Source organism: Dendrobates tinctorius, unplaced genomic scaffold (assembly GCF_039654945.1).
Source record: "Dendrobates tinctorius isolate UK_male_01 unplaced genomic scaffold, ASM3965494v1 ptg000388l, whole genome shotgun sequence".
NCBI classification, from domain to species: domain Eukaryota; kingdom Metazoa; phylum Chordata; class Amphibia; order Anura; family Dendrobatidae; genus Dendrobates; species Dendrobates tinctorius.
In genome coordinates, this window is record NW_027362054.1 from 4,775,768 (window position 1) to 5,064,125 (window position 288,358).

General features: G+C 44.9%; 2 protein-coding genes across 7 annotated transcripts; both read left to right on the forward strand.

Annotated features, from left to right (window-relative positions):
- Positions 1-6,815: 6,815 nt before the first annotated feature.
- Positions 6,816-74,476, forward strand: PRPH (peripherin). Of its 2 annotated transcripts, none has more exons than XM_073563487.1 (9): positions 6,816-7,425; positions 10,958-11,018; positions 27,598-27,693; positions 31,567-31,731; positions 32,033-32,158; positions 32,291-32,511; positions 48,822-48,871; positions 72,267-72,349; positions 74,005-74,476. In XM_073563487.1, exons 1-9 carry the CDS (start codon positions 6,914-6,916, stop codon positions 74,053-74,055), a joined length of 1,365 nt encoding a protein of 454 aa, XP_073419588.1. In that variant the 5' UTR covers positions 6,816-6,913; the 3' UTR covers positions 74,056-74,476. The 2 variants fall into 2 exon arrangements, with proteins under 2 accessions (XP_073419588.1, XP_073419589.1); XM_073563488.1 differs by having other exon boundaries at positions 72,270-72,349.
- An 11,899-nt stretch (positions 74,477-86,375) lies between these two features.
- On the forward strand, positions 86,376-195,598 carry TROAP (trophinin associated protein). 5 transcript variants are annotated; one of them, XM_073563464.1, is made up of 18 exons: positions 86,378-86,741; positions 88,348-88,467; positions 95,662-95,972; positions 96,123-96,309; positions 96,746-96,903; positions 98,092-98,185; positions 133,488-133,591; positions 133,688-133,854; positions 135,351-135,415; positions 135,500-135,651; positions 156,292-156,364; positions 157,017-157,117; positions 178,485-178,598; positions 179,165-179,242; positions 179,744-179,806; positions 179,956-180,247; positions 183,991-184,172; positions 195,090-195,598. In XM_073563464.1, exons 3-18 carry the CDS (start codon positions 95,724-95,726, stop codon positions 195,120-195,122), a joined length of 2,112 nt encoding a protein of 703 aa, XP_073419565.1. In that variant the 5' UTR covers positions 86,378-86,741; positions 88,348-88,467; positions 95,662-95,723; the 3' UTR covers positions 195,123-195,598. The 5 variants fall into 5 exon arrangements, 4 of the variants coding, with proteins under 4 accessions (XP_073419567.1, XP_073419568.1, XP_073419565.1 ...); XR_012227422.1 differs by lacking the exon at positions 88,348-88,467 and having other exon boundaries at positions 86,376-86,741; positions 179,956-180,086; XM_073563466.1 differs by lacking the exon at positions 88,348-88,467 and having other exon boundaries at positions 86,376-86,741; positions 179,956-180,163.
- Positions 195,599-288,358: the final 92,760 nt, after the last annotated feature.

A 288,358-nucleotide genomic window follows, 5' to 3' on the forward strand; every position in this document is an offset into this window, starting at 1 on the left:
TGAAAACGTCATCTTGTTCCGCAAACAACGAGCCACCACACAGCATCATCAGCGAAAAAATAAAAAAGTTATAGCTCTCAGAATAAAGTGATGCAAAAATAATTATTTTTTATATAAAATAGTTTTCATTGCATAAAACCGACAAAACATAAAAAACGACCTAAATGAGGTATCGCTGTAACCGTACTGACCCGAAGAATAAAACTGCTTTATCAATTTTACCGCACGCGGAACGGTGTAAACGCACTCCCCCAAAAGAAATTCATGAAACGCTGGTTTTTGTTAATTCTGCGTCCCAAAAATCGGAATAAAAAGCGATCAAAAAATGTCACGTGCCCGAAAATGGTACCAATAAAAACGTCAACTCGTCCCGCAAAAAATAAGACCTCACATGACTCGGTGGGTCAAAATACGGAAAAATTATAGCTCTCAATATGTGGTGATGCAAAAACTATTTTTACAATAAAAAGCGTCTTTTAGCGTGCGACAGCTGCCAAACATAAAAACCGCCATAAATAGTAAATCAAACCCCCCGTTATCACACCCTTAGTTAGGGAAAAATAATAAAATAAAAAAAATGTATTTATTTCCATTTTTCCATTAGGGCTAGGGTTAGGGGTAGGGTTAGGGTTAGGGCTAGGGTTAGGGTTAGGGTTAGGGCTATGGTTAGGGTTAGGGCTGAGATTAGGGTTAGGGGTGTGTTGGGGTTCGGGTTGGAGTTAGAATTAGGGGTTTCCACTGTTTGGGCACATCAGGGGCTCTCCAAATGCAACATTGCGTCAAATGGTGCTCCTTCCCTTCCAAGCTCTGCCATGCACCCAAACAGTGTTTTACCCCCACATGTAGGGTATCAGCCTACTCAGGACAAATTGCAAAACAATTTTTGGGGTCCAATTTCTCCTGTTACCCTTAGGAAAATAAAAAATTGGGGGCAAAAATGTCATTTTTGTGGAATAAAATGATTTTTTTATTTTCACGTCCGAGCGTTATAAACTTCTGTGAAGCACTTGGGGGTTCAAAGTGCTCACCACACATCTAGCTAAGTTCCGTGGGGGGTCTAGTGTCCAAAATGGGGTCACTTGTGGGGAGTTTTAATAGTTTAGGTACATCAGGGGCTCTCCAAACGCACATGACACCCGCAGACCAATCCATCAAAGTCTGCATTCCAAAACGTCACTACTTCCCTTCCGAGCCCCGACGTGTGTCCATACAGTAGTTTTCTCCCACATATGGGGTGCCAGCGTACTCATGACAAATTGGACAACAACTTTTGGGGTCCAATTTCTCCTGTTACCCTTGGGAAAATGAAAAAATTGGGGACTAATTGATCATGTTTGTGGAAAAAATACAATTTTTTTATTTTCATGCCCGGGCATTATAAACTTCTGTGAAGCCCTTGGGGGTTCAAAGTGCTCACCACACATCTAGATAAGTTCCTTAGGGGGTCTCGTTTCCAAAATGGGGTCATTTGTGGGGGGTTTCCACTGTTTAGGTACATTAGGGGCTCTCCAAAGGCAACATGACACCCGCAGAACATTCCCTCAAAGTCTGCATTCCAAAACGTCACTGCTTCCCTTCTGAGCCCCGACGTGTGTCCATACAGTAGTTTTCTCCCACATGTGGGGCGTCAGCGTACTCATGACAAATTGGACAACAACTTTTGGGGTCCAATTTCTCCTGTTACCCTTGGGAAAATAAAAAATTGGGGACTAATTGATCATGTTTGTGGAAAAATACGATTTTTTTATTTTCATGCCCTGGCATTATAAACTTCTGTGAAGCCCTTGGGGGTTCAAAGTGCTCACCTCACATCTAGATAAGTTCCTTAGGGGGTCTAGTTTTCAAAATGGGGTCATTTGTGGGGGGTTTCCACTGTTTAGGTACATTAGGGGCTCTCCAAAGGCAACATGACACCCGCAGACCATTACATCAATGTCTGCATTCCAAAACGTCACTACTTCCCTTCCGAGCCCTGACGTGTGTCCATACAGTAGTTTTCTCCCACATATGGGGTGTTAGCGTACTCAGGACAAATTGGACAACAACTTTTGGGGTTCAATTTCTCCTGTTACCCTTGGGAAAATAAAAAAATTGGGGACTAATTGATCATGTTTGTGGAAAAAAATACGATTTTTTTATTTTCATGCCCTGGCATTATAAACTTCTGTGAAGCCCTTGGGGGTTCAAAGTGCTCACCACACATCTAGATAAGTTCCTTAGGGGGTCTAGTTTCCAAAATGGTATCATTTGTGGGGGGTTTCCACTGGTTTAGTACATCAGGGGTTTTCCAATCGCGACATGGTGTCTGATCTCAATTCCAGCCAAAAATGTCAAATGGCGCTGCTTCCCTTCCAAGCTCTGCCATGCGCCCAAATAGTGGTTTACCCCCACATGTGGGGTATCAGCGTACTCAGGACAAATTGCACAATAACTTTTAGGGTCCTGTTACCCTTGGAAAAATAAGAATTGAGGGTGAAAAGATCATTTTTTGTGGAAAAAATATGATTTTTTAATTGTACGGCTGTATGTTATAAACTTCTGTGAAGCCCTTGGGGGTTCAAAGTTCTCACCACATATCTAGATAAGTTCCTTGGGGGGTCTAGTTTCCAAAATGGGGTCACTTGTAGGGGGTTTCCACTGTTTAGGTACATCAGGGACTCTCCAAACGTGACATGGCGTCTGATCTGAATTCCAGCCAATTTTGCATTGAAAAAGTCAAACGGCGCTCCTTCCATTCTGAGCTCTGCCATGCGCCGAAACAGTCGTTCCCCCCCACAAATCAGGTATCAGCGTACTCAGGACAAATTGCACAATAACTTTTGCAGTCCAATTTCTACTGTTACCCTTGGTAAAAAAAAAAAATTGAACCTGAAGTATTTTTTTTGTGAAAAAAGGTTAGATGTTCATTTTTTTTTAAATATTCAAAAAAATTCCTGTGACGCACCTAAAGGGTTAATAAACTTCTCGAATGTGGTTTTGAGCACCTTAAGGGGTGCAGTATTTAGAATGGTGTCACTTTTGGGTATTTTCTATCATATAGACCCCACAAAGTGGCTTCAAATGTGATGTGGTCCTAAAAATAAAATGGTGCTGTAAAAGTGAGAAATCGCTGGTCAACTTTTAACCCTTATAACTTCCTAACAAAAAAAAATTTTGGTTCCAAAATTGTGCTGATGTAAAGTAAACATGTTGGAAATGTTAGTTATCAAGTTTTTTGTGTGCCGTATCTCTGTGATTTAAGGGCATAAAAATTCAAAGTTGGAAAATTGCGAAATTTTCAAAATTTTTGCCAAATTTCCGTTTTTTTCACAAATAAACGCAAGTTATTTAAATGACATTTTACCACTAACATGAAGTACAATATGTCACGAGAAAACAATGTCAGAATCACCGGGATCCATGGAAGCGTTCCAGAGTTATGACCTCATAAAGGTACAGTGGTCAGAATTGTAAAAATTGACCCGGTCATGAACGTGCAAACCACCCTTGGGGGTGAAGGGGTTAATTAGTACTCTTATTGCCATGAAAAGATGTGTACAACACTCCAAAGTCTCCTAAGACTTTATCCAACTTGTTTCAAGCTCTTTAATGCAAATACATACAGCCTTAATCAGTAAGTGTCCTTAACATATATGACTATGGGTTAATGGATGGTAACTGTTCTTCACTGCTTTGATGTCACACAACTATCTGTAATGTTTATTCAGTGTTTTTATGACTTTCATTCTCTGTGTCTATTGCTAAGTTTAGATGTCCTCTTGTGATTCTGATTCACAACAACATGGCTGCTGCCTTCCCCGCCTCTGCTTTTATACAGGCTATAATAGTATCTCCTGATCAGTTTGTGCTATACCATGCGATGTGATAGCTGCATGCCTTTATAGGGAAGTAGATCTAGCTGCGCTGAGCTCATGTGAGCTTTCTCTGGCTGATGCAATCTTCTGGAATATTTGAAATGGCGGTGGCCATTTTAGGCAATTCATGATATCAAATTGTAAATTGAATTTGCAGGTTTCAATGAATTCATAAAGATTCAACACAACTTCGATATACACAAAATCAATTTGCTCATCTCTCACAGATGCACCATCCTCTTCACGCTCTATCTACGTACCAGAATGTGGATAGGCGTTTATATAGTAACATGGTACATATTTCACCTATATGACTATCCAAATTCTGATGCTGTAATGACAACCTGCTAATAATTCCATAACAGTTTACATTACATGTGAATTTTTTTAATCTGAATAATGATTTATAGAATAACAAAGAGTAAGTAGTTAATCTGCTAAGAGATCCCGTTATCAGCAGAAGAACCTCTTTTTAAAGAGAACCTGTAGGTCTCAAACACTGGACAGGATGTCAATCAAGGCAGAGTGGATATGTGGTGCCCCTGAGGGTCCAGTTGCCACAGAGGTACTGCACCTCATCCAGAGGTGTGGTATCTCACCCTCAAGTAAGGAGGGAGCACCACCCAGGACTCTAACACTTGCATCCAACACACACCAGTTCAGTCAGGGCATCTGGGTGTACCCTGCGAGAGGATGGCCTCATCCCAGGCTGGCTATGAAAGGATGTTGGTAGGTGAGTGGGGAAAGGTAGAGAAGGGAAGGAGCTTGGTGAGTGGTGTGAGAGATGACAACCAATGAGTGACAATTAGTGGGAAGAGTTAGTGCTGAGGTAAAAAGATTGTTCTGGAAAGATCCAGTCAGTCGGTGGCGGAACAGCAGGGAGGCAGGACTGACGTAGGAAGATCAAGGGTCCGAGAGGCGTGAGAAGCATCTGAAGGAAGCTCCTAGACAGAGAGAAGGGGTCCTTGGGGCACGGGAAACGGGAAGTGCGCAAGCCACCCGTGGGGCCCGTATCCAGTACTGGAGGGACCAGGTCGCTGTGGGGGGAGCCAGCCCCTGAGACTAGTGATGAACTACAAGGCTCAGTGAGAAAGCCGGAGGCTGAGGTGACTTCAAGTACCTCAGCAACATCTACAACTATTCCTTGAAAAAGTAGCCATAAAGGATCCCGGGGCCTGTCCCATGTCACCTGGCAAGGTCCATGGCTGCTGGCTTAGGGACACTGGTTGTGAAGGCGCAAAGTAAAAGAAGTGACAATCAGCGTAGTGAGACAGCCAGTCGAAAGAAAATACATAGAAAGGAGTTTCCCGATCTGCCTGGGAGTTGGCTGGACCCCTCACCCGAAGGACATGGCACCAAGTGGGCACCTGTGCGCAAAAATCAACTGTGAGTAAAACTTTGAAACTGCACCCAGCCGTGTCCCTCGTGTCATTTGCGTCTCGCCTGCCCTACACCGCACGCACCATTACAGTCACAGACCGTTAACATTTGGCTGCCCTGGGACAAAAGCTCTGCCTGTGGAGAGCTATAACAACTCAGCTGCATCATCATCAGTCCCGGAGGATCTGCTCTGCAGCGCTGGTCACCTCTGACCGGAAACCACAGGTGGCTTCACAGCTTAATTTCCCTACTATTTCCCCATCATTTTCTCCATTACAATCATCTTCTTCATTTATCATCTTTTACTGGATGCCCAGGGCCACAGACCGGGTCACTGTCACCATCAAAGAACCTGACCAGCCCTGTACTGAGTAACCGAGTAACCCACGGCCCTGTGGAGCGCTCCAGATGTGCTTGCAAATAGGAGACTGACTAGTCCGCACTGCAGCACCTTACATGTGACTGGTATGAGAGCTACATAGTCTAACAATTTTAGAACCTGGTTTAGTCACCTAAATCATAGCGACATTTTCCTTTAGGGACTGCGGTATGACACACTACGCACTGCAGTCCCTGGACTGTGGTTTTGCTTTGTTCAATATTTACAATGCTAACCACAATACAAGAGATACACACCAATTTCCCAGAGGAGCATTGCATGGCATTCCAGAGCTGGTATGTTACTCTCCACAAGAAGAAAGGTTACCCCTTAGAACTCAATACAGAGTCTCTCACTGAGCCAAGTCAGATCTCATACTTTGCACTGAAGAGGGGCAGTACCCCAAAAAACCGTGTCTGAAAAATAAGATTCTGATTTGGCTTTTATAAGTCATATTGCAAGACTTGTTAAAGGGTTGATAGTGACTTGTAGGATCGCTGCTTCCAATAGGTGACGCTATACAGTTCTAGTCCTCTTCCTCTCTGAAGAGGCAATTTGCACACCCGATATAGTGTGACCTGCTCCTCCTTTCCCCCTGGTGCTTACCCATGGCAGCAGATGTCCTGACACATGAAACTGATGTCACCTATGACTGCTAACCATTACGTGACAATGAGGATCAATCACAATATCACATGCCAGATGGGCCTGAAATAGGGTACTTTTTACTTGTAATCATATATTTTATGTGTATAAACAGGAACTTGTCAACTAAAAGTATATTGCCGACACTGTGAACAGTATAATCAACCACTTTAGATTTGACTTATTAGGGAAACTCTTCTTGCTATTCATATTACTCCAGGACATTTTAGTCTGCAATTAATTAATGTTTAGAGATGTAAAGTGCTGGTACTCTAAAACGACTTACTAAATTTATTGCAGGATATTATATTCAGGTACAGAAATCTGCTACATCAACAATCACTTTACCGTAAAATTACTTAAATAAAGTCTCAAATTTTCATCACAGCAGCATTGGCAAGCACAGTGAACTGAGAGGCCAGCAGCTGACAGTGTGGGTGTGGTGGGATGGAGATGTGGGCCCCCTCCTCCCTAAGGCCAGGATAATAGATCCATGTGGTCCCATAGGGAGGGGCACAATGATGCTCAATGCAGTCCTATAAAGCAGCCTGCTTTAGACACAGACTTTCTTTACAGCTTATCAGAAGTACTGAAGAGCATTTCTGTAGCTAACCTTCTAAAGACAACTTGGAGCAGCAATAACTCCCTCATCATCATGAGTCACTCTGGACTAAGGACCACTTCCACCTCCTACCGACGCACTTTTGGGGCTCCTCTCCTATCTCCGGTGTCCTACTCCTCATCTAGATTTTCAACCTCAAGGCATTTGGGGAGCTCTTCCCCAGGCCCTGCTGTTCGTTCCTCCTCAGCCTTTAGAGTGAGGTCCAGCACCCCAGTGCGGGTTTCGGACAGGGTGGACTTCTCTGTAGCTGAGGCTATCAACCAGGAGTTCCTGACCACACGCAGTAATGAAAAGGCAGAACTGCAAGAACTCAATGATCGGTTTGCTAGTTTTATAGAGAAAGTCCGCTACTTGGAGCAGCAGAATGCAGTGCTGGTGACTGAGATCAATCAAGTCAAGTCTAAAGAACCCACAAGGGCTGAGGACTTGTGCCAACAAGAGTTGAGAGAATTAAGAAGGCAGCTGGATGCCCTGGGAAAGGACAGGGACCGCATCCAGGTAGAAAGGGACAACTTTGCAGAGGATCTCAGTTTTCTCAAGCAGAGGTGAGATGTTTGGGTCATGGGTGGCACAAGTCTCAAAGAGTCCTAAAGAGACAATGCATTATTTGAAACAAGTATTCTTCACCAGATGAGTGATGAGGAACATATGTTGCACTTTATTGTATTGAAAAACAGTGACAGCATAATATAGATGAAATCGAATATATTGACAAACCATCTGATGGAAATTACAATATGAGATTACAGAACTCAAGTCCATCTTTTAATATGAAACTAGATGCAAAGTTTTGTCAGAAATCATTGCAACCATTGGGTTTGCCTGCATAAAGCTAAATTATTATGTGAGTAGGCTAGACATGCGCAATAAGAATGAGAAATGCTAATTATTTGACTGCATTAGTTAGCAGGAAATAATACATACACAATCTAGCATCAATAAAGCAACCATAATTAGTAGAACAACCTAAGCTTGGCTTGCGGATCAGAGATATGCCACATATTTAGGAAAAAGACAAATAGTTTTCTTGCAGTGACATGGTCCCTTGTGGAATGTAGTTTTCACTGAAACAACACTTGTTAGGTGCAAAACCTGTCAAATTATTTCCAATAGCAAATGCCTTCTTCTAACAGACCTTGTAATATGCAGCACATATGTAAGAGCATTAAGATACCTCATATCACATGAGAATGAGCGCCCCCAACAGGTAACGATTGTTAGAACAAATAGGGTGTGGTTCTCCACATAGATGGAAATTTAGCATTGGACGTTTTTCCAGTGAAGTTTGTATTCTCTATAACAAATAGAAAATTAAAAAAACACTTTTTAATAAATTATATTTCTCTTATTTATGTATTGCTCATCTGAGCTATTTTGCTGTTATTTTAAATGTTTTGACATAAGTTTAGTTTTGCTAAGAAGGTTTTTTCTGGTAGGTGTTTACTGAAGTTCTCTGATTTTATTGCTTTATTTTATTCACTTTTATTTAAGCTAATTCTTACTAACGTAGTGGGAATACAAGAGTTTGTGAAGGTATTGTCCTCCTAATCTTCCCAAGGAATATGTCACTCATAAGGTCACTGTGAAGAAAGGGGCAGGTTTTGTCTGCAGGTCAGTAAAAGCTGACCCAACAACAATGCATGGCTATATTCCTGCCATTGTTAATGCCACTGAGATTGGAATTTCTCTTAGTAAAGGAGTGAAGCAATAAAACTACACCACCCTATTAGTCTACCTTTCTCTAGTTAATGTGTTAACTGTTGTTGCTGAGGAGCAGCTATTTTAGCTTTATGGTAATAGTGTTCCTAAACAGATAACGTCACAAGAAGTCCAAATATTGTTCACTATCACGATCACTTCAGCTTTATTTTACATATCTCCAGTTCTTAGCAAATTCATTTAGTCTACCTTCAAATTTATTTATACAGCTGAGACTTTTTTTTAAGGTCACTTTCACTGCTTTAGTATTAGAGGAAGGCCTTTTTTTAGACGAAGCCAAAGTTGATCCAGCAAGAAGGCCAAGTCCTTTATATCTGTTTCCACTTGCTTATAGACACTCTCCTGGCTTCACTTCAAAAATTGCATGTAAAAAGAAAAAAGTGTGAAAAAAAACTAAAATCTGCTTCCTACAGTTTTTTAACTAAATAAAAATTGGTGAGTACTCTATGATAATCTATTTCTGAGCATACACTGCTTCTGATCTGTGAAGGGAGTAAGGTACCACACCTCTGAAGGCGACTTATGTCCCAGGAGAACAAAATATTTAGGCATTAAAATTCAACATGCCCAATCATCCTTTTTCATTACCTTATTTGTTGAGCAGAGTCGGGAGGCCCCCCCATACATAAGATATTTGGCTAGTTCTGCCAGAATCAATAGGTGTAATTTTTTATTAATTTTGGTTAAATCCTTCAAGAGTCTAAAGACACCCATATTGAAAAGACAGGCATCTTTTCAATATGGGTGTCTTTAGACTCTTGAAGGATTTAACCAAAATTAATAAAAAATTACATCTAAAGCCCCTCTTGCACAATAGAAAGACATTAGCTGAATGATGATTCGGACAATTCTTCAATCAACAGCTATTTCTCCCAACTCCACCATATTCACAAGTGCTCGCCTTTCTAAGCACTCCTGAGTAGTGATGAGCGAGTATACTAGTTGCTCGGGTGTCCTCCGAGTATTTTGGCGTGCTTAGAGATTTAGTTTTAGTCGTCTTATCTGCATGATTTGCGAGTTGTAGACAGGCTAAATACATGTGGGAATTCCCTAACAAACAGGCATTTCTCACATGTATTCAGGCTGTCCAGCAGCCACAAATCATGCAGATAAGACGAGGAAAACTAAATCTCCAAGCATTTTAATACTCGGAGGACACCAGAGCATGCTCGGGAAAACCCGAGCAACGAGTATACTCGCTCATCACTACTCCTGAGTTCTCTCCACGAGAGCCTCTGCCTGACTCTTCTGGTGGCAGCTTATCTAACCAAGAACAAAAGGATCAGCAGTCCAAAACTGGATATTATCTCAGAGATCATCTGTTGGAGCAGAGTTGTGAGACCCCCCTGCTCATATTAGACTGTCAAGTGAGCTAGCTGATATCTACGGGTTCAGCCAATGTTAGTCTAATTGTTATGGGGGCCTCCACAAGAATCACAACAAAAGCATTTGGATGTAACTGGCAGAATGCCAACCGTCAGGTTAACAATGCTTTACCCCAAGTGAAAACTGAAATAAAATGCTAATGGCTGTAATTAAACTCATGTGTCCAATCAGCATTTCCTTAAAGAATACAATGTGCACTGTTTGCTTTATTGTGTTCTGTTAAGTGAGTGAAAAACAATCCTCCACATATACTGCATAAATTGTATTGTCCACTAATTAGCTACTGAAAACCAGAAAATATACCGTAATACTTCTAGTTATGGAACTGGCAAGAGTGAGAAGTGACAAGAGAACAAGAGTCTGCTTATAAATATAAGATAAAGATTTTTCTAATTAATTACATTTTTCAAGAAGATAAAAAGGGGACATGGATACTTTTTCCCACGTATCCTCAATTAATTACATCCTAGTCTATGAACTAGTATATAGACAGTTACATAATTATTAATAGGAAGTGACAAATATCAATGTAAAACCACCTGTGCTCAGTGATGGCTACATCCTGCCTTTCTGATACCAGACTAACCATTACTGATCAATTTAAGGGTGTGGTAGACAGAGGGCTTCTCCTTGAAGATCTGGCAGATGTCCAGCCAGACTGTCTGTGCCTGACATAATAACCAAAGACAAGAACATTAGCATATAAGAACAAACTGAATCACACAGACAGACAAGATAGAGACAGAAAAATAGCATCACCAAATTTGCATTGAAAAGAGATCTTCTAAGGTGTGGTCTTCTCAAAGAAAATTACTAGCTTTGATAAAATTATAATAATTATGAAAATCTGTCACATGAAATCTGCTTGAGATAAAGGGTTGGTCTCCTGAAGGAGGTGGTCATTGGAAGAGGTTTCCCTTCAGTTATGTAATATTTAGGGGGAACTTTTCTCACTATTAACTTCTCTTGCAGGCTAGATGAAGAAGTTCACAAGAGAGAAGATGCTGAGAGCAATTTAGTTCTGTTCAGAAAGGTAAACTATATATCATTTGGTGTAAAGCTGACCATACAGTAGATGCAAAAGCCTTATAATCTCTCTTTTCTATTAATACCCTCAACAATATAGTGTATTGTAATCTGTTTACATGGGTAAATGTACTATTGGATGAATTTCCCAGATTCTTAAATTTACTTCCATAAGCATAACGATTTTTATGGCCAACATTTAGGAAGAAACTTAATAAATTACGTATCAGGTAATTAACAACAGACAAGAGAATGCACACATCTGCACATATGCCGACAGCATTCAGATAGAGCTCACTCTATGAAGTGAGCACTGCAGTAGGAGGCGTAACTGTACATCAACCTCTTGGCAATGCCAAGAGTGTACAGAAGCCTCCTCATGTGCATGTGAAGTATAGGCATTGTACCAGTAACAGGGACAGTGCCAGTATGGTTGTTATAGCGGCTAAGTCACCTACAACACTGTATAGCTTATTTAAAATGTGTTTTGGGTGTGAGAGACTTCCTTTAAAGCTTATAATAATGATGAATTATAAGGCTTACATCATGCATAGTTTACATTAAAGGGGTTGTCCACTACTTGGACAACCCCTTCTTGATCTAAATGTTTGGCCCCGATAAAATAAAAAAGCCTATACTCTCCTCCTGTGCTGGCGCGGTGTCAGCACTCACGGTCCCGGGGCTCTCATGCGGCTGTTGTGACATGCGCACGCCCAATCAATGCTGGCATCACTGTCTCCGCCTTCAGACAAATCGAACATGAAGAGGAAGTCCGGGCTGCAGCTGACCCCTGGCTTCCTCTTTAAGTTCCATTCGACAGGAGGTGGGGACAGTGACGCCAGCACTGATTGGGTCATGAGTCAGAACAACAGCATACGAGCCCTTGGGACAACAAGTACCAACAACGCGGGAACGGCGGCAGCACGGGAGGTGAGTATAGGCTTTATTTTATCAGGGCCAAGTGTGAGAAGAAATTGTCCAAGTACAACCTTTTTAATGTCATATGTCATGCCTCAACTGTGACATTATACTTAACCTACTAATGAACCATGAGGAAAAAATAGAGTCTATAAAAATTAGGGAAAAGAGAGCTCATTGCAAAGAAGCCCGCACGCATGAGGATAGTCCATCGTGACACATGTGTTCAAAACCAGCAGGAGCTACTTTTGAGCCCCTCAATTCTTTATACCCTGATGAACTCCACTTTTGCATCATCTGGAGGGGAGAAACGCGTCGGGAAGAGGTACTCTTGTATAAGATAAGTAATGAGTGTTTTATTATATTCTCAATGAAGGATCTATTATGATCCTATTTGTAACATATGTATGAAACCTGTGTTTGCGCACTGTATAGAGAGTCACATTTGCTGCATTTAGTTTACTACTCTCTTGCTGTAACACTGTCACATAATCTAACCTATGAATTTGAGTAAGATTACAAACTATCATATTGCCAAATGTGTCTGGATATTGGCATATTTAAATTCACTTTACTGTGACTTGTCATTGGAACATCATAATGTGTTCTGTATATCTGATCGGATTACAGCATAGATATCTCTTATATGTCTAAGGGTCCCGTTACATTTAGCAATGTACTAGCAATCCCGACAACGATACGACCTGGTCAGGATCGCTGCTGCATCGCTAAATGGTCACTAGTGAGCTGCCAAACAGGCAGATCTCACCAGCGACACAGCAGCGATAAGCGATCCGTCGGTGGTCGCTCTTACCTGTCACATCGCAGTGATGATGACGACTTCCGCCTGCGTCCATGCATCGCTAGTCGGCACCAGCGGGACGCCAACGAGAAAAAAATGGCCCAGGACATTCGAGCGCGATCAGCAATATCCAGCGCGGAGGGGGGGGGGTGGTCGCAGGTACGTGTCACACAAAGCGAGATCGCTAGCGATATCGTGTTGCGTCAAAAAATCGGTGACGCTTTAGTGATATCGCTAGCGATTTCGCTATGTGTAAAACTCATACTCCCATGCTTATACTCATCTCCCGTGCTGGCGCCATTCCCGTGGTGTCGGCACTCGCTCTTCCTGGGTCTCCCGTGCTGTTGTTGTGATACGTGACTCCCGTGCCCAATCAGGGCTTGCGTCACTGTTCCTGCCTCGTGTCAAATTGAACATGAAGAGGAAGTCAGCAATCAGCTGAAAATTTCTCTTCATGTTCAATTTGTCCGAAGGTGGAAATAACTACGCCAGCGCTGACTGGCCACTAGGGTCACGTGTCACAACAATAACTGTGTAAGATCCCCTGGACCGTGGGTGCTGACACTGCTGGAAGGAAGCCAGAACGGGAGGCGAGTATAAGCTTTTTTATTTTATCGGGGCCAAACATTTAGATCAAGAAGGAGTTGTCCAAGTAGTGAACATCCTCTTTAAAGGGAATCTGTCACCCTTTTTCTTTGCCCTATGAGCTGCACGCATTGACATCAGAGGCTTATCTACAGCATTCTGTAATGCTGTAGATAAGCCCCCGATGTAACCTGAAAGATAAGAAAAACACGTTAGATTATACTCACCGGAGGGGGCGGTCCGGTCCGATTGGTGTCGCGGTCCAGTCCAGCGCCACCCATCTTCATACAATGCCATCCTCTTCTTCCCTTCCTGTCATGGCTCCGGTGCAGACGCACTGCTCTGCCCTGTTGAGAGCAGAGCAGAATACTGCAGTGCGCAGGCGCCAGACCTCTTTCGATGCCTGCGCACTGCAGGACTCTGCTCTGCCCTCAACAGGGCAGAGCAGTGCACCTGCGCTGGAGCTACTACAGGAAGGGAAGAAGAGGACGGCATCGTATGAAGATGGGAGGCGTCGGACTGGACTGCGACACCCATCGGACTGGACCGCCACCTCCGGTGAGTATAATCTAACGTGTTTTTCTTATCTTTCAGGTTACATCGGGGGCTTATCTACAGCATTACAGCACGCTGTAGATAAGCCCCTGATGTCAATGCCGGCAGCTCATAGGGCAAAAAAAGGTGACAGATTTCCTTTAAGTCTACTAATCAGAAAATGGATCTGTTATTTTGGCAAGTAGGAGGCAGCTTGCAGGTTTCCTTTCCAGCAGCCAACAACTACAAATGTGGTTGCTGGAAATCATTTCGCTCATCTCTACATTGACCTATTATAATGCAGCTGACTGAACCACTATAAAGTAAGATGTAAAGTATGTACATATATACCATGCAAACATGTTGGTAGATATTTCCTGGCATTTAAATTGAGGGAAAAACTATTAAGAATTATTTATTTACACCCAGAAATTGCTTGTCCCACGAGCAAAATATACTTTAATCAATAGATCTTGGAATGAAAATAAGTTTTACAACTGGATGTGTTAAAAAGAATGTTCCTGTGCTGAGATAATCTTATAAATGTGCCCCTGCTGTGTACTGTGTAATGGCTGTGTCTGACTGTTCAGTAACATGGTCTGATCATACCACAGCTCCTGGACAGGGAAGGAAGCAAAGGAAAGTGTACAGACATTTTAGTACGTGATTGTAGCTGCTTTCTGTGAGGTAAAACATTTCCCTGCCTGTTAAAAAATTTGTTTTACCTCACAGAAAGAATCAGTTGTGATCCCATGCTGTCCTGCCTGTATACTCTTTTTTGCGTTCTCCGTTGCCCAGGAGATGTGGTATGATGAGACCACTTTCTTGCATGGTCAGACACAGACATTATGCAGAACACAGCAGGAGCACAATTATAAGATTATCTGTTGTGAGTTCATTTTCCCCTTTACCACTGAGGCCCGATGAACTCCCTCTTCTAGTAAAGAAAGATAGTGAGCCTGATTATCAGGCATCTGGGTCTAATGATGATGATTGGCTGAGTGGAGTTTCTGATTGATTATAAGGCTGTCCACGCCCGTCTGCTCTGCGGGTGATTTCTCTGTGGATCCTTGGATACCAGTCTGAATTCCTGCTCTCCAAAAGCTAAGTTTTCTGCTCTGCCGTTTGCATTTGTACGTTGTTTTTGTTTTTCTGGATTTCTGTCATTCCCTGCTGGGGTGATCTGAATTCCTTTTGCTCTGTCTTCAGAAAATACCTGAGTGCTGATATAGTTTTTGAAGCCTAGCTGCTTAAGGGCCTTTTTCCATATCAGCCTGTTGGCTTATGTCTTATCAGGGTTTTTGAAGATTGCAGACAGCAGCTATCCTATCCTGTCCTATTTTAGTGAGTTTGGGCCCCATTGTTTGCTCAGCCTATCTTTCTATCTGTGTGTGTGTTTTTTCATCTTGCTTCACCGTCATTATATGTTGGGGGCTGCCTTTTACTTTGGGGTCTGCTCTGGGGCAGTTTAGTTTTCCTTTTCTGTCTTTAGGCTATTTAGTTTCTCCGGCTGTGATCGAGGGGTCTAGGGTACCGTAGGAACCCCCCACGGCTACTGCTAGTTCTGTTGTTAGGTTCAGGGGTCTGCAATCTGATAGTTGCCAACTTCTCCGGTTTTCTGGACTTAGCTGCTATTTTTGTGTCTGCCTCCTACGGTGACTCATTCATAACAGAATCACCCGCCGAACCGCAGATCCTAGGGTACTCAATAGCAGGAAAGAATTGTAAAAAAAAAAAAAAAAAAAAAAAAAAAAAAAGGTGTGTATATTTTTTCCTCTATATCTCTGAGGCCGTAGGGGGATTTTTTTTTCTCTCAATGAAGATAAAGCAATTGTCTGATCGTGTGGAGCAGCTCGCTGCGGAAGTGCGGGGAATTTCCGCCTACCTTGCTCATTCTCGTACTGCTGAACCAAAGATTCCCACACCTGATGTATTTTTTGGGGATCGGTCTAAATTTTTGAATTTCAAAAATAATTGTAAATTATTTTTTGCCTTGAAGCCTAACTCGTCAGGAAGCTCCGCGCAGCAGGTTAAAATTGTCATCTCTTTGCTGCGTGGCGATCCCCAGTATTGGGCGTTTTCTGTTGGTGGTGTTCAACCTAAGTTTCTTCTGGCTATTACTCTGATCTGCTCCCTGTCCACATTTTCTGCCAAGGCTTTTGTGGATTCGGGAGCAGCTCTAAACCTAATGGACTTGGATTTTGCTAAACGTTGTGGATTTCCGATGACACCTCTGCAGACGCCTATTCCTTTGAGGGGGATTGATGCTACTCCTTTGGCAAAAAATAAACCTCAGTTTTGGACCCAGGTGGTAATGCGGGTCGCCCCAGACCATCAAGAAAATTGCAGATTTTTGGTGTTGCATAATCTGCATGATACCATTGTTCTGGGGTTTCCCTGGTTGCAAATTCATAATCCAGTTTTTTGGATTGGAAATCTGTGTCTGTGGTCAGTTGGGGTTGTCGGTGTGCCTTTAGTGAGGCTCCGGTGTTTTCCACCTCTCCTCAGTCGCATGATGTTCCTGATTATTTGGCGGACTTTTATGATGTATTTAGTGAGAATGAGTCTGCGTCTCTGCCTCCTCATAGAAGTTATGACTGTGCAATTGAACTGAGCCCGGGGTGTAAATTCCCCAAGGGTCGGCTCTTCAATTTATCTGTACCGAGCACGAGGCTATGCGATTCTATATTAAGGAGGCATTGGAGAAGGGTCATATTAGACCATCCTCGTCACCCTTAGGTGTCGGGTTTTTTTTTGTAGCCAAAAAAGATGGATCATTAAGACCTTGTATTGATTATCGTGCCCTCAACAAAATTACTGTTAAATATCAGTATCCATTACCCCTGATTTCGGATCTATTCTCTAGAGTTAAAGGTGCTTGTTGGTTTACCAAGCTTGACCTCAGGGGGGCATATAATCTTATTCGCATTAAGCATGGGGATGAATGGAAGATGGCGTTTAATACTCCGGAGGGACATTTTGAGTACCTGGTGATGCCTTTTGGGCTCACTAATGCCCCTTCTGTCTTCCAGTGCTTCATGAACGATATTTTCCGAGATTTTGTCGATAAATTTTTGATTATCTATCTGGATGATATTTTGATCTTCTCCAAGGATTGGGATTCTCATGTGGAACATATTCGGACTGTGTTCCGGATCTTGAGGGAGAATTCCCTGTATGTCAAAGGATCTAAATGCCTTTTTGGTGTACAGAGGATTTCTTTTTTGGGATTTATTTTGTCTCCGTCAACTATTGAAATGGACCCGGCCAAGGTACAGGCCATTCACGATTGGGTTCAGCCCACTTCTTTGAAGGCCCTTCAGAAGTTTTTGGGTTTTGCTAATTTTTATCGGAAATTTATAGCAAAATTTTCTAGTATTGCCAAGCCATTGACTGATTTGACTAAGAAGGGTGCTGATGTGTTAAATTGGTCTCCAGAGGCTGTTTCTTCCTTTCAGGAGCTGAAGCGAAGATTCACCTCCGCCCCGGTTTTGCGGCAACCTGATGTCTCACTTCCGTTCCAGGTAGAGGTGGATGCTTCTGAGATTGGTGCAGGAGCTGTTTTGTCCCAAAAGGATCCTGTAACATCTAAAATGAATCCCTGTGCATTCTTTTCCCGAAAGTTCTCTCCATCTGAACGTAACTATGATGTGGGGAATCGGGAACTGTTGGCCATGAAATGGGCATTGGAGGGAGCTAAGCATCAAGTCGTGGTCCTCACTGACCACAAGAATTTGATTTACCTAGAGTCGGCTAAGCGCTTGAACCCTAGACAGGCTAGGTGGGCCTTGTTTTTTACACGTTTTGATTTTGTGGTTTCTTTTCTTCCTGGAACTAAGAATGTCAAGGCAGACGCCCTCTCTAGGAGCTTCTTTGCTGATTCTCCTGTGGTGACCAAACCTGCTACCATCTTAGGCGAAGGGGTAGTTCTTTCTGCCATCTCGCCCGATTTGAGACGTGCTCTGGAAGAGTTCCAGGAGGACAAACCTGAGCGTTGTCCCAGTGGAAAGTTGTATGTTCCTGACCAGTGGAAGAGGAGAGTGATGTCTGAAGTTCATTGCTCTGCTTTGGCTGGTCATCCAGGTATTTTTGGTACTAGAGATTTGGTGAGTCGGTCTTTTTGGTGGCCCTCCTTGTCTCGTGATGTCAGGAATTTTGTGCAGTCCTGTGGGACTTGCTCCCCGTCTAAATCGTGTTCTCGCTCTAGTGGGTTGTTGATGCCTTTGCCTGTCCCCAAGAGGCCATGGACCCATATTTCAATGGATTTTATCTCTGATATGCCTGTCTCTCAGAGAATGACGGTTATTTGGGTGATTTGTGATAGATTCTCTAAGATGGTCCATCTTGTACCACTCCCTAAGTTGCCGTCTTCCTCTGAGTTGGTACCCCTGTTTTTGCAACAGGTGGTTCGCTTGCACGGGATTCCTGAGAACATTGTATCTGACAGAGGGGTTCAGTTTGTATCTAGATTTTGGAGAACTTTCTGTTCCAAGCTGGGAATTCAGTTGTCCTTCTCCTCTGCTTTTCACCCTCAGACCAATGGGCAGACAGAGAGAACAAACCAGACTTTGGAGTCATATTTGAGATGTTTTATTTCCGCTGATCAGGATGATTGGGTTTCATTTTTGCCCTTGGCCGAATTTGCTTTAAATAATAGAGCTAGTTCTGCCACTTTGATGTCACTTTTTTTTGTAACTTTGGGTTTCATCCTCGATTTTCTTCAGGGCAGGTGGAGCCCTCTGCCTGCCCAGGTGTTGACACTGTGGTGGAGAGAATGCACCAGATCTGGGACCAAGTGGTGGATAAGTTATATCTCTCCCAGGAAAAGGCCCAGCGGTTTTCCAACCGACATAGGACCATTGGTCCCCAGTTTTAGGTTGGTGATATGGTGTGGTTATCATCAAAAAATATTGCTATGAAGGTGGCTTCTCCTAAGTTTAAGCCTAGATTTATTGGACCTTACAAGATTTTGGAGATTATTAATCCAGTCTCTTTTCGTTTGGCTCTTCCTGTCACATTTAAAATCCATAATGTGTTCCATAAGTCTTTGTTGAAGAGGTTTGTTGAACCTGTTGTTCCTGGGGTGGCACCTCCAGACCCTGTATTGGTTGAAGGTAACATGGAATATGAGGTAGAGAAGGTACTGGATTCCCGTCTGGCTAGACGGAGACTCCAGTATTTGGTTAAGTGGAAGGGTTATGGTCAGGAGGATAATTCCTGGGTCTCTGCCTCTGATATTCATGCCAAAAGATTGGTGCGTGCCTTTCATCGGGCTCACCCTGATCACCCTGGTGGCGTGGTTGAGGGTTCGGTGACCCCTCCTCAAGGGGGAGGTACTGTTGTGAGTTCATTTTCCCCTTTACCACTGAGGCCCGATGAACTCCCTCTTCTAGTAAAGAAAGATAGTGAGCCTGATTATCAGGCATCTGGGTCTAATGATGATGATTGGCTGAGTGGAGTTTCTGATTGATTATAAGGCTGTCCACGCCCATCTGCTCTGCGGGTGATTTCTCTGTGGATCCTTGGATACCAGTCTGAATTCCTGCTCTCCAAAAGCTAAGTTTTCTGCTCTGCCGTTTGCATTTGTACGTTGTTTTTGTTTTTCTGGATTTCTGTCATTCCCTGCTGGGGTGACCTGAATTCCTTTTGCTCTGTCTTCAGAAAATACCTGAGTGCTGATATAGTTTTTGAAGCCTAGCTGCTTCATGGCCTTTTTCCATATCAGCCTGTTGGCTTATGTCTTTTCAGGGTTTTTGCAGATTGCAAACAGCAGCTGTCCTATCCTGTCCTATTTTAGTGAGTTTGGGCCCCATTGTTTGCTCAGCCTATCTTTCTATCTGTGTGTGTGTTTTTTCATCTTGCTTCACCGTCATTATATGTTGGAGGCTGCCTTTTACTTTGGGGTCTGCTCTGGGGCAGTTTAGTTTTCCTTTTCTGTCTTTAGGCTATTTAGTTTCTCCGGCTGTGGTCGAGGGGTCTAGGGCACCGTAGGAACCCCCCACGGCTACTGCTAGTTGTGTTGTTAGGTTCAGGGGTCTGCAATCTGATAGTTGCCAACTTCTCCGGTTTTCTGGACTTAGCTGCTATTTTTGTGTCTGCCTCCTACGGTGACTCATTCATAACAATTATCTCAGCATAGGAACATATTTAACAAATCCAATTGTGGAAATTATGTTTATTCTAATATATTTTAATTAAAATATACTTTGTTGGTGGGAAAATCCATTTAATTATATAATAGTTACCATATTTTTTGGACTATAAGATGCACCGGACCATAAGACGCACCTAGGTTTCAAAGTAGGAAATTAGAAAAAAAATTGAAGCAAAAAATGTGGTCAATTCTGTACTTAATATCCCCTGTCCTGGTATATATGGTCCCCTCATCCCCATCCTCATACACATGGCCCCTCATCCCTGTCCTGGTATGCATGGCCCCTCTCATCCCTATCCTGGTACGCATGGATCCCTCATCCATATCCTGGCAGGAATGATCGCCCTCATCCCTATACTAGTATGCATGGCCCGATCCCTATCCTGGTATGCAGGGCCCCCATCTCATCCTAGTATGCATGGCCCCATTCCAATCCTGGTATGCATGGCCCCATCCCTATCCTGGCATGCAGGGCCCCCATCTGGTCCGAATATGCATGGTCCCATCCTTATCCTGGTATGCAGGGCCTCCATCTCGTCCTAGTATGCATGGCCCCATCCCTATTCTGGTATGATTGGCCCCCATCCCGGTCCTGGTATACATGGCCCCATCCTTATAATTGGCCCCCTCCCCCATTTTGGTATGTATAGCCCCATCAGAAAACATTAAAAACACCTACCAGGCGCTCCCTCACAGAGACCTGCTCAGGTGCCAGCAACTGTTTTATGATTGTAAGCAGCACATGGCAGGGACATCATGCTCTGCTCACAAGCCAAGCAAAGCTGCTGGAATACTCGCCAGGACTGTGCATGCATAGAGCAGTGAGTTTTCATTTCTCTTAAGTAGCGGCACACTTTACCGCCGGCAGCAGCAGGAAGCCAGTGGCTAACACTGTGCGCTACTGAAGAGCAATAAATACTCACTGCTCTATGTGTGTACATTCCCGGCGAGTATTCCGGCAGCTGTGCTTTGCTTGTGAATAGCGCGTGACGTCCCTGCCATGCGCTGCTTACAAACATAAAGCGGTTGCTGGCACCGGAGCAGGACGCTGCGAGGGAGCGCCTGGTAGGTAAGTGTAATGGTTTGTTTTTTTAATATTTTCTGATAGGGCCATGCATACCAGGATGGGGGTGGGGGCCAATTATAAGGATGGGGCCATGCATACCAGGACCGGGGTTGGGGAAAATCAAATGACATGTCATCAAAGCCGGGACATGTCAGCTGTTATAAACAGCTGACATGTGCCCGCAATAGGCGCGAGCGGAATCCCCATCCGCCTGCGCCTATTAACTAGTTAAATCCCGCTGTCAAAGCTGACAGCGGGCATTTAAATAGCATTTCCGGCCTCCAGGCCGGAAATTACGTCATCGCCGACCCCCGTCACGTGATCGGGGGTCAGCGTCATGTTGCCTGGACAACCAGAGGTCTCTATGAGACCTCTATGGCTGTTCCAGGCATATGGCTTTCAGCGCCACCCAGTGGTCGGCGCTGAAAGCACAGCAGTAAATCTGCTACATATGGGCGATCTGCTCATCGCCCATATGTAGCAGAGCCGATCGGGTTGTGCATGCTTCTAGCCTCCTATGGAGGCTATTGAAGCATGCCAAAAGTAAAAAAAATGTTTAAAAATAAAAAAATTAAAAAAACCTAAAAGTTCAAATCACCCCCCTTTCGCCCCAATCAAAATAAAACAGTAAAAAAAAAATCCTACATACACATATTAGGTATCACCGCGTTCAGAATCGCCCGATCTATCAATAAAAAAAACATTAACCCGATCGCTAAACGGCGTAGCGAGAAAAAAATTCAAAACGCCAGAATTACGTTTTTTTGGTCACCAAGACATTGCATTAAAATGCAATAACGGATGATCAAAAGAACGTATCTGCACAAATGTGGTATCATTAAAAATGTCAGCCCAGCACAGAAAAAATAAGCCCTCACCCGACCCCAGATCATGAAAAATGGAGACGCTACGCTTTTTTTTTTTTTAGCAAACTTTGGAATTTTTTTTCACCACTTAGATAAAAGAGGACATAGACATGTTTGGTGTCTATGAACGCGTAATGACCTGGAGAATCATAATGGCCGGTCAGATTTAGCATCTAGTGAACCTAGCAAAAAAGCCAAGCAAAAAACAAGTGTGGGATTGCACTTTTTTGGCAATTTCACCACACTTGGATTTTTTTTCCCGTTTTCGAGTACACGACATGGTAAAACTAATGGTGTCATTTAAAAGTACAACTCGTCCCGCAAAAAATAAGCCCTCACATGGCCATATAGACGGAAAAATAAAAAGTTATGGCTCTGGAAAGAAGGGGAGGGAAAAATGAAAATGCAAAACCAAAAATACCCCTGTAATCCTTAAGTCTTGTAACTGTGCTCTTTGCTCAGTGTCAGTAAGGTCTCTTCTAGTTTAAGTAATGTGCATTTTTTCTGAAGTCCCATAATACAGTTCATAATTAAAGGGAATTGGTCATCACGTTTTTGAAAGGAATCTGAGCGCAGTGTAAAATGCCCAAGCGAGGTAGTCATGGGCGAACTTCAGTCCCCACTCGCTTTGGCATCTTACAGACACCTTGTGTCCCAGTCCCGCTGTGTTGCTAAGGCTACTTTCACACTTGTGTTTTTTTGCTGTGTGTTTTTTGAGCACACAAACGCATGAAAAAAGCGCATCATGCGTTTGTGTGCGTTTTTTTGCGGGTTTTGTTGCGTTTTTAAAAAAATAACGCATGCGTTTTATTGCGCATACGTGTGCATTACAATGCGCACGTATGCGCACCCATAGACTATAATGGGTGTTTTGCTGTAAAAAAAAGCGCATTGCCTGCGCATGCATTTTTTTGGGGCAAGTCGGACGCACAAAAAATGCAACAGGATGCATTTTGTGCGCCCGAGCGCACACTACAAAAAACGCATGCGCATACAAATGCGTACAAACGCATGTGTATGCGCACCTATGCGCACCCATGTTAAAGTATAGGGGGAAAAATGCATGCGTTTTTTTGCGCTAAAAAAACTGCGCAAAAAAACGCAAGTGTGAAACTAGCCTTAGTGTGAGGGACATCACACTAACATTAGGGCTGCAGGAATTTTCTTCTTCTGAGTCCAAGAATCCCTTTTCTGGAACCAGGGCAGTAAATAATCCAGGAGACACAAAGTTCATAAAACCAACCAAACATTTACTTGGTGAATAGCAGTATTGATAGTACTTACAGCCAGATATAGAGGATAAGGCCCAATGGGTTGTCATCTTCCCCACAAGTAACGGATACAACTTCAGCCTTGATTCTCTATATCGGCATAATGTCTCTCTCACTTGCTTTCCTAGCCCTAGGGAGTCTTCTCCACCACTAGTAGTATATTTGGATTGCAATACCTTCCGCCCCATGTAGTTGTGGCTCCCCTGAGGCTCAGTCGCCACAGAGATACTGCACCTCCTCCTGAGTTGGAGGCTCCTGACCACTCTCCAACACCTGCATCCCACACAACACGGTAGTTCAGCAAAGCCACATTGCGGCTCCCTGCTTGGAGTGTAGCAGAGCACCTTTGGTGGCTCCCTGCTTGGAACACGAAACGTGCTGGGAGGCGGGTGGAGTTAGAAGACATAAAAGAGCGGGAAGGTTTAGAATTTCAGAGTCAGTCAGTCAGTCAGCAGTGGAGAGTGAGGAGAGAAGATCCCTGAGAGAGGGATGGAGGAAGGAGGTGCTGCAGCAGACCTCAGTGACCTGGGTCTGCTGGCACGGGAAAGGAATGAAGGAGAAAGACATTGAACAGAAACCTGATCTTCCATAAGAAGGAAAGACTAGTATGGAACGTAGGAGTAAAAGGGAACAGAGGACGTGGGTTAGAGGAAGAACCCTGCCTAGAAGTTCTAAGCGCAAGGCCGGGGCCCGGTCCCCGAGGTTGTATGGACACTAATGGTTCTACAGCAGACACCGTTGGAGTAGTGAGCTGTAAATGCACTACTCCCATCTAAGACTTGGGGGCACAACAGCAACATTGATAGTGAGCCGGGACTCAGGAGTAAGGAGTCCCCGAAGCAGGCTACAGCTGTCTGCCGTACAAGTAGAGTTCTTGGGAACATCTGTCAGGAGGCACTCCTGTGTAACTCAGTACTAGGAGTACTTCACACTTAAAGGCGCTATAAGAGGAGACGTTCAGAAAAGCACATGTTGGCGGAGTGTTGGAAGGGAGAATTCCATCTGGCCTGGAGGTTGATTGAGTCCCTGACCCAGAGGACACAGCACAGAGGCAGGCACCTGTGTGTACTACAGACTGTGAGTAAAGCTTTGGAACTACAAGCCCTGGTGTCCTCCATTCAGTCTTGCGCCAACGCACCCAGCACCGCTACATCTGGGTACCAGCTTCTACACCGCTTGTGCCTCTCCTCTCCCCTTACATCTACAGTGACCTGGGGCTACAGCTCCACCTGTGGGGAGCTTCACCATCTTGGCTGCAACACACCACCAGCCAAGAGAATCTGCACGCAGCATCGGCTCAACATCTCACTTGCCGAACACCACAGGTGGCGTCACGAACTATTCATTTACATTCCATCATTTCCAATCTCCACTAAAACTTGGGCGCCCAGGGCCACGGACCGGGTCACCGCTGCTGTGACACATTCCGCCGACACCGGCCCGGTACCGAGTACCCCCCGAGTACCCCACGGCCCTGGGACCCAACGTCTCAGTCCATTTTTCCCTGTAGCTTTACAGGCTGAGTGCGCCTCTGGTCCCCGACGTCCTTTTAGACCATTTAGACGGAATGACACAAAAGGGTAGTTTCTGCAATCCACTGTCCCGAGTATTAGGCCCATGCTGTCCCTAGCAGCCTCATAGGCCTGCTACTTCAAACATTGCTCTCTACACACTGACTGACCCTGTCACTTCCTGGACATGCACCAATTCTCAGTTCCCCCTCTCAAACTGGGGCGACCACTACAATTAACCCTGTGTCAGCTAACTGCAGCCCCAGTGGGTATCATCCCCTATATCATATACATGAACATCACATGCATTTAACCGCTGGAATGTTAGGGGGCAATCCATCAGCCCCCACCACTGCTACAGCAGGTAAGTGCTGAGACACTGATTTTAGCGATTTGTTACTTAGCAAGCTGTGTGCTGTTTTAAAACAAGAAGTGTTTTATCAACGGGAGACTAGGTGCCTGCGTCCACCCTGGTCCCAAAGGGGGAGTTACTAGTGATAGAAATGTAGATCAGCAGAGCAGACTGTCAGTCATTACATGTCTAACACTGGAAATGCTTGTTTCATTTAAAATAAGCTCTGGAGGCAGATTCCCCTGGAAGATCTATGTCCGGCCAATAGATCTTAACAGTTCATTTGCATATTAAGAAAAATGTTGATTTCTCTGAAATAAGACATTTGATCATAGATATCATTGTATCATTTTATTCAGCTTCCTTTGACCTACATGCCCATATAGCTGGCTTAGGAGGGTTGATCCTACTGACAGATGCCTTTTAAAGAGAACCTGTCACTTGCTCAATAAAATTGTGTTAATTTGTGTTATTTGGCATTAGGGTACAAGATTGCAGTCACTCTATGTGACTGGAGACTTACGAATGCTTACCGCACACGCACTGTGTGCTGTCAGGATTCTCAGGTACCGGCGCTGGGAGCAGTGGGTGCGCAACCGTAAGTATGTGATTTGTATAGATAAATTTATGTTCCGATTAGAAGTGCGTGGCCTCCTTCAATACAAGTGAATTGAGTGAGGCCAGATACGTCTAGTTAGAATGTGGCCTGAAGTATGCAATTTGCATACCTGCGTTCACATAACCGCCCGCTCCCGGCACTGGTGAATTCTTACAGAGACGAGTGCACTTGCTGTGAGGATTCACAAGTCTGCAGTCACATAAAGTGACAACAGACATGTACCCTAAGGCTGGACAACCCTTTTAAGCACCCTATAAAAATTTCTGAGTTCCTGATTTTTCCACTCTTTTCTGTTTTGCACTTCATCACTCCATTACAGAGATATTTACAAGGGTCCCATCAGTGAATAGTTGCCTTGTCGCGGCTACTGGACACATAAGAATTGGCTAATTTGTGCAATAACTACCTTCTTTTCATACTTATATTTTGTATAGCAGTATTGCAGTTTAGATTTCATATATTGAATGTTTGCATACATCTTAGTGCATACAGTGGCTGCTGTATTCTTTTGTCTGTATATTATGCAGTCATAGCAGCTTGCATCTGTCCACACTTGCTTCATTATGCTAGCTAGGTGGTGCTGGTAAGTCTTTTTGTTTTTTTTTTATTGATAATAAATGTGGAGCATGGCATTTACATTTTTTCTCATTAATTGCAAGGATTATGGCACATTTGTCTTTGTACACCTACCACTTGCATTTTTGATTTAACTGTAAAGTACCCTGATACCTTTAGTTTCGTGTTTACTGTGTAGTCCTGGGCCAATGAATCTTTTCTGTGCAATATATTATGAAACCTCCTGATTATGACCACCCCTATTATTTACAGATCCTCACATAGCAGGACCAATGCTTAATATTAACATCATCGCCAGGTTCTCTGTGGAATGGAGCACCCCTTAGGCTACGTTCACACGTAGCGGAACTCTAGCGGAAGTTACCGCGAGAAGTCCGGAATTCCATTCTGCGGGAAAATCGCATTTTAAATTCCTGTGATTTTCCCGCCGAAAAACTAGCGATTTGCAAGCGTAATTAGCTTGCAGAATGCTAGCGTTTTCCAAGCGATCTGGAGCATCGCTTGGAGAACTGATTGACAGGTTGGTCCCACTTGTCAAACATAGTGTTTGACAAGTGTGACCAACTTTTTACTAGTGATGCTGCCTATGCAGCATCAGTAGTAAAAGATAAAATGTAAAAAATAATAATAAAAAATATCGTTATTCTCACCTTCCGGCGTCCCGCGCAGCCTTCCCGCCTCTCTCCACGCTCCCGGTCCCAGTAATCCTTTGCGAGAATGACCGCGATGACGTTGAGATCTCGCGGGAGCGCGACGTCTCGCAGTCATTCGCATAGGCAGCATCAGTAGTAAAAAGTTGGTCACACTTGTCAAACACTATGTTTGACGAGTTTGATCAACCTGTCAATTAGTTTTCCAAGCGATGCTCCAGATCGCTTGGAATGCGCTAGCATTCTGCAAGCTAATTACGCTTGCAAATCGCTAGTTTTTCCGCTGGAAAATCGCGGGAATTTAAAATGCGATTTTCCCGCGGAATGGAATTCCGGAATTCTCGCAGTAACTTCTGCGAGAGTTCCGCTACGTGTGAACGTAACCTTAAAGTTAAATCTTTTTGTAGACTGTGTGCCCTCGCGGGCAGGGTCCCCTCTCCTTATGTACTTGTGTGTCCCTTGTCTTACACTTGTTTATTATACTTGTCTATATTTCCCCTTTTCACATGTAAAGCGTCATGGAATAAATGGCGCTATATAAATGCATAATAATAATAATAATAATAATAATAAAATAATAATAACTTATTTTCAAGCTTGTTTAAAGAAAACTATGTCAATGAGTGTTCATACATGTTAATATAGTAAGTAATCGTATATAACTAATTTCCTTATCTGGCAGGATGTAGATGATGCAACCCTCTCTCGCTTGGATCTTGAAAGGAAGATTGAATCTCTGATGGATGAAATAGAATTTCTAAGGAAACTTCATGAAGAAGTAAGTCTGTAACACCCGTAGCAGAAGATATTATTTTTGCCACAGGATTGTCTCAAAAAACCTTCCATAATATTGCGGTCTTGCCCGGTGCAGACTCCTGTTCTGTACTTATTAATTAAAAAAAACAAACCATGGGCCCTGATTTATCAAAGTGTTTATGTCAGGTCATAAAACTCTTTGAAAAGTCACAAATTTTTTATGTAATGCGAGGTTGTGCAAAAAATGTGTGACTTTTGACTTTTTCATGCCAGGTTTGGTTAGCTCTTTTAAATGGGCAGAGCTGGGGTGGGACAGGGTGGGACAAAATCTTCTTGTCTAATTCATGACAAACTGTAGTATTCCTTATGTCACAAATTTTTCTCCTATCTTTCTCCAATCCACTTTTGAGATGTGCCCGATTCATTAAAAGGTGTGTGCCTCTTAATGGATCAGGTGCCTCTGACTCTAACATGCCCCTTCATCAAGAGCTGCGAGAACAACACCGGTCTTGATGAATTGTGGCCATAAGCGTTATATAAATGCATAGTTAACACTGCTCAACTCAAACTCCTCCTCACTACAGTCAAGTAAGGAAGAATGGATCCTTCCAGGGGATTTTTAAACTGAGTAGCAGAAGAACAAACATCTGAGAGTTTGTGCACAAGGAGTTTTTTTTGCTGAGTTTTTGGAGCAGAAACTTGAGTAGATATTCAAAATCTTTGATTACTTTTGAGGAGGATTTGGAGAGTTTCCACTCAGTTTCTTCTGCAAAATCTCCTTTAAAAAACTCAATCTTCACATACTGTCACAATCCATTTTTGGATCTGTGTCAGTGTGGGCTTCTCATATATAAACTTTTTTCCTTTCAGGCCAGTGGCCAATGTCAGTTTTTGCCCCCGGTGGCCGCTGGTGTTACTACATGTTTTGTGAATGTTATTGCTGGTGGTGACCACTCCCTCCTTCCTATATAAGGTCACCTGGTACACCAGCTGACTGTTGGTAGTACAGGTCCTTTGGAAACCAACCGTTCTAAAGAGAGGAGTTATCTGGAGCAGTGGTGTTAGCAGCTTATCTGGTGCAGTGGCCATACAGCTGAAAGCGGTGTTCAGGTGCCTAACTCTGCTGTCCGGTGCATGACAGCAGAGGAAGCTAAGTGCTGTTATTTTTCCTTGGTGTTTTATTAGTACAGCAGTGGGACCAGTGTCCGCACTTGCCATTTTCCTAGTAAGGGATAGGTGCAGGGCAAGTGATGGACCAAGGTATCCTGGTCGGCGACAGGTTGAAAGAACCTGTATAGGGAACGTCAGGAGAGTTCAGGGCACTTCCTTAGGAGAGTGCAGGAGGTGTCCATTTCCCTGGTCCCTATTGTAGGGCCCACTGTTGTAATTGTGTCCCCTTGTTTGTCTTTGCTGGTTTTGTGACCGACCGATCGTCGGGTCGTGTCACGCAGAGCTAGTCACTTCATGACACATACCCTGTGTGTATGTGTGCATGACAGTATGTAGACGCATAGCTGCCACGTTTTTCTAGGCAAAGTCACTTCAGGAGAACGCCGGACAGTCATTTTCCTGTGGAAGCTTTGCGAGTGGTCTTGCCCTGGTTCATGCACTGACTCTGCCACTGGCGGCTTTAACGCTATACTGTTAAATATAGGCCAGGGTCACACTACCGTAGAATACGGATGAGTGTTATGCGATAAAACATTGCAAAGCACTCGGACCCGTGTTAATCTATGGGGCAGCTCACATCACGGTTTATTTCTGGGGCGTATACAGCGAGTATGTAAAATTGCAGCATGCTGCGATTGGCACCGAGACTCAGCTGAGTCTCGGCTCACTCGCACCCATATAAGTCTATGGGTGCGAGTGACAAAACGCACATCACTCGGATATCATCCGAGTGCAGTACAATATATGCCGACCCCGGCAATGGAGGAGATGGAGAAATTAGTTTCCCTGCCTCCTCCACAGCTGTACTCCAATTCACTCTGTGCGAGAGGCTCGAAGCACAGACGCATGACACTCGGCTCCTGCTCGCAGCAGAGCACAAGCCGAGGATCATTAACACATCGCATCCAATGCTCTCGTATCGGATGACAGGCGCTAGTGTGTCCATGGCCATAGAGAACAGGCGTGCTCCCAGCGGAAACTGCCCGAAGAATGAGCATGTCCATGCTTTTAACCGCTTTGGGGTTTATGAACCATGAAGCGGTTATAAGAAGTGATATAAGACAGAACATGTGCACAACAATGTTACTTTGACATTGCTGTTCAATATGTTCATCTCATGGGTTCTCGTTCAGCTTTGTTTCAGGATGCCATGTGCACATATCCTTTGGCTATCTTCATGCAGAGTTTTTTGATTTGTCTTTTTGGAGCAGATCCTTTCCAAAACCCTCCTCAAAAAGTCTTGGAATATTTTTCCAATTAATTTCTGTTGGAAATCCAGTTTGCTGTATCTTGAGCTTTTTTTTTCTTGAAGAAATTTTGGAAAATGCTTATTGGGAGGAGAAAGTGCATGGCACGCCTTTGAAGCAGATCCCAAAGGAAACCTCTACAAACTAGTCACTGTTCTAGGTGACTGTAAATTTCTAAATAGTCCTAAAAGTGTGTTTACGGTGCATATTTTTATACGGCCACCGGCCAGGAGGATGCTCAAACCAAAATATCGGCAACTTGTTCAGACTTCTTATGGTGCGTGCCCACGGTCAGGCATTTGTGCTACGTTCAAAAGGCTGCGTTATAAATTATAGAAGCACAGTGGATGGAATTTATAGACTGTGGTTCTAGTTAATGCTGCGTAAACTCACCCGCGGTGCGGGTTCACGAGCAGCAGCACCACGTCATTAGATGTGGTAAATCCACACGGTTCACTGAACACATGCGGCTTTAACTGCGTGATTAGAATGCAGCGTTTTGGACTCAGCAAAAATACGATGCGTCCAAAACGCTACTATTTCCTGATTGTGGGCACATAGCCTTAGAATCGGATGTTCATGATAATCTTGCAGTGTAATTGGACCTTAAAGAGTAACCACCATTTTAATTTTGATTTCATAAGTCAATAGTACACAAGAATATAAGCAACTTTTTAATATATCTTATCAGAAAAATCGGCTTCTTTCTACGCCAGGATTGATCTTTCATTTTCAAAATTCTCAATTCTGGGGTAAAATCTGTATTCAGTGAAGATAGAAGATGGAAGTTGCCACTGATAAGGTTCTACAGGAAACAGATGGGATGAGTGAGAATCTCGGCCTCTAACTCCTCCTCGTTAAACAGAAACTTATCAGTAGAACCTGTCAACTCCTATAGGGCTCATACTCACTAGCAAGAGACTCGCAGGATTCTCGTACGAGTCTCTCGCATGAATACCCGGCACTGCCGCAGGCACTCGGACAGGAGCGTGCTGCTGCATAGAAAATACATGTAGCTGCAAGCTCCGGTCCGAGTGCCGGCGGCAGGGCCTGGTTTTCGTGCGAGTCTCTCGCAAGTGAATATGAGCCCATAATGTAACAATCTGTCTTCACTGAATACAGATTTTACCCAAGAATTGAGAATGAATGATCAGTCCTGATGGAGAAACAGATTTCTCTGATAAGATATATTACACAGTGTCTTATTTTCACTTGAACTATTGATTTATTAACTAAAAATTAAAACTACGGTTACGCTGTAAAATATGTGTATAGACTCTGCACCTCTTGGAATTTTATTTTAGTGAGTATCGTGCAAATAACATTCTGATTGGAACTGATTTTTACTTAGGAACAAAAATAGTTATAAATTTATTACAAAATGTTACAGATTGCTGATGCACTGGGTGAAGTGCCGGGTGGTATAAAATATATATACCATTATATATATTCAAGTTTGTAATTTCACCCCAACACAGGAACTCCGAGATGTGCAAGTCTCTGTACAGGTTCAACCAATTCACATGGAAATCGAAGCAACCAAGCAGCCTGACTTAACCTCTGCACTTCGGGATATTCGCAGCCAGTACGAGAACATTGCTGCGAAGAATCTGCAAGAGTCTGAAGAGTGGTATAAATCCAAGGTAAATGGAAAATGTGGATAATAACCAAATATCCGTCTTGGTATGGGGGTATAAATATTTTGTAAATCACAAGTAAAATAGTGAATGGAAGACTATTAAAGAATAAAACAGTTAATTCAGTAACTCTATATTTGTATTTGTGCATATAAGCTATGTGGTTTCATCAGTCATTGACAATATTTTGGTTTAATTTTAAATGATCTCATTTATTATTATCTCATTATGCTGTAATATGTATAGTAGAGAATCACATTATCAATAGGGAATACCTAAAAAAGTTGTTCTGTTACTTTCCATATAGTTTGCTGACCTGTCAGATGCTGCAAGCCGCCATAATGAGGCATTGCGTCAGGCCAAGCAGGAAATGAATGAATCCCGGAGACAGATCCACAGCTTGACCTGTGAGATTGATGGACTTAAAGGGATTGTGAGTCATTTATTTTTATTAACCCTGTGTTGTGTGTATGTTTATATATACAACCCTCAGTATTCCCTTATATCTGACTCTTCAGTGCCTACAAGTTAATATGGATGCATGATGTTTTATTCTCCTCTATAGAATGAAGCTCTGCTCCGTCAGATGAAGGATATGGAAGAACAATTTGGGTTAGAAGCAGCAAATTACCAGGATTCAATTGCACGTCTAGAGCAAGAAGTGCAACATATGAAAGAGGAAATGGCACGTCATTTGAGAGAATACCAAGATCTCCTCAATGTCAAGATGGCATTAGATATTGAGATTGCAACTTACAGAAAACTCCTAGAAGGAGAGGAAAGCAGGTGAAGAATGGTACATTGGTACATGATAGTCAGTGTTATGAGAGGATTAAAGGGAATCTGTCAGTACTAGGATCGTCCCTCCTAAGCCATCTGTAGGGGCATGGAAGTCATAGTAAGTTGAATAAACTGATACCTTGACATCTGCGATTTGATGTGTTTTTCCAGAGAAATCCACATTTTTCCTAATATGTAGATGAGCTGTTAAGATCTGTGAACCGGACACTGATCTCCCTGAGAATCTGCATTCAAGGGTTAATCTAAGTGAGTGGGGGGGTGTTACCAGTGTGAGACATAATAATAATTGACAGTCTGCTCTCCTGATCTACATGTGTCACACAGGTGATGCCGCCATTCCTTTAAATTAACTCTTAAATGTAGATTCTCAGCAAGATCTATTTCCGGACCATAGATCTTAACAGCTCACTTACATAATAGGAAAAATGTGGATTTCTCAGGAATAAGACATCAGGTCGCAGATATGAAGGTATTATTATATTTAACTTTCAATGACCTACATGCCCATATAGACCGCTTAGAAGGGTTGATCCCACTGATAGATTCCCTTTACAATGTAGCATTAGAGATAATATACATGTAGGTACATGTGCCGACTGGGGGGTGGTCCCTTTTTTCGCTGCCAACACACTGGAGACAGAAACCGATGGACGTTCAACAGGTCCTCTTTATTGGCCGTCCTCCCGACGACCACAGCAGCACAACAGCTTCCGTATACACAGGCCCGGGTACCTTTCACCTTTTTCTCCTTTCTGAATAGATGTCCCTCACAGTTCTTTCACTGTGGCTGCCTTAGGCCTACCACCACAGCGCTTCACCTGTCCGAGTCCATCCGTCTGATACCCCCGGGCTTCCTCCGTTCTGTGGCCCTGACTGTTTCTCCTTCTAGTCCCTCCTGGAGTTCTTCTTCTCTGTCTCTTCCTCCTTCATTCGCCTTCTCTGCTGAACTCCTCCTCCTGGACTGGCTGGCTTCTGGAACTCTCTCTGCCTATTTATTCCCCTCTCCGGGAATTCCCCTCTAGAGCCCCTGTAACTCCGCCCACCATGACTTTGCGGTTTCCTAGCCTTAAGCTGCTGTTATGCCCTTTTCTCACTGCTCTCGGTCTCCATCTTGTGGCCAAACTTTAGTACTGCACCGTCTCCCTTTCCTGCTGTTCTTGGTCTTCCCCTAGTGGTCAAAGCCCAGTACTTTACCATCTTTCACTGTCTCTAGCTGTCTCCCCACATACATATACACCAGGTCACGTCAAGTACTTTTACTGCACATCTTGCATTCATCTTTCAGCTGTAGACAGGTCCATAGGTCAGTCCACTTCCCTACATACACATATGTATTGTACATATAATATATATCTATGTCAACTGTTATGTCCCATTTTTTAGAATAAAATAACCAGAGCTGAACTTTCTATCTTAGGCCGGGGTCAGACTTGCAAGAAACTCAGGTGAGTCTCGCACGTCAATACCCCGCACTGCCGCCAGCACTCGGATCAGAGCGTTCAGCTGCATGTATTCCAAGTTTCTCGCAAATCTGACCCTGGCCTTAGAGTATTTCTAAGCATATTATTTAAAATATAGTAAAATAGTGCTAAAATTAAAAAGGGTTTTCTGGACTGAGAAAAAAGTCTGCATTCACCCTGTGTTGCCTGCAGACTGTCGAATAGTGAGAGTGTTCAATAAGAATACTGTAACATTTCCTCTGAATTCTCCATGTAAGTGGGCAGTCACGTGACCATATGTACGCAGTTGGCACTCTTGGGGTCACGTGCCGACTACAATGTCCTCTGCTTCTCTCAGTGCTTTATTGACGGAGGTGTATGAGAATCTAGATGGTATCTGACCACAAGTGTGCAAATTGCATGAGAATACAGCAGGGGCGTAACTAGAACTGATTGGGCCCCATAGCAAACTTTTAAATGGGGCCCCCTCAAAGACACACACCCTCAAAGACACACCCCCTTCAAGACACCCCCCTTCAAGACGCACCCCCTTCAAGACGCACCCTCTTACCGATAATGCATACTAGAGTCACATTAAGTAACAGAATTAGAATTCTGAGGGCGAGGCAAGAAATCATCAGGCTGGCTGAGTGGCTGGCATTAACTAAGCTAAGACAGTGAGGGCTGCCTGCCTTCCTCCGCACAAACCGACCTCCAGGAACTACATTTCCCAGAGGTCCATGCAGCAGGCAGCTCTGCAGAGAGCTAATAGACAGTGAGGGCTCAGGGAAGGGGCAGGACTGAACTAGTCTGAAGCAATACACTGGCTGCAGGCAGGGAGGCGGGCCCAATATGTGCTTCGCTCCGCACAGCAGGCACCGAAATGCAGCGTAGGCTGCGAAATCATAGTGTACATTTTTTCCCCCGGGGCCCTGGATCCCCTACACTACACGCACCGGGCCGGCGGGCCCCCAAGACAGCACTGGCCACAGCACCCGCCGGAGCGCCGCAGTAATGTACTTAATTGCACTATCGGGCAGGGCTGCCACTAGGAATTTCCGGGCCCCATACTGACAAAATTTTCAGGGCCCCCTTTAGACTCCGCCCAGGCTCCACCCCAGCCCCGCCTCCACTCCTCAAACTGTCCACAGTCCCACCGCTCTCTTGGAAAAGCTCCACTTCTCACCAATCACATATTAACAGCTCCCATCACTGGATCACAAATATAGCCAGCAGCTCTTGTTTTGGCCAAAAGATTTTTTAAGCCACTATCACAACACTGTAGACTCTTTTGGCCGAGCCCTACTCTACGGTAATCTATTAAATATTTGTTAAAATATGCAATACAATTTAGGTACAGTATATTTTTATTTATTTTTCAATTTTTAAAATGACCAATAATATCACATACAAGGGACAAATACCATCGCACCATGACCAGACCACATATTACCACCACATAGTGACCTATAATACTACATACAAGGAACAAATACCGCCACACCATGACCAGACCACATATTACTACCAAGTGACCGAATAATATCACATACAAGGAACAAATACCACCGCACCATGACCAGACCACATATTACCACCACAAAGTGACCAAATAATAGCACATACAAGGGACAAATATCACAACACCATGTCCAGACCACATATTAAGACCACGTAGTGACTGAATACTACAATGCTGATCAGTAATAAAAAAAACACAATACCATCACCATAAGTGCCATTATACACAGGAGATCTGTACTTAGTATGCAGTGTCTGTGTACAGGTAATGCAGTGATCAATGACATTATACACAGGAGCTCTGTATATAATGTACAGGTAATACAGTGATCACTGGTGACATTATACACAGGACCTCTGTATATAGTATACAGTATATAGTGTCAGGGTATAGGTAACACACTAACTCACCAGTGATGTATCTAGGTGAAGTCCTTCATCTTTGCTTTTCATCTTTCATCCAGCACAGACCGCCAACACGTCTTCCAGCTGGGACTCGTCTCTGCAGGAAATAACACAGTTATCTAGAGCTCCGCTTGCAGGACACATTACTTATTTTTTTCCCAACTTCTACATTACATCACATGAAGAAAAAAAGGTGACATAGTGTCACTCTACACAGTAACAGGACCATCCCCCCATTTAAAACAGTACACTCAAAAAATAAAATAAAGACATCACTGCAGTAATAATATCCCTTAATTAGCCCCTATGGTAATAATATTTCCCATCCTGGCTCCCGTGTGTCTCATTCCTGGCTTCAGCCATATGTTCCTCTCATCCCGCTCTCATGAGTATCCATTGTGCCCCATATGATCTCCCCATCTGTCTCCATCGTATCCATCTTGCCCCATGATCCTGCACCCTTCCTGTGTCTTACTGCCACATTCTGCCCCCTCCTGTGTCTTACTGCCACATTCTGCCCCAGTGCTTCACATTCTGCCACCTCCTGTGTCACACTGTCACATTCTGTCCCGTGTCCATTCTGCCTCCTCCTGTGTCTCACTGTCACATTCTGTCCCCATCATGTCCAGCATTCTGCCCCCATCATGTCCAGCATTCTGCCCCCATCATGTCCAGCAATCTGCCCCATCATGTCCAGCAATCTGCCCCATCATGTCCAGCAATCTGCCGTTATGTCCAGCATTCTGCCCCCATCATGTCCCGCATTCTGCCCCCATTATATCCAGCATTCTGCCCCATCATGTCCAGCATTTTGCCCCATCATGTCCAGCATTCTGCCCCATCATGTCCAGCATTCTGCCCCATCATGTCCAGCATTCTGCCCCCATTATGTCTACAATCTACCCCATCATGTCCAGCAATCTGCCCCATTATGTCCAGCAATCTGCCCCATCATGTCCAGCATTCTGCCATCATGTCCAGCATTCTGCCATCATGTCCAGCATTCTGCCCCATTATGTCCAGCATTCTGCCCCATTATGTCCAGCATTCTGCCCCATCATGTCCAGCATTCTGCCCCATCATGTCCAGCATTCTGCCCCATCATGTCCAGCATTCTGCCCCCATTATGTCTACAATCTACCCCATCATGTCCAGCAATCTGCCCCATCATGTCCAGCAATCTGCCCCATCATGTCCAGCAATCTGCCCCATCATGTCCAGCAATCTGCCCCATCATGTCCAGCAATCTGCCCCATCATGTCCAGCATTCTGCCATCATGTCAGCATTCTGCCCCATCATGTCCAGCAATCTGCCCCCATCATATCCAGCAATCTGCCCCATCATGTCCAGCAATCTGCCCCATCATGTCCAGCAATCTGCCCCATCATGTCCAGCAATCTGCCCCATCATGTCCAGCATTCTGCCATCATGTCAGCATTCTGCCCCATCATGTCCAGCAATCTGCCCCCATCATATCCAGCAATCTGCCCCCATCATGTCCAGCATTCTGCCCCCATTATGTCCAGCATTCTGCCCCATCATGTCCAGCATTTTGCCCCATCATGTCCAGCATTCTGCCCCATCATGTCCAGCATTCTGTCCCATCATGTCCAGCATTCTGCCCCCATTATGTCTACAATCTACCCCATCATGTCCAGCAATCTGCCCCATCATGTCCAGCAATCTGCCCCATCATGTCCAGCAATCTGCCCCATCATGTCCAGCAATCTGCCCCATCATGTCCAGCATTCTGCCATCATGTCAGCATTCTGCCCCCATTATGTCTGCAATCTGCCCCCATCATGTCCAGCAATCTGCCCCCATCATGCCCAGCATTCTTCCCCATCATGCCCAGCATTCTGCCCCATCATGTCCAGCATTCTGCCCCATCATGTCCAGCATTCTGCCCCATCATGTCCAGCATTCTGCCCCATCATGTCCAGCAATCTGCGCAGATTGCTGGACATGTTGGGGCAGATTGCTGGACATGATGGGCCATCATGCCCAGCATTCTGCCCCATCGTGGCCAGCATTCTGCCCCATCGTGGCCAGCATTCTGCCCCATCGTGTCCAGCAATCTGCCCCATCGTGTCCAGCAATCTGCCCCATCGTGTCCAGCAATCTGCCCCCATTATGTCCAGCATTCTGCCCCATCATGTCCAGCAATCTGCCCCATCATGTCCAGCAATCTGCCCCATCATGTCCAGCAATCTGCCCCATCATGTCCAGCATTCTGCCCCATCATGTCCAGCATTCTGCCCCATCACGTCCAGCATTCTGCCCCATCACGTACAGCATTCTGCCCCTTCATGTCCAGCATTCTGCCCCATGTTCAGCATTCTGCCCCCGGGTCCCCCGGGTCGTCGCTGTCAAAAAAAAAAAAAAGTTCTAATAATTACCTGGCCGTGGTCCAGTTGCGAAGCTCCGGGCGTCCCTCCACGCTGCAGCGCGCTCTAGCCTGCAACTGAAACTGACGTCAGACGCCGGCGAGGTGCGCACTGCGGCTGACGTCAGCTGCCAGCCTCCGATTGGCTGGTGGCTGCCGTGGCTGTTAACTATTGACGTGCGGGCCGCCGGGCCCGCATGTCAATAGCGTTTAACTGCCGCAGCGCCGAGGGCCCGGTTTAGCTGCCGCTACCAGGTACCGCCGATCGGAGCCGGGGACCCGGGCCCCTATATGGGCCGGACCCCAAAGCAACTGCTTTGGCTGCTACCCCGGTAGTTACGCCAGTGGAATACAGGGAAATTGTGACAGTGTCTGCAGTGACCTAGAGCAGTGTTCCTCAAATTTAGTTCTCAATCCCCACCAACAGATCATGTACTCAGGATTTACTTAGTATTGCACAGGTGATGGAGTTATCTCTTGTGCATTATTGTGGAAATCCTGAGATCATGATCTGTTGATGGGGATTAAGAACTGAATTTGAAGACCATGGACATAAAGTTATTGCAGACTTTTCTTCTGCAGAGTTTGGCCACATTTGAGGACATTTTTTTACTTAAATACATGAGTTTTGGGATACAAATCATTTTGTGAAATTTTGCAACGTTTTGCTTTTACAAGCTCTGTATTTCACTGCACATTCAACTTTCATGTAGTCTGTGGTCATAAATCATCTTAGAGGAGCTCAGAAAAAGACAGATAAAAAAAAGTTAGAACTGTTCCTGTTGACTGTCAGAATGAGCTCACTGAGAGATTCTCAGTTAAAAATTTTTGTCACTTTCTCTTATTAGTGTAATTTCCTCACACTAAGTAGCACTTCTGTACATGCAATGGTGGCTGGTGGAGGAGCAGGTGACCAGACTAGTCCATCAGCCTCCACCAGTTGTAAGACATCTCACATGGTAAAGCTGCATTCTATTGGTGGAGGCTGATGGACAGGTCTGGTCACATGCTCCTCCACCAGCCGCCATTTTATGGACACAAGTGCTGATCCTTCTGGATCTCTTACGTGATAATCCATCAGTGCGCGCACTCTGATAGGAAATTCTTTTTTTGATCTTTCCTTTTTTGATCTCCTCTGTGCTGATTTATAACCACATACCACATTAAAGTTGAATGTTGCTGGGAGACAAAAAAGCATGCAAAAGCAAAGTTGTGCAAAATTTGTAATTTCCTTACGTGTCAAACCAACCTGTAAAACTAAGTTTTCATTAACATGCAGTGTTATCGATTGTAGTAGCTGATATTTTTAATATTAAAATATTGTAGGTTTCAAAAAGTCATGACATTTTTGTATGAGGTGATTATATCATAATAGAGATTTTCTCGCCGCCTTGCAAAATGGACATATAATGGAGCCCTATGACAGGGTTTCTAACAGAAACGAAATAATAGATATAGACACATAGAATGCATATATATATATACTGTGTATATATATATATATATATATATACACACACAAGTCATTGAGACACACACATATATATATATATATATATATACCGTATTTTTCGCTTTATAAGATGCTCCGGATTATAAGACGCACCCCAAATTTTGAGGAGAAAAATAGGAAAAAAATTTTTTTTTAATAAAATGGTGGTGCTTCTTATAATCCAGGCGTCTTATTGCTTACCGGTCTGTCCCTGGGGTGCTGTCGCCCACTCTGTCCCTGGGGTGCTGTCACCCACTCTGTCCCCGGGTCGCTGTCGCCCACTCTGTCCCCGGGGTGCTGCCGCCCACTCTGTACCTGGTGTTGCCGCCACCGCACTGGGTCCCTCGGGTGCTGCCGCCGCCGCCGTCGGGCTCTGTCCCGTGCTGCGTGGGGGGCTCTGCCGTTCCATCCATGCCTGTGCGGTGGCTTGCTTCCTGGAAAATGGCCGCCGCGCAAGCGCAGATGGAGATCTCGGCATTGAAATCACACAGGCATGGATGGAACGGCAGAGCCCCCCACGCAGCACGGGACAGAGCCCGACGGCGGCGGCAGCACCCGAGGGTCCCAGCGCGGCGGCGGCAGCACCCGGAGGACCCAGCGCGGTGGCGGCAAGTATCGGAATAATAATTAGATGCGGGTTTGTGTGCAAAATTTGGGAGGTGTAGTTGTTATATTAAGGGGTTAATTCATTGTTAAAAAATGCGTGGGATTTCCATTGCCCTGTAGCGGTGGCGAATGGGTTAATCTAACAAAGGGTTAATGTCACCTTACAATCGAATGGTGACATTAACCCTTTGTTAGATTAACCCACTCGCCACCAATATAGGGCAATGAGAAGCCCACGCATTTTTTAACAAAGAATTAACCCCTTAAAATAACAACTACAACTCCCAAATTTTGCACACAATCCCTCATCTAATTATTAGTCAATGACATAAAAAAACATGAAATGAAATGCTTTACTGAATGTAAACCATGTGTCATTTCATGTCGGGTTGGGGAATTATTTGATAGAAGCCGGGAATTTAATTAGCGGCTATTCTGCTATGAAGAACTCTGTGAAATATAAATATATATATATATATATATGTTTGTCACAATGACATGTATGTGTATATATATGTGTATTCTATGTGTATATATCTATTCTTTCTTTCTTTATTAAACCTGTCAGTGTGAGTTTACTGTATAGCGCACTGAATTGCCGGCTTTTCTAAAAGACACCGGGTGCGTATTTCTCGCAAGTCATATGTGTGGTCCGTGTGTAATCCGTATTTTTTGCGCACCCATAGACTTGCATTGGCGTATTACGGGCGTAGTACGCTGACAATCGCAGCATGCTGCGATTGGCACGGACCGTAGAATACGCCCGAGAAATATACAGCTGTTGGGAGCAAACCCATAGAGAATCATTTGTCCGTGAGTAATGCGTGCTTTTAACGCCTCTCACTCGTCCGTATTCCTTTCCAGTGTGACCCCGGCCTAACCCCATCTCTCATCTGAATCCCTTTCCTGCGCTCCTAAGACCGTTTTCTATATTCTCATTGCTCCTATCCTCCATCGGAGGTTTTTGGCTGGAGTTGCGATGGAGACCTGACATCCTAGTCTGCCCATGGGTTTCTTCCTACTTGTTCCTCTATGACCGCTCATTACTGACTTTTATTGTCATTCTTCAGGCTGCCTCCTAGTGGAAGTGGTCTGTTGTGAGTTCATTTTTCCCTTCACCATTGAGGTCTGATGAACTCCCTCCTCTAGTGAAGGAAGGTAGTGAGACTGATTACCAAACACCTGGGCAGCTAGATGATAACTGGGTGGCTGGAATTGAGGACTGGATATAAGGCTGCCGACGCCCTTCTTCCTGGCTGGTGATTTTCCTGCTGGATTCTTGGAGACCAGTCTGATTCCTGCATCTCAAAGCTAAGTTTTTTTGCTCTGCTTTGCACTCTTCAGTTTTGTTTTTGTTTTGCCTTGTTTTTTGGGAGTTCTGCCATCCCCGGCCGGGGGTGAGCTGAATTCCATTTTTGTCTCTGATCTGTTGATATTTTGCTCTGTCTTCAGAATATACCTGAGTGCTGATATAGTCTTTTGAAGCCTAGCGACTTCAGGGCCTGTTTTTCCTATCAGCCGGTTGGCTCATTTTGATAGGGTTTTTGTGAATGGCAGACAGCAGCTTTCCTATCCTGTCCTATGTAGTTAGCTTGGGCCCCTTCATTTGCTCAACCTATCTTTCTATCTGTGTTAGTGTTTTCATCTTGCTTCACCGTCATTATATGTTGGGGGCTGCCTATTGCTTTGGGGTCTGCTCTGGGGCAGTTTAGTTTTTCCCCTTTCTGTCTTTAGGCTATATACCGTATTTTTCGCTTTATAAGATGCTCCGGATTATAAGACGCACCCCAAATTTTGAGGAGAAAAATAGGAAAAAAACTTTATTTTTAATAAAATGGTGGTGCATCTTATAATCCATGCGTCTTATTGCTTTCCAGGGGTGGTGATGGAGGAGGCCGGAGTGGAACATTGCTGCTGGGATGAGGGGGTGTTTTGATGTGCAGCGTGCCGCTGCCGGTGTCTGTTACTGCCGCCGCCCTCTGTCCCCTGATGCTTGCCACCACCGCCACGCTCTGTCCCCCGGTGCCTGCTTGCCACCACCGCCGCACTCTGTCCCCCAGTGCTTGCCACCACCGCCACGCTGTCCCCCGGTGCCTGCTTGCCACCACCGCCGCGCTCTCCCCCGGTTCTTACCGCCACCACCGCGCTCTGTCCCCCCGGTGTTTGCCGCCATCGCCGCGCTCTGTCCCGTTCTGAGGGTACTTGCCGCGGCACTCTGTGCCCTGATGCTGCCGCTCATCTCCCGAGATTTCAGTGCCGAGATGTCCGTCTGCGCATGCGCGGCGGCCATTTTCCAGGAAGAAAGCAGGCATGGAGCAACAGAGACCCCCCCACGCTGAACGGGACAGAGCGCGGCGGCGGCGGTGGGGCGGAAGAAACCACCGGGGGACAGGAGCGCGGCGGTGGCGGACAGCGCAGCGGCAGCATCAGGGCACAGAGTGCCGCGGCAAGTACCCTCAGTGGCAGCGCAAATGTATATCCTCTTTGTAAGACGCACCCCCTTTTTCCCCTCAATTTTGGGGGAAAAAAAGTGCGTCTTACAAAGCGGAAAATACGGTAGTTCTCTGGCTGTGATCGAGGGGTCTAGGGCACCGTAGGAACCCCCCACGGCTACTGCTAGTTGTTGTGGATAGGTTCAGGGGTCTGCAATCCGATAGCTGCCAACCTCTCTGGTTTTTCTGGACTTAGCTGGTATTTTGTTTTTTCCTCCTTCCGTGACTCATCATAACAGAATCACCAGCCATACCGCAGATCCTAGGGTACTCAATAGCAGGAGAGAATTGTAATAAAAAAAAAAAAGTGTCAGAATTTTTTTTTGTGTGCTTATTTTTTCCTCTATATCTCTGAGGCCGTAGGGGGAATTTTTCTCTCAATGGAGATGAAGCAATTGTCTGATCGTGTGGAGCAGCTCGCTGCTGAAGTGCGGGGAATTTCCGCCTATCTTGCTCATTCACATGCTGCTCAACCAAAGATTCCTACTCCTGATGTATTTTTGGGGGATCGGTCTAAATTCTTGAATTTCAAGAATAATTGTAAATTATTTTTTGCCTTGAAGCCTAACTCGTCGGGGAACTCCGCGCAGCAGGTTAAAATTGTCATCTCTTTGCTGCGCGGCGATCCCCAGGATTGGGCGTTTTCTTTGAAACCTGATGATGCTATTCTGAATAATGTGAACGCATTTTTTCAAGCCTTGGGGTTGTTGTATGATGAACCTAATGCTATCGATCATGCTGAAAAGACCCTGTTGGCATTAAGCCAGGGTCGGGATTCGGCAGAGTTGTACTGTCAAAAATTCCGAAAGTGGGCGGTCCTTACTACCTGGAATGATGGTGCCTTGACAGCCCTCTTTCAGAAGGGTTTGTCAGAAACTGTAAAAGATACTATGGTGGGATTTCCTGTTCCCTCTGGTCTTGACGATTCTATGTCATTAGCCATTCAGGTGGTTCGGCGTTTACGTGAACGCAAAACTACACGAGAGATGTTACCACCTGTTGAACAAATGTCTGAACCTATGCAATATGATAGAGTTTTGTCTAGGGGGCAACGTCAGGAGTTCAGAAGGCGTAATAAGCTGTGTTTTTTTTGTGGAGATGCCTCGCATATTATTTCTGTCTGCCCTAAACGAGAGAAACGTTGTGCACACACGTTTTCTGTGGGTGGTGTTCAACCTAAGTTTCTTCTGGCAATTACTCTGATCTGCTCCCTGTCCACATTTTCCGCCAAGGCTTTTGTGGATTCAGGAGCAGCTCTGAACCTGATTGACTTGGATTTTGCTAAACGTTGTGGATTTCCTATGACACCTCTGCGGACGCCTATCCCTTTGAGGGGTATTGATGCTACTCCTTTGGCGAAGAATAAACCTCAGTTTTGGACCCAGGTGGTAATGCGGGTCGCCCCAGACCATCAAGAAAATTGCAGATTTTTGGTGTTGCATAATTTGCATGATACCATTGTTCTGGGGTTTCCCTGGTTGCAAATCCATAATCCAGTTCTGGATTGGAAATCTTTGTCTGTGGTGAGTTGGGGTTGTCGGTGTGCCCTTAGTGATGCTCCTGTTTTCTCCACCTCTCCCCAGTCACATGATGTTCCTGACTATTTGGCTGACTTTTATGATGTATTTAGTGAGAATGAGTCTGCGCCTTTGCCTCCTCATAGGAGTTATGACTGTGCTATTGAACTGAACCCGGGGTGTAAATTCCCCAAGGGTCGGCTTTTCAATTTATCTGTACCCGAGCATGAGGCTATGCGATCCTATATTAAGGAGGCATTGGAGAAGGGTCATATTAGACCATCCTCTTCACCCTTAGGTGCTGGGTTTTTTTTCGTGGCTAAAAAGGATGGTTCATTAAGGCCTTGTATTGACTATCGTGCCCTCAACAAAATTACTGTTAAATATCAGTATCCGTTACCCCTGATTTCTGATCTATTCTCCAGAGTTAAAGGTGCTTGCTGGTTTACCAAGCTTGACCTCAGGGGGGCGTATAATCTTATTCGCATTAAGCATGGGGATGAATGGAAGACGGCGTTTAATACTCCGGAGGGACATTTTGAGTACCTGGTGATGCCTTTTGGGCTCACTAATGCCCCTTCTGTCTTCCAGTGCTTCATGAACGATATATTCCAAGACTTTGTGGATAAATTTTTGATTATCTATCTGGATGATATTTTGATCTTCTCCAAGAATTGGGACATGTTCGCACTGTGTTCCGGATTTTGAGGGAGAATTCCCTGTATGTCAAGGGATCGAAATGCCTTTTTGGGGTACAGAGGATTTCATTTTTGGGATTTATTTTGTCTCCGTCAACTATTGAAATGGACCCGTCCAAGGTACAGGCCATTTATGATTGGGTTCAGCCCACTTCTTTGAAGGCCCTCCAGAAGTTTTTGGGTTTTGCTAATTCTTATCGGAAATTTATAGCTAATTTTTCTGGTATTGCCAAGCCATTGACGGATTTGACTAGGAAGGGTGCTGATGTGCTGAATTGGTCTCCGAAGGCTGTTTCTTCCTTTCAGGAGCTGAAGCGAAGATTCACTTCTGCTCCGGTTTTGCGGCAACCTGATGTCTCACTCCCGTTTTAGGTGGAGGTGGACGCTTCTGAGATTGGTGCAGGAGCGGTGTTGTCCCAAAAAGATCCTGTGACATCTAAAATGAATCCTTGTGCTTTCTTTTCCCGAAAGTTCTCCCCATCCGAACGTAACTATGATGTGGGGAATCGGGAACTGTTGGCCATGAAATGGGCATTTGAGGAGTGGAGACATTGGTTGGAGGGAGCCAAACACCAAGTCGTGGTCCTTACTGACCACAAGAATTTGATTTACCTGGAGTCGGCCAAGCACTTGAATCCTAGACAGGCTAGGTGGGCCTTGTTTTTCACACGTTTTGATTTTGTGGTCTCTTTTCTTCCGGGCACTAAGAATGTCAAGGCAGATGCCCTCTCTAGGAGTTTCCTTGCTGATTCTCCTGTTGTGACTAAGCCTGCTACCATCTTAGGCGAGGGGGTAGTTCTTTCTGCCATCTTGCCCGATTTGAGACGTGCTCTGGAAGAGTTTCAGGAGGACAAACCTGAGCGTTGTCCCAGTGGAAAGTTGTATGTTCCTGACCAGTGGAGGAAGAGAGTGATGTCTGAAGTTCATTGCTCTGCATTGGCTGGTCATCCAGGTATTTTTGGTACTAGAGATCTGGTGAGTCGATCTTTTTGGTGGCCCGCCTTGTCTCGTGATGTCAGGAATTTTGTGCAGTCCTGTGGGACTTGCTCCCGGTCTAAACCTTGTTCTCGCTCTAGTGGTTTGTTGATGCCTTTGCCGGTGCCCAGGAGGCCATGGACCCATATTTCAATGGATTTTATCTCTGATATGCCTGTCTCTCAGAGAATGACTGTTATTTGGGTGATTTGTGATAGATTCTCTAAGATGGTCCATCTTGTACCATTCCCTAAGTTGCCATCTTCCTCTGAGTTGGTGCCCTTGTTTTTGCAACAGGTGGTTCGCTTGCACGGGATTCCTGAGAACATTGTATCTGACAGAGGAGTTCAGTTTGTGTCTAGATTTTGGAGGACTTTCTGTTCCAAGCTGGGAATTCAGTTGTCCTTCCCCTCTGCGTTTCACCCTCAGACCAATGGGCAGACGGAGAGAACAAACCAGACTTTGGATTCGTATTTGAGATGTTTTATTTCTGCCGATCAGGATGATTGGGTTTCATTTTTGCCCTTGGCCGAATTTGCTTTAAATAATAGAGCTAGTTCTGTCACTTTGATGTCACCTTTTTTTTGTAACTTTGGTTTTCACCCTCGATTTTCTTCAGGGCAGGTGGAGCCTTCTGCCTGCCCAGGTGTTGACACTGTAGTGGAGAGAATGCACCAGATCTGGGACCAAGTAGTGGATAAGTTGTCTCTCTCCCAGGAAAAGGCCCAGCGGTTTTCCAACCAGCGTAGGACCGTTGGTCCCCAGTTTAAGGTGGGTGATATGGTTTGGTTGTCATCAAAAAATATCGCTATGAAGGTGGCTTCTCCTAAGTTTAAGCCTAGATTTATTGGACCTTACAAGATTTTTGAGATTATTAATCTGGTCTCTTTTCGGTTGGCTCTTCCTGTCACATTTAAAATTCATAATGTGTTTCATAAGTCCTTGTTGAAGAGGTTTGTTGAACCAGTAGTTCCTGTGGTGGCACCTCCTGACCCTATATTGGTTGAAGGTAACATGGAATATGAGGTAGAGAAGATACTGGATTCCCGTCTGGCTAGACGGAGACTCTCCAGTATTTGGTTAAGTGGAAGGGTTATGGTCAGGAGGATAATTCCTGGGTCTCTGCCTCTGATATTCATGCCGAAAGATTGGTGCGTGCCTTTCATCGGGCTCACCCAGATCGCCCTGGTGGCATGGATGAGGGTTCGGTGACCCCTCCTCAAGGGGGAGGTACTGTTGTGAGTTCATTTTTCCCTTCACCATTGAGGTCTGATGAACTCCCTCCTCTAGTGAAGGAAGGTAGTGAGACTGATTACCAAACACCTGGGCAGCTAGATGATGACTGGGTGGCTGGAATTGAGGACTGGATATAAGGCTGCCAACGCCCTTCTTCCTGGCTGGTGATTTTCCTGCTTGATTCTTGGAGACCAGTCTGATTCCTGCATCTCAAAGCTAAGTTTTTTTGCTCTGCTTTGTACTCTTCAGTTTTGTTTTTGTTTAGCCTTGTTTTTTGGGAGTTCTGCCATCCCTGGCCGGGGGTGAGCTGAATTCCATTTTTGTCTCTGATCTGTTGATATTTTGCTCTGTCTTCAGAATATACCTGAGTGCTGATATAGTCTTTTGAAGCCTAGCGACTTCAGGGCCTGTTTTTCCTATCAGCCGGTTGGCTCATTTTGATAGGGTTTTTGCGAATGGCAGACAGCAGCTTTCCTATCCTGTCTTATGTAGTTAGCTTGGGCCCCTTCATTTGCTCAACCTATCTTTCTATCTGTGTTAGTGTTTTCATCTTGCTTCACCGTCATTATATGTTGGGGGCTGCCTATTGCTTTGGGGTCTGCTCTGGGGCAGTTTAGTTTTTCCCCTTTCTGTCTTTAGGCTATATAGTTCTCTGGCTGTGATCGAGGGGTCTAGGGCACCGTAGGAACCCCCCACGGCTACTGCTAGTTGTTGTGGATAGGTTCAGGGGTCTGCAATCCGATAGCTGCCAACCTCTCTGGTTTTTCTGGACTTAGCTGGTATTTTGTTTTTTCCTCCTTCGGTGACTCATCATAACAATGGTCTATACTTGACAGTACAGAGCTAAGGAACAGACCACGCAAAAATTACAACAAAGCCGTTGGTGAGGTGGTTCAGGAAAGCAAGCATCGGCATTTTTCTGAAGCAGCTTTGCCTGGGAAAGCCTGGTGTCTATGCCAGGTCTATGGAGAGTTTTTGGAGGACGTTTCCTTTCCCTTGTATTGGTTTTGAAGACTTGTTGTAGTGTTTTTTGCATCCTTTTGAGTGGACATTTGTTTAATATGGAGCAGATTTCATCAGCAGCCACTTTCTCACCAGGTATTTTGCAGCAGAATAAAGTGTTCTAAGGACTGAACTTATAAACATTAATAGAAATGAATAAGAATAATCTTTCAAGTATTTTTGAAGCAATATTTCGGATAATTTTTAGAGCAGACCTGCTCCATAAAACTTCTAAAAAAAAACTTTGTGTGCACATACCTTAACATCATATTCCAAAGTAACTAAACAGGCAACTAACAAAGTCTAGTAAGTTGAAATAAATGGCTGCACATGAAAACGGTCATGTAGTCAAGTGGACAAATGCATCCGGAGCCATTTAGAGATATATTATTGTTATTCTAAGATGATTCATGTCACATTCCTCTGGAAAAAATGGCATAAATGTAATCATCCTACAAAAGAGTTGTACTTTGTATGAATATTTTTAAGAAATTTTATTTTTCACTCAATCTTTGCCTTTTTTAGGATTGTTGTACCGATCCATTCCATGACGTCTCTCAGTATTAAAAGCCCAGGTAGGTGATTCTCCTTCATTGTCCATTAATGCTGGTTTTAAGACCCCGTCACACACAGCGATCTCGCTAGCGAGATCACTGATTTTGTGACGCCACAGCGATCTCGCCAGCGACCGCCCCCCCTGCCGGGAATCACTGATCGTGCTGTATCGGCCTGGGCCGTTTTTCGATCGCTGGTCTCCCGCAGGCCAGCACGCATCGCTGCTTGTGACGCTGGACGCTGGTGTCCAAGGTAAACAGCGGGTATCCAGGAGTCGCGTGGCTCTTAGATACCCGATGTTTACCTTGGAAACCAGCGTGTACGCTGCGGCGGCTCCTGGATACCCGATGTTTACATTAGAAGCCAGCGTCCAGCGTCGCTGGTCCTGATCGCTGGAGGGGCTGTCTTGTGACGATGTCCCAGCGATCCCATCATGTCGGATCGTTGGTGGGATCGCTGGGACATCGTTATGTGTAACGGGGCCTTTAGTCTTGTCAACTGTGTCTGTTTTACATATTCTGATGAACTACATAAAAGCTAACAAAGCATTAGACTGGTTGGTCACAGTTACATCGGTAATACCATTGTTCATAGAATATTATGTCCTATTTACACAGGATGATGTGCAGCCGACAACGATGATTTTTAAGACAACTAAAAAAAAAAACATCATTCACCACGAACGAGCATTTTGCCAGCCTGTTTCAACAGCCTGATAGCTGGGAACAAGTGTTTCTAGGAACACTCGTTGCCCAGTTATTGACCTATCTGAAAGCAGCATAAGCGTGTCTCTATAATTGCACTTCAAACCTTAATATAAATTGTAAAACCTTCAAAGACAGAGGTCGCTCCAATATATTTAGCAAAGTTAAACAGAATCCCTTTATTTAGTCAAAATATTCAGATTCATTGAAGTTTACTCATTTTGGACATGAAATGAATCCTTCATTCACAATAAAACAGTCCTGGGCTTTCACATTTGCTGTCAGAAGTGGATCGCAAATGCTAAGCAGGTATGAAGAGAACATTTTATTTCACTTCTTTTTTTTCTTAAAAAACTGCATAAAACAACACTTGTGAAAGCACATATGGGTAGAGGTACCATTTAACCTCTCACTTATAAACTCCAGCTTTCTGCACTTATTTAGACAGCCTGCTGTAGATTATCCCTGGGATGATTATGAAGGACCTATTGTCCAGTATTATAACTTGTGCGGCCCATCCTGTTAATGCAGTGTGGCAGTGTGCAATCATATATTTCCTTCAAGAAGTTTAATTATAACACGGAAAATCAAAATCTAGGTGTGGATAAGGGGCACCATTCACAATAGACAGACAGCTGTCGGCCAAAGGACGGTTTGGATGATTGTTCAGCTGGCAGTTATCTCTCCCGAATCTGCCTTAAGGCCCTGTCACACACAGTGAGATCGCTAGCGAGATCGCTGATTTTGTGACGCATCAGCGATCCCTCCAACGATCTCACTGTGTGTGACATGCATCAGTGACCACCCCCCCTGCCGGGTATCGCTGATCGTGCCGGAATGTCCGTGGCCATTTTTTGATCGTTGATCTCCCGCTGGCCAGCGCGCATCGCTGCGTGTGGCAGCGGGAGACCATCGACCATCGATCAGCGAGCTCCCAGGGCTGTAAGCATACGTGCGTCGCTTAGTTACCCGCTGTGTACCTTGGATACCAGCATGCTGCACTGGGAGCTGGTATTGTGGCGCCCCTGAGTGTTCAGTTGCCACAGAGGTACTGCACCTCCTCCTCAGGTGTGGTGCCCCACCATCCAGGTAAGTTGGAGGCTCCTGACCACATTCCAACACCTGCACCCATCATCACAAAGTAGTGTAGCAAAGCCACATTGCGGCTCCCTGCTTGGAGTGTAGCAGAGCACCTTTGGTGGCTCCCTGCTTTGGAACACGAAACGTGCTGGGAGGCGGGTGGAGTTAGAATACATAAAAGAGTGGGAAGGTTTAGGGGTTCAGTTCAGTTCAGTTGAGTTGAGTGGAGGGAGTGAGGAGTGAAGATCCCTGGGAGAGAAAGACATTGAACAGAAACTTGATCTTCCATGGGACGGAAAGACTAGTACGGAATGTAGGAGTTAAAGGGAACAAAGGACGTGGATTAGAAGAGAACCCTGCCTAGAAGTTCTAAGCGCAAGGCCGGGGCCCGGTCCCCGAGGTTGTATGGATACTAGGGGTCCTACAGCAAACACCGGTGGAGTAGTGGGCTGTAAATGCACTACTCCCATCTAAGACTTGGGGGCACAACAGCAACTTGGATAGTGAGCCGGGACTCAGGAGTAAGGAGTCCCTGAAGCAGGCTACAGGTGTCTGCCGTACAAGTATAGTTCTTGGGAACATCTGTCAGGAGGAACTCCAGTGTAACTCAGTACTAGGAGTACTTCACACCAAAGGCGCTATAAGAGGAGACGTTCAGAAAGGCACATGTTGGCGGAGTGTTGGAAGGGAGCATTCCATCTGACCTGGAGGCTGACTGAGTCCTTGACCCGGAGGACACGGCACGGAGGCAGGCACCTGTGTGTACTACAGACTGTGAGTAAAGGTTTGGAACTACAAGCCCCTGTGTCCTCCATTTATTCCTGCACCAACACACCCGGTACCGCTACATCTGGGTACCCGCTTCTACACTGCCTGCGCCTCGCCTATACCCGTACATCTACACTGCCCTGGGACTACAGCTCCACCTGTGGGGAGCTTCACCATCTTGGCTGCAACACACCACCAGCCCCAGAGGATCTGCATGCAGCGTCGGCTTAACATCTCACTTGCCGAACACCACAGGTGGCGTCACGAACTATTCATTCAAACAATTACATTTCAGCATTTCAATTCCCCCATTACTTGGGCGCCCAGGGCCACGGACCGGGTCACCGCTGCCGTGACACATCCCGCTGACACCGGCCTGGTACCAAGTACCCCACAGCCCTGGGAGGGCGACCCAACTTGGCGTCATGAACAGGATGTCGAGACCTGATGCCATTGGGTTCTGTGTGCCTAAAACTTAAAGGGTTTTTTTGAAAATGTGCAGAAGACCCAATTTAATAGACTGTAAAATGAATGCTAAAATTGGCCGCTGGCGCGGTGAAGAAGGGCGTGAGAACATGGGAGGTCCTAAGAAAAGACCGCGAACTGTCCTGGGCCTCCCCTGCCTGAATTACTATGCAATAGCAACATGGCCCTCCCCCCCGAGGGGTTCGTATACTGGCTTGGTATGGAGGAGCTGGAAGAAGACGTCGCCCCAAGAAGGAGGAGCGGAAGCCAGTGGCAGGAAAAGAGCTCAGACAGGAAGAAGAACGCCAGAACGCCGCCTTGGAAGGAGACGGGAGGAGGCCTGCGGAGCGCAAGGAGGTTATGCTGGATCTCCCCGGCCCCATGGCTGAAGGCTCCAACCCAGTGTCCGAGATGAACCGCCAGCAGCTGGAGGACGAGAGAGCCCAGCTGACGCGCCACCTGCAACTGAGGCAGGAAGCGCTATGGACCTTAAATCTGCAGCGCGCCCAGGAGGGGCCTACACCTGCAGTGCCCACCACACCGGTACCCGCTGCTGCTGCACCAGATCTTTTCCAGGCAGACTCTGTGGAGCCTGCGACCGCTGCCATGCCCCCGACAGCATTCATTGTCCCCTCTCTGCCGTTACCACCGGAGGAGCTGTCTGAGGCCTTGGGAGCCAAAGCGGAGGAAGAAGAGCTCCCGTCCGGACCTGACACGGCTGCGCAGGTCCCTCCAGAGACCCCTGTGGACCCAGAACTGTCATTGGCTCCACCGCTGTCCCCGGCATCCCACCGAATGGCGTCGACTGCCACTATGCCTGCACCGGAGCAGAGACCGCACCGCAGGGAGGCGCCAGGTATATAACCCGGCCCTCCTAATGGGTTGCCCCCTGAATTCACGTTGTCAGCGGCTGGCTTGCGAGAACTCGAAATGGGGTAGTTGGAAGAATCAGCTGGGGACACTAGGCTGTCGGAGATGGGGAGGTGGAAGAGGTCCCTACTGAGAAGGGTATGGCTGGAGCAGGCGCGCACGATCCGGCATCTTCAGTGCTTGGAGTTGTCTAGGTCGCTTTGGGATATTGACATCGGGATCCCTTGGTGCGAAGCCCCCGCGTAACTGCCTACCAGCGCCAACAGGCCGCGGCCTCCCAGGATGTTAGGCCCCGCACCAGGGCAGTGGAACCAGCCACCAATGAGGAACAGCTGATGGGCATTGATATGCATCATGGGTTCCCTTTACCACAGCTCCAATGCCCTAGGCGGCAATCGCACCAGCTGTTACCACCATGCCCTATGGCAAGCAACCAGCAACAGGATGAAGGCACCCAAAGTTTCTCCCCTGGAAACAGTTCCAGTAACCAGTCTCCAGAAATCCCAGGAGAAGACCATCACTAGCAATCTCAAGCAAAAATAACTCTCGTTACCCAGGAGGGTATGTGCACCGTTGTGCCTTTTGTTTCCTATTTTGATCATCATGGTTTAGTTTTGTCTTTCCAGTTGTTGCCCAGTTTCATTGGCAGCCTTCACATTTGAACTGTGGAGATCATGAACACTGAATGATCCAGAACTACAACTTATACATAGTTTGCACCTCTTTAGGTGCTCTCTCTTCGTTTTACATAGGACTCTCTTCATGGAAGAAGAATTACCTCATCATAGGGACATTTCCAGACATATTGGCCAGACCAGTGTCTACTCCTTGCACTTATTGATAATGGTTAACATATTTTTGAAACCGAAAGCTAGAAAGTGATAATGTTTAACGACAGATTTTATAGAGTATAATTGAGAAAGGAATACAGTGAATGTTTTACAAATGTAGAAGTATAGTAAATGGTATACTAAAGAAATTTTGAAGTACAAACCCCTTGAATGTGAATAAAGAATTGAAGTTACAGGTGATGAACCAGACACCAGCGGTTGTCATGTAAGGAAGAAAGTAGAAAAATGTGTAAAGTAACAGAAAAGAGATGTGTTGCTAGAAAATGTGAATTGATGTTGGACATTGAGTTAGCTTCCATAGCACTTTAAATTAGGTAGCATAATTTTGAATTTAGATAGGTAGTTAAAACTGTTTGCAACATTCAAGAAACCGTGCCTCCCACATTGGGAAGTTTAGTATAAGAAATGTTTATTCAGCATTACAAAATTTTGTATGTTCCTGTATTATCAACTTTGTTTACCTTGCAGCCCGCGGACGTGCTGCGTTTAATGGGGGGGAATGTGGCGCCCCTGAGGGTTCAGTTGCCACAGAGGTACTGCACCTCCTCCTGCGGTGCGGTGCCCCACCATCCAGGTAAGTTGGAGGCTCCTGACCACATTCCAACACCTGCACCCATCATCACAAAGTAGTGCAGCAAAGCCACATTGCGGCTCCCTGCTTGGAGTGTAGCAGAGCACCTTTGGTGGCTCCATGCTTGGAACACGAAATGTGCTGGGAGGCGGTTGGAGTTAGAATACATAAAAGAGTGGGAAGGTTTAGGAGTTCAGTTAAGTTCAGTTGAGTTGAGTGGAGGGAGTGAGGAGTGAAGATCCCTGGGAGAGGGATGGAGGAAGGAGGTGCTGCAGCAGATCTCAGTGACCTGGGTCTGCTGGCACGGAAAAGGAAAGAAAGAGAAAGACATTGAACAGAAACCTGATCTTCCATCGGACGGAAAGACTAGTACGGAACGTAGGAGTAAAAGGGAACAGAGGACGTGGGTTAGAAGAGAACCCTGCCTAGAAGTTCTAAGCGCAAGGCCAGGGCCCAGTCCCCGAGGTTGTATGGATACTAAGGGTCCTACAGCAAACACCGGTGGAGTAGTGGGCTGTAAATGCACTACTCCCATCTAAGACTTGGGGGCACAACAGCAACTTGGATAGTGAGCCGGGACTCAGGAGTAAGGAGTCCCTGAAGCAGGCTACAGCTGTCTGCCGTACAAGTATAGTTCTTGGGAACATCTGTCAGGAGGAACTCCAGTGTAACTCAGTACTAGGAGTACTTCACACCAAAGGCGCTATAAGAGGAGACGTTCAGAAAGGCACATGTTGGCGGAGTGTTGGAAGGGAGCATTCCATCTGACCTGGAGGCTGACTGAGTCCCTGACCCGGAGGACACGGCACGGAGGCAGGCACCTGTGTGTACTACAGACTGTGAGTAAAGGTTTGGAACTACAAGCCCCTGTGTCCTCCATTTATTCCTGCGCCAACACACCCGGTACCGCTACATCTGGGTACCCGCTTCTACACTGCCTGTGCCTCGCCTCTACCCGTACTTCTACACTGCCCTGGGACTACAGCTCCACCTGTGGGGAGCTTCACCATCTTGGCTGCAACACACCACCAGCCCCAGAGGATCTGCATGCAGCGTCGGCTTAACATCTCACTTGTCGAACACCACAGGTGGTATCACAAACTCTTCATTCAAACAATTACATTTCAGCATTTCAATTCCCCCATTACTTGGGCGCCCAGGGCCACGGACCGGGTCACCGCTGCCGTGACACATCCCGCTCACACCGCCCCGGTACCGAGTACCCCACAGTCCTGGGAGGGCGACCCTGTATCCGAGGTAAACAGTGGGTTTCTAAGCGCTGTGCCACCTTGGATACCAGTGCCCAGCGCCACCACGCTGGTATCCAAGGTACACAGCGGGTAACTAAGCGTCGTTGCTGGTCCTGATCGCTGGTGAGATCTGCCTGTTTGACAGCTCACCAGCGATCATGTAGCGACACCCCAGCGATCCTGACCAGGTCATATCGTTGTCGGGATCGCTGGTGCGCCGCTATGTGTGACGGGGGCTTTACACAGCACTCACTCTACCTAGCGCTCCTGTGTTCTTTACAAAAGAGCAACTGCCAGACATATTTTGTGGCAGCTTAAGCCCCCTTCACACATAGCGAGATCGCTAGCGATATCGCTAAAGTGTCACCGATTTTGTGACGCAACAGCGATATCGCTAGTGATCTCACTACATGTGACACTTACCTCCGACCTAGCTCCCCGCTGGATATCGCTGATCGCGTGAGAATAGGATGGTCCAATTTTCGTCGTCGGCTTCCTGCTGGCGCCAACGAGCGACTCCATGGATGTTGGCGGAAGACGTCACCCTCGCTGCATGTGACAGGTAAGTGCCGACCGCCGACCGCTGCTGCATCGCTGGTGAGATCTGCCTGTTTGGCAGCTAACTAGCAACCATTTAGCGATGCACCAGCGATCCTGACTGGGTCGTATCGTTGTCGGGATCCCTGGTGCCTCGCTAAGTGTAACGGGACCTTTACTCCACTGAGAACAAAAGGATCAGCAGTCAGAAATTGGTCACACTGGATCCTTATCATCTCTAACAGTTGATAAGAGCAGGTTCGGCTCACATCAGTCTAATGTATATGAAAGCCTTACAGGTTGTCCGCTACAAGGACAACACATTCTCAGTCTGAATGTTTGCCTCCGTTAAAATAAAAACACTTATACTGACCTCTGGTGTTAGCGCCATTCCAGCGGTCCCAGCACTTGCATTCCTAGGGCTTACGTGAGGTTGTTAAGTCACACAAGCCCTGCACGCAATCAGTGTCAGCTTCATTGTTACGGCCTTCAGTAGACTCAAACATCAACTGGAAGTCAGAACTGCGGGTGCTCTTTGACTTTCTCTCGATGTGTTTATATTTTCTTTTCCTTCCTCACTTTCCCAGGAGCTGTGATATATCCGATCAGGTTCCTGTACAGTGAGACACAGCTATTACACAGTACACAGCAGGGACACACTTATAAGATTATTTTGGGGTTGGAACATTTTTTTTCAACATATCCAATTGTGGAACTTATTTTTATTGTAAGATCCATTGATTAAAATGTACTTTGTTCGCAGTACAGCCCCTGAAAACCATTCACCCTGAAGCCTGTTTTCAACTTCCTGACTAGGCCAAATTTTAGAATTCTGACCAGTATCACTTTATGTGGTAATAACTATGGAAAGCTTCAACGTATCTCAGTGAGTCTGAGAATGTTTTTTAAGACACATTGTACTTTATGTTTGTGAAAATATCAGAATTTTTGGCAAAATTTTGCAAATTATCAAACTTTTAATTTTTATATCCTTAAACCAGTTAGTCATGCTGTACAACATAATTTATAAAAAACATTTACACAAGTCTTTACATCAGCATCATTTTTTAAACATAATTTTGTTTTGTTAGGAAGTTAGAAGGGGTAAAAATTTGTCAGCAATTTCTCATTTTTCCATCAAAATTTACAAAACTGTTCTTTTTAGGAACCTCGCCATGTTTGAAGTGAGTTTGAGGGGATTATATCACAGAAAATGCACAAAAGTGACACCATTTCAAAGTGCTCAAAACCACATTCAAGAAGTTTATTAACCCTTCAGTGTTTCACAGCAATTATAGCAATGTGGAAGGAAAAAAATTAACATTTAAATAATTTTTCCAACTAAAATGCTCATTTTTACAAGGGTAGTAGGAGAAAATGGACCATATAATTTGTTGTGCAGTTTCTCCTGAGTACGCCAATACCACATATGTGGAGGAAAATTACGGTTTGGCTGCACAGCATGGCTTGGAAGGGAAGTAGCGCCGTTTGACTTATGCAGCGCAGAATCGCTTATAATAGATAGTGGACACCACAACACATTTGCAGACCCCCTGATGTGCCTAAACAGTGGCAACTCCCGACAAGTGATGCCATTTTGGAAACAACCCCTAAAGTAATTTATCTAGATGTGAGGTGAGCACCTTGAACTCACAGGAGCTTCACAAAATCTTATAATATTGAGCTGTGAAAATGAAAAAAATACATGTTTCCCACATAAATATTGCTTAATCCCCAAATAATTCATTTTCACAAGGGAAACAGGAAATGGACCCTAACATTTGTGGTGCAATTACTGCTCAGTATACCTATACCCCATATGTGGTGGAAAACTACTGTTTGAGCACACGGCAGGACTCAGAAGGGAATTCAAGGCCAACTGAATTCTGCAGTGCAATTTTGGCTGGAAAAGATTGTGGACTCCATGTTACATTTGAAGAACCCCTGGCATGCCAAAACAGCAGAAACCCTCACAAGTGACCCAATTTTTGAAACTACACCTCTTGAGGAATTCATCTAGTGGTGCACTGAGCATTTTTAACACTCAGGCGACTCACAGAATTGTATAACATTGGGCTGAGTCAATGGAAAATTATCATTTTTTTCCACTAAAATGTTACTTTGACCCAAGGCTTTCAATTTTCAAATAGGATATTAGGAGAAATTGCATAACATATTTTGTGGTCCATTTTCTCCTGAGTATGCCAATACCTCATATGTGGTCGAAAACTACTTTTAAGGCACAGTGCATAGCTCACAAGGGAAGGAGTGCCATATGTCAGTGCACATTTTGCCATGCCACATTGGCAGAGCCCCAGACGTGCCAGAAAAGCAGAACCTCACATAAGTGGCCTCATTTTACAAGTTATGCTTCTCCATGATTTCATCTTGGGGTGCAGTGATCATATGGACACCACGGGTGTGTCACAGATTTTTATACCATTGGGCTGTGAAGAAAAAATAATTATACTTTACCACAAAAATTAGTTTTAACCCCAGATTTTGCATTGTCACAATAGGGAAAAATGGCTCCAAAATTTGTAATACAATTTCTGCTGAACATGGCAATATCCCATATGTGGCTGTACAGTACTGCTTAGCCAACATGGTGAGACTCGGAACAGAAAAAGCACTATTTGACTCTTCGAGAACGAATTGTTGTAATACAGTTTGCAGACTCCAAATACAGAGCCTCTAAATGCGAGAGCAGAATCACCCCCCAAGTTTCCATTTTGGAAATTACATCCCTTTGGGAATTTATCTACAGAAGTAGTAATGATTTTGTCTCCATAGGTGTTTGCCAGAAACAAGCAGTAGTGAATGTTGCTGAGTGAAAATTGCAAATCTGCCATTGTAGTGCCCAGTACATTATAGTTCCCGTACATTAGAGTGGTCATACATTTTATTGCCTGCACACTATAATACCCAGTACATTGTACCGAGCTCGTGCTTCTGGAGACATGGAACCTGTTGTGAATTCTCTTGCTCGAAGTTCTGAGCCGAAGCTCCCTCTGCTCCCTCTGGTGGTTGCTGAGAGTAGTGGAGCTGGCCAGGTGGATGGAAGTTCCCCACCTGACGACAATAATTGGAAACCTGGGATTACTGGCAGGGAGCATATAATTGAGCTGGCTGCTCTTGGAGGTTGCTGGTGATTTCCTCAGTGTGCATTTGGAGCTCTTTTGTCCCCTGCCTGATCCGCATGGTTCAGCTAAGAGATTCTTTTCCTAATCCTTTGCATCTAATCTGGTTGTGTCTTTTTTTTGCTTTCTGTTTTGCTGCTAGGGTTCAGCGTGCTCCCTGCTGGGGGCAGTGCTAGGCCCTGCTTCATATGTTGCAGCTTGTTCAGTCCCCTGTTATGTTAGTATCTTTTTACTTTGCTGCCAGTTTATACCAGAGTGCTGATCTAGCGGGGGTGAGATCGTGTGATCTCATGTTTTTTGTATATCAGTAGTGTTGGACTTTTTCTGGGTTTTGTGTGTGATTGCAGACAGTATCTTTTCTATCCTGTCCTGTCTAGACAGCTTGGGCCCTACCGTTTGCTCAGTCTGTTCTCTGCCTGTGTTTGTGTCTCATCTTGTCGCACTGACAATATATGTTTGGGGGCTGTCTATTCCTTTGGTAATTTGCTCTGGGGCAGATTAGATTTCATCTTTCTGTCTTTAGGCTTAGTTATTCCTCAAGGTGTGACAAAGCATCTAGGGCAGGGTTATCAAACACGCGGGCCGCATGCGGCCCCTGAGGCAGGCATCTGCGGCCCGCGGTGCCCCACATGTCTCATGCTAGAGAGGAGTGCGCTGCTCCATTGTGACTAGACTCCAATAACTTCTTCACAACAAAAACATCCCATCTTGTGACTGATCACATGACCGTCATCACTGCAGGTCCTGTGGGAGCTGTTTGCAGCTTTCTCCCAGTGCGTGTGTGAGAGTACTCAGGTACATTTTATACAACGCTGTGTGCTGGTGCCAGCTGTGGACTGCTCCATGTTATACAGTGGGGGCAGCTATGGAGGGGTTAATAACTGCTCGCTTGAGTTACCCGCGCTGCACTGTGTCACCTGTGCTGCTCCTGCAGAGCTGTGCTGCCGCTCACTATCGGGATTAGTGACTGGATGTAAAGTTCTGGCTGTGGACGGAGCAGGAGCAAATCAGCCTCTCATCACAGCAGGCTCACTGCAGGGGTTGTCACACCACTCTATAGGCGACGACTGACCGATCAGTGGGGTTTGTCGGCATTGTGTATGTGTGTGCTGTGGTCAGAAAGGTACAGAGCCCCAATACCTGTGCTGTAGCTGCCCCTACATACAGGTACAGAGCACACATACCTGTGCTGTAGCTGCCCCTACATAAAGGAGTGAAAATTGCAAATCTGCCATTGCAGTGCCCAGTACATTATAGTGCCCGTACATTAGAGTGGTCATACATTTTATTGCCTGCACATTATAATACCCAGTACATTGTACCGAGCTCGTGCTTCTGGAGACATGGAACCTGTTGTGAATTCTCTTGCTCGAAGTTCTGAGCCGAAGCTCCCTCTGCTCCCTCTGGTGGTTGCTGAGAGTAGTGGAGCTGGCCAGGTGGATGGAAGTTCCCCACCTGACGACAATAATTGGAAACCTGGGATTACTGGCAGGGAGCATATAATTGAGCTGGCTGCTCTTGGAGGTTGCTGGTGATTTCCTCAGTGTGCATTTGGAGCTCTTTTGTCCCCTGCCTGATCCGCATGGTTCAGCTAAGAGATTCTTTTCCTAATCCTTTGCATCTAATCTGGTTGTGTCTTTTTTTTGCTTTCTGTTTTGCTGCTAGGGTTCAGCGTGCTCCCTGCTGGGGGCAGTGCTGGGCCCTGCTTCATATGTTACAGCTTGTTCAGTCCCCTGTTATAGTAGTATCTTTTTACTTTGCTGCCAGTTTATACCAGAGTGCTGATCTAGCGGGGGTGAGATCGTGTGATCTCATGTTTTTTGTATATCAGTAGTGTTGGACTTTTTCTGGGTTTTGTGTGTGATTGCAGACAGTATCTTTTCTATCCTGTCCTGTCTAGACAGCTTGGGCCCTACCGTTTGCTCAGTCTGTTCTCTGCCTGTGTTTGTGTCTCATCTTGTCGCACTGACAATATATATTTGGGGGCTGTCTATTCCTTTGGTAATTTGCTCTGGGGCAGATTAGATTTCATCTTTCTGTCTTTAGGCTTAGTTATTCCTCCAGGTGTGACAAAGCGTCTAGGGCAGGGTTATCAAACACGCGGGCCGCATGCGGCCCCTGAGGCAGGCATCTGCGGCCCGCGGTGCCCCACATGTCTCATGCTAGAGAGGAGTGCGCTGCTCCGTTGTGACTAGACTCCAATAACTTCTTCACAACAAAAACATCCCATCTTGTGACTGATCACATGACCGTCATCACTGCAGGTCCTGTGGGAGCTGTTTGCAGCTTTCTCCCAGTGCGTGTGTGAGAGTACTCAGGTACATTTTATACAACGCTGTGTGCTGGCGCCGGCTGTGGACTGCTCCATGTTATACAGTGGGGGCGGCTATGGAGGGGTTAATAACTGCTCGCTTGTGTTACCCGCACTGCACTGTGTCACCTGTGCTGCTCCTGCAGAGCTGTGCTGCCGCTCACCATCGGGATTAGTGACTGGATGTAAAGTTCTGGCTGTGGACAGAGCAGGAGCAAATCAGCCTCTCATCACAGCAGGCTCACTGCAGGGGTTGTCACACCACTCTATAGGCGACGACTGACCAATCAGTGGGGTCTGTCGGCATTGTGTATGTGTGTGCTGTGGTCAGAAAGGTACAGAGCCCCAATACCTGTGCTGTAACTGCCCCTACATACAGGTACAGAGCACACATACCTGTGCTGTAACTGCCCCTACATACAGGTACAGAGCACACATATGGGTCGCCCTCCAGGGCTGTGGTGTACTCAGTACCGGGCCAGTCTCTCTTAGGGGATTGTCACAGCAGCGGTGACCCGGTCCATGGCCCTGGGCGCCTATGTAAGAGGGGTTGAGTTGGGAATTAAGTTTATAAGTGATTTGTGACGCCACCTGTGGTGTTCGGCAAGGGAGGTGTTAAGCTGACGCTGCAGACAGATCCTCTGGGACAGATGGTGTGGTGCAGCAATGATGTTGTAGCCCTCCACAGGTAGGGCTGTTGGTCCCAGGGCAGTGTAGCGGAATGTTAGGAAGAGGGTGCAGTGTTTGGCACAGAGATGTAGCAGTACTGAGGATGTTGCAGGAAGAAGGCAAGGACACAACAGGGTGCAGTTTCTTTACCTTTACTTGGCAAACACAGTCCAGGGTCCTGATTACAGATGGCACAGGAGCTGGCTAGCCTGGAAGCAACTTAGGAATCTCTCTATCAGATGGGTTGTTTAGTCTCCTTCCTAGCGCTGGCTTGAGGTACATGCAGTACAGTGTTACACTGAAGTTCCTCCTTCTTATCGTCTCTTAGAACTACCTCGTATGGCAGACAGCTGTAGCCCTCTATTTCTCTTGGCTCACCCGTCGCTGTTGTGCCTCCGAGTCTTAGTTGGGAATAGAGCATTTACAGCTTCCTATTCCTCTGGTTTCTGTTGCAGGACCTTCAGTATCCATACAACCGTGGAGACCAGGCTCCAGATCATGCGCTCTCACTGGGAGGGAGCTCTCTTTCCTCAGCTCAACCTCCAGCTTCTTTCCACACGTCTACACACGTGGCCCTCCTCACACTAACTAACTATTTCCCCTCCTGGCCCTCAGAGCACGCTCCTCCCCCAATTCTGGTTCAGTGCTCCCTCTGCTGGCCCGGAGTGGGAACTGTGTTGCATGTAAATGATTAACTGCTAGAGAGACCCTTCCTTGCTTCCAAGCATGATATCACCCTCCCTGGAGGAAGGCAATGCCATTGTGGTGACCATACTCCTGGGGGCGCCACACATACCTGTGCTGTAACTGCCCCTACATACAGATTATAGTACAGTAATATAGAATTGTTATAGTAGTTCAAATAAACAATTGTTTAACAATAATTTTGTACTGTATTAAGTTTGAAAGGAATGCGGCCCTCCAGCTTAAATTTTTTTTCATGGGCGGCCCATGTACTCTGCCGAGATTGCGACCCCTGGTCTATGGCATCGTAGGAATGCTCCATGGCTACTGCTAGTTGTGTGGATAGGATCAGGGGTCTGCAATCCCCTTAGTTACCAACCTCTCTGGTCTTCTGGTGGCTTGCCTGTTCCTGCTATCCTCCTCGGTGACCCATTCATAACAGAATCAGCCTAACCACAGACTCTAGGGTACTCAAAAGAAGGAAAGAATTGTAAAAAAAAAAAAAAAAAAAAATGGTGTCAGATTTTTTTAATATATTTTTTCCTCTTTTTCTCTGGGGCCGTAGGAGGATTTTTTCTTTAATGGAGATTAAGCAATTGTCTGATAGTTTTGAGCAGCTCGTTGCTGTAGTGCAGGGATCTTCTGCCTATCTCGCTGAATCATCTGCTGTAGAACCAAAGATCCCTACTCCTGATGTGTTTTCTGGGGATCGGTCTAAATTTTTGAATTTCAAGAATAACTGTAAACTATTTCTTGCCTTGAAGCCAAATTCATCGGGGAGCTTGGTGCAGCAGGTTAAAATTGTCATCTCCCTGCTGCGCGGCGATCCCCAGGATTGGGCCTTTTCTCTGACACCTGGAGATCCTATTCTGGCTAATGTGGATGCGTTTTTTCAGGCCATGGGGTTGTTGTATGATGAACTTAATGCTATTGATCAAGCTGAGAAAACCTTATTGGCATTGAACCAGGGTCAGAATGCTGCGGAGTTATACTGCCAGAAGTTCCGAAAGTGGGGGTCCTTACTAAATGGAATGATGATGCCCTAGCAGCTCTCTTTCGGAACGGTTTAGCAGAAACCGTAAAAGACGTTATGGTGAGATTTCCTGTCCCCTCTGGTCTTAACGACTCCATGTCATTAGCCATTCAAATTGATCGACGTTTACATGAACGTAAAAGTACGCTAGAGGCGGTGCTGCCTTTTGAACAAACTTCTGAACCCATGCAATGGCAATGTGATAGGGTTTTGTCTAGGACGCAACGTAAAGAGTTTAGAAGGCGTAATAAGTTATGCTTCTTTTGTGGGGACGCCTCTCATGTTATTTCTGTCTGCCCTAAACAAGAACAACGTTTTGCTCATGCATTTGCGGTGGGCAGTGTACAGCCTAAGTTCCTGTTGGCAGTTACCTAGATCTGCTCCTTGTCTACTTTTTCTGCTAAGGCCTTTGTTGATTCAGGAGCAGATTGAATCTGATGGATCTTGACTTTGCCAAGCGTTGTAGTTTCCCCATGGTGCCCCTGAGAACCCCTATTACCTTGAGGGGGATTGATGCTACCCCTTTGGCAGAGAATAAACCCCAGTTTTGGACCCAGATGGTAATGTGGGTCACCCCGGACCATCAAGAGAATTGTAAATTTTTGGTGTTGCACAATTTACATGATACTACTGTACTGGGTTTTCCTTGGTTGCAAACCCATAATCCGGTTTTAGATTGGAAATCTCTGTCTGTGGTGAGTTGGGGTTGTCAATGTGTTCTTAGTGACACTCCTGTTTTCTCCACCTCTCTCCAGTCTCAAGACGCTCCTGACTATTTGGCTGATTTTTTTGATGTATTTGGTGAGAGTAAGTCCGCATCTTTGCCTCCTCATAGGAGTTATGACTGCGCAACTGAGTTAATGCCCGGTTGTAAATTTCCCAAGGGTCAGCTTTTCAACTTATCGGTACCTGAACATGATGCTATGCGATCTTATATCAAGGAATCATTGGAGAATATCAGACCATCCTCTTCGCCTTTGGGTGCTGGTTTCTTCTTTGTGGCCAAAAAAGATGGCTCATTAAGGCCATGTATCGACTATCGTTCCCTTAGCAAAATCACTGTTAAATATCAGTACCCATTACCCCTGATTTCTGATTTATTTTCCATAGTTAAAAGTGCTTGTTGGTTTACCAAACTTGACCTCAGGGGGTCGTATAATCTTATTCTCATCAAGCACGGGGATGAATGGAATACGACGTTTAATACTCCGGAGGGACATTTTGAGTACCTGGTGATGCCTTTTTGGCTCACTAATGCCCCTTCCGTCTTCCAATCTTTTATGAAAGATATTTTCCGGGACCTTGTGGATACGTTTTTGATCATTTGCCTGGATAATATTTTGATTTTTTTCCAGTGATTTGGATTCTCATGTGGAACATGTCCGGACTGTGTTCTGGATTTTGAGGGAAAATACTCTGTATGTTAAGGGATCGAAATGTCTTTTTGGTGTACAGAGGATTTCATTTTTGGGATTCATTTTGTCCCCGTCTGCTATTGAAATGGACCCGGCCAAGGTACAGGCCATTTATGATTGGGTTCAGCCCACTTCTCTGAAGGCTCTTCAGAAGTTTTTGGGTTTTGCTAATTTCTACCGTAAATTTATAAGTAATTTTTTTGGTATTGTTAAACCTCTGACGGATTTGACCAAAAAGGGCGCTGATGTGTTAAATTGGTCTCCAGAGGCAGTCTCGGCATTTCAGGAGCTTAAGCAGAGATTCACTTCTGCTCCGGTTCTACGGCAACCTGATGCTTCACTCCCATTTCAGGTGGAGATAGATGCTTCTGAGATTGGTGCAGGAGCCGTTTTGTCTCAAAGAGATCCGGTAACCTCTAAGATGAATCCCTGTGCCTTCTTTTCTGGAAAATTTTCTCCATCTGAACGTAACTATGACGTGGGGAATCGGGAATTATTGGCCATGAAGTGGGCATTTGAAGAGTGGAGACATTGGCTGGAGGGAGCTAGACATCAAGTTGTGGTCCTCACCGATCACAAGAATTAGATTTATCTTCAATCAGCCAAGCGCTTGAATCCTAGACAGGCTAGGTGGCCCTTGTTTTTCACGCGTTTTAATTTTGTGGTCTCCTTTCTTCCGGGCACTAAGAATGTTAAGGCGGACACCCTTGCTAGGAGTTTCTTTGCGGATTCTCTTGACGTGACTGAGCCTACGACCATTCTAAATGAGGGTGTAGTTCTTTCCGCCATCTCTCCTGATTTGAGACGTGCCCTGGAGGAATTTCAGGAGGATAAACCTGAACGATGCCCTATGGGAAAATTGTATGTCCCTGACCAGTGGAGGAAAAGAGTAATGTCTGAAATTCATTGCTCCGTGTTGGCTGGTCATCCAGGTGATCTTTGGTACCAGAGATTTGGTGAATCGGTCTTTCTGGTGGCCTGCCTTATCTCGTGATGTCAGGAATTTTGTGCAGTCCTGTGGGACTTGTTCTCGGACTAAGCCGTTTTCGTGCTAGAGGTTTGTTAATGCCTCTGCCGGTGCCCTGGAGGCCATGGACCCATATCTCAATGGATTTTATCTCTGATCTCCCTGTCTCTCAGAGAATGACTGTTATTTGGGTTATCTGTGATAGATTTTCTAAGATAATCCATCTTGTACCATTCCCAAAGTTGCCATCTTCTTCTGAGTTCATGCCCTTGCTTTTACAACAAATGGTTCGTTTGCACGGGATTCCTGAGAACATTGTGTCGGACAGAGGGGTCCAGTTTGTTTCCAGACTTTGGAGGGCTTTTTGTTCCAAACTGGGAATTCAGTTGTCTTTCTCCTCTGCAATTCATCCTCAGACCAATGGGCAGACTGAGAGAGGAAACCAGACGTTGGAGTCCTATTTGAGATGTTTCATATCTGCTGATCAGGATGATTGGGTCTCATTTTTGCCCTAGGCCGAATTCGCGCTAAACAATAGGGCTAGCTCTGCCACTTTGATGTCTCCTTTCTTTTATAACTTTGGGTTTCATCCTCGATTTTCTTCGGGGCAGGTAGAAGTTTCTGCCTCCCAGGTGTGGATTCTGTGGTAGAGAGAATGCAGCAGATTTGGGACCAAGCAGTGGATAAGTTGTCCCACTCTCAGGATAAGGCCCAACGGTTTTCCACCCGGCATAGGACCATTGGTCCCCGGTTTAAAGTGGATGATATGATTTGGTTGTCCTCAAAAAATATTCCCATGAAGGTTGCATCTCCAAAATTCAAGCCAAGGTTTATTGGACCTTATAAGATTTTGGAAATCCTTAACCCCCTTTCTTTTCATTTGGCTCTTCCAGTTACGTTTAAGATTCATAACGTCTTTCATAAATCTTTGTTGAAAAGGTTTGTGGAGCCAGTCGTTCCCATGGCAGCGCCCCCTGACCCTGTACTGGTTAAGGGTAATTTGGAGTATGAGGTAGAGAAGATATTGGTTTCTCGTCTGGCTAGACGGAGACTTCAGTACTTGGTCAAGTGGAAGGGTTATGGCCAGGAGGATAATTCTTGGGTCTCTGCTTCTGACATCCATGCCAAGAGATTGATTCGTGCCTTTCACCGGGCCCTGTTGTGAGCTCATTTTCGGGTTTACCTCTGGCTTCTGGTGAGGGTTATGGAGCTGGTTGTGCTGACAGAGGAGTAGTGAGTTCTCTATCTGGACTCCCTCTGTTTGTGAAGGGAGGTAATGAAGCTGATCTAAATGGCAGAGACCGGCCACCTGAGGAAGAGGACTGCGATTGGACATCAGGAGTTTCTGATTGGATTTAAGGCAGCCGACTCCCTAATTTCTTGCTGGTGATTTTTCCTGACTGCGGCTCCTGGTTTCCAGTTTGGTTCCTGCCTTCCTAAAGCTAAGTTTTCTCTGCTATTGTTCATATGAGTTTTTGTCTGGTTTACTTAGTTTTTGTGTTCAGCCAGCCCTGGCTGGGACTGGGCTGAATCCTCATTTTTGACTCTGATCAGTTGATCTCTTTTGCTCTGTCTTCAGAATATACCTGAGTGCTGATATAGTGATTTGAAGTCTAGCGACTTCAGGGTCTTTTTCTATCAGACGTGTTGGACATTCTTTTTGGCAGGGTTTTTTGCATGATTACAGACAGCAGCTTTTCTTTCCTGTCCTTTCTAGTTAGCGAGGGCCCCATCGTTTGCTCAGCCTATCTTTCTACCTGTGTCTGTGTTTTCATCTTGTTTCACCGACAATACATGTTGGGGGCTGTCTATTGCTTTGGGGTCTGCTCTGGGGCAGTTTAGATTTTCCCTTTCTTTCTTTAGGCTTATTTAGTTCTTCGGCCATGATGAGGCATCTAGGACCACCGTAGGCACGCTCCACGGCTACAGCTAGTTGTTGTGGATAGGATCAGGGGGTCTGCAATCCGCTAGTTACCAACCTCTCCGGTTTTCTGGGCTTAGCTTGCTTTTTGTTTTCTCATCCTCGGCGACTCATTCATAACAGGGCCCATCCTGATTGGCCTGGTGGCGTAGAAGAGGGTTCGGTGACCCCTCCTCAAGGGGGGTACTGTTGTGAATTCTCTTGCTTGGAGTTCTGAGCCGAAGCTCCCTCTGGTGGTTGCTGAGAGTAGTGGAGCTGGCCAGGTGGATGGAAGTTCCCCACCTGACAACGATAATTCGAAACCTGGGATTACTGGCTGGGAGCATATAATTGAGCTGGCTGCTCTTGGAGGTTGCTGGTGATTTCCTCAGTGTGCATTTGGAGCTCTTTTGTCCCCTGCCTGATCTGCATGGTTCAGCTAAGTGATTCTTTTGCTAATCCTTTGCATCTAATCTGGTTGGGTCTTTTTTTTGCTTTCTGCTTTGTTGCTATGGATCAACGTGCTCCCTGCTGGGGGCAGCGCTGGGTCCTGCTTCATATGTTGCAGCTTGTTCAGTCCCCTGTTATGTTAGTATCTTTTTGCTTTGCTGCCAGTTTATACCAGAGTGCTGATCTAGCAGGGGTGAGATTGTGTGATCTCAGGTTTTTTGTATATCAGTTATGCTGGACTTTTTCAGGGTTTTGTGCGTGATTGCAGACAGTATCTTTTCTATCCTGTCCTGTCTAGACAGCTTGGGCCCCACTGTCTGCTCAGTCTGTTCTCTGCCTGTGTTTGTGTCTCATCTTGTCTCACCGACAATATATGTTTTGGGGCTGTCTATTCCTTTGGGAATCTGCTCCGGGGCAGATTAGATTTCATCTTTCTGTCTTTAGGCTTAGTTATTCCTCCGGCTGTGACGAAGCGTCTAGGGCATCGTAGGAACGCTCCACGGCTACTGCTAGTTGTGCGGATAGGATCAGGAGTCTGCAATCCGCTTAGTTACCAACCTCTCTTGTCTTCTGGTGGCTTAGCCTGTTCCTGCTATCCTCCTCGGTGACCCATTCATAACAGGAACCCTTAAATTAAACGGGCTCTCATCGCTACAGAAATGCCAAACATGGATGCTAACTGTGATTCAGGCACACTGTGGGGCTCAGAAGAAAGCAGGTATTTGGTTTTGGGAGTGCAGAATTTGCTGGATCTCTTTTGGGGGTGAATAGCCTTTGTGCTTTGAGCCAGAGTCTTTGTGCTATCAGTAACGTGGAAGCCCTCTATATTTCCATTGATGGATGAAGGACTTAACTTGCTATTTTTATGGATTGAGTTGAAGCTTTTCTTGGGAACATTTTACATAACATTTGGGATCACATTTATCCAACGCTCTACGTTGAGCACTTACATCCGGGTTTCCATCCATATCTCTAAATGACGTGATTCAGATGAAACCCCAGAGGGATCCATTTACTATAATGAGGCACAAAGGTTACTCAGGACTCTTTCTGGACACTGTTCAGTGGTGTCCTTCTTTCCAGAGGCGCACAAAACCGGTAAACCTTGTTTTTATGCATGCTTAAAGAGACAGACACCTCTGGATCATAGGCCAGACGGAGTCCACAGCATTTCCATCTGCTTCATCATAAGGAATTTTCTGTTGGGAGTTCTGTCTGAATCACATATTTCAGAGATTTACATGGAAAACCATGTAAGCGCTTAGCGTAGAGCAAAAGATAAATGTGAGCCGAGCCTTACTGCGATTTTTGGGAGGCAGAATGAAAAATCAACAGCAAGTGAAGAATTGGTTTTATTTATGTTTTACGCCATTCTTCGTTCAGCATAAGTGATTAGATTATTCTATTCTTCAGATCGGTGCGATTTCAACGATAACAGATTTACTGCATACTGTTTTTTTGAATGCTGTCACACACTGAAAGACCCTTTTTTTGCAAAACAAAGTTTTCGCATCACCATATTTTAAGTGCTATAATTTTTCTATATTTCTGCCAACAAAGTCATGTGAGAGCTTGATTTTTTGCAAGACGAATTGACATTTTTATTGTTACCATTTTTGGTCACATATCGTTTTTAGATTGCTTTATATTCCGATTTACAGAGACAGAATGAATAAAAATCAGCAATTGTTTTTTTTAATGCCGATCATCATGTGGTAAAAGTGATAGGACAACTTTATTTTTCAGGTCAGTAGAATTACAGCTATACCACATTTATGTAATAAAAAATATTTTATTGAAAAATAGAATTTTTTTTGCATCACTTTATTCTGAGAGCTATAACTTTTTCATTTTTCCACTGGAGCTGTATGGCAGCTTGTTGTTTGTGGGACAAGATGATGTTTTCAGCAATACCATTTTTATTTACATTCGACATTTTGATCGTGTTTTATTCCACTTTTTGTTCAGCGGTATGATGAAAAAACATATTTTTTTTGCCATGTTTTAGTTTTTTTATGGTGTTCATTCAAAGGGTTAACTAGTGGGACAGTTTTATAGGTCAGATCATTCTGAACAAGACGATACCAAATACGTGTACTCTATGTGTTTCACAATTAATTGATATTTTGATAAATATTATGTATAGTTTTTCATGTCAGCCATTTAGGTTTTCTTCTTTGCCCCCTGCATACAATTTGTTTCCAATTGTTTTTAACTGATTTTTAATTCAATTTTATGAGATAAAGAATAAAATTCTTATGATACAGATTGTGCTTGGTATCACTAATTTTTTATATAAGAATTTTTTTATGTAAATTTTATAATGCAATAAAATATAGTCAGTACGTTCAACCTGTGTGCGATATACCGCCATATTGTGCGTTGTATAGCAGCAGTTTAACACCTCTGCACGGTGGACCCCGGGCGGCGAACGCACTTTCTATTATTTTATATTTAGTGCGTTCCGCCGTCCCTAACAATAATCTAGCCCCCATAGAATATAATGCAGCCCCCCATAGAATAAAATGTAGCCTCCTCATATGGTATAATGTAGCCCCCTCATAGAGTATGATGCAATCACCCCCATAGAATATAATAAATATAATACAGCCCCCCATAGAATATAATGTAGCCCCAAATAGAATATAATACAGCACACCTCCCCATAGAATATAAAGTAGCCCCCACATATTATATAACACAGCCTCCCCCACAGAATATAATGTAAAATGTAGCCCCCATGGTATATAACAGCTGAATAGTATATAGCCCAGCACCATGATGTATATAGCCCAGCCACACATGGTATATATAGCCCAGCACCACGTGGTAAATATAGACCAGCACCACATGGTATACATAGCCCAGCCACACATGGTATATATAGCCCAGCACCACATGGTATATACAGCCCAGCCCCACATGGTATACAGCCCAGCACCATGATGTATATAGCCCAGCACCATATGGTATATATAGCCCAGCCGCACATGGTATACATAGCCCAGCACCACTTGGTAAATAGCTCAGTCACACATGGTATATAGCGCCAAACACCACATGGTATATACAGCCCAGCCCCAGATGGTATACAGCCCAGCACCATGATGTATATAGCCCAGCCACACATGGTATACAGCGCCAAGCACCACATGGTATATATAGCCCAGCCCTCCCCCCCAAGAATGGCCCCACAGTGCAGCAAACACAACGATATATTAATTATAAGAAAAAAACCCACATTCCTCACCTTCTCCTCGTGCCCGTGCTGCTCCCGGCTCCTTTCTCCTGCACTGCCTGGCACACAGTGAGAGCGTGATGACATCATTGCGCACCCGCTGTGACAGAGGCAGAGCGGGGAATGATGGGAGAGGGAGTGTCAGCTGACGCTCTCTCCATCATTGCTGTGGCGGTGGCAGCGTCGGCAGTCGGCGCTGGGGGGCAGGCGGGAGCGGGGGGAGTCGGCACTGGGGGCAGGCGGGCCCCCCTGCCTCACAGGGGCCCCATAGCGGCGGCATGATGTGCCGCTAGCTAGGGGGCCCCTGGGGGAGCAGGGGCCCTAGGCAGCTGCCTGGTCTGCCTGCCCATAACGCCGGCCCTGCGTACATGTATGGCGGTTTGTGGAAACTTATCTCCCGCAGTGCCATACATGTACGGCGAATGTCATGAAGGGGTTAGGTATGGTCACCTTTTGTTGCTACTCACCATATTAGTACTGAAATGCAGCATGCATTTTTTCTAATGTCTCAGCAGCTCCTGAATTAGATCACAGCTCTGAAGTTCACACCAGGAAAACCGTTGTGATTAAAACTATTGAGACTCGAGATGGAGAGGTAAGCTCTAATGACTATATGTCTATGCGAATATAATGCATGTATTAGGATTATCATTTCAGAATGTTGCCTAATATAGATGACAAAAAGCAGTAATGTTTTTCTTGCCTATTGATAGAATTATTTGTTTTCTGTCAAAAATCTTTTTATACAGGAAATCCATTGTATCCTTTATCACAGTTACTGGTAGTGATCCACTTATAGACACTCCTTGCAGTGGCTTATCCTCCATTGGCCGAATTCCCATTTCTATGAAACACAGACTAAGCTTGATTTGCAATATCCGGCCAACCACTGGCTCTCCTGACCTGAGCTATTATATATGCCTATGATGCATTTATCCCAGATCAAGAAAGCCAGGAGTCAGATTGGATATTGCAATCTGAGAGTGGACGTGTGAAACCTGCCTGAAAAAGAAAAGAATCGGGATTATTGAAATCCAACAAATTTGAGTCTTTTTTCACTTGATGTTCAACGTCAGTAGAAAGACGAAATACCGTAATATACATTAGATGGTTGACAATCCCACCAAAATCAGTGAGTTCGGTCAACATTAATCTAATGTATATGACCTCCTTTAGGATGGAGAAGTTTAGAAATCAACTGGTCACCGCAATTCTGGTCTCTCTAACTCCCAGGAGTCTACTTTTCTCTTCAGGAAAAGCTCTCCACTCTGCTTCATAAATAAAAGGAGGTTAGGTCTATATACCCTAGTAAGTGGCACAATCTCTTTACAGGGGTAAGGGCAGCCTAGTCACCTATAGATCACACGATAATTCCTTTTTTTCCCATGCATCCATTTAACAGTCTGTATTGTTATGAATGAGTCACCGTAGGAGGCAAAAACAGAAATACTAGCTAAGTCCAGAAAACTAGAGAAGTTGGCAGCTATCGAATTGCAGACTCCTGAACCTAACAACAACAACTAGCGGTAGCCGTGGGGGGTTTCTACGGTGCCCTAGACCCCTCGAACACAGCCGGAGAACTACATAGCCTAAAGACAGAAAGGGAAATCTAAACTGCCCCAGAGCAGACCCCAAAGCAATAGCAGCCCCCAACATATAATGACGGTGAAGCAAGATGAAAAAACACTCACACAGATAGAAAGATAGGCTGAGCAAATGATGGGGCCCAAGCTAACTAAATAGGACAGAATAGAAAAGCTGCTGCCTGCAGTCTGCCAAAACCCTCTCAAAAACAAGAGCCAACAGACTGATAGGGAAAAAAGCCCTGAAGACGCTAGGCTTCAAAAAGACTATATCAGTACTCAGGTATTATCTGAAGACAGAGCAAAAAGGAATTCAGCTCACCCAGCTGGGAAAGGCAGAAATCCAGAAAAACAAGGCAAAACAAAACCAAAACACAAATGCAAAAAGTAGAGCAGAAAACTTAGCTTTTGAGGAGCAGGAATCAGACTGGTCTCCAAGAATCCCTCAGAGTAATCACCCGCAAGGCAGAAGGGCGTCGGCTGCCTTATATCCAGTCAGCAATCCCAGTCACCCAGTCATCATCATTCTGCTCAGGTGCTTTGTAATCAGCCTCACTACCTTCCTTCGCCAGAAGAGGGAGTTCATCAGACCTCAATGGTGAAGGGGAAAATGAACTCACAACACTGTATATTGTATATAACAATTATTTTGTTGATTTGTTAACAGCAAGTTGTGACTGAGTCCAGGAAGGAACAGTCTTCAGAAGGGGAGAAGTAAAATGACAATTGAAGGTCTAGGAAGCCTGGTGCCCATGTAACGCCCTTCAACATCACACACCTAAAGAACAGGGAGCAGCCTGTGTTATACTACGAGTGATCCTTTTTTCATTTTGAATGTCATGTGTTGAATTCATGTGTTACCAGTAATCATTTCTGTCATTGTAAAACATCTCTGAACATCTCTATTCTAATGATTTCTCAGACTTCAAATACCGTATATATGATGTATTTTACCATTCAACTTTTCATCACCCGAGAACTTCAGCCCAAGAATGGAAGTAACTCAAATATTTCATATACGGTATATATGAATATAAAGTATTCATATTTCATACATTTGTGTACAATGAACTCAAAAACTGAACATGTTAGAATACATAGTGTCTACTTTAAAAAATAAAGATGAATATTTGTCCCCATGAACCTAATAAATGTGACAGACGTAGCCCTTCTGTAAACTTTGACCACATACATGTAAGTTTACAAGTGGTTTTGGGCTCTGGCTGCTTCCCAAAAACAGGAAACGCTTAAAGACCTTGGTGCTATGTATTCCTTCCTGTTTGAATGGGACACAACCCTTTTAGCAATGTAGTAATGTACTGTGCAAGTGCCATGTCTGCTTAACCAGGTAATAAAACATTTGCAGCAACTAGGCATAAGAAGTCCGATCACTTTTATTTGTATGGATATGTATATTGTCCTGAATATTAGTTTATTACTGTGTATTATATCTTTAAAACTTATTTAATTTGCACACTCTGGCTGGCAGGATCTGTGGACTCAGGTAATATGACCCTGATGACATAATCTAGGGCCTTCTGCACTTCTATGTTGCTACTTGTTTATGATTGGTCATCATCATACAGGAGGTACAAGTACAGGCCACAAGTGAAATCTGTCTAATAACACTCACTTGGAATTAAAGTTAATTCATTAGCCAAAAAATATTTTATTGTTATTATCGCCACAAACGAGGCAAAATAACAAAAAAAAAAATCATTCCGCTCTGTGGCCTTTATTACAAGGTGTGTCCAGTTCAACGTGAACATTTTTTGGAAAGGTTCTTTTTAAGATCTTGTCACAGAATCTCAATGGGATTCAAGTCAGGATTTTGACTTAAGGTACTGTCACACTTAGCGATGTACCAGCGATCCCGACCAGCGATATGACGCGGTCAGGATCGCTGGTACATCGCTAAGTGGTCGCTAGTGAGCTGCCACACAGGCAGATCTCACCAGCGACATCGCTGGGGACGGGGGTCGCTACTTACCTGTCACACTAGGCGATCCTGTGTCCTCCCGCCCGGCTCCACGCTCGTCGCTCGTCTCTCCACAGGAAGCGCTGCAGGAAGCTGACGACGAGAAACAGTCCTGGACGTTCTCGCGCGATCAGCGATAACCAGCGGGGGAGCGGGTCGTAGGTAAATATCAGACACCGCGATATCGCTAGCAATATCGCTATAACGCCACAAGTTATAGCGATATTGCTATCGATATCGCTTAGTGTGACAGTACCTTTAGCAACTAGAAAAGATGTTCAGGCTAGTGTGGGTCTTTGTCCTGATGCATAACCCTTCAGATTTAAGTCGGGTGGATATTTTTCTTCAAAATTTCTGATAGATCAGAATCAATGGTTCATTATGTACAGCAAATAGTTCAGGCCCAGCAGAAGCAAAACATATGCACCACATCACATTACCAGCGCCATGTTTGACTGCCAATATGATGTACTTATTGTGGAATGCAGTGTTTTCTTTCTGAAAGATGTATCAAGACCTATACTTTCTGAAAGATGTATCAAGACCTATATTGTCCAAAAAGTTGCACCTTTGATTCAGTCCACAGAATATTATCCCAAAAATTCTAGAGGTAACCTAGATGTCTTTTGGCAAAGCGAGCCTTTGTGCTCTTTTTTTTTTTTCTCAAAATGTGGTTTGCTCTCCCATACAATTTTCTTACGTTTGCCATTTTTACCCAGAGTTTCCCTTAAAAATTAAAAAGTGTAAATTGGATCTGCTCAAGCAAGTAAGAGCTTTCATTTTGGTCCTTTTGTGATGTCTTAGATGAGATGATGTACTCTTGGTGAAATTTTGATAGGTCAGCCATTTCTGGGATTCCTTCCTACATTTGTGGAGAACAGCTTTAACTGTGGATAGCTAGGTTTCAAAGCCTTGGCAATGACTTTGTAACCCCTCCCAGACTAATAGATTTCAATAATTTGGGATATGTATTTTAATCTCTTTAAAATGTAGCATTGTATGTGCCTTTTTGAGAATGGAGCCGATACCTCAAAGTATCCTTGTTCTGGTGTAAAACACTTTTGTAATGTGTCAATTTTTTTTTGCAAAAATTATGACTTTTGGCAGTTTTGAGCTAGTTCTGTCCAGTCCAAACTAGGTGCAGTATAGGGAAGAAAGACTGGGGCATGGAAAGGTCCACCCATCTAATTCATGACCAGATGTGGCACCTCTTACTTCACCACATGCCTTCATTAAGAGTGCCATGTACAACATCAGACTTAATGAATCAATGTCATAGTTGCTTCACATTGCCAAACAAATTCTATTTAAGTGATGATTGAATTTGTAACGGAGGCCAGGGGGGTAGTTGTGGCTGACGGTGGCAGTACTGGCACGTCCTGGCTCCCCTCCACCTTAACACATAGTAGGACTTGTAAATCAGGGTCCATTTCAAACGGTCATGGCTTCTTTTCTTTTAACACCACACAATGATATTCAGAGTCCAAGTTCATTTTCAGCAAAACAACTTTACTCAACTCGTCCAGTTTTGTCACAGAAACAGGATAAGATTCTTCGCAGAATATAACCATTCCGTTCCCTGAACTGTCCCTCACTCCTCCAGGAATATCATATCTCCGTACCATATTCACTGGTACTGCAGCTTCCTGACTGGTCAGACTAACCCGCTTCAGAAGTTCCTCGCCGCTTCAGAAGTTCCCCGCCCGCTTCCTTCTCCGAAGGTGAAGTTGAAGGATGGCTCTTCCCTTCCTTTCCAGGCATTTCCTCGGATGTTAAGGGTGGTTCCCACTTAGCTGCTACCATTCTTAGGCTGCCCTGATAATCCTCCACCACCGTGTGACTGTCAGCTCTTAGGCCCTGGACCGCTGGGCTCCTCTGCTTAAACGTTCCCCCGGACCCGGACACGACAGTCCTGTCCTTGCTCCCGGCTCATACTCACTAACTCTAGGAATCCCATTCCCATCTCCCCATGTACGGCCAGCATTCTACATGACTAGATGAAGCCATAATTTTGTAAATTCTAGAAAGGCCTCTCATGGCACTAACTATGGTCAAATTAGCTTCCAAATAGAGATATATTAGATTTCTTTTTAAATAATTGGAGGGGAGTAAGGAAATGTCTGATTTCGAGATGTTAACAAAAAAAAAACCACCAGTCTTCACCCAGAACCTCCACATAGACAAGGACGATCACATAATTGGAAGAATTGGGTTGAAATTAGTCGTCGAGAGAAGTTCGGCTGTGTGTTCCTGAACTTGGTCCACACCCCAAATGAAATCTTTTTTTAACCCTTTAACTATAGGATTAATAATGGATAGGTGTCTTATTGACACCTCTCCATTCTTAACCAGGCTTAGTGTCACCTTACATTAGCAAGGTGACATTAACCCCTTATTACCCCATATGCCACTGCTACACGGCAGTGGGAAGAGAGAGGCTAAGTGCCAGAATTAAGAGATGCGCCATTTCTGGGGCGGCTGAGAGCTGGTGTTTGTAGCCAGGGGGGTCCAATATCCATGGACCCTCTCTAGGCTATGAATATTAGCCCGCAGCTGTCTGCATAGCCTTTCTGGCTATAAATTATAGGGGGACCCCCTATTTTAATAGCCAGAAAGGCTAGCTGCAGGCTGATATTCACAGCCTGGGAACCTCCATGGGTATTAACCCCTTCCCAGGCTACAAACATCGTTTGATAAAGGCTCTGCATGAGCCGAAACGTCACCAACCATGTGGGTCTGAAATAAAAAAAAACACATTTTTTCTACTTTCTTAAAAAAGAGTGCTGCCTTCATTTTTTTCATGTGTGGATTTTGGATTGTGCTGTTCCATTTTTTCTTGTAATTAGATCTATAGATAGATAGATCTATAGATAGATCTATCTATCCATCTATCCCATATCTATCTATCTGTCTGTATGTGTAATGGAGTGTGAGTTGGACAAATGTTAAAGAGGAGGTTGGACCAGAAATGACATCACAAATCTTTTTTATTTTGTTATATATCTTTATTTAGCTTATAAAAAAACGCATACAAATTTGCATGAAAAAATACGAATCAAAAACGCATGTAAAAAACGCATCAAAAACTCATGTGACCTGCCAGTGACCTCTGATGCAGATTTTACCTGTGTCAAATCCTGAGCAAATACTGAGCCAATCCTGACCATGGAAACATACCCTCACAGGACCTAATCCCCTCCTGTATGTTTTGTGGGAAGAGCAGTCAAAACTGGTGGAACACGGGATATTAAAATCTCCCCATAAAACTTGAAAACCTGTAGATACTTCCACTACTTTCTGGAGAAACCTACTAATAAATGGTGATTTTGGCTGAATTTGGAGCATGAATTGAACCAATTGCACAAACCACCCCATTAAGTTTCCATGTCAAAATTATATATTTTCCTCCTGGCTCAAGCACCACTCCAATCAACTCGAAGGGCACCGATTCTTTTACAAAGATACACACCCCAGCCTTTTTAGATTCTCCATTAGCAAAGAAGGAGATAGGAAATTTTTTATGATGAAGACGAAAATTATCCTTACGGAGGTGGGTTTCTTTAATGCAAGCTATGTTGCATTGACTTTTAATCAGTTCTTTCCACATTAGCGACCTTTTAAGGGGGGAGTTCAGACCTGTTGTGTTTAATGACAGAATTTGAATATCCATTGTTAACTAATCAATGGGCTGGTTTGCAAAGAAATCAATCAGGACAAGGGAAAGGAAAGGGAAAAACCAGATACATACAACATACAGAAAGGATAACGACAAATAACAGAACACATGCCTAAAAAGGCAATAATACCCAAGAAAAAAACAGAACCACTGAACATGTGAGCTGGGGATAACAGACCACATAGGTAGAGTGTGGGCAACCCCCCTTTAAATGCGAAATACTAGGCCAACCATTTTACCATGTTATATCTGTTCAGGAAAGCTGACAAAGGCAAAACAAAGGCCATATAGTAGAAACAATTCAGGCCACGGACCAGTCAATATTCAGTTTCTTCTGAAACGTAGTTTCCGCAGCTTGAAGATCCGGAGGGGAAGGGAGCAGCTTCCATAGGTGCAAGAGCTTTTCCACTTGGGAAACAGAGAGACAAACAAGAGTCGCACCGCTGTGGTGAATGATCATTTTCACAGGAAAACCCCATCTGTATGGAATGTTATTATCTCTTAAAATCTTGGCATCATCTGCAAATTCTCTTCTTTTTGCCAAAGTCACAGCAGATAAATCAAAAAAAATTGCCAGGTTTTGAAAGGAGGCAGACAGAGCATGTTTCCCCCTCTAAATTGTGCAGAAAAATGTATTTGGTTTTATAAAAATGAATACGGGCAAGGGTATCTCTGAAAACAAGCGGACTGAGATTCTTGGGCTTAGGGATTCTGTCCACCAAGAGATCTCTGGAGTCTGCACCTGGGATGACTTCTTTCAGCAACTCTTGAAAATACATTTGTAGGTCCCCATCTTTAGTGGACTCAGGGATACCCCTTATTCTCACATTATTTCGCCGGGACTTGTCATCTAGGTCACAAAGCTTAGCTCTCTGAAAAGATATTTCATCCTCCAAAGCTGCATTAGCATCAAGTAGATCGTTGTGAGAGGAGGCATATTCTGCCATTTTTACTTCAATATGTGCAGTACGTTCCCCCAGAGCATCTATATCCGTTTTTAATGTAGTCATAGCCAGCATACCTTTAAAATCTTCTTGTAAGGAAGTTCTAAGAGAGATGAGCAGCCTCTGCATGGATCTCTCTGTCAGCGGGATATCCGCCATCGGAGCAGCGGTTTGCAGCTCTACATCATCCGGCGGACGGCACGGGGAGAGAGAGGCAGAGGAAGAAGGGGACACCACCATCTTGCCTGCAGGAGCTGCCTCAGCGTCCCGTAAAGAGGCCTGTCAGCTTAGGCCTCTTTCACACTTCAGTTTTTTGCATCAGTTCAAATCCGCCAAAAAGTTAGACAAGCGGATCCGTTCTCAACTGATGTGAACGGATGGCACAGGATCCGTTTTCAGACGGATCCTGAAAATGAGGAAATTTAAAGGAACCGCTGGCCGGGAAGGGGAGAGAGGGGGAGAGAGGGGGAGAGACAGAGAGTTTTTTGTCCGGCACCCAGAAAGAATTTCGGGTTAAATGAGTGTCCGGAGGATCCGCCAGAGAAAAAAACGTTGCAAGCTCTTTTTGAAATCTTTGAGGATGGTGACGGACAGCAACTTTTGGCGGATCCTCAAAAAAAACGGATGCAACGGACAGCAATCCGTCACAATCTGCCATTAATGCAAGTCAATGGGGAAAAAAAACGGATCCTCAAAAGAAAATTGAGGATCCGTTTTTTTCAAAACCTGGCGGATTGTGACTGATTGTAAAAAACTGAAGTGTGAAAGAGGCCTTAGCTGGCGGGCTGCGTTTCTGCGACCAGACTCTCGGCATTCCTCTCTCCGGTGGTCCCAGGTGTCTGGTGAGCTATTTTTAGCCTAGAAGCCACTGTGAGCCATTTGTAAAGCGAGGGAAATGCCGGAGCCCTATGACCTCACACCCGGCGCCATGTGCATTCAGGCCTCTCCCGAACCATTGTTATTTAATGAGAGCTGCAAATTTTTTCTCATCTGTATTCGGCATGACAAAAAATTTGCAGCATGCTGCAAGTGGCAGCATACATTGGACAAGACTCGCCAATGCAAGTGTATGGGTGAGAGAAAAAAAATGGACGGCACATAGACCATCCGTATGGAGTCTGATTTTTACACACGGTAGCATTTCTACTCACTCTGGCGTTTTCAGGTAGACACAAGAAGTTATTTCAGTAAAACGTCCAGGCTGATATATTAAAATCCATAAACCTCTCAGGATAACAAAACAAAACAGCCTTTTCAGGCACAAAGTGAAAACATAAAGTAAATAGTCCATACAGTAGTGCGGTTTCGCCCGCTCGGGTTACTGTCCAGCTCTTTAGACCTTAGCAAAGACAAACAACACTGGAGGTCTGTTCACCTCCACTCACAGACACTGAAGAAGAATCAACTGGTCTCATTTATATCTGCCGTAGCAAGACCCGAAGTGGGGGATACAGTTGTGCTGAAAAGTTTACATACCACGGCAGAATTTTTGCTTTCTTGGCATTTTTTCAGAGATAATGCATTACAACACCAAAACTTTTTCTCCACTCATGGTTAGTGGTTGGATGAAGCCATTTATTGTGAAGCTATTTATTGATGTGTTTTCTCTTTTTAAATCATAATGACAACCCAAAATATCCAAATGACCCTGATCAAAAGTTCACATACCCTGGTGATTTTGAACCTGATAACATGCACAGAATTGACACAAATGGGTTTGAATGGCTACTAAAGGTAACATCCTTACATGTGACCTGTTTGCTTGTAATCAGAGTCAAGAGTGGCAGAAAAGGGTTGCACTGACAATCCAAAATAATGGGCAGCACTTTGAACACATTTTAAAAGTGGTCATAAACTTGTAAATAACTCATGAAAGAATAAAGTTACTATTAAAACCAAGCACACCATTGTTTTTCTTGTAACATTCTCAATAAGTTTGATGACGCTCTTCCCATTGGATAAAATAAAGTTGGATCCAAAATGGCCAACTTGAAAATGGCCGCCATGGTCACCACCCATCTTCAAAAGTTTTCCCCCTCCCATATACTAATGTGCCACAAACAGGAAGTTGATATCACCAACCATTCCCATTTTATTTAGTTGTATCCATATAAATGGCACACTCTGTAGAATCCCCCTTATTTTATGAAAGCACCAAAGGTAAAGCGGACAGGTATGTGCAAATATTATCAGGCTGGGAAGGTCCCTGGTAAGCCCTGTTTCACACATCCGTTTTTTGGCATCCACCATCCATTTTTTGCATCCGTTTTTGTGTGAAAAAACGGATCCGTTTCCGTTTTACCGCAAACGGATGCAAACGGATCCTTTTTTTTACGGATCCGCGGTAACCGCTAATGGAAGTCTATGGGACCAAAAAACAGATCCTCCAAAAAAATGGCGGATCCGTTTTTTAACGGAAAACGACGGAATTTGGACTGATTTTAAAAAACGGAAGTGTGATCCAGGCCTTACGGAGCCCTTCCCAGCCTAAAAATTACAGCCCTCAGCCACCCCAGAGATACTCCAAGTCTGGCGCTTCGCCTTCGCTCTCCTGATTGCTCTTGTACATTGGCAATTGGGGTTAAGGTGGCTTGGGGTTGATGTCAGCTGTGAATTGTCCAAAAACACAGCTGACATCAAGACCTGGCATAGGTAATGAAGACGTGTTTATCAGGCACCCCATTAGTAACCAAGTGCTAAAAAGAAAAAAAAACACACAAAACAAAAATTTTTTATTAAAAAAGACTCCCTGACTCTTTCCCTGGTTCACCAATTTATTTGTAAAAAAAAAAAAACAACAAAAAACAGGCAGGTCTATCGTAGTCCAGAAATGGAGAATCTTGAATTAGTTCTCTTTATAACTGATACACGATGATGAAATGGCTGCTCTCAACCATACAAATCTCCAGTCTTGGACGCTAAAGGTACTGTCACACTTAGCGATGTACCAGCGATATGACGCGGTCAGGATCGCTGGTACATCGCTAAGTGGTCGCTAGTGAGCTGCCACACAGGCAGATCTCACCAGCGACATCGCAGGGGTCGGGGGTCGCTACTTACCTGTCACACTAGGCGATCCTGACGTCCTCCCGCCCGGCTCCACGCTCGTCGCTCGTCTCTCCACAGGAAGCGCCGCAGGAAACTGACGACGAGAAACAGTCCTGGACGTTCTCGCGCGATCAGCGATAACCAGCGGGGGAGCCGGTCGTAGGTAAATATCAGACACGTCACAAGTTATAGCGATATTGCTAGCGATATCTCTTAGTGTGACATGCCCTTAAGGGTTCTACTCAGATAACTTCCCATTTGAGCATATATGGGTGCCTAGTCAAGGAGTCTCCATCGGGGTTTTGTATATTATAGAGATCGGAGATTCAGGCTATGTGCCCACGTAGCGTTTTAAAACGCTCGCTAAAAACTGGACTCCTTCCCAGAAATCGCGCGTTTTTTTCCGCGCGATTTCACCGCGATTATGATCGCGATTTTCGTGTGCGATATTCAAGCACTTTCCAAGCGATTTGAAGCATCGCTTGGAAAGTGATTGACAGGTTGGTCACACTCGTCAAACATAGTGTTTGACGAGTGTGACCAGGTTTTTACTATTGAGGCCACCTATGCGGCATCAATAGTAAAAGATAGAATGTTAAAATGCTTAAAAAAAATAAAAAAATCGGGGTATACTTACCTTCCAGCGTCCCGCGCTGCATTCCCTGGCCTCAGCGTTCCCAGTAATGCCTTGCGAGACCTGTGATGACGTAGTCTCGCGTTGCTATAGCGATCTCGCGAGACTGCTAGAGTCACGCGAGACTACGTCATTACAGGGCCTTGCCGCAAGGCATTACTGGGAACGCTGAGGCCGGGAATGCAGCGCGGGGCATCGGAAGGTAAATATACCCCGATTTTTTATTTTTTATTCTTTTTTTTACAGGGGTATGGTACCCAGGGCCTGGAGGACAGTCTCCTCTCCTCCACACCGTGGGTACCAACCGCACATGAGACGCTTAACTTCCCGCATGGTGGGCATAGCCACATGCGGGAAGTAAGTGATTCTCATGCATTCCTATGGGTGCGGAATCGCGGCAATTCTTTGCGATTCCGCACAAAAGAATGAGCATGCTGCGATTTTTTCCGCGATGCGATTCCGCTGCGGAAAAAAGCGCAGCATTAGCACAGCATGTGCAGAATGCCATAGGAATGCATGGGGGGCGTTCTGTACACGATTTTTAAATGTTTTCGCGCCGAAAATCGCGGCAAAAACGCTTAAAAATCGCTACGTGGGCACACAGCCTGAGCCTTTCGTTGAGGGACCAGGGAACTTCCCAGCCAGATAATATCATCTCTCAGCTTTACTTTTGCTGGTTTCATAAAATAGGGGGAACCGCCTTTTTTCATTTATTATGTTTAAACTAGCCTAAAAAACTGTATAATAAACTCCACATGAAAAGCACTAAAGGGGATTATAATATTTAGTGGGGTTGTGAAATTATATATCTGCAGGATATCTATGTCTTTATTATCTATCATATATCTTTCTATCATACATATATTTATATATGATTGCTTTATCATGTATTTATGACAACTAGCTTTACGTTACATAGAGTATCACAGTATGTAAAGGATGAAGATAAAAGCGCATGTCACACGGATCACATACGGATGTGAGCAGAGAACATAATCACACACTCCTCCAAGTTTTCTGGATGAGAATGGGGCCGATTTTTTCATATGCAAGTGTGTGCGAGTCCTTAATGAAATTGCCGTTTAACCTTTTGCAGGCCCAGACGTTTTTCGGTTATCCTCCACTTGTTAAAGAGCTATAACTCCTTTTTTACACAGCCATATGAGAACTTGTTTTCGAGGGACGAGTTGTAGTTTTGATTGACACCATTCATTTTACCATATAATTAAGTGAAAAAGGGGAAAAACATTGGTGTGACATAATCAGAAACGCAATTCCGCCATTGTGTTTAAGAATTTAAATTAAAAATTTCAAAAACTGACCGTCACAGCATAAGCATAGTGTGAACAGGTGCTTAACATAGAGTCACCAACTCATATACATTCAAGCAAAAAAGGAAGCACACTGTAGCGCCAAACCATGCAAACATGAAAAATGAATAATGAATTGCATTACTGCATTAGAAGTATGAAACATTGAGAAAGTTTAGCGCATAAAATGGCCAAGTTATGTGTACCTGGAAGCCACGTTAATCCTCTGGATTGCCATAGAATAGGGACCTGGAAAACGAGAAATGCCTTAACGTGGCTTCCAGGTACACATAACTTGGCCATTTTATGCGCTAAACTTTCTCAATTTTTCATACTTCTAATGCAGTAATGCAATTCATTATTCATTTTTCATGTTTGCATGGTTTGGCGCTACAGTGTGCTTCCTTTTTTGCTTGTTTTTAAGAAAACACATTGGGCGATAAAAAGGACCTGGAAATGTGATTCCCCCGATGAGAACGATTATGGTATTTCCAAACTTATAAGGGGTTGTTTTATGTATCTTATTACTGGACTTGAAGTTGCGATCATCTGATTGGTGTCTATAGAAGAAATCACGGTCTCCTGTGGTCCCAAGCCACTGGGTGGTCTGCTGCCCCTTCACTTCACCTCAGCCAGGCTATGTACCTGCATAACAATAAAGCAGGCAGTAAGATCAGCATGCCGCAAACAATGAGCGGTAATACAGCTACGCGTTTCGAACACTACATGTGTTCTTTGTCAAAGCAGATTAGATAAATGACATCCTTCAGCCCGCCTGTCTGTAAATGGCACAATGAATGCACCACTAGGTAGGTGGTCGGTGGCCACCGCCAACATGGCCATGTATCAGTCATGGAAGCTGTTGTGACCTAACGGCTACTACCCTGCACTGCAAATACGATTACTGGTGGCCAGGGCACGTTCACACTTTCTCAGAGGATTTTCCAGGAGCTCCTAGATTTCGGGACCGCTGCCTGGTTAAACAAGCCCTGATCACATTCAGAAACTCACTGGATCCTATGCAAAAAAAAGTTCCCATTCACCAAAGGCAAGTGGAGATCTCGCCAGCTGTTATACTAGGTAGATTAGCAAGCTACACAAAGTTACAGCCTATTGATTCATTCTTTTTAATATCTTGTCACAGAATCTCAATGGGATTCAAGTCATGATTTTGACTAAGCCTTTGCATACAACCCCCAGAAAAGTGCAAGAAAATGCAAAGCAAATAAGAAGCTTTGCTAGTTGTTCTTAAGCAGTGAAGATAAATAAGTTCCAGGTTCTCTTTAAGGAATAGTCATGTGATAAGATCTCTGGCACGTTCTAGAAAGTCGTGCAGTGGACTACCGTAGTGCACCTAAAATGAGTAGCACGACACTGCCGTATGTCATTCAGTCTTTGAAGCGACAATCACGTGGAGCACAATCATGGCGTTCCACGGCTTCACATTCTCACTGCGCTTGCGCAACACGCCCTGCTCCGCGTACTGCTCGCTTTGTGCTGCCTGTAGCGGCTCCCAGATAGATCCCTCTTTCCCTGTTGGTGGCCAATCAGAATGTCGTCACGTGGTGCTAGTGTGACTTCGTCACAACTTTTTTTTAAGAAGCTTATTGGGTGTAAGAGACGTGGCCACGTGAGTTTTTGTTTCATCCCGTAACCAATCAGGGAGCGCAGCATTTTACGAATCGTGTAACTTGAGCAGAGCTTGGTGTTGTTGTGAGAGGCGTCCTGGGAGCTGGTGCTCGTTACGGCCGGGACCGATACTGGAGCCGGGCACCTGCATATGTCGCACCGGGCCAGAGAGGCGGTTGGATCAGGTTAGTGTGAATAGTTGGTTTACTCTACGGTCACCACGATAACACGCCTGTCTGTAGGGCAGCGGTGACTGCTGGGAGAGTGTCCTGTGCGGCTGTGACTGAGCCCCTGCCTCCGTCATCATCAGCTGGGGCACTGCGCCCGTGTACCAGTGAGAGGGGACCGGAGCCCTGCGGGCTGCTGATGACAGCTGATAGTGCTGCTGGAGCCACAGACCTCAGGTGTCAGAAACTGGGTGTACGGTGTTGTGCGCAGGTGCCGGACACTGGCGATGGTAGGCTAGTTTCACACTAGCGTTTTTTTTGCGCAGCGCATCGTGCGCATAAAAAATGCAAAGAAAAAGGCAAAACAAACGCGCGTTTTTTTAGCGTCATGCGTACGCTGATGCGTCAAAAAATGCAGCGTTGCTTGTGTTTTACATGCGTTTTTAGGTGTGACATTTTTTCCATTGTCTAGACCACATTCCAGACTTGTTTACCTCAAAAACGCATGCGCAAAAAAAGCAAGCGTGCGCAAGACCATGCGCACGCATGCGTTCCCATAGACTTCAATGTGTTGTTTTTGCGCATTCCGCGCACAAGCGTGCGCATGCGTTTTTTTGACGAGACAGGGCGGACCAAAAAATGCAACATGTTGCGTGTGGCGCGAAAGACAAAAAAACGCATGCGCACAAAAATGCAAGTGTGCGCAAGACCATGCGCACGTCATGTTAAACATAGGTGCGCAGTGCGGGTGCACACGATGCGCTGCGCACAAAAGCGCTAATGTAAAACCAGCCGTAGTGGGGTGTCGCGCGCATGTGTCGGACACTGGTGGCGGCTGTACGGTGTCGCGAGCACGTGTCCAGACACTTGCGGTTATAGTGGGGCGTCGGACACTGGCGGTGGCTGTACTGGGGCGTCGCGCGCATGCGTCGGACACTGGCGGTGGCTGTACTGGGGCGTCGCGCACACGCGTTGGACACTGGCGGTGGCTGTAGTGCGGTGTCGCGGCGGCTGTAGTGGGGAGTCGCACGCACGCGTCGGACACTAGCGGCTGGACAACTTCTTTAAATGTACATGGGTGAGATCTTGCAGCCGGTGCCTGATGCGCGCTGTCTGTGGATCAGCTGTCAGCGTTATTCTCAAATTGAGTAAAACTTGCAAAGTGCTTTTAAAAGCAAACACCGTTACCCGCTCAGTTTTCATGTGCTGAAGCATTTTAGTTTACAGCTCGTTGCCAAGGCTACCGGCAACCCTTGTAATCGATCAGAGGTGGCCGAACATACAAGCTTACAGTACGCGTGTTGTAGGTGTCCGGATCACTGAAGCCCGCTGTTGGCTCTGGATCGCCGGTAGTTTCAGTGCCACTGTGTCCTCCAAAGCTGCCTCTTGTGGCAGCATTAGAGAGCAGACATTACACTGGTCATCAGCAAAGGTAATATGTATGTTTTATGGAGTTTGATGTGCTGATTGCAAAAATATGCTTAGTTTTGCTCTATCACATACAGTAGTTTCTGAGAGAATTATTTTTGCTATTCCGTCATTTCTGCGTTTTCAATGTATATGGTTTTTCCTTTGTTGTTCCCATTTCTTTGCTTGTCTTTCTTAATTGTGAATTTTCTTACAGGGACAACATCAGTAAAGATTTTAGTGAGTTTTATGGGAAGGAGTATTGACAGTACAGTCAACCAATGACTGCTTCTCGGAAAGTCACATGTTATGGGGAGGAGCGAACTGTTGCGAGGCGGTAAGATTTGAGTCAGTCAGAAAAGGATGGTGATGGCAGCAAGGATTGATATGTGAGACTCTGACGGGAGACAGGCCTTTACAGGGATCTGAGCCCAGAACAGGGAGCAGACAGCCGCCATTGTGAGAGGATTTTCACTGCATTTCTGGGAGGACAAGGCGCCTCAGAGTGAAGAAAACTGCTCAGCCATTGAGAGTGAGGGTCTCCACAGAGAGAGAACCTAGAAGCAGCCAATATCACACTGAGAAACTGCCTGTCTGCAAATGTTCATCTGTAAGGCTGGGGTCACACTGCGTTATGGCAGTCCGTTAACGCTGCCATTGACCCCCATTATGTGGCGCATCGCGACGCATGCCGTAAAGTGCCACGCGTTCGATGTGTCGTCATTCACTGACAGAGCATAGGACGCGGGCTGCTGCGTCTGAGGCTCCGTCACCGCTAGCACTGATGAATCATCAGCGCTAGCGGTATAGCATTACACATGTCGCGTTATGCTATAGCGTTAATGCAGCCCGTCAACGCTATGCGTTGAACGGGCTGTGTTAACACAATGTGAACCTGGCCTAAGGAATATGCTGACCCGTTTACCTCACAACTGTATATAGTTATCTACCAGATTAGGCCTGTTTCACACTTCAGTTTTTTGTGTCAGTTAAAAGCCGCCAAAATGGCGGAAAGCGGATCCGTTGCTAACTGATGTGAACGGATGCCACCGGACCGTTTTTTTGACGGATCCGATGAATGAAGAATTTTAAAGGAACCGTAGCCCGGGGAGAGGAGAGAGAGATTTTTTTTTTTCCAGCCGCCAGAACAGACTTTAGGGTTAAATTTCAGGCTTAGTGAAGTCTTTTGGGCATGCGCAGTGTGAAGTGTGGATCCTGCCGCCCGAAAAAACGTTACATGCTCCGTTTGGGCATGTCGGCGGACGTCAAAATTTTGGCGGATACGCAAAAAAAACGGATCCAACGGATGGCCATCCGTCAAGATCCGCCGGTAATGCAACTCAATGGGGGAAAAAATGGATCCGCCAAGCAAAATGGCGGATCCGTTTTTTTGCAAAATGGCGCATCTTGACTGATGGACAAAAACTGAAGTGTGAAACAGGCCTTACCTCCAGTAAAATCAGTTCTAAATACAAGCTGCCTCTGTCATCTCTGGGGAAATATCTACATATAGTCGGTCGGCTCATAGCATTTTTTTTTTTTTTGTTTGTCACCACCATTGAACTGAACTTGCTCTACTGTTTGATCCGATTTAAAGGAGACAAATGCCCATACAGTGTATCAATCATCCGAACAGATTCTGCTATGTGTGTGGTTCTTTTACACCAAAAGGCCACTGATATAAAAAAGTGTACCAGATGTACACTGCTCAAAAAAAATAAAGGGAACACTTAAATTACAGAATATAACTCCAAGTAAATCAATCTTCTGTGAAATCAAGCTGTCCACTTAGGAAGCAACACTGACAATCAATTTCACATGCTGTTGTGCAAATGGAATAGACAACAGATGGAAATTATTGGCAATTATCAAGACGCCCTCAATAAAGGAGTGGTTCTGCAGGTGGGGACCACAGACCACATCTCAGTACCAATGCTTTCTGGCTGATGTTTTGGTCACTTTTGAATGTTGGTTGTGCTTTCACACTCGCGGTAGCATGAGACAGACTCTACAACCCACACAAGTGGCTCAGGTAATGCAGCTCATCCAGGGTTGCACATCAATACGAGCTGTGGCAAGAAGGTTTGCTGTGTCTGTCAGCGTAGTGTCCAGAGGCTGGAGGCGCTACCAGGAGACAGGCCAGTACACCAGGAGACATGGAGGGGGCCGTAGGAGGGCAACAACCCAGCAGCAGGACCGCTACCTCCGCCTTTGTGCAAGAATGAACAGGAGGAGCATTGCCAGAGCCCTGCAAAATGACCTCCAGCAGGCCACAAATGTGCATGTGTCTGCACAAACGGTTAGAAACTGACTCCATGAGGATGATCTGACTGCCCGATGTCCACAGATGACGCTTGTGCTCACAGCCCAACACTGTGTGGCCCTCCAAAGAAATGCCACCCCACACCCTTACTGACCCACTGCCAAACCGGTCATGCTGAAGGATGTTGCAGGCAGCAGATCGCTCTCGATGTCGTCTCCAGACTCTGTCACGTTTGTCACATGATCTCAGTGTGAACCTGCTTTCATCGGCGAAGAGCATCGGGTGCCAGTGGCGACTTTGCCAATGCTGGTTTTCAAGTGCCAAGCGTCCTGCATGGTGTTGGGCTGTGAGCACAACCCCCATCTGTTGACGTCGGGCACTCCGATCATCCTCATGGAGTCTGTTTCTATCTGTTTGTGCAGACACATGCACATTTGTGGCCTGCTGGAGGTCATTTTGGAGGGCTCTGGCACTGCTTTTCCTGTTCCTCCTTGCACAAAGGCTGAGGTAGCGTTGCCCTCCTACGGCCCCCTCCACGTCTCCTGGTGTACTGACCTGTCTCCTTGTAGCACCAACAGCCTCTGGACACTACTACGCTGACAGACACAGCGAACCTTCTTGCCACAGCTCGCATTGATGTGCCATCCTGGATGAGCTGCACTACCTGAGCCACTTGTGTGGGTTGTAGAGTCCATCTCATGCTACCATGAGTGAAAGCACAACCAACATTCAAAAGTGACCAAAACATCAGCCAGAAAGCATTGGTACTGAGATGTGGTCTGTGGTCCCCACCTGCAGAACCACTCCATTATTGAGGGTGTCTTGATAATTGCCAGTAATTTCCATCTGTTGTCTATTCCATTTGCACAACAGCATGTGAAATTGATTGTCAGTCAGTGTTGCTTCCTAAGTGGACAGTTTGATTTCACAGAAGTTTGATTTACTTTGAGTTATATTCTGTTTAACCCCTTAGTGACAGCCAGTTTGCAGCTTAATGACCAGGCCAATTTTTACAATTCTGACCACTGTCACTTTATGAGGTTATAACTCTGGAAGGCTTTAACGGATCCCGCTGATTCTGAGATTTATTTTTTTATGACATATTGTACTTCATGTTAGTGGTAAAATTTCTTCGATATGTCTTGTGTTTATTTATGAAACAAATGGAAATATGGCAAATTTTGAAAAATTTGCAATTTTAAAACTTTCAATTTTTATGCCCTTAAATCAGAGAGATGTATCACACAAATTTCTTAATAAATAATATTTTCCACATGTCTGCTTTACATCAGCACAATTTTGGAAACAAAATTTTTTTTTTTTTTGTTAGGAAGTTATAAGGGTTAAAAGTTGACTAGTGATTTCTCATTTTCACAACAAAATTTACAAAGCCAGATATGTGGTGAGCACTTTGAACCCCCAAGTGCTTCACAGAAGTTTATAACGCAGAGCAGTGAAAATAAATAATCACTTTTTTTTTTCCTCAAAAATGATAATTTAGCCCGCTATGTTTTATTTTCTCAAGGGTAACAGGAGAAATTGGACCACAAAAGTTGTTGTGGAAGTTGTCCTTAGTACGCTGATACCCCATTTGTGGGGGGGGACCACTGTTTGGGCGCATGGGAGAGCTCCTAAGAGAAGGAGCGCCATTTTGTAATGCAGACTTTGATGGAATGGTCTGCGGGCGTCATGTTGCGTTTGCAGAACCCCTGATTTGCCTAAACAGTATAAACCCCCCACAAGTGACCCCATTTTGGAAATTAGACCCCCAAGGACCTTATCTAGATGTGTGCTGAGCACTTTGAACCCCCAAGTGCTTCACAGAAGTTTATAACGCAGAGCCGTGAAAATAAAAGTTTGTTTTCCACAAAAGTGATTTTTTTTTTAGCCCCCAATTTTTTTAATTTTCCCATGGGTAACAGGAGAAATTAGACCCCCCAAAGTTGGTAAATAGTGGAAACCCCTTAATTCTTGCTCTAATTCTAATCCTAATTCTAATTGAAAAATGAAGAAAAAAAAAAGCCGGATTACTTACCGGTAATGCTCTTTTTAATGAGTCCACGACAGCACCCACTTGGAGAGAGGGATCCGCCCATAGGAACAGGAAGCCTACAGAGATAAGAGGGCTGTCCGCCTCTCCTCCTCAGTTGGATTTCAGAGTACCCGGAGGACCACCAATTATTAGGCTATTATATTAATCAATATTTTAAATTGATCTATTTTACATCTAAGAAGGTGTATATACATTATGTTAACTTCTAGGGAGGTTAGTGAACAGGTGCTGTCGTGGACTCATTAAAAGAGCATTACCGGTAAGTAATCCAGCTTTTTACTCTTCTCCACGACAGCACCCACTTGGAGAGACTTTCAGAGACCTTCACCTGGGAGGGACCACCGTGCTGAGGACCGCTCTACCAAAGGCTAGGTCAGATGAGCATAAGTCAAGCCTATAGTGGTTATAAAAAGTAGAAGGCGTCAACCAAGTTGCGGCCTTACATATAGACTCTATTGCAACGTCTCCCCTCTGCGCCCACGAGGATGCCATAGCTCTGGCGGAATGTGCCCTGATACCCTCCGGAGGATCTTTTTCTCACGGAGTTTGCCAGACAGATCGCGTCCCTGATCCACATAGACAGGGTACCCCTTGTGACTTCATATCCCTTCTTTGGCCCTGGAAAGAAATAAACAGAGCCCTACTCTTCCTCCAGCTGTTACAATACATCGAGAAGTCTAACACTGCTCTCCTAACGTCTAGTGTATGGAATTTTTCTTCTTCTGGAGTAGAATGGTTACTGTAAAATGAAGGGAGGTGGATCTCTTGCGACCTATAAAATTTCCCCGCTATTTTTGGCAGAAACGAGGGGTCTGGTTTTAATATCAACTGATCCTGGAATATTTAACAGGAACGGAGGTTCTATTGAAAGTGCCTGTATGTCGTTGACCCTTCTGGCTGAAGTTAGTGCCACTAGTAGTACCGCCTTAAGAGATAAGTGCTTAAGGGATATTGAGTCTAATGGATCAAAGAGGGAGTGCGTTAGGGCATCTAGTACCAGATTCATGTCCCAGGGAGGCACTCTGGGTATGTGTACTGGTTCGCTCTGTTCACCGCCAGAGATGAGTCTGGCTATCCATCTATTGCCTGCCATGCTATAATTTTATAGAGGGCCCCTAGAGCAGACACTTGAACTTTTAGTGTGTTGACGGATAGCCCTAGATCTTTCCTCTTTTTGTAGAAATTCTAGAATGGGTGTTATCTGGATTTCTCTAGAGTCGGGAGCTGTGTGGAACTCTAGGATCTTCCTCCATACCCTGTTATAAATCTTTGTAGTAGCCAATTTTCGACTCTGTAGGAAGGTATTGACTAGTCCTTCCCCCCCCCCCCCCGCCCCCCGTTAACCCTCTTACTCTCAACATCTCCCTTTCAAGTTTCAGCCGTCAAGCGGAGATTGTCCACTTCTTTCTTTCAAAAGTATAACTCGTCCTGCAAAACACAAGCCCTCACGTGGCCATTTTGAAAATAAAGTTATGGCTCTGGGAATTAGGGGAGCGAAAAACGAAAATACCTCCAGTCATTAAGGGGCTAAGATTACAAGGCAAAAACTTACACCACTTCCCTTTAAATCCCTGCTCTTTCAGGGATTTTGGTCCACTGAGTGGTCCTATCAGTGGCTGATTCCTATCTCTCTATGTTAACAGTCTAAAGGGCCTGTCACACTAAGCGATATCGCTAGCAATATCGCTATAACTTGTGATATTATAGCGATATTGCTAGCGATATCGCTGTGTCTGATACTTGCCTACGACCCGCTCCGCTGCTGGTTATCGCTGATCGCGCGAGAACGTCCAGGACTGTTTCTCGTCGTCAGCTTCCTGTGGAGAGACGAGCCACGAGCGTGGAGCCGGGCGGGAGGACGCAGGATCGCCTAGTGTGACAGGTAAGTAGCGACCCCTGTCCCAGCGATGTCGCTGGTGAGATCTGCCTGTGTGGCAGCTCACTAGCGACCACTTAGCGATGTACCAGCGATCCTGACCGCGTCATATCGCTGGTCGGGATCGCTGGTGCATCGCTAAGTGTGACAGTACCTTAACAAATATTAGCAGCAAATGTCCAAAATACCTCAGTAATAAACACAAACTCCATAAAATGACTGGAGAAAAGGACGATGAGATGCAAAAGAATACGATTGAAAAGTAATCTTTATTATTGAAAAAAAAAAAAAAAAAAAAATTTTAAGTGTAATCAATCTTCTGGAACCACATAAAGAAGAACAACACAGCAAGAGGGACAATAGGTAAGTACCAAAAATTGTATATACGCACTCAGGGTATTCAAAAAATATTATTCAAATAATTTACTTACAATATGTAATAAATTAAGTGCCAAGTGCACAGTATAAAAAGTATAAAAAATCTTTTTGTGGTTCCAGAAGCTTGATTACATTTGACATTTTTTTTTAAATTTTTTATCAATAAAGATTACTTTTTAATCGTATTCTTTTGCATCTCATCGTCCTTTTCTCCAGTTATTTTATGGAGTTTCCTATCTCTCCATGCACACTTATACAAAGAACACTGTCAGTCACTGATACCGAAAATCTTAGAGCAGAGGTGTAAATGGTGAATCTCGGGTTATACTGAATCTTTATATATCAGTCTGCTTGGCTGCCTCTTTGCTCTAATCCATGCCTTTAGAGTGGACGCTATCCAAAACCGCTTCGGGAAATTAAAAACTCCTCCAAAGAATATTCTAAGTTACTTTTAGCTACTACTTGCCCCTATATAAATAAAAAAAAAAAAAAAAACAAAACAATAAAAAACAGCTTATACTTGCCTACTAGCCCGGCGCTGTTCTGTGATTTTAGGTAAGAATCATTGTTTTTGTGTTTTGTGCACACAAGCGATGAAGTAGTGGACAACCCCTTTAAGACACTGGCCACTACCCACTTATATATCAGTAGTTGAGTTTATTCTTTCAGCGCTGCCTACTGATATGATATATACGTACTCCAATGAATCAAAATAATACGGTGGTATATGTACAATATTAGTGTCCTAGGGACTTTTCGTTAGCGTCTCAGTAATGTCTTCAGCAAATAGTACCCGATTGAGGGCAATAATGATATCAGCGGTTAGTGTGTTAATCTTTCATGCACTTTAATGGTAACCTAGAATATTTTGTGAGGCAACTCTGCCTTGCTGTTTGCTTTTATTTATGCCTCCTTTTCTTGATCTGCTTGTTTCTTAACTTGTTCTTTTATCCCTTGACAGATATTTTGGAGGTTGCTTGAACCTTAATTCCAAAAATTGCCTAAAGGCTCTACTTGCTGGAAATGCAGTCTTACAATGACGCTACATCTGGGTTTGGATACAAATCTCCCATTGTTCAGAAGAGCACCTGGAAAAAAGGGAAAGAAAATGAGCCCAACGCTTCGTGTTTTCAGCCGGAAAAGCACAATCCAACACTGGCGAAACATGGGTCACAGGACCCTCCCAAAAGCAGACTGCCAATTCTCTCAAAAGTAAATCAACCCCCTGATTTCCAAAAGCTGCATCAATCTTGGCAGAACCAGTTTCAGAAGGTATGAGAAATTTTGACCCTTTTGTTTTTCTTTGCTCTGTATTTGCTTTGACGTTTTGTGCGCCTTTTGGTATTAATAACTGGCAGCAGGAAAGTGGTATTAAACAAGATTAATCCACATATAAATGTTTTTTGTTTTTTTTTTTCCTAGGGTAAAGCGGTGAAAAAGAAGGCTTGTACTCGTCCCCAGCCTTTCAACTTTTCGCAAAAGTTGGATCGGCCTCGAGTAGCTCCAGATACACGACCATCTGTGAGTCCTCCGGCAAGACACAGGAGAGAACCATTGGCTGAAGTCACTTTTGATCAGAAAAATCAGTCCAAGGATTCTGATGGAAAAGGTAATTGGAAGTGACTTCTTTGAACCTTGCACTGTTTTCATCAGGGCTGTGGAGTCGGTAAACCAAACCTCCGACTCCTCAGTTTCCATGGCTCCGACTCCACAACCCTGGGTTTCATCATGGGTCAGTAGGTCTATATGCCTCCCAAAAACTTGGCCGTGCATTCAAATGTGTAACCACAATCTGTAGTTATTGCTAGGAGAGGGCTTCATTTTTCCTGCAGCGTCACTGGAAAATTCTCAGTAGCAAAAATCCGTTGCAGATTTGATCTATGGCCTTGACTAGCTGATTGCTGCTGGTCTGACTCCTGACATTTGTGGTTTCGTGAAACCTTTGTACTGACAGATTACTAAACAAAATATGAACAAAAAGTTGTGTGTGTAATATGTGTAAAATATCTTTTTTTTTTTTTTTTTTTTTTCTTTCATTGTTTTAGGTGAAAATGCTGAATTTAAAGCTGATCCAGAAGCCTTGGCTAGTATTCTCTCTGATGTTGGGGTACCAGTTCCTGCTACCGGTAAATTTAGCTTGGCTCAAAGAGTTCCCATGAGGGTGTCATCAATTGGTCAATCATCCAGCCTCTGCAAGAACACGGTAAAACCGGGGTAGATAATGTTGCATGATTGGGGTTGCACATGCTCTTACATCTACAGATCTAGTTTATGGACACCTTTTGACATGGAGCAAATGTTTTCTTACATATGTTAGTGGTTACTTATAGTTAATAATATTGCACTATCTTTGAACTCTTAATTCATTCATTTTAAGACCCCTTATATGCAGTTTGTAGCCTAATCCAAGTTTCTATTGTAGGGCGTGTTCTCCCAGTATTATAGGCTGTATCTTAGGTCTTTGTGTATCCTGGATGCTGCTGTCTTTGCTTGCTTTCATATATCAGGACAGTTAAAATATCGTACCCATGTCCCTCTTGTCTATAGACTGCTTTCTGTGCTCTCCCTGAGATACTTTCTCTCCTTTCCATAGTTATCAAAGAGAGCGAGCAGGAGCTATGATTTTTTTTGTAACATTTTTTTGCAAAAGTTCTGAGCTAAAAAAATAGAAAAATGGTAGCGTTTAAGAAGCAATGCAAATAGCATTACATGACATGAAAAAAAAATGTATAAGGCTACGTGCACATGCTGCGGATTGTAGTGCGGATTTGGCCGCGTGGATTTTGTAAAATCCGCAGGTAAATCTGCAGGTCAAAAGACCTGCGGTTTACCTGCGGATTGCTCTGCGGTTTTGCCCTGCAGTTTGCCATCTCCTCAAAGGAGGAGATGGCAAACTGCAGCGGATTCCGCAGAAAGAATTGACATGTCAATTCTTTCTGCGGTTTCAAAACCGCAGAAAAATCCGCACCATCTGCACTGCGGTTTTTTATTCCCATAGGGAATAATGGTACTGTACACCGCAGCAAAAACTGCTGCGGAACCGCAGCAGAATCCGCAGCGTGTGCACACCCCCTAAGGATACTGCATATAAGTCACTGTATTGACTTTGAATCCTCCTGGGATTAGGCAACATATGGATATAGATTTGTATCTATATAGGTTCACATGCTCCAAATCATGCAAGACTGAGTGATAATTATAACACTGCGCACAGTTTTGATAAACTCTCCAAACCTCCTTTCTTGGGTGATGTCAGAAATCTTCTATTTCTTTATTTTTCCTGTATTTCTAGTTTGTGTAAATATTGAGACTGATTACAATGCGTGTATGAAATGATACAAAGTAGTTTATTTGTCTTTTCCTCATTATAATTTATATATTTTATTTGAAGATGGTCAGAAGTTCTATGTATGCTGTGCTAAGAAGTCAGTCCGCATCCTCCAATCTAGACAGGATATCTTGTTTCTCCAACATGCAGCCAAAAGGTATATGGAAAGCACCTAGTTATATGCCCCTGCTCAGGCTCTGTGGGGCACAGTATGATGTCTCCACAATGTACGATCACATGGAGAACATGCAAAACTCCAGATTGTGTGTGTGGAAATAAAAATATACGGTACATATATTGCAGCATGCACTGCTTTTTTCCATGTTCAGGATCACAATTGGTTACCATCTGTGTCAAGTATTTTTCACAGCTCTGTAAGGGTAAGTCCACACTGGGTGTTTTTGCTGCTTTTTTTATGCTAATTTTCAGCTGCTTTTTACATTACCAGCAAAGCCTATGAGATTTCAGAAATCTCATGCACACAATTTTTTTTTTTTTTTTTTTCTTTTGTCATCAGGATTTTGTGCTTTGCAGCCTTTTTTTTTTTTTTTTTACATAGAGCATGTCACTTCTTTCAGCATTTTTTCAGCATATTTCACCCATTGACTTGAATGGATGGTGGAAAAACTCCTTTTTTTTTCTTTTTTTTGGCAGCCTATTTGCTGCAGAAAAGTCAAGGACAGCAGGATGTGACCTCAGTCCGTTCCGCTACATCTAGATGGCAGGCTGCATAATGCGTCCATACAGCCTGTCATCCAGCAGAGCAGACCTGAACCTCATTCACTTGAATGGAGGCCTGATAATACAGTGTTTGACACGCTGTCATATGCATGACAGCGCGGCAAGCACAGTTTCTGATCGGTGGTGAAACCATCCCCGAGAGCCGCGGTTCCCACGCTGTCATAATACAACGTGAGTGTTCAGCTGTGATCAGTTATAAAGTTTACCTCCTTTCACTGGTGTCAGCTGATGGGACTACTGCTCCCTTCATCTGACACCTGCTGCCGCTAATAACAGCGAGAGCAGGAGCGGATGATGGGAGTATTCTTCAGTCGCTCCTGCACTGTAAATAATTTAGAATTTTTTTTTTTTTTTTTTTTTTTAAACTGTCTGGGTTCCCCCCTATCTTTGATAACACAGGTCCGCAAAAAATAATTTTTCAAGAGCTGTTTTGGTTATTCCACGTAATCTTTGTTTTTGAGTGCGCTGAATCCGAAAATGACCTCCGTTTTGTCATAGGACATCACGTTTTCTGACAATTTAAGTAACTATGTTAAATAAGACAATACCTCAAAATAAATGAAAATAGACTCATAAAATTAATTTTTTATTACAAATGTTTCATGAAAATCATTTTTTTTAACTGCAATGAGCTCACTAACACACACTAAAATCTATTCTTCCCTGTGAGGCTTCCCTTGGTACATTTACGCTTGTGAGTAGCATCTGTAATGTCTCTCTGAAGCGTCCAACAGTAGTCTGCTATCATTGTAATGCTCCATCTTCCCTGGTATCGTCTTTCCATCTCTTTAATGTCCATGTGCAATCGTTCACCTTGGTCTTCACGAACAGCTTCCAAATTTTGAGGAAAGTTGTCAAGGTGGGAATGGAGGAAATGCACTTTCAAACTCATCAGGCAACCTAAAGCTTGAAATGCTTTCAGCATTCGTCTAACAATTTTTTTTGTAGTCAGGGTCTTTGTTATTGCCTAAAAATTTCTCTACGACCTCTTTAAATGCAATCCACCCTTCTTTTTGAGGATGCGTCATGGTATTGATAAACTCTTGATCAGCTATAAGCCTTCTAATGTCTGGTCCGACGAACACGCCTTCCTTCAATTTTGCCTCCGAGAGGCCTGGAAACTTGGTGACCAAGTATTTGAAGCATTCTCCATCTTTTGGAAGTGATTTTACGAATTGCTTCATCAATCCCAATTTGATGTGGAGAGATGGTAGAAGAACTTTATGGGGAGGAACCAAAGTTTCTCAGAGGACATTTTTTTTTTTTTTCACCAACTGTGAGCACCCTCGGCTGCCTATTCTTCTTGGTCCAGTGATTTTGTCGGTCTCGACTGTCCCATAGACATCGAAAACAAGGGTATTTGGTATAGCCTTCTTGTTGCCCGAGCAGCATGCACAAGACTTTCAAATCCCCGCACACTTGCCAACCGTGGTCTTCATATTTAAGTTTACGAAGAACCAATTCCAAGTTCTCGTAGGTTTCCTTGAGGTGTACGGAATGACATACAGGGATGGAAGCATAAAAACCGCCGTTGTGGAGTAAAACTGCTTTGAGACTTCTTTTTTCAAGAATCTATAAAAAGACTCCATTGCGCTGAATCACATTGGATTTTGAATTGACCCATCAAACCTTCGACATCGATGCAATAAACCTACTTATCTTCCTGGGCAAAGTAAGGAACGAACTCGTCTTCACGATGTCTGAACCATGAAAAAGACACTCCTGGTAACAATAAATTCTTGGTTTTGAGCCTTGATCCGAGTAACTCAGCGGCATCTTTGGGAAGATTCAAGTCTCTTACCAAATCATTCATCTCCTCCTGGGAAAACAATTTTGGTCTTGTATCATCTTCAAAGTCAGAACTTGATTCATCATCTGGTTCAGGTATGACTCCACCTTCATCGGAGCTAGTTATCTCTTCCAAGGTAGCAGAGGCCTTAGGTACTGGTATGTCTGTGCCATGGGGGATGGGACGAATTGCTGAGTGAATATTGGGGTATGAAATGGAATGCTTCCATTTTGAATTATACCCTTTCACATTGCATGAACAAAAGTAACAATCGTCACTATGGTTCTTTTGCTCTCGCCATACCATAGGAATCTCATAACGGAAAGCCTTTTTTTCTTACCCTTGAACCAATTTCGGAGGTCCTCAACACACCGTTTGCACACTTTGAGGCGCCCAAGCTTTATCTTGATCTCCAAGCTTTAGTCCGAAATATGCGAAGTATACTTTTTTCACAAAGTCTGTAATATTCAGCTCTTGCTTCAACACTGTATATTCACCACAAATGTAACAGAAACTGTCAGGCGATTTAATATACTTCCGCTGAGCCATAATGCTAATTTTGGGAAACACGGTTGAATATGACGCTCTGTTAAGCGTCTGGTTCCGGGCGCTGCACAGCGGGAATCCCGAGCCTTGTCCTCTGCGGTCTGCCCACACCAGCACTGTGGGTTCGGTCGCAGGGGACAGCTCCTGGGCGAGTTTGGAGTCGCCGGCTTTGCATAATCGCTTGCTCTGCGCCCGCGGAAACGCAGCCCGACGAGATGTATGCTGCTTCTTCGGACATGCTGTATCTGTCCGCTGCTGGAGATAGGGGGAAGGAGGTAGCACCTCGTTTTCCCTGTGGTCTCCTGGGCAGCACTTACCCCAGTCCTGTGCCCCCCCCCCGTTCCTGGACGCCTCTACACAAAAATCGCACGCCACCAGCTGTGGGGCGGACTGTCAACATATAAACCGGTCCAGGGGCGGTACTTCCGAGTCTGGCCTAGCCGCGCTCCGGAGCCGGGCACTAAATTTATCCCCCGCCGCCCAGGCCGGGGAGGCGGGCCGCCGGAAGAGACGTGCGGCCTGGAGGCGGAACCTCCAGTTGCGGCCTCAATTTATCCCCTGCCTGTTACGAAGGGGGGGGGGGGGGGCGACTCCATGGCGCCACAAAAAAATGGCACTACTTACTGGCGCAGGCTTCTCCGCACTGCTCCGTGGCCACTGGCCGGTGGCATCTGACAGCTAAGGGCTCCAGCCCCGGATCTTCGCCGCAGGAGCCCTCCTAGACCCTCTCCTCACTGACAATCCTCTTCAGCTTCCCAGCTCAAGTATGTGAGGGGGCCTTGATAAAATAGGACGGTGCAGGCACCCTAGCTCCATCTAACCCCTTCAGGGGATGAGGAGAGGGACCGTTCGCCGCCTTGCAGCACCGCAGTCTAAGCATTGGTGGAGCAGTGGGGGCCGCACGGACTAGTCTTGTGCCTCTGTACAGCCCATGGTTTCAATACCTAGGGGTGGTCAGGGCTAAGTCCGGCATTGTGTCCCACGTCGTGGGAGAGGATATGTGAAGGGACACTCGCACGTGCTCGCCCGTTGATGGTTTGGGGAAATCGGACCCTTTCAATAGGATCCGTTGCCCCGTCTCATCTTTATAGATGGTAAAAATAAAATAAAAAAAGGTCTGGGTAAAACGGCCCAGATATGTCCCACGATGCGGGAGACGATACTCAACACGTGCTCGCCCGTTGATGGTTTGGGGAGATCGGACCCTTTCAATAGGGTCCGTCGCCCCTGTCTCATCTTCATGGGAAAAGAAAAAAAAAAAAAAAAAAAGAAAAGCCTGGAGCAAAACCAGACGGCGAGGGTGTATACGACGGAGGAGGAGCTAACCTCTTTTTTTTTCTTAGTGTCAGCCTCCTAGCGGCAGAAGCATACACCCACAGTATCTGTCCCCCCCAATGAGCGTCTCGGAGAAAAGGATTTTACGGTGAGTTATCACAAAAATCCATTTTTTTTAGCATTGTATATCTTCAATGCATTGATGTGAACTAATTAATAGTAATTTTGACTTTCAAAACCCTAAGATGGGGAAAAAAAAAAAATTGGGAAAAACTTGCAAAATTTGAAGAGAATTTTGCATTTTGTGGCAAATCCTGACGTCCAGGATTTTTTTCAATATTTTTTTTTTTTTCGTTTTCAGCACACCAAAATGGAAATTAGATGAAAATAATCAAACAGCTTTTTAGTCGCAGACCTGTGTAGCAAGCCAGGCAATACTCACAGCTGAGGGTTCAACTCACAGCTGAGGGTTCAACCCTCAGCTGTCAGCGTCTGCAAGGCTAATTATCAAGAACAGAGTGGTCCCTAGCTTTTTTTTGTTTAAAAATAAATGCATGGGGGCCACCCATTTTTGCAACCAACCTTACTTAAGCAGACAGCTGGGGGCTGGTATTCTCAGGCTGGTAAGGGGCCATGGATATTGGCGCCCCTCTGCCTAAAAATAGCTGCCCAGAAAAGGCACATCTATTGGATGCTCCAATTCAGGTGCTTTGCCTGGCTCTTCCCACTTGCCCTGTAGTGGTGGCAACTGGGGTTGATGTCGCCTTTGTATTGTCAGGTGACATCAACCACATGGATTAGTAATGGAGAAGCGTCTGAGACACCTATCCAATACTAATCCTATAGTTAGATTGTAATTAAAGACACAGCCAGAATAAAGTTTATTAGAAACAAACAGTTTTCCATTTTTATTTAAAAATAACAGTTATACTCACCTAACGCCTATTCCACCGAAGCCCTCATTCTCCTGTAACAAAGCTAAAATAAAAAACAATATCCTTCACCTATCCGTCGTTCTGTCCCACGCCTCTTCACCGTGAAAAAGTTGCACAGTGTAGAGGCGATAGGTGAGGGATATTGTTTAATCCATCGCTTCATTGGGGGACACAGAAACCATGGGTGTATGCTGCTGCCACTAGGAGGCTGACACTATGTACAGAAAAAAGTTTGCTCCTTTTCCGCAGTATACACCCCACCGACCGGCACTAATTTCCTCAGTTTAGCTTAGTGTCAGTTGGAGGTGGCCACGGGTCTTTCATTAGACCCATATCTACCTCAGTGTGCGTCGTTTTCTTTCAGGTTTCCGGAGGGATACAGAGTGAATGGTCACATCTGTAGTCCCACAAAGAGAATGAGTATGGCGTGTACTGCCACCCCGTATCCTCATAGCTCTCCACGGCAGGACCAAGAACCCAGACCACGAATTCGTGTCAGGCGATCCATCTGGTCCTCTCCCCCCGTCTCCCACCCACTCGCCCACCAGAGCCTGTCGGTCTGGCAGAGACGCGGACCTCCTTCTATGGAAGAAGACAGGATCTTGATAAGGTACAGGTTTTGCTGATAGAGGGTAAGTATGGGACCCTTCCTCTCCCTGCCTCCCATGTCTCCCCGGCTGGTCCTTTCTTTTTCTTTTGGCCAGCCATGCTGCAGGCTCGGGGACCTTGCAGAGCGGGCGCCCTGAGTGACATGTCCCCAGATATCACGGCTCCTTTCAGCAGCCTCTGCCTCTCTCTGCGCCCTCCTCCCCTCCTCTCCCCGGCTGCACTTATCTTGTTCACTGCTCAGCAGGCAGGCGGCAGACATGTATTCATTGTGGAGGGATTGTGCGGCAGTGCAGCGTTGCCTCCGCGCCGCCCCGCGCTCACCGCCAGCCGCCGCATCTACTCCAGGTCCCGGCTTCTATTGTGGGCTTGTTCGGCGTCGCGGCCACACCCCCGCCTTTTTCCTTAGGCGGGCTTCTCTCCTGCCCGTTCTAAGCCTGCCCACCGCTCGCTCCCTCCCATTCTAGGACGTCTGCGCTCCGGAGGCGACGCTCAGCCACCTAGCCTGCCTATCATCAGCGGCGGTGCCATCTTTGGCTGCAGTTAGCCCCGCCCTCTTCCCTGTCTCCACAAGGAAGCGCGCTTTTTCTACCGGGCTCCCCTCAGGCGGCCGCCATTTTCCCCTGTCTGAAAGCCGGACTCCATCGCCTCTTCTGTGGCCCTGCAGATACGGAGGAGCTGTGCAGCAGCGCTCGCTGGAAGCATCCACAGGACACCGGGACTGTGAGTAACTCTGCAACTGCAGACTGACACCCTCCTCTGCCTCCTGTCCCCCAACCTTCCGGCACTGCTTCAGTGACTTTCCCTCATTATGTCTAACTCTAAGCCTGATCATGCTCGCCCTCCGGCTTCCACTTGCACCTTTAGTCAAGTTCTTTGCATGCTCTTCTTGCAAACATAAATCACTATGTCAAACCCTGAGAACATAGAAAAAACCGGGCTGTAGACCAAATGGTATAATTAAAAAATACATTTTTATTTATCAAAAAATTAAAAATATGTATATGGCAAGAGAGATGTACATATCAATAAAAGGGATATCGATCACCCATGAGGTTTCTCACAACTATCAAACCACAAAACAAGGATTTTAACATCACCAAACAAGTTGATAATAAATACCGCTTCAAAAACCGCCTCCCGTTGAAGCAAAAGCGAAACGCGTGTCGGGGCAGAGGGACGCCCGGGGGACTCCGCATCAAACACATGGTATGGTTGCTTCATTCCACATGATTACATCCATTATTGCTCCCTTATTACTGTTATACCGCTAGTCAATAGGATGATGCCTTCAGTATGATAGTGTGCACATGCCGTTATTTTTGGGCATTTTTTTTGTAAAGCGGCATCTATATACCGCCATTAATAGGATGTAGCTCTCACTTTGACAGCAATTATATATGCCTTGTTATAGATTAGGCACCTATATGTATAGCCGTTTCAGTATGTAACTATTATGATATAATTGGGGAGTCATCAGTTTATATTCCAGTCCATTGTAACTTCGTTTAGAAAACTACACCACAGAAAGTACTTTTGTATTCATATTCATGTAGGTGTTTTTTAAGACACGGTTTTTGAAGCGGTATTTAATAACTTGTTTGGTGATGTTAAAATCCTTGTTTTGTGGTTTGATAGTTGTGAGAAACCTCATGGGTAATCGATATCCCTTTTATTGATATGTACATCTCTCTTGCCGTATAGATATTTTAAATTTTTTGATAAAAATGTATTTTTTAATTATACCATTTGGTCTACAGCCCGTTTTTTTCTATGTTCTCAGGGTTTGACATTGTGATTTATGAATTGTTTGGATGATATTCAAATTTAATTGTGATAGAGGCACCTTTATGGTGATCAATTCTTGCAAACGCAAACTTCCCTCAGGTCAATCCACTCCCCTCTGCACCGACTGCAGCAACCCCATCCAGCCCGTCGCCCAGGAGCCCCCTATTGCTCCACGTGAGAGCGAATCCCCCATTCCTGAGTGGGCTTCTCTATCTCAATAAGTGGCGGATCTCACCAGGGTGCCTCAGTCACTAGTTCTCTTGATAAGTTGCCCCTGGACACCTCTGCAGGACCCAGCAGGTCACAAGAGGTTCCATCTGAACCAGCCAGCATGAGCCGCAAAAGACCCAGGCAGGATCTCCGGCGGGAATCCTCTCCTCGCTCCATTTCACCACATAGTCCTTCCCAGCAGTGTTCTTCCCGTGTCTCCTCACTTGAGTCAGGCGAAGCATTCTCGGATGCGCCATCCGAGGAGATTTTAGAGCTGGATTCGGACCATACCGCGGACATGAAGGTTACAGTACAGAACCTCATTGCAGCGGTTAACCATACTTTCGAGATCACAGACTCCCCTGCGAAACCCTCAGATCAGGAGGTTTTGTTCAGACGGGCAGAAACACCTTCCAGGGTCTTTGCTCCTCATTCTGAGTTTGCCAAGCTCCTCACCAGGGAAAGGGAAAATCTGACCAGGCGTTTTCAAAGAGGGAATCGCCTCGGCGTGCTGTATCCATTTTCTCAAGAGCTCACCGACAACTGGTCGGCCTCTCCTTCTGTAGACGCTCCTGTGTCCAGACTGTCTAACAGCACGGTCCTTCCGATTTCAGGTGTGGCGGCTTTGAAGGATTCTATCGACGGGATCATAGAATCCTTAGCAAAGTAAGCATTCGAAGCGGCTTCGACGGTGCTAAGCCCAGCCTTTGCCTCCACTTGGGTAGCAAAGGCCATAGCTACTTGGGCGGAGGATCTCCACCAAGGCATTCTTGATGGAGCCCAACCAGAGCGACTGGGCGAGCTTGCCAACCAGATCTCCCATGCAGGGGAATATTTTGTCTCTGCCTCCTTAGATGCTGCCTCTTGCGCAGCTCAAGCGTCCAGCAACTTAGTTGCAATCCGGCGTACAATTTGGCTCAAGGCTTGGCAGGCGGATTTGTCTTCAAAAAAGTCTCTTACCAATCTGCCCTTTCAGGGTGCGCGTCTCTTCGGATCCCAGCTGGACCAGATTATCAAAGGCGCCACTGGGGGGGCATAAGCTCTCTTCTCCCTCAGTCCAAGCCTCCGTAGACCCCCTCCAAGGCGTCAGTTTCGGCCCTTTTGGGCTTTCCGCCGCGTCGCGACGGCAGAACCTTTCTCCAACCAACAAAGGCCGCAAGCACACCAGGATAGGAAGATGGTCTCCTTTAGGCCCACTCCATCCTGGCGATCTCACTCCTCACACTGCAGATCCTCCAGGTCCAGAACTGGAAGGTCCACCTCGGCATGACTATCTACAGAGTCCCGGGGCGCCTTTCCAACTGGGCGGCCGACTCCTTTTCTTCAGGGACGTCTGGCTTGCCTCGGTGGAAGACGCTTGGGTCAGGGAAGTTGTATCCTCAGGATACAAGATAGAGTTCGTTTCTCGGCCCCGGGATCGCTTCTTCGAGTCCCGTCCTCCAAAAGACCCCTCCTTAGTTCCGAGCTTCTTTGCATCCATCGGCTCTCTTCTCAGTTCCGGGGTGATTGTTCCCGTTCTCGAAACAGAGCGATTCACAGGGTTCTACTCAAACCTGTTCGTGGTGCTGAAAAAAAGGCGGCGCTTTTCGGCCCTTTCTGGACCTCAAACTGCTGAACAAGAGGGTCCGCCTGTGTCATTTCAGGATGGAGTCCCTTCGTTCAGTAATCGCTTCCATGGAGGCGCAGGAATTCATGTGTTCAATAGACATTCAAGTTGCTATCTGCATGTCCCCATCTTTCACGGGCATCAGAAATTTCTGCGTTTTGCGATTCATCAGGACCACTACCAGTTTGTCGCCCTGCCGTTCGGTCTCGCCACCACGCCCAGAGTGTTTACGAAGATCATGGCGGCGTTGATGGCCCTGTTGAGGATCAGAGGTCTCGTGCTCTTCCCGTACCTTGACGACATTCTGATCAAAGCTCCGTCTTTTCACCAGACTCTCCAAAGCCTTGCCATCGTTCTCGACACCCTGTCCAGTTTCGGGTGGCTTGTAAACAAGGTTTTTCAGATCAGGTTATTCACACCATGATCCGGGCTAGAAAACCATCATCTTCTAGAATTTATTATCGTACGTGGAAGGCCTATTTCACTTGGTGCAAGGCCAATGGCGTTCCGCCCATGTCCTTTTCTCTCCCTTCTATCCTGGCGTTCCTCCAGGCAGGCCTAGATGTGGGCCTTGCCCTCAGTTCTTTGAAGGGTCAAGTTTCAGCGCTCTCCATTCTTTTTCACAAGACGTTGGCCTCCCTTCCGCAGGTCAAAACCTTTCTTCAGGGAGTGGCTCATACGGCACCTCCGTACCGCGCTCCCGTGGATCCATGGGATCTCAATCTGGTTCTGGAGGCTCTTCAACGGTCTCCCTTTGAACCTCTCAGGGAGGTCTCCCTGTCCCTTCTCTCCTGGAAAGTAGCCTTTCTGGTGGCCATCACCTCCAGCCGGCGCGTGTCGGAAATGGCGGCCCGTTCTTGTCGTCCCCCTTTCCTGGTGCTCCATCAGGACAAGATGGTCCTGTGGCCCCCGCCTTTCTTCCTAAGGTAGTGTCCACTTTCCACCTAAATGAGGACATTGTTCTCCCGTCCTTTTGTCCGGGTCCAATCCACCCTTTGGAGCGCTCCTTGAACAAGGTAGACCTGGTCAAAGCCATGAAGGTTTACCTGGCTAGGACGTCTCCCTTGCGGAAGACATTCTTCATCATTCCAGATGGTGCGCAGAAAGGACAGCCGGCCTCCAAGGCTACCATTGCTTGCTGGATCAGATCGGCAGTTTTGGAGGCCTACCAGGTCAAGCATCAAGTGCCCCCTCCGGGAATTAGAGCTCAATCTACCCGGGCAATGGGTGCCTCCTGGGCGGTGCACCACAGAACTTCTGCGCAGCAGCTCTGCAAAGCGGCAACCTGGTCTTCGATCCACACGTTTGTCAAATTTTACAAGGTCCACACCTACGCTTCGGCGGACGCCAGCATAGGCAGAAGGATCTTGCAGGCGGCGGTGGTGAGTCCGCTGACCTGATGGACGTTTGTTTCCCACCCCAGGGACTGCTTTGGGACGTCCCATGGTTTGTGTCCCCCAATGAAGCGATGGAGAAAACAGGATTTTTCCCTTCACCCATGACCGCACCACCTGAGAGGGATCCGCCCCGCCAGGACAGGAACCTACTGAGACATAAGGGGCGGCACCTCTCCCCCGCTTCAGTTGGGTTCCTGTCCTGGAAGGAACCCCACTGTCGGCGGTGCCTGTCATGGGCGAAGAAAATGGACCCAGCCCCGTCCCGGCGCAGGAAGAATTGGTGTCTCACCTGCAGCGCCGGCCGTCGGGTGCTGAATGCGCAGTCCCCGGGCTCTCCGGGGTTCCGGGTTCGTGCGGGCGTCGGTGGGATCCCCGGGGTCTGCGGGAAGCCCCCACCGCGCCGCCCCTCCCCTCGCACACGCCGCATCTCGATTCCCATAGCAGGGGAGAGACGCTGGCTTCTTCCGGCCGCTGACGTCAGCGGCGCATTGCATGGTGGGTGCGCCGGCTGACGTCAGAGAAGGGCGACGGTTTAATGGCGCTGGGTGCGACGCCGGCCGGCTTTCTGAAGCGGTCGGCCGGCGGTCGCAGGGGGGAGGGGAGAGACGCTCACCTGAGCGGAGGCGCGGTATTTAAAGAGAGAAGGCGGCAGCAGACGGCGGTGCAACATGGAGTCAGAGCAGGAACGTTCAGCGTCCCTGCCTCCCTCTCAGCCCTCTGGCAGAAAGCATGGAAGCCATTCCAGCAGCAGTCTCCCCAGCCGCAGGTCGGGGGACTCATCAAGAGCCAAAGAACGCAGGTCACGTGCCCCGACGCAGCCTCTGAGTCCGGTACCCTTGATTTCGGGTGGTGAGTGATCTTCGTGAATGTTAGCATTATGTTAATAGGGCTTCTGTTGTATGCTTCACCCTGTAGGAAAGGCCTAGAAAAGCGGGAAGCAAGAAGAACAATAGGGATTGTGCTATATGTAAATCTCCCCTAGCAAGAGATTGGCAAAAAGATCTGTGCTGCGTGCATTCAGCGGACTATGGCGGAGGAAGCGCCTAGTTTCGCAGCCAATCTGATATCTGCCCTAAGGTCAGAAATGGAAGGCTCAATTAAGTCCCTATTGAAAAAAACCAGCAAGGATCCCCCTAGTTCCCCCTCGGATTCCGCGTCAAGGTCATCTCAGGCGGAAAAATCATCCTCCTCAGACAGCGACATGGGGGTAACCATGTTTTCCTGTAGAAGACACAGACGCCCTCCTAAAGGCCATTAGAGCTACAATGGGCCTACAGGAAGAAAAGGCGGCTAAAACCCTAGAGGATGTTATGTTTGGGGGGCTTCAGGAGAGGAAAAAACGAACCTTTCCAGTAAACGAGAAGATCCAGGCACTTATTGAGAGAGTGGAAAAAGCCCGAAAAATCGGGGGCCCTTCCATCCACTTCTAAGAGACGATATCCCTTCAAGCATAAGGATGCAGAGATATGGGACAAAATCCCCAAAATAGATGCAGCAGTGTCCAGGTCCTCCAAATGGTCGGCCCTGCCCCTGGAAGATGCAGGGGTTCTTAGAGACCCACCAGACAAGAAGGCGGACTCATATTTGAGGCACGCATGGGAGGCGACAGCAGGAGGACTAAAACCGGCGATAGCGGGCACTTGCACGGCACGCTCCCTCATGATCTGGCTGCAGCAGTTAGAAGAAAAGCTGGCTTCAAGGGTCCCAAGAGAGAAAATCTTATCGGAGATGTATCTCTTGCATGGGGCAGCAGCTTTTTTGGCCGATACCTCGGCGGACTCTATGCGGATGACAGCCAGGGCAGCGTCACTATCAAATGCTGCTAGACGCGCGTTATGGCTTAAGGGCTGTCCGGGTGACCTTCAGTCCAAGGCCAAATTATGCTCTCTCCCCTGCGACGGTCGATTCTTGTTCGGCAAGAACTTGGACGATATACTGGAGAAAGCAGGCGATAAGAAAAAAGGCTTCCCCAGATTCCCTATGGATCAGAGGAGACAGCCCTTTCGGAGGGGGAGATTCAATAGGGGGCGCCCTCCCGCTAACAGGAGAAGATGGGAGGATAAAAGAAAAAATCGGGATTTATGATTGGTGGAGGCACCTCCACCTCAAAAAAAGTCGCCACAGTGACGCCAGTATTCCAGTGGGGGGGGGGAGATTGGCACTCTTTTTCCAAACCTGGGAGAAGATCTCCTCCAACGCCTGGATCCTAACAGAAGGCCTGAAAATTCCCTTCATTCGTCAGCCAAAATCCGTGGTCGTCATCACACCCATCAGGAAGGTGACCGAAGAGCAGGTGGCCTTAGAAACAGAGATCCTGAGCCTAATAGACAAGCGGGTACTCTCCGAGGTACCACACCTACAGGAAGGGAAGGGGTTTTATTCACCCCTTTTTCTGATAAAAAAAAAAAAAACCCAATCAAACATTCAGGACAATCCTAAATCTCAAACGGCTCAATCTATGGATAAGGAATTCGACCTTCAAGATGGAATCAGTAACTACGGCGGTGAAGCTGCTACACCAAAATTGCTTCATGGCCGTAGTCGATTTAAAGGATGCGTATTATCACATCCCTATCCACCCAGATTACCAGAAATACTTGAGGGTAGCACTTTATATTCAAGGCACACTAAGGCACTTTCAGTTCAGGGCTCTTCCGTTTAGCCCCGAGAGTTTTCACCAAGGTCATAGCGGAAGTGACTGCCTTTCTCCGGATTCACGACACGGTCATAATACCATACCTGGACGATTTTCTCATAGTAGGCAGCTCACAGGACGACCGTACAGTGCAGTTGACCCGGGTGATCAACACCTTGCAGGAATTAGGGTGGATAGTCAATTTCAAAAAATCAAATTTGCAACCCCTAAAAAAACAGACCTTCCTAGGATTCGTACTAGACTCATAAAAGCAAGAGTGTCTGCTCCCAGAGTCCAAAATAGAAAAGGTGCAGAATCTGGCCTTCACGGGCCAAAACCAACCACGTATGACTTTAAGAAGAGCAATGTCCCTGCTAGGTACCCTAACATCCTGTATTCCGGCGGTCAGGTGGGGTCAGTTTCACACCCGGCAACTCCAGGGGGAGATACTAACAGCACAAAGATCGCTAAGAGGGTGTTTAGAAGGAAAGCTGGAGCTTTCCTTAAAAACCAGAGACTCTCTCAATTGGTGGCTGGACAAGAGAAATCTGACCTTGGGAATACCGTGGGACAGACAGACGTCAGATATAATCTTAACAGATGCAAGCTTCTCTGGGTGGGGGGCACACCTAAGGGGCATCATAGGTCAGGGTTCCTGGACGTGTCAAGAAAGGGAAGCATCCTCCAACCTGAGAGAACTGTGAGCAAGGCCCCAAGTCACTTCATTCCGCTACTCTAGGGTCGAAATGTACGCATCATGTCAGACAACAAGGTAGTAGTGGCATACATCAACCACCAAGGAGGGACAAGATCACACTCCTTAATGGAAGCGGCGACAGACATTCTGAGCAGAGCAGAAGAACACCTACACTCCTTGACAGCCTTACATATAAAAGGGGCAGAAAACATAGAGGCAGACTTCTTGAGTCGCAATACCCTGAAGCAGGGGGAATGGGCGCTAAACCGGTCCATTTTTCAAAAAATAACTCCGCTTTGGGGGAAACCGGTGATAGACCTCTTTGCCAACAAACACAACAGGCAAACAGAAAGGTTCTGCTCTCTAAACCCGAGAGAAAATCCATGGGCAGTGGACTCGTTGCACATCCAGTGGAACTTCAGGCTAGCTTATGCGTTCCCCCCCCCAGTGGCTCTGATCCCAACAGTTGTCAGAAAAATCAGAAACGATCAGGCCAGGGTGATTCTAATAGCTCCATTTTGGCCAAAAAGGCCCTGGTTTGCTCTGCTACGAAGGATGTCCCTCCGATCCATGGGTTCTGCCAGAAATCCCGGACCTACTAGCTCAAGGTCCAATATTCCACTCTCGGGTCAAAGGATTCCATCTGACGGCGTGGAATTTGAAAGGTCGCTTTTAACGGATAGAGGGTTCTCCCCCGGGTTGGTGGCCACCCTGCTAAAGAGTAGGAAACCAGTGACGACTAACATCTACGGCAGAACATGGAATAAGTTCCTGCAGTTCTTAGGTAGGCCGTTAGGAAAAGATCCCCCGATTAATGCCATCCTGGAGTTCTTACAATCGGGGTTGCAGATTGGGTTAGCAGTGAACACGCTTAAAGTTCAGGTGTCTGCACTAGGGGCGCTCTACAACTGCAAATTGGCATCAAATAGATGGGTAACCAGATTTATTAAATCCTGCCATAGAGCTAGGCCTATCCCAATACCCCGGTTAGCCCCCTGGGATTTAAATCTAGTGCTAGAGGCCCTTACAAAAGATCCGTATGAGCCATTACATCAGCTACCCCTAAAGTTTCTGACCCTAAAAACAATCCTGTTAGTGGCCCTCACATCAGCCCACAGGATAAGCGATTTACAGGCTCTCTCAGTAAATCCACCTTATACACAAGCCTTTCAGGATAGGGTAGTGTTAAGAACAGACCCCGCTTATCTGCCCAAAGTAGCATCAGTTTTCCATCGGGGCCAGGAAATTGTCCTTCCATCTTTCTGCGAGAAGCCAAAAAATCTGGGGGAGGAAAAGTTCCATAATCTGGATGTTAAGAGAGCTCTCGTAGAATACATATCTATGACTAGCCAGTGGAGGAGGTCCCAGTCCCTATTTGTAGCTTTTCAGGGTGCCAGGAAAGGCTATGGGGTTTCAAAAGGGACTATTGCTAGATGGATTAGGGAGGCCATTAGTGTAGCCTACACAGCTAGTGGTATCCCGATTCCTGACGGAATCAAGGCTCATTCCACCAGAGCCGTGGTGACCTGGGCCGAAAAAGCAGAGGTATCGATCGAACAGATTTGTAAGGCCGCTACCTGGGCCTCACCTTCAACCTTCTTTAAGCACTATAGGTTGAATCTATCCTCCTCTGCTGACTTAACCTTCGGTAGAAGGGTGCTGCAAGCGGTGGTCCCTCCCTAAAGGTGTTTCGAATCTCCAAATATCTCTCAGGTGGTGCTGTCATGGGTGAAGGGAAAACCACCATGGTTACTTTCCGGTAGCCGGTTTTTCCGGAACCCATGACAGCACCCGTATATTCCCCCCCCCTTTTTCACCATATGGGTGTGCACAATTAGTAGGGTGTTTTTTGAATGTTGTGGTGTTGGATTAAACATGTAACTAACCGGGAAGTCCTCTCAGTGCTCTGTAACGCAACTGAAGCGGGGGAGAGGTGCCGCCCCTTATGTCTCAGTAGGGTCCTGGCGGGGCGGATCCCTCTCTCAGGTGGTGCTGTCATGGGTTCCGGAAAAACCGGCTACCGGTAAGTAACCATGGTGGTTTTGGTTGCTTACCGTAAAATCTGTTTCTCGGAGCCTTCGTTGGGGGACACAGCACCCATATTCTGCAACTCATGTTCTTATGTTTGTTGATTACAGTTGAGTTGTCCTGTTTTTCATTTTGTTTTGTTACTTCTACTGCTTTCTCACTAACTTAGGAAATTAGTGCCGGTCGGTGGGGTGTATACTGCGGAGGAGGAGCTAACCTTTTTCTGTACATAGTGGCAGCAGCATACACCCATGGTTTCTGTGTCCCCCAATGAAGGCTCCGAGAAACAGATTTTACGGTAAGCAACCAAAAATCCTGTTTTTTATTTTTGGTTTTATTACAGGAGAAACGAGGGCTTCAGTGGAAATAGGCGAGCTCGTAAGTATGGGTTAATTAAGATTATTAAAGGAGTCTGTGTCTTTTCAGTTAAAGGACTTTATTCTGGGTGTTTTCTTACAATGTGAGCATGGGATTAGTAATGGGGACTCCTCCATACTAACCTCGAGGCTTGATGTCAACCAAGCAAGAAAAAAGTGACACCAAACCCCCCCCCCCCCCCTTCCCCTACACTATCACCCCACTTGCCAACACTACAGGGCAAAGTGGAAAGAGCGAGGCTAAGTGCCAAAATTGGCACATCTTATAAATGCGCCTTTTCTGGAGCGGCTGAGAGCTGATGTTATAAGCCTGGGGGGGGCAATATCCATGGCCTCTTCCTAGGCTGTTAATATCAGCCTGCAGCTGTCTGCATAGCCTTTGCTGGTTATTAATTATAGGGGGACCCTACGTAATTTTTTATTTTTGTGTCCGCCATTTTAATAGCCATTAAAGGATAAGTATACGGCTGTGAGCTGATATTAATAGCATGGGAAGCTCCATAGGTATTACCCGCTTCCTAGGCTATAAACATCTGCCCACAGACGTCGGCTTTCCCTCTGCTGGTTAAGAAAATTATGCTGGAGCCCAAGCCGTTTTTTTCAGAAAAATAATCTTTTAATTAAAAAGTACAGTAAGCGGCACACACTGTACTAATTGTATTTGTCACTGACATCTATATTTTCCCTTCACCCATGAAGAAAGAAGTGGGGGGGGGGGGGGGGAAGCAAAAGAAAGGGACCCAGGCCCATCCCGGCGCGGGAAGAACAGGTAACTTGCCTGTAGCACCGGCAGTCGGGTCCTGGAAGCACAGTCCCCGGTGTTCCTCTGGGCTCCGGGTTCGTGTGGGCGCGGGTGGGATCCCAGTGGCTCCGGGGAGCCCCCACCGCGCCGCCCTCCCCTCGCGCGCGTGCTGCATCGTGATCCCCGTGGCAGGGGAGAGAAGCTGGCTCCTTCCGGCCGCTGACGTCAGCGGCGCTATGGATTGTGGGTGCGCTGACTGACGTCAGCACAGGGCGACGCCGGCTTTTCTGAAGTGTTCGGTCGGCGGTCGCAGGGGGGAGGGGAGGAGACACCACCGGCAGAGGCTGCATATAATCAAGGACCAGCGGCGGGGGAGATGGTGGAAAATGGAGTCGGAGCATGAGAGATCGCTGTCTCTGCCTCCCTCACAACCCTCAGGTAAACATAGAAGACGCTCAAGTAGCAGCCGCCCCAAGCCGCAGATCGGGAGAATCCTCAAGGTCCAGAGAGCACAGGTCACGTGCTCCGACGCAGCCTCCGAGTTCGGTACCCTTGATTACGGGTGGTGAGTGTTCTTCGTGAATGCTAGCATTTATATTAATAGGGATTCTCAGTTGTATGCTTTACCCTGTAGGAAAGGCCCAAAAAAGCAGGAAGCAAGAAGAACAATAGGGACTGTGCTATATGTAAAACTCCCTTAGCAAGAGACTGGCAGAAAGATCTCTGTGCCTCTTGCATTCAGCGGACCATGGCGGAGGAAGCGCCTAGTTTCGCATCCAATTTGATATTCGCCCTCAGGTCAGAAATGGAGGGTTCAATTAAGACCCTATTGAAAAAAGGGAAGAAAAGTAGGAAGAATCCCCCTAGTTCTCCCTCAGATTCCTCATCAACCTCGTCTCAGGCGGAACAGGCATCCTCCTCAGACAGTGACACGGGGGGGTAAGCCATGTTTATTTGGACTCCCATGACAGCACCACGAGAGAGGGGATCCGCCCTTCGGGAACAGGAAACCTACAGATACAAAAGGGCGGCACCTCTCCCACGCATTAGTTGGTTTCCTGTTCCTGAGGGGACGGGATCCTACAGACCGGATCCCAGGCCGGCCGTCCGGTATAGGTAGCGAGGGGGTCTCCTACCTCGGCTTGGTGCGGAGCTCCTGGAGGACGCCACGGTGGCCCAGGTTGGGTAGCACGGCGGTGGTGGATACAGCAGGGAGCGGCTTCCGGAGGAGGTCCGTCTCCATATGTGCGCCGCCGCCGGTAAGTATGCCCCCCGGGGCTCCCAGCTCCGGTGGCGCGATCACGGTGGATTGAGGGAAGCTGGCGCAGCTGCAGGGCGCTGGGGCCGGGGAGCGCTCCATGGTGGAGCGCCCGGGCGTCCCGCGTGACTTCCGGTCACGTCGGAGTCGCAGTGGCGTCAGGGGGCGGAGCCTCGGGGCGCTTCCGGGTCGCAGGCGCGGGGACCCAAGATGTCGGCGCCCATTGGGAGGACGCCGGTAAGCGCCGGTTCCCCTGCCCAAAGCGGCGCCAGCTGGGGAGGGGGGCCCTATTTGGGGGGAGGGCGCGGCAAGAGGAAATCTGCTGTCCGGAGGAGGGGTATATAGGCAGGACCCTAGATGGGTGCCTTGCCTTGGCCACATTATTGCAAGCCATTAATGGAGAGCGATCAGGAGCAGCAGCAAAAGCAGCAGCAACAGCGACAATCTTCACTGCCGCCCCTGGATGACCTTAGGCAGGTCAAACAGAAGAAGAAAGAGGCCCGTGACAGTAAGGAGCGTCCGGGACGAAGTGTCCAGTCATAAAAGCTCCTCTAGGTGGACAGGAGCATCGACTGAGAAAAATCCCCCTCATTCTCTGGTACTTGATTGTGGCGCTGGTAAGTGATCTTCGTGAATGTTCACTCAGTGACGGGGCCTCCTTCTGTGTTTTATTCTAGGGGAAGAAAGCTACGAGTAAAACCAGACACAGGGAATGCGCACTCTGTGCATGCCCGTTACCAGATTCATGCCCCAAAAAGTTATCTCCCCCCTGTATCCAGCAGACAGTGGCGGAGGAGTCGCCCGCAGGAGCGGCGTGTTTAAGGGATATAGTAAGGGCAGAGATAAAAGAAACCCTAAAATCCCTGTCCCAACCAGAGAGTGTAAGGGGTGAGGACCCGGTGGAGTCGGATTCCTCGACAGAGTGGAGGAGAAGTAAGGGCTCCCATATTTCATCTCCCTCGTCCTCCTCAGAAGAAGAGGACTCTGGTCGTTTTTGCCTGCCGCTCGACCGAGTAGACAAATTGGTCAAAGCGGTCAGAGGAACAATGGAGGTGGAGGAGCCGAAACCTCAATTATCCATGCAGGATGTGATGTTCGGGGGGCTGGAGCAGAGGAAGCGTAGGGTCTTCCCACTAAACAAAAAGATCCAGGATCTCATCCGCAGAGAGTGGAAAAAGCCAGATAAAAGAGGGTCGCTACCACCAGCCCTCAAGCGGAGATATCCCTTTGACGATTCAGCAATGAATACTTGGGACAAGGCCCCCAAATTAGATGCAGCTATTGCGAAAGCATCAAAAAGATCCTCGCTACCCTTTGAGGACATGGGGTCCCTTAAAGATTCTCTAGACAGGAAGGCAGATACCTTCCTTAAAAATACCTGGGAAATGGCAGCTGGTTCCTTGAGACCAGCAGTAGCATCGACTTACACGGCCAGGTCCATGATGGTCTGGTTGGACCAGTTAGAGTCGCAGTTAAAACAGGGAACATCTAGACAGGCAATCCTTGGGGCCCTACCAATAATCCAGGATGGCGCAGCCTTCCTAGGGATGCCTTGGCTGATGCAGTCAGAATGGCCGCCAGGGCAGCAGGACTCTCTAATGCGGCTCGGAGAGCCCTGTGGCTGAAGTGCTGGCAGGGAGATATTCAGTCCAGGGCGAAACTCTGTACTATCCCGTGTGAGGGGGAATATTTATTCGGACCAGTCCTGGACGAACTACTGGAGAAGGCCGGGGATGATAAAAAGAAATTCCCAAATCTTTGGTCCGCATCTTACCGACGTCCGTTTAATAGGAGATTCGGTCAAGGGAGAAGACGTAACCCTTCACCTAATAGAGACCGTCCCAGATGGGAGGATAGAAGGAGAAGAGGTACGGGCTTCATGTTCAGACGCTCGTCGAGAGAGCGAAAAAGACAGAACCAATGACTAGCAATTCCCGTGGGGGGTAGACTGTCATCCTTCCTCCCAGCATGGCTACAGGTCACCAATAGTGACTGGGTGCGGAATGTGATATCCACCGGACTCAGGTTGGAGTTCACTCAAGTCCCACGGGATACCTTTTAAACCAACGCCCTTAAGGTCTTCACCCTTCGAGCAAGCGGCTTTAGAAGCAGAGGTCTTGAACCTGTGTCTAAAAAAACGTTCTGATAGAAGTTCCAGAGTCTGAGAGAGGAAGAGGGTTCTACTCTCCCTTACTCCTAATCCAAAAGCCGGATAAAACATTCAGAACGATTATTAATTTACGTTTCCTTAATGAATTTTTGGTTAAACGCACCTTTAAAATGGAATTCATTAGTTCTACAATAAAGATGCTGTTTGAAGGGTGTTTTATGGCGGTAGTGGACTTAAAAGACGCATACTATCATGTGCCCATCCACGCAGATGTCCAGCAGTTCCTGAGAGTGGCGGTATCAATAGACGGTATAATCCGTCATTATCAATATAGAGCCCTTCCCTTTGGACTCTCGGCAGCGCCCCGGGTATTTACAAAAATAGTGGCCGAAGTTATGGCTCATTTACAGGAAGTTGACATCTTAATTATCCCATACTTGGATGATTTTTTGATTGTGGGAAATTCAGTGGACCATTGTCTATCTCAGATTAAAAAAGCTAAGTCCAGATTAGAGAACCTCGGATGGATAATAAATTACGAAAAGTCCCGATTTCAGCCCTTAAAGGTCCAGAAGTTTCTAGGCTTGCTGTTAAATTCAGAAACTCGGCAGTGTCTGTTACCCGTAGATAAATTACAGCAGATACAGCAGCAGGTTCTTCGGGCAATCGATAGACCCCTGAGGAAGATCAGGGAAGACGGGGCAAGAGTCATATTGATTGCCCCCTTCTGGCCCAGAAGGACCTGGTTTGCATGGTTGAGGACCATGTCAGTAAGCGATCCTTGGGTACTGCCGAACCTTCCAGATCTCCTCTACCAGGGGCCAGTCAACCACCCACAAGGAGCGGGACTCCGTTTGACGGCATGGTGTTTGAGAGGACACTATTGAGGGATAGAGGGTTCTCAAAAAATGTAATCGATACACTGCTAAAAAGTAGGAGACAAACCACCACAGGTATCTATGCTAGAACCTGGAGGCGATTCCTGTCCACCTGTGAGTTTAATATCAGGGATGTAATACCTGTAAAACAGATTCTAGAATTCCTCCAGAGGAGTCTCGAGTTGGGCCTTTCCACTAGTACATTGAAAGTACAAGTTTCAGCTTTAGGGGCCCTATTTGCATGCGACATTGCCGGTAACCATTGGGTAACGAGATTCATTAAGGCAGTTACCAGATCAAGACCCATACTCAAAGATAGGTGCATGCCTTGGGACTTAAATTTAGTCCTGACAGCCATGACAGAGAAACCGTTTGAACCTCTGGATTCTGCTTCACTAAAGATGATATCACTTAAGACAGCCTTTTTGGTAGCAATAACATCTGCACGTAGAATAAGCGACATACAGGCACTTTCCAGATTGCCCCCTTACACAGAATCCTTACAGGATAGAGTAATCCTAAGGCCAGACCCGGCATACCTTCCCAAGGTAGCATATCCTTTTCATAGGACACAAGAGATAGTTCTGCCTTCCTTCCTCCCTAATCCAACCAATCCTAAAGAACAAAAACTTCAGGCTCTAGATGTTAAGAGATGCCTACTTAAATATTTTGCAGCCACAGATCCTTGGAGGAAGGAGAACGCATTATTTTTATCCTTCCAATGTCCCAGGAAAGGGTATAGAGTGTCAAAGCGCACGTTAGCGAGGTGGATTAGGGAGGCTATCTCTGTTGCCTACACAGCAGGTGGTGGTCCGGCTCCACAGAACCTGAGGGCGCATTCCACTCGTGCCATGGCATCATCCTGGGCAGAGAGATCGGGAATATCAATTGACCACATATGTAAGGCGGCCACCTGGTCATCTCCTTCCACCTTTTTTTAACCACTATCGGTTAGACATGGGTGCCTCTTCACATCTCACCTTCGGGCTAAGGGTGCTGCAGGCTGTAGTCCCTCCCTAAATTAGTTTACATCTCTGTAATTCTCTCGTGGTGCTGTCATGGGAGTCCGAATAAAGTATTAAGTTACGTACCGGTAACGGTATTTTTCGGAAGCCCATGACAGCACCCTTAGTTCCCTCCCTTGTTCACGTATAAGGGTGCACCCCTTTAGAGGATTGTTTTTGCGAGTTCACCTTATGTGGGAGATGGGTTAAAGAATTGTAAATAGGATAGGTTGTATATATTGTGTATATGCGGTGTACTAACCATGGTAGCCTCTCAAGCTCTGTAATCCAGCTGATGCGTGGGATAGGTGCCGCCCTTTTGTATCTGTAGGTTTCCTGTTCCCGATGGGCGGATCCCCTCTCTCGTGGTGCTGTCATGGGCTTCCGAAAAATACCGTTACCGGTACGTAACTTAATACTTTCCCTGTAGAAGACACAGATGCTCTCCTAAAGGCCATTAGAACCACAATGGGCCTACAGGAAGAAAGGGCGGCTAAAACCCTAGAGGATGTCATGTTTGGGGGGCTTCAAGAGAGGAAAAAACGGACCTTTCCAGTGAATGAGAAGATCCAGGCACTTATTGAGAGAGAGTGGAGGAAACCCGAAAAATCTGTGGCCCTTCCGTCCACCTCTAAGAGACGATACCCCTTTGAGCACAAGGATGTGGAGATATGGGACAGTCCCAAAAATAGATGCAGCAGTATCCAGGTCTTCCAAAAATTCGGCCCTGCCCTTGGAAGACTCGGGTTCGTAGGGACCCACTGGACAAAAAGGCGGACTCATATTTGAGGCACGCGTGGGAAGCGACAGCAGGAGGACTAAAGCCGGCGATAGCAGGCACCTGCACGGCACGCTCCCTCATGATCTGGCTGCAGCAGTTAGAAGAGAAGCTGGCATCAAAGGTCCCAAGAGAGAAAATATTAGCAGATACAGTGGGGAAAAAATGTATTTAGTCAGTCAGCAATAGTGCAAGTTCCACCACTTAAAAAGATGAGAGGCGTCTGTAATTTACATCATAGGTAGACCTCAACTATGGGAGACAAACTGAGAAAAAAAAAATCCAGAAAATCACATTGTCTGTTTTTTTTTCATTTTATTTGCATATTATGGTGGAAAATAAGTATTTGGTCAGAAACAAGCAATCAAGATTTCTGGCTCTCACAGACCTGTAACTTCTTCTTTAAGAGTCTCCTCTTTCCTCCACTCATTACCTGTAGTAATGGCACCTGTTTAAACTTGTTATCAGTATAAAAAGACACCTGTGCACGCCCTCAAACAGTCTGACTCCAAACTCCACTATGGTGAAGACCAAAGAGCTGTCAAAGGACACCAGAAACAAAATTGTAGCCCTGCACCAGGCTGGGAAGACTGAATCTGCAATAGCCAACCAGCTTGGAGTGAAGAAATCAACTGTGGGAGCAATAATTAGAAAATGGAAGACATACAAGACCACTGATAATCTCCCTCGATCTGGTGCTCCACGCAAAATCCCACCCCGTGGGGTCAGAATGATCACAAGAACGGTGAGCAAAAATCCCAGAACCACGCGGGGGGACCTAGTGAATGAACTGCAGAGAGCTGGGACCAATGTAACAAGGCCTACCATAAGTAACACACTACGCCACCATGGACTCAGATCCTGCAGTGCCAGACGTGTCCCACTGCTTAAGCCTGTACATGTCCGGGCCCGTCAGAAGTTTGCTAGAGAGCATTTGGATGATCCAGAGGAGTTTTGGGAGAATGTCCTATGGTCTGATGAAACCAAACTGGAACTGTTTGGTAGAAACACAACTTGTCGTGTTTGGAGGAAAAAGAATACTGAGTTGCATCCATCAAACACCATACCTACTGTAAAGCATGGTGGTGGAAACATCATGCTTTGGGGCTGTTTCTCTGCAAAGGGGCCAGGACGACTGATCCGGGTACATGAAAGAATGAATGGGGCCATGTATCGTGAGATTTTGAGTGCAAACCTCCTTCCATCAGCAAGGGCATTGAAGATGAAACGTGGCTGGGTCTTTCAACATGACAATGATCCAAAGCACACCGCCAGGGCAACGAAGGAGTGGCTTCGTAAGAAGCATTTCAAGGTCCGGGAGTGGCCTAGCCAGTCTCCAGATCTCAACCCTATAGAAAACCTTTGGAGGGAGTTGAAAGTCCGTGTTGCCAAGCGAAAAGCCAAAAACATCACTGCTCTAGAGGAGATCTGCATGGAGGAATGGGCCAACATACCAACAACAGTGTGTGGCAACCTTGTGAAGACTTACAGAAAACGTTTGACCTCTGTCATTGCCAACAAAGGATATATCACAAAGTATTGAGATGAAATTTTGTTTCTGACCAAATACTTATTTTCCACCATAATATGCAAATAAAATGAAAAAAAACAGACAATGTGATTTTCTGGATTTTTTTTTCTCAGTTTGTCTCCCATAGTTGAGGTCTACCTATGATGTAAATTACAGACGCCTCTCATCTTTTTAAGTGGTGGAACTTGCACTATTGCTGACTGACTAAATACTTTTTTTCCCCACTGTATGTATCTCTTGCACGGGGCAGCAGCTTTTTATCTCGGCGGACTCTATGAGGTTGACAGCTACGGCAGCGGAACTATCAAATGCTGCCAGACGCGCGTATGGCTTAATGGCTGCCCGGGTGACCTACAGTCTAAAGGTAAATTGTGCTCTCTCCCCTGCGATGGTCGGTTCTTATTCGGCAAGAACTTGGACGATATCCTGGAGAAAGCAAGTGATAGGAAAAAAGGCTTCCCTAGGTTCCCGACGGAACAGAGGAGACAGCCCTTTCGGAAGGGAAGATTCAATAGAGGGCGTCCTCCGGCTGACAGGAGAAGATGGGAGGATAAAAGGAAAAAAGAGTCAGGATTTATGTTTGGTGGAATCGCCTCCACCTCAAAGAAATCACCACAATGACGCCAGTATTCCAGTGGGGGGGGGGATTGGCTTCTTTTTCCAGGCCTGGGAAAAGATCTCGAATACCTGGATCCTGGGCATCTTAAGAGAAGGCCTGAGAATCCCCTTTATTCGCCAGCCAAAACCCGTGGTTGTCATTACACCCATCAGGAAGGTGACCGAAGAACAGTTAGCCTTAGAAGCGGAGATCCTGAGCCTGATAGACAAGCGGGTACTTTACGAGGTCCCACACACAGGAAGGAAGGGGGTTCTATTCACCCCTTTTTCTGATAAAAAAAAAAACGGATCTATCATTCAGGACGATTATAAATCTCAGATGGCTCAATCGATGGATAAGAAACCAGTCCTTCAGGATGGAGTCAGTACGGCCATGAAGCTACTATATCAGGATTGTTTTATGGCAGTAGTCGACTTAGAGGATGCATATTATCACATTCCTATCCATCCAGATTACCAAAAATACTTGAGGGTAGCGCTTTATATCCAAGGCATACTGAGGCATTTCCAGTTCAGAGCTCTTCCATTTGGCATATCCATAGCCCCAAGAGTTTTCACCAAGGTCATAGCGGAGGTGACAGCCTTTCTCCGGATTCACGATACAGTCATAATACCACACTTGGACGATTTCCTTATAGTGGGCAGCTCAGAGGACCACTGCACGGCACAGTTGAGCCGGGTGACCGACACCTTTGAAGAATTAGGGTGGATAATCAATTTCAAAAAATCGAAATTACAACCCCTAAAAAAACAGACCTTCCTGGGATTTATTCTGGATTCAGAAAGGCAGGCGTGTCTGCTCCCAGAGTCCAAAATAGAGAAGGTACAGAATCTGGCCTTGGCGGCTCGAAACCAACCATGTATGACATTGAGAAGGGCAATGTCCCTACTAGGTACCCTAACGTCCTGTATTCCAGCGGTTAGGTGGGCTGAATTTCACACCTGACAACTCCAGGGGGAGATATTATCAGCACAAAGATCGCTAAGTCGCTAAGAGGGCGTTTAGAAGGAAAGCTGGAGCTTTCCGTAAAAAACAGAGACTCTCTCAACTAGTGGCTGGACGGTACAAATCTGACCTCAGGAATACCGTGGGACAGACAGACGACAGATGTGATTTTAACAGATGCAAGCTCCTCGGGGTGGGGGGCACACCTAAGGGGCCTCATAGGCCAGGGCTCCTGGACACCTCAAGAAAGGGAGGCATCTTCCAACCTAAGAGAACTGTGGGCAGTGAACAAGGCCCTAAGTCACTTCATTCTGCTACTCCAGGGTCGCAATGTGCGCATCATGTCAGACAACAAGGTAACAGTGGCATACATCAACCACCAAGGAGGGACGAGATCACACTCCCTAATGAAAGCGGCGAGTGACATACTGAGCAGAGCAGAGGAACACCTACACTCCTTGACAGCCTTACACATAAAAGGGGCAGAAAATAGAGGTAGATTTTCTGAGTCGCAATACCCAGAGGCAAGGAGAATGGGCGCTAAATCGGTCCATTTTTCAAAAAATAACGCAGCTTTGGGGGAAACCAGTAAAAGACCTCTTTGCCAACATGCACAACAGGCAAACAGGTTTTGCTCTCTAAACCCGAGGGAAAAGCCATGGGCAGTGGACTCATTGCACATCTAGTGGACCTTCAGGCTAGCTTATGCGTTCCCCCCAGTGGCTCTGATTCCAACAGTTGTCAGGAAGATCAGAAACTATCAAGCCAGGGTGATTCTAATAGCCCCGTTTTGGCAGAAAAGGCCCTGGTTTTCTCTACTACAAAGAATGTCCCTCTCCGATCCATGGGTTCTGCCAGAAATCCCGGACCTACTAGCTCAAGGCCCAATATTCCACGCTCAGGTCAAGGGATTTCATCTGACAGCGTGGAATTTGAAAGGTCGCTTTTAATGGATAGAGGGTTCTCCCCCGGGTTGGTGGCCACCCTGCTAAAGAGTAGGAAACCAGTGACGACTAACATCTACGGCAGAACATGGAATAAGTTCCTAGGTAAGCCATTAGAAAAAGAACCCCTGATTAGTGCCATCCTGGAGTTCTTAAAATCGGGGTTGCAGATGGGGTTAGCGGTGAACACGCTTAAAGTTCAGGTGTCTGCACTAGGGGCGCTCTACAACTGCAAATTGGCACCAAATAGATGGGTAGCCAGATTCATTAAATCTTGCCATAGAGCTAGGCCTATCCCAATACCCAGAATAGCCCCCTGGGATTTAAACCTAGTGCTAGAGGCCCTTACAAAGGAACCGTATGAGCCGTTACACCAGCTACCCCTAAAGTTTCTGACCCTAAAGACTAGCATTTTAGTGGCCCTTACGTCAGCCCGCAGAATAAGCGACTTACAGGCTCTCTCGGTAAATCCACCTTATACACAAGTTTTTCAGGATAGGGTGGTGTTAAGAACAGACCCCGCTTATCTGCCTAAGGTAGCATCAGATTTCCATCGGGGTCAGGGGATTGCCCTCCCATCCTTCTGCGAGAATCCAAAAATTCGGGGGAGGAAAAATTCCATTGTTTGGATGTTAAGAGAGCTCTATTAGAATACATATCTGTCAATAGCCAGTGGAGGAGGTCCCAGTCCCTATTCGTAGCTTTTCAGGGTGCCAGGAAAGGCTATGGGGTTTCGAAAGGGACTATTGCTAGATGGATTAGGGAGGCCATTAGTGTAGACTACTCAGCTAGTGGTATCCCGATTCCTGACGGCATCAAGGCTCATTCCACCAGAGCCGTGGCGACCTCCTGGGCTGAAAAGACAGAGGTATTGATTGAACAGATTTGTAAGGCCCCTACCTGGGCCTCGCCTTCCACCTTCTTTAAGCACTATAGATTAAATCTATCCTCCTCTGCTGACTTAACCTTTGGTAGAAGGGTGCTGCAAGCGGTGGTCCCTCCTAAAGGTGTTTCGTAGTCTCCAAAAATCTCAGGTATGCTGTCATGGGTGAAGGGAAAACCACCATGGTTACTTACCCGTAGCCGGTTTTTCCGGAACCTATGACAGCACCTGTATATTCCCCCATCCTTTTTCACCGTATGGGTGTGCACAGTTAGTCGGGTGCTTTTGAGTGATGTGGTGTTGGATTAAACATGTAACTAACCGGGAAGTCCTCTCAATGCTCTGTAACCCAACTGAAGCGGGGGAGAGGTGCTGCCCCTTATGTCAGTAGGTTCCTGTCCTGGCGGGGCGGATCCCAGGTGTGCTCTCATGGGTTCCGGAAAAACCGGCTACCGGTAAGTAACCATGGTGGTTTCTACCTACAGTGGGGTTCGGAAAGTATTCAGACCCCTTTAAAGTTTTCACTTTGTTTCATTGCAGCCATTTGGCAAATTCAAAAATTCTTCTTTTTCCCCTCAATAATACACTCTGCACCCCATCTTGACTGAAAAAACAAATGTTGAAATTTTTGCAAATTTATTACAGAAAAACTGAAATCACATGGTCATAAGTATTCAGACCCTTTGCTCAGACACTCTTATTTAAGTCACATGCTGTCCATTTTCTTGTGATCCTCCTTGAGATGGATCTACTCCTTCATTGGAGTCCAGCTGTGTTAAATTAAAATAAGACTTGATTTGTAGAGGCACACACCTGTCTGTATAAGAGCTCACAGTGCATGTCAGACCGACCAAATGAGAATCATGAGGTCAAAGGATCTGGCCAAGTAGCTCAGACAGATCTGTGGCAATGCTCAGATCTGGCCAAGGTTACAAAAATGTTTTTGCAGTACTCAAGGTCCCTAAGAGCACAGTGACCTCCATAATCCTTAAATGGAAGAAGTTTGGGACCACCAGAAGTCTTCTTAGACCTGTCCGTCCAGCCGAACTGAGCAATCGTGGGAGAAGAGCCTTGGTGAGAGAAGTAATAAAGAACCCCAAGATCACTGTGGCTGATCTCCTCAGATGCAGTAGGGAGATGGGAGAAAGTTCCACAAAGTCAATTATCATTGCAGCCCTCCACCAGTCTGGCCTTATTGCAGAGAGGCCCACCGGTAGCCTTTCCTCAGTGCCAGACATGTAAAAGCTCACATAGTTTGCCTAAAAACAAATGAAGGACTCCCAGACTACGAGAAATAAGATTCTCTGGTCTGATGAGAGAGAACCTTTTAGCGATAATTCTAAGCGGTATGTGTGGAGAAAACCAGGCACTGCTCATCGCCTGCCCAATACAATCCCAATAGTGAAACGTGGTGGCAGCATCATGCTATGGGGGCGTTTTTCAGCTGCAGGGACAGGACGACTGGTTGCAATTGAAGGAAACATGAATGCAGCCAAGTACTATATCCTGGATTAACACCTTTTCCAGAGTGCTCTGGACCTCAGACTTGGCCGAAGGTTCACCTTCCAACAAGATAATGACCTTAAACATACAGCTAAAATAACAGAGGGGTGGAATGAGAAAACTCTGTGACTATTCTTGATTGGCCCAGCCAGAGCCCTGACCTAAACCCAATTGAGCATCTCGGCTGTCCACCAATGTTCACCTTCCAACCTGATGGAACTGGAGAGGATCTGCAAGGAAGAATGGCAGAGGATCCCTAAATACTGGTGTGAAAAACTTGTTGCATCATTCCCAAGAAGACTCATGGCTGTACTAGCTCAAACGGGTGCTTCTACTCAATACTGAGCAAAGGGTCTGAATACTTATGACTAGAGTTGAGTGAAACCGGTCGGTCAGATTCAAAAGTCGCCGACTTTCGCCAAAGTTGGGTTTCATGACACGAAACCCGACCACAGTGTGAAGTTGGCCATGCGGTCGGCGACCCAAGCGCCAAAGTCGGGTTTCGCTGAATGCTTGCACGTGACTTTTTTCAGCCAATGAGAGAAGCGGAGCGTAGCTGGAGTGGGAGAGAGAGAGAGAGAGATTTCGCCTTCTCTAGGGTTAAAATTCATGCCAGGTGTGCTTACAGTCCTCCACTCACTGCCGACTTTTCTCCCCATTGACTTGTATTGGGTTTCGTGTTTCCCAACTTTTCTCTATAGTCGGCCGATTTCGTTCGGCTCGACTTTTGAGAAAGTCTGGTTTCATGAAACCCGACTCGACCCTAAAAAAGGCAAATGCGAAAAGGAGATGAATCCAGCGAGCCAAGTTTGAAGTACATAAAAAAACTTGTTCTTTATTTCAAACGTAGATTAAAAATATTTATCCATAGCAGCATATTATAAATATAGGCAGGGATAGGAAAAATTTACTGCTGTAAAGCGCACGGCAAGACGCGTTTCGGCTAAACCTTTATCATTGCAAAGTCGCTCATCTCTACTTATGACCATGTGATATTTCAGTTTCTTTTAATAAATTTGCAAAAATTTCTACACTTGTTTTTTTTCCTCTGTCAAGATGTGGTGCAGAGTGTAGGAAGAAAATAAACTTTTTTTTTTTTTTTTAATTTACCAAATGGCTGCAATGAAACAGAGTGAAAAACTTTAAAGGGGTCTGAATACTTTCCATACCCACTGTATTCTATATGTATTTACTGTGTGTAATCGATCTCTTCTATCCTGTCAGCTCCTGCAGTGATTTTACAGTACACAGCACATGAATTGCTAGCTTTTCATCGTTCTATCGGTCTATGTAATATACATTGCTCAAAAAAATAAAGGGAACACTGAAATAACACATCCTAGATATGAATGAGTGAAATATTCTCATTGAATACTTTAATCTGTACAAAGTTGAATGACTGACAATAAAATCACACAAAAATCATCAATGGAAATCAAATTTATTAACCAATGGAGGCCTGGATTTGGAGTCACACACAAAATTAAAGTGGAGTGTAATGTCCTTAAAACAAGTCAAAATGAGGCAGGCTCAGTATTGTGTGTGGCCTCCACGTGCCTGTATGACCTCCCTACAACACCTGGGCATGCTCCTGATAAGGCAGCGGATGGTCTCCTGTGGGATCTCCTTCCAGACCTGGACTAAAGCATCTGCCAACTCCTGCACAGTCTGTGTTGTAACGTGATGTTGGTGGATGGAGCGAGACATGATGTCCCAGATGTGCTCAATCCGATTCAGGTCTGGGGAACGGGCGGGCCAGTCCATAGCTTCAATGCCTTCATCTTGCAGGAACTGCTGACACACTTCATCCACATGAGGTCTGGCATTGTCCTGCATTAGGAGGAACCCTTGGCCAACCGCACCAGCACATGGTCTCACAAGGGGTCTGAGGATCTCATCTTGGTACCTAATGGCAGCCAGGCTACCTCTGGCGAGCACATGGAGGGCTGTGCGGCCCTCCAAAGAAATGCCACCCCACACAATTACTGACCCACTGCCAAATCGGTCGTGCTGAAGGATGTTGCAGGCAGCAGATCTCATTCCACGGCGCCTCCAGACTCTCACGTCTGTCACATGTGCTCAGTGTGAACCTGCTTTCATCTGTGAAGAGCACAGGGCGCCAGTGGCGAATTTGCCAATCCTGGTGTTCTGTGGCAAATGCTAAGCGTCCTGCACGGTGTTGGGATGTGAGCACAACCCCCATCTGTGGACGTCGGGCCCTCAGACCATCCTCATGGAGTCTGTTTCTAACCGTTTGAGCAGACACATGCACATTTGTGGCCTGCTGGTGGTCATTTTGCAGGGCTCTGGCAGTGCTCCTATTTCTCCTTGCACAAAGGCTGAGGTATCGGTCCTGCTGCTGGGTTGGTTTGTATGGCCCCATCCACATCTCCTGGTGTACTGACCTGTCTCCTGGTAGCGTCTCCAGCCTTTGGACACTACACTAACACACGGCAAACCTTCTTTCCACAGCTCACATTGATGTGCCATCCTGGATGAGCTGCACTACCTGAGCCACTTGTGTGGGTTGTAGAGTTCATCTCATGCTACCATGAGTATGAAAGCACAACCAACATTCAAAAGTGACCAAAACATCAGCCAGAAAGCATTGGTACTGAGATGTGGTCTGTGGTCCCCACCTGCAGAACCACTCCTTTATGGAGTATGTCTTGATAATTGCCAATAATTTCCATCTGTTGTCTATTCCACTTGCACAACAGCATGTGAAATTGATTGTCAATCAGTGTTGCTTCCTAAGTGGACAGTTTGATTTCACAGAAGTTTGACTTACTTGGAGTTATAGTCTGTTTAAGTGTTCCCTTTATTTTTTTGAGCAGTATGAATTGAATTAAATATATATATATCTGTGTATTCTGTTTATATAGCTATTCTAACCTGTCAGTGTGATTTTACTGTACGTGGCACATGAAGTGACGGCTTTTCAAAGGATCTAAGAGGTATGGTTCTACAGGAAGTAATTTTTTTTTTTTTCCTTCCTCTGGAGGCACTGAACTTTATTAGCCCCAAAAACGCATGAAAAAATGCACCAAAACATGCAGTTTTGCTGCAGGTTCTTTCCTGCCAAGAAATCAGGTTTTGCTGTAGGAAAAAACGCAACAAAAACGCCCAGTGTGAACTTACCCTTAATGTTATGATGTGAAACTGTGTTTAACCTTTTATTTACAAGATTGTTCATGTAAATACTGTGTGCCATACACATAAAAATGTAAAAAACAAAGCACTAACATACGGAACATAATATGGATTAAAAAATGTCAGGTGTGTGGTGTTTTTTTTTTTTTTTTTCTGTAAGAAAAATAGGTTTTGTAAAGCCGGGCCGGCCTAACCCAATGTTCACACATTGCATCTGTCATATTAGTTACAAGTGTGCACTGAATTGCTGGCAGACTTCCCTCTACTCCATTGCAAAACATTATGAAGTATGTCATGTCATGCATACAGTGATGGCCTGAAGTCTTTGTACCCTTGCAATTGTTCCAGAAAATGAAGTATTTCTCCCAGAAAGATATTACAATTACACGCTTTTGTTATACACTTGTTTATTTCCTTTGTGTGTTTTGCGAGAACACAAAAAAAACAAAGGTGGCAAAAGGCAAATTGGACAAAATTTCACAGGGCTTATTTTTTGCGGGACGAGTTGTACTTTTGAAAGACATGATAGGCTTTAGCATGTCGTGTACTCGAAAGCGGGGAAAAAAAATTCCAAGTGCGGTGAAATTGTCCCAGGGGGTGACAGATTTCCATTTAAAGGGAACCTGTCAGCAAGATTGTGCTCAGTAACCTACAGACACTGTCAGGTTGGCATTGGTATACTGATTAAAATGATACCTTGGTTAATGAAGTCAGTCTTGTGGTTGTTGTGTAATTTTTTTTTTTTCCCCTCTAGCAAAATGGTGGCGCCCGCACAGTAGCATCTGTTAAACGGCCAATAAATGTCACTGCGCAGGCCCTGCCATTGCCGTTTTTAGAGATTTTTTTTTTTTTTTTTTTTTATTCAGAGTAAATGTATATGACTTAAAAAAAAAACCATTTAATGCACATTACAAACATCACCACCTTCTGCAGCATGATCGTATTTTTTTTTTTTTTCAATACATATAATTAGTATGGAAAATAGGGGGCAGGTCACTGAGGGATCAGTGACCTGTCATAAGCCATACAGATGAATACCTCATCAGAGCAGCACATGAAGACCCCCACAGGCGGCCCCAGGGCAGGAGAATCTTATTAACTCAGCGCTACAAATAAAGATTAAACAACCACCACAAGATGGATTTCATCAACCCAAGGTATAGTTTTAATGATTATAACGGCACCGACCTGACACTGTAGGTTACTGAGCACAATCCTGCTGACAGGTTCCCTTTTAAGATTTCTCCACAGATGTTCAATGCGATTTAGATCTGGACTCATTGCTGACCACGTCAGAACTCTCCAGCGCTTTGTTTCCATCCATTTCTGGAGGCTTCTTGAAGTATGATTAGGGTTATTGTCCTGATGTAAGACCCATGACCTAAGATGCAAACCCAGCTTTCTGACCTGACGCTGGTCATTACTTTGAGACCCAAAATCTTTTGGTAATCTTCAAGTTTCATGATGCCTTTCACACAGTCTCCTCTGTCCACAAGACTCTTTCCCAAAAGGATTTTTGCTTTCTCGTGCACATTTTCCTTCTGGGTCTCCTGCCATAGTGCTTCACTTAATTGAAATGTCGATGGATAGTTCACTCTGACACTTGATTGGGGCTACTTATTCACCATCCGGACTATCCTGCGTTGCAACCTTTCATCAAATTTTTTTTTTTTTTTTTTCTTAACTGTCCACATCAGGGGAGATTAGCTACAGTGCCATGGGTTGTAAACGTCTTGATTCTGTTGCGCACAGTGGAAAAAGGAAATCAGGATCTCTGGAGATGGACTTGTACCCTTGAACCATTTTGGTTCTCTTCTCCTCTTTCTGTTCTTCATGCTTAGGGTGGCACAGAGGCACAAAATGCGAACTTAGTCAACCTCTCCCCTTTTTATCTGGTTTCAGGTGTGATTTTCTTATTTGTACACACTTGTTGCTTGCTACAGGTGAGTTTGAACAAGCATCATATTCTTCAATCAAAGTTGTTTATCCACAATTTTGGAAAGGTGCCAACAGCTTTGTCTGACTCACCTTTGGCATTTTGTTTGAAATTATGTCCCATTTGACTTTATTTGTTGTTCCAATACACAAACTAAATAAGTGTGTAATTTCAGTAATTTTCTGGGGGAAATATGACATCCTTTGGATGACTTTCATTGGTGCCAACGCTTTCGGCCATGACTGTATCTTAAAATCTGCAGCATGTTCCCAGTTTCGTGCAGATTTTTATTTTTTTCACATGAACTGGGTTTTGAAAACTTAATTCACATGTATTGTAAATTTATGGAAATTTGTGGTGCAGATTCATCACTCCAAAACCTGAGTGTGTGAGCGTGTCCTAATACATTATATTAATTGTTACTCCAACTCTAAAATTGAAATAAGATGTTTTATAATCGAAACCTCAATTAATATTTAATACATTCCTCGTACGTCCTACTATATTTTGGGGTTTATTCATTTTTGCATCCTTTCCTTCTGTAGTCAGCGATAAGAAACCACCTGTGTTTAAGCAAAATTCGCTTTTACGTGTCCGTAAGTTAGAGGAACCTGTATCCTCCAGCCTGGATGGTAAACTTCTGTCACAGGTGAGCAGTAGCTCTGTTGTATTCAGTGATTGTTAAAAACTTTAATAGAATATGAAATGACATTTTTGGAGTTTTTTTTTTCTTCGGTCTGTATAGGAGAATCCAGTATTACAGCAGATGAATAGGACTTCTAATGTGCGGACCTCAAGTATGACGACTTTACCCCTTCAAAGTCAGGAGGTCACAACGATCAAGTCCTCTCTGCTCCATCCAGTCACTGAAGATGTGGAAAGCTCGGTATTGCCAGCAGAGAAGACTGAGAAGTATGTGTTGTGGCTTAATTGTGACTTTGCATGTGGAATCTAGAAAAAGGTCTGGAGTGTCTGCTGTTTTTTGGGAACCATGGTGCAAATGTCAACAAATTTCTGGATATTTTATGTGCCTGCATGGCTAGAGTTGCATAGGAATGGTCTTTGACTGCTAGAATACCCTCAATATTGAAAATTGGGGTCCTAGATTTCTCTGAATGAATGGAGTGGTGGTGAGCATGTGGGACCACTGCTCCACTTATTTGGTATCAAAGTGGTGGTTTCACATTGTCACTACTGCTTGATTCATGGGACTATATGCCCACCGTTCTTCAAATTGATGGGAGCCCATCTGCTTAAACTCTCCAATCTTACACTTATCCCCTATCCATAGGATGGCTTATAAGGGTTTTATACACCCAATTTAAAGGAGGCAGCACAAAGTGAAAATCTGTAGTATTTAAAGCAGGGCCCCTGTCCCCCAGCTGTAGTTTGCATAAAAATACAAACTGTAGTTTACTCCCACTCCACAGTCCTGGTTCTGCGTTTCCACTGCTGTGCCCACTGTCATCGCTTGCAGCGTTGACGGCACCGCAGTCAATAATGAGCAGCGGAAGTGCCAGAGTTTACTGCGCGAGCTGCAGAGCTCACTGATTGGCAGCAGCGCTGTTCACATGACGTCAGCCCTTCAGACTATAGCAGACAATGGGAGCTAGACCTGGGGAGGGTGTGTAAAGCACAGGTGTGGTAAACTACAGTAGAGAGATGATGGTTTTCTTGTAATTGGAAAACCCCCTTTAAATCGCTACATTGGTGACATACAGTGGCCCAATATATAATTATCGCTCGCTTTCCAGGGTTATGTCTTGTCGTTTTGTTTCACTTGCTGGTCGAGTATTAAGCGTTTCTCTCGTGTGTCATCTGACCACCAAGTTGCTACATAACATTGTGCAAATATGCCAAAGAAATGCATTCCTATACTATAACCGTTGTCCTCTTTCACTGCCTTATGGCAGACAAGCCTTCACTTTTGGTACCAAAACATTTTGCTTATCTTGCTCCAAGAGTCATGATATGTCGGTGAAGCGCTGCAAAATGGCTGGTATTAAAGGGAAACTGTCCTCAGAAAAAAATGCTTTTTACCAGCAGCCATAGTACCAATCTACTGGTAAGTACCAGTTCATGCATAGCTGCCTGTCTAATGTTGTGGGTTGGCTGCAGGGAGAAAATTAAGTTCTATTCTCCCTGCTGCTGCTCGGTTCCAGTCAAGTGACTGCTCACTGCCGCTTAGCAACTCCCACTTGACTGGAACCAAGAGGCTGCAGAAAGAGAATAGCTATTTTTTTTTTTTCTCCTGCCTGAAGCTAGACAACATGTTGGAAATCATATTTACCTGTAGTGTAGCACTAGGACTACTGGTAAATACCATTATTGTGATCTTTTTTCTTTTCTGATGACCGGTTCTCGTTAATAAATTCTTGCTGAATATCCATCTTCCTCGTGTGTTTCAGGCATGAAAAGAATACATCAGAGGGGGATTCTTTTGCAGGGAAGCAAGATCCCAGGAAGAAGGCGGGTGAGTGACCAAGTTTCTTAGCCGTGCAGTGTTTGTTTTTTTTTTTGTTTTTTTATGTCTTGAATTGTACCTTCATTTCTACAGGAAGTGCGGCTCCTGTAAATTTTGTTGCAGATTCACAGGCATTGGCCAGTATACTTTCCAACACGGGAGTGACCAGTGTGAATTATGGAAAACTAAGCCTGGCACAGAGGGTCCCTGTGCAGAGTAAAAATGTTACTGTAAAGAGTGGCATGGTAAGTTGACTTTTAGGCTGAAGAGAAAACATAAAGGGGTATTACTGGTTATAACAACCTTTTGTAGTAACACTCCAGCGAGGTTGTTTTTTCGTTTTTCTTTGCTCCCTTTGTTGGGGATCACATATGTAAGTGAAATGAATGGGGTCGCATACTCACCGGTAGCCCCTTTATCAGCACTAAGTGTTTGCAGTTGTGACCTGCCAAATCACATAGAGGTTGCTTTGTGAAGCAGAGTTCCCTCTATAAAGTCCTCTGATTGCACTTCGGTGAGAATTTAGAATAAAATTTTCATGTCTGAGACTTCTCGGTCTCCTAGACATGTATGGAGAAAAGTGACTTCCGGACCACACAACCCACACTTGCGGGTTACAGAGCTGTTATGTGGGGCTGAAAGCAGGTGAAGTTTGTAACTACATGCATTATGCTTCCATTCATGATCCCTAACAATTGGTGGTGGTGGTGGGACAAAATGCTGGACTGGTTAATTAAGGGTTGAAGCCTAAACAGACATTTTTACCAAATCTCAAATTAGATCATAAATGGGCTCCATCTCGGGGTCCCTAACAAGACTCTAAAATGATGGGGGGAACTTGAGGCGTTTAAATGGAGTGGCATTCTTGCATGCCACTTTCATCTCTATTGAAAGACAATGGGACTAACGGAGACAGCTGACTAAGGTTACATGAATCCCAGGGTATTGCACAAATCCTATAAGAATCTAATATTTATGTTTGGCACTGTGAAAAGGTCTTTCTAAATGTCATTTGTGTATCTTAATCAATATGGCTGTTTATGAATATTCATTATGGGATTTTACCTTTTATCAAATACAGATTTTAGTAGGTTCCGCTTTAAAACTAACTTGTCACTCAGGTCATGCTGTTAAAATCATGGACAGCATGAATCCGCCTTGCTGTGTGATTGCATACACATATGGTTTATTCTGAAATGTTGCTGTGTTTCAGAGCAAACCTAGTTTGCCAGTACGATCGACGTTCCCTGCACTTCTCCATTTGATTGACAAATCTCTGACAGGTATGTGTACATGGGGAGAGACTTGTCATTCAGCTGGACCGTGGTTAGGAGAAGGTGGCCGTGGGTCACACCGGTCTAGTTTTGTCTCCCTCCTTAACCCCTGGCCATCACTTAAAACTGTCAGAGAAGAAAACATACCTGGCGGCAATTGTGCAGCAGACTCTGTTACCCGTGGTTTGGGCAACATGAATCAAGTGGCAGGTTCTTTTTCATCTGACAGCTGATTGCCATATAAACCTTTAAAGTGGTTTTCTAAGAATGTAATAAATTCCCCACCCACCTGCTACATAATTCAAACAGCAGCCCATCCTGGTTGTGTCAAGAAAGGCTGCTGACTGAAGAAACATGCAGATCCTGAGACCTGTATTTCAACTGACAGCGGAGCTGTATCATAAGCACAAATTACTAGAGTTGCAGGAGAAGAAATTCGGCTGACTGCGCACAGAGTACTTATACTGGAGAAAAAAATCCTTTTTGCTCTGTTAACAGACGAGAGAATTTTTCTTCTCCTGCAGCTCCGGTATGTGTGCTTATGAATCAGCTCCTCTGCCAGTTGAGACACAGGTCTTTGGGTGTGGTGTTTCCTCAAACTACAGCCAGTCATGGTACTTAACTAGAATGGGCTGCTGTTTAATTACATGATTGTGCCAATTTATTATATTTGGGTAAAGCCATCTGGAGCAGTCTCATTCTGAATCTGTGACCACATTTGACCTATGTAAACTAATAATATGGGCATACAGGTTATAGACTGCTGAAAAAAATACTACCTATGTGCCTCATATCAGATGCTTTGTTGCCAAGTCATCCTTAATCTGTTTATCTAAGTTACCTCTTCCAGGCTATGGGGGAAATGTTGCCTGGAATTTAACTCTGCCTCAAGAGATTATTATGCATGAAGGGGTGTTACCAGTGTGATGTGTAATGGCTGCTCTCTGCTCTCCTGATCTCACTGCACAGGTGTGTGTGATTAAATTTGACCCCTCTTCAGGTTCCTCTCAGCTTCAATCACAGGTAGACAGGGTTGCAATATTGTTGCAATACAGCAGAGCTAGAGAGAAACAAAAATGTGTTTGCAAGAAGACAAAGTTAATTTCTCCTATTCTGTGTTAGTTAATTGTCCCACACTGGTAATTCCCCTTAATGTAAAATAAGCTCTGGAGACAGTTGTCTTCCAGGTAGCGTCCTCCCCAGAGTCTGGAAGAAGTTATTTATAGATAGTGTAAGGCAGCGGTAACACCGTACGCAGTGAAGAGGCAGTGACCCATAAAATTCAAACACAAAAGTCTCTTTAATGTGTTTCCTCACAGCATTAAAGGTCCAATCCACACAAGTGCATATAATTAGTATCCACTTCACCATGTGCAGAATATATATTATAATATTATATGGCAGCCTTCATTTTACAGACACTAAACACACCAGTCTTCCTCTGACTATTCCCGTGGGTGTCTATGTGCCGTATCCAAGACTCTATTCACACAGCATTACATGTTGCAGGCACTATACAGGCTAGTCCTTCTCTGACTAGTTCCTGTGGGAGTCTTGCACCGCTGCATCACAATCGCTTTACTCACACAGCCTTACAGTCCAGGATATCCTCCGGATCGCAGCCGGGCACCATATCCACCTGTTTTGCAATTGTTACACACACACCAGTCGTCTTTGTGTGGTCCTGATATTTGCCATGGCAATTCACTAGCAAATAGCGGCCTTAGTCTGCCATCTATAGTAACATGTTCAAAAGTCAGTGACAATTAGGTGGTGAAGATCAACTTTTTCATTCCTATCATGTCACTTTGTATTAATTCCTGAAGGGTTAATAAACTGTCAGCAGTTTTCAGTATGTCACAAGGTGTTTTTAAAATGGTATAACTTTGGTGGGTTTCCCAATATATAGGACCCCTAAAGTCACTTCAAACCTGGATAGGTCCCTAAAAAAAATAATTTTGTAAATTTCCTTGAAAAATTGCTGCTACATTTTTAACCCCTTCACGACCTTTGACGCCACGTAGGCGTCATGAAAAGTCGTGCCAGAACGACCCATGACGCCTATGTGGCGTCATGACTTTAAAGCCCCCCTGCGGGTCGGGTGACCGGGGTCACTGAAAGGTCACCCGACCCGCAGATACAGGGGGCTTTGTTCTTCGCCACAGGGGGCGTGGCTTCGCCCCCACGTGGCTACGATCGCTCTGATTGGCTGTTAAAAGTGAAACAGCCAATCAGAGCGATAGTAATATTTCATCAATGAAAATTGATGAAATATTACAATCCAGCCATGGCCGATGCTGCTGTAGCATCGGACATGGCTGGAAACACCGATTCCACCCCCACCGGCGATCGCCCCCCCCGCAACTAAATGACAGCGGCGATCTGCCGCCGCTGTCATCATCTGCCCCCCTCCCATTCCCTCTGCTCCCCGCCAGCTTCCGATAACCCCCTCACCCCATCTCACCTCCCCGGCACCTTCTAAGTCCCCCTGTCGCTCCCGGTGTCCGGCGGGTCCGGTTCATGGGCGCCGCCATCTTGAAAGTGGCGGGCGCATGCGCAGTGCGCCCGCCCGAATCTGCCGGCTGCAGATTCCATTCTTTCATTTTGATCACTCTCACAGTGATCAAAATGAAAGAAAAAGTAAATAAACCCCCCGATTATCACCCCCATAGGTAGGCACAACTAATAAAGTAAAGAAAATATTTTTATTTTTATTTTTCCATTAGGGTTAGGGTTGAAAAGAGGGTTAGGGTTGAAAAGAGGGTTAGGGTTGAAAAGAGGGTTAGGGTTGAAAAGAGGGTTAGGGTTGAAAAGAGGGTTAGGGTTGAAAAGAGGGTTAGGGTTGAAAAGAGAGTGAGGGTTGAAAAGAGGGTTAGGGTTGAAAAGAGGGTTAGGGTTGGAAAGAGGGTTAGGGTTGGAAAGAGGGTTAGGGTTGGAAAGAGGGTTAGGGTTGGAAAGAGGGTTAGGGTTGGAAAGAGGGTTAGGGTTGGAATTAGGGTTAGGGTTGGAATTAGGGTTAGGGTTGGAATTAGGGTTAGGGTTGGAATTAGGGTTAGGGTTGGAATTAGGGTTAGGGTTGGAATTAGGGTTAGGGTTGGAATTAGGGTTAGGGTTGGAATTAGGGTTAGGGTTGGAATTAGGGTTAGGGTTGGAATTAGGGTTAGGGTTGGAATTAGGGTTAGAATTAGGGTTAGCGTTGGAATTAGGGTTAGGGCTGTGGTTAGGGGTGTGTTAGGGTTGGAGTTAGAATTGAGGGGTTTCCACTGTTTAGGCACATTAGGGGGTCTCCAAACGCGACATGGTGCAACCATTGATTCCAGCCAATTTTGCGTTCAAAAAGTCAAACGGTGCACCCTCCCTTCCAAGCCCTGACATGTGCCCAAACAGTGGTTTACCCCAACATATGGGGTATCAGCGTACTCAGGAAAAATTGCACAACAACTTTTGGGGACTAATTTCTCGTGTTACCCTTGGGAAAATAAAAAATTGGGGGCTAAAAAATTATTTTTGTGGAAAAAAATTATTTTTTCATTTTCACGTCTCTGCATTATAAACTTCTGTGAAGCACTTGGGGGTTCAAAGTGCTCACAACACATCTTACATACGTTCCTTGGAAGGTCTAGTTTCCAAAATGGGGTCACTTGTGGGGGGTTTCCACTGTTTAGGCACATCATTGGCTCTGCAAACGTAATTACGACCGCAGACTATTCCATCAAAGTCTGCATTTCAAAACGTCACTACTTCCATTCCGAGCCCTGACGTGTGCCCAAACAATGGTTCCCCCCCACATATGGGGTACCAGCATACTCAGGACAAACTGGACAACAACTTTTGGGGTCCAATTTCTCCTGTTACCCTTGTGAAAATAAAAAATTGCGAGCTAAAAAATCATTTTTTTGAGGAAAAAAAAGGATTTTTTATTTTCACGGCTCTGCGTTATAAACTTCTGTGAAGCACTTGGGGGTTCAAGGTGCTCACCACACATCTAGATAAGTTCCTTGGGGGGTCTAGTTTTCAAAATGAGGTCACATGCCGGGGGTTTCTACTGTTTAGGCACACAGGGGCTCTGCAAATGTAACATGACACCCTCAGACCATGCCATCAAAGTCAGCATTTCAAAATGTCACTACCTCCTTGCTGAGCCCCGACGTGTGCCCAAACAGTGGTTCCCCCCCACATATGGGGTATCAGCGTACTCAGGACAAATTGTACAACAACTTTTGGGGTCCAATTTATCCTGGTACCCCTGTGAAAATAAAAAATTGCGGACTAAAAATATTTTTTTTAAGAAAAAAAAATATTTTTTATTTTCACGGCTCTGCGTTATAAACTTCTGTGAAGCACCTGGGGGTTCAAAGTGCTCACTATGCATCTAGATAAGTTCCTTAGGGGGTCTAGTTTCCATACTGGGGTCATTTGTGGTGGAGCTCCAAAGTTTAGGCACACAGGGGCTCTCCAAACACGACATGGTGTCTGCTAACGATTGGAGCTAATTTTCATTTCAAAAAGTCAAATGGCACTCCTTCCCTTCTGAGCCCTGCCGTGCGCCCAAATAGTGGTTCCCCCCCACATATGGAGTACCAGCGTACTCAGGACAAACTGGACAACAACTTTTTTGGTCCAATTTCTCCTGTTACCCTTGTGAAAATAAAAAATAGCGTGCTAAAAAATCTTTTTTGAGGAAAAAAAATGATTTTTTATTTTCACTGCTCTACGTTATAAACTTTTGTGAAGCACTTGGGGGTTCAAAGTGCTCCCTACACATCTAGATAAGTTCCTTAAGGGGTCTAGTTTCCAAAATGGTGTCACTTGTGGGGGAGCTCCAATGTTTAGGTACACAGGGGCTCTCCAAACGCGACATGGTGTCCGATAACGATTGGAGCGAATTTTCCATTCAAAAAGTCAAATAGCGCTCCTTCACTTACGGACGCTGCCGTGCGCCCAAAGAGTGGTTTATGACCACATATAAGGTATCTGTGCACTCAGGAGAAATTGCCCAACACATTTTAGGATCCATTTTATCCTGTTGCCCATGTGAAAATGAAAAAACTGAGACCAAAAGAAAATTTTTGTGAAAAAAAAGTACTTTTTTTTTTTTTTTACCGATCAATTTGTGAAGCACCTGGGGGGTTCAAAGTGATCACTATGCATGTAGATAAGTTCCTTGGGGGGTCTAGTTTCCAAAATGGGGTCACTTGGGGGGAATCTCCAGTGCTTAGGCGCACAGCGACTCTCCAAACGCGACATGGCAAGCGCTAAATATTCCAGCATATTTTCCATTCAAAAAGTCAAATGTGCTCCTTCCGAGCCCTGCCGTGCGCCCAAACAGTGGTTTATGACCACATATGAGGTATCAGTGTACTCAGGAGAAATTGCCCAACAAATGTTAGGATCCATTTTATCCTGTAGCCCATGTGAAAATGAAAAAAATTAATGATAAAAAAATTTGTGGTGCAAAAAATAAAATGTCCATTTTTTCCTTCCACGTTGCTTTAGTTCCTGTGAAGCACCTGAAGGGTTAATAATCTCCTAGAATATAGTTTTGAGTAGCTTGAGGGGTGCAGTTTTTAGAATGGTGTCACTTTTGGGTATTTTCTGCCATAGACCCCTCAAAGTGACTTCAAATGTGAGGTGGTCCCTAAAAAAAAAATGGTTTTGTAAATATTGTTGTAAAAATGAGAAATCGCTGGTCAACTTTTAACCCTTATAACTTCCTAACAAAAAAAAAAATTGTTTCCAAAATTGTGCTGATGTAAAGTAGACATGTGGGAAATGTTATTTAGTAACTATTTTGTGTCACATCACTCTCTGGTTTAACAGAATAAAAATTCAAAATTTAAAAATTGCGAAATTTTCAAAATTTTTGCCAAATTTCTGTTTTTTTCACAAATAAACGCAAAAATTATCGACCTAAATGTACCACTAACATGAAGCCCAATATGTCACGAAAAAACAATCTCAGAATCGCTAAGATGCGTTGAAGTGTTCCAGAGTTATTACCTCATAAAGGGACACTGGTCAGAATTGCAAAAAATGGCCAGGTCATTAAGGTCAAAATAGGCTGGGTCATGAAGGGGTTAAACCTCCTAAAATGCTAACAAAATAATGTACAATTTTACAAACGGTACTGATGTAGAGCAGATGTGGGAATTATTAATTATTTTTTTGCTATGGTATGACTATCTGAATTAAAGGGATAATCGTTCAAAGTTTGAGAATTGCTATTTTTTTTTTTTTTTACATTTTTGTCAAATTTCTGATGTTTTGTGTTTATTTATAAAGAAAAAAAATCAACCTAAATTTACCATTATAAAGTATAATGTGTCACGAAAAAACAATCTCAAAATCAATGGAATTTGTTGAAGCGTCCCAAAGTTATTACCACATAAATTGACATTGGTCGGATTTTTAAAATTTGGCTCTGTCACTAAGGGGTTAAAAGTCTGCTCTGATAATGAGTGCGCTGGAAAGTAGTTGACTGCAAAATTCCGGGTCTGCGCATGCGCAGAGTGCATCGGGGAAGAAGTCTAGCCTGGAAATGCATGGAAAATACTTATGGGGCGGAGAGCAAATGCTGGAGGTGGGGCTGTGGCTGGTCCCTCATGTAGAACAGTGGTATGACCACCAGTGAGCGGATTGCTCCAGCTTTTCTTCCCTTGCTGAACATGAATTTGCAGCAGAAGCAGCATCATTGTCAAGGAGGATGCTGCAGCCATACGAGTGGCAGCAAGACCAGTCAGACAGAAGAACAGGGCAGGTTTGAGTCCATCACCTCCAGAGGAGAGAAATCATGTAAGCTGATTGAGCCTTTGGTTCCAGTACCCTAGACTGAATGCCAGAATGGTGAATGATCTTTGTGAAAGTTAATCATGTTAAATACAGGTGCTTCCCACAAAATTAGAATATCATCAAAAAGTGAATTTATTTCAGTTCTTCACTACAAAAAGTGAAACTCTTATATAGAGTCATTACAAACAGTGTGATCTATTTCGAGTGTTTATTTCTGTTAATATTGATGATTATGGCTTACTGCCAATTAAAACCCAAAAGTCATCTCAGTAAATTAGAATAAATAACAAAAAAACAACTGCAAAGGCTTCCTAAGTATTTTAAAAGGTCCCTCAGTCTGTTTCAGGAGGCTCCACAATCATGGGGGAAGACTGTTCTTTTGACGTGTCCAAAAGGCAGTCATTGACACACTCCACAAGGATGGTAAGCCACAAAAGGTCATTGCTAAAGAAGCTGGCTATTCAGAGTGCTGTATCCAAGCATATTAATGGAAGGTTGAGTGGAAGGAAAAAGAGGGGTAGAAAAAGGTGCACAAGCAATCAGGATAACCACAGCCTTGAAAGGATTAAGAAAAAGCCACTCAAAGATTTGGGGGAGATTCACAAGGAGAGGACTGCTACTGGAGTCATTTCTTCAAGAGCCACAACACATAGACGTATCAAGGACATGGGCTACAAGTGTCGCATTCCTTGTCAAGTCACTCATGACCAATAGACAACGCCAGCAATGTCTTACCTGGGCCAAGGCGAAAAAGAACTGGACTGTTGCTCAGTGGTCTAAGGCAGGGGTCCCCAACTGCCGGTCCGCGGCCCAGCACCGGGCCGCTGCAGTGCCCTTTACGGTCCGCGGACACAAGGGGAGCCAGGGGCGGTCAGTGGCGTAGCGGGGGCTGGGGCGGCGCACAGCAGTTCTTAGCGGCAGCCAGGGAGCGCGGAGCTGCAAGGACCCGTCCACTGCGTCCAGCTTCCTGCCCGCCACCCGTGCTTCCTGTCTCTGACTGACAGAGAGGAGCACGGCCGCTGCTGTGTCAGAGCGAGGAAGCGCGGGCGATGCTGCGACAGGTGAGAGGAGAGAGGTGGTGTGTGTGTGTATTTATGTCTGTCTGTGGGTGTGTGTGTGTAGCCTGGCCCTGGAGGAGATGGGTGTGTGTGTGTGTGTGTGTGTTGGTCTGTGTTTGTGTAGCCTGGCCCTGGAGGAGATGGGTGGGTGTGTGTGTGTGTGTGTGTTGGTCTGTGTTTGTGTAGCCTGGCCCTGGAGGAGATGGGGGTGTGTGTGTGTGTGTGTGTGTGTGTGTGTGTGTGTCTGTGTTTGTGTAGCCTGGCCCTGGAGGAGATGGGGACATGAGGAGAGTGATGGGGTGAAGGCAATGATGGAGAGACAGCAGTGATGGGGTGAAGGCAATGATGGAGAGACAGCAGTGATGGGGTGAAGGCAATGATGGAGAGACAGCAGTGATGGGGTGAAGGCAGTGATGGGGAGAGGGGAGTGATGGGGTGAAGGCAGTGATGGGGAGAGGGGAGTGATGGGGAGAGGGGAGTGATGGGGAGGGGGGAGTGATGGGGAGGGGGGAGTGATGGGGAGGGGGGAGTGATGGGGAGAAGGGAGTGATGGGGAGAAGGGAGTGATGGGGAGAAGGGAGTGATGGGGAGAAGGCAATGATGGGGAGAAGGGGGTGATGGAGCACTCATTCAAAACCTATGGTGAGTTGAGTCACATTATAAATGTTATTAAATTATAAGTATGCACTGCTAAACTACAACAGTGTCCATAGCCCCGCCCCCTTATGACCAAAGCCCCGCCCCTGCCACACCTCCATCCCCGCCCTGCTGGGCCATGGAAGAATGGTCTTGCTTGAAACTGGTCCCTGGTGCAAAAAAGGTTGGGGACCACTGGTCTAAGGTGGTTTCCGATGAAAATTAGTTTTGCATTTAATTGGGAAATTGAGGTCCCAGAGTCTGGAGGAAGAGTGGAGAGGCCACAATCCAAGCTGCTTGAGGTCTAGTGTGAAGTTTCCACAATCAGTGATGGTTTGGGGAGCCATGTCATCTGCTGGTGTAGGTCCACTGTGTTTTATCACGACCAAAGTCAGCGCAGCTGTCTACCAGGAAATTTTAGAGCACTTCATGCTTCCCTCTGCCGACAAGCTTTTTGGAGATGGAAATTTCATTCTCCAGCAGGCCTTGGCACCTGTCCACACTGCTAAAAGTACCAATATCTGGTTTAGAAACCACAGTATCGCTGTGCTTGATTGACCAGCAAACTTGCCTTACCGTAACCCCATAGAGAATCTATGGGGTATTGTCAAGAGGAAGATGAGACACCAGACCCAACAATACAGACGAGCTCAAGGCTGCTATCAAAGCAACCTGGGCTTCCATAACACCTCAGCAGTGCCACAGGCTGATCGCCTCCTTGTCATGCCTCATTGGTGCAGTAATTTATGCAAAAGGAGCCATGACAAGTATTTAGTGCATTTACTGAACATACATTTCAGCAGGTGTTATAAAGTATTCTAATTTACTGAGATAATGACTTTTGGGTTTTCATTGGCTGTAAGCCATAATCATCAACAATAACAGAAATAAACACACAAAGTTGATCACTGTTTGTAATGACTCTATATAATTTGCGTTTCACTTTTTTGTATTGAAGAACTGAAATAAATTTAACTTTTTGGTCTTCTAAATTTGGGAGAAGCAACTGTAGGTCCCTTGCTCTCTGTATTTTTACTAGGAAAGGTCTAAGAAGTGTAGCGCCAAGATTAAAAACAAAAAATGTGCACTGTGCAGAATAAGTTACCTAGCACATACCAGAAGACAAGTTAACCCCAACTTCCCCATGGATTAAAATCTGTAATTAGGTCAGATGTCAAGGATTCCATCAAATTTATTCAAAAGGAAGGGGTTTGAAACGAGAAAAAAATTGTAAATCGCAGATAACTGATTCATCTGATTCCGTACTATTTGAAGATGGAGATGAGTCAGACTCTTCTTCCTCCTCTTCCTCATCCTCTGATAGTGATATGGGGGGGGCAGGCCATGTTTTTCCATGGAATACACAGACAAGCTAGTTAAAGCCATAAGGGCCACCATGAGTATCTTGGATGCATTGAATTTTGCTTAACTCTTGTCACATGTTCATATTGTCCTTTGTGTAGTGGGGAGACTATTACTACATCAATTGATTGTCTCTGCAACCCCCATTTCATGTGTGGTATTTACATTGGGCATACATTTGTTTGTACTGTTATACAGCTTTTTGCATTGGGTATTATACCCTTAAATTGAGGAATTGTTTTGACCTGTATCTACACACAAGTTATTGATTGTTATAACCTGTCAGCATTTTATTCTTGTTAATTAAATTCTATCCATTCATTCCTATACTATTGCTTGTTTTCCCACTTGTAGATTACTAGGGGTTATTTGGGCTAGTTTGGGACAGCCGTCGCGGAGTGTGGGCGCCAAACAACCGTATCTTTTAGGATGCCAACCTACACTGTCAGGAAGGGTTAGCAGGTTATTGTGTTGAGGGAGCGCTAAATTAACCCTTCACGGTTGACCAGGTGATTTGCAAATTAATCCACAAGGCATTACTAGCAACTGGGAATGATCAGACGGAGACGTGTGCCTCTGTATGGGAGGATCAAGGCAGATCGCTAACCCCGTTTGTCACCTTTTTATAGTATTTTGCTTAATTATGCAAAGTACTCGGCTACCAATAGCATCATCGTGACACATTTACTTTATAAGCCAATAGTATTGCAAGAAAATCGGTATATGTCCCTAGCTGCGTGACATAGAAAATAAAACAATAGCAGATTCTTCAGGGTCTCATATCTTCTACAAGCTGGAACAGTCTGGTTTCATAACAACCGTGAACTTTCATCTAGTTAAGTTACAAAATTTAACTCGTAAACAGCAAAATGGCGTCGCAAGCACAAAAATGGAGGTCTGGAGAACAAGATGTCCCGTAATCTCAATACTGTACTTCACAATCCCCCCAAGATAAATTTTGTTAACTAATATGCAGCATCAGAGGTGCTATCACAAGCCATAAGCTCGAGGGGTACCGGTCTTCACATGGCTGATGCCGTATTCAGTCATGGCTGTTGCGGCGCACCCATCCCCCCTGTATGCTACAATTTCCGAATAACAATTTTTTTGATAACAGTGGTGGAGATCTTTTGAAGGTAGCCATGCGCTTGGCTTCAACTTATTCATCAAATAACCTTTTGAGATCGGTGTAGAGAAGAGCAGGGGTGACGACGTCTTTGGTATCATCATTAGCTGTCCTAGTGCAGAATTTACTAATACATACAAAAATACACCAAAGAACAAGTTTTAGCATCACATAGACAACAAGGATACAGGCAGCAATGTCTAACAAGCTTTGTAAGATCTCAGCTATCCAGCCCCCAATTCCCTTAAACCAATTGGCTGGATTGAGAAAGGAGAAGGTGTCTGACCACCGGCTGTCCTTAGTACGATCATTATCTTTATCGTATTGATCTGAGTCTTTGAATATCTTCTAACTTTAATTTTAATTTCTGTCAATAATAATATGGAAAATGCGAAAAATCAAAACATTATGTCTCCTTTATTTGTTATTGGCTTGTTGGGTGATAAGGAGAACTTGATAGGGACCGTCTAGTCTGTGCTTTCTGACATGCCTTTTCACGACTACAAAATCATCAGGCTTCAGGTTATGACAGGTGTCGGTTTCTGCTGAATCTGGAAGAGAAGAAGAAATTATAGCATGGGTGTTAGCAAGATTTTTACGAAGTTGAATAACATATTGAACAGCATGGTCAGTTTCTTGGAAATTTGCAACTGGGGACCTAGCACCAAACAATGTCTCATATGGGGACAGGCCATGTTTTGCAATAGGGGTAGTACGAATGTGGTATAGTACAATGGGTAGGAGCTCTGGCCATGGAACCGTAGTCTCCTGCATCATTTTGGTCAATTGTCCCTTCAACGTGCCGTTCAGCCTCTCAACTTTCCAACTGGATTGTGGATGGTACGGAGTATGGAGGGCTACAGTGGATCCAAGCATTGTCAGAACTTCTTGGTACACATGAGAAGAAAAGGCCGTATATAACACCAGATCGGGATTTGGAAGTGGATTCTCACTGACATTTGGTGGAGTAGCTGTTTCTTCAGTCAGAAATTGTTAACAATCATGTTGGAGATAATCCTCATCACTGCCATCTTTCTTGGGGACCGGAGTAGCGGGGTTGATTGTAGTACAGCGATACAACTTAGTCAGGAAAAAGGAGTGAACACTGCAGCCGTAAGTGTCGTTGCACAGTCAAATGTCTTGGTTGCTGAAATATCAGTATTGCTGCAATGTCATGCGGGCAAAAATATGCGTTTCATGTCCAAGAAGACGTTGGAGTTCAGCTTCATCTTTTGGGAAAGGAAGGGAGCTGACAGCTATTTTTCTTTCTTCTGTGAGGTGTCTGACACCCTGAAGGAGACAGTGACCCAAGAATATCACTTGACCAAGGCAGAACTGAAGTTTCGAGGCCGAAACCCGACAGTTCAATGCTGCCAGATGCTTGTGGAGGCTAACGGTGGCAGCAATTGCTTCCTGCTCCATCTGTGCACACAACAAAAAATCATCCACATACTGAAACAGCGTGACCTGGGGGTGATCTAACTGCTAGGACAAAAGACACTCGCTCATATTTTTTGCAAACTGATTGGGACTGTTTTGGGCCCCTTGTGGCATAACTGTCCATATTAACTGTCGTCCCTGATAAGTGAAAGCAAGCAGAAACTGGCAATCTGGGTGTAACGGAATGCTAAAGAAGGCATTGGCAAGGTCGATGACTGTAAACCAAGCAGCATCCTGGGGAATTTGGAACAAAAGAGTATGTGGATTAGGCACCACTGGAGTTTCCAGAACAGTAGCTGCATCAACTGCCCCGTAGATCTTGTACCAGCCGGTACACAGAGGGTTGGCCAGGAGGGGTCTTTTTCTTAACGGGAAACAAGGGCGTTTTACATGGAGAAACACAGGGTACCAGAGCACCGTTATCAAGTAACGTTTGCATTTTTCCCTGATAATGTTTCCAAGGATATTGATGGACTTTGGGAAAAGGGGCACCTGGTTTGAGAAACACTTTTACTGGTTCTACAGGCACTTTCCCTATATCATTTGGCCCTTTTGACCAAAGTTTAGATGGTATCTCTGATAGGTATGAATGGGGTGAGCCGTTGATCCTCAGGCAATATTGGGGGTGGATCTGGGCCTATCAGGGCCATCATAACTGTGGGAAGGGCATGCAGAATACAGATTTCCTCACTGTCTTCATTTGCATAAGGGTTATGTAACGTAAGAACCATCTGACCATTTTGGATTTGTATTCTGGAGAGGAACTGTGATAATAAATCTGCCCCTAGTAAATTTACTGGACATGTGGGAGAGATTACAAACTGAGCAGTAACCTCGGGGAAGGGTCCCACAGGGTTGGGTTTTGTAAGAGTATGTTTACTGGGTCTGCCATCTACTCCGATTAAAACAGTGGGGGTATGACAATCTCTGAAAGTGACCGAGTCGGCCACAGCGCCAGCATTGCAGACAAGAATTGGCACGGCGGATCTGGGAAGTAAGGTTCCCAGCCATAGGATTGGAAGAGATATTGGAGTAGGGAGATGAATTTTTGTGTGCCACTGATAAGGAGGAGCTATGTGCCTGCAGCTGCGGTGGCGTCTGAGATTGGAGGGTGAAGCGATGGGGGCTGGAATAGCTGCGGCTGCTGGCTTGCTTTTTTTTTTTTTTTTTTCCTTTCCCTGCTGATACAGAGCGAGCAAGATTCTTCTGAAAACTTTTTTTTTTTTTCTCTACTTTTAATCATCGTCCGGAGTCTTTCTGGCACATTACTGTCAGTTCCTTCTTAATCTATCACTTTCTCACACCACAGTCACTTTCTTGCACCACAGAGCATCCAGTCCTTGCCATAATGATAGACAATTTTCCTTCTTCAACATAGCAATAACAGAAACAGTCAGAATTCACTTCCTCTGTTCTTCCTAACACCTTCGTCACACAATTCATGTGCCAAGCCACGGAATTCTTCTTTTCCATTTTGTCCCCCCGGACAGCGCCATGGAGGTAGTCCTCCCTTGACCTATAACGGGACAGGATCACAAAGAGGTTAAAAGGCCCCTCCCACCTCCACCCTCCAGTGTTTTTCCTGTCCCAAAGGGGACGGTTGTATGAGAGGGTGCTCCGTGAGGAGTGAAGATAGGTGAATGTTTGATGGGGCCCAGGGGGATCGGGCGGCTGGTCCAAACCTTCCCCCTGTCAAGTAGCCCGGGGCTGAAACCCTCCTGGGTGGAGGTCCCTCAGCCACAGAGACCAGGGCCAGGGGGGTCGGGCGGCTGGTCCATACCTTCCCCCTGTCAAGTAGCCCGGGGCTGAAACCCTCCTGGGTGGGGGTCCCTCAGCCACAGAGACCAGGGTGCGGACGAGTGCTGACTATCCCTCCTGACACCTCTGGATATATATCTAATATATAAAGCTCGTGTGTGTGTATGTGTGTATGTCCGGGATTGGCATCACACAGTCGCAGCTACAGCCACAAAATTTGGCACAGTCACATGTCTGGACCCCGAGAGTGTCCTAGGCTATGGTGTGAGGTGAAATTTTAATCCTGCGCGTTCCAATTCACCAAGCAATTTTGCCCCTATCTACATAATGGGGAAAAAGTGTGTATCAAGCCCCGCCCCTCATTGTCATAATTGTTGCCATGGCGACGCTGATGTCGTCATAGGTTGCAAGCCCCGCCGCTCATGATGTCATAATGGTTGACTATGGGATGGAGGATGTGTGATGGGTATATGGGCACTGGACTATGGGATGGAGGATATGTTTGACGGGTATATGGGCACGGGACTATGGGATGGAGGATGTGTGATGGGTATATGGGCACTGGACTATGGGATGGAGGATATGTATGACGGTTATATGGGCACGGGACTATGGGATGGCGGATATGTATGATGGGTATATGGGCACTCGACTATGGGATGGTGAATATGTATGATGGGTATATGGGCATGGGACTATGGGATGGAGGATGTGTGGGTATATGGGCACTCTACTATGGGATCGTGGATATGTATGATGGGTATATGGGCACGGGACTATGGGATGAAGGATAATTATAATTTGCTATAACTAACCACAGTTAGTTACTATGCCCGGGCAGCGCCGGGCTCTTCGGCTAATATGTGTGTGTGTGTATGTATGTACATGTGGGTGTATGTAATATATATATATATATATATATATATATATATATATATATATATATATATATATATATATAAAATTTTTTTTTTTTTTTTTTTTTATTTATTAGCGCTGTCATTCAGGTAGGGAATACTCGCTTGGCAGCCAAATAATCAGATCCGGCACGGGTTTTCCATAAAACAATAACAGTCCATGTGGTTTATTCAGGCATCATAAACCCACAGCAGCAACAAAGTTCATATAAACAGCATAGCGTCCATGACAGAGTACTGCTCTTTTATCCTTATGGTCACACAGGCTTTGCTTCATTCCGCCAACAGGCTATACAGTCTCTTAGTTACACTCCCGTGTCAGGGTTACCTCATAGTTGCTTCACCACGCAGCAGGCGTCCATTCCCTCTCCTTGGGAACTCTCACACGTGCAGCCATTACTCACAGCATTCACATTCTGTCAGACAGGAAGCCCCATCTCCCAGCGGGACCTTCCACAACCCCTGGGTGGATTTGTAGGTAGCTCTCCCTAACCCATTGGCACGAAACCTCAGCAGTATCACTGCTGATCAACACATACACAAGTTTTCATCTCAAGGCCACCCACCTCGAAATACATTACGATCATTCTGCATCCTACACCTATCAGGACACTGGAAATGCTTATACGCCTGTCCTGGAACACCCACACAGCGCCCCCTAGCGGACAGAGTGGTCACTGCACATATATATATACGCCTGACTCTAACAGTGATCAGGATTTCAGGATATTTTGACTATAAAGAGTCACAATCACTGGTCAATCCGGGGTGTCCGTCCCTTATGAGGTATGGTTCGTACACTGGGCTCCCAACGGGACTGCACCTCTGTATGATTCCACCCAAGAATCACCCCACCATCAAGGACAAACCTCAGATCCTCTTTGGAGCAACAAACACAGGAGAATCACACCAACGGTCAGTCTGAACAGTATAACTGCCAACTTACCGTGGTTGTCGTGGGGGATGATCATCAGTCCCAATTTTCCAGTGCCTGTGTCCGGTCCAAGGGTCCTTTTGTCTTGTTGTCCTCCGGGGGCAGAGGCGTCCCTATTCGGGGTACCTACATTGGGCGCCAGCCTTTGAGGGAGGGCTAAATTAACCCTTCATTGTTGACTAGGTGACTTCCAAATTAATCCACAAGGCGTTGCTAGCAACTGGGAATGACCAGACGGAGACGTGTGCCTCTGTATGGGAGGATCAAGGCAGATCGCTAACCCCGTTTATTATGTCACTATTTTATAGTATTTTGCTTAATTACTTTATAAGCCTAATAGTATTGCAAGAAAATCGGAATATGTCCCTAGCTGCGTGACATAGAAAATAGAACAATAGCACATTCTTCAGGGTCTCATATCTCCTATCTTGTACAAGCTTGAACAGTCTGGTTTCATAACAACCGTGAACTTTCATCTAGTTAAGTTACAAAATTTAACTCATAAGCAACAAAATGGCGTCGCAAGCACAAAAATGGAGGGCTGGAGAACAAGATGTCCCGTACATCTGAATACTGTACGTCACAATTGTAGGGAATTGGACAGGTTATATCTATGCTGGTTTGTGTTATTGGTATACACTGGGTTGGTGAATTTTAATATTTATGAATAAAATTTTGTTTTATTGGGAATATACGCACTATTTAAGGTTTATTCCGTAGTCCTTGAGGACATTTTTTTTTTTAAATTTTTCTCCAAGGGTATTTACAAATATTATACTGGAAGTGACAGCGCATTTCCGGGAACAGATCACAGTAAATCCCATCCTTAGACAATTTTGTAGTGGTGGACAGGTCAATAGAACACTGCAATTGTCAGCTGATAGAAGTCAATACCATCCTTGACCAGGTTGGTCTGGCTTCTAAACCTAAAGTAATCAAAACTGGAACCACTGAATGTTCAATCTCTCAAGTTTTATTTATAGAGTCCAAAATAAGTAGTGTCTATTGCCAGAAGAAAAGCGGGTCAAGGTAATGACCTTGGTCTCAGTGGCGATAACCACACCTACCATGACTCTAAGAAGGGCAATGTCACTACTAGGGATGATGACCTCATGTATTCCAGCAGTCAAATGGGCTCAGGTACACGCCAGACAATTGCAACTGGACATTCTGAGTGACGAAAAAAGACTGAGGCTTAGAAGGAAAGATGGTTCGTTATCTGGTGACTATCGATTTCGTGGTATGGTAGGAGGAAATGGGATATCTGTCACTAGGAGTCCCTTGGTTATATCAGATCGAAGATATAATAATGATGGATGCAAGCTAGGATGGATGGGGAATGCATCTGAAGGATTGTGTGGTCCAGGGAATCTGGTCAGGAAACAAAATGAAATGTTCATCAAACATGAAAGATCTGCTGGCAGTAAAATATACGATTGCAAAGTTACTTTCCTGTCTGCAAGGTCATCATGTTTGTATCCTTTCAGACAATGGGACAGCAGAAGCCTCCATCAGCCATGTGGACGGCAAGATATCCCACTCTCCGATGGTGGTAGCGAAGGAGATCTTTCAGATTGCAGAACATCATTTGATACTAGCATCATTATATATAAAGGGAAAGGACAACTAAAGAGCATATTCCCTAAGTCGAAAGACATGGAGATTGGGAGCTATACAGTATTCCTACAAATTGTCTATCGATAGGGCCACCCAGACCTAGACCTGTTTGCAAACCAACAGGAAGGTGAAAATATTCTGCTCTCCAGCTACAAGAGATAAACCCATGTAGTAGATGCTTTGCAGATTACTTGGGACTTCGACCTTGCCTATGCCTTTCCCTTGTTGATGTTGATTCCAGCAGTATGGAGATAAATTATCATCACTCTATTTATATAGCGCCAACATATTCTGCAGCGCTTCAGTTTTTGCACACATGATGATCGCTGTCCCCGATGGTGCTCACAATCTAAATTCCCTATCAATATGTCTTTGGAATGTGGGAGGAATTATGGGTAGAACCTGGGCTAGGTTCTTTTCTAATTCGGTGGGAAAGTTTGGGTAGTGAGTTACCAATTTGATGCCATTAGAATTCCTCCAGAAGGGTATGGATTTGGGCCTATCTACTAGCACTCTTAAGGTGCTGGTGTTGGCCCCAGGAGCCTTATAAAACTATAACCTGGCGGCTAATAAATGGATTGTTAGATTTATCAAAGTATGTGATAGATCCAGGCCGATACCTAGCTTGAGGATATCTCCCTGGGATTTAAATTTGGCCCTAGAAGTGTTAAGCCCCACTTTGAACCACTAGAAGGGTTGTCTATCAAGATTCTCACCTTTTTAAAAACTGTAATTTTGGTGGCATTCACTTCTGTTCGGAGAGTCCGTGACATACAAGCCTTGTTGGTTATTCATCCGTTTACTCAGATTTTTGATTGTCTGAAGACCACACAGCCTATCTTCTGAAAGTGGCCACAAAATTCTATAGAAATAAATTCATAGAATCATAGAATGGTAGAGTTGAAATTGTTCTCCCCTCCTTTTTTTTAATTGTCCTAAAAATGCAAAGGCGCAGAGACTTCACAAACTACATGTGTGACAAGCCCTGGTAGAGTAATTGGCTGTGATGAAACAGTGGAGGAAGAGTGAGGCCTTGTTTGTTTCTTTCCAGGGGGGTTAGGAAAGGCCTCAAGGTGACGAGCGATATCCTAGCTAGATGGAATAGAGAAGCCATTAGATTTGCCTACTCCTCTAGTAATGTATAAGTTCCCGAGAACTTGAAGGCTCATTGCACTGGGGCTGTAGTGAGCTCCTGGGCAGAAAAGGCGGAAGTATCTATTGACCGGATATGTAAGGCAGCAACGTGTTCTTTTCCTTCCACCTTCCATAAACATTATCTACTTGATCTTTCTTCCTCTGCTGATCTATTCTTTTGGGAGAAAGGAGTTACAAGCAGTGATTCCTCCCTAAGGTGAATTTGTTCTATATAACTCTTGGGTGGTGCTGTCATGAGAGAAGGAGACAATTACCAGTAATGGGATTTTCCGGAGCCCATGAGAGCACCCTTATATTCCCTCCCCTTTTTTTCACTGGTTTGTGTGCACTACTTAAGATTGGATGTACTGTATAGTTAGAAAATGTGATCTTTAATTGGTGATGGTTGTACAAATAACTGTCTGGAGGTCCTCTCATGGTCTGAAACCCAACTGATGAGGAGGAGAGTTGCCGCCATTTTATTTAGTAGGTTTCTTGATGGGTGGATACCCTGTCTCAGGTGGTGCTGTCATGGCCTCTGGAAAATCCTGTTACTAGGTAAGTAACTAAGATTTTCTTTGGAATAAGACAATGGATCACAGATATTAAGGTATAATTTTATTCAGCTTCCTATGAACTACATGCCCATATAGAAGGCTCAGGATGGTTGGTCAAACGGAGAGATTTCCTTTTAGAATCATTTAATTCCTTTGGGAAATTGCATGAAAAACAAATCTGATTTAATGGATTTCTCAAGAGTGGATTGGACAAGTCCCATAGTAAGAACTATAACGATAACGTCCTCGTCTTAGCGATTCTTATGTAGTTTATGCATTTCAGATCTCTTTAGACTTTGTGTCAACACCAAAGCCTTACTATGGACGAATGTCTGCCATGGCCGTTCCCATTAAAGGTAAGCATTTTGCTTCTTTACATGTTGTAGATCTGTTTAGAACGCTTGATTTTCTGTTTGCTTTATCAACTGTGAAATGCATGTGAATATCTAAAGCAGGGGTTTTCTGGTGTAAACAATTTTGTTCACAGACATTGGGGTATTTTAAAGTAATATGGGAAGGAAACGCCAAACTGGGTAGTGTCAGCAGCTTCACTCCCATTCACTTCAATAATAGCTGAGCTGCAATACCCAAGTACGCCACTACTTGGTGTCAGGAGCTGTCGTTTCCCTGGTCCTTATGCTGTGTACATCTGCAGCTTGTGTGCTGGTAGTTATTCCCCTAGTCCTCGTAAATGTCTGTTGGATACCACACATCATCCATGTGTTTTATTATCTTCTAAAGATGCACCCGAGATATGAAACTGCAGATTAGGAACATGATGAGGAAGATTTCACTACTGTACTGGTGTCAGGGTAACACTGGGGAACACTGCTAATGGTGCCCATTTTCCACTGGCTATCAATTGAATCTCTAATTTCTTCTTCAATAGCAATTCTACCCCAATGTACATCAGTAAATTTTGTGTATAATGGTAATATGTCTATTAAACAAAATAGTTTTGCTAGAAGTGTCTGCTGTATACAATTTACCTGATCTCTTGCTTCTCAGACATCGCATCTAGCCCTTGTCGAGTTGCTAGGACACTGACGACTGACAAATCCTCAAGTGGATCAGCTAAGAGGGTGCAGCAATTGTACTCCTCTGCTATGGTTTGTTATTTATTCATCTATTTATTCAACGTATGATTTTTTTTTTTTTTGGAGGAGATACGTTGATCTAATGCCGCTAGGCATTGCAGCATGAGCGCTGTGAGGCACCACGCCGCCGCTTTTTGAACGCAATAGGGACCCAATGAGAGGTTCGCCGTTACGTGTCAGTGAGCTTCATACAGTATGATCAGAATGTTTAACAAAGAGACTCATGTTCAGTAATATATATTTTTAACTAGCGGTGTTAGATCAGCGCATTATTACTATTATTTATTATTATTATTTATTTTTTTATCATTTCACTGCTTGTGTTAAAACAATGTTTCACTTAAAAATAGAATCATTTGCTATCCGTTTGTAAATGTCTGTCTACCCCCCCCCCTTTTCACTCAACCTCTTCCTCAGCCTTGCCTGTAGCTGTTGTATGTTCAGACCATGTACCTGTATGGTGAGACATAGCCATTACACAGAGCATAGCAGGGGCACATTTATAGGATTATCTCCGCACAGGAACATTTTATTTAAACGTCCAATTGTGTAACTTATTATTGTTCCAAGATCTGTTGATTAAAATTAACTTTTGTTCGTGGGAAAACACCTTAAGTTCCCTGTTGTATCCGTAACATCCTCCTTTTGGTTAGTTTGAATGCAGCCTAAGAAACTTTAAAGCGAACCTGTCAGCAGTTTTGTCTGCTATAAGATGCGGCCAATGCCTTTCAGGGCTTATCTACAGCAATCTAGAGTGCTGTATATAAGCCCCCGATCTGACCTGAAAGAGAAGGAAAATAAGTTTTTTCCGTCACCCATGACTGCACCACGAGAAAGGATCCGCCCTTCAAGGACAGGAAATCTTCAAGATAAAAAGCGTGGCTCCTCTCTCGGCATCAGTTGGTTTCCTGTCCTTGATGGGGAACCTTCAAGATCAAAGCTTGAAGACTGAAGAGGATGCCCAGGCCTGGTCAGATGTTTTTTTTGGCAGGCAACGGCCTGCTGCATCCGTCACCAGGTGCCAGTAGTCGCCTCTGAGGCCACATTTTACCGTGCCCTCCCTGAGGGAAGCATGGACACAGCCCGTCAGACAACGCCCGGGTGAAGATAGAAGCCTTGGAGGCCACGTTGGTGTACTCTCCCTGATGAATGCAGCCTGCGAGCTTTGGTGTCCGGGTGAGGCAAAGTTCCTCGGAGGCCACATTTACTGTGCTCTCCCTGTTGAGAAATGGTAGCCATGCAGCCCGTGAGGCACATCGGTGCCCGGGTGAATTTGGCTCCACAGAGGACACGTTATCGTGTCTTCCCTGTTGAGCGGGATCATCAGGCCCTGGACTGAGAGCCTTTCCCTTTAATTCCCTCCTGGGTGTACCTGAGTCCTTCCTCCGGAGGACGGCCTGACCGCAGATTCTGGGGCTCCGGCTTCAACCTTTACTTGGAGGGACTTCCAGGCCCAGACGGTGGGACATTGCGGTGTAAGCGTGGAAGGTCACCCCCCCCCCCCAATCTGGCCGTAACTCTGCTGCGGCGCACGAAATGGGGGGTGCGCACCGGAAGTGGTCAGCGCGGGAACACACACCGGGACTGCGCACAGGGGGTAACCAAGTGCTCTTAATGAGGAAAAAAAAGGGTGGGGGGGCGTAGATATTTAAGGGGTGAGCAAGCGTGCAGATGTGGGCAAGTATGGAGGCCCTTTCACCTGAGCACCTGCAGCCTCCCCAGAAGCAGGAGCCAGATAAGAGGTCACGCTCACAGGGCGTACTGCAAAACGACCTAGTACTACATAAGCGGTTAGAGCAGAAGCTTTCCCTCCCGGACTCTGTAGTTCAGTCACTCAGGTGGTGGTTGCAAATCAAGTCAGCCCCAAGAGGAGTACCATGGACATGCAGAGCCTCCAGGATAGTCATAACGGACACCAGTCCCTGGGGGTGGGGAGCCCACCTAGATACCGTGTGGCTCCAGAATCCCCGGTCCCAGGGAGGAAGGGGCCTATCCTCAAACGAGTAAGAACTGCTGGCGGTCGAAAAGGCTCTGAATGGGCTGTTACTGCATTTACAGGGTCAACATGTGAGAGTCCTGTCCAACAACCAGTTTGCAGTGGCCTATATAAATCACCAGGGGGGCACCCGTTCTCTAAACCTGATGGAGATAACAGAGAGGATCCTGTGTCTGGCAGAACATAATTTCCTCTCATTATCGGCCCTGCATACCCAAGGAGTAGACAACTGGAAGGCAGACTTTTTAAGTCACAATCGGTTAAGACCAGGAGAACGGTGCCTAAAAAAGTCAATTTTCAATCGGATAGTGGACACGTGGGGTCCAAGGATTTGTTCCCTAAGTCTAGCAGACAGACCGTTGGCAGTGGACGGCTTCAAGATAGCATGGACATCAGAGCTCTTATACGCTTCCCCTCCAATATGCCTCATACCAGCAGTACTGAGGAAAATCCGAGAAGACAAGGCCAGAATAATTTTAATAGCCCTGTTTTGGCCAAAAAGGCTGTGATTCTACTGGCTAAGGAAAATGTCCATGTCTGATCCATTGGTACTCCCAGAGGACAAGGACCTTCTAACACAGGGACCCTTCCATCATCCTCAGAGGCCCGGGCTGCATTTAACAGCCTGGAATTTGAGAGGTCATTACTAGAGAAGAAGGGCTTCTCAGCAGGGCTAGTGTCCACACTTCTTAGTAGCAGAAAAGCAATAACCACAAAAATTTATGGGAGAATATGGAAATTTTTTTTTGTCTCAGGGCCAATACGGGAAGTGGAAGTACCGATAGTCGCCATACTAGAGTTCCTGCAAAAGGGACTAGAATTGGGACAAGCAGTTGGTATCCTCAAAGTGCAAGATTCAGCCTTGGAGGCATTATTTCACTGTGACCTGGCGAGCGATATGTGGGTGGGCTAGGTTTATCAGAGCCTGTAGTAGAACAAGCTCTGTCCCATCTCCTACACCTCCTCCTTGGGATCTAAATCTAGTATTGTCAGCCTTAACAGAGTCCCTTTGAGCCACTGAGCACGGTGTCAGAAGAGGTTATCACATTAAAGACAGCCTTATTAGTGGCGCTCACTTCGGCCCGTAGAATAGGCGAATTGCAGACGTCAGCAGACCCTCCCTACACTCAGGTTATGGAAGATAGGGTTGTGATAAGGTTAGACCCAGCTTAATTTCCCAAGGTGGTGTCAAGTTTCCATAGAACTCATGAGGTGTCTCCTACGATACTTGGAGGTAACAAAATCCTGGAGGAAGCAGAGGGCCTTGTTAGTCTCGTTTCAGGGGGCAAGCAGGGGCCTTAAGGTCTTTAACCAAACTATAGCTAGATGGGTCAGAGGCCATTAAGCTAGCGTATAGTAGTGCAGGCAGGGCTGTTCCAGAAGGTCTGAAGGCCCATTCCACAAGAGGCAGGGCAACATCCTGGGCGGAGAGAGCAGATGCTTCCATCGACCAGATCTGTAAGGCGGCTACTTGGTCCTCTCTGTCTACCTTATTCAGACATTATAGGTTAGATCTGTCTGCTTCCTCTTACCTCACAATCGGGAGAAGGGTGTTACAGGCGGTGATCCCTCCCTAAGAAACTACAAATCTCTGTGTAATTCTTTCGTGGTGCCGTCATGGGTGATGGGAAAAACATGGGTATTATGTACCTGGTAATTTGTTTCATGATCCATGATGGCACCCTTATTCCCTCCCTATTGATCACGTTAGTACAATTGGTACATCTTTAGGGTTAGGCACTCCCTAGGGTGTTAGTAACTAGAAATAGCTGGATGTATTATTTGAATGTACACTAATCTGCGGAGTTCCTCTCATGCTCTGTAAAACAACTGATGCGGAAAGAGGAGCTTCCCTTTTTATCTCGAAGGTTTCCTGTCCTTGAAGGGTGGATCCATGATGGCACCACGAGAGGGGATCATGAAAAACACATTACCAGGTACGTAATACCCTCTTTTTTTTTTTTTTCATATTCGCCTGCAGGGCAGTCAGGTCCGATGGGTGTTGCAGGTCCGGCGCCTGCCATCTTATGATTGCCGCCCTCCTGCTTGCTTCATCGCTCCCCGACATCGTGCTCCTGTGCAGGTGTATTTATCTGCCTTGTTGAGGGCAGAACAAAGTACTGCAGTGCACAGGCGCTGGGCCTCTATGACCTTTCCCAGAGCCTGCACATTGCAGTACTTTACTCTGCTCTCAACAGGGCAGATCAGTACGCCTGTGCAGGAGTGCGATGACGGGGAGCTCGTGAAGCAAGCAGGAGGACGGCATCGCAAGAAGATGGGAGGCGCCGGACCAAGACCTGCGACACCCACCGGACTGGACCGCCCCGCAGATGAGTATAATAAAACTTATTTTTCTCCTCTTGCAGGTAGGATCGGGACTTATCTACAGCATTATAGAATGCTGTAGATAATCCCTGAAAGGCAGTGGCCGCATCTTATATTGGCCAAAACTGCTGACAGGTTCGATTGAAAGTGTATGTAGTTAGATTTCTACTTGTAAATTTATATATTTTGGAAATATGGATGCGCCACATGTACAAGTTTTCTGTTGCTTTGCCCTCTCAAGTGAGTTCCTCTAAAGACAAATTGAAACTTCCTCAGTAAATAATTATTTATCACCTTTGATCGATATAAAGTTAAGCCTCTGAGGGGGGGGGGGGGGGGGGGACTCAAGGTCACTTTCTGTATCTTCTGTGACGACACTGCTCTGTTCTGTGGATCATTGTGCTCTTTCAAAGAAAAACTTCCGCAGCAGTTTAAACTGACCAAAGTATTACATAAAAAGTATAAGGATAATTGCCTATCATGAGATTGATTATGGTTTTGATATTTCAGATTTTCCTCTGAATTGCAGTTTTTCATTGCACTTTTGAGTTTTTCTTAATGTTTTTAAAATGTTTATTTTTTTGGTATGTCTTGTTTAGACATGAGCGAATATGTTCGGCTCCCTCCTTATTCGGCAAGCTATAGCACTTACCGAAGAAGCTGCAGCGGTAACCCGGATGCCTGGAGCGCTCAGATAATCTGGTGTCTGGCGTCGCAGCTGCATGTGTCGCGGCTGTGTGACAGTCACAACACATGCATGGAAAGCCTATGTTTTTAATAAAGCTGATTTATTTTGGAGACTTCTTGGTTTTTGAATTTGATAAAGCTTTGATGCGGATTACATTCATTTTTAGTGTTCTGTTGCGGAAATGCACTAAAAAACATATTCATAAGTAATATATCTATCTGCAGATTTCCCCTCGTTGCATTAAAGCAGGGGTGGAGAACTTTTTTGCAGCCAGGGGCCATTTGGAAATTTCTACCATCATTCGGGGGCCACACAAAAATGATCACCTTGAAAATTACCCCGGTATATTTAGTCAAACAATTAATTACGGTAACTCGCCCTTAATATGACGGCTGGAGCTGCTTCTCTGTGGTGCAGCTGTAATATTAGGTGATAATAATCATGTTGCTTCTCACAGCTGCTTTTCCATGTATGTGTCGGCCACGAAAGCAGTCACCTTTTTGTCATAAGTTTTGTAAATCATGTGCATCACATAGGAGATGCTGAGACAGCTGTATATACACCACATTGGAGATGATGGGACTGCGGTGTAAGCATCACATAGGAGACACAGTGACTGCTGTCTATACATCACATAGGAGATGCTGGTACTGCTATATCTATATCACATAGAGGACGCTGAGACAGCTGTGTATACGTCACATAGGAGACGCAGGAACTGCTGTTCATAACATGGGAAACAATGGGACTGATGTATGTGCATCACAGGAGACTCTAGGGTCATATAAATTATAGGAGGGGCTGGGGGGGCAAAGACATCACAGGAGATGCTGGGACATATTCATCATCGGGGAGGCTGGGGGGGACAGACATCACTAGGAAGTACAGACTGCACTGATGATATACATGTTCCTGGGGGGAATATAATAATAATAAATTTTATTTCTATAGCGCCGACATATTCCGCAGCACTTTACATTTCAGAGGGGACATGTACAGACGATAGACATTACAGCATAACAATAATCACATAGATCATAAGATACCAAGAGGAATGAGGGCCCTGCTCGCAAGCTTACAATCTATGAGGAAAAAAGGTAGACACGAAAGGTGGGTGGTAACAATTGCCCTGATTGTATGGACCAGCCATAATGTTAAGTGTGTAACAGTACAGACACAGAGGGCTAATGGATGCATAAAGCATGTGGGAACATGATGCGGGGAACCTGGTTATGGTAAAACTTTTGGCTGTGCCACACAGGGATAGATTAGGTTAATATGTTGAGGCGGTAGGCCAGTCTGAATAAATGCGTTTTCAGGGCACGCTTAAAATTGTGGGGATTGGGGACTAAATCGTATTGACCTGTGGTGTGCATTCCAAAGAATTGGCACATCACATGTATAGTCTTGGAGACAGGAGTGGGAGGTTCTGATTATTGAGGATGCTAACCTCAGGTCATCAGCAGAATGGAAGGCGCGGCTAGGGTGGTATACTGAAACAAGGGAGGAGATGTAGGGTGGTGTTGAGCCATGGAGAGCTTTGTGGGTGAGGGTAATAAGTTTGTGCTGGATTCTGGAGTGGATGGGTAACCAGTTTAATGACTGACACAAGGTAGAGGCATCGGTGTAACGATTGTCGAGGAATATGATCCTGGCTGCAGCACTCAAGACAGATTGGAGGGGGGAGGGTTTGGTAAGAGGGAGACCGATTAGTAGAGAGTTAGAATAGGCGAGATGAGAATGAATAATAGAAACAGAGTTTTTGCGGAGTCAAAAGTAAGAAAAGGTCGAATTCTAGAAATGTTTTTGAGGTACAGATAATAGATATATAGATAGAGCGTGCCAGTGATCGGATGTGGGGGGCGAATGAAAGCTCGGAGTCAAATATGACCCCAAGACAGCGGGCATGTTGCTGGGGAGTAATAGTGGAACCACACACGGAAATGGCAATGTCGGGTATAGGTACATTAGTAGCGGGAGGAAACACATGGAGTTCAGGTCTTTGACAGGTTCAGTTTCAGATAGATGTATTTTTTAAAATACATTTTAAAAAAGACATCAACAAACTGGAGCAAGTTCAGAAAAGAGCGACCAGAATGGTGACCGGTCTGCAAACCCTTTCTTATGAGGAAAGGTTGCAGGATTTGGGAATGTTTAGCTTGCAAAAGAGAAGACTGAGAGGAGACTTAATTACGGTCTACAAATATCTCAAGGGCTGTCACATTGCAGAAGGATTCTTTTCATTTGCACAAGGAAAGACTAGAAGCAATGGGATGAAACTGAATGGGAGAAGACACAGATTAGATATTAGAAAAAACTTTGACAGAGTGATCAATGAGTGGAACAGGCTGCCATGAGAGGTGGTGAGTTCTCCTTCAATAGAAGTCTTTAAACAGAGGCTGGACAGATATCTGTCTGGGATGATATTGCGAATCCTGCTTTGAGCAGGGGGTTGGACCAGATGGCCCAGGAGGTCCCTTCCAACTCTACGATTCTAAGACATGATGTTAGACACAGCGTTTAGACAATTGCTGGTGTTTTCTAAAAAATGCATGCGTGATGTCAGGAGAAGCAGCATATAATTGGGTGTAATCAGCATAGAGATTGTACTGGAAACCAAATCTACTGATTGTTTGACCAATAGGGGCAGTGTACATCACTGGTGGGGTCACATACAGCACTGGGGGTTACATACATCACAGGTTGGGGGATATACAGCACTGGGAGGTGTGAGGCAGTGACCGGTGTCACAGGTAGGAGTTGCTGTTTGTTCTCCCCAGGATGCGCGTATGATTGCATTGGTGAAGCAGTGACCGATGTCACAGGTAGGGTTTACTTGGTGTTCCCCCAAGTTGTGCATGGAGGCGTGTGAAGGCCATAGGAGTGCATGGCAGTCACGGGCGTAGCGGTGACTGCAATGCAGACTAGAAATAATAAAAATAAGTGTAGTCTTGGACATTTTAGGGTCCAAGGCAGATTTAAGGACAGCCTGCTCTGGGATGGTGTGTTGTGAAACAGACTGCAGGATGGTAGTCGTGCAGTCCGTTTCATTCCAGGCCTGGGTTTTCCATGTGGCTGTAGGCCACAGGTTTCTTTTTTTAGAAGTCCTGTACTGAAGGGTTTGGGTGTGTCAGTCAGTGTCAGTCTGGTGTTTGTAGGAGGACAGAGCAGTTGGCTCTGCAGCACTCCACCTGTGTGAGGCCAAGGGAGCTGAGACGCTTGGCACCCACAGCTTGCACAGCAGTGCAGTAGCCCACGGCAACGGGTCAGAGGAAGACTAGCGTTTGTTTAGTGACTAAATTAAAGGATGTCGTGTCCTGTGAAAAGCTGGGAGTAGCACAGTAACACGATGGTGTGGGGTCGCTCACGGCCACTGGTCAAGCATGGTCTTGCATGTTTAGTGACTGTAAACTGGAGGATATCGTGGACTGTGTAATCCTGTGAGTAGAACATTGACATGGTGGTGCAGTCGCCTACTGCAACTGGTCAAAGGAGGACTAGTGTGGGGGATATACAGCACTTCTGGGGTAAATGCAGCACTGGGGTATATACATATCACTTGGGGGCACATACAGCCCTGGGAGATATACAGCAATGGGGGGGAAGGCATCAATGGGGGAGGCACATAGATCACCGGGGGGGCGGCACATAGCTGGAGGGGACAGATCAAATGGGAGCACAAGTGTCACGGGGGTACATAGCAGGGGGCACAGGGATCACGGGGGTCCAAAGATGAGGGGCGCAGAGATTACAGGGAGCATATAGTTTGAGGGCACAAATCACAGGAGGGCATATAGTTGGGGGGCAGAGAGATCACAGGGAGAACAGATCAGAGGGGCACATAGCTGAGGGGCAAAAATCACAGGGGGACATATAGCTATGGGGCGCAGAGATCACAGGGGAGCTCATAGCTGGGGCCACAGATCACATGGGGGCACATAGCTGGGAGGCACAGAGATCACAGGGGTGCATATAGTTGGGGGCAAAGATATCATATTGGGGCAGTAGCTGGGGGGCCACAGATCACAGGGGGCAAATAGCTGAGGGGCACAAATCACCAGCAGACAGACACAGAGCTGCCGGAACGGAGATCTCTCTGGACTTTGCCAACAGCTCCTCTTCTGGGACAGGAGGAAGGGAGGGCATTGGGTGCTAACCCCGCCCACCCCAATGAAGTCATCAGTCATGTGCAAGCAATGTTCTGTACTGAACGCTGCGTATCGTGTACTTTGGGGTTAAAGGGCCGGCAGCAGGCAGAATACGGCTGCTGCCCGACCATTGCGGTCTTCGGGGACCTGCCCACGGGCCAGAGGTTCCCTACCCCTGGATTAAAGTCATGGGGAAAATCCGCAAATAAAGCAAATTTATTCTAACAGATTGGAATGTTGCGGTTTTCATAATTGCACCGCAGGTCAGTTTACCCAGCTTGTTTAAAAAGCAAATTAAACGCTTACATCTTTCGAACAGTATGGCAGATTTATAAAAACAAAAAAAGGTACCATAGTAATCATTTGGGGCAGCGGGAATAGAATAAAGGTACTGTCACACTAAGCGATATCGCTAGCAATATCGTTATAACTTGTGACGTTATAGCGATATTGCTAGCGATATCGCTATGTCTGATACTTACCTACGACCGGCTCCCCGCTGGTTATCGCTGATCGCGCGAGAACGTCCAGGACTGTTTCTCGTCGTCAGCTTCCTGCGGCGCTTCCTGTGGAGAGACGAGCGTGGAGCCGGGCGGGAGGATGCAGGATCGCCTAGTGTGACAGGTAAGTAACGCCCACCGTCCCCAGCGATGTCGCTGGTGAGATCTGCCTGTGTGGCAGCTCACTAGCGACCACTTAGCGATGTACCAGCGATCCTGACCGCGTCATATCGCTGGTCGGGATCGCTGGTACATCGCTAAGTGTAACAGTACCTTAAGAGTAGAAAGTGGCCACTCTCCTTCCCCCATGACTGCACCATGGAGAGAGGGGATCTGCCCTTCAAGGACAACCTACAGATAAAAAGGGCGGTACCTCTCTCCTGCATTAGTTGGTTTCCTGTCCTTGACGGGGAAACTACAGTCAACGTACCTGCAAAGGAAGGCATGCCTGAAATGCCAGAAGAGGTCGTTGTGGGATGCCAGGCCCAGCCAGACCAGTCCAGGCATCAGTGGTTTCCTGCCTCGGCTGGCTCTGTGTCCTGAGACGCCACCGTTGGGGGTCAGTGGGCCTCTACGGTGTGCGGGGAATGACAGCATAGAAAATGAGCGCTGCAGGGTATGCTGCCTCTCCTGGAATCCTCGTCACCTGCTCTGCAGGCAGCTGGGCGGGCGCTGGAGGCGTGATTTGCGACGCTCGATCCGGTACTTCAGGGGTTTAGTGTGTGCACTTTGCGCGAAAGAGTTACCCATTACATGGGGGGAAAAAAGAATCTGCAGCGCTTGTATAGAACAAACAACCTGTGAAGAGACCCCAGAGTTTGCTTCAGATCTTAAGTTCTTAATAAAGTTGCAGTTAGAAATTACCCTTTAGGTCCATTCAGGATAAGGGGAAAAATGGCGAAAGTCCAGAGACTGGTTCCCGGAGTCCAGGTCTAGCAGTTCAGAGGATGAAGAGATGGACGGAGATACGTCCGATTCATCAGCATCCTCATCTTCATCCGGGGGCAGGGGCGGTCTTAACTGTTTCCCATTAGAAGAAACGGCCTTATCAAAGCAGTCAGGGCCACCATGGAGCTGGTAGACCCTCGTCCAAAAATATCAGTTCAAGACATAATGTTCAGCGGACTAGAACAAAAAGAGATATTTCCCCCTAAATGAGAAAATCCAGCCACTAATTAAAAAAAAGAGTGGAAGAAACCAGAGAGAGTTTCATTTATCAACAAAAAAAAGGAAATATCCGTGGAGAGCCCTCAGGCTTAAATGTTGGCCAGGAGATCTCTAGACAAAGTTCAGACTATGCTCCATTCCTTGTTTGATTGAATTCTTGATAAGGAAGAAGACAGTCTTTGAAACATGTTGAAAAGTCCATTGGTCCCCGTCGCAACCACCAGCAAGTGAAACTGACGTGGTCATGTGTTGACTCACATCACGAAGGTCCTGTATACCTGAAGCAGCTCACAGACGCCGGGAGCACGAGAGGCCGCTCACGTCTGCTCCACAGCTGGAGGTACACTGACAGGAGGCTGCCACCGGCCGGGGCAGCCCCTGTAACTCGTCTATACCCCAGTGTACAAACCCCCCCCTCCTTTTCCAAGCGCTGGAGCAAAAAGCGCTATTTTAACTTGCACCGCTTACTGGAGTGAGGACTTCGCATCGCATTATCTTTACAGGTACCGCTTTCTGACTTGTGCATTTACTATTGCGGCTACTCTGCACAGCCGTTCACAGGCTGCAATTTGACTTTGACTTTTTTTTTTTTAAGCTACTATCAGGGAGAATTACCCTGCAGTATATAACCTGTTCAGTGATTTCAGGTTTTTACCCTCACTCATGCCTTTTTAGTTTGTGATTGTTCAGGTTGGAACTAAGATTGCCACCAGCATATATATATATATATATATATATATATATATATATATATATATATATATATATTTTCTCTTTCCCTTAAGCACTTCTTCTGAGGTCTTACAATTGACTATTACGAATTGCTATTTTCTCGCTATTATCCAGCTACATAAAGAGCACTTTTAAGAGATTTTTTTTTTTTTCTTTTCTATAACCACCCAATTTAGATTTCCCTCTTCTTTGAGTGTTCCAAGCGCACACTAATATTATTAATTCTTGATAATACTTTGGATAAAGCGGGTTAATAAATAAAAAAAAAAAACCTCTCTCCTCTCCACTGCCTCTTATAGGAAATCCTTTTGCAGTAGGAAATTTATCCGGAGAAAACCCCCCGGAACCAGAATCGGTGGGAGGATAGAAGGGTGAAAACCAAGGGGTTCTTGTTCAACAGGCCCCCCAATGACCACATCCCAGTGAGGGTTTTCCCCAGGTGGGGGAAAGGTTATATCTTTTTTTTTTTTTTTTTTTTTTTCTTTTTTCTCTTGGCCTGAGAAAACCTTTCCAACAGCTCTTGGATCTTAGACCTAATAAAATCAGGTCTAAAACTTCAATTCCACTTACCTTACCGTCCAAATTTCATAGTGACACCCCAGAGTTCTTCAAACAAAGAGAAACTAGCCTTAGAGCATGAGGTTCAGGTTCTGATAGGGAAAGTAGTTCTTCAAGAGTTTCCTTACTGGGAAAAAGGCGAATGATTCTACTCCCCTCTGTTCCTGAGGAAAAATCCAGAAGGAATGTTCAGGACAATCATAAATCTAAAGAAACTGATCAAGTTATTGAAGGTTCAAACCTTCAAGATGGAAACAATAAAAACATAAGTAAAAATGCTGTTTCCGAACTGATTCATGACACTGCTGGACCTAAAGGACGGAAACTATCACGTCCCCATCCACAGACTATCGCAAATTCTTCAGAGTAGTAGTCCCAATAAATGGGGTAGTAAAGCACTATCAGTTCACGGCCCTACAGTTCGGTATAGACATAGCTCCTCGGGTGTTCACCAAGATAGTGGCAGAGGTAATGGCACACTTGAGGGATCAAGATATCCTGATTGTCCCATACCTAGACAATTTTCTGATAAAAGGCAACTTCCCCCAAGGGTTGCAAGGACCAACTAGAGAGAGTCATCGATTCCTTGACGAATTTAGGCTGGCTTTTGAATCTAGTGTGGTGTAGTGACCACTGTGTCCGCTAGGAGGCACTGTGTGGGTGTTCCAGGACGGGTGTACAGGCACATCCAGTGTGGTAACAGGAGTAGGACGCTAAATGACCGTTATGTATCCCAAGGTGGGTGGCCTAGGGATGAAGGCTTGGTTATGTGTTGATCAGCAGAGCTACTGCTGATGTTCTGTGCCAATGTGATAGGGAAGCCTTTAGGTGGTTGGGGAGACGGGTGGGACCAATCGCCTACAAACCCACCCAGGGGCGTGTGTCTAGAACACCATAGTAAAGTGTATGTGTGTGAATGGTTGTAGGACCTGCGATGAGGTCATAGCCATGTGATCCGGTGGGCGTGGCTATGGACCACATAAGGTGGCCAGGGTAGGTCACATGAGTGAATGCTTGGACCCCGTTGGTCCGTATAGAAGGTCTCGTCTGACTGCCAGGAAGATGTCTGCCTTCCTGAGTGCACGTGGGGACGCTGTGTAGCATGGCTGCACATGTCTGAGAATTCCCAGCAGAGGGAATGAATGTCAGGACTGAGAAGCAGCTATGAGGTACCCGGACAGGGGATATAACTGTGAGGCTAGAGAGCCTGCGTACTGGACATAACAAAGCCTGTGTGATCACAGGATTAACAGAGCGGAGCTCTGTCATGGACATTATGCTGTTTGGTATGAAGTTTCTGTTGCTGTTGATGGTTTATGCTGCATAATAAACCGAATGGACTGAGTTATGTTGAGAAACCTGTGCCGGACCTGATTTATCGGCTGCCTAGCGTCTATCCCCAACCCGAATAACAAGCGCTACCTTACACTAGGGAAATCCAAAATCATGCTGAACCAAGAGCAGGAAGATCTAGCTATCATATTAGATTGAAAGAAGCAGGAGTGTTGCCTCTCGACTGAGAGAGTTCAGAAAATCATAGCCCTGATTTCTCTGATAAGGGAACTCCCCTCTGTCTTCACGGAAAGCAATGTCCCTTCTAGGTTCCATGACTGCCTGTATCCCGGCTGTTCAATGGACTCAGACACACACCAGAGATTTGCAGTGGGAAAATTTATCAGCTGAAAACTCTCTAAAAGAGGGCATTTAGAAGGGCAGTTAACCTGGTCATCATAAACTTAACCCGGGGCATTCCGTGGGTGATTTCAATCTCTCAGGTTCTGACCACAGACGCAAGCCCCAGGGGTTGAGGGGCTCACCTGAATGACCAGATAGCTCAAGGTGTCTGGACAGAGGACCTAAGATCAGCATCCTCAAACATAAAGGAACTATTGGCAGTAAATTTCGCCCTTTTTAGAATTCTTGAATACTCTCCAGCGACAGCACATAAGAGTATTCTCAGACAACCGGGTAGTGGTAGCATACTTGAATCACAAGGGAGGAACCCGGTCCCGCCCTCTCATGGGAGTGACAAGATACATTTCTCAGTTAGCCGATGGCAACTTGGGGTCTTTATCGACACTCCTCATAAGAGGGACAGAAAATTGCAGAGCGGACTTCCTGAGTCGGACTCTGCTAAGATAGGGCGAGTGGGAACTGAATCAGTCGGTGTTCGATCATATCGCAAAAAGGTGTGAACGTCCTTCCATAGATCTATTCGCCAACAGTCAGAACATGAAGGTAGACGCATTCTGCTCAATAGACCCCCAAAGGGCACCCCATAGCATTAGATGCCTTCATGATTCAATGGGACCACCATCTAGCCTATGCTTTTCATCTGATTGCTCTGATTCCGGTGGTTCTGAGGAAAATCCGGACTAACAGGGCCAAAGTGAACTTAATATGCCCCTTCTGGTCAAAGAGGATGTTTATTTATTTTTTTTGACTGAGAATGATGTACTTCTCCGACCCCTGGGTACTTCCGGAGCTTCCAAACCTTCTTTCCCAGGGACTGGTTCTTCATCCTTGGGTAACAAACTTGCACATGACTGTCTGGAATTTGAGAGGTCTCTCCTGAGTAATAAGGGATTTTCTCCGAATTTAATCTCCACGTTGCTACAAAGTAGGAAACCCGTAACCACGAAACTTTATGGGAAAACATGGAGAAAGTTCCTTTCAGCTTCAGATTCCAAGTTAGAAGGAGGAGTTCCTTTAACAACCTTAGTAACATAGATAGCAAGGCTGAAAAAAGACATTTGTCCATCCAGTTCAGTCAGAATAAAACCCTAGATCTTTGTCCTTACAAAGAACCTAATAGCTGTAAGATGCAATATTGTTACGCTCCAGCAAGACATCCAGGCCTCTCTTGAAACCCTCGACTGAGTTCGCCATCACCCCCTCCTCAGACAAGGAATTTTGGATTCTCACTGCCCTAACAGTAAAGAATCCTTTTCTATGTTTGTACAAAAACCTTCTCTCTCTCCTCCAGACGCAGAGAATGCCCTCTTGTGACCATCGCATTTCTTGGTATAAACAGATTCTCGGAGAGATATTTGTATTGTCCCCTTATATACTTATACATACTTAGATTGCCCCTCAGTCGTCTTTTTTTTTTTTCTGGACTAAATAATCCTAACTTTGCTAATCTCTCTGGGTATTTTATTTCCCCCATCCCCTTTATTAATTTTGTTGCCCTCCTTTGTACTCGCTCTAGTTCCATTATATCCTTCCTGAGCACTGGTGCCTAAAACTGTACACAGTACGCCATGTGTGGTCTAACCAGGGATTTATACAGAGGCAGTATAATGCTCTCATCATGTGTATCCAGACTTCTTTAATGTACCCATGATCCTGTTTGCCTTGGCAGCTGCTGTCTGGCACTGGCTGCTCCAGGTAAGTTTATCGTTAACTAGGAACCCCAAGTCTTTCTCCATGTCAGATTTCCCCATCTTAGAGTTCCTACAGAAGGAGTTGGAACCGGGCCTAGCTACAAGTACTTTAGGTTCAAATCACAGCATTATACCCTATACAATTATGACCTATCTAGGAATCAATTCATATCCAGATTCATCAAGGCATCAATTAGGTCTAGACCCATCCCCTCTCGGAATACTCCCTCCTTTGTATTTAAATTTGATCCTTACAGCCCTGACCAAACCTCCTTTTAAACCTCTGGAAGAGGCTTCTTTGAGAATCCTATCTCTTAAAGGGAATCTGTCACCCCTTTTGTCGAATATGAGCTGCCGGCACCGACAACAGGGGCTTATCTACAGCCTTCTGTAATGCTGTAGATAAGCCCCCGATGTAACCAGAAAGATAAGAAAAAGGAGTTATATTATACTCACCCAGGGGCTTTCCGGTTCGGGTCCGGAGAGAGTCGCAGTCCGGTCCGGCGCCTTCCATCTTGCAGCGATGACGTCCTCTTCATTCCTGTCCGGCACAGGCGCACTCCTCTGCCCTGTTGAGGGCAGAGCAGAATACTGCAATGCGCAGGTGCCTGACCTCTCCCACGACAGGAAGGAAAGAGGACGGCATCGTATGAAGATGGGAGGCACCGGACCGGACGCCGGGGTGAGTATAATCTAACTGTTTTTTTTCTTATCTTTCAGGTTACATCCGGGGCTTATCTACAGCATTACAGAATGCTGTAGATAAACCCCTGATGTCGGTGCCGGCAGCTCATATTCGAATAAAGGGATGACAGATTCCCTTTAAGACATCACTTATAGTGGCTATCACGTCAGCTTGTAGGGTCAATGACATCCAGGCATTATCGACTGCCCCCCCCTTCACACAAATCTTGACAGACCCAACCTACCCAACAAATGTGGTATCCTGTTTCCATAGATCACAGGTCATCTTCCTCCCTTCTTTTTGTCTCCTTACCAAGAACAAGGAAGAGAGAGTATTACATACACTAGATGTCTGAAGGTGCCTAATCCAATACCTAGTGGTCACATGAGAGTGTAGGAAGGCTAGTCTGTGTGCTTTCAGGGATCTTGAAAGGGGCAAAAAGCTTCTAAGGGTGCATTGGCGAGATGGATAAGGGACGTTATCACCCTCTTCATACTCCTCACGTGGGGTGGCCTACCCATAAAAACAAGTCTCTTTCGACTAGGGCAGCAGAGGCAGCCCCCTGGGTGGAAAGAGCCGGTGCCTCAATAGAGCAGATGTGTAGAGCCGCTATGTGGTCCCCCCCCCCCTCTACATTTTTCAATCACTATTGGCTGGATCTAGCATCTTCTTTCAGACCTTACTTTTGGTAGAAGGTTTCATTAACTCTTGATGTGCTTCACAGGAACTGATGCAATGTGTAAGGAAAAAACCTTTTTTACTTATTTTTTTTTTCACAAATTTTACTTTAGACCCACTTTTTATTTTCACAAGGGTAACAGAGGAAAATGGACTCTAAAAGTTGTTGTGCTATTTCTCCTCAGCATGCTGATACCCCATATCTGAAAGAAAATCACTGTTTGGGCGCATGACAAGGTTTGGAAAGGAAGGAGTACTGTTTGACTTTTTGAGCACAAAATTGTCTGGAATAGAGCCGACCTCATGTCTCGTTTGGAGAGCCCCACAAATGACCACTTTTTAGAAACTAGACCCCTCAAGGAACTTATCTAAATGTGTAGTGAGCAGCTTGAATCCCCAGGTGCTTCACAGAAAATGATAGTCTTGAGTTGTGAAAATTATTTTTTTCAACAAAAATGTTATATTAGCCCCAATTTTTTTTTCAAGGGTAACAGGAGAAAATTGACCCCAAAATCTGTTGTTAAATTTCTCCTAAGTATGCTGATACCCCATAAGTGGAGGAAAACTACTGTTTGGGTGCACGACAGGGTTCGGAAGAGAAGTAGTGACCTTTTGAAATGCAGACTTTGATGGAATGGTATGCGGGTGTCATGTCTCATTTGGAGAGACCCTAATGTGCCTGGACAGTGGAAGTCCACAACAAGTGACCCTATATTGGTATAGATCTAATCTTTTCCTGGTATGTGAATTTTTTTATGTGCTGGCACACGTGAATTGTGTAGTGTGCATCCGGTTTGCATATGTGAGTATTGTACAGTGCATCAGGTTGGTATATTAGTTGTGTAGAGTCCATCACTTGTGTAAGTCAGAAATAAACTTTAGTCCATGGATGAGTTGTAGACTCTGCTACAGTTTTTCATACACAGACCAGGTTTGTCAGAGCAGGTGTCACACTGATACCTTCCTCTCTTTCGTGTTTGAGGGATCTCACGAGGGAAATGTTGCCCTGGCACAACACGGGCACCTTCAGTTCCAAAAGTACTGGGGCCTAGTGCTTCCTGACTGCCAAATATTAGGGCCTTAATCACTGCTTCGTTGAACGGAAGGTACATTCTGGTCTGGCCTGCACATTGTCATAGCATGAAAGCTCGGTACATTGCCATCTGTACGTTTTGCACAGCCAGCTTCTTGTATCACACCTTGGCTTTTCTCATGGCACTTTACTGCTGGAGGACATTTTCAGAGATCAACTTCCTCCATATTCTTGTTGTACCCTAGTATGCAGTTTGGCTTGGGGACCTGAGTTGAGGTACCTTGCACAGTGGTGGGGGTGTTGCCAACATCATGTATGGTGGTCAAGAAAAGGACATCCCTCTTGTACTTGACCACTAGAATGGTGTTGCTACATTGGGCTCTGCTCTCACCTTTTCTGAACAGCTGCCCAATTAGTGTTCTTGGGAGGCCTCTCTGATTTGCGGTAGCTTACGCAGAGAGGGAGTTGAACAGTGGGACACTGGTATCTACATAGAGATAACTTTGATCCAGCAGTGGGTGCACCAATTCCCACACAATTTTCCCACTCCCACAGGAAGGGCATTCAGGGGGTTGGATTCAGGTGCCCATCTCTTCATGATCCTTAAACTTGTGGGTGTACCCTGAGGTACTCGCACAGTTTGTAGACCTTAATTCTGTACCTGGTCCTCTTGTTGGGCAGGTATTGACAGAATTTGAGCCTCCCCTTGAAATGTATTACCTCAACAAAATAGATACTGAAGTGGTCTGTGATAAGTCTGTCAAACTTGGGGTCATCTCGGGGATGCCATTGTGTATTATCACTGTAAGGTGAAATTTGTCTAGCGTCTCAGTGTTGTCCAAGCCATAGCCATGCAGAACAGTGGAGTGTAATACATAATTTTTAGGGCGCTACATGGTTCCAGATGGCAAATGATGAAGTTGGATTTTGGGATAAAAATTGCTGGGCATACAAATTTCTCTGCAACACCATGAGATTTACATAATCCTCAAATAAAACTACTTTGGTTTGTCGCCAACCAGCACTTGGCGGCCGTAGAAAGCCAAGAGGTATAAATGTCCAAAGAGGGGAGAAAAAATAGGGACAATGAAAGGCGTAGAAGACAGTGAGCATGGATAGACGTTGATCAATGATTTGCGTCGATCAGTGCTCGGCAACTGCAGGACATACGAAAAAGGAAAAAATACGAGCGATCGAGTACTGATCCAGCACTTGATGGCAGAAGGTGGACTGGGGAAAGGGGCAAAACAGTGGGGGGGGGGGGGGGGGATTGAGTTGGATTAGGAAAGATCAGGAACTCTTCTTCCTTCTCATTTTCAGCAGCAGCAAGGATAGTGATGGCACAGACTTTGTGGCACCACAAGACCGAGCACGGAGGACAGACCAACACAGTGACCGCTCTGCGGAAATCCGCAGCTAGAATGAGGAAGTACTGGGCGGACGTTGTGGGGTCACATCGCGTCTGTGCGCTCTGACGCCGGCGTTGCTAGGCTCCAGCCTACGATCTCTGCTCTTACAGCACCGATCATAGGCTGAACATCAGTGTTTCAGGGAATGAGAAACACTGCAATTGGCTGTTTCGAATTAAACAGCCAACCACCGCGATCTTTATTGCAGGGGGGGGGGGGGGGGGGAGTGCTTCGCCACTACCTGGGATGATGACATGCTTTGCAGGCACCATTGTGCAATCAGTAATGGTGATTGCATGAATGGCATGATGTGAATATATACTGCATCGATCGGGAAGTCCTGTGTGTGTGTGTGTATATGTATGTGTGTATGTATGTGTGTATATATATATATATACACACACTCACTGGCCACTTTATTAGGTACACCTGTCCAACTGTGTGTTAAGACTTAATTTCTAATCAGCCAATCACATGGCGGCAACTCAGTGCATTTAGGCATGTAGACATGGTCAAGACAATCTCCTGCAGTTCAAACCGAGCATCAGTATGGGGAAGAAAGGTGATTTGAGTGCCTTTGAACGTGGCATGATTGTTGGTGCCAGAAGGGCTGGTCTGAGAATTTCAGAAACTGCTGATCTACTGGGATTTTCACGCACAACCATCTCTAGGGTTTACAGAGAATGGTCCGAAAAAGAAAAGAAATCCAGTGAGCGGCAGTTCTGTGGCCGGAAATGCCATGTTGATGCCAGAGGTCAGAGGAGAATGGGCAGACTGGTTCGAGCTGATAGAAAGGCAACAGTGACTCAAATTGCCACCCGTTACAACCAAGGTAGGCAGAAGAGCATCTCTGAACGCACAGTGCGTCGAACTTTGAGGCAGATGGGCTACAGCAGCAGAAGACCACACTGGGTACCACTCCTCTCAGCTAAGAACAGGAAACTGAGGCTACAATTTGCACAAGCTCATCGAAATTGGACAGTAGAAGATTGGAAAAACGTTGCCTGGTCTGATGAGTCTCGATTTCTGCTGCGACATTCGGATGGTAGGGTCAGAATTTGGCGTAAACAACATGAAAGCATGGATCCATCCTGCCTTGTATCAACGGTTCAGGCTGGTTGTGGTGGTGTCATGGTGTGGGGAATTTTTTCTGGGCACTCTTTGGGCCCCTTGGTACCAATTGAGCATCGTTGCAACGCCACAGCCTACCTGAGTATTGTTGCTGACCATGTCCATCCCTTTATGACCACAATGTACCCAACATCTGATGGCTACTTTCAGCAGGATAATGCGCCATGTCATAAAGCTCGAATCATCTCAGATTGGTTTCTTGAACATGACAATGAGTTTACTGTACTCAAATGGCCTCCTCAGTCACCAGATCTCAATCCAATAGAGCATCTTTGGGATGTGGTGGAACGGGAGATTCGCATCAGGGATGTGCAGCCGACAAATCTGCGCCAACTGTGTGATGCCATCATGTCAATATGGTCCAAAATCTCTGAGGAATGCTTCCAGCACCTTGTTGAATCTCTGCCACGAAGAATTGAGGCAGTTCTGAAGGCAAAAGGGGGTCCAACCCCTTACTAGCATGGTGTACCTAATAAAGTGGCCAGTGAGTGTGTGTGTATATATATATATATATATATATATATATATATATATATATATATATATATATATATATATATATATATATATATATATATATATATATATATAGTACAGACACTGCAAATCTTGGGAAAGGGGTTAGACATATGCTTCCCAATTAAAGGCTAGCATATATCAGCTGTCAGGTTCCCTTTAAGATGGAAATCAATAATGCAGTAGGACAAATTTTTAATATGGTGTCTGAAATGTACAGATTATACAAGCTAATCCATTTTGTTACATAGAAGCAGCAACGTATTCTAATCTTGGTAAAGGCCTGTAAAGAATCTAGTGAAATATTAGGTCGCAATATTATACATATATACCTCTGATCAGATGTGAACACACCATGGCCACATGCATCACTTTGCTCCCAGTATGTCAGGAATGGTGTTAATTGTGTTTTTATTTTTTCTTGCAGAAGTTTCCTCATCAATACTCTACTTCAAAACAGCTATTTTTTCCAAAAACGCCACGTGCCTTGGCACTAGAGAGAGCAAATGAGAAACTAGAGACTGAACTTTCAGATACCCAGGTACGAAAATTGAAAGAAAAATGTTGCCTCCAAAGAAGACGATTTACTGTTAGAGCTAGAGGAAATCTGCAGTTGTTTAGATCATGTCCGTCAAGTGACTGGAGCTGCAGCTACATGGAGAACTCATGTTGGTATTTGCTCCCTGCAGTCGCTTGCTTTTAGCCATCGGGGCGATGCAGGGAGCGGCCAAGGACAGTGCGCACTATAGTGAGAGTTCTGTGATCTCCCCGGCTGATTGACCAACACTACACACACAACACTGCCAGGCCGGCTGTAATTGTGCTGGTGATTGCCCGCCGTGACTGCTCCCTGCACCACCCTGATGACTGGAGCGTCTGCCGTGAGGATATAGGTTCATTTTCTCGCTGTATCCACTGCTCCAGTAAGTGTCTACTTTGGATTTACACCCGATTTTCCTGCAGATTAATCCTATATTTGTAGGTAAATAATGTCTCTGGAGGTGGCAGGTTTCCTCTAATATCTCAAGTTACTAAATGTATGTTTTGTTTTCTAATTCTACCTTCATAAGACTATATGCCTTATATTTATTTTTCTTCCTAATGAAGTCTTCAACCAGATCAACGGTGAAGTGGGCCAGTGAGCGATCCCCTTCAGAGTCTCTTTTTGAACGTGAGCAGAAAATTGTAAGTGAATTAGTCAAGATTTAACTTCCCCCTCTTCCCTGAATGTTGGAGCGAAGCAAATCCAGTTACAAGAATGTCTTTTGTTGGGCATTGTAGAATTGCTAATTCGATCTCCGTGTATCAATCCTTCCAGGTGAATTTCTAGAATAAGTCTTTGCCACCAGTGTGGAGTATTTTCTGAATGTTACTCTTGCTTGTGAAAGATCACAGGCGGGTGGTCCGGTAAGCACCGAGAGAAGAGCGGACCACATATACTGTACTAAAGAATGTCAGCACTAGAGAAATACAGAGGGCTATGGAGAACATTTGCCAATAAAATTGACAGCTTTGTACAACCAGTTGGGCTATTTTATGTTTAGGGCTGTGGTGGGTCTTAATTGCCAGACAAGAGGAGTATGTTGTCATGTCCCCCAGGTTATAAAAGATATGCTCAGCCATTGTTACAGACATAAAATGGCAGGAGTGATCCTTGAAATCTCACTTCATTTCCTTTTTCTTTAGGATCAAGTTGCTGTGCGATTGTTCTTAGATGGTGAATGTCCAGGAGAACCTGACAAGAAAACGGTGAGACTGTCGTTTTCAGTCCCTTTAACGTCCTAATAAAAGTATGGTTTAATGTCGATGACCCTATACAAAAAGTCTGAACATAGCGCTGTATGTAATGGGTTAAATTAATATTGCACAAAGTGATAAATACGTGTCTTTCTGAGCAGGAATTAGCTGAAGAATCTGATCGCTTTAAAGAGTCTGAAAGCCTGCCCGCCAGTGCACAAAAGAGAAAGGAGGCGACTTTGCCCGAGAACCGCGATGACTCTGAAGTAGCTGCTCGGGTGTCACAGGACTTGTCAGTACATGCAAATTTGCACCCTCCTGCACCTTTATCACTCACCAGTACTGCCGAGCCTCCTGTGCAGTATCCCAGTATGTTGTCATGTATGAAGACCTCTCTGCCGCTATCTTTTCTTTCCCATCCAGTTGTACGAGCACTGCAATCGAATACTATGGGTAAGATGCATTTATGGAGTGCAGGTACAGGACCTACACTCCCATGTAGGAAGATATTCAGAGATGTCAAAGGCAGTGTACACTTTGAAGCTTATTATGCTCTCATTAACATACTGTATAGTATATATTAGGATATTACTTCCAAGTTATCCCTTATCCAGCTTTTCCTGGTTGTCCCATAGACACATTGCCAACTGCTTCTCCATTCTGTTCTCTGGATCGGAGGGTGGTACTTTGGTCAGATCCTACTTATTAGCAAGTTATCAACAATCCAATGAATAGGTGATAACTAGCGATGAGCGAACGTGCTCGGATAACGTCTTATCTGAGCCTTCTCGGGTGTTATCCAAGCATCTGGAGTGTTCGTATGTTATGTTAGAGTCCCTGCAGCTGCATGATTTATGGCTGTTAGACAGCCTGACCACATGTGGGGATTGCCTGTTGGTTAGACAGCCTCAACACATGGGGATTCCCTAACAGCTGCAGGAATTTTGAATTCCTTTTTGTCCCTATTTTTGGAATGATCAATAAATCTTCATACATTGATGGTACTACAGAGAGATTTATTCGAAAGAAACCATTTATTCTGTAAGAACTCTCGCAATGTAAAAGTAAAGCGACGGAAACCACGTGCAATGTGCTCCTCATTATATGGTGCTTCAAACAAGCTAGGATGCCCCCACTTGGGAGCAATGAGGTAGACATTTGACAGCCATTGGAATGTTTAACTTCCTTTTGTGCCTTCCGGGTACTTACCATCACAAGAGACTGGAAGATCTTATGCAGCAGATCAAAGAGCTGCAAACAATGGGCAAAATTACAGGCCTATTGTGTCACTGTCATGCAGGGAATATGTGATGTGGTGAAAAGAGACAGATCCTGTCACTACTTTCAGGTGTTTAGGAGAGATGAGGAAGGAATATTGAACATCACATGGCTTTCAGAGGAGTCGTGCTTCCATTTGTAGGGTAATGGCCCCTTTACATTTAGCGATGCACCAGTGATCCTGACCACGATACGACGCGGTCAGGATCGCTGGTGCATCGCTAAATGATCGCTAGTGAGCTGCCACACAGGCAGATCTCACCAGCGATGCTCGGCGGTCGTACTTACCTTTCAGATGAAGCGATGACCGCCGTCTTCCGCCCGCGTCCATAGCTCGCTCGTCGGTGCCAGCAGGAAGCCGACGACGAGAAATGGACGTGGATGATCTCACGCGATCAGCGATAGCCAGCGGGGGAGCCGGTCGGAGGTAAGTATCACATGTAGCGATATCGCTGCTGCGTCACAAAATCGGTGACGCTATGTGTAAAGCCCCCTTTGTTAACTCGCAAAACACCAGTTTATGGGTCCCTGAAAATCACTTTGCCACTCCCCAAAAAAGACGGCAAAGTGATTTTCATGGACCCGTAATCACGGCTGCTAGACAGGCTGAACACGTGGGGATTCCCTAACAGGCATTCCTCACATGTATTCAGGCTGTCCAGCAGCTGCAAATCATACAGCTGAGGCAACAAAAACTAAATCTCCGAGCACACCAAAATACTCGGAGACCACCCGAGTAACGAGTATACTCGCTTATCACTATTAGTCATATGTTGAGGTACGTAGCGTAGTTTTCAAATTGCTTCATCCATCCAGGATGTATAACAGAATATTCGGGCCTCTTTTGAGTGAATTAAGGGCCTGTCACACTAAGAGATATCGCTAGCAATATCGCTATAACTAGTGACGTTATAGCGATATTGCTAGCGATATCTCTGTGTCTGATACTTACCTCCGACCGGCTCCCCCGCTGGTTATCGCTGATCGCGCGAGAACAGGCTGGACTGTTTCTCGTCGTCAGCTTCCTGTGGCGCTTCCTGCTGTGACGACGAGCGACGCGTGGAGCCGGGCGGGAGGACGCAGGATCGCCTGGTGTGACAGGTAAGTAGCGACCCCCGTCCCCAGCGATGTCGCTAGTGAGATCTGCCTGTGTGGCAGCTCACTAGCGACCACTTAGCGATGCACCAGCGATCCTGACCGCGTCATATCGCTGGTCGGGATCGCTGGTACATCGCCAAGTGTGACAGTACCTTTACTCTCTATAAAGTTCCATCTCAGAGCTTTGTAATACGTCCAGGATTATGGTCATTAGGTGAAGTCCCAACTATAGAATTGTATATTTCTGCTGTGACTAATAGGGGTTTATCTAACATTTAAAGAGGTTGTCCACTACTTTTACACTGATTATCTTTCCTTAGGATAGGTCATCAATGTCTGATCGGCCGGGGTCCGACACACGGCACCGCCGCTGCCAGGGAATGCTCACTTGAGGAGCTGGCAGTCTTCTGCTAGTGGCTGCCGACACTGATAACAGCTGATTGGCGGTGATGCCATGTTTTGGACCCTGGCCAATCAGACATTGAAGACCTATCCTTGGGATAGGTCATCAATGTAAAAGTAGTGAACAACCTCTTTAAAAAAAAAAAAAGTTATCATAAGTTGAAAACATAATAATGTTATGGCTTCGCAGCCCGTTTAGTCAGTGATCCCCTCCTAAACCTGCCCAGCATTGCCTTCGAGAACTTCAAGTCCATGTAGGGAATGGCAGAATGCCCAGGGTATGCCTTTTGCACAAATGGTTACAATACAAAATACGGAAAATCCAAAAAAGGGAAAAGAACAAAACTAAGTGGTATCAGGGTATACCTGTGCACTATCCAAAATATGTAATCCTGTTTTTTTGTAGATTCACGCAGTCCTCGCTATCTCTGCATCATGAAAGGGAACCACATTGTTAGTATATGGGGGAGGGGAAATGTTAGCAGAAATATCACCTGTGCCGTCAATGATATTTGTGGATAATGCAATCGCCAGGTGAACAGAGAGAACCCATAGAAGTTTGGAAATTATTACCTGTTATAACATATCTCTTTGCAGACTTTAGTATCTGTTATGCTGTGGAAGTAACCCCGTTAGAGGAAAGCTGCGTTGTAGATGCCACCTATTGGAAATACATTTAAAGGGAATCTGTCAGTAGGGTCAACCCTTCTGCTATCACCTCAACCAACACCGGAACTGCTGCAACCCACCAACCTACTGTCTTCTTCCCCACCATCCTGTAGCGTGTAACCCCGAAAGGGCAGGGTCATCTCCCCTCTGTATCAGTCTGTGATTGTTAGTTTGCTTACTGTAAGTGATATCTGTATTTTGTATGTAACCCCTTCTCATGTACAGAACCATGGAATCAATGGCGCTATATTAAAAAATTATAATACTGCTTTTCTGATCTACTTGTCTCACACTGGTGTAACACCTCCTTTCATTTAAAGCCAGTTCTGGATGCAGATTCCCATGAGTTCTGTGTCTGGCCCATAGTTCTGAACAACTCATTTACATTTAAGAAAAAAAAAGTGGATTTCTCTGGTGTAAGACATTGGATCGCAGATATCAAGGTATCGTTTTAATCAGCTTTCAATGACCTGCAAGCCCTTATAGACAGCTTGGGATGCTTGATCCTACTGGCAGACTTCCCTTTTAAAGGGTCATTATTGGCAGTAGCATTCTGAGAAGCCAATAGGTGGCATGACAGACCCTGTGCTCATCCTTTGTGAAGACATTATTTAATAAGTTCCAAACGGAGACTTACTTACAAGGCCTGTAAGTCTCCCTACTCCAACTTGGAGTCCTACACAAGAATAAACTTTACCCCTTAGACTGTCTGTCTGTTTACTAAGAATTACTGTTCTTGTCTTTAATAGGTTCTTACTCCTTGCCCGATATTGCACGATTAAGAATACAAGCTGCTGTGTTAGCAAAAGAGAGGTTTTGGGAGACCTGCCTTGATGAGGAATGTGCTTTTTATACATCTCGAGGGGCTGCCACCTCTTGTAGAAACTGCATTGATCCTGTATCCAGTTTCCTGGAGAGGCAGGACGACCTGGTAAGTGTAATACATTAACTTGTGAATTCCCTCATTTATGCAGGATTTTTCTAAACAAACTCTAAAAACTACAAGTGTTTTAATAGTCTCCAAAAAAAAAACCCTAATAGAGCTTGAAAAGGAACATGTCCACACTTAGGGAAGCTATTTACCTGCAGATATAGTTGTAATCTGTAGGTAAGTAGCATTTTTCATGTCTGGCTGCTTTACCAGTGCAGCGGCTTTAGGGAGAGAATCAAGTCATTCTTCCTGCAGACGCTGACTTCCAGTTATCGGAGCAGTGCAGGGAGTTGTTACAGTCCCTGCTCTCAACGCCGTGAAGGCAGCTGTAATCCCTCCCAGACCCATTCATTGCCAGGCTTATACGCTCACTTCTATGGAGTGATTACAGTGCGCTCAATGTATGAGTGGTGACTATAACATCTCCCTGCGTCTCTGATAAATAGAAGTGATCAGCTGCATGGAGAATATACAGTGCCTTGTGAAAGTATTCGGCCCCCTGGAACGTTTCAACCTCTTCCCCACATATCGTGCTTCAAACATAAAGATACCAAATGTAAATATTTGGTGAAGAATCAACAATAAGTGGGACACAATTGTGAAGTTGAAGGAAATTTATTGGTTATTTAAAATTTTTGTGGAAATTCAAAAACGGAAAAGTGGGGCGTGCAATATTATTCGGCCCCTTTAACTTAATACTTTGTTGCGCCACCTTTTTGCTGCGATTACAGCTGCAAATCGCTTGGGGTATATCTGTTAGTTTTGTACATCGAGAGATTGAAATTCTTGCCCATTCTTCCTTGGCAAACAGCTTGAGCTCAGTGAGGTTGGATGGAGATCGTTTGTGAACAGCAGTTTTCGGCTCTTTCCACAGATTCTCGATTGGATTCAGGTCTGGACTTTGACTTGGCCATTCTAACACCTGGATACATTTAGTTGTGAACCATTCCATTGTAGATTTTGATTTATATTTCTGATCATTGTCTTGTTGGAAGACAAATCTCCTTCCCAATCTCAGGTCTTTTGCAGACTCCAACAGGTTTTCTTCAAGAATGGTCCTGTATTTGGCTCCATCTTCCCATCAATTTTAATCATCTTCCCTGTCCCTGCTGAAGAAAAGCAGCCCCAAACCATGATGCTGCCACCACCATGTTTGACAGTGGGGATGGTGTGTTCAGGGTGATGAGCTTTGTTGCCTTTACGCCAAACATATCGTTAGGCATTGTTGCCAAAAAGTTTGATTTTGGTTTCATCTGACCAGAGCACCTTCTTCCACATGTTTGGTGTGTCTCCCAGGTGGCTTGTTGCAAACTTTAAACAACACTTTTTTTGGATATCTTTGAGAAATGGATTTCTTCTTGCCACTCTTCCATAAAGGCCAGATTTGTGCAGTGTACGACTGATTGTTGTCCTATGGACAGACTGTCCCACCTCAGCTGTAGATCTCTGCAGTTCATCCAGAGTGATCATGGGCCTCTTAGCTGCATTTCTGATCAGTCTTCTCCTTGTTTGAGATGAAAGTTTAGAGGGATGGCCGGGTCTTGGTAGATTTGCAGTGGTATGATACTCCTTTCATTTCAATATGATCGCTTGCACAATACTCCTTGGAATTTTTAAAATTTTGTAAATCATTTTGTATCCAAATCTGGCTTTAAACTTCTCCACAACAGTATCACGGACCTGCCTGTTGTGTTCCTTGGTCTTCATGATGCGCTCTGTGCTTCAAACAGAACCCTGAGACTATCACAGAGCAGGTGCATTTATACGGAGACTTGATTACACACAGGTGGATTATATTTATCATCATTATTCATTTAGGACAACATTGGATCATTCAGAGATCCACAATGAACTTCTGGAGTGAGTTTGCTGCACTGAAAGTAAAGGGGCTGAATAATATTGCACGCCCCACTTTTCAGTTTTTGAATTTCCACAAAAAATTTAAAATAACCAATAAATTTCGTTCAACTTCACAATTGTGTTCCACTTGTTGATTCTTCACCAAAAAATTACATTTGGTATCTTTAAGTTTGAAGCATGATATGTGGGAAAAGGTTGAAAAGTTCCAGGGAGCCGAATACTTTGACAAGGCACTGTATCTTATTTTTTTCCCTTCTCTTTAGCCTCTGCTCCAGTAAGCCAGCCAGACATGATTTAAATGCCATTTACCTGCAGATTACCACTATATCTCCAGGTAGATAGTGGCGTAACTAGAGTCATTTGGCCTCCAGTGCAAAATTTGGACCTGGCCTCCCACCAACCAGCATGTTAGTCAGGTGTATGGGCCCCTGTAATAATGTCCTCCATCCTGACCTCTTCCTGTAATAATCTCTGCAGTGCTGACCCCCAAACTGTAATACGGTCTTCCATCTTTGCCTCCTTCTTTAAAAAAGTCCCTTTGTCTTCTGCCCCCTCAATCCTCAATAAACTCCGGCAGGTTGTAAACATTGAATGGAGCTGTGCTGAGATCTCACACTGCTCAGTAAAATCTGCAGCTGTCAGTCAGGTTGGTTGGGTAGAGATTTCATTCTGTAGCTTGAGTCATGAATGCTCATTTTAATATCATTATTATACAGCTGGCTTACATGTTTTTATCATAGTAAATACAATAGTCTTTTCTGGTTTAAGAGCAGTTTAACAATATATCCAATCTGTATTTCAAACTCTGATTCGTCCCCTCTAAGGCTACATTCACACATTCAGTGTTTGTAAGTCAAAGACGGGAGTGGAACAATCCAATGAAAAGTATACTAGAAACGCGTCACCACTTCTGTATTTATCACCCATTCCTGATTTTGCTTACAAAAGGTTTGGACAAGTGTAATCCAATTCAAAAATTGGATTTCACTCTGAACAATGTTATTTAACCCCTTAACGATCGGGTATTTTTGGTTTTGAATTTATTTTCTTTATCGCTTCATTGGTGGACACAGGTAACAATTGGTGTATGCTGCTGACGCTAGGAGGCTGACACTAGGCCAAAAAGGAAAATAGCTCCTCCTCTGCAGGAGGACAGGCACAGCGTACCCCAGTTTAAGCTTAGTGTCTGTAGGAGGCGGACATGGATCTGATACCAGATCCGCAGTTTTCCTTTTCAGGTTTCTTGTGTGTTTTTATTAATGTTTTCCCTTTGCTTTTCAGATTCTTTTCTTAGGGTAACAGGGTGTAATTTCTCACCCTGTCTTCCCGTACCTATGCAACTGAGAGAACAGTGTGGTGTCACCCACATCGCCCACTCTCGGACCTGCAGGCAGGACCTAGTTCCCTGTCACCTTTACAGGTGTTTCAGGGTGATTCCCAGTGGCTTGTCCTAGCCTTTTCCCCTCCCCACCCCTCTCCTCGGTGAGGGCTGGGAGGAAGACTATGGTCACCAGCGGTGGCCTTCCCCTTTCTTGTACGGGGCTTTTGCCGGATTCTGCACCGTCTGGAGACGGTGCGGGAAGGAGGATTCCTCATCTCAGTGACCCTCACCCACCTGAGGGCTCCTGAAGATATCCTCATCACCGCAGAGTGACTGGGACTCGCCTTTCAGGTATGTTCTCCTCTTTCCCTCTGCAGCTGCATGTGACAGACTAGGGAAGATTTGCTGCTCATTACATCTGCATGCTTGGGCAAATGTGCACTGCCACGGTCATTTATCTGTGCCCGACCTCAGTGTTTGTGGGCACACTTTTTTTTTTTTTTTCTTCCATCTGGCCACGGCTTTCCCTGGGCATTCCCGTCGCGTTTTGAATCACGCACCCATATTTAGCCTATAGGAGATGTCTCCTCTTCTCTGTCCTGCTCTGTTTTGACCTCGCACCCCGCAGCACGCTAAATTTCTCGCGCTCTATCCTCTTTTCTTTTTTTTTCTCTCTATTCAGGTCAGCTTTCCCCTTTCTGCCTGTCCTGCAGCCCTACCACCATATCTGCCCCATAGAAGCCCCCTAATGCCCGGGATGAAAGCACTCCCCTCCGGAGTGGGGCGTTGCCATGTCTCAGTCGGTCTCCAACTTGACAAAAATATCACAGTCCCAGGAACGACTACTGCAATTGTCCTTTGCCACCAGTGCTCCGAACGCCTTTTGCGGTGATTCGCGCGCACCTGACCTCGACAATCACAGGGATAGATCGAGTACAAAGTCAAGGAAGCAGGCTTTTTCCAGTTCCTCCTCCGGTTCCCCGGGTCCCTCTTCATCTTCCAGGATGCATTCCGTATCCCATGCCCCCTCCTCGGAGGCGGCTTTTGTCACAGATGTGGATTCACAGTCTTAATCTGATACAGATCAGATCTTCAAAAAAATGCAGGACCTGTTCAGTAGCCTTATCGTGTGAATTAGCTAAACTCTTAACCTGAGGGACGACAAGGTCCCTATACAGGAGCACTCCATTTCTTTTAAACGAGTGAAACGTCCTTTCCGGATCTTCCCCAACCACAGTGATTTTGAGGCAATCCTGTCTAAACAACGGGAACACCCTGAGAAGCGTTTCTCAGGAAGGAAACAGCTGGACATTCTTTATCCTTTTAGTCCAGATCTTGTAAGTAGTTGGGCAGAGTCCCCTACTGTTGATATGCCAGTCTCTCGTTTGTCTTCCAGGACAGTCTTGTCTCTGCCGGATGGGGCGTCTCTTAAGGACGAAACAGATAGCCAAGGCCTCAATCTGTCTAAGTCATACTTTGAAGCAGCTGGCGCCTCCACCTGGGTGGCAAAGGCCATTTCTGCCTGGGCAAAGATGCTTCGGCAGGGTATTCTCGCGGCAGCTTTTCCGGATGAGCTGACCTCCTTGGCAGACCTGATTGCACATGCCATCAAATACCTTCTGACCGCTTCCTTGGATACAGCCAGTTGTTCCGTCAGGGCATCCAGCAACATCATTGCTGTACGCCGCATTCTCTGGATAATAGTGTGTAACGTGGGCCCACCGGCTAAAAAGTCCCTCACTAACATTTCCTTCCAGGGCTTCAGGCTATTTTGTTCCAAGCTGGATCAAATCATTTCGGATGCAACCAGTGGGAAAGAGCACTTCTCTTCCCCAGTCCAGACCTAAACGTCCTTTCGATATTATGAGATCTCTCCAGTATTGTTCTTTTCGGCCCTTCTGTTCTTCAGGGACTTCGTCCCCAGCAGGACCGCTCTTCCGCCCAAGGGGAAAAGAGAAGCTGTCCTTCAAACCTGCACCACACAGGCGACCAAAGAGTCATTCCTCCAAGCCCTCAAGGTCCTATGCCAACAGGTTCTCCTTGGCGTGATGAGTCACTCCCACCCAGGAATCTCTCCAGTGTGGGCGGCCGGCCTTTTCTCTTCCTGAACACATGGTTGTCGGTGGTCGACGATGCCTGGGTCAGAGAGATGAGATGGAGACTTCCAGTTACAAAATCAACTTGTCCCCCCCCCCCCCCCAGGAAGTCGTTTCCTTGTCTCGCCCACCAAGCCATCCGTCTCAGGCCGTCTCTTCCCTACTACTCACTAGAATAATCTTAGCGAACGGTTAAAACGAACGGTTTTCAGGGTTCTACGTCAATCTTTATGTTGACATTCAGCATGCTTATCTCCACATACCTGTTTGTGTTCAGCATCTGAAATTTCTACGGTTTGCCCCCAGAGTGTTCATGAAGGTCATGGCCATCCTTCGCTCCAAAGGGATTCTCATAATCCCTTACTTGGACGATCTTCTGATCAAGGGGCTGTCCCGCCGAGGCTGCGACCAGTCTCTTCAGATTACCTTGGACACTCTGGTCTGTCTCGGCTGGATAGTCAACAAGGAGAAGTCCTCCCTGATCACAGCAAAGCACTTGGTCTCTCTGGGTATGAGGGTCGAGACGTCCCAAGCCCGTGTCTTCCTTCCAAAGGAGAAGTTTCTCTTCCTCTACCAGGGGATTCGCTCTCTAAAGCATCCAGCTCCTCTCCCCCTATGGTCCTGCATGAGAGTTCTGGAGAAGATGATTGCTGCTATGGAAGCCGTGACCTTTCCCCAATTCCATACCCGCCCTCTTGCCTGCTTGGGACAAGAGGATCATCTACCTTGACCAGCCTGTGCTTCTGCCCCTAAAGGTGAGGCAATCCATGACCTGGTGGACATTATTCGCTTCTGTCCTGTGCGGGAAGTCTCCCGGATGGGGAGCGGTTTTTCTTCACTCAACGCAGGGTCGCTGGATCTCCCAAGAGGACTTTCTCCCCATCAATCTCCTGGAAATCAGGGCAATTTTCTTGGCCCTTCGCCACTGGTAGAACAGTCTTGTAGGTCATCCGGTCCGCATACAGTCGGACAACGCCATGGCCGTGGCCTACATAAACCATCAAGGCAAGGACGCGCAGCAAACAGGTGAAGGCAGAGGTAACAAGGATCCTGTTACGGGCGGAACGTCATGTTCCCGCCATATCAGCTGTGCATATACCGGGAATGGAATATTGGGCGGCCGATTTTCTGAGTCGTCAGGGCCTCCCATGAGGCAAGTGGTCTCTCCACCCTGCCGTCTTCAATTAAATATGCCACAGGTGGGGCACCCTGGACGTCGACCTGATGGCGTCTCGGTTGAACCACAAGGTTCCTCAGTTCATGGCCAGAACCCGAGATCCACTAGCCATTAGCTTCGATTCTCTGGTGATCCCGTGGTCTCAGTTCCAGCTGCCCTGTCTTTTTCTGCCTCTCCCCTTAATTCCGAGAGTCGTAAAAAAGATAAAGGCGGAAGGAGTTCCCGTAATTCTCGTACCCCTGGACTGGCCAAGAGGGGCCTGGTACGCGGAGTTGGTGAACATGCTCATGGACGCTCCCGGAAGCTTGCAGACCGTCCAGATCTCCCCTCACAAGGGCTCCTCTTTCACCAGAGTTCACAGTCTGAGTTTAACGGCATGGCCGTTGAGGCCGCAATACTGAAGGACACTGGTCACTCAGGCCATGATTAGACCGAGAAAACCAGCTTCCTCACGTATCTATCACAGATACTGGAAGGCTTTCTTTCGGTGGAGCGAGGACAACGATTTGATTCCTATGTCCTTTTCCCTTCCTTCTATCCTTGGTTTTCTACAAGCGGGTCTTGACTCTGGTCTGTCACTCAGTATTCTTAAGGGTCAAGTTTCTGCTCTGTCAATTTTTTTCCAATGAAATCTGGCTTCTCGTTCCCAGGTAAAGATCTTTCTTCAGGGAGTTGCCCACCTGGCACCTCCTTATTGTTCTTCGATAGATCAATGAGATCTTAACCTTGCCCTTGGTGCACTCCAGCTCGCTCCTTTTGAGCCCATTCAAGACTTTTTGTCCTCTGTCATGTCATGGAAAGTTGCGTTTTTAGTTGACATTACGTCCATCAGGAGAGTCTGAGATGGCGGCATTATCCTGCCGTTATTCGTTCCTGATTTTACATCAGGACATAGGTGGTCCTCAGACCCTTGCCTTCTTGCCTAAGGTGGTTTCTTCATTTCACATTAATGAAGAAATTGTCCTTCCCTCTGTATGTCCCTCTCCGGTTCATCCCTTGGAGAAGTCCCTCCACGAATTGGATCTGTTCAGAGCTATCAGTCTACCTTTCAAGGACTGCTTCCTCATGCCACTCTGATGCATTATTTGTGATCTCTGAACTTCGTCGTAAGGGGCTCCCAGCTTCTGAATCCACCATTGCCCGTTGGAGTCGTTCGGTAATATTGGAGGCGTACCGCGTTCAGGACAAACAGCCTCCTCCGGGGGTGATGGCTCACTCGGGAGGTGTGGGCTTCCTGGGCAGTTAGTCTCCAGGCCTCGGCTCTGCAGTTTTGTAAGGCTGTGACCTGGTCATCTTTGCTCACCTTTGCGAGGTTTTACAGGGTTCATACTTATGCCTTGTCTGGTGCAGGCCTTGGGAAGGAAGGTGCTGCAGGCGGCGGTTATGCACCAGCTGACCCAAGTCTGTTTTGTCTTAGCATTCTTTCTGTTCCCACCCTTGAGTGACTGCTTTGGGACGTCCCATGGTTACCTGTGTCCCCCAATGAAGCGATAAAGAGAGAGGGATTTTTTGTACTCACCGTAAAATCTTTGTTGGAGCCTTCATTGGACGACACCGCACCCTTTCTAACTGTTGGTACCATTGGGCCTTTGTGCCTTTGTTGTTGGGTTGGTACATAAGTTGAGTGTTGGTTGCCTCTCCTACTGCTTTAACACAAAGTGAGGTACTTCGTGCCGGACGGTGGGTGTATACTGCTGAGGAGGAGCGATTTTTCTTTTTTTGCCTAGTGTCAGCCTCCTAGTGACAGCAGCATACACCCATGGTTACCTGTGTCCCCCAGTGAAGGCTCCAAGAAAGATTTTACGGTGAGTACCAAAAATCCCTCTTTGCTCTCCTTCTTCCTTCCCAGAGCCTTACTTTTTTTTTTTTTTTTTTGAGTGGGGGGATTTTGCAGGACAAGTTGTACTTTTGAACCACACCATTGGTTTTACCATGTCGCGTAATAGAAAATGGGAGAAAAAAAAATCTAAGTGCTGTGAAATTGCACAAAAAAGTGCAATCCCACACTTGTTTTTTGTTTTGGCTTTTTTTACTAGGATCACTAAATGCAAAAAAATTGACCTGCCATTATGATTCTCCAGGTCTGTACAAGTTCATAGACACCAAACAGGTCTACGTTCTTTTGTATTTAAAAGCAAGAAAGAAAAAAATCCGTGCATAGATGTCCAATATAATGAAAAAGTCACATCATTTTTATTGAAAAACACAGGTTAAAAATTGGCACAATGACAGGCAAGAGGTGACACAAAAAGAACCAGAGCAAGAAAAGGTACACAGGGTCTACAACACCCTCATATCATAATTGTATGTTATAATACTCGGTAGAGTGGGTAGAAATGGTTAAATCTGTTTAATGCCTAATTGTCCTAGTCAAATGGCCACAGCACATAAGAAGTAGCAGGCCAGTTTATGCTACAATATAGGGTATAATCCCCAACCGGACTGCTATATTGTATGATATAACACCTGATAGAGTAGGTGGAAATGGTTAAATTCATTAAACTGATCACTAATTGTCATAACCAAATGGCCACAGCACATAATCAATAGTACACCAATTTATGCTACAATATTCCTCAGGGAAGATCAATCCGAAACATATGTCGGGGTTTTTCAGAGCTTGGGGTTCAGCGTCCTCCCCTCCTGGTATGTGGCTGTGTATTTTTAGGTCTCAGCATGATCATCTTAAGTTTTGCAGTCCTATTGGGGATTATACCCTATATTGTAGCATAAATTGCCGTACTATTGATATGTGCTGTGGCCATTTGGTTATGACAATTAGTGATCAGTTTAACGGATTTAACCATTTCCACCTACTCTATCAGGTGTTATATCATATAATATAGCAGTCCGGTTGGGGATTATACCCTATATTGTAGAATAAACTGGCCTGCTACTTCTTATGTGCTGTGGCCATTTAATGACAATTAGTCATTAGTTAAACCGATTTAACCATTTCTACCCACTCTACCGGGTATTATAACATACAATTATGATATGAGGGTGTTGTAGACCCTGTGTACCTTTTCTTGCTCTGGTTCTTTTTGTGTCACCTCTTGCCTGTCATTGTGCCAATTTTTAACCTGTGTTTTTCAATAAAAATTGTGACTTTTTCATTATATTGGACGTCTATGCACTGATTTTTTTTCTTTCTTGCTTGAATCTATTTGCAGTGTGTCCTACACTGATTTGCTATGGGCTGATCTTAATGCTTGTTATGTCTTGAATTTATTTACAAATACTAGATGATGCTATTTTTCAGCCCTGTGGTCTGTCATTTATGCTTATCATCTTTTGTATTTTAAGTTGTGAAAAAAAAATTCCAAAGTTTTGTTTAAAAAAAAAAAAAAAAACTGCCATTTTGCGAGATCTGTAGCGTCTCAATTTTTCGGCATCTGGGGCTGGGTAAGGGCTTATTTTTTGCGTAACGATCTGACTTTTTTTATTAATACCATTTTGGTGCAGATACGTTCTTTTGATCGCCCATTATTTCATATTATTGCAATGTTGCAGTGACCAAAAAAAAAACGTAATTCTGGCTTTGAGTTTGTTTTTCTCGCTACGCCGTTAACCGATTGGATTAATTCCTTTTATATATTGATTGGGCGATTCTGAATGCGGCAATACCAAATCTGTATAACTGACTTTTTTTTTTGTTTGTTTTATTTTGAATGGAGCGAAAGGGGGGGTGATTTGAACTTTTTATATATATTTTTTTTTAATATTTTAAACACTTTTTTTTAGTTTTTGCTTGCTTCAGTAGTCTCCATGGGAGACTAGAAGCTGCACTTGTCCAATCGCCTCTGCTACATAGAGCAGGGCTGCTGCAGAGTTTGACAGCGGCATTTAACATGTTAGTAGCTGCGGGAGTGAATCGCTATTTCACCGCGGCTGTTCTGGGCACATGTCAGCTGTACAGATAAGCTGTCATGTCCCGGAAAAGGTGCGGGCTCATCGCCGGAGCCCGCACCAAACGGGGGGAGGTGTCCAGTGACTGAGTCTGTCCGTCATTGGATGTTAAGGGGTTAATGAGGCAGTGCAGAGCTGCGTATTTTTTTTTTTCTTGGCTGTATTCGGCATGAGTCGAAGAAATCCTAGCATACTGCGATTTCACTCTGAAACCGGTACAATGCGAGAGATAATTGGATGCTGTAAGGACCATCAGAATGACATTACAATTCTGTAATATAGGAAAGTGAAAATGCCCTTGAAAAAGATTAATAGCTGCTGAGTAAAAAAAAAAAAAAAAAAACAGCACATGGGTTCCAAGTGAGAGAAAATCACTCCACTCTCCTGGATGAGAATAGGACAGTGTTTTGTTGATTTTTTTTAAACACTAGTGTAGGCAAACACGAATATTGATTTAAAATGCTGAACGTGTGAACGTGGTCTAAGAAAACGGTAACATTTTTCTTAAGGTTCAGACCATCAATATAATATATCTTGTTTCTTTTGTCTTTTAGCACTTTACTCCTATTATTCCTGGAAATCCCTGATTCCTTGAAGCCCTTCTTCCTAGGAAGTTTGTCTACTTGCATCCTGCTGGTTGCACATCTCTTCTTCCCATCTGAGCAAGCAAAGGCTTCCTACGTATTACCAGCGGTCTGTCATGTGCCGTATCCCTGTACATGGATGTGGCGGTTAAATCCATACTTTATATGTTGCCATCAGAGCTAGTACCTGTGGATTGTTTTTCCCACCTTCCTCTCGGTCACAGAGTAGTATTAATCAGTCTCTGCCTCCTACTTATACTGGTAGATTTCGGCTATGAAGGACGCCCTTGTTCTCTCCTCTCCGTGCGATGGAAGTCCTATTACATGGCCAGTTACCTTGCCCTGAGATAAAAACTGCCTGACGAATTTTGTCATTTATAGCAATATGGACTTTTCCAGAATCTCTAAAGTTTTTACATCCCCCCCCCACAGATTCGTTTTGTATGATATTAAAGTAGTAAAACACTATTTATTGATAATGTGAGATAGTGTCTTTCATTCCATTGCACACACGGCTTCTCATAGTTGACTGGAACTCAACACTTTTTTTTTTTTTTTTTTTTTTTTTTTTTTTTTTTTTTTTTTACATCTTAACCCCTTTACAACGCAGCCAATTTCCATTTTTTGTAGATTTTTTTTTTCCTCCCCCTTTTTTTTTTTATTTATATATATTTTTTTTTTTTTATATTTCTGTGTCCACATAAACATATTAGGGTTTATTTTTTGCAGGTTGAGTTGTACTTTTTAATGACACCCATTTATTTCACCATATAGTGTTCTGGGAAACAAGGGGAAAAAATTCCATGTGGGGACAAATTCTGAAAAACAACGCATTTCTGGCTTTCTTTTTAGGGAATTGCTTTTATGGTATATATTTTGTGGTAAAAAATGTACCTTCTTATGTTATTTCTGCTCATCAGTATGATTACAGCTATACCAAACATAGCCTATTTTTTTATTATTATTTTAGTGGTAAAAATTAAACAGTTTGCAAAAAAAAAAAAAATACAATTATTTTGGGTTGTGTTGTCATTTTCCATCACCCATAATGTTTTTATTTTTCGGTTGATGGCGCAATGTGAGAGCTTATTTTTTGAGGTTTTGTTTTAGGCATTTTGAGATCGAGATGAAGATTTGATCACTTTTTACACAATTAGTGGAATTGCAGTGACCAAAAACAAGTAATTTTGGCATTCTTCTTTTTTTTTTTTTTTTTTTTTTTTTTTTTTTTTTTGACCTTTTTTCGATTTAGAGCGTTTACCAATCGTGTTATATTCTGGACCCGGCACTTGTGTGCTTTTTTTCTCTACTATATATTTTTTTTTTTGTTACTTTCCACTGTTCTTATTAATCCCCTTTGGGGACTTGAATCTGCAATCATCTGGTCACTTGTGTAAATATCTTTGCATATAGCAGAAATCACTGTCTCCTTTAAAGCCTGGCCACAGAGTGTCATAGCAATCCATCGGCGACCCACGATCATGTCACGGGCGTAGTACGCCAATGGGCTCATGGAATGTTGTGCCCTTATGCGGGTTTGTGTTAGATTAACAGCAGCACTTTACAGGTTAACAATCTGCGGGCGCAGCTTCACTCCACCCGTGATTTATAGAGGCAGGTCCAAGTCCTGGCCGTAACGCGCAGTCATTACCTGTTGGGTTTGGAGCGGACTCATCCCATGAGTCCGGTCCATGCACCCGCTTTCGACTTGTGCCATACATGTACAGCGAATGTCATAAAACGGTTAACGCTTGTAAAATGGCATGAGTTTTTACTCCGCATTTTTTTTTTCTCCTGTAGATGCTGCATGTATAGCGCTCTGCTTTTTTTCAAGGCCAAGGACTTGTTTGAATTTTTCTTATTTTTCTGCTGATTTCAAGCCATTGTCTATATAAAGTGATTATTTCATAGAACACCTATAAGTGTATTATTAAACGTAAGGAATATGCAGACCAGCAGGGGGCAGTTGTGTTTTGTAACCTCAGGACAAGTAAGGAATATAAATGGCAACAGTCAGTTGCAGACTTCACATAAATTAGTGGTTTAAGAACGGCCAACTGCAGCCTAACTAGGGTGCGCTCACATGTTTAGGCCGCCCTTAGGTTTTTTTTTTTGTTTTTTTTTACACCTGCAGCTGTGGCACTGCTGCTTTATTTGGCTGTGGTTTTCAAAAATGATGCATGTTTTCCAACAATAGGAAAGAAGGAAAAAATAACCATGGCCGCTATGCGTATACACAGCATAATGATAGCAGCAATTAAAGGGGGTTAGGAAAAATACCATTTCCAAGTGGGAAAATTCCTCTTTGGGAAGTTTTGGAGGAGTTTGAGGCTTTGGAAAACAAAAAAATTTGTGTCTCTCTTTAAGTGTGTTAAGAAGAAAAAAATCTGGCATTAAGTGGACCTGCTTCAAAGAGCTTAAAGTGCACTTGTTGTAAATTAGGCACTGTGCAAGTGTAAGGGGGTGAGAGAGAATTACCTCCTTGCTTCCCTTCCTCAAATTGTCTTCCATCTGTTTGCAGTTTTATGTTGATAATGTCTATGATTAATATTTGAGATACTACTACATAGTTATCACTCACATTTATGGTACTGCCACATGTATACATGTTGCCATTCTTTAGAGAATTGTATTATATGGGATGTGTACAAATCATGTACAGTTTAGGGAAAGTAAGGTGTATCCTTTTGGGACATTAGAGGAGGGCACCTTAGTATATAGTTTTTATAGCTAAGGGTAGGTGTAGTTCCTTTATGGGCCACTAGATGGGGGCATACTAGTGTGCACTGTAGGTATAGTGTATAGGATGGTTATAGAGGGGTTAAGTGTAGGAGGGGCTGCCGGGTGATAAGACAGGAGTTTCTCGAAAGTTAGTTCAGACAGGATCAAGGTGCCTGTAAAAACTCTCCAGACAAACGTCCATCAAAGTTATTAGAATTCTGCCATAAATCACTTTGAATAATCATTTATCCTAAGTCATATTACAAGACTCGTTAAATGGTTGATTGTGACTTGTAGGATCGCTACTACCAACAGGTGGCACTATAGAGTTCAAGTCCTCTTCCTCTCTGAAGAGGCAATTTGCATATTATTTTCCCAGAGGAGCATTGCACGGCGAATAAGCCTCCTTACCTTGACAAGCCAGAGCTGGTATGTCACTCCACAAGGAGAAACCTTACCCCTTAGACCTCAGTACAGAGCCTCTCACCTAGCCAAATCAGTTCTCATACTTTGCAATGACGAGGGCCAATAGCCCGAAACACAGTGTCTGCAAATTGAGATTCTGATTTGGCTTTTATCCTGTCATATTACAAGACTTGTTAAAGGGTTGATTATGAGGCTGTGTTCACACAGTGTTTTTTTAGCGGATTTTCCAATAAAACCGCTAAAAATAAGCTTCCCATTCATTTCTATGCATTTTGCACTTTTTGTGCATATTGATGCGTTTTCTACTGCGGAAAAACCGCATCGCGGTAAAAACCGCAGCATGCTCATTAATTTCACGGATTTTTCCGCGTTTCTGGCTATATCTATGCGTTTTGAGAACACGCGAAAAAAACGCATAAAAACCGCATGTTTTCTGGGCAGAAAACGTGCGGAAAACGCGCAGAAAAAAACGCACGGTTTCTGGGAAGGGAGTCAGGTTTTTAGCAGAAGTTTTCTGCTACGTGTGCACTTAGCCTGACTTGTAGGATCGCTACTACCAACAGGTGGCGTTATAGAGTTCAAGTCCTCTTCCTCTCTGAAGAGGCAATTTGCATTTGAATAATCACAACATTTTTCTGCAACACTGAGAAATTTTTGCAACTTTTTAGCAGTTTCACACCAGTTTCGCTTGGCTCTTCCAAAATGGGCAAGTTATGCCACCGCTCATTTATTTCATGCATTGTACCACAAATCTTACAGTAAGATTAGTGCCGAGGTGCACGCCATTTTTAAGACTGATTCATTAAGAAACGCCTCTTTTCTTAATGACACTCATCAGTGTGTGCAATTTGAGATTCTGGTTCTTGCTTTTATCCTAACTCATGTGACAAGCCTCGTTAAAGGGGTCAACATTGACTTTTAGGATTGCTACTTCCAATAAGTGGCACTAGAGTTCTACTCCTCTTCCTCTCTGAAGAGACCATTTGCATATTTCCCAGAGGAGCATTGTGGCTTTAAGTCTCCTCAGCTTGACATGCTTAACATGTCACTCTGCACAAGGAGAAATGTTACTACTTGGATCACTGTCAAACGCCACTCACACAGCCAACCCACTTCTCACACTTTGCACTGATGATGGGCAGTACCGTGAAACAGTGTCTGCAAATTGGCTTTTATCTTAAGTCATGTGACAAGGCTCGTTAAAGGGTCAACATTGACTTTTAGGATTGCTACTTCCAATAAGTGGCATTAGAGTTCTAGTCCTCTACCTCTCTGAAGAGACGATTTGCATGTTAGGCTAGTTTCACACTAGCGTATGGAGGAGCTGTGGAGGGATGCGGACTTCCTCCGTGAAGCTCCGCCCCCTGCCGCTCCTCCGTGAAGCTCCACCTCCGTCGGCATGCGACCTGCGTTACCCTATCTTTAGCATTGGGTACGCAGGCCATGCGGATGTATGCGGATGCCTCCGCATATGTTGTTTTGACGGTGCTGCAACCGCAACAAAATCCAACACGTGTTCGGCGCAGGTCGCCGCACCATCAAAACGATGCATACGGAGGCATCCGCATACATCGACATGGCCTGCGTATCCAATGCTAAATATAGGGTACGCAGCCCGCATGCCGACGTAGGCGGAGCTGACCGGAGGAGGCGCAACAGGGGGGCGGAGCTTCACAGAGCCAGTCCGCAGCTCCTCCATATGTTGGTGTGAAGCTAGCCTAAGGAAGTTAGAAGGGTTAAAAGTTTATCAGCACGTTTTCATTTTTTTCAATAAAATTTACAAAACTTTATATTTTTTTAGGCACCACGTCACATTTGAAGTGACTTTGAGGGCCTATTTGACAGAAAATACCCCAAAGTGACACCATTCTAAAACTGCACCGCTTCAAATTTTTTGTTTTTCAGAAAAATGTTACTTTAGCCCCATTTTGTTTTGTTTTTTTCAAGGGTAACTGTAGAAAATATTGCACAACAAATTTTGAGTTCTATCTCCTTAGTCCATGTGTGTGGGGGGACTACTGTTTGGGTGCATGGCAGGGATCAGACGGGAAGGAGCACAGTTTGAATTTTTGAACGCAAAATTGTATGGAATTGAGAACAGACTCCATGTAGCATTTGGAAAACTTCTGATGTGTCTAAACAGTGGAAACCCCACACAAAGTGACCCCATTTTGGAAACAACCCCCTCAAGGAATCAATATAGATACATGTCAAAAAGTTCTGTTTGGACAAACTGCAGGGCTCGGAACAGATTATTTGATTTTTAAAACACATACTTGGTGCCCACAATCTATTGCAGCCATGTCACATTTGCAGAGTTCTTGACGTGCCAAAACAGCAGAAATGCCCCACAACTGACACCATTTTGTAAACTGCACCTGCTAAAGAATTCATTTATGGGTATAATGAGTCTTTTGAGCCCATATTTTATTTAATAATTCAGTTCAAACTTGAGTGTGAAAAAATCTCATTTTTTTTCACGTAACTGTCATTTTTAGGACAAATTTTTCATGCGTAGTAGTGAGAAAATGGATCCAAGAATTTATAAAGCTAATCTTCCTGTGCTCAAATGTAACCCCATTAGTGTAGTTTGACTGAACAATCGGGCCCAAAAGGGATGGGCACCTTGTGGCTTTTTAGGTTTTATGGTATAATGTTCCCAGCATCACATTTGCCAGTAAATACGACTATACCATGCTGACAAAGGATGCCACAGTTATTTCATAAGCGCTGGAAAGAATTGCATTGAAATGAAAGATAAAAACATGTCAAAATGGAGTGTAACAATGTTGTAAAGCTGAGCACCTTCACAGGATTAAAGAACATGCAGGGCTGCTGCCTCTTTCTTTTATTTTAAGTGACTAGCTTTACAACTGTACTATACCAGCTGTGTAGCCCAAACAATCCCTAAAAAGTGAGAAAAATTAGTATTTGATGCACTACCGATTTTGCAAGTTTTCCCACCTACAAAGAATGGAGAGGTCTGTAATTTTTATCGTAGGTACACTTAAACTGAGAACAAATCTAAAATTTAAAACAGAAAAAAACACATTACCGTATGTTTTTTTTTTTGTTTTTTTCATAAGTATTTGATCACCTACCAACCAGCAAGAATTGACTCTCACAGACCTGTTAGTTCTTTAAGAATTCCTCCTACTATGCACTCATTACATGTATTAATTGCACCTGTTTGAAATTATCTGTGTAAAAGACACCTGTCCATCCAATTAATCACATGCCAACCTCTTCACCGTGGCCAAGCCGAAAGAGCTGTTTATGGACATGAGGGATAAAATTGTAGACCTGCACAAGACTGGAATAGGCTATAGGACAATAGGCAAGCAGCTTGGTGAGAAGGCAACAACTGTTAGCACAATTGTTAGAAAATGGAAGAAACACAAGATGACTGTCGGTCTTCCTCGATTTGGGGCTCCATGCAAGATCTAGCCTCGTGGAGTATGGATGATTCCGAGAAAAGGTCATGGATTGGCCTAGAACTAGATGGGAGGACCTGTTCAATGACCAATGAGAGCTGGGACCACAGTCACAAACATTACCGATAGTAACCCACTACGCCGTCTTGATTTAAAAACCTGCAGGGCACGCAAGGTCACCATGCTCAAGCCAGCACATGTCCAGGCCCATTTGAAGTTCTCCATGGGAGAAAGTCATGTGGTCAAATGAGGCCAAAATAGAACTTTTTGCTAACAACTTCACTCACCATATTAGGAGGAAGAAGGATGAGTACAACCCAAGAACATCGTTCCAACTATGAAGTATGCTGGGGGAAACCTTATACTTTGGGGGTTCTTTTTTGCAAAGCGGTCAGGACAACTGCCCCATATTGAAGGGAGTATGGAATGCAACCTTCCCTCAGTAACAGCATTGAAGATGGGTGGTGGCTGGATCTTCCAGCATGACAATGACCCGAAATATACTGCCAGGGTAACTAAGGAGTGGCTCTGTAAGAAGCATTTCATGGTCCTGGAGTGGCCTAGCCTACCCAATAGAAAATCTTTGGAGGGAGCTGAAACTCAATGTTGCCCAGTGACAGGCCCGAAACCTATAAGATCTGTAGAAGACCTGTATGGAGGAGTGGTCCAAAATCCCTGCTGCAGTGTGTGCAAACTTGGTGAAGAACTACAGGAAACGTCTGACCTCTGTAATTGCAAACAAAAGTTTCTGTACCAAATATTAAAGGGATTGTCCGGGCTTTTCACATAATCTCAGTGCATATCTGGGCTGCAGAATGCTGACAATAAGTAATTTACCTTCTGTGGCCAGTCTGCACGGTTTCCAAGATATCATCTCTTGCTTCTAAGATAAACGTCCAGGGGGGGTGGGGGGTGTTCTGGCATTGAAATGAGAACTGGTCGTTTCCTCCTTATTAGTTTCACTTTCCATAGATCAGTGTTCAGCGTGTGGCTGGGGGAGGAGGAGCAGCTGGGTGGTCTGCTCTCTGCACTGAGGCTGCTAGAGGGGGAGGATTTGTTACTGTGTGATGAGGGCTTCATGTGGTCGGGGAGGGCCTGTAGCTATGGAGGGTGGGGTTGTTGCTATAGAGGGCATGTTTTTAGTAGAGTAGGAGGTTACGACTAGTTCTCATTTCAATGCCAGAACACACCCCCCTGGATGTTTTTCTTACAAGCAAGAGGTGATATCTAGCAAACCATGCAAACTGGCCACAGAAGGTAAATTACTTATTGTCAGCATTCTGCAGCCCAGATATGCACTGAGATTATGTGAAAAGTCCTGACAACCCCCTTTAAGTTCTATTATTCTATTGCATCAAATATTTATTTCATTCAACAAGAATGTTAATTATGTAAAAATCCTACAATGTGATTTTTTTTTTTGTTTTTTTTGTTTTTTTTTTAGTCGCTTACAGTTAAAGTGTACCTGCAATAAAAATTACAGACCTCTCCATTCTTCGTAGGTGGGAAAACTTGCAAAATTGGCAGTGTAGCAAACACTTATTTTCCCCCACTGTATGAGGGCTGGATGTGCCCCATGACGCTGGCTCACTATAACAGGTCCCTGTCATGAAAGGTAGGAACGGCCATGTGTGCAGAACAACCCATCCTTTTAAAGAATACATAAAGAGGCAGCATGCCACAGTCCTTGTGAACAGTTTTAACATATAAAGAGTATAATGAGTATTATAATACCCAAATAAAACAGTAAGAGAGCCCATTCTTTATATACAAGGAGTACTAGGTGTCTGCCATGAAAAATTGCCATATCTATAATGCCAAGCAGGAGAAAGATTCAGAATGATTGCTTTAGATGGCACGGCATAGTCATAAGAACTGGCAGAAAAAAAAATGTATGCCTTTTCAGCAAATTGCATTCCAATTTATAAATGGGCAGTAAAGAGAAAATAGCAGAAGGTGGCAAAGATAAAAAACAATGGTTTCCTACTAACTGCATCTCCTTTGGGGTCGGCCTCTTTTGGTTAAAGGTGGCACTTGTGAGAGAAAATGCTGACCGGGGACAATTCTTCTGGCCTCGCTAGATGATTCTCCACGCACCCTCCTTGGTCTCCAAATATCAGATGTTTTATACATTTTTCTTGGAACTTAAGGCAAGATCCTCGGCTCCCAGTGTTTTTGGTACAATAGGAAAGAATTCTATAAGGCCACTTGGATTAGGTGAACCGTAAGTTTTTGGTACCATACACATGACATGCACACAGTTCTGTAAGGCTGCAGCATCTGGTACCCCTTATGTAAAAGGAGATGCACCAAGTTCCAGAAAGGGGAGTAACTACCGTGATCGCAGCGGTTGGTGAGGGGCCCTCCGACGCCAGCAAATACTCCAGCTGGATGTGAGTTCTCGTACTGATATCCCTGATGGACCATTCTTGTAATGTCTGGAGCCTAGGGCATGGGCCAGGTACAAAAGAGCAGGCCTGGTCTTCTAACATCACGAGGTTGGTGGACATGAAATTACATGGGGGCAGGTGGAGTGGCCAATGAATTTATCTATTTCCAATATGTGAATTCAGAAATGTCCTATTTGCCAAATCACTGTTAGGGTATGTTCACATTGCATCTTTTTCCAACATTTTTTGCATGGAAAAAGAAGCAAAAATGCTGACAAGAAATTCAGATGTAAAAAAACAACTTATTGTTAATTTGTTCAGGCTTTTTATGCTTTTTTTTTAAAGCTTCAGGCTTTTAAAAGAAGTAATATGTACATTGTTCTGGCATTTTATTCCAGAATGGGTTTTCCTATGAAATCTGAAAGCAGCATGATGTAGGGGCAGAGACCCTGATTCTAGTGATGTCACTCACTGGACTGCTTAGTATAGTTTTCACAGAATTCCTGTATTTTTTGTAAATGTAGCAGTGGTCAGTTTGCCAAACTATATAATCCTGTCCATACCAGTGCTTTCTGTGTACACTGTGCATAGGTAGAAAGTTGCTAATCAGTGGTGGGGGCAGGGTCACGCATGTGGGGGTGCACGCATCACAGAAGCAAAGTGTCACGAAGATAAGCATCGGGATACAGCAGTTATTACATGGCAGTTAGTCAGGGCAGGAGTCAGGTAACCCACACTCTGCTGTCCCTTTTATCCATGTGCTTTATTCCTATCCTCCTATGTTCTCTTGCAATCCACTTTCACCGACCAATCCCCCCTCCATCACAACTCATATACATCAGCTCCTCTCTCTTTCCTTCTCCCATGTACAGCTCCCATGCACTTCTCACCTTCTTAAAAAACCTCAGCCCATCTTGCCCAAACACACTGCACAAAAAATCTTCATACAATTCCAAAAACTACTTGCTCTTTATCTTCCTGCTCCTACTGATTTCAGAGGACATCTCCCCCAACCTCAACCCCTACCCTACCTCACATCGAAACCTTAATAATCTTGCTAATATTATTTGCACTCCTTCATCTCCTTCTTTCAATTGTGCCCTTTGGAATCCACGGTCTGTATGCAACAAGCTTCCTTTCCTACACAATTACTTTCTGAAAAACTCTCTGAATCTGTTGGCCCTCACGGAAACCTGGATTCAGGATTCTGACACTGTCTCTCCTGCTGCCATTTCCCATGGTGGCTTACAATTCTCCCATTCCCCGAGACCGACAAACAGACCTGGTGGTGGAGTCGGCATACTCCTGTCCCCACAATGCACTTTCCAGGTCATCCCCCCAGTTCCATCACTCTCATTCCCTTCTTTTGAAGTCCACACCATCAGGCTCTTTCGTCCCCTCTCCCTCAGAGTAGCGGTCATATACCGGCCCCCAGGCTCACCCACCCACTTCCTGGACCATTTCTCTGCCTGGCTGCCGCACTTCATGTCCTCAGAACTACCAACCCTTATCCTGGGAGACTTCAACATCCCCATTAACAGCCCCACTTCCACATCTGCATCCCAGCTTCTATCACTAACCACTTCTCTAGGCCTCTCTCAGCTCTCAACCTCTGAAACACACAAAGACGGTAACACCCTGGACCTGGTTTTCGCCCAGCTCTGCTCAATCTCCTACCTAGATAACTCACCGCTTCCCCTCTCTGACCACAACATTCTCTCCTTTACACTCACAAATCCTCGCTCACCCCAGCACCCTCCTACCTACCATTCAGTCAGAAATCTACAAGCCATTAACCCTCATACACGTTCAGACTCCCTACACTCATCACTGTCCCCAATCTCTTCTTTGTCCTGTCCTGATCTGGCTGTACATCACTTCAATGACACTCTTAGAAGCACCCTTGACCAAGTAGCTCCCCTCACCCTCAGAACCTCCAAACACAGAGTGAAACAGCCCTGGCTCACATCACAAACCCGATTTCTCCAGCGATGCTCTAGGTGTGCTGAACGCTTATGGAGGAAAACACGCACACCAGAAGACTTCATACACTTCAAATTTATGTTAAGGACATATAACTCTGCCCTTCACCTCACCAAACAGACCTACTTCACCACCCTGATCTCCTCACTATCCAACCCCAAGAAACTTTTTGACACCTTTCACTCCCTCCTCAGGCCAAAAGCACAAGCCCCTATCACAGACATTTGCGCTGATGACCTGGCCTCCCACTTTATAGAGAAAATAGACAATATCCGTCAGGAAATCCGCTCCCAATCACCAAGTTCAGTGACTCCCATCCCTCCCTGCATTTCCCCTGGCTCACTCTCCACATTTGCTCCCATCACAGAAGAAGAAGTCTCCAGGCTCCTCTCCTCTTCTCGTCCGACTACATGCACAACCGACCCCATTCCCTCACATCTCCTCCAGTCTCTCTCCCCAGTCGTCACAACTCACCTAACTACAATCTTTAATCTCTCCCTCTCCTCTGGCATTTTCCCCTCCTCCTTCAAACACTCTATTATTACTCCATTACTAAAGAAACCCACCCTCGACCCATCCTGCACAAACAACTACAGACCAGTCTCCAATCTCCCCTTCACCTCTAAACTCTTGGAGCGCCTGATATACTCACGCCTTACCCGTTACCTCTCCACTCACTCCCTCCTAGACCCTTCACAGTCCGGTTTCCGCCCCCTACATTCGACAGAAACTGCACTCAAAGTGACCAATGACCTTCTGACAGCAAAACGTAATGGTGACCACTCTCTGCTCATTCTTCTCGACCTTTCTGCAGCTTTTGACACTGTTGACCATCCTCTCCTACTCTCTAGGCTCCAGTCACTAGGCATTAAGGACACTGCTCTCTCCTGGTTCTCCTCCTATCTTTCCGACCGCTCCTTCAGTGTTCTGTTTTCTGGCTCCACTTCATCTCCTCTTCCTCTCACTGTTGGGGTACCTCAGGGCTCAGTCCTTGGCCCCCTTCTCTTCTCTCTCTATACGGCCCCAATTGGACAGACCATCAGCAGATTTGGCTTTCAGTACCATCTTTATGCTGATGACACACAACTGTACACATCATCCCCTGACCTTACCTCCGCTGTACTACAGAACGCCACTGACTGTCTGCAGTCTCCAACATCATGTCTGCTCTCTATCTGAAACTCAACCTCTCCAAAACTGAACAACTTCTGCTCCCACCATCTACTAACCTCCCTAAATCTGACATTTCCCTCTCTGTGGGTGGCACCATAATAACACCCCGACAGCAGGCGCGCTGTCTGGGTGTTATGTTCGACTCCGATCTCTCCTTCACCTCCCATATACAATCTCTTGCCCGCTCATGCCGCTTACACCTAAAGAACATCTCTAGAATCCGCCCTTTTCTCACCATGGAAACAACAAAAACTCTCACTGTCGCCCTGATCCACTCCCGCCTGGACTACTGTAATGCTCTATTAATTGGCCTCCCTCTCACTCGACTCTCCCCTCTCCAGTCTATCCTTAATGCAGCAGCCAGGGTTGTCCATCTGGCTAATCGTTACTCAGACGCGTCCGCTCTTCGCCAGTCGTTACACTGGCTGCCAATTCATTACAGGGTACAATTCAAAGTACTTGTTCTCACCCACAAAGCTCTCCACAGTGCGGCACCCCCTTACATCTCCTCCCTCATTTCTGTCTACCGGCCTAACCGACCGCTGCGCTCTGCAAATGACTTTCGACTAACCTCTGCCCTAATCCGTACCTCCCACTCCCGACTCCAAGACTCCTCCCGTGCTGCGCCAATCCTCTGGAATGCTCTACCCCAAGATATTAGGACCATCCACAATTTGCATAGTTTTAGGCGCTCGCTCAAAACACATTTGTTCAGAGCGGCCTATCACATTCAGTAATCAAAGTCATGTTAGGTTTGTGTGTGTGTGGCCCATTCACTATCTCCATCTAACCCCCACCCCCTGAAGATGGCTGGACCGTCATTGTAAATACATCATTGTAAATACAAACCTATGCTTTGTATCTCCCCCACCTCATTGTAGATTGTAAGCTCCACAAGCAGGGTCGTCTTATTTCGCTTTAATTATTGTACTGTTAACGTTGTTACTTATGACTGTTGTGTTTGAAACTGTTCAACTGTAAAGCGCTGCGGAATATGTTGGCGCTATATAAATAAAGATTATGATTATTATTACACAGAATATTTGGTCTGTATTGCACTCAGCCCAATGTAATATAATTCTGTGACTTAAAAATGCTCACTACACCGCGTGATGAATTCCTCAAGAGGTGTAGTTTCCAAAATGGGGTCACTTATTTCTGTTGTTTTGGCATGTCAGTGGTTCTTAAAATGACTTAGCATCCGCAAACTGTTCCAGGCAAAATTGCGCTCCAGAATTCAATTGGCGCTCCTTCCCTTCTAAAGCCCTACTGTGCGTCAAAACAGTAGTTTTCCACCACGTATGGGCTATTGGCGTACTCAGGACAAATTTGCAAAACAAATTTTATGGCCCATTCTCTCCTGTTAACCTTGTGAAAATGAAAAATTTGGGGGCAAAAGGTTCATGTTTGTGGGTAGTTCCTAGAGCGGTGGAGTTTCCAAAATGGGGTCACTTGTAGGGAGTTTTCACTATTTAGGCACATCAGCGGCTCTGCAAACGCGACATGGCTTCCCTATCCATTCCAGCCTATTTTGAATTCCAAAAGTCAAATGGTGCTCTTTCCTGTTACCCTTTTATAAAAATGCAAAATTTGGGGCAAAATGAATATTTTTGTGTGAAAAATTAAAATGTTCATTTTTTTTCCTTCCACGGTGCTTTAATTCCTGTGAAGCACTTAAAGGGTTAATAAAGTTCTTGAATGTGGTTTAGAGCACTTTGAGGGGTGCAGGGTTTAAAATGTTGTCACTTTTGAGTATTTTCTGTCCTATAGGAGCCTCAAAGTCACTTCAAATGTGATGTGGTCCCTAAAAATTAACTGTTTTGTAAATTTTGTCTAAAAAATGAGAAATTGCTGATAAACTTTTAACCCCTCTAACCTAAAAAAAAAATGTTTCAAAAATGATGCTGATGTAAAGTAGACACATGGGAAATGTAATTTATAAATTATTTTGTATAGCATCACAAATTGGTTTAAGGATATAAAAATTGAAAATTGCAAAATTTTAAAATTTTTTACAAAAATTCCGATATTTTCACAAATAAATGTGCCAAATGTCTACCTAAATTCACAACTAATATAAAGTACAATCTGTCACAAAAAATAATTTCAATTATTGGGATTAATTGAAGTGTTTCAGAGTTATTAGTTTATCACATAAAGCTACACTGGTCAGCATTGTAAAATTTGGACTGGTCAGGAATGTGAAAACAGGCTGGAAAAAAAGTTTCCTGAGCTTTTTTTTTTTTAACAAAATATTGCACTAGAAACATGAAGAGTATGTGCACACCGAGTCTTTTTTGAGTTTTCGAAGCATAATTTGAGCGGAAACTCTCAATTCTTAAAAAATGTGAAGTTTCAGCTTCAAAAACTCATTAAAATGACTCGGCACATTCCAAAGTTTTTAAAACTCCAGTGAAAAGGATAGTTTCCTGAGGGGTCTTCTGCTTGAAAATTGAATGTTTTTGACCACGATAAAAAAAAGCAAAAAAAACCCAGTGTGAACACACTCTTAGGCCAGTTTCGCAGACCTGTATATGACGGTCTGAATTGCCTTTGTAAGGGAGGGATAGGATTGTAGTCGTCACCTGAATAACTGCAATATCTATGTCCAGTCCTTCCCCTACTGAAAACTGTACTCTTCTCTCCGGCATACCTGTATCTCCAGATTCAGCTTCTCTGGGCATTTCCCAAGCGACGACGGTCCCTCTTCCAGGCGACCCGCAGCAATGGAGACACAAGTCCAAGTTCATTTTTACATTTTCTTTGCTGAATACTTCACACATTACATCCTCAGTTGGTACATCGTGACACTTACTGGTTTACTCATCTTTCCCTTTCTGGCTGTCGCTTCTGTGCAGTACATGCCTGGACCGGACCGTCCTAGACTGCTTCCCAGTTTCGTCCTAGCCTGACGTCGCCATGGTGACAATTCCTTCTGCCTGTTTTGCCCCAGACTCGAAATCACATCATCAAGTTCAGTTGCCTCTAGTGAAGCATCCGGCCTGTCTGTACCGATCTCGTTGAAGCTCCAACTTCCTTCATCTCAGCTGTCCAACCGACTCCTGCCCTAAAAGCATCTGCCCAGGCAATAAGTCATCACATCCTTCCTTTCCTACACTGGCCCACTGCCATGACACACAGTGGCTGTGGGTAACGTGGACTGCAGCACTTGAACGTTGCGTGGCTGCCAAGCTGTCCGGGCCTATAGCCCATGTGGACACTAGGGCACCCTGGCCCCATCTGACTTAACTTTCTACAAGCTTCCCTCTTACTACTCGGCAGCACCTCCTACAATTAACCCTCTATAAACATCCTATCAGCTATACCTATAAGGCCCACTAGTATGCCCCCATCTAGTGGCCCTCAAGAGAACTACACTTACCCTTATCTATTGGAACTCTATACTAAAGTGCCGTTCCCAAAAATGATGCACTGACTTACCCTAACTGTACATGAACATTGGACACATACATGTGGCAATACCATCAAAGATGAGCAATAATACATATTTCTATGTAGCAGCACCACAGGCATTTATCATAGACATTATTAATCAGCAATATGTACACATTAACAATCGAAGGGCAATCCGAGGTAGGGAAGCAAGAAAGACATTACATCTCACCCCCTTACACCTTCATTTGCAGGTTTCTTGGTCTTAACAGCCTCAATAAGAAACTGGCATTTATGAAGCTGTCATATTCAAGTCAGGAGACATATGGCTGGTCTGGAAATGACATTCTGTATTCAGACTGTGAAACTTGGACATGGGAAGCTTGCTTTAAGTTTTTTTGTGTCAATAAAAATAGCCAAATGCTTAAGTCCACTTAGGCTGGTTTCATGTTAACGTTTTTTAGCGCAGCGCATCGTGCACATCCATGCGCATGCGCCTGGTCCCCTTTGTTTAACATGGGGGCTCATGGTCTAGCATTTGCACGCGTTTGTATGCGTTTTTTGTGCGCATGCGTTTTTTCGTAGTGTGTGCCTAGGTGCGTCGGACGCAACCTGTTGCATTTTTGGTCCGTCCAACCTGTGTCAAAAAAAGCATGCGCACGGAATGCGCCAAATATCACATTACAGTCTATGGGAACGCAGGCGTGCGCATGGACATGCGCACGCCTGCGTTTAGAATCACATGCGTTTTAAGAGTTAACATGGCTACAAACTGGTTAAAACGCATGGGCCTAAAAAAAGCAAACGCATGATGTGTTTTTTGCATGCGTTTCTATTGCGCACGAAGCGCTGCGCTAAAAAACGCTAATGTGAAGCTAGCCTTACATGTCCATGCGGCATTTACCTGCATATGCAAATATGTTAACATTTTTATCCATACGGTTTGCATGTCCTCAGTCAGGAGCGCTTTTCCAGTCTAAATGGGGAAGTGAGGCTGACAGAGATTAATATTATTCAAGCAAAAAAGGAAGCAGACTGTAGTGCCAAACCATGCAAACATGAAAAATGAATTGCATTACTGCATTAGAAGTATGAAAAATTGAGAAAGTTTAGCGTATAAAATGGCCAAGTTATGTGTACCTGGAAGCCAGGTTAAGGCATTTCTCGTTTTCCAGGTCCCTAGTCTGTGCCAATCCTCAGTAAGACTGAAGTCTCCATCTGAACGGGAACCTATGAAAGATCTTCTGTTAGGACTGAAGTCTATATCTCTGTGGAGGGGAAATGGCCCTGGTTTGATTAAAAACGCCTGCGGCTAACAGGTGGAGTGCTCAGTCAGAAGGTAAATGAACACAAATTTCAAAAACTGACCGTCACATCCAAGCATAAGCATAGTGTGAACAGGTGCTTAACCTAGAGTCACCAACTCATATACATTCAAGCAAAAAAGGAAGCACACTAGCGCCAAACCATGCAAACATGAAAAATGAATAATGAATTGCATTACAAGTATGAAAAATTGAGAAAGTTTAGCGCATAAAATGGCCAAGTTATGTGTACCTGGAAGCCACGTTAAGGCATTTCTCGTTTTGCAGGTCCCTTAAATTAGAGATTAATATTATGGCTGATGAGCTGATTTACTAGCATAGTTAGATGGGTATCACGATAGGCAAAGATCACTTGTTTGGCCGATCATATGGCCTGTATAAAAGGGCCTTTAACCATTGAGCAAAATCCTATTATTTAGTCTTTTAAACTGGTTGATGCAGTAATTACGTAGCACTTGTAACAAAGGCAAAAAATTCCCTGCAAGGCCTAAATGACACATCCGTGCTGGGTGATGGTCCGCATATAATAATAGTGGATCAAAGCACTATTGTAAAATCAGCAATGCTTTTGCATATTGATATGGCCTGATGTAAGGTTCACGTTCTCATTTTTTTTTTGCTTAGTTGTTACCTTTAAAACTGAGAATGAATTGTGGCAGACGGTCCAGAATGATGGGCCAGTGGCAGTGAGAGCTGTGATGTCAGCCATTCTCAGTATTCTTGCTCTATCTAACTCTTTGGTTTGGTTTATGCTTCTCATCCATGTACTGCCTGACTTGCCTTTATGACATTCTAGGGAAAAAATGATTTTAAGCCTATGGGGAAAAAGCTGTTATTTCAACACATAATAAAATTTGATCAACACTGTTTTATGGGTAACTACTCACCTAAATCATGAAAACCCCGTGAAAAACATAACCAGGATACACATTGATATATAATTTTATTGTCTTTCAGTGTATAATCTTCCCTAGGGAAGAGTTGGAAAGCAGTATAAAATAAAATGTATTTTTATAGGAGCGTAACCTGATTGATTACACAGGTCAACGAAAAAAATTTTTTTTTCTGGTGTCCAAAATATTTTAATGAATTTGGGGTATTTTTGGGGTGCTGATTCTGAATATGTCATCAGTTTTGCCAGATTGGCTCAAGTTTTTGAGATTTTTGGTATCTTATTTATAGCACTTGTTGGTAAATGCGACGCATCATCTCATTAATTTCTTTGGATTAGTACTTGAACTGAGCAGTTCTCAATATAGTTTTGTGTTAATTAGTGTTCTAAAAGTTTGTTCATAGCTTGATTTTTGCACTAACTTTATGTTGTTGTCTGTTTTCCAGTGAAAAGCATGAACTCATCATGAAGAAGTTGTCTTAACGATCCAGACTCATTCTGTTACATTTGTGGTGAATATACACTGCCAAAACATAGAAGAAACATAACACACTTCGTAAAAAAAGTGTATTTTGCCTATTTTGGGGTTATGCTTGGGGACCAAGACAAGTTTTGGGCACCACACATAGTGTGCAAAGCATGTATCGAATTATTACGAAAATGGAGCAAAGGACAAAGAAAAAGCTTCAAATTTGGTGTTCCAATGGTGTGGAGAGAGCCAAAAAATCATCATGATGACTGTTATTTATGGTAAACACAGGTACAGGCACATCTTCACAATGAGGGACAGGCCTTCTTGCAGATTCCATGTTACTCCCATTTTCGTTTCTTATGCTTATTGAATCCTTGCACTTGCACTGCACAGAAATAACAGTCATCATGATGATTTTTTGGCTCTCTCCACACCATTGGAACACCAAATTTGAAGCTTTTTCTTTGTCCTTTGCTCCATTTTCGTAATAATTCGATACATGCTTTGCACACTATGTGTGGTGCCCAAAACTTGTCTTGGTCCCCAAGCATAACCCCAAAATAGGCAAAATACACTTTTTTTACGAAGTGTGTTATGTTTCTTCTATGTTTTGGCAGTGTATATTCACCACAAATGTAACAGAATGAGTCTGGATCGTTAAGACAACTTCTTCATGATGAGTTCATGCTTTTCACTGGAAAACAGACAACAACATAAAGTTAGTGCAAAAATCAAGCTATGAACAAACTTTTAGAACACTAATTAACACAAAACTATATTGAGAACTGCTCAGTTCAAGTACTAATCCAAAGAAATTAATGAGATGATGCGTCGCATTTACCAACAAGTGCTATAAATAAGATACCAAAAATCTCAAAAACTTGAGCCAATCTGGCAAAACTGATGACATATTCAGAATCAGCACCCCAAAAATACCCTAAATTCGATGAAATATCTTTGGCACCAAAAATGCTGTTGACCAGTGTTATCAGCTCTAAAGCATAAATCATCTCAGGGCAATGCAAAGCTTTGGAGGCTTCAGCATTTCTCTTTTTGGTCACTCCATGTTGTTCAACACGGCATTCTTCTAACAGTATGTAACCACATATTGCCAAGATATGCCACCACTTTCTGTTTGGTGTGGGTCCAGCAGACATAGTCTGCCCGGGGGGCTACAACCAGGCCCAGATTGGTAATATAACCAACCGGGCATTTTCCCGCTGGGCCGCTGTAATGTGGGCCGTGGGTGGCAGCGCCTGCTCATCTGGCCAACTGATGCGGCCACTTGCCTGGCTGTTGCTCCTGCTGCTGGCCCTCTGCGGGCATGGCGGTTATAGTTTCCAACCCTCCCGCACTGCAGGGAGATAAGATGCCACGCTCCCCATCCTCGCCGTAGCATGAGACCTCCCCCCGCAGCCACTCACAGCGTCACTTGCCTACTCTCTTCTCTGTTCACAGGACCTGTGATGAGGTCACAGGAGGAGAGGAGTCAGGGGTCACATGATCAGGAGCCTTTGTCCAGACCCCTGATCATGTGACCCTTGACTCCGCCCCTCCTGTGACCTCATCACAGGTCCTGTGACCTCATCACAGGTCCTGTGCACTCAGCCTTGCCTCTTGGTGTCTGCAGGACTCTGCTGTCCTGTTGTCATGGTGCTGGATGAGGTAAGTATGTGTGGGGTCAGAAGGGGTTTACAGGGTAGATGTAGCAGAGCCGCGCGCGTACGAGGTGCACGGAGAGGAGCCGCGCGTGTTCGAGGTGCACGGGGATGTACGAAGCATACAAAGCGGGCTTTTCCCACAAAAACAGGAGTACATTGCGGAGCTCCGAGAAGCATTTTAAAACACACACATAACGTTCCACCTGAAGTGATGTGCTGGAAGCTGACCGGAAATAAGATAATTTCTTGAGGAGATTGTGATAGAACCAGGAATGCTTCAGATCCATCACCGTGTCCTCCGACAGCGCAGACAGCAGGATCGCCTTGGAATCGGGGATGCCGGCCATGTGAGCGGATTATGATATGTCCTGCACCGGGAGGCTCAGGTGGGCACTACAATGGGAGCCGGGCTGCTATAGTATCTTTATAGAATCTTTCTTTATTTCTTTCTCTCTTTTTCTTTCTTTCTCTGTTCTTTCTTTCTCATTCTCTGTTCTGTCTTTCCCTCATTTTCTTTCTCTCTTTCTGTTCTTTCTTTCTCTCTCTAATCTTTCTCTCTCTCTGTTCTTTCTTTCCCTTCTTTCTTTCTTTTTCTTTCCTCTTTCTTTTCTTTACTTCTTTCTTTCTCTCTCTGTTCTTTCTCTGTCTCTCTGTTCTTTCTTTCCCCTCTTTCTTTCTCTTTCTGTTCTTTCTTCTTTCTCTCTCTGTTCTTTCTCTCTGTTTTCTCTCTTCCTTAGTGCCAGTCAGTGTGCCCATAATGCCAGCAACTGTGCCCTCAGTACCAGTCAGTGTGATCAGCAGTGCTAAATGGGTGCGATTAGGCATGGACATGAGTGTGACTAGTTGCGAAATGGATGTGGCCGGGGCGTGGCCCAAATTTGCAGTGGCGCGCTGCGCGCGCCGCAGTCTTTGTCCCTCTTTCCCTTCTTCAAAAGTTTGGGAGGTATGATAGGGGCAGCTATGATCAGGGGGGCTGGTTGCCCAATGGATAGCAGTTCTGCCAGGAATTCTGTCACCCTGCGTACAAAAGGGGACAGAGCTTTGGGAGGAGTACTGTACCTAAAAGCAATAAATAGGACTGAGCTGAAATACTGGGCACAGCTGTGACAACATGTTATATAGTCGTGTTAATCTCTCACTTCTTGTAACGTACAAGTGTACAAAGATATTATATAGTCACCATGTGACTAGTGGGCCTGTGTAACTTCAAATGCCAGGGCTGAATTTTTAGTCCCAGTCCGGCCCTGGCTACAACACCACCTCAATCACTCATTGGGGCTTTGTTACAACTTCCAGCAAAGTAGGTGACAATCACTGCTGCTGTGCAGGGAAGTAGCTGAAGGGAACTTTTTCCTTTGTTTTGTCCAACCCCCACCGATCAAAGTCCTAGCATATCCTAGTAATAAGAATACCAATAAAAAGAGGATCAATAATAGAGAAACAACTTCACTTATAACATGGGAACTCCTGCTGTTACCACTACTTATCCTGGACTGGAAATCTGGACCTTTAGCCCTTTTGGTGCCATTTTTGCAATTGACTGACATAATAGTTTATTCTTCTACGGACTTAACAGCAGGTCCAAATCCATTCCAACATCTGCGGTAGAGTGAAGGTTTTTCACATCACAGAAAAATTTCATAAACCTGCCCATTACTGTTGCTTTGACTATTTTTATTTCGATCTGATGGTTCTGTATGGCACACAGTCATCCATCCCATGGTGGCCTTGTGTAAAAAAGGGTTGTCCAAGTTTGGCATGTAAGTCTGCAGTTACTCTTTGTGACTGCACACCTGTGAATCCTCACACTGCACACAGTGCATGCTGTCAGAATTTTCCAGTGCCGGTGGTCATATGACCGCAATTATGCAATGTGCATACTCCCGCCGACACTCTCACTATACGTGTGTGGTCTCGCTCAATGTAAGTCAACTGAGCGAGGCCAGTCAGAATGTGGCCTGGAGTATGCATATTGCATATTTGCGGTCACATGACCACCCGTTCCAAGCACTGGCACAGAAGATTCCTTACAACGTGCATGGCATGACATACCAACAAGAGACACAAACTGCAATGTCAAAAACACGTAAAAAATGCAAGCAGTCTAATTTACATAAGAGCATAAATTCTGCAAAATCAGAAAATAGCCAAAAGCTCATTGTGGGAATGTAGACTTAGATTAAGTGCCCCGAAAGAGCTTTTGATGCTGTGTATTGTCGCTGAGCAAAAAATGCAGCATCACATTTCTAGAAATCTCATGCTCACTGTGCTTTATTTCTTTATGCTGCATAAAGAAATCTGCGCCGCATTTTTGAAATTGGAAACATCTCAATTTCTCTTGTGTGTACTTTTAATTTTCATGTGTGGATTTTTCTCATACAATTAGTAATAGATGTGGAGAATCTGCAGGGAAAAACCACTGCAGGACGCACTAAAAACGCATATAATCTGTAAATGACTATTGATAACATTTTGCAAAGCCAAATACTAAAAAGTATTAAAAACAAAGCAGCGTAGTTTAAAACATGACATGCCAAAAAGAGACAAAAAACGCCCTTAAAAAAACCCAATAAAAAAATTCCTAATTTATCTAATAGGTGTAGAAATTCTACAGAATTTCTGTAACATCAAAAACAAATGCTCATCATGAGAATGTAGCCTAAGGGCCCCGTTACACGCTTCAATGTCCCAGCGATCCCACCAACGATCCGATGTGGATGGGATCGCTGGGACATAGTTAGCTGTTCGCTGGTGGGCTGTCACATAGACAGACTCACCAGCGATCAGGACCAGCGACCACGCGGCTCTTAGTTACCCGCTGTTTACCCTGGATACCAGCTCCCAGCGTCACTGATCGTTGGTCTCTCGCTGTCACGCGCAGCGATGTGTGCTGCCCAGCGGGTGACCAACGATAGATTTATGGCCTAGACCATTAGGCAACGATCAGCCAACTGATCGCTGATCGTTGCTACATGTCACACGCAACAATTTTGTTTCAACATCGCTGCAACGTCACCAAACTGGTGATGTTGCAACGATATCGTTCACAATATCGTTGTGTGTAACGGGGCCTTTAAAGTCCATTTAATCTGCATGCTTATGGTGGCTGAGCATTCTTTGTAAGGCTCATTTCACCATAATCTTGCTGGCTGCTGATCACTCGCTAGACGAGCAAAATACTCGTTAGCTGAGTGAAAATATCTTTTGGTTTGCACAACAGATCATCCTTCTCGGCAGCACATCATCCTGTGTAAACAGGGCATATACTGCCAAAAACAATGGCAGCCTATGAAGTATTGAGTAATCTAGATCTATTACAGGCCATTCACTACACAAGTGAAACCTGGTCTTCCAGTGTAAAGCGGCTATCATACAACCGTCGATCAGTGATTGTTTAGTGCAGCAAGGTTGGTTTATGTAAACTGACCTATAACAAACCTCTCTAATGCCCAATGCGCAGTGTTAAACCATCACTGACCGACAACACGTTTGCCTGAAGTTTCATTTTCCTGATCAACAAGCATTTTACTTGCTGTCGGGTGATCGTCAGCCTGTGTAGAGTGCACGAATATCGTAAAACAGATATTCCTAGGGTCTTCCTGATAACCGTGTAGTGTACATGGTTCCTCTCAGCCTCTCCTATAGTTTTACACATATATCAAACTCTAATGGCAGCATATTCAGTATCTAATGCTGCATTCTCATGGGGGCTTCAGCTCTGGTCTGACCCTCCCTTCCCTGCTCCAATTTAATCCTCACTCTGTACACTTTCAGATCAATGCTCTGGATGGAAGGATAAGAGCAGAGCCCTGGATTTATGGAGGGGATTGCAGGGACTCCTCAGGGAGACGATCCAGGCAGAAGATGCGTGGCGCTCATTCCCCGCCTTATGTCTGGCTCACTTTAGGTCTGCTATGAGGCGCTGACAAGCGTCTTGTGCCGTCAACATCACTCACTTAGTTGCCATTGTGTTAACCATGCTGTGTGTGAAATACTTTAATAAGCTCCCAGGACAAAACCCTTCTTCATTACTACATGCAAACGGCTAGGTTTAGGACATGGCCAGCTGACTTTAGAGCAGGGAGGTTGGTATAGTTAATGGTAGCTGTCGGGGCATTTATTATGTATAAACATGCCCCAGACTGTTGAATGTCTGTGTGTGTGTATGTATGTATGTGTGTATATATGTATGTATATTGTGGTGTAATGTCCACTGTGTCCGCTAGGGGGCGCTGTGTGGATGTCCCTAGAGAGGATGAGTGGCAGAATATGGAAGGACCGTTATGTATCTCAAGGTGGGTGGCCTTGAGATGGAGACTTATGTATGTGTGTGGATCAGCAATGACATTGCTGAGGTGTTGATTCAATGTGTCAGGGAGAAGTCTCCAGGTAACTTGAGAGATGGGCTGGCCTCGTTACCTACAAACCCACCCAGGGGGTGTGTTTAAAGAACACTGTTGTAAAGAGTGTGAGTGGTTGAAGGACCTGTGATGAAGTCATAGTCATGTGACCCGGTGGGCGTGGCTATGGACCATATGTGGCCAGGGTGAGTCACATGAGGTGAATGCTGAGACCTGGTTGGTCCAGTGTGGAAGGTCGCGTCTGAGTGAGATGGGGCTGCCTTCTGACAGCAAGTGAATGCTGTGTTAATGGCTGCACGTGCCTGGTAATTCCCTGGAGGGAATGGACATCTGCAGTATGCTAAAGGAACCATGAGTGACCATGACGTGGGTGAGATAACAGAGGCTAGAAAGCCTGTGCATGTTTAACCTGTATGACTACAGAGTAGCAGAGCTGAACTCTATCATGGACGCTATGCTGTTATAAGAACTTTATGTTGCTTCTATGGGTTTATGCTGCTGAATAAACCGCATGGACTGTTTTGGTTTTGTGGAAGACCTGGTGCCGGATGTGTTTTTGTTCGCTGCCTAGCGAGGATCCCTTAACTGAATAACAGCGCTACCTCACAATATATATATATGTTGTGGTGTAGTGACCACTGTGTCCGCTAGGGGGCGCTGTGTGGGTGTCCCAGGACAGGCGTATAAACATTTCCAGTGTCCTTATAGGAGTAGGATGCTGAATGATCATAATGTATCTCAAGGTGAGTGGCCTTGAGATGAAGGCTTGCTTATGTGCTGATCAGCAGAGCTGATCTTTCGTTCCAATGTGTCAGGGAGAAGTCTTCAGGTAGCTGGAGAGAAGGGCGGAACCAGCTACCTACCACTCCAGTCAGGGGTGTGTCTAGAACGCCATACTAAAGAATGTATGAATGCTTGTAGGACCTGTGATGAGGTCATAGCCATGTGACCCGGTGGGCGTGGCTACGGACCATATAAGGTGGCCAGGGTAGGTCATATGAGTGAATGCTTGGACCTGGTTGGTCCGTTGTGGAAGGTCCCACTGGGAGATGGGGCTTCCTGCCTGACAGCACGTGAATGCTGTGAGTAATGGCTTCCAGTATCTGAGAGTTCCCAGGGGAGGGAATAAACGCCTGCAGTGAACTGAAGCAGCTCTGAGAAGGTAATCCCTGACGGGATATAACTGTGAGGCTCGAGAGCCTGTGTGCTGGACATTGCACAACCTGTATGACTACAGGATAGACAGAGGGAAGCTCTGTCATGGACACTATGCTGTTTATATGAACTTTATGTTGCTGGTCATGGTTTATGATGCCTGAAAAACCGCATGGACTGTTATTGTTTTATGGAAGACCCGTGCCGGATCTGATTATTTGGCTGCCAAGCGAGTGTCCCCAACCTTGAATGACAGTGCTACCTTACTATATATATATATATATATATATATATATATATATGTGTATATATAATATATTACAGGCATAAGTATGACCATCATGTGTGGCCATCAGTTGTAAAATCTAATGGATCCTGGTGCTTGGGTATAATGTGTGTGTGTGTGTGTGTGTGTGTATATATATATATATATATTATAACATTTTTACATTTTTAGTAAATGTACTAAATATGTTGTGTTAAGTGTACAAGCCTAGTGTTTTTGGACCATACTTACCACGTGCTTTGCCCTCTTTGGCTATAAGGTGTTAATAACAGTGTAGTCCGGCTTTTCTTTTTGTTCAGACATTTCCCTGAAGAGATAAAGGGAGGGCTCTGACTGAGCATGTTGAGGAGTTTTTTTTTTTACTTATACCTGAGCAATGGTGTGAGAAAAAAAGGGGGGAGGAAATAGAGAGGATGAAAAATATTCATAGGCACGGAGAGAGTCACCCCAGCGGCTGGAATGATGGAATGCGTCTGCTGACCGGACCACCTCTAGTGAACGCACAGACATATTGTACCTACAGTGCATCCATACTGTATATCGACTGTGCATTAAAATTCACCAATTGTATAGACTGTACTTGCCACAATGCAGCATTGTACCACATGAACAATATGAAAATTCCTCGGTTTTAGTTAAATAATGCATTGAACTTAGTACTTTCTTTCTATATATCAAAGAGGCTGTAAATGATGCTCCCAGTCTGGTTCTCGGGAAACCCCAGTAGGTCATGTCTTGAAGAAGTATCACACAGTCTAATTATTGATTTGCTGAAATGAATTACATCCTGAAGACATGATCTATTCAGATTCCTTGAGGACTAGATTGAGATGCAATTCTTTATTATATCAAGATACAGTACCTCTAAAAAGCGAGCTTCTAATTTCTTGCGTTAAATCACACTTTTAATCTGGTTTACCTCTGTAATGTTTCTCCGTTTAGTGATGTGGAGCCCCGTTTCTTCAGTATCGAGCCGCGACAGTTTGTCCTAGCTGCTTTGCAGAATTCAATATTGTGGTGGTATTTCTTCCACAATCCGTGCACGCTGTATGGCCACATTATTTGGTACAGGAGCTGTGTGCGTAATAAATAGAGACTGAGGAACCTTGTGGAGAAAGTGTGTGAAGTTTTCAGAGCGGTATCATCATTGCAGATGTGCGAAGGTTCGGTTCAGAGAATGTCCAGATGTTTACCAAACATGTTCGCTGAACGGTTGGTCAAACATACCCAAACCTCATTGAAGTCAATGGGAGGCAAAACCAAATGCATAGACATCACCTTATTGGGGGCCAAAAAGCTTCCCAAACAGCTCAGATTAGTGGCAGACACCTGGAAAAGTGGCATCAATTGACCTAGAGTACAAATAGTATAATTGCACAGTATGGATGCATGGGACAGGGCTTGAATCAGCATTTCTAGGTGAAGCATTGATCAGTAATAGGTGGATGAGTTACAGGTTGTTGTGGTCACCCCTTCTAAGGAGAGCTAATTTCGGTTGAGATATAAACTATCTCCAGATCTGCCATTATTGATTTAAAATTAAAATGAAATAAAATAAATACGATGAATCGGAGACAAGAAAATACACACAGCCAGTGTCTGCCTGTGTACAATTCTTGTCTGGTTCTCAGATGCCTAGTCTCGTCTTTATTACAACTACACAGATAAGAAAGTGGGAATGGCTTCTTACATTACCTAAGACAGAAGATATTTAAGTGGGAAAAACAAAATTCAAACCAGTTCTATCCAGATTACTAGACTTTCAGAGACAAAGAAATGTTTAACTGCAGCTCACCATGTAACCTGTGGAAGCGCCTATGCAGCGTGAAACGATCGTCGTTGCTATCTCCTTTTTGCACCCGTTCTCCCGCTGATATGCTTTTATAATAAAGCCTTGACTACACTACCCGGTGAGTGCCGTTCTTTTCTACTATTTTTTGCTATGTGGATTAGCTCATTTTCCATGAATGTGCACCTAAGGGTAAAACAGTTGTATTGCCAGCTGTGTCTCTTTTATACACGTATGATGGTTCAGATGTGTGGACTATTGTGATGGTGCTCGCCTTCTAGTTCTGGACTTTGTATTGCTGATTTTCTATTTGGGCTTGAGCACGCATTTGTTAGCCACTTTCCCGGCCAGACAAATAAGAGTGGCTTTCTTAAAGAGCGCAGTGTGTTCCGACTAATTCCTAATGGAGTTGGCGGCTTTCTCTGTGTCAAGTGGCCTCTTAGCAGGTCGGGAGAACGTGGATGCGTTTTTTAAGGAATGCGATCAACGAGATCAATGAATTTAAATAATAAAACTTGCAGCTGATAGGCGAATTTCGGAAATACACGTATGTCTGGAAACCCTGCCTCCAGTAAGGCGAATTTAAACAATAAAAGGGAAAACCTGGGTAACAATAACAATGGTGGCCCTGCAATAGAGAACGGGGATGTGGAGACCTCCGGCACTCCCCTGAGTCAGTGTCTCTACACTCCTAACATTCCCTATGCCAGTTCCGCACCGGGCGCCGACCAGGAACCTAAAAACCCTGACTCGCCCTGCACCTAAACCCTCACTAGTGAAGTGGAAGGTGCGGAAACTAATCTCACCACTGCACTAAAACACACATAAGGAAAAGAGACAAAACAGGGAAACACCACTTAGCTTTGCTCTGTTGCTTACGCTTCCAGCAACAGAGCCCACCACCTGCGTGCATCTTTTCCTCCGACCGGCTCCAACACCATAGTGCAGCCTTGGAGCAAACAGAGTTCACCACCTGCGTGCAGCTGTCCAGCATATGAGTCCAGCATCTTGAGTCCAGCTTTCCATCAACCGAGTCCAGCATTGCAGCAACCGAGTCCAGCATCATGAGTGCAGCTCTACACCATAGCTGCCACTCTACCAAGCCATGCAAGAACTCCTTGCTGACACCATAGCTGCAACTCCACCAAGCCCTGCCAGCCCTCCTCGCAGACACCATAGCTGCCCCTCCAGGACTCTCACTGAGCTGCCCGGGACTCTTCTTCAGCTCCATCCTTCACCCAGGCTTGCTTGTAACTGAGGACCATCACCAACAGTGATTACCACACCTGACACTCTTTTATAGAGCAATCACACCTGTTTTATAATTACGTGCACAAAACTAAAGAAACAGAGTGCAATGACGCTCACCACCACCGGAGGGCAAATTTAGAACAAAAGACACCACAGTGCAATAATCCTAATTGCCACCGGGGGCAAAAACCAAACCTAAGCACAGAAAAAAAAAAAAAAAGGTTATCTGTGCTTTTATCTGTCCTGATCCCGCATGGATCATGACAATCTAACTACTGATTCTGATTCCAGTTACTGTGACGACAACTCGGTGATGACCAATTTGAGAGATGATATATCGGTTTGTGAATCTGATACTGCACATACTTCCGCAATACAGGTCCCTTTAGGCGGAGAACAAGACAAGGGGGCAAGAGGAGGAGGCATCACGCCCCAGTACAAGAGAAAAATGGTGACTTGGAACAGGAAGGAGAGATAACCCTTCCAGATGATATGGTGATCAATTTAACCAACCATCGTTTATCACCGGCTCACCGTTCTTTATTATCCAAAGTCTTGAATTTTTGCCTTCCTAGGGACTTTGATTTTGTGGACTTTAAGATCGACCTTTTTAAGGCAGTCAGAAAAATACATCTGCAAAATCTTTTTTGAAAAAATCTGACCTCGCCGCACCTGATGTGGTTAACCCATGCACTGTGGGTCCATTGGGTTTTCTTGCGGACTCCAGTGCATTTGCAACCATCAGGGAAGATGCGGCTTTATTAAACAGTTTGTGATGTAAATACTTCCGCAGAAAACAATGATGCAGGGGTTTTTGAATCTGTTAAACCGTTTACGCAGGGTGTAAAATCCACATTTATGCCTCCGATTTCTCCAGGCAATGTGATTGATTTGTTTGAAGCGCAGGTATTGAAGGATGTGGAGGCTTTGGTTTACAAGAGGGCTCCCTCTAATTTATCTCCTGAGGAAAAGCGAGCTTTGTCAGAGATCACCAAGTGTTCTGATGTGGTAAGAACTGCAGATAAAGGTGGCAACACGGTGCTGTTACCAAGGTCACTTTATTTGAATGAAGCCACCAGACAACTTTCTGAAGCTTAAAAATGATCCCACAGGAAAATTTAAAAATGATCTTCGTTCTTTTCTCAGGAGATATGTCAAATTAAGGGTCATCCCCAAGAAATTAGCAGAACGCTTGCTACCGGAGTTCCCCAAAAAGCCCTATTGATACTGTATTCCTAAAATACATAAGTCTATGTCCTGCCCTCCCGGCCGACCCAATGTGTCCGGGATACGGTCTCTCACTGAACCTTTCTCCCAGTATATGGATTGGCTGCTTCGTCCTCTTCTTGGCGACATTCCCTCATACATAAAGGGCACTAAAGATTTTTTAAAAGTTGTCAATGATTTTGAATGGCAGCCTGTTTTTTCTCTTGTGTCCATTGATGTGGAAAGTCTCTATACTAAGATTCCCCAGGATCTAGGGGTAGATGTGATAAGGGAAATTTTAGCCACAACGGACAAAGACGCTGCATTCATTGACTTTGTATGTGAGGGGATCCGTTTTGTTTTGAGACACAATGCATTTAGATTTCATAATACTTGGTACTTACAACAGGTCGGGACCGTGATGAGGACTCCGGTGGCATGCACTTTCGCCGATCTTTTTTTGGCTGTTTTTGAAAATAGGCATATCTATTCACTTTCTAACGTCTTTTTGAAACACATCAAGATGTATATTAGATATGTGGACGATGTATTCATTGTGTGGGACGGCCCCCCAGATGTATTTGACAATTTTGTGGAGTATCTTAACAATTTAGGTGACATGAATGTCATTTACTTCCAAATTTGGGGGCACCTCAATTGAATTTTTGGTCTTTTTTTTTTAGAGGTTAGAGAGGGTTCTCTCTTTACTTCAGTTATTTGTAAACCATCATCCACTAATGCCATGCTTCACTATGACAGTTATCACCCTTTTTACATGAAAAATTCTTTACCGTATAGTCTGTTTCTTAGACTAAAACGTATAAATAATACCCAGAAAGGCTTTGTTGACCAATCGCGAGAATTATATAACAGATTTTTGAAGAGGGGTTACCCTGAAAACCTGCTAAAAAAAAACACAGACCAGATTTAATCAGAACTCAAGTGGTGAGGCGAATAAAAGGGTTAATTGCAAGAAGGATGAAAAGAGGTTTGTTTTTTCGTTTGATTTTGGTCCTATGGACGGGGCAATCAGGTCTGCAATCCATAAAAATTGGCACATTTTAAGTCACGATACTGATTTATCAGAAGTGGTGGAGAGAGGACCCCTTTTTGCTTGTAGGAAAAGTGTCAGTTTAAAGGATATTCTTGTACATAATCGTTTGGAAGACCCACATAGTAATTGGCTCAATTTGATGCCCCCAAAAGGTAATTATCGATGTGGGCAGTGTCCTTTTTGTTCTCATCACATTCTTGACCGTTGTTTACGTATAGGTGCGGTAACTCATCATGTCACTGATTTTATTTCATGCAAAACCACTCATGTTGTTTGTTTTATTTTGTCTTTGCAAGTTTTTTTATATAGGGAAAACTATACGTCCTCTTTATGTTAGGTTTAGGGAGCACTTCAATTCTATTTTGATAGGCAAAGGGGTCCCTAGACTTATTAACCATATGAGAGAAGCACACGGTGGCAATCCCGATGCATTATCATTTGCTGGCATAGAAAGGGTTACTCTACCCTCACGGGGAGGTGATCTGAATAGGAATTTACTGAAATGAGAGGCCAGGTGGATTATGCAAACCCGTGCTTTAGAGCGTACGGGACGTAATGAGAGGATTGATATGTCTGCTTTTTTGTGAAATGAAACATTTTTTTTTTTTTTTTAAAAATCATTATTTTTCGCCTCTTTCTGGCTTGTGTTTTTTTTCCTTTTGTATTTATGGTACTATTATGTGTATTATATATTTTTGTTTTCACTTATGTGAACTATGTATGTGTATATATATATATATATTTTTGTTTTGTTGATTGCTCAGCAGGTGAGCGGCATCGGTGGGAGGGGTCCTGACTTCTGGTTGTGGGTATTTCCTCCTTGGCCGGCTGCAGCTCACCATGCAACCTGTGGAAGCGCCTTTGCAGCGCGAAACGATCGTCGTTGCTATCTCCTTTTTGCACCCGTTCTCCTGCTGATATGCTTTTATAATAAAGCCTTGACTACACTACCCGGTGAATGCCGTTGTTGTCTACTATTTTTGCTATGTGGATTAGCTTATTTTCCATGAATGTGCACCTAAGAGTAAAACAGTTGTGTTGCCGGCTGCATCTTTTATACACGTATGATGGTTCGGATGTTTGGACTTTTGTGATGGTGCTCGCCTTCTAGTTCTGGAAAGAAATGTTTAATACACAGACATCTCTATATCAGAGATAACACCCTGTATTTTGCTTTTACGAATAACACTTATAAAGCTATACTAAAATACAGAATTAGCAAAGATATATAGGTAAATTTAATTGTCCAAAATAATAATCAAAGCAAAGTATAAATATTTACCATAACAATTCCTCCCTTTTTATTATATGCAGACAATTTACCCATCAGCTACTTCCCCTTACTATGAGAGCCTGGAGGGGACGAATTCCGTTCACCAACAGATACCTTGTCTGTAAATCTCATCATAATAAATATACCAGTTCTAGCGGTTACATACACTAGTAATACCAACATTTATGTACAGAAAGGGTAAATGAATATACTCTTATTCCCTGTCCCCATTTCCACTATATGAAGTCTACCGTTCAGTGTGGGGAGATTGTCTGCAGCTCGTTTATATAGGGAATGTTTGGTGACCGCATTTATATCTAGGGCACCATACAGAAGTATGAAGGTAGCAGGTGTAAAGTGTACTAAGCTGCAGGTTCCTTCTGCACCCAGGAGAAGCCATGTATAGGCCTGGTGACCACATACTAAATATAAATCCTTAGACAGTATGCAGTGTACGATGTCAGTGAGTCTCCCAAGACAGGGTATAAGAGTCAGAAGTTCTTGCATCGGAAGTTTGGCATAACCAAGTTTGATTGTTTTGAAAACCGGCCTCATTCCTTTGGCATGTCAGACTCAAAAGGGTAATCAAATGGGTCAAGTTGTTCACAAGTCTGTAAACCACAACTCAATATTGCCCAAGTATCCATGGTTATTTCCTGAAAATATCTATTATCACAATGTGCTCTCACGCCATTCCTAGTCCTCCTTTAGTACCTCATTGAGAGTTAGAGCAAGGGATGCAATTGTCATCAGCTTAGTCCAGTGGGACAGGGACTTCATCTTTGCTGCTGCCGGGGTTCAGGACCTTTTTCAGTGGCTGGCATGGATCCAAGAGTCTTTGACTTGGAGCTTGACATAAATGGCAGTAGTCAGTAATACTTGAAATGGCTCACTGTATCTGGGTTCTAGTGGTCTCCTCATGTATCTCTTGACCACGACCCAGTCTCCTGGTACCAATGTGTGTGTGCCACTTATACCGTTGGGGTCTGGGATGGATTAAAGAATACAGTTATGAGTAGCAGTCGGATGTTTGTGCAACTCCAAAACATATTCACTGAGGGAACTGTAGAAGGCCTGCAACTGCTGCTAGAAATACAACCCTGTCTTAGGGACACTACCAAACAGTATTTCATATGGTGACAGGGTATCTCTACCCCTTGTGGCGGTCCTCACTGAATACAATGGCAAGCAATCTACCCAGGACCAATGCGTTTCTTCTATGCCCTTCTGGATTTTTATTTTAGAGCACCATTAAGGCGTTCCACCTTCCCACTACTTTGGGAATACAACAGGTTTTCCATGCTCCCTAAACTCACAAAGTGACCATGATTTGTTTCATCAGTTCTCCAGTGAAGTGTATGCCTCTGTCACTGTCTATAGTTTTGGGAACTCCATATGTACAAACCACTTCACAAATCCATTTATTTATAAACTGTAATCAAGGCCCAAGCTTCAGATCATCTTGGGAAGAGATCAATACATACTAGGACATATTCATAAGTACCCACCTTAGGTAGCTGTATGTAGTCCACCTGCAGTCTCTGAAACGGGTAATCTGCTATTGGTGTGCATTTCTGTTGGACTCGAACAGATCTACCGGAGTTATGTTTTGCACAAATGAGACATACTTTGTAGCAGCATTCAGGAACCCTGGGGTGCACCACTTTTGTAGCAACACTGCACACATCACACCCTTTGAGTTGTGCATCGGGGAAATGTGCTGGGGCAGCAATCATGGGGAACAGGCAGCGTGGGAGGCAAATCCTGATGTTTACCTGCCATACCCCTGACTCTGACCATACGGCACCCGCTTAGACCCATGCGCTCTGTACGTATGGAGGGTCTCGGTCTGGAAGACCTGCAGTAGTTTATGATAAACGGCCACTGGGGCCGGTGCAGTGACAGTCTACTCTGTCAAAAGGGGGCTTCCTGCACTTCGATTACTGAGTCCTCTAGCGGGGCCATGTCTGCTATGGCCAGTATTCCAGTCAGAGGTAGTTGTTCTGCTTCTTTAGCCACCTAGTTGGCCAAGGCAATCCCTACTGCAAGGGATGCCCTTTGGGTAAGGGTGAGTGCTGTGAGTAAATGCTCTACCACCTCATAGGTTTGCCAGCAGAGGCCAGAAAATTACAGCTCTGCCAAATGGCGCCAAAGTCATGTGCAACCATTAAAAAAAAACATTTCTTGAGTCCAAAAATACATGAATTTCATTACCTTTTCCCAGATTGTACGATGCAGCGAGTGCTTTCAGCTCAGCCTCTGGAGCAGAGCAGCTGGAGGAAAGCGGTTCTTGTATTACTGCCTTACCATTGTGGACTACTGCATACCTGTGATGAATCATCCTTGATCATTGATCCAAGCTCTGGAACCATCTACAAAATACTCAACAGAGGGGTTAGCAAAGGGACATCACTGATATCTAACAAGACCTATGTTTTTGCCTCCATCAATGCCTGACTGTCATGTTCATGTGTCAATGGCAAACTCAGGTTCCTCATAATAATAATAATAATTTTATTTCTATAGCGCCAACATATTCTGCAGCACTTTACATTATAGAGGGGACTTCTACAGACGAAAGACCTTACAGCACAGCATAGCATAGCAATAAACACATAGATCAAACCAGATACCAAGACGAATGAGGGCCCTGCTTGCAAGCTTACTATCTATAAGGGAAAAGGGGAGACACGAAAGCTGGATGTTAACTATTGCTTTTATTGTTTTTATTGTTTGGACCATCCCTGGTGTAAGAATCGGGTGTTCCTGTTGCTGCATGAACCAGTTAACAGTTTAAATATGTAACAGTACAGACACAGAGGGCTATTAAGTGCAAAAAGCATATGAGAACATGATGCGAGGAACTGGGTTATGGTAAAAAATTTTGAAATGAGCCACACAGGAATATTTAGTTTAATGCGTTGAGGTGATAGGCCAGTCTGAACAAATGCATTTTTAAAGGCACGCTTAAAACTGTGGGGATTAATCGTACTAGCCTGGGTAGTGCATTCCAAAGAATTGGCGCGGCACGTGAAAAATCTTGCAGACGGGAGTGGGAGGTTCTGATTAATGAGGATGTTAACCTCAGGTCGTTGGCAGAACGGAGGGCACAGGTAGAGTGGTAGGCTGAGACGAGGGATGAGATGTTGGGTGGTGCTGAGCCATGGTGTGCTTTGTGTGTGAGGGTAATAAGTTTATCCTGAATTCTGGAGTGGATAGGTAGACAGTATAAGGACTGGCACAAGATAGAGGCATATAGGTATAATGATTGGTGAGGAATATGATCCTAGCTACAGCATTCAGGACGGATTGGAGAGGGGAGAGTTTAAGAGGGAGACCGATTAGTAGAGAGTTACAATAGTCCAGACGAGAATGAATGAATAAGAGAAACAGTAAAAGTTTTTGCAGGGTCGAATTCTAGAAATGTTTTTGAGGCGCAAATAACAAGAGCAAGCCAATGATCAGAACATCTGCTAGTTTGAAAAGTTTGAAAAACAGGGGCAGGTTTTTGCTCTCAGTCCCTCCTACCCCATCCTGATATTCTCCTCCCTTTTCTAAATCCACTGATTCTAATGTAGCTGGATTTAGAACATTACAGTGTTTGATAGTTATATGGGAGCTATTAAATGAGAAAATGATAGGAACAATAAGACCTCCTGTCTGGAGCTCTCCGACATTATCATGTATCGCTGCATTTTGGACAGCATTCAATGGGTCCTAATTAACTCTTTGACATGCTTTCCAGTTCAGCACCCTGGGCTATTTCCTTCAAATCAACCCATTGCATATTATGCCACTCCGGGCAACTAATACACACTGCAATCTGGACTGTAGATCTAAAACCATTCATGAAACATTGCAGCAAATAGTAAGTAAGGGGCACTACAAAATGACTGAGACTAGATCATCCCATCTGGCCTGATATGTCTCCTCAACACTGTCGTCGCCACATAATGGGGGACATTCTGAGACGTTATGTCTGCTCCAAATTAAATTTTATAATTCAAATACTTGCATTGAGCCACTCTAATACATTAAGAATCAAAGCAGATCTCTCTATTACACACCTTAGTCGGGGGGGAGGGTGTTATGAACTCTTACTTCTGAGTCAGGGCTCCCTCTGGTGGTTACTGTGGGTAGTGGAGCTGGCCGGATTGACAGAGGTCTGCCGCCTGATGATGATGATTGTAGATCTAGGGTTACTGATTGGAGTATTTAAGACAGCAGGCTTCCTTCAATCCCTGCTGGTGATTAGTTTTCCTGCGCATTCTGAGGTCTGATGTCTCCTGCCCTGATTATGCATTTTTCAGTTAAGTTGTTCATTTGCTACTCCTTTGCATCTGATCTGGTTTTGCCTCTTTCTGCTTGTTGTGAGGGTTCAGCGTACTCCCTGCTTGGGGCTGTGCCGGACCCCGCTCCATGTGTTGTGGCTTGTGTCAGTTTGTTCAGTCCCCTGTTATATTAGTCTCTTTTGCTTTGCTGCCAGTTCATACCAGAATTCTGATATAGTGAGGGTGAGGTCATGAGACCTCAGTGGTTTTTGGTACATCAGACGTGTTGGATTTTTTTAGGATTTTTGCATGATTGCAGACAGTGTCTTTCCTTTCCTGTCCTATCTAGTCAGTTCGGGCCCCATCATTTGCTCAGTCTATTTTCTGCCTGCGTTTGTGTTTCATCTTGTCTCACCGGCAATATATATTTAGGGGTTATCTATTTCTTTGGGGTTCTGCTTTGGGGCAGTTTAGATTTCACCTTTAGGCCTATTTAGTTCTCCGGCTGTGTCGAGGCATCTAGGGCACCGTAGGTACGCTCCACGGCTACGGTTAGTTGTGTTGTTAGGATAGGGGTCTGCAATCCGCTAAGTTACCAACCTTTCTTGTTTCCTGGTGGCCTAGCCTATTCCTGCCATCCTACTCAGTGACCTGTTCATAACAGAATCACCTGCTATACTGTAGACTCTAGGGTACTCTAAAGAAGGGGAGAATTGTAAAAAAATTAAAAAAAAGTAAAAGTATCAGAATTTTTCATTTTTAGATATTTTTTCCTCTTTTTCTCTAGGGCCGTAGGAGGATTTTTTTCTCTAATGGAGACTAAGCAATTGTCTGATCGTGTTGAGCAGCTCACTGCTGAAGTGCGGGGAATTTCTGCCTATCTTGCTCAATCATCTGCTGTAGAACCAAAGATCCCTACTCCGGATGTGTTTTCTGGGGATCGGTCTAAATTTTTGAATTTTAAGAATAATTGAAAACTGTTTTTTGCTTTGAAACCTAGCTCATCAGGGGGCTCTGTGCAGCAGGTTAAAATGATCATCTCCCTGCTGCGCGGCGATCCCCAGGATTGGGCTTTTTCTTTGACACCTGGAGATCCTATTCTGGCTAATGTGGATGCGTTTTTTCAAGCCCTGGGGTTTTTGTATGATGAACCTAATGCTATTGATCAAGCTGAGGAAACCTTATTGACATTGAACCAGGGTCAGGATTCTCCAGAGTTATATTGTCAAAAATTCCAAAACTGGGCGGTCCTTACTAAATGGAATGATAATGCCCTAGCAGCTCTCTTTCGGAAGGGTCTGGCAGAAACCGTAAAAGATGCTATGGTGGGATTTCCTGTCCCCTCTGGTCTTGATGACTCTGTCATTGGCCATTCAAATTGATCAACCCTTACGTGAACGTAAAACTACATGAGAGGCGGTGCCGCCTTTTGAACGAACTTCTGAACCCATTCAATGTGATAGGGTTTTGTCTAGGGTGCAACGTCAAAAGTTTAGAAGGCGTAATAAGTTGTTTTTTTTTTTTTTTGTGGGGACGCCTCTCATACTATTTCTGTCTGCCCTAAACGAGAAAAGCATTTTGCTCATGCATTTGCGGTGGGCAGTGTACAGCCTAAGTTCCTTTTGGCGATTACCTTGATCTGCTCCTTGTCTAAATTTTCTGCTAAGGCTTTTGTTGATTCAGGAGCAGCTTTGAATCTGATGGATTTTGACTTTGCCAAACGTTGTGGTTTTTCCATGGTACCCCTGCGGACTCCTATCGCTTTGAGGGGTATTGATGCTACTCCACTGGCAGAGAATAGTGTAAATTTTTGGTGTTGCACAATTTGCATGATATTATTATTCTGGGTTTTCCTTGGTTGCAAACCCATAATCCTGTTTTGGATTGGAAATCTGTGTTGAGTTAGGGTTGTCAATGTGTCCTTAGTGACACTCCTGTTTTCTCCACCTCTCCCCAGTCTCATGATATTCCTGACTATTTGTCTGATTTTTCTAATGTATTTAGTGAGAGTAAGTCCGCGTCTTTGCCGCTTCATAGGAGTTAATGCCCGGTTGTAAATTTCCCAAGGGTCGGCTTTTCAACTTATCGGTACCTGAACATGATACTATGCGATCTTATATCAAGGAGTCATTGGAGAAGGGTCATATCAGACCATCCTCTTCACCTTTAGGTGCTGTTTTTTTTGTGGCCAAGAAAGATGGCTCATTAAGGCCATGTATTGACTATTGTTCCCTTAACAAAATCACTGTTAAATATCAGTACCCGCTACCCCTGATTTCTGATTTATTTTCCAGAGTTAAAAGTGCTTGTTGGTTTACCAAACTGGACCTCAGGGGGCGTATAATCTTATTCGCATCATGCACGGGGATGAATGGAAGACAGCGTTTAATACCCCGGAGGGACATTTTGAGTACCTGGTGATGCCTTTTGGGCTCACTAATGCCCCTTCCATCTTCCAATCTTTTATGAACAATATTTTCCGGGACTTTGTGGATAAGTTTTTGATCATTTATCTGGATGATATTTTGATCTTTTCCAGTGATTGGGATGCTCATGTGGAACATGTCCGGACTGTGTTCCGGATTTTGAGGGAAAATACTCTGTATGTTAAGGGATCGAAATGTCTCTTTGGTGTACAGAGGATTTCGTTTTTGGGATTCATTTTGTCCCCGTCTGCTATTGAAATGGACCCGGCCAAGGTACAGGCCATTTATGATTGGGTTCAGCACACTTCTCTGAAGGCTCTCCAGAGGTTTTTGGGTTTTGCTAATTTCTACCGTAAATTTATAAGTAATTTTTATGGTATTGTTAAACCACTGACGGATTTGACCAAGAAGGGCGCTGATGTGGTGAATTGGTCTCCAGAGGCAGTCTCGGCATTCTGGAGCTTAAGCGGAGATTCACTTCTGCTCCGGTTCTACGGCAACCTGATATTTCACTCCCATTTCAGGTGGAGATAGATGCTTCTGAGATTGGTGCAAGAGCCGTTTTGTCCCAAAGAGATCCGGTAACCTCTAAGATGAATCCCTGTGCCTTCATTTCTCGAAAAATTTCCCCATCTGAATGTAACTATGACATGGGGAATCGGTAATTGTTGGCAATGAAGTGGGCATTTGAAGAGTGGAGACATTGGTTAGAGGGAGATAGACACCAAGTTGTGGTCCTCACTGACCACAAGAATTTGATTTATCTTGAATCAGCCAAGCGCTTGAATCCTAGACAGGCTAGGTGGGCCTTGTTTTTCACGCGTTTTAATTTTGTGGTCTCCTTTCTTCCGGGCAATAAGAATGTTAAAGCAGACGCCCTTTCTAGGAGTTTCTTTGCGGATTCTCTTGATGTGACCGAGCCTACTACCATTCTAAATGAGGGTGTAGTTCTTTCCGCCATCTCACCTGAATTGAGACGTGCCTTGGAGGAATTTCAGGAGGACAAACCTGAACAATGCCCTATGGGAAAATTGTGTGTCCCTGACCAGTGGAGGAGAAGAGTAATGTTTGAAATTTATTGCTCCGCATTAGCTGGTCATCCAGGTATTTTTGGTACTAGAGATTTGGTGAGTCGGTCTTTTTGGTGGCCTGCCTTATCTCATGATGTCAGGAATTTTGTGCAGTCCTGTGGGACTTGTTCTCGGTCCAAACTCTGTTCTCGTTCTAGTGGTTTGGTGATGCCCCTGCCGGTGCCCTGGAGGCCATGGACCCATATCTCAATGGATTTTATTTCTGATCTCCCTGTCTCTCAGAGAATGACTGTTATTTAGGTGATCTGTGATAGACCATCTTAGAAAATCTATCTTGTACCACTCCCAAAGTTGCCATCTTCTTCTGAGTTGGTGCCCTTGTTTTTACAACAGGTGGTTCGTTTGCACAGGATTCCTGAGAACATTGTGTCGGACAGAGGAGTTCAGTTTGTTTCCAGATTTTGGAGAGCTTTTTGTTCCAAACTGGGAATTCCGTTATCTTTCTCCTCTGCATTTCATCCTCAGATCAATGGGCAGATTGAGAGAACAAACCAGACTTTGGAATCCTATTTGAGATGTTTCATATCTGCTGATCAAGATGACTGAGTCTCATTTTTGCCCTTGGCTGAATTCACGCTAAACAATAGGGCTAGTTCTGCCACTTTGATGTCTCCTTTTTTCTGTAACTTTGGGTTTCATCCTCGATTTTCTTCGGGGCAGGTGGAAGCTTCGGCCTGCCCAGGTGTGGATTCTGTGGTAGAGAGAATGCAGCAGATTTGGAACCAAATAGTGGATAAGTTGTCCCACTCTCAGGAAAAGGCCCAACGGTTTTCCAACCGGCATAGGTCCATTAGTCCCCGTTTCATAGTGGGTGATATTGTTTGGTTGTCTTCAAAAAATATTTCTATGAAGGTTGCGTCTCCAAAATTCAAGCCAAGGTTCATTGGACCTTATAAGATTTTGGAAATCCTTAGCCATGTTTCTTTCCGTTTGGCTCTTCCAGTTACGTTTAAGATTCATAACGTTTTTCATAAATCTTTGTTGAGAGGTTTGTGAAGCCAGTAGTTCCCATGGCGGCGCCCCCTGACCCTGTATTGGTTAAGGGTAATTTGGAGTATGAGGTAGAGAAGATATTGGATTCTCATTTGGCTAGACGGAGACTCCAGTACTTGGTCAAGTGGAAAGGTTATGGCCAGGAGGATAATTCTTGGGTTTCTTCTTCTGACATTCATGCGGAGAGATTGCTTCGTGCTTTTCACTGGGCCCATCCTGATCAGCCTGGTGGCGTGGATGAGGGTTCAGTGACCCCTCCTCAAGGGGGGGTACTGTTGTGAATTCTCTTACTTCTGAGTCAGGGCTTCCTCTGGTGGTTACTGTGGGTAGTGGAGCTGGCCGGATTGACAGAGGTCTGCCACCTGATGATGATGATTGGAGATCTGGGGTTACTGATTGGAGTATTTAAGACAACAGGCTTCCTTCAATCCCTGCTGGTGATTAGTTTTCCTATGCATACTGAGGTCTGATGTCTCCTGCCCTGATCCTGCATTTTTCAGTTAAGTTGTTAATTTGCTAATCCTTTTGCATCTGATCTGGTTTTGCTTCTTTCTGCTTGTTGTGAGGGTTCAGCGTACTCCCTGCTGGGGGCTGTGCTGGACCCCGCTTCATGTGTTGCGGCTTGTCAGTTTGTTCAGTCCAGTTATATTAGTCTCTTTTGCTTTGCTGCCAGTTCATACCAGAATGCTGATATAGTGGGGGCTAGGTCGTGAGACCTCAGTGTTTTTTGGTTCATCAGTAGTGTTGGATTTTTTAGGGTTCTTGCGTGATTGCAGACAGTGTCTTTCCTTTCCTGTCCTATCTAGTCAGTTCGGGCCCCATCATTTGCTCAGTCTATTTTCTGCCTGCGTTTGTGTTTCATCTTGTCTCACCGGCAATATATGTTTGTGGGCTATCTATTTCTTTGGGGTTCTGCTCCGGGGGTAGTTTAGATTTCACCTTTCTTGCTTTAGGCCTATTTAGTTCTCTGGCTGTCGAGGCGTCTAGGGCATCATAGGTACGCTCCACGGCTACTGTTGTGTTGTTAGGATTGGGGGTCTGCAGTCCGCTAAGTTACCAACCTTCCTGGTTTCCTGGTGGCCTAGCCTATTCCTGCCATACTCCTTGCTGACCTGTTCATAACAGGAGGGGGATTTAATGGTTATTAGTATTCATGCATTGTAACCATATAACTGGCTCATCTTATCTGTGCTGGCATTAGCATACATACTTCTAATTAAGGCTAGTTTCACATTAGCGTTTATGGCCGCAGCGTCGGGCTGCGCACGGCCGCCGCTAAGCCCTGCCCCCTGCCGCGCCTCCGCCGGTAGCTCCGCCTACGGACGCATGACGCTGCATGCGTCCTGCGTCCCCTATCTTTAGCACTGGGGACGCAGGCCGTGACCAGTATGCGTTTGGCGGCGCATGCGTCCTTTTGACGCTCCGCCGACCAGCGCCAAACGCAACAGGTTGCAATTTGGTGTGCTTGATGAGCTACAAGGGACGTCTGTCATTCCGACAATTTATCCTCTCCAAGTGTGCCAAATACTGCATAAAATTATACAAAACTTGTGAGAGCTCATCAGGGTACACTTCCACCTTCCTAATTTATGAAGGTAGGGACGGCCAAATAAACCCCCCAAACTTCCCCCAGACAATTGGCATCCCAGGCAAAATTGTCTGGGAGCTAATGACGCCCTTTCTACATTAAGGGTACCGTGTATATGGACAACTATTACACAAGCGTCCCCCTATATAAATCCTTCTACACTGGAAATACAGGGGCCTGTTCGACAGTCAGAAAAAACAGAGTGGGCTTTCCGTCACAGTTGGTGTCCAGATGTTTGGAGAAGGGGGTGTCATTCTCACTCGCAATTTGACCAACTTCTTGCAGTGAAGTGGAATGACAGGAAAGACGTCTACATGCTGACCAAACTGCATGCGGACAACACTGTGATGGTCAGAGAGAAGGGTGCCACCAGGGACAAGGAAAAACTGGTCTGATTTTATGCAGGGGTGGCATTTATGTACATGTAATCTAAGTACATGTATCAAAGTACGCTGGCAGTTATAACATGGCTGAATCTAACACACATTCTCTATTCTCTTCATACAGGTATTTAACTATTTCCAGCAACTTCACTGAATCGTGCATGTTTCCAACCTCTATCATTCATCTTTGCAACATATATAATGGTATATAGTTATTTCAACTTACCCTGCTTGTCCCCTTATGCTATTGAGGTCAAGTAACTTTTCAAAGTCGTTTATGATCCATGTAGGCCTGGACACTTGTTTATCTGCTAAATACATTTATTGTGTCCTGCTGTCCTAACTTAGTTTGATTGATTGCTAACGAGTAAGGAGAGAAAAAAAAAATGGAAGATCTTAGAAGTGGCCTTCTATAAATTCAGAGCTAGCCTGGGAAAGGCATTTATGCAGGGGTGGCATTTATGTACATGTAATCTAAGTACATGTATCAAAGTACACTGGCAGTTATAACATGGCAGTTAGACAGGGCAGGAGACAGGTAAGACAAATCTCTTCCCTGTACATTTGGGCAACCCCAAATATTTATCATATGCATTTGTCTAATTTATATCCTGGCCGCTGCATTTACACACATCCACCGCCCTGGTATTAACACTCTACACTCCGTCCATATTGGCCCCTCACTACTTTCCTCTCCTATGTATAGCAATCACGCTCTTTTCACATTGCTACACAGCACAGATCCATTCAACATCAGAGACGCTCTCACAAATCACTTAACCATCTGATCACTCTTTCTATCCTCCTCCTAGTCGCAGGAGACATTGCTTCCAACCCTGGTCCCCCATGTTATAGAAAGTCAAACCCCCCAACTGCTACACTCAGAAACCCCTCTAATCTTATTAATATTCCCTGCATGCCATCTGTCTCTCTTAATTGTGCCCTTTGGAATTCTCGCTCAGTGTGTAACAAACTCTCCTTCATTCATGACTTTTTCCCTTTCTAATTCTCTTAACCTCCTGGCTCTTACTGAAACCTGGATCCAGCAGTCAGACACTACCGCTGCTGCTGCTCTTTCATATGGGGGACTACACTTTTCTCATACCCCAAGATCAGACAATAGAGCAGGTGGAGGCGTTGGTCTGCTCCTATCATCAAAATGTACCTTTCAGGTTATCCCTCAAGTACCCTCACTTGTCTTTCCTTCTTTTGAGGTCCATGCCGTCAGACTCTACACCCCCTTCTCCATGCGAGTGGTGGTGGTATATCGTCCTCCCGGCCCCTCCCATCAGTTCCTGTATCATTTTGCCACTTGGCTTCCACATTTTCTCTTCTGTGACATCCCTACCCTCATCATGGGGGATTTCAACATCCCCATTGCTCTTCCCCTCTCCCCATCTGCTACTCACCTTTTATCTCTAACCTCCTCATTTGGCCTTTTGCAGCTTACTAATTCTCCAACGCATGAAGACGGAAACTCCCTCAACTTGGTCTTCTCTCGGCTTTGAGCCGTGGATGATTTTGCAAACTCACCTCTCCCGCTCTCTGACCACAACCTTCTTTCATTCTCTATGAATTTGGTCCTCCTATACATAGAACACCACAACACATACGGCGACAACCCTGGCACACCCTGCAAACACGTTTCCTGCAGCGGTGCTCCAGGTGCACCGAACGTCTGTGGAGAAAATCCAACCTACCCGAAGATTTCATCCATTATAAGTTTATACTTCGAACATACAACACTGCCCTTCACCTCTCAAAACAAACCTATTTCAACACCCTCATCACTTCACTGTCCAGTAACCCATAACGTCTTTTTGACACTTTTCATTCTCTACTCAACCCAAGAGTACAGGCCCCAACCACGGAGCTTCGAGCTGACGATCTGGCCAATTACTTCAAAGAAAAAATTGACCAGATCCGACAGGAAATTACCTCCCAATCACCTCATACCATGCACTGTACTCCCTCCCCCACTGCATCTAGCTCACTCTCTGATTTTGTTTTCAAATAATTGTATTGTTTTTTTAGAAATAAACAGGGTAGGGAAAGGAAGGGAGGGAAGGGAGTGGGGAATAAACAACCTTGCACAGGTACGGAAAAAAAATTTAAAAACTAGAGAACCCACAAATAGGCATAGAATAACATATATCGAATAACAACATAAAAGAAAAAAAAAATCGACAATCCTTATTATGGGGTAACATTCTTTGAAGGAGATACAGCATCCCAGTACTAAAGTGCCCAGGTTTAAACTTCAAAATATAGTGCCTCTTGTTAAGTCTATTTGATATGAAATTTGTTGTTCCAGGTCTTCCATTTTTTTGAGTATTTGTGAATGTGATTGTTGTTAATCGCAAATCTGCCTTCTAAATCGCTGTGTTGGCCTATCTTGTCAAGTATGTCTGAAAACTTGGGAACTTCTGCTTTCTTCCACCATTGTGCTAACATGGTTTTGGTCACTAAGAGGATGTGTATGATAATGTGTCTTACCGAATCATCAAATTGTTCCATGTCTAATGAAAGAAATGCTCTTTCGGGTGTAATTGTGAAGTCCTTAGCAATGAGGTTAATGTGCTGTGTGACTTGAAGCCAGAGGTTTTTGATTTTTGAACAACCCCAGAAAATGTGGTAGAGGTTCCCTTGGTGCCCACAATCTCTCCAGCAAAAGGAAGATAGCTCTGTATTAAAATGCGATAACCTCGTCGGGGTATAGTACCACCTATTTAACAATTTGAAATAACTCTCATGAAGACCCATTGATATGTTGGAATTGTGTTTTTGATGGCATCGTTCCAGTTCTCGAGACGGATATCCGCACCAAAATCGGACTCCCATCTCTTCATGTATATGTTTTTGTGGCTCGTTAGGTCTTTGACGACAGATCTATACAAGTTACGCAGACTCCAGAGGTTTTTATTTTTAAGGTTGCACAACAGTGAAGTTAGCATTTCATAATTCAAAGTCTTCCCTTTTATGAATTTCCAAATTCTGTCTTTCAACATGGTGTAAAAGACTAGCTCAGATGACGGTAAATTATATTTAACCCTGATCTCACCGAATTTCAGGAACTCCCCTCCACTACAAACATCCCCCACCCTTTTAATTCCAGATTTCCCCCAAACCTCCGGTATCGGGAGATCATCCATCAGTGCCAATGAAGAAAGAGGCAACTTTAAGATTTGCTCTGCTTTTTTGATATTTTTAGTCGGCTTAATGAGATCCCTCCAGGCTGAGATTATCGGCCGGAATATAGGATGAGATGAGTTCGCACTGGGCTTTTGCAGAAGGAAGTTAAAGAAAAGCTTTTGCAATGAACCTCTATCACTAGCATCTCTCTCCAAGCCATACCAAGCTGGATGCGTCATGTTTTCAGTAAACCAGTGCCAGCTCTGTTTAATGAGCGAAGCCTGATAATAAGCGTATATGTTGGGCAGTCCTGCGCCCCCATGTTTTTTATTTTTGTACATCAAGTCTGCAGATATTCTTGCTTTTTTACCTTTCCAAATAAATAGTCGGATGAGCTCTTGAGCTTTATCAATGGTTTGGCGCGGAAAGCTAACTGGTAAAGTCCTAAATATGTATAACATTTTGGGAAGGATAAAAGTTTTGACTGCCAGAATCTTCCCAAAGATGGAAGTCTCTAGCTGAGCCAAAAAGGATAGATCGCCTGTAATAGTCTTTATAATGCTGTCTAAATTGGCCCTAACTGTGGCTTGGATTGATCCAGCTATTCTAATCCCTAGATAGACAATCTTTCTCCTCCCAAATGAACTGGGTTTGGGCCTTTATTTTGTTAATTTCAGATTGTTTCATGTTTAGAGTTATACATTTTGATATGTTTGGGTTTATCTTAAAATAAGATGCTCTAGAGAATTTTTCTAGTTCAACTGAAAGGGCTTTAATGGAGTTTGCAGGATCCAGTAGCGTGAGGAATAGATCATCTGCGAATAATCCAATTTTAAAATTTCATGATGGCAGTTCAAAGCCTTTAATATCATTGTTTATTCTTATTTTTTCGGCTAGGGGCTCTATGGCAAGCACAAATAGAAGGGGGGACAGGGGGCACCCCTGTCTTGTGCCATTGGTAATGTCGAACGGGTCGGAGAGGAAATTGTTTGCATAAATCCTGGCACTAGGACCCGAGTACAAGGCGAAGACTGTTGATAGAAACTTCTCGTCAAAGCCAAATCTAGCGAGAGTTGCTTTTAAGTAAAGCCAGTTTAGCCTATCAAATGCCTTCTCGGCGTCCAGTGCCAGAAAAGCAGTTTGGGTTCTCAGGTTGTTCGCTAAATTTATCAGATTCAACACCCTTCTAGTTCCGTCTGAAGCCTGGCGGCCCTCTGTAAAGCCTATTTGATCATCCGCCAACAGACGTGGAAGGATGTTTTTTAATCGGTTTGCAATGATCTTTGAGTAGATTTTAATATCGCTATTTATGAGCGATATTGGCCTATAGCTCTGTATCCTCTCGGGGTCCCCCCCCTCCTTTGGAATCATGATAATTGTTGCCTCTAACATCTCCTTTGGGAAGGAACCCCGAGAGGACGCCAGATCAAAGACGGAAGCCAGCTGTGGAGCCAGAACTTTTAAAAAGGATTTATAGTAGTCTCCAGAGAAGCCATCCGGCCCTGGTGATTTTTGGGACTGCAGTTTCTTGATAACGTCAACAAATTCTCTCTCTGTAAAGGGGCTATTGACATAATTCAAGTCCAGCTCATCGACTCTTGGTAGATCGATACTCTGTAGAAAAGAATCTACAAAATTCGAGTTAACCACCAGTGTTTGGGGGTCATCTTTCAGGTTATAGAGATTTTTAAAGAATTCTGCAAACGAGTTGACAATGTCCCTAGGGTGAGTTTTGGGGTCACCCGAGGGAGATACTATCTTATTTATTCTCCTTTTAATTCTTTCTCTTTTTAATTTCCTCATCATAAACCTGGTAGGCTTGTTAAGAGACGCATACGATTTGTACCTAGATGCTTTGATGACTGCATCATATTCCTGGTGATTTCAGATCTCAAACTCTGTCTAAGTCTCAAAATCTCAGCCTGGACGGTCTGGGAAGGAACTTTTAAGTTTGTTTGTTTTTTCTCTAAATCATTAATTTGGGCCTGTAGGTTTGTAATATTTTCCCTATTTCTCTTCTTATGTTTAGAAAGAATTTGCATAAGACACCCCCTCAGGACCGCTTTATGGGCGTTCCAGACCGTGAACTGATCTACTTCACCAGGTATGTTTTCCTTGAAGTAGTTTAAGAGAGCGTTTTCTATCTCTTGTTTGTACTCTGGAATATATAGCAAAGCTGAGTTAAGCTTCCAGCGGAATGGTTTGTCAGGGGGAGGACCCACAAGGAAGTCAATGAGAACCGGGGTATGATCCGAGATGGACTTCTGCATGAAGCGAATGTCCTTAATTTTGGACAGAGTGAATATGTTAGTAAGTAGAAGATCTATCCTGGAAGCTGTCTTATGTACATCTGAAAAGTGGGAATACTCACGTGACGATGTATTCAAGCAGTGGAAAGCATCATAAAGCTTGTTTTGAATTAACCAGTTTTTTAAAGCTGGGACCTTGTGGCGAACTAAAGAGGATGAATCAATGCTGCTATCTGGGACAATATTAAAGTCGCCCAATAAGATGAGTTCGCCTGTTTTAACTTTGTCGATTTTTTTGATAAGCTTGTTCAAGAAACTAATGTGTCCCTTGTTGGGTGCGTATACATTCACTATTGTGCATGGCCTTTCATGGAGTAAGCATATGAATATATGAAACCTGCCCAAGGAGTCTGGTATTTCTTTGATGAGCTGAAAAGGAACGGTGCCACCTACCAATGTGATGACCCCAGCCTTTTTCTTTGTGGAGAGTGACTTGTACATGTGTGGGAAGTTCTTGTGCTGGAAGACCGAGTGTCGATCGGAAGCCAGTTTAACCTCCTGAAGGCATACCAATTCGGCCTGGGTTTGGTTGATCTCCTTCCATACCGAATACCTCTTATTCGGACTGTTGAGCCCCCTAAAATTGTACGATAAAATTTTCATCATTAGAATGCAATATCAAAACAAGAAAGGGAAACAATGAAATACAGAAAAAAAAAAAAATTAAGAACTTGAGAGTTCTCCTGGAGGACTCCAAACTGGTTGGTGTCTCACCTTAGATCGGGGGAAAAACGAGAAAAAAATTAAGTGGCAAGTTCCCACAGTGACAACGATAAACTGTAATTACGGGTACTAATATTCATGTTCAGGAAAAGGAAATAATAGTGACCCCCAAACATATGACAAAGATCAATCCTAATCCCTATCTCTAAAGGATGGCTCATCCATCAAGAATTTAAGAAACCTCTGACCCTCGTGAGGAGTATAGATGGGGTAGTGTTTATCTTTATACCAGACTAAAAGCTTGGTAGGGAAACCCCATCTATATGACACTCTAAGTTCCCTAAGTTTAGAGGTCAGATCTCTGAAGGAGCTTCTTGCGTCCATAGTCTCTTTGGAAAAGTCTTGGAAAATCTTAAGATCCTTATAAGGCTCAGGGGGTGAACCTCTCTCTCGCAAAGATTTTAAAACCTTCTCCTTGGTTTCAAAGAAATGGACCCTGAGGATAGTGACCCTGGGCTTTTCCTGTGGGACCCCTTTGGGACGTGGGAGGCAGTGTATACGATCGATATTGACTTCTAATTCTGTCAATTTTGGCGATAATTTTTTAAACAAATTTTTGGTGTAATCAGAGAGATCTGCCTGGGAGACCGACTCAGGGATACCTCGTATCTTTAAGTTATTTCTCCTGCTTCGGTCTTCCAGATCTGTCAATTTGTTTTTAAGGGAAATAACCTCCTTTTTGAGGAGTGAATTCTCCTTTGAGAGGTAAACTATATCCCTCTCCGCCTGTACCATCTTTACCTCATATTTCTCAACCTTTTGGCTAAGATTTCTGCAAGTTTCCTGTAGGGCCTTGGCCTGAGTTTCAAACCCTATTTTTAGGGCATTACTGAAGGACTGGAAGAGATCCGCCATGAATCCTTCAGTGGCTTGTTTGTTGGACCCCTTGTATTCCCCCAGGTTAATGGATGGAGGAGGAACCTCAAACGAAGGGAATGGACCTCCATTATCCCTCCTAGGCTTCTGCCTTTCAGGGCTTGTGTTTGGAGTATAGTCAGCTGAGACACTGTCGGAGTCCTCAGATGAGAGACTCCCAGTCTTTCACTGATCGCCTGGTCCCTTCCTTTTGTTTGATTTGGAAGTGTCCATTTCCTCCGTAAGAGTCTCAATTGGAGGGGGGGTTTAATGTTGCCCCCTAAATTTTTATTTTTTTGAGGCGTTTCAGGTTGTGTTTTAGATAGGGTTTTGGTCAATGAGCTATTAGTACCTGATCCCCCTTTTGCAACTTTGACAGATGCAGGGTTCTGAGATTTTTTTTAGATAAGGCATTTTTGGCTCGTCTCCTTTCAGGGGTGATCTAGATTTTATTGGGCTTAACAAATTAGAGATATCGTTGTATGATTTAGAGTGTGCCCCAAAATTGTGCCTCGTGACCCTGTGTGGGCTATTGGAAGCTCTGCCCCTACCTGACTGCATCTTGGTTTGCCACAAACCCTTCCCAGACATCAGATCTATGACCCCTTTAAATTATTCAAACAAGTTAAGGAAAATGGTCAAAAAGCAAGTTTCCCAAAGGAGTTAACTGAGAGACCGTTAGTGAGAGCGAGTAAAGTCACACAATTCTGCAGTATCAATATCAGCAGCCCACTGTATCTCTGATCCTCAGTTGAAATAAAGGTAATCTTCTGTTATAATTCACTGGTCAGATGGATACCAGGCACCAGGACCACCAGCCATGAACTGCAGACTCTGTTATATTGTACGCCTGCGCCGCTCATATGCTGAAAGCAGCCAGAGAACAATCCCTTGGGACACTATTTGGGGATAAAGAGTGCCTCCCAGATGCCTGTGTCCTTTCCCCAGTACCCCTGTGGTTAAGTCTCTGCTGTGTTGTACAGTTCGTGGGAGTATCTGTGCCTGTCACAGTGGAGACCGCTGACTGAATGCTGCAGGGCCTGTGACGTCAGGTCTGCTCAGTGCTGACAGGCTGGAAGCTGGGAGCGGTCGGATCTACTTCCCATTGAAGTCTATAGTGGCTGTGAGCACTAATCAGCAGCCGGATCTAGTGGCCCAAACTCGGATGTGCCTCACCTCTGCTGTCTTCAGAGGCTCCCCTTGTGCTTGTCGCCCCCTGTCCTGTCCTCAATGTGGCTGTGGAACGCTGTTCTTAGCCGTTCTGATGTCTGTTCAATGGGTCCAGTGGTATCCCTCCGCCTCTCTGCTCTGTGACAAGAAAGTAGTCCCCGCCGGTGTCCTCTGCTTATATCCTTGGTGTGTCAGTCCAGAAAGGGTACAGATCAGCTCCTCTGCCCCCGCTCTCCTCACCCTGGCCGTGAAACTTCCTGATTTCGGCGGCACTCCGTCAGAAATCCAGAGGGGAGATTGTACATAGTTCCGTATCCCTCCGCCGCAGCCGTGCCATTATCCTCTACACCCCACAGGCAAAAAACATTGCAGTCAGTTAGAATCAAGTTGTGCCTTACCGGGAGGATTCCAAATAAAATCCTTATTGTCCTTATTACTGGCGATGAGCCTCCAGATCAGTGCTGGCTTATATACAGCCCACAGTAGCACTCCAGTCACTTCCAGGAAGGCAAATGGTGGGAGGGTGATGTCCCTCTGTTTCTCCTACACCACTACTGTCCCAAACTTTTAAAAGTTCATATCTTCGGTCTCCTTTGGACCAGGGTCCTAGTTTTAGGCTCAGAATGTGCACCAGAGTTTCAGGAATACAATAGGGTCCAGTATGGGTTTTTTTTGTTAACCCTTTGCACGCTTTTTTGTTGCTTTAGTGTGTGACTGTGGGAGCTTAGAGCTCTTGCCTCCTACATGCTCAGAGCGCAGGCCACGCCCCCACTCTCTGATTTTGAACCAGTCACAGAAGTAGTAGTAAGCAGGCTCCTTGCATCTTCTCGCCCAACCATTTGCACCAGTGACCCATTTCCGTCACATCTACTCCAGCCCCTTTCCCCTGCTGTCACCCCTCACCTAACTAAAATATTTAACCTCGCTCTCTCTTCTGGTATCTTTCCCTCCTCATTTAAGCATGCCATCATACATCCACTACTTAAAAAAACCATCCCTCGACCAAAACTGTGCCGCTAACTATAGACCTGTTTCTAATCTTCCCTTCATCTCTAAACTCCTGGAACGCCTGGTCCACTCCCGTCTTATCCGCTATCTCTCAGAAAACTCTCTTCTCGACCCTCTCCAATCCGGATTCCGCTCTTTACATTTTACTGAAACTGCCCTCACTAAAGTCTCTAATGATCTACTAACAGCTAAATCAAATGGTCATTACTCCATGCTAATTCTCTTGGATCTCTCTGCAGCATTCGACACTGTGGATCATCAGCTCCTCCTCACTATGCTCCGTTCCATTGGCCTCAAGGGCACCGTTCTCTCCTGGTTCTCCTCCTATCTCTCTGACCGCTCCTTTACTGTATCTTTTGCTGGCTCCTCCACCTCTCATCTTCCCCTTACTGTTGGGGTTCCTCAAGGATCAGTCCTAGGCCCCCTCCTCTTCTCTTTGTATACTGCCCCTATTGGTCAAACAATCAGTAGATTTGGTTTCCAGTACCATCTCTATGCTGACGACACCCAATTATACGCTTCTTCTCCTGACATCACGCCAGCCTTTCTAGAAAACACCGGCAATTGTCTAAACACTGTGTCTTACATCATGTCCTCACTATATCTGAAACTGAACCTGTCAAAGACTGAACTCCTTGTGTTTCCTCCCGCTACTAATGTACCTATACCCGACATTGCCATTTCCGTGTGTGGTTCTACTATTACTCCCCAGCAACATGCCCGCTGTCTTGGGGTCATACTTGACACCGAGCTTTCTTTTGTCCCCCACATCCGATCACTGGCTTGCTCTTGTTATCTGCACCTCAAAAACATTTCTAGAATTTGACCTTTTCTTACTTTTGACTCTGCAAAAACTCTTACTGTTTCTCTTATTCATTCTCGTCCCGACTATTGCAACTCCCTTCTAATCAGTCTCCCTCTTACCAAACTCTCCCCCCTCCAATCTGTCTTGAATGCTGCTGCCAGGATCATATTCCTCGCCAATCGTTACACCGATGCCTCTACCTTGTGCCAGTCATTACACTGGCTACCCATCCACTCCAGAATCCAGTACAAATTTATTACCCTCACCCACAAAGCTCTTCATGGCTCAGCACCACCCTACATCTCCTCCCTTGTTTCAGTATACCATCCTACCCGCGCCCTCCATTCTGCTGATGACCTGAGGTTAGCATCCTCAATAATCAGAACCTTCCACTCCCGTCTTCAAGACTATACATGTGCTGTGCCAATTTTTTGGAATGCACTTCCCAGGTCAATACGGTTAGTCCCCAATCCCCACAATTTTACGCATGCCCTGAAAACTCATTTATTCAGATTGGCCTACCGCCTCAACACATTAACCTAAACTATCCCTATGTGGCACAGCCAAAAGTTTTTTACCATAACCAGGTTCCCCGCATCATGTTCCCACATGCTTTATGCATCTATTAGCCCTCTGTGTCCGTACTGTTACACACTTAACATTATGGCTGGTCCATACAATCAGGGCAACTATTACCAGCCACCTTTCGTGTCTCCCTTTTTTTCCTCATAGATTGTAAGCTTGCGAGCAGGGCCCTCATTCCTCTTGGTATTTGTTATGATCTATGTGATTATTGTTATGCTGTAATGTATATTGTCTGTACAAATTTCCTCTGAAATGTAAAGTGCTGCGGAATATGTCGGCGCTATAGAAATAAAATTTATTATTATTATGTCTGCGTCACAGACTATAATAAATCAATCAAATACCATACCAAACTACTATTCCAACAAATTCTCATCCATGTAACCACGTCTGTACACTCGAGTGTGGACCCCACAAATGTTCTTGAAAAGTCAGGTTGTCTGAAAATTAATTCTAGGACTTGATCAATCACATGCCAAACTACTATTCCAACAATTTCTCGTCCATGTACCCACGTCTGTACACTCCAGAGTGTGGTCCCCACAAATGTTCTTGAAAAGTCAGGTCATCTGAAAATTCTATGACTTGATCAATCACATACCAAACTACTATTCCAACAAATTCTCATCCACGTACTGATGTCTGTATGCTCCAGAGTATGGACCCCACAAATGTTCCTGAAAAGTCAGGTCATCTGAAAATTAATTCTAGGACTTGATTACTCACAAACAGTTTTGACCATTTATCTAACTTTGACTGTTTTTACGACTCTTTCTACACAAAACTTTGGCTTCCATTTATATTACTTATATTTATGTTGGTGATACGGGCATGATCATTTTATTGGAAGATTTCTAAAAATGAGGAAGTTCCGTACTTATACACTGTGGGCTTTACTTTATGGTTCTTGCTGAACCTCTGGTAACAGACAATACTTTCTATGGAGAACTGGTTGTTTTGTGCATACAGCGTTTCTGACCTTGGCGGGTGGGAGCTTGCTATGGTGCACGACGTCTATTGGCACATTTGTCTCTCATATAGGGATTGATGAAGCTAAAAGGACGTTGTACGACCAGTCTCTGAAAGTGTCTGCCATTCTAGCCCTCCTGGTGTTCTTTCATCTTTGGAACAAACTCAGCTTTGCTACATAGTTGGCTGCACTTTCCTCCACATTTTGCCCTTCAATCCAATACGGTTTATTCTTCCTGCTACAATATATGCAAATGCAGGACACCTGTTTAGTTAGCAAGACCAAATTTTATAATCAGCCAATGTGTTTTTAGGAGCATGCCTCCCTCTGTGAGTAATAATTCCAGAAAGGATTTTCTTGTTTGCTCAATGTCTCTAGAAGCTTTAAATGGGTCCTGAAACGTCAATTTTACCCTAAAGACCAAATGGTGTGCCATCTATTATTATAGACAAAGCTGTGTGTCCAGTACTCACATTGGTGCCATATTGGATATATTTCTGAACACATAAAAACTAGTGCAATAAAATTTGAGGTGCGTTCCCCAGAACGTACAAAAAAGAATCATTAAAAAAAGACAATGAAAAAATGCAATTTGTAAATTTTCAAACTTGTGTTGCATCAATTGCATAAAAAATGGTGACATCAAACTACTCACTACCTCCCAAGATAAATAGATTAGAGGGTTCAATTTATAAAAAGACATTTATGGGGGATTTCTGTTGCTCTTGAACCTCACAGGCTCTGCAAATATTACAATCTATTTCAAATAAAGCCAAATTTGTCACATTGTGCCCCTTCCTGTCTGAGCCCTACCGTTTGTCCAAACAGAACTTTTTGACTACATATGGGATATCACCGCACTCACAAGAAAGTGGGTAACAAATTGTGTGCTCCACTTTTTGGTGTAATCTCTGACAAAAGTGAGAAATTCAGGTCTGAAACAAGATTTTTGTGAAAAAATGAAATTTTTGAATATGACGACCTAATGTTATCAAATTCTATGTTGTACCTCTGGGTTCAAATTGTTCAATATACCCCTGGATAGAATCTTTGAGTGGTGTAGTTTCCCAAATGGGGTCAGTTTTGGGGGATTTCTGCTGTTTAGGCACATCTCCAAACCCGACATGGCATCTGCTTTCACAATTTTGAGATTAAAAAGTCAAACTACGCTCCTTCCCTTCCAAGCTCTGCTGTGCACCCAAACAGTGGTTTACCCCCACATATGAGGTATAAGCATACTCAGGACAAATTGCAAAACAATATTTTGGGTCCAATTCCTCTTGTTACCCAGGAAAAATAAAAAATTGGGGGCAAAAAAAATCATTTTTGTGAAAAAAATGATTTTTTTATTTTTACGGCTCTACGTTATAAACTTCTGTGAAGTACTTGGGGGTTCAAAGTGCTCACTACACATCTAGATAAATTTCTTGGGGGTCTAGTTTCCAAAATGGTGTCACTTGTGGGGGGTTTCCATTGTTTAGGGACATCAGGGGCTGTCCAAATGCGATATGGCGTCCCATCTCAATTCCAGCCAATTCTGTGTTGAAAAATTCAAACGACGCTCCTTCCCCTCTGAGCTCTGCCATGCACCCAAACAGTGGTTTACCCCCACATATGGGGTATTGGCATTTTCAGGAGAAATTGCACAACAAATTTTGTTATTCATTTTCTCTTTTTACACATTTTTGTGAGTTAACACTTCATTTTTTTCCTTTCACATTGCTTCAGTTCCTGTGAAGCACGTAAATGGTTAATAAACTTCTTGAATATCGTTTTGATCAGCTTGAGGGGTGCAGTTTTTAGAACGGTGTCACTTTTGGGTATTTTCTGCCATATAGACCCCTCAAAGGGACTTCAAATGTGAGGTGGTCTCTAAAAAAAAAATGGTTTTGTAAATTTTGTTGTAAAAATGAGAAATCGCGGGACCTGTTAGAGTTCCAGAGTTATAACTTCATAAATTGACAGTGGTCAGAATGTAAAAATCGGTCTGGCCTTTAAGCTGCAAATTGGCTCTGTCACTAAGGGGCTAAAGCAGACTGCATAATTTGGAAAGCAAGAATGAGTCAGCTTAAAAAGCAGAACAGTCGTCAAAGGGTTAAAACAGCTGTAAAGGAAGATTCTGCATGTGTTGAAGCTGCATTTAATGCCAGTACAGGCCCATCTTTAAAGCATATATGGTGTCTAGATTCTGGTGCAAGCAGCCATATGACAAATAACAAGGATTTCTTCACGGACCTTAATGAAAGTAAGTGATAAAAGGTCATCTTCGCTAATGGTCACTATATGACTTCAGAAGGAGTAAGAGAATGTTACCTCCACTGTCCAGGTTCTTCAGCACAAAGCAGAAAGATTCCAATAAAGGATGTTCTCTATGTTCCAAGCCTTGAAAGCAATTTTCTGTCAGAAAAGAAGCTCACGCAAAAGGGAAATATAGTTGCTTTTAAAGATAACAGCTGCATCATCTCAAAGAAGGGTCACACACTTGCAGAAGAAAAAATCCAAAAAGAACTTTTATCAGCTAAAATGCAAAGAAAGCGTGTACAGTGCTAGACAAGATCTACATAGGAACTGTATCCATGTATGGCACAGAGGTCTTGGGCACATTGACCCAGAAGCAGTAATGAAGCTAGCTCAACTTGCAAATGGTATTGAAATCAACCAGTGTAGTCAAATGGTGAAGTGCACTAGCTGTCTTAAAGGGAAAATGTCTAGAAAATTCTTTACTAAAATAAGCATCACTAGATCTGCACAGCCTCTGGATCTGATATATACAGATGTATGCGATCCAATGAGTGTTCAAACTGCTAACAAGAAGAGATATTTTCTCACATTTATTGATGACTACTCCAGATATACAGTCGCCTACCTGCTTCACAGTAAGGGTCCCGTTTCACATAGCACCAGCGATCCCGACAACGATTTGACCTGGTAGGGATTGCTTGTGCGTCACTACATGGTCGCTAGTAAGCTGCCAGGCAGATCTCTTCAACGATGCACCAGCGATCCCGACAACGATGCGACCTGGTAAGGATCGCTGGTGCGATGTCACAAGCAGCTATTCTGAACAATTCCAGCCTGCGTTCCTGAGTTCTGCATCGCCAACCAGGTCGCTCGTCAGCGTCTAACACAGCGATGCATGCTGGCCAGTGGGATGCCGACAATGAAAAATGGCCAAGTACATTCGAGTACGATCAGCGATATCCAGCAGGGGGGGGGTCGCCGCTATGTGTCACATGTAGCAAGATCGCTGTTACGTCACAAAATTGGTGACACATCAGCGGTCTCGCTAGCGATCTCGCTATGTGAGACGGGGCCTTAAGGGTGAAGTTCCACAGAACTGTAAAGCGCTGCGGAATATGTTAGCGCTATATAAAAAATAAAGATTATTATTATTAACTTGAAGAATATCTTGCTGTAGTGTTTAACAAATTTGGAAGAATGCCAAAAGCCCTGCGTGCAGATAATGGAACCGACTATACAAGTGGTAAGGTGCAAACCATTTTGAAAAAGAATGGAATCTCGTTCCTGACTACCATTCCATACAACCCAGAACAAAATAGCATTGCAGAGAGAGAGAACCATACTCTCTGTGAAAGTGGAAGAAGTATGTTGTTTGATGCGAATCTACCTACAACGTATTGGGGAGAAGCCATCATGACAGCTTGCTATCTTCAAAACAGAGTCACAGGTAAAGCCACAAATAAAACCCCATATGAGCTATGGAACTGTGAGAAACCTAACCTGAAGCATCTCAGGATAACTGGAAGCAAAACGTTTGTGTATGTTCCCAAAGAAGTGGGAATCACACACAAATCAAGGCATCCGGGTGGGCTATAACAAAATTCAAAAGGGATACAGAATCCTGCACCCAGGGACCAACACAGGCATAATCAGCAGAGATGTAGTGATTGATGAAAACTCTGTATCGCTCAAATTCCATGAAGTTACACCAGTTATTCAACCTAACAAGCAAGAACAAGAATCTCAATCACCAAACCCAGATGCCGAAAAGGGAAACACTGAAGTGTGGATAAGCTCTGAAGCCACCAAGGAAGACACAGAACAACCAAGTCAACCTCCAGTCAGGAGATCAGAAAGGCCAAACAAAGGTATTCCAGCTAGACGCCTTTCTTATATGGTCAGAACACTTCCTGAACCAGAGCCACAGTCATCGCAAGAGATGCAAAAACTGCCTGTCCACGAGAAGCAGAAGTGGATAAATGCTGCTAATGAAGAGATGAAGTCCCTTCACCAACTCCAGACATGGGAGCTTACTGCGCTACCGCAAGGAAAAAGAGCTATCAGATGTAAGTGGGTCTTCAAAATCAAATAAGACTCAGAAGGTAAAGTTCACTGGTTTAAGGCAAGATTGGTCGCAAAAGGGTACTCGCAAAAGTATGGTGAAGATTATGATCAGGGCCGGACTGGGCCTAAAATTCAGCCCTGGCATTTGAAGTTACACAGGCCCACTAGTCACATGGTGACTATATAATATCTTTGTACACTTGTAGTTTACAAGAAGTGAGAGGAGAGTAACACGACTATATAACATGTCGTCACAGCTGTGCCCAGTATTTCAGCTCAGTCCTATTTATTGCTCTTAGGTACAGTACTCCTCCCAAATCTCTGTCCCCTTTTGTATGCATGATTATAGAATTCCTGGCAGAACTGCTCTCTATTGGGCAACCAGACCCCCTGGTCATAGCCGCCCCTATCATACCTCCCAACTTTTGAAGAAGGGAAAGATGGACAAAGACTGCAGTGCGCGCAGCGCGCCGCTGCAAATTTTGGCCACGCCCAGCCACACCCATTTCACAACTAGTCACACCCATGTCCACACCTAATCGCACCCATTTAGCACTGCTGATCACACTGACTGGTACTGAGGGCACAGTGGCTGGCATTATGGGCACACTGACTGGCACTAAGGAAGAGAGAAAACAGAGAGAGAGAAAAAAGAAAACAGAGAGCGAGAAAGAAAGGGGAAAGAAAGAAAGAACAGAGAGAGACAGAGAAAGAACAGAGAGAGAAAGAAGGAAAGAACAGAGAGAAAGAGAGGAAAGAAATAGAAAGAAAGACGGGAAGAAAGAACAGAGAGAGAAAAAAGAAAGATTAGAGAGAGAAAGAAAGAACAGAGAGATAAAATGAGGGAAAGACAGAACAGAGAATGAAAGAACAGAGAAAAAAAGAAAAAGAGAGAAAGAAATAAAGAAAGATTCTACAAAGATACTATAGCAGCCCGGCTCCCATTGTAGTGCCCACCTGAGCCTCCCGGTGCAGGACCTATCATGATCCGCTCACATGGCCGGCATCCCCGATTCCAAGGCGATCCTGCTGTCTGCGCTGTCGGAGGAGGACACGGTGATGGATCTGAAGCATTCCTGGTTCCGTCACAATCTCCTCAAGAAATTATCTCATTTCCGGTCAGCTTCCAGCACATCACTTCAGGTGGAACGTCATGTGTGTGTTTTAAAATGCTCCTCGGGGCTCCGCCGTGTACTCCTGTGTCCGTGGGAAAAGCCCGCTTTGTATGCTTTGTACACACTTGGCTCCGCTCCGTACATCCCGTACACATATGGCTCCACTCCATACACACACGGCTCCACTCCGTCCACCTCGTACACGCGTGGCTCCTCTCCGTACACCTCGCACACGTGCGGCTCCTCTCCATACACCTCGTACATGCGCGGCTCCGCTCCGTCCACCTCGTACACACGGCTCCTCTCCATACACCTCGTACACACGCGGCTCCACCTCATACACACACACATGGCTCCGCTCCGTACACCTCGTACACACGGCTCCTCTCCGAACACCTCGTACACACGGCTCCGCTCCGTACACGCGTGGCTCCGCTCCGTACACCTCGTACACACACTGCTCCGCTCCGTACACCTCGTACACACACTGCTCCGCTCCGTACACCTTGTACACACACTGCTCCGCTCCGTACACCTCGTACACACACTGCTCCGCTCCGTACACCTCGTACACACACTGCTCCGCTCCATACACCTCGTACACACACTGCTCCGCTCCGTACACCTCGTACACACACGGCTCCGCTCCGTACACCTCGTACACACACGGCTCCGCTCCGTACACCTCGTACACACACGGCTCTGCTACATCCACACTGTAAATCCTGACCCCACACATACTTACCTCAACCAGCACCATGACAACAGCAAAGCAGAGTCTTGCAGACGGTAGAGGCAAGGCTGAGCGCACAGGACCTGTGATGAGGTCACAGGAGGGGCGGAGTCAGGGGTGACATGATCGGGGGTCTGGACAAAGGCTCCTGATCATGTGACCCCTGACTCCTCCCCTCCTGTGACCTCATCACAGGTCCTGCGAACAGAGCGAGCAGGCAAGCGAGTGCGACGCTGTGAGTGGCTGCGGTCTCATGCTAAGGCGAGGATGGGGTGCGTGGGGGGGGCGTGGCGGCTTATCTCCCTGCAGTGCGGGAGGAACTTGAAACTATCATCGCCATGCCCGCAGAGGGCCAGCGGCAGGAGCAACAGTGGCCGCAGCAGCTGGCAAGCGGCCAGATGATCGGGCGCTGCTGCCCGCGGCCCACGTGACAGCGGCCCAGCAGGAAAATGCCCGGTTGGTTATATTGCCAATCCGGGCCTGATTATGATACTACATTTTCTCCAGCTTCGAAGCAAACCACACTCAGAACTTTAATATCTGTAACTACAGTTCAACAGATGACAGTGAGACATTTTAACATCAAAACAGAATTCCTACATGGTGACATTGAAGAAGAGTTGTACATGAGCCAACCCGAGGGATATATTAAAAAGGGTGAAGAGCACGTTGTTTGTAAAATGTAAAAATCTCTCTATTAACTTAAACAGTCGGCAAGAGCTTGTAACTCAAAAATGAACAATGTTTTGATGGATGAAGGATTTAAAAGATCTCAAGCTGATCCATGTTTGTATATGAAAAATGTAGTGAAGGAGTAGATGTATGTTCTCCTATATGTAGACAATGTAATCATGTCTCATCAAGATGAAAAAGAAATTGCAAAACTAGATGAAATTCTCAACCTCCCAGATGCTCACACAGGAAGAGCATCTGACTGTATTTCCTGTTTTTCCTGTGTCTGTGTATGAGAGAAGCAGCCTGCTGTAGATGCTGCATAGATAGAGACACACAAATGATTTATTCCTGATCTATTAAGCTTATCATATATTGTTCCTGTTTTTTTCCTGAATAAAGAAGCTCTGTTGTCACCTGCTTGGAGAGTATTCTGAATAATCTGCTGCCAACACACTCTCTATTTATACATAAAGGTAAAATGTAATAGATTGCTAAACAAATTAACTAGCTCTTTATTATAGAAAATAATAAGTAAATTTATTAGTGTTTGCTTATTTTTGTAAATAGGTGAACAGTTGGTACCCAGAATTAATGTTACTGACCACCTAATGTCACATCAAGGAGAAGCAGCTTCAGCCTTTACATTAGGGGTGAATTAATTAAATGTTTGATCAATTGTACCAAGATTAATTTCAAGTTGATAATTTTGTAGCACCCGTGAATTATGGTATAAATATCCAAATGGCCCTTGGCAGAAAAAAAGGCTCTACAAAACTGCTTTAAAGCCATAAACAATGATGTGACCTTTGGCTGTCTGCATGACTCCATATCAAACCAACAGTTGCATAGCTGTTGTCTGAGTCAAAGTGTTATGTGTATATTACAGCACGCCATTTTACTTTAGAGTAGATAAAACCAATTATCGTCAGTAGTTTTCATGGAATTATTTCCAATATTGCCCTAGTCATTCTGTTAATAAGTCATATAATAATGTAAGTATTGAGAAAAGCTTGATTTGTAAATTGTAACGCTAATTTCTATTTTTTTTCTTTTTGTCTGTTTTTTTTTTTTAGTCTATGAGAGACAGTAAACTGCTACAGGATATTTCCTTTCTGTTTTTTGATCTGTCACACTGAACCATTTACCATAACAATGTCATTATATATAACAAAATGTGTCCCTTTGTTGCCAATGAAGACTGAATACTCACCTACCTCTAGGCTTAGCCTCGGGCAATCTGAGCTCACAATGCCCATTGCACAAAAGGAGCCTCAAGCAAGTCCTGAGGCTCTCTCACTTGAAGTGTAATGGTATCCTGCCTTCAAGACAGCTCACTGCCAAATATTACACACAACAACTACTGAATGGGTTTGCTTTTGTTATTTCCTGTCTTAATGGATAAGGCCTTTTTTCAAAAAAGAGTTTTGTTTTACTGAAAATTGAATGAAAAATGGTTTGTTTAATATCTGCATCTGTTATCTGAAATGGTGAGAAGGCATAGTAGCCCGCGTGTACATAGTGTCTTTCTTCATTCATTTTATAAGTAATTTGGCTGAAAGAAACATTGTCAATACCCTAGTCTCATATCTGAGAAGAAGTGTGGACCTGTCCTTTATAACAAATGAAAGATATTAAAGGGGTTGTCCACTGATAGCCTACCCTTACAATAGATCTCATTGTCTGATCGGTGGGGATCCGGCACCCTGACCCAACAGTTTTTCCCAGTGTTGGCTGGAACTGCTCAGTTATGGAGGTGGAATAGTGACTGCTGCCAGGTACTCCACATACAGTCTATATTGATTTGAATAGGGCGCAGATGTGCAGTACCTGGCCGCAGCCACTATGCAGTTGACTTAGCTGTGCTGAGCAGCTCCATAGCTGAGCAGTTTGGGCCCTTGTCGACATGGGAACTAGCTGATCAGCAGGGGTGCTGGGCGTCCTCAACCTCCTCCAATCAAACATTGATGATCTATCTTAAGGCTACGTGCCCACGTTGCATTTAAAACCTGACACTAAAACCGGACTCCTTCCCAGAAAACGCATGTTTTTTTCCACGCGTTTTCTGCATGATTTTTTCGCGGTTATTATCGCGCTTTTCCCACGATCTTCGCTTGCGGAATTCAAGCACTTTCCAAGCAATTTGAAGCATCGCTTGGAATGTGATTGACAGGTTGGTCACACTCGTTAAACATAGTGTTTGACAAGTGTGACAAACTTTTTACTGTTCAGGCTGCCTATGCGGCATCAATAGTAAAAGAATGTTAAAAATACTAAAAAAATAAAAAAAATCGTGATATTCTCACCTTCCGACGTCCTGCGCAGCCTTCTGGGCCTCAGCGATGCTCGCGTTCCCAGTAATGCTTTGCGACACCATTGATGACATGAGGTCTCGCGTTACTGTAGCGGTCTCACGAGGAATAGGGATCGCTACAGTATCGCGGGACCGCAACGTCATCAAAGGACTCGCAAGGCATTACTGGGAACGGAAGCATTGCTGAGGCCCGCGAAGGCTGCCTGATACACCAGAAGGTGAATATAATCCGATTTTTTTTTTTTTTTTTTTTTTACAGGGATATGGTACACAGGGCCTGGAGGACAGTCTCCTCTCCTCCAGGCCGTGGGTACCATCCGCACATGAGCCGCTCACTTTGCGCATGGTGGGCATAGCCACAAGCGGGAAGTAAGCGGATCTCATGCATTCCTATGTGTGCGCAATCGCGGCAATTCCGCAAAGAGAATGAGCATGCTGCGTTTTTTCTGTGATGCGATTCCGCCACGGAAAAAAACGCAGCATTAGCACAGCATGTGCGGAGTGCCATAGGAATGCATGGAGTGTGTTCAGTATGAGTTTAAACATTTTCGCAGCGTTTTTGCGCTGAAAATCGCAGCGAAAATGCAACGTGGGCACACAGCCTAAGGATAGGCCATCAATGTTAAAGTCCCAGACAACCACTTTATTGGAAGAGTCATCAACACATATGACAAAGTCTACTGTGCCTGTGTACATGTGTACTTTCAAACAATATGGACTTTTTGGATAGCTTATGTGATATATAAACTATATGCAAATCGCTAAAAAAATGATAATGTCTAAGCCCCCAAAAATCACTCCAATGTACTGGCTGGACACCACGAGTTTCCCTTCTATGTAACTTACTGACTATCCACTGCCTGTAAAATGTAATCCATCTTTAGCAGTAGAAATGTCAAGATGGTTTACAGAAAGTGGAGGCAGGTCATTGCCTCTCATAGAATGTTTGAGTTGGAAGGGACCTCCAGGGTCATCGTGTCCAACCCCCTGCTCATTGCAGGATTCACTAAACCTTCTCAGACAGATGTCTGTCCAGCCTCTGTTTAAAGACTTCCATTAAAGGAGAACTCACCACCTCTCGTGGCAGCCTGGTCCATTCATCGATCACCCTCACTGTCAAAAAGTTTTTTTCTAATATCTAATCTGTATATTCTCCTTTTCAGTGTCATTCCATTCATTCTTTTGTTTCCATGTGCAAATGAGAATAAGGATGATCCCTCTACACCAGGGGTGAGGAATCATTTTTCTGCCAAGGGCCATTTTGATATTTATACCATCCTTCGGGGGCCGTACAAACTCCGCCCACAAAGTACATCCTGACTCTGGCACTGGTGTTAGGACGTAATCTTTCATTGCATACCCTTCAGTGTTCAGTAGTGAACACTGCGTGTGTATGCTCACAGAGCAAGAAGAAATTAAGGAGCTGGTGGGAGCCAAAATACAACTCCTTGCCAAAGCACTGCAGTCCCTGAGAATCTTCCCGGGGGCCAGATAAAAGGTCATTAAGGGCCGTAAATGGCCCTGGGGCCTGAGGTTCCCCACACCTGCTCTACAATGTGACATCCCTTCAGATATTTGTAGATATTTAGCCGCCTTTTTTGCAAGCTCAACATTCCCAGATCCTTTAAAGGGGGATTCCGATCTCCAAGATCCTATCCCAATATGTAGTAGGTGTAATAATAATAATAATATTAGCAAATACCTCCAATTAGAAATGTAGTATAGTTTTTCTGATTCACTAAGTCTCTTTCCCCATGTGCAGGCATTGCAGGACCTTAGATATTCATATTTACCACCACTGATATAGAGACAGTTAATTAGCTAGTTGCTAGTGGTCATAACTAGGGATACCTAAGGTACTGCAATGCCTGTACATGATGAAAGAGACATAGCAAATCAGAAAAACTATACCACATTTCTAACTGGAGGTGTTTGCTAATATTATTATACCTACTACATATTGGGATAGGATCTTGGAGATGGGAATACCACTTTAACTGTTCATCGTAGGGCATAGTTTGCAGTCTGATCACCATCCTGGTAGCCCTTCTCTGAACTTGCTCTCTGCTTCTTTCCTCCTGTATGTCAAACTGAATTACAGGAACAATAATGATTTTTCAGTTCAGATCATGATGGACATTAAACAATTGCGGATGCAATAAATGATGGGAAGTTAGTGAAAGGACGTTTTAGGACCTATGGTGCTGGCAGAATGTTTAGGTAGAAAAACCACTTCCCTTTCAAAAAAAAGAGTGGATGGTAAATAACAAAGAATTGTGACAACTTCCCGGACTATGAGACTGATATGAGCACTAAAAGTGGTTTGAGGATAGACAGACCATGCCTGTTGTACAGGTTTGGTGTAAAATGCCAGATATGTTTTATTGAACAATTATATAATTTCTCAGTATTTTTGCTATTGTTAATGTTGGTGCTGCAATCAGAAAAGGTTTGTCGGCACAAAAGTACCGGCTAACATTTCTATTTATACATTTTGATCATGCTAAGGATTCCTAAAGGAATGGAGTAATTCAATTCCCTTTACGTGTAGCTTATTCTGTGGTGTTATATGTGTACAAAGACCTATAAGAAAACCTAGACATAAATAAATAATCAGGGAAGGAAAAGGTTAATGCAACCACAGCACAGCGCTGACACATTGTTTTGTTGGCTCTTTTCCCAAATGTCTGTATTTCAGAAAATTCACACAAAATATGAAAGTGTTTGTAAGGCTTTGGCAAGATATCTCCTGAAAATGACAAATTCTAATAAACGCCCTGTGAAGTATACTGAATGTGAGATTCTATACATAGCAGAGAGTTCACAGTTATTAGGATAAGAATGAACTGAGATTAAATATTATAAAATTATGACTCCATCTAGATACATTAACAATGGTAATATCCACATCACCAATCCATGGTCTGCCTCTTAGTCTCTATTCACACCAGTATTTCTGCATTCTGCTTCGTTCTAGGAACACAGAAATTCATTTAAGGGCTCGTACTCACTTGCACAATTCTCGTGAAAGTTTCTTGCATGAAAACCTGGCACTGCAGCCGGCACTGGGACTCAAGCGTGCGGCTACATGTATTTCTATGCAGCCACACGCTCCGGTGCTGGCGGCGAGTCTCTCGCAAGTGAATATGAGCCCTTATGCGGAGTACAGATCTGTTACGTAACAAATGCAGACAGCGCCAGCAGGATTGCAGGTACTATAATGGGGTTACATTTTTTTCTGTTATGGCGCAACCAACTCCATGACACCTTACATGACAGTTCATGCTCTCTTACAGGTTTGTATTTTGGAGGTCACATTCAATATTGTATATGCTATTGCAAACGGCTTTATGCTTGGCCTCACTGGAGACCAAAAGAATCTCATCTTGTCTGTAGTCGGCAGGTATATATGGCATTCACCTTTTTTCTGCAGTATGGCCTGATAATCTAATCATAGAGTTCTGCTTCACTGCACCTCAAATGGATTTTGTGACCTTTGTGACTCTCTAGCAAACTTTGCTCTGCATATGAAATGGAGGTCAGGGGGGTAGTCGTGGCTGTGGTTGGCATTACTGGCACGCCCTGGCCCTCTGCCATATTAACATACAGTAGTACACTCAGTTGCAAGTCAGGGTCCATTCCACACTGCCGGGGCTCCTTTTCTTTTAGCACCACACAATGCCAGTCAGAGTCCAGGTTCATCTTTAACAAAACAATTTTACTCAGCTTGTCCAGTTTAGTCACAGAAACAGCACAAGATTTTTTGCAAAATATCACCATTGCATTCCCTGCACTGTCCATCATTCCTCCAGGAATATTATGCACCGGATCCGCCGGTACCGCAGTTTTCTGACTGGTCATACTAACCCGTTTCATGAGTTCCCCGCCAACTTCCCTTTCCAAAGGTGAAGTCGAGAAATGGCTCTTCCATTCCTTACTAGGCCGTAGTCCTCGGACATTTAGAGTTGTTCCCGCAATGTTAGCTGCTACCATTCTTAAACTACCCAGATATTCCTCCACCACGTGTGACTGTCAGCTCACAGGCCCTGGACCGCTGGGCTCTTCTACTTACACATTCCTCCTGGACACTACTGTGCTGTCCTTGCTCCCGGCTCACACTGACTGACTCCAGGAAGCTCCCCCTAACTATTCTTTTCCTAGCCCCTCCTAACCAGACAAAATCCTATTTGTCTATCTAATCCCTATTTTATTCTATTCTATTCTACTGTGCTCCCCCTACTGGTCCAAGTCCTACACTATCCCTATACTTTTACAACACATAAGTACATTGCAATATACAATATGTAGACATGACATATGAAGTATATTATTTTTACCAGGGACATATGCAAGAAGTGCAGGGCATTAAAGTGGCCCCCACACCCCTTACACTCCTCCCTCCTAAAATATGGTTGTCCCATACCATACATTGCTGGATCAACACAACTTTTAATAAAACACACATTTTTTTCTTGTTAAAACGTATCTTAACCGTAAATAAAGTCTCTTTGCTCTACATGGGAGTCTGTTTTTTTACGTTCACCTCTGACCTTTTGGCCAGCAATATGCTTTGGGCAGGCACTTGGCTACAGTCCTCCATTGCCTGAGCACATACACAGTCCACATTAGATTGACCCGGCTCATTCATCAAGTCCTCCTGTTTGAGTTCTCCCCCTCCCTTCTTTGCATGGAGTATGGCCCTTTAACATATGTGTTCTGCTCTGTCCTTGGGATAAAGTTCAGGTTACACATAACAAATTTAAAACACAGTCCTTTGCATCAGCCACGCACAGTCCGTTTTCAGTCCAAGGGCACGTAACACCTCAGGGTCAGGATCCTGCAATCTAGCAGGGGAGGTGCAACAAGCGCAACAAAACTTTGGGAGGGAAAGAACAATGATCCACATAAACGATCAATCAGGGCTGCATCAGCCACACTCAACTCCGCACCAGGCTTTGGTGCTACAGGGCTCCTCTGCCCCAGGGACACAGAACAGTCCCGTTTTTCATACTGTTGTTACTAGGTGCAACAAACACAACTCTTTCTTTTTAAGGGACCACTATCAATCACTGTCCCGGTGGCACACGTCCCATACCACTCTGTCCCACATCAAGCTCCTTGCATGTGCTCCAGGGGGTGACGGTAGTTCCATTGCCTCCCCGGGTCTCATGTCCCCCAGTGTCCATGACAAGGGAGATGCAGATCCCTGCCGGGCAACAGGCAGGGAATGTGAGGATGGCTGCGCCTGTTCCTGGCACTCATACAGTTCCTGTTAAGCGTCAGGATCCTGTCGCTGCACAGCGGGAATCCCGAGCCTTGCTTCCAGCGGTCTCCTATTCCTCTACAGCCGCAGAGGAGGTTGCTCAGCAAACTCGTCGGTCCAGGCGCTCTGCCCAGACCAGCTCCGTGGGTTTGCTTGCTGCTGCCACCTCTGGCACAGCTATGGCAATACATGCTGCTCGGCAGCGAGATTCTCCAGGGACTAAGTCCCCATGTCGGGCCACTGAGCATGCCCGTGGAGTGATCTCCTATTGGAGATCGAAGGTCACGTGCTCAGGTCTTGCTCCTGTTCGGATTGGCCCATCCGAGAAGCCAGAAGGGTCCCGGACGCTCGCGGCTATAAAAGGCTCGCATTGCCGCTCGGCCATGCGCTAGGATCAGACTGTGTGGAGTGAGTGATGTATGCATGTATGAATGTCTCTGGTGAATGACTCATTAAGAAACCCCTACCCTTGGTACACATGTGTTGTGCAGCCTAGCCTGCTAGCGCCCAGGCTTAGGCATTGGTAGGTCAGAGGTTGAGTCAGGCATCAGTCCTCACCAGGGACTCGGCACGCCTCAGTGCACGTGCTCCACACTTCATAGCCAGCGTCTGTAGCGGCGCTCGTGGCAGCGACGCTGCGCGCTCAGTGGGCCTAGATGGACTCTAACCCTGTGTCCTTGGGGTAGAGTTCTGTGGCCGTACGCTGTGCGCTCTATTGGCCGGGCTCTGTGAACAAGACTTCCAAGACTTTGTGAACAATACCTTTCGGGATATGCTTACCACCTCGGTAGTAGTCTATCTGGACGATATTCTCATTTACTTTCCAGATATTGACTCCCACCGGAGAGATGTTCGCAAAGCTTTCGATCTCCTACGGGCAAACTCCCTTTACGCCAAGTTGGAGAAATGAGTGTTTGAGCAGGAGTCCTTGCCTTTCCTGGGCTATATCATCTCGGCCCAGGGGTTGGCCATGGATCCTGCCAAACTACAGGCGGTGATGGATCGGCAGGAGCCCAATTCTCTCAAAGCGGTGCAGTGCTTTATGGGGTTCATAAATTACTATCGCCAATTAAACCCTCATTTCTCAACTTTGGTAGCGCCCTTGGTAGTCCTCAGCAAGAAGGGTGCAAACCCCAAACTGTGGTCGGAAACTGTCTCCAAGGCCTTCGCCGCTATTAAATCCCACTTCGCTAGCGCTCCCATTCTACATCACCCCGATGTAGATAAGCCCTTCATTCTGGAGGTGGATGCCTCTTCCGTCGGTGCTGGAGCGGTCCTGTTCCAGAAGGGGTCGGAAGCACCCATGCTTCTTCTTCTCTAATTATTCCATCGGGGACAGGGAGTTGCTAGCAATGAAGCTGGCCTTCTCAGAGTGGAGACACCTCCTGGAGGGGGCTCGCCATCCTTTCCAGGTGTTCACCGACCACAAAAATATGGTCTATCTACAGACTGCCCAGCGGCTGAATTCTCATCAGGCCAGATGGTCCTTGTTCTTCTCTCGATTCCATTTCACCCTGCATTTTCTCTCCGGGGAGAAGAACGTCCGGGCCGATGTTCTTTCTCGCTCCGTGGTGTCATCGGAGGAGGAGGAGCCTGGGCTGATAGTTCCATCGGATAGTCTGAGGACCGTGACTCCGGTCGCTCTCGAGTCGGTACCTCTGGGCAAGACTTTTGTCCCCGCCCATCTGCGACCAGAGGTCCTCTCTTGGGCTCATTCATCCAGGGTGGGGGGACATTTTGGGACCAAACGAACCTCTGATCTCCTGGCGAGGAAGTACTGGTGGCCGCATATGGCTCGTGACATTAGGGACTATATTTAGGCGTGCGTCTCTTGCGCCCAGAATCGGTTCTCTCGGCAGCGGCCCGCTGGGTTACTCTATCCCCTGCCGGTAGCGGACAGCACCTGGGAGATGGTCGGTATGGACTTTGTGGTGGGTCTGCCCAAGTCCAGTGGCAGCACCGTTATTTGGGTGGTCACCGATCATTTCTCCAAGATGGTGCATCTGGTACCACTTGCGCGGCTACCTTCTGCACGGGGCCTGACAACGTTGTTTATTAAACATGTTGTCAGCCTGCACGGCATGCCGGATAAGATTGTCAGCGACCGGGGTCCTCAGTTTGCATCTCAGTTCTGGAGAGAGCTCTGTTCTCTGCTCAACATTGAGCTAAATCTCTCCTCGGCCTATCATCCCGAGACGAACGGGCTGGTTGAGAGAGCCAACCAGACCCTGGTGACATATCAGCGACATTTTGTCTCAGCCAGGCAGGATGATTGGGCATCCTTGCTGCCATGGGCGGAGTTCGCTTTGAACAACGCTGTGGCCGATTCCACCGGTCAGACCCCATTCCTCTTAAATTACGGCCAGCATCTGGGCGTCCCCGTGCCCATGCCCGTGTCGCCCACCGACTCTAGGATGGCAGACTGGGTGGTGGAGGCACGTGACATTTGGGATCGCACGCAAGATGCTATCCGGGCCTCCAAGGAGAGAATGAGGGTCTCCGCTGACACACACAGGCGTCCTGCTCTGACCTTCGCCCCTGGCGACTTAGTGTGGCTTTCTGCCCGAAACATCAAGCTGCAGGTTGAATCTGCTAAGTTCGCACGGCGCTATATTGGCACTTTCAAGGTCCTCGAGCAGATCAACCCTGTGGTCTACCGCCTGGCCCTTCCACCACACTTGGCTATCTCGGACACGTTTCATGTGTCTCTCCTTAAGCCGGTTCACATGTCCCGGTTTTCTGAGCCATCTGCCGGGACATCGGACCCGTCGTCAGTCGAGTTTGAGGTCAATGCCATCGTGGGATGCAAGGTGATGCGGGGCAAAAAGTTTTACTTGGTGGATTGGAAGGGTCATGGTCCTGAGGCTCGGACCTGGGAGCCGGTGGAGAGCATCCACACTCCTCTTCTCATTGCGGAATTTGAGCGCAGCAAGGCTCAGATAGGAGGGGGCCCTAGGAGGGGGAGTAATGTTAGGCGTCGGGTTCCTGTTGCTGCACAGTGGGAATCCCGAGCCTTGCTTCCAGCGGTCTCCTATTCCTCTCCAGCCGCAGAGGAGGTTGCTCAGCAAACTCGTCGGTCCAGGCGCTCTGCCCAGACCAGCTCCGTGGGTTTGCTTGCTGCTGCCACCTCTGGCATAGCTATGGCAATACATGCTGCTCAGCAGCGAGATTCTCCAGGGACTAAGTCCCCATGTCGGGCCACTGAGCATGCCCGTGGAGTGATCTCCCATTGGAGATCGAAGGTCACGTGCTCAGGTCCTGCTGTTCGGAATGGCCAATCCGAGAAGCCAGGAGGGTCCCGGACGCTAGCGGCTATAAAAGGTTCGCATGGCCGCTCGGCCATGCGCTAGGATCAGACTGTATTTACAGACTATGTGGAGTGAGTGATGTATGCATGTATGAATGTCTCTGGTGAATGACTCATTAAGAAACCCCTACCCTTGGTACGCATGTGTTGTGCAGCCTAGCCTGGCGCTAGGCTTAGGCATAGGTAGGTCAGAGGTTGAGTCAGGCATCAGTCCTCACCAGGGACTCGGCACTCCTCAGTGCACATGCTCCACACTTCATAGCCAGCATCTGTAGCGGCGCTCGCGGCAGCGACACCGCGCGCTCAGTGGGCCTAGAGGGACTCTAACCCCGTGTCCTTGGGGTAGAGTTCTGTGGCCGTACACTGTGCGCTCTTTTGGCCGGGCTCTGTGAGCTAAACAGGCTCCGGCATCTACGTTCAGCGGTTGTGCGACTCTATGCATTAACAGAGTTCGCTCCTGTTCACATTGGGTGACGTAACCCTCGTGTGACTGTTTTTACGCCGCTCTATTCTTCCGCCATTACTTAGCAGCAGTGTACCACCTCTGCACGGTAGACCCCGGGCTGCGAACGCACCTACTATTATTTTATAATTTGGTGCGTTCCGCCAGCCCTACCAGTTCCGGGTCGTCCTCCGGAAGCAACAGGGCGACCGCAACAGCAAAGTAGCCCCGAGGTATATCCTCTTTGAAGAAGGTGACCCGATCTCCTTCCCTCAGGGGCCTCTGGAACTTGATAGAGCTGGCGCTTACGTACACCTTGTCATCGGTGTAGGCCTCGTGGATAAAGCCATACCTGAGAGATGGGTTAGTGTGTACTAACAACCTGCTGGTTCGACGTCCGGCCATTGCCCCCCCTCCTGGTCTGTGCAGCTGTGCCTAGATCTCCCTCTCTCTCGCCTTCTTCCTTTCGATCACCCCCACTATCCACACTGCTAGCCTGGGGGATGGGAAGAGACCCTCTCCTTTCTGATATCGGGTGGATGGACCTAGGGGTGGAGTATCTACGAAGATGGGCCTGCGCTCCGGGGTGTGGGACTGAGTTCCACTCACCGCCTGCTCGTCGTCCCGCTCCTGCTGCTGCGGCATCCCAGCCACGATCGCTCTGCAACAGACAGACTCCACCGATGCAGCTACTGCACCCTACGGCTCTGGCTCCTCCAGTTCCACCTCCTCTGGGTCAGATTCCTCTGAGGCAGCTTCTTCCGGAACGTCAACCTCCTCAGATACGTGATGACATTCCGGGTCTGGCAGCCACCAGTACTGTTCTCCAGCGTATAGTGGGAACCTGTTGAGCTATTCATCCCCGACATTAGATGCTCCCACAGCCTTCCGGGCCGGGTCCTTTCCTCCGCTTGCTGCCACTTCCACTGTATGAGACCGACACTGCCACAACAACGGGTGCTATTGCCTTGCAATGATGCCGCGAAGCTGCACACAAGTTTTCTTCCATGCCCCACCCATTCCAGGCTGGAGTCGCTACCAGCTGCTCCACCCATTCAGCATCGAACTTTGCCCGCCCCTGGGGAATCTGCTGTAAGGGGTGAGGCTTTCTTTTCTTTCATCATGCCCACCATGGGCGGACACCGCTCACTGAGGGATGCATCTCAGGCTTGGCCCACTGTTTTTGCCCTACAGAATTTCGCCCCATTTTCAAGTCAGGACGCCCATGAGGGGCGGAGCTGAAAGTTGTTCTCAGTCTCTGTGCTATTTTCAGCCATATTTGTCATAGTAAGGGTACTTCCGCTTTCTGCATGCGAGGTACCCAGATCCTGCCGTATTATGCCAAGTGAAATGGAGGCCAGGGGGGTAGTTGGGCTGTGGGTGGCAACACTGGCACACCCTGGCCCTTCGCCACATTAACACTTGGTAGTTCACTCACTTGCAAGTCAGGGTCCATTCCACACTGCCGGGGCTCCTTTTCTTTTAGCACCACACAATGATAGTCAGAGTCCAGGTTCATCTTTAACTAAAAGATTTTACTCAGCTCCTCCAGTTTGGTCACAGAAACAGCACAAGATTCTTCACAGAATATCACCATTCCGTTCCCTGCACTGTTCCTCACTCCTCCAGGAATATCCACGGCATCCGCAGTACCGCAGGTTTCTGACTGATCAGACTAACCCGCTTCAGGAGTTCCCTGCCCGCTTCCCTTTCCAAAGGTGAAGTCGAGAAATAGCTCTTCCATTCCTTACAAGGCCATAGGCTTGGACGTTTAGGGTTGTTCCCATGAAGTTAGCTGCTACCATTCTTAAGCTGCCCAGATATTCCTCCACGTGTGAGTGTCAGCTCACAGGCCCTGGACCGCTGGGCTCTTCTACTCAAAAGTTCCCCCTGGACATGACTGTGCTGTCCTTGCTCCCGGCTCACACTGAATAACTCCAGGAAGCTCCCCCCAACCAACTACTCTTTTCCTAGGCCCTCCTAACCAGACAAGATCCTATTGGTCTAACTAATCCCTATTCTATTCTATTGTGCTCCCCGACTGGTCTAAGTCCTACACTATCACTATACTTTTACAGCACATAAACATAAGTACATTGCAATATACAATATATAGACATGACATATGAAGTATACCATTTTTACCAGGGACATATGCAAGAAGTGCAGGGCATTAAAGTGGCCTCCGCACCCCTTACACATATTTCCAGTCCTTACCTGTCCCTACAAGAATCTCCGTGACACATGGACTTTGTTCTCTCACACTGGTGGCCCTTTCTGACGCTCCGTATTTTATACAAGTAAAACACTTTTCCAGCCATCCCTTACTGCACCCAAGCCAAGCAGCTGGCCCATATGAGTTCCAACCATGACGATTGCAATATTTAATGGGCACTGATAGCAACAGCTCAATCACATCATATCTCCTACTACACAACTATTGCTCCCTCGTTCAAGCCCACGACTACTGCCACCTCAATTTCAGGCCAGTACACTGCATACTCACTTTTCACCAGATCCATACATTTCATTAATATTTGGTACCATTTCCCTTAAATTGAATGACTTGGGTAAAACATTTGGGATATTCTTCCACAAGTTTCTCACAATAGTTGGTCGGAATTTGGGCCCATTCCTCCTGACAAAACTGGTGCAATGATCCAGGTTTGCACGCACCTACTGAAATGCATGTATACTTTTGACTTTGCAGTAAGTAATAAAAATGCTTAAAACATTCTCTCTCTCATTATTCTGGCATTTGGCAAATATTAATAATTATGGTAATCCTAATTGACCTAAAACGGGAAAGGTTTATTATGATTTTATGTCCGATATTGATAAAAACATGAATATGTGTCTTTTTATATAGTGTATGTAAACTTCTGGTTTCAACTGTATATAATCAGTTATGCTCTATTATCATCCCTGGTATGTGACCCATCTTACTGGTCCTTCAACAGCCGTTAGGATTATTAAAGTGAATCTGACACCAGGTTTTTGCCACTTAGGCCATGGTCACACTTGCGAGTGCAATGCGAGAATCTTGCGCGAGTCTCTTGCCTCAATACCCGGTACTGCCGCCGACACTCGGAACCGGAGTGTGCGGCTGCACGTCTTTCTATGCAGCTGAACGCTCTGGTCCGAACCGCCGGCGGCAGTGCTGAGTATTGACGCGAGAGACTCATGCGAGTTTCTCGCATTGCACATGCAATTGTGACCCTGGCCTTAAACTGACAGCAGCATAGTGTAAAGGCAGAGAGCCTGATTCCAGTGATGTTTCAATTGCTGGCTGCAGTTTCAGTAGCATCCCTGTTTTCTCTGTTGTAGATGTAGTAGTGGCCAGAATGCTAAGCTGTGTATAACCTGCCCACACCACTGATTGGCAGATTCCTGTGTACACTGTGCAGTTTCAGGGTTACACAGATTAGCCTGTCTGGTTTGTATATATCATGTAGTCCAATAGTGATATTCTTGCTGATAAAGCATAGATTGTATTAAAATTTCAATACACAGCTTAATACATTACACATCCCTTAGTATGGCAATGTGACCCTTGAACTAAAACTTTTTGTGCATCCCTGTCTTAGAGGGATGGCATCCTGAAAAAAAAAACACATTGACAATGCACAACATTAACCCATTTCTGACATTAGATGTAATAATCTGTCCGTGTGCCCTGGGCCTATTTGACCAAGGATGGATTATTACGTCTGCGCGATCGCCTGCGCACACGGGGGGGGTGTTCGGGCGATCGTAGCTGGTTGCCAGCTGACACCCGGCACTTTAATCCCCAAAATGCTGCGATTGAACGAGATTGCAGCATTCCGGGAGACAGCAGAGCGATGACAGCCACTCTGCCTTTGGATTGGAGACCCAGCGGCGTGACACGGTGTCCCAATCGTTGCCATGGTGACCCGATGTCATCATTACGACATCCATGTCACCAGACCTAGAAAATTTGCTGATCATGCCCAGTGCATGATCAGCAAGTTTGTCTGTCAGTGCAGAGCTGACAGTTTCTACAGCATGCAGAATGCTGCTGCTTTTCCATGTTGTAGAAACAATCAGCCTGAAAAAATGGTAGTCCCACAGTGGGACAAACTAAAAAAGTTACAAAAAAGTAAAAGAAATTTTGTAAATTCCCCAAGGGGTATAATTTCCAAAATGGGGTCACTTGAAAGGGGATTATGCTCTTCTAGCAATTAGGGGCTCTGTATATGGAGTCTGCAAACTATTCTAGGAAAATCTCTGCAAATTGCAAGTCCCGAGTCTCTCTATGGCTAAGTAGCACTGTACAGCCACATGTGGCCGTAGAAATTGTGGGACAAATTTTGGTGACATTTTTACCCACTTCTTGTGTGAAAATGTAAAATCTGGGGATAAAACAAAATTTTGGTGGTAAAAATGTAGTTATTTTGTCTTCACTGCACAATGGTATAGAATTCTGTGACACACCCATGATGTCAATATGATCACTGCACCTCTAGATGAATTGATAGATGTAGTTTGTAAAATGGGGTCACTTATGGGGAGATCTGCTGTTCTGGCACCTCATGGGCTCTCCCAGTGGGTCATCATGGCACATGCAAATCAGAACAGTAAAATCTAGTGCTACTTGCCGTCTGAGCTTTGCACTGTGCCTGAAAAATATTTCCAGATTACATGTAGGGTATTGGAGCAATGAGGAAAAAATGGAGCTCCATTTGTTGTAAAAATATTTCCTATTAGCATTTAGAAAAATAAAAAATTTAGGGCTAAAACAACATTTTAGTGGTAAAAAATGTAAATTATTCTTTCTTCTCCGCTAAGTGGTATAAAACTCTGTGGTGTCAATATGATGAATTCATTGGGGAGTGTAATTTGAAAATGAGCTCACATATAGGGGGTTTCTGTTATTCTGGCACCTCAGGGGCTCTTCCAATGTGACATGGCACCCTCAAACCATTCCAGCAAAAGCTGAACTCCAATATGGCGCCTCTTCCCTTCTGAGCCTCAAAAGCAATATTCCCCTCATATGGTGTATCGGTGTACTCAGGAGAAATTACACAACAAATTGTATGGTGCAATTTGTCCTGTTACCCTTTTGAAAATGCAGTATTTTGTGCTAAAAAATATTTGTGGGGAAAATGATTTTTTTTATTTTTATGGTTCAACGTTATAAACTTCTGTGAAGCACCTGAGGGTTCAACGTGCTTCACCACACATCTGGATCAATTCCTTGAGTGGTCTAGTTTCCAAAGTGGTGTCACTTGTGGGGGATTTTCACTGTTTAGCGTCCGCCAATAGTTCCAGCAAATTTTGCATTCCGAACTTTTGGGGTCCATTTTTTTTCCTGTTACCCTTGTCAAAATAAAAAAAAAATTGGATCTGAAGTAATTTTTTTGTGAAAAAAGTTAAATGTTCAGTTTTTTTCCACATTCCAAAAATTCCTGTGACGCACCTGAAGGGTTAATAAATTTCTTGAATGTGGTTTTGAGCACCTTGAGGGGTGCAGTTTTTAGAATGGTGTCACTTTTGGGTATTTTCTATCATATAGACCCCTCAAAGTGACTTCAAATGTGATGTGGTCCGTAAAAATAAAATGGTGTTGTAAAAATGAGAAATCGCTGGTCAACTTTTAACCCTTATAAATTCCTAACAGAAAAAAAAATTTGGGTTCCAAAATTGTGCTGATGTAAAGTAAACATGTGGGAATTGTTACTTATTAAGTTTTTTGTGTGCCATACTGTATCTCTGTGATTTAAGGGCATAAAAATTCAAAGTTGGAAAATTGCAAAATTTTCAAAAGTTTTGCCAAATTTCCGTTTTTTTCACAAATAAACGCAAGTTATATGAATTAAATTTTACCACTAACATGAAGTACAATATGTCAGAAAAAAACAGTATTCCCAGGATCCACTGAAGCGTTCCAGAGTTATTACCTCATAAACAGACAGTGGTCAGAATTGTAAAAATTGTCCTGGTCACTAACATGCAAACCATCTTCAGGGGTAAAGGGGCTAATATCCTGTATATCGCATACACTGTACATACAGGCAGCAATAATCTTTTTCCAGGCCTCAACATGTGGAGAAAAACAAGTTATTTAGATTGTGAGCCCCAATGGGGACAGTGCAATAATGTCTGTAAAGCGCTGTGGAATTAATGGTGCCATATAAATGAGTAAAATAAATAAATAGAAAAGTTCAACATGCAAATCGTACTATTTTGTGATGCAGTTGCTAAATGTCTTAAAAACAATGGTGTCTTTGTCCAAAGTGTATCCAATGCAAACCCTTACAGCTCTATAGAGTAGCATCTGTCAAGGGAAAATTCTGCTGATAAGACCCTTGGATGCTGTAATGATATCTGTACTATGGAGTAATTTTATCTCGAGATTTATTGATTCTAATCAATGTATCCTTTTTCATTAATATGCGACACAGAGGAATACATGTATTCTACTATGACCAGGAATTTCTTGGCGATTACTCTGGAGATAAGTTCAATACTGGGTTCGGATCCTGACCACCCCCCACCAAGAAAAGTTAATTGCTCTTATATTTTCCTAATGACCCTCCCCTGCTCCTCCTGTCACCTGCCAGGCATACGGGAAGTGCTGCTAATTGGTGGCACTGGGCATCTTTAATAAGCAGTGATGGCAGCCAAGGTGAGAGGTCCTGTCCAGGAACAAACGCCTTTCTCCTCTAACTAATGATTTAATTCATTTCCCCATGTGCCTCTTCTGCTAGTCGCCAGCCCCTCCCATATCTAATTCCTAGACAAGCGTGGAGCTGAATGCTGCCTGGCAGAGGATCTTTAAGCAGCTTAGAGTATGCATTTTTGAGCTTGGATGCCATCCCCAATCTAAGATATGCATATTATTTAGACTGGCTAGGCCACTACAATTGTATTGATCAGGGAACTATTGCCAGGGGATTTTTATCACACAATGAAAGTGATAAAAAAAAATGCCAGAATTGGGATTTTTCCACTATTTCACCCCACTTGTAAAGTATTTTCCATTTTTCAGTACGTACTACAACCTATCCCTTATAAGGCTATGTTGATTGAAAAATAGAAATAAGTTATGGCTCTAGAAAAAGAGGTAGGTAAAAAATTAACTTGCAAAAGTGAAAAATCAGCTAGTCAGAAGGAATTAAAGAAGCTATTAAACTTCTATATGTAATACCCCTTTACGATGGTCTCTGTAGGCTGGGTGTCTCGTAGTTCTCAAATGACTATGGTGCAATGCCTCGTTCCAAATATTGCTGGGAGTTCAATAGGTTGCAAGAAAGTATTCCTCTTCTGCCAGGGGTCGACTTGGTAAACTCCAAATTCTTCACACACTTGCAAGGGATGAGATTAAAACTATGGGAACCTGTCAGCGGGATTGTGCACAGTAACCTACAGACACTGTCAGGTTGGCGGCGTTATACTGATTAGGCCAGGATCACACATGCAAGAAACACGGACGAGACTCGCATCTTAATACCCGGCACTTGAGAGCGGAGCATGCACCACACCCCAGTGCCGGCGGCAGTGCCGGGTATTAACATGCGAGACTCGTTCGAGTTTCTTGCATGTGTGATCCCGGCCTTACAATGATATCTGGGGTGATGAAATCCATCTTGTGGTTGTTGTTTAATCTTTATTTTCAGTTTTAAGCTAATGATATTCTTGTGCTCTGGGGTGGCCTGTGGGGGCCTTCATGTGGTGCCCTGCTTATGTACTCATAATGCATACTGCCGGTCCCGCAGTGACCTGCCCCCTATTTTACATACTGATTATTACATATATTAAAAAAAAATCACATTCAGCAGAATGATGCCGACGCTGCAGCATTAAATTGTTTTATTTAGTCAAATACATTGATTCTAAATCAATCTGATTCGATAGATGCTACTGTGCAGGCGCCGATGACAACATTTTTCTAGAGAAAAAAAAAATTGTCTCCATCATGATGGATGAGCAGTAGCATCTATCGGATCGCCATTTTGGGAAAGTTTTTTTTTTCAGAATCAATATATGTGATTAAATAAAGCAGTTTAATACACATTATAGATGCAATCATGCTGCAGCGCCGGCGCCTGACTGCAGAAGGGGAATTTATTTTTCAATACATACAATATTCAGTATGCAAACTAGGGGGCAGGTCAGTGAGGGATCAGTGACCTGTCATAAGCCATCAGTATGAATATCTAAGCAGAGCACCACATGAAGACCCCCACACAGGCCTCCCCAGAGCTCGAGCATATCATTAACTCAAAACTACAAATAAAGATTAAACAACAACCACAAGTCGGATTTCATCAGTCAAGGCATCATTTTAATCAGTATAATGACACCAACCTGACACTGTCTGTAGGTTACTCAGCATAATCCTGCTGGCAGGTTCTCTTTAACAGGTTTATTTAAAGAGGGATTAAATGGTGAAAAAGGCAGGGAAATGAACAAGGCATAGAAAATCATTTAATAGGCAGAAGCTAAATTCTTAGAGGTGCTTTACATGAGGCTTGGCTGAGGATCGTTCTCATCTGTGTATAAATCGGAACAGTGCATTCCGATAAAAAATCAGACTGCACTCTGACTAATGTTATTCAATGATTCTGTGCTGTTCTGCGATTTTTTTTTTTCCTCATCTTGAATCTGGATGAGCAAAAAATTTTAGCATGCTGCGAGTGGCCGCGTATATCAGACAAAACTCTCCAATGCAAGTCAATGGGTGTGAGAAAAAAAAAAATTGCATGTCTGCGAACTGCGATAACCTTACTGATGTCATGGCTTTTCATAGCAGCCAGGTTCTTGTACTATGCAGCGTGAGAACAGGCAGTGCCTGCAGCTCCAGTCTGTAAAGTTGCATTCTCTGAACTGGGCTCCATAGATTTGACAAAGAAGACTGGTATCGTCGTGGGACATCTATATGAACTTCGGAAGACTCTGTAGATTATTTGTTTATGGTCATAAATGGGTACAAGAGGGAATTTGTTGGGGAGTGCTTTTTACAATTAGGCTGGAGTCACACTAACCTGCGCAAAATGCGGTCAGTATTTTACATGCGTAATACGGATGACAGACCCCTAAACAGTGCTCCGTATGTCATCCGTAATGAAGGTGTGGTCGCGTATTTTGCGCATGTCAGCATCCGTATGTAATCCGTATGGCATCCGTATGGAGAGATTTTCTCGCAGGCTTGCAAAATGGACATATAATGGAGCCCTATGACAGTTTTAATAAAGAAATGAAAGAATAGATATAGACACATAGAATGCATATATATATATGTATTCTATGTGTGTATATCTATTTTCATTTCTTTATTAAAACTGTCAGTGTGAGTTTACTGTATCGTGCACTGAATTGCCGGCTTTGCTAAAAGACACCTGGTGCGTATTTCTCGCAAGTCACATGTGTGGTCCGTGTGTAATCTGTATTTTTTGCGCACCCATAGACTTGCATTGGCGTATTATGGGCGTAGTACGCTGACAATCGCAGCATGCTGCGAGTGGCACGGAGCATAGGATACTGAGGAGAAATATACGGCTGGTGCGAGGGACCCCATAGAGAATCATTGGTCCGTGTGTAATGCGTGCTTTTTGCGCCTCTCACTCTCCCGTATTCCTCGCCAGTGTGACCCCGGCCTCAAGCCCTTCACCCTGAAGCCTGTTTTAACCTTCCTGACAAGACCAATTTCTACAATTCTGACCATTGTCAATTTATGAGGTCATAACTCTGGAATGCTTCAATGGATCCCACTGATTCTGACAATGTTTTTCGTGACATATTGTACTTTATGATAGTGGCAAAATTTCATTGATATGACTTGCGCTTATTTGTGAAAAAAAGGGAAATTAGCGAAAATTTAGAAAATTTCACAATTTTCAAACTTATTTTTTATGCCCTTTACTCAGAGAGTCTTATTGCACAAAATAGTTACTGAATAAAATTTCCCACTTGTCTACTTTACGTCAACATAATTTTTGAAACATAATTTTTTTTTGTTAGGAAATTGTAAGAATGAAAAGTTGACCAGCGATTTCTCATTTTTACAACAAAATTTGCAAAACCATTTTTTTAGGAACCACTTCACATTTGAAGTCACTTTGAGGGGCCTATATGACAGAAAATACTCAAAAGTTACACAATTCTAAAAACTGCACCCTTCAGGCTATGTGCACACGGTGCTGATTCTGCTGTGGAATTTTCTGCTCAGATTTTGCTAAATCTGCAGGTAAAATGACCTGCATTTTACCTGCAGTTATAGTGCAGATATATGGTGTGTGCACACGCTGCAGATTTTGCTGCGGATATATGGTGTGTGCACACGCTGCGGATTTTGCTGCGGATCCGCAGCGGTTTTGGCCCTGCGGATACGCAGCAGTTTCTGCTGCGGTGTACAGTACCATAATATCCTATGAGAAATGGAAACTGCAGTGCAGATGCTGTGGATTTTTCCACGGTTTCTAATCCGCAGAAAGAATTGACATGTCTATTCTTTCTGCGGATTCCGCTGCGGTTTACCATCTCCTCCATTGTAGAGGTGATAAACCGCAGGGCAAAACCGCAGGCTAATCCGCAGATAAACCGCAGGTCATTTGACCTGCGGATTTTGCAAAATCCACACGGATCAATCCGCAGCAGAATCCGCAGCGTGTGCAGTTTTTGCGTGGATTTCCCTTGCAGTTTTCACCTGCAGATTTCTATGGAGCAGATAAAAAACTGCAGCAGAACTGCACAAAAGAAGTGACATGCTGCAGTTTTAAATCTGCACTAAATCTGCGGGAAAAATCTGCAGCATGTGCACAGCGTTTTTGGTTTTACATAGCCTTAAATGGTACTGTACATCACTTGCAGTTCTGCTGCAGTTCTGCAGGGCCAAATCTACTGCAGAACTGCACAGAATCTGCACCGTGTGCACATAGCCTCAGGCTATGTGCACATGTAGGAAAAGTGGTGCAGAATTTCTGAACAAAATCCGCATTGCCTGGCAGAATCCGCAGCTGCGGATTTGCCGCTGTCTTATGTGGATTTTGTGCAGATTTTCTGCAGTTTTTGCCACAGCGGATTTCTATCATGGAGGGGTCCAGAAACACTGCAGATCCGCACAAAAGAAGTGACATGCACTTCTTTTAAATCCGCAGCAATTCCGCACTGATTTTTCTGCACAGCTTTTTTTTTTTTTCCATTGATTTCCATTGTACTGTAAATCACAGTGCGGATCTGCAGTGTTTCTGCGCGGAAAAATCCGCTGCGGATCCGCAGCAAAACTGCATCGTGTGCACATAGCTTCAAGGTGCTCAAAACCACATTCAAAAAGTTTATTAACCTTTCAGGTGCTTCACAGGAATTTTTTCGAATGTGAAAGGAAAAAATAAAAATTTACTTTTCTTTCACAAAATTTTTCCAGTAAACCTATTTTTTTTTTTACTTTTCCAAGGGTATCAGGAGAAAATGGACCATACAATTTGTTGTGTAATTTCTCCTGCGCATGCTGATACCCTATATGTGGGGGAAATCTACTGTTTGGGCACACGGCAAGGACTCAGAAGGGAAGGAGCGCCATTTCACTTTTTGAATGTAAAATTTGCTGGCATAATTAGCAGACGCCATGTCATGTTTGGAGAGCCCCAGATGTGGCTAAACAGTGGAAACCCTCCAACAAGTGACACCATTTTAGATACTAGACCCATTAGGGGACTTATCTAGTTGTGTATTGACCACTTGAACCCACAGGTGCTTCATAGAAGTTTATAATGATAAGCCGTGAAAATAAAAAATATCACATTTTTCCCAGATAAATCATTTATAGTTCCAAATATTGCCTTTTCATAAGGGTAGCAGGATAAAATGCACCCCAAAGATTGTTGTGCAATTTTTCCTGAGCTCACCGATGCCCCATATGTGGCTGAAAAATACCTTTGAGGCACAGTGCAAAGCTCAGAAGGGAAGTAGCGCCATATTGTAGTGCAGATTTTGCTGCACTTGTCTGAAGGTGCCATGTTACATTGGCAGAGCCCCTGAAGTGCCAGAAAAGCAGAACCCCGCATAAGTGACCCCACTGTACCAATTAAACCTCTCAATGAATTCATATAGGGGTGCAGTGATTATAATGACACCACAGGTGTGTCACAGATTATTATACCATTGGGCAGTGAAGAAAAAATAATTTAGGCTATGTGCACACGTTGCGGATTCCGCTGCGGGTTTTTCCGCGCGGAAACGCAGGTAAAGCCGCAGGTAAAGTGACCTGCGGTTTGGTCTGCGGTTTTGCCCTGCGATTTCACACCTCTACTATGGTAAAGGTATGAAACCGCTGCGGAAACCGCACAAACAATTGACATGCTGCGGTTTGTAAACCGCAGCAAAACCGCGCGGAAAAAACTGCACCGTCAGCATAGCGTTTTTGAAACCCCATAGGGTTTCATTGTACTGTACATGGTCAGCGGAACTGCTGCGTTTCCGCAGGGCCAAAACCGCTGCGGAAACGCAGCAGAATCCGCACCGTGTGCACATAGCCTTACATTTTTACCACCAAGATTGTGTGTTAGCCCCAAGTTTAATATTCTCATACTGGAAAATGGGTAAAAATGGCACCAAAAATGTGTCCCTCTATTTCTGCTGAATGTAGAAATACCCCATATGTGGATATACAGTACTACTTTGCCATACGGAGAGACTCGGAAGGGACGGAGTCCTATTTGCCTCTTGGAGCGCAGATTTTTCTAGACTATTTTGCGGATTCTATATAAAGAGCCCCCAAGTGCTAGAAAAGCGGAATCCCTCCTCAAGTGACCACATTTTGGAAATTATAACCCTTTGGAAATTTATCTACAGATGTAGTGACAATTTTAACTCCATGGGTGTTTTCCAGAAACAAGCAGCAGTGGATGTTGCTGAGTGAATATTGCAAGCTGCCCATGCAGTGACCAGTACGCTGTAGTGACCAGCATGTTGCAGCAACCAGTATATTATGCCCAGCTCATGCTTTTGGAGACGCACACCTGTAAATTAGGCGGGCTCTCATCACTACAGAAATGCCAAACATGTGGGCGCTAAATGTGGTTTATATTATACAAAAAAGTTGCACTCTATCATGTTAAAGCATATAAATATGAAATATGAATAGCAATACTGCTTCTGAATGCTAGGAAAAAAAAATAGACACTTAGCACATAATTTGGCCAATTCATGCCTGCCAATCAACCAATGTCAAGGTGGTCTCAAAACTGATGGGTCTCTACATATCTAATATGGATACCTCTCTAAGGCCGGGAATACACATGCGAGAAACTTGGACAAGTCTCGCATGTTAATACCCGGCACTGCCGCCGGCACTCAGGAGCGGAGCATGTGGCTGCATGCATTGCTATGCGGCCGCACGCTCTGATCTGAGTGCCGGCGGCAGTGCCGAGTATTAACATGCGAGAATCATAGAATCATAGAGTTGGAAGGGACCTCCTGGGCCATCTGGTCCAACCCCCTGCTCAAAGCAGGATTCGCTAAATCATCCCAGTCAGATGTCTGTCCAGCCTCTGTTTGAAGACTTCCATTGAAGGAGAACTCACAACTTCTCTTGGCAGCCTGTTCCACTCATTGATCACTCTAACTGTCAAAAAGTTTTTTCTAATATCTAATCTGTGTCTCCTCCCATTCAGTTTCATCCCATTGCTTCTAGTCTTTCCTTGTGCAAGTTTTGGAAAGTTTCTCGCATGTGTAATGCCGGCCTTAGGCTGAAGTTTGAATTCCTGGGTGAATGTGGACACCTCTCTCAGTAAAGCCTGTATTTATTGGTAGGTAGGATCCTGCTGTAATTAAAATCACCACATGTTGAAGGGCGGAGTGCTCGGTCAGAGAGCTAACATAGAAATAGCATTTTTTTCAGCCTAAGAGAGGTATGTTAGATATGTAGGGACTTGTGTTGAGCTTTCCGATACCGCGAGTATCGGGTATCGGCCGATATTTGCCGTATTGGAATTCCGATACCGAGTACCGATACTTTTTTCGTATCGGATACCGGAATCGGAAGTCCAAAATGCAATGAGCCACTTTTGTGGCTCTGATTGGCTGCCGAAATGACGTCATCATGATGCGCTGTCTGTGCGCATCATGATGCGCCGTCAGTTCGGGCCTTCGGGGGCTGTGCCGACTGTCCGGGGGTCTGTACCGGCCTGCCGGTGGTCTGTGCAGGCTCCGGTGGTCTGTGCCGGCCTGCCGGGGGGCTGTGCCAGCCTGCCGGTGGTCTGTGCAGGCTCCGGTGGTCTGTGCCGGCCTGCCGGTGGTCTGTGCAGGCTCCGGTGGTCTGTGCCGGCCTGCCGGGGGGCTGTGCCGGCCTGCCGGTGGTCTGTGTAGGCTCCGGTGGTCTGTGCCGGCCTGCCGGGGGGCTGTGCCGGCCTGCCGGTGGTCTGTGCAGGCTTCGGGGGTCTGTGCAGGCATCGTCCGATGGGACTACAAGTCCCATCGGGCGATGCCTGCTACCATGGCAGTGATTGACACATTAGCCAATGATGGGACAGTAGTAGTCCCATCATCCGGCTAATGTGTTGAATGTAAAAAAGAAAAAAAAAATTACATGCTACATACATGCTACATACATGCTACATGCTACATACATGCTACATACTACATACATGCTACATATATACTACATACATAATACATATATACTACATGCATGCAACATGCATACTACATATATACTATATATACTACATGTAACATACATACTACATATATACTACATGCTACATACATGCAACATACACACTACATGCTACATACATGCAACATACATACTACATACATACACTACATGCATGCAACATACATACTACATATATACCACATGCATGCAACATGCATACTACATATATACTATATATACATACATGCTACATACATACTACATATATACTACATGCTACATACATGCAACATACACACTACATGCTACATACATGCAACATACATACTAAATATATACCACATGCATGCAACATGCATACTACATATATACTGCATATATACTACATGCATACTACATATATACCACATACATGCTACATACATACAACATGCATACTACATATATACTACATGTAACATACATACTACATATATACTACATACTACATGCATACTACATACATGCTACATACTACATACATAATACATATATACTACATGCATGCAACATACAACATATATACTACATGCATGCAACATGCATACTACATATATACTATATATACTACATGTAACATACATACTACATATATACTACATGCTACATACATGCTACATACTACATACATGCTACATACTACATACATAATACATATATACTACATGCATGCAACATACATACAACATATATGCTACATGCATGCAACATGCATACTACATATATACTACATGTAACATACATACTACATATATACTACATGCTACATACATGCAACATACACACTACATGCTACATACATGCAACATACTACATGCATACTACATACATGCTACATACATACTACATACATACACTACATGCATGCAACATACATACATACTACATACAATACATACATATAGACATACAGTACATATAACATAGAGTACATACTCACCATCACTTGTCACTTTGATCCCCGAAGCCATTGTCGCCTGAGGAATAAATATCAAAATAAAAAAACACCAATATACTTACCCCGATCCGCAGAAGTCCACGAGGGTCCCACGTCCATCTTGCGTGGAGAACAGCAGCATCAGCTGATGCTACCGTTCTCTACCAGCTCCAGGAATACAATGACAGAAGGTAGGTATCCTTCCGCACTGTATTCCTCCACCACTGTAAAAAAAAAGTCCCTAGTCTCACTTTATGCCATTGCTGCGTGGGATTTTCCCACGCAGCAATGGCATAAAGTGAGACTAGGGACTTTTTTTTTTTTTTTAAAGTGGTGGAGGAATACAGTGCGGAAGGATACCTACCTTCCGTCATTGTATTCCTGGAGCTGGTAGAGAACGGTAGCATCAGCTGATGCTGCTGTTCTCCACGCAAGATGGACGTGGGACCCTCGTGGACTTCTGCAGATTGGGGTAAGTATATTGGTGTTTTTTTATTTTGATATTTATTCCTCAGGCGACAATGGCTTCGGGGATCAAAGTGACAAGTGATGGTGAGTATGTACTCTATGTTATATGTACTGTATGTCTATATGTATGTATTGTATGTAGTATACATGTATGTTGCATGCATGTAGTGTATGTATGTAGTATGTATGTAGCATGTATGTAGTATGCATGTAGTATGTAGCATGTATGTAGTATGTTGCATGTATGTAGCATGTAGTGTGTATGTTGCATGTAGTATATATGTAGTATGTATGTTACATGTAGTATATATAGTATATATGTAGTATGCATGTTGCATGCATGTAGTATATATGTTGTATGTATGTTGCATGCATGTATTATGTATGTAGTATGTAGCATGTATGTAGTATGTTGCATGTATGTAGCATGTAGTATATATGTAGTATGTATGTTACATGTAGTATATATAGTATATATGTAGTATGCATGTTGCATGCATGTAGTATATATGTTGTATGTATGTTGCATGCATGTAGTATATATGTATTATGTATGTAGCATGTATGTAGTATGTTGCATGTAGTATATATGTAGTATGCATGTTGTATGTATGTAGCATGTAATTTTTTTTTTACATTCAACACATTAGCCGGATGATGGGACTACTACTGTCCCATCATTGGCTAATGTGTCAATCACTGTCATGGTAGCAGGCATCGCCCGATGGGACTTGTAGTCCCATCGGACGATGCCTGCACAGACCCCCGGAGCCTGCACAGACCACCGGCAGGCCGGCACAGACCACCGGAGCCTGCACAGACCACCGGCAGGCCGGCACAGACCACCGGAGCCTGCACAGACCACCGGCAGGCCGGCACATCTCCCCGGCAGGCCGGCACAGCCCCCCGGCAGGCCGGCACAGACCATCGGAGCCTGCACAGACCCCCCGGCAGGCCGGCACAGCCCCCCGAAAGGCCCGTACAGACCCCAGAGAGGCTGTACAAGGCAAAAATAGGGTTTTTCTTATTCCAATACCGGAAGTCCCATAGACTTGAATGGGACTTCCGGTATCGGAATCGGCGATACCCGATATTTTTTTTAGATCGGCCGATCCATTCCGATCCGATACTTTTAAGTATTGGATGGTATCGCTCAACACTAGTAGGGACCCATCAGTTTTGAGACCACCTTGATGTTGGTTTATGGGCAGGCATGAATTGGCCAAATTATGTGCTAAGCGTCTCATTTTTTTTACTAGAATTCAGAAGCAGTATTGCTATTCATATTTCATATATTTCATATTGACATGCTTTAGCACGACAGAGTGCAACTTTTTTTGTATTTTGTAAATGGAGGTGGCTGCTCCTAGTATGCACCTATTCACACTAGCTTGGATGTGCCAGTCAGTCTTTTGTTATTTCTAAATGTGGTTAAGGCACACTTGGGCTTAGAAGGGGGTGGGGCATTTGGATTTGGGAGTGGAGAATTTGCTGAATAGCTTTTGGGGAGTGAGGAGCCATTTAGCTTTTCCACAGTCTTTGAGCTAGCAGTAACGTGGAAGCCCCCTATATTTCTATTAACAGATTACATATATGAGTGGGGACTTGCTTTTTTGTGGATTGAGTTGAAGCTTTTATTGGGAACATTTTATATAACGTTTGGTTGGGATCACATTTATCCAGTGCTCTACGCTGAGCACTTAATTTGGGTTTCCATCTAAATCTGAGTGATGTGACAGATGAAACCCTCGAGGGATCCATTCACTATAAAGAGGTAGTAGATTTACTTTGGACTCCATCTGGCCTCTGTTCAGTCCTGTCCTTGTCAGAAGTGCACAAAACTGTGGCTGACGACACTTTTGTGCAATAGTAAAAAGACGGTCACCGCCAGATCACATGTCATATGGCATCCACAGTGCCTCCATCTGACTCATTATAGGGAATTTTCTGCTGGGGATCTGTCTTTTGATTACAAGGTTAGCATTTCTGGAGCAGTTGAAGGTTTATCATATTAGGCTGTGAAGGAGCCAATGTCCATGTCCCTTCCCAGCCCATTCATACCAGCTCCAAGCTGTCTGCTTAGCCTTTGCTGGTTATTAAAAACAGGGGGATCACACATCATTTTCTTTGGGTCCTCCTTTTTAATAATCAGTGAAGGCTGAGCAGACAGCTGTGAGCTGATACTAATAGTGTGGGAAGGTCCATCGTTATTGGTCCCTTCCCAGACTATTAAGAACAACCCACAGCTGTCTGCTTTCCCTTAGCTGGTTATTAAAAATAAAGAGGATTCCAGGCCATTTTTTAAAATGGTTTCATAAAAAGTTGCCAGATAAGCTCCACAGAGCTTAGTTAATATCTGACAGCTATCCATCTCTCTCTGTCTCTATTTATTTATCTCCAAAAAATTAAAGTGAAAAAAGGGATTTTATTTAGTGTGGCAACGCTTCAGCTGTGAACAGCCTTTCTCAAATACTGCTTACTTATCTGCTTATACTAAATGTGTGTTTCCAGAAGCAAGCAGCAATGGATGTTTCTGAGTAGAGGCGTAGCTAAGGGTTTAGCTCGGGGGGGGGGCAAAAACATCTGAGTGGACCCCTAACCAGGTAACCCTGATTACAACTATAGTGGCACACCTTAATTGTCAGCATAGGGGAACTTGCTGATGAGTATGGTATTACTGAAAATAAAGCTCTATAAAAAAACACTGTTATTACCGCCATATGGTGCTAGATATCTCTACTGCAGAACATACAGGAGTTTACACTACAGGTATAAATAGTGACTTACAGGTATGTTCTTTCTGATATAAACATTCACTTTTCCTGTCTTTTCCATCTGGCCCAGACCATCATGACAACTTCTCCAGCCAGGTCTCAGCTGCAGAGATTAAAACAAAGACACCTATGGTTTCTCACTTTTCCAGCATCGTTCCCATCTATTTCCTGCCTGCACAAACTCCGCATCCTACTGATACTGCTACCTTTGACAGTCACAAAACTCTGAGTGCCCCTATAACAATAATGTTTCTTAAGTGCCCACTTAACATTTAATATTGTCCAGAGTCCCAAAATGTACAGCTCCCCTATACACAGTATAAGGGACTCACAGATCCACTATACACAGTATATTTCCCCTACAGCTCCCCCAAATAAAGTATGGGTGGCCCATAGCTTCCATATATACAGTATTATGGGCCCACATGTTCCCTATACACAGTATGGTGGGTCCACAGCTCCTCTATGCACAATATGAAGAGCCTACAGCTTCCCTATACATAGCAGGGTGGGTCCACAGCTTCCTATACATGGTATGAGGGGCCCCCAGCTGCCCTACAAACAATATGATGGGCCATCTGCTCTCAAACACAATATAATGAACTCCACAGTAGTCATCACAGTGGATAAAGGCCCCCACAATAACACAGCACTATATAATGGCCTCCACACTGTTATGGCTCCCACAGTAACCCCAATACTATATATTGGCCGTCACATTTTATATTAGCCTCTACAGTAGTCTCCACATTATATGATGGCCCCTTAACTGTAAAATGGCACCCATATTAGCTCTCACATTGTACAATGGCCCTACAGTAGTCCCCATACTTTATATTGACTCCCACACTGTATTAGGGCCTCACAGTAGTTCCCATATTAGCCCCCAAGTTGTATGATGGACCTCTCATTAGCGCCCAAACTGTATAGTCGCCCCAACAGTAGTCCTCACACTGTATAATGGCCCCCACACCATATGAGGGCCCCCTGAAATTGTGTTCACATTGGACTAAATGGATTGTGAATATAATGTAATTCTTGTTACATACCTCTCTTGAGTGCTGAGTTCTACTTATATTAACATTTAATAAAGTCCCCCGAGTCTCCCCATGTACAGTAATAATGGCCCCAGTATTGGTGATGTGAGCAGGTGGTCATGTGACGGCAGGTATACAACTTGCAGTCATGTGTCGACTACACTCTTTTGGCTTCTCGCAATTCTTTTTTTTATTGAAAGACGCCCAACGTGTCTAGTCAGCATGTGCAAATAGCACACATGAGCTTGCATGACTACCTGATCACGCCTGATCGGACTCATGGCAGCAGGCACAATGCACCTTGTCATATGGCAGTCTGTAATATCAAGAGAAAACTTGGTACTCAACTTTTGATGATTATGAAAATTTTAATGCAGTCCTTCATCAAATACTGCAACAAATGTGTATCATATACAATAAGTAAATTAAATATCTAAAATACATAATACTTTGAACATAAACATGAACATGAGACAAAAAAATATAAATGTCAAAACTGAAAATTAATCAACAGCCAATCAGGCATCATATACGTGCTTAAAGTGCAAAAGAGAAGTTGGGAAGGAAAAGATGGGTATGGGGATACCCACCCGACTGCTCAGTGAGGCAGAATAAACAAATCAACAGCTGGTGAAGAATTGGTTCTATTTATTTTATGC

Bases quoted from the DNA above. Each gene is read 5' to 3' on its own strand.
- PRPH (XM_073563487.1), top strand. From the start codon at position 6,914: ATGAGTCACTCTGGACTAAGGACCACTTCCACCTCCTACCGACGCACT. The intron at 27,694-31,566 runs GTAAGTCTGTAA...ACCCCAACACAG, and splicing joins TAAGGAAACTTCATGAAGAA to GAACTCCGAGATGTGCAAGT. The intron at 48,872-72,266 runs GTAGGTGATTCT...CTAATGTCTCAG, and splicing joins TCTCAGTATTAAAAGCCCAG to CAGCTCCTGAATTAGATCAC.
- TROAP (XM_073563464.1), top strand. From the start codon at position 95,724: ATGCAGTCTTACAATGACGCTACATCTGGGTTTGGATACAAATCTCCC. The intron at 98,186-133,487 runs GTATATGGAAAG...TTCCTTCTGTAG, and splicing joins CTCCAACATGCAGCCAAAAG to TCAGCGATAAGAAACCACCT. The intron at 178,599-179,164 runs GTACGAAAATTG...TTCCTAATGAAG, and splicing joins CTGAACTTTCAGATACCCAG to TCTTCAACCAGATCAACGGT.